Source organism: Entelurus aequoreus, linkage group LG24 (genome assembly GCF_033978785.1).
Source record: "Entelurus aequoreus isolate RoL-2023_Sb linkage group LG24, RoL_Eaeq_v1.1, whole genome shotgun sequence".
NCBI classification, from domain to species: Eukaryota; Metazoa; Chordata; class Actinopteri; order Syngnathiformes; family Syngnathidae; genus Entelurus; species Entelurus aequoreus.
Window position 1 is genome coordinate 36,541,959 of NC_084754.1, and position 288,358 is coordinate 36,830,316.

Below are 288,358 nucleotides of genomic sequence, written 5' to 3' on the forward strand. Positions count from 1 at the left end.
TAAAAACATGGCAAAATTCAACATGAAAACTGGATAAAGACTAAACAAAAAAAAAAGCAAAAATATGTCGGGGTAAAAACGCTTCAAATACTTAGGGTTCGATCTACTAAAGGTTTGCATGTACTAAAACTGAGCAAGGTTGCACGCATGCTAAGCTTGTGTACAGAGAATTGCATCTCTTAAAGGAGCAAAAAAGAGAGTGCAATCTGCTTTGTACCGGGGTGTTAAACTCCTTTAAGCTCAGGGGCCACATGGAGGAAAATCTATTCCCACCTGGGCCGGGCGGGTAAAATCATGGCATCATAACTCAACCCTTGTGTGGTGTTCGGGTCCTTGGGACCCGTTTTCATTCTTTATTAAAAGAAAAATTATACAATTAATTAATTTTTCAAACTGAGACTCACTGACTTTGGCTCATATTCTGTGAAGAACATAATACATATTTAATGACCACACACCATACACCCCCCCTACACATTTCTATTAAATATAAGATGTCCACACACACACACACACACACACACACACACACAGCAGGCCTAGACAGGAGGAAGACAGTGTGTAGGTACACAGAACATCAGAGGGTCAAATGTGCGAGAAAATGAGAGCAGACAGTGTTGACAAACAATGTTGCAACCTTGTGTGGAAACCGCAGGTGCAGAAACACAAAAGAAGAATCCCTGTGGGATGCAGAAACTGGCAGAGAAATTTTCCGTGCAACGTTCGTATTGTTGTTACTCAGCCAGCGTTTGTGGGTCATGTGGGTCAATCAAACACTTTTATGTTAAAATACTGAAAAGATGTTAAAATACTGAACAGATGTTTACCTTATCCCTATAAACATCTGTTCAGTATTTTAACATAAAACTGTTTGATTGTGAGGCATTAAAAGACACAAAATGCAACGGGTCCATCAGACCCACAAACACTGGCTGAGTAACAACATATGAACATTACACAAGGGTTAAAAATATGACGACTTCAGATTGTTTTCTATGTTTTACTTTGGCCCAAAATAGTGCATTCTAAAAATGTACATATCACAAATAATCTTCTTGACAAAACACTTAAAGTTATTTGAACAATCTGAGGGGAAAAAGTGGCGCAGTTTCAAAAACACCATGAAGAACACAATGAACTTAGACTTAGTCTCAGTTCTTCCTCAAATACTCTGCAATTGAGGTTCCAACAAATAACAGGAGTTAGGAACATTCTGGTCACCTTACAACTGGATGGAATGCTTACCTGGGGGATTCTGACTATTTTGGACTGATAGTAGTCGATCCAAAGCGATCGTTCTGCCACAAAATACCTCAATGCTAACGAGGGGAAATTACACTATAACGACTGTCGTTGGCTTTGACAGTAGGGTTGCTTGTTTGCATCAAAACAGCTGTTTTTCTCACTCATCATCATCGGCGGTCACTCGAACGAGTATGACGATCCTCCTGGTAGGGGTGTATCCCTTTTAAGGAGGATGCCTGTGCGTGACTTTGTTTTACATGGGAAGACTGGTGCACAGACAGTCACCCCATGATCCTTGACAGAATCGGGTCAGGGTCCAGTGGCATGGAGTCCAAGATGACAGGGGACCCTTTTCTGCTGCAGCCTTCTTCCGCCATCGCAGCCATTGTGGTAGTTGTTAAATCTACCGTCTTCCACCTGGTCCGCCGTTGAGGTCTTCACCGTATCCCTGTCAGGTACTAGGCCTTGGCCAAGGGCCACCTGGGGTAACAGTAGTAAAGGGGTTAACCTCCTAGTGCCCCAAGACCCCATAGAGGAGCCTCCACTGCCGGATGCACTTTAACGTCATGCCCAGGACATGTTTTTCTCACTACATAGAGGGAAACCATCCATTAAGATGAGTTTATTTCAAAGGAGACAATGCAATTTCATAAAACACATGACTACACATGGTTAAAAAAGCCAGAATTAGCCAGAAGGCTAGTTTTCATCTGTAGTACCCTGGCCATGATGTACAAAAGGCAGTAAAATAACAATTTCAAAGAAAAAGAAAAGAAAAAGAGAGAAAAAGAAAAAAGCACACAATGCATATACGATATACTAAAAAATAAAATACAACATCACAACATAACATTTATCTTAGCATCAAAACAGGCTCATCCTTGCCTAGGCACACCCTCCTGGTTTTGGAGTATAAATATTTGGGGTTTTGGCACCAGCCGCTAGACTAGATCTGACCAATCTAAGACTAGATCTGACCAATCTAAGTCTAAGACTAGATCTGAACAATCTAAGTCTAAGACTAGATCTGACCAATGTAAGACTAGATCTGACCAATCTAAGACTAAGACTAGATCTGAACAATCTAAGTCCAAGACTAGATAGACTTAACCTCTTAAGGCCCAAGCTGTTTGTTTACATCATTTTTTAATTTCTCTTTGCTATTTGGGCTTATAGGACCCTAATTAGAATAAAAAGTAAAAATCATCTTTTAATATGATGTACTTAGTCCATAAGTACACAAACGTGTACTTCATGCAAATTTTTATTTTTACACTTTTTTTTTCCAAATTCCATTGTATGTTATACTCTTCTGACACCACCAGATAGCAGTATAGGTGTCCATATATCGGCATAAGACCCCAATTCAGTAGTGTACACAATTTTGGAAATAAGAGCTAAAAGATGCTGTCCACGCATGTGGCCACTAAGGCCTTTAGAGGTTAGACTTAGACTTAGACTTAGACTTCCTTTTATTGTCATTCAAATTTGAACTTTATGCTACAGATAAGAACGACATTTTGTTGCATTAGCTCATTGTAGTGCAGGATAAAAGAGCAATAAGGTGCAGATATAAATAAATAGATTACTGTAAAGATATGCATCCATGTTTATGGATGTATGTGATCTGTACAGTCTAAGACTAGATCTGACCAATGTAACTCTAAGACTAGATCTGACCAATCTAAGTCGAAGACTACATTTAACCAATCTAAGTCTATGAGCATGAACTGATGAAGCTTACTTGGATGAGAGTTGAAACGTCTTCTCAGACAAACCAAACAGTCCAGTTGCGATCGATTGAATGCCCTGAGATGACAATGACCTGGTGAATGACAACATTCATAGACACTTCATCTCAGTGTATCTACAAAGCCATTAGACTTTAAGTCACAGCCCATCTAGGATGGAACAAAAAACAAAATAAAGCATGAATTAAAACTCTTCTATGTAATAAATATGTCATTTGTCATTTCCACATATTAATCCTGTGCTAAATCAACAGAGCAGACAGACTGAGGTAGAAACTATTCAAGAGTTACTTCCTGCCTTCTAGGCATCATTGTGCATTGATAGGAAAATAAAAGCTGTGCAATGTGTGAACAATTTCAACCAACCAACAATAAAAACCTAAAAGGCTGACAGTATTGCAGTAAATCACACTGTTTGCTTTCTTTACGTTTGCACAGAAGACAATAATTTCCACATAACTATATCAATGTGCAGTGTCTCATGCAGCATTTTAAAGGCCTACTGAAATGAATTTTTTTTATTTAAACGGGGATAGCAGATCTATTCTATGTGTCATACTTGATCATTTCGCGATATTGCCATATTTTTGCTGAAAGGATTTAGTATAGAACAACGACGATAAAGATTGCAACTTTTGGTATCTGATAAAAAAAAAGGCTTGCACCTACCGGAAGTAGCGTGACGTAGTCAGTTGAACATATACGCAAAGTTCCCTATTGTTTACAATGATGGCCGCATGAAGTGAGAGAGATTCGGACCGAGAAAGCGACAATTTCCCCATTAATTTGAGCGAGGATGAAAGATTTGTGGATGAGTAAAGTGCAAGTGAAGGACTAGTGGGGAGTTGAAGCTATTCAGATAGGGAAGATGCTGTGAGAGCCGGGGGTGACCTGATATTCAGCTGGGAATGACTACAACAGTAAATAAACACAAGACATATATATACTCTATTAGCCACAACACAACCAGGCTTATATTTAATATGCCACAAATTAATCCTGCATAAAAACACCTGCGTGTTTGTTATGCTAGCTCCTAGCTCCTCTGCTAGCTCCTAGCTCCATAGAACACGCCAATACAATTCAAACACCTGATCAACACACACAATCACTCAGCCCAAAAGACCGTTTACCTAACCCAAGGTTCATAAAGCTTATATATTTTTAAAAAGTTACGTACGTGACGCGCACATACGGTCAAGTTATCGAATGTTTAGCAGCCAAGGCTGCATACTCACGGTACCTGATATTCAGCTGGGAATGACTACAACAGTAAATAAACACAAGACATATATATACTCTATTAGCCACAACACAACCAGGCTTATATTTAATATGCCACAAATTAATCCTGCATAATAACACCTGCGTGTTTGTTATGCTAGCTCCTAGCTCCTCTGCTAGCTCCTAGCTCCATAGAACACGCCAATACAATTCAAACACCCGATCAACACACACAATCACTCAGCCCAAAAGACCGTTCACCTAACCCAAGGTTCATAAAGCTTATATATTTTTAAAAAGTTACGTACGTGACGCGCACATACGGTCAAGTTATCGAATGTTTAGCAGCCAAGGCTGCATACTCACGGTACCTGATATTCAGCTGGGAATGACTACAACAGTAAATAAACACAAGACATATATATACTCTATTAGCCACAACACAACCAGGCTTATATTTAATATGCCACAAATTAATCCTGCATAATAACACCTGCGTGTTTGTTATGCTAGCTCCTAGCTCCTCTGCTAGCTCCTAGCTCCATAGAACACGCCAATACAATTCAAACACCCGATCAACACACACAATCACTCAGCCCAAAAGACCGTTCACCTAACCCAAGGTTCATAAAGCTTATATATTTTTAAAAAGTTACGTACGTGACGCGCACGTACGGTACGGTACGTGTTATGCTAGCTCCTAGCTCCTCTGCTAGCTCCTAGCTCCATAGAACACGCCAATACAATTCAAACACATGATCAACACACACAATCACTCAGCCCAAAAGACCGTTCACCTAACCCAAGGTTCATAAAGCTTATATATTTAAAAAAAGTTACGTACATACGCAAAAAAAAGCCAAAGCTGCATACTCACAGTAGCACGTCTGCGTCTTTGTCATCCAAATCAAAGTAATCCTGGTAAGAGTCTGTGTTGTCCCAGTTCTCTACAGGCGTCTGTGTATCCAAATCAAAAGTCCTCCTGGTTAGAGTCTCTGTTATCCGAGTTCTTCCATCTTGACTGCATCTTTCGGGAATGTAAACAAAGAAGCGCCGGCTGTGTACTGTTGTGGCTGACTACGTTCGAAAAATACGTCCATTTCGCACCGACAACTTTCTTCTTTGCTTGCTCGGCTTCCTTCTCCATAATGCAATGAACATGATTGAAACAGATTCACGAACACAGATGTCCAGAATACTGTGGAATTATGAAATGAAAACAGAGCTTTTTCGTATCGGCTTCAATGTGGAAGGCATACCCGTGTTCGTCGGGCTACGTCACACGCATACGTCATCCTCAGAGGCGTTTCGAACCGGAAGTTTAGCGGCAAATTTAAAATGTCACTTTATAAGTTAACCCGGCCGTATTGGCATGTGTTATAATGTTAAGATTTCATCATTGATATATAAACTATCAGACTGCGTGGTCGGTAGTAGTGGGTTTCAGTAGGCCTTTAAGTCTTTATTTTACTCCTCTTTGATGTTGGGTCGAGTAAGAGGAGTCACAGCCTTGCTTTACCATGTACTTCTAGCTTGGTATACTTGTATTTGCTTGCCGAACAGAGTTGCTATTGCGACATCCAGTGGACACATTTTTTAGAACAGCTTTAATTTAATTTAAAAATGTAGCTCAATTTCACTCTTAGCAAACTCATCTCGCGGGCCGGATTGAACCGGTTTGGGCCGCATGTTGGACATCCCTGTTTTAGGGTGTCTGTCTTTATGAAAATGTAGAATAAATGCTGATCATCAGAACGCCCACAACACTGGGAATAAGACATGCAACTGTAGTCGTTTAGCTCTCGCAATATGATTTATCAAGACAAAACATTTTTTGAGGCCGCTGTTTTGCGTCTATATGTAACATGTATGAAATGTGCGTTCAAACTGGCAGAGTTAAGCCGGAATGACAGCGAGAAAGGAGGCGTTTGCGCAGCAAAGACAATGGAGAGCTAATTATTATTTCGTGTATGTGTGTGTGTGTGTGTGTGTGTGTGTGTGTGTGTGTGTGTGTGTGTGTGTGTGTGTGTGTGTGTGTGTGTGTGTGTGTGTGTGTGTGTGTGTGTGTGTGTGTGTGTGTGTGTATGTGTGTGTGTGTGTCTGTTATGTGTGTGTGTGTGTGTGTGTGTGTGTGTGTGTGTGTGTGTGTGTGTGTGTGTGTGTGTGTGTGTGTGTGTGTGTGTGTGTGTGTGTGTGTGTGTGTGTGTGTGTGTGTGTGTGTGTGTGTGTGTGAACATATTTGGACTGTCAGGTATAAACAATATTAGACATATTGTCTATTATTTTATAGTTGCTGATGACAAAAGGGGCTGATTGAACAAAAAAACAAAAACAAAACAAAAAAAACAAAACAAAAAAAAACAAAAAATATATATATATATATATATATATATATATATATATATATATATATATTTTTTTTTTTTTTTATACAACATATATATTTGTATATTTTCCCTATGAAAAAAACATATGGCAATTTGCATTTTCTTTCAACTGGATCATGGAGGTAATGTAGGCTGTGCGGGTGCACCCGTCAAAAGTCTGGCGGCTGTATTCTGTAAAGTCTGAAGTCTCTTTAGAGTTGACTTGTTGAAAGGAGTGAAAACAGAATTACAATAATCAATGCGAGACGGGATGAAAATCATTTCGAGATCCCATTTAGACAATTGACTTCTCACTTTAGAGATATTTCTCAGGTGATAAAAACTGGTTTTGGTCAGTTGACTTTGTGCTTCAATATAGGCTAGAAAGGTGCTCTGTGTTATATGTGTGTGCTGCATTTCAACAACGTGACAAAGCGCTAGAGGTTGGACCACATGATGCCATAAATGTGGGAAGTGAGCGTCTCCATGGTGACAACTGGTATTCACACACAATTTTCATTTTCAAATGTCATTTAAATAGGGCAGTCCACAACACTTATGCACTTGTTATCAATTGTACACGCAGTCTTAGTAGGTCACCCGCAACACGCCCACACAATTTTATAATTAGCACATGTCGTTTAGCGTGTGGTATTTGCAACTTAGTACAAACCCCGTTTCCATATGAGTTGGGAAATTGTGTTAGATGTAAATATAAACGGAATACAATGGTTTGCAAATCCTTTGCAACCCATATTCAATTAAATGCACTACAAAGACAAGATATTTGATGTTCAAACTCATAAACTTTATTTTTTTTTGCAAATAATAATTAACTTAGAATTTCACGGCTGCAACACGTGCCAAAGTAGTTGGGAAAGGGCATGTTCACCACTGTGTTACATCACCTTTTCTTTTAACAACACTCAATAAACGATTGGGAACTGAGAAAACAAATTGTTGAAGCTTTGAAAGTGGAATTCTTTCCCATTCTTGTTTTATGTAGAGCTTCAGTCGTTCAACAGTCCGGGGTCTCCGCTGTCGTATTTGACGCTTCATAATGCGCCACACATTTTCGATGGGAGACAGGTCTGGACTGCAGGCGGGCCAGGAAAGTACCCGCACTCTTTTTTTACGAAGCCACGTTGTAACACGTGCTGAATGTGGCTTGGCATTGTCTTGCTGAAATAAGCAGGGGCGTCCATGAAAAAGACGGCGCTTAGATGGCAGCATATGTTGTTCCAAAACCTGTATGTGCCTTTCAGCATTAATGGTGCCTTCACAGATGTGTAAGTTACCCATGCCTTGGCCACTAATACACCCCCATACCATCACAGATGCTGGCTTTTGAACTTTGCTTCGATAACAGTCTGGATGGTTCTGTAGTAGAATTTCTGACCTTACCCTTTGGTCTGGATGACACGATGTCGAATATTTCCAAAAACAATTGGAAATGTGGACTCGTCAGACCACAGAACACTTTTCCACTTTGCATGAGTCCATCTTAGATGATCTCGGGCCCAGAGAAGCCGGCGGCGTTTCTGGATGTTGTTGATAAATGGCTTTCGCTTTGCATAGTAGAGCTTTAACTTGCACTTACAGATGTAGCGACCAACTGTATTTAGTGACAGTAGTTTTCTGAAGTGTTCCTGAGCCCATTAATTTTCCTGAGGGAACTCTCCTGAAGGAATCAATAAAGTACTATCTATGTGGTGATATCCTTTAGAGATTGATGTCGGTTTTTGATACAGTGCCGTCTGAGGGATCGAAGGTCATGGTCATTCAATGTTGGTTTCTGGCCATTCCGCTTACATGGAGTGATTTCTCCAGATTCTCTGAACCTTTTGATGATATCATGGACCGTAGATGTTGAAATCCCTAAATTTCTTGCAATTTCACTTTGAGAAACGTTGTTCTTAAACTGTTTGACTATTTGCTCACGCAGTTGTGGACAAAGGGGTGTACCTCGCCCCATCCTTGTTTGTGAAAGACAGAGCATTTTTTGGGAAGCTGTTTTTATACCCAATAATGGCACCCACCTGTTCCCAATTAGCCTGCACACCTGTGGGATGTTCCAAGTAAGTGTTTGATGGGCATTCCTCCACTTTATCAGTATTTATTGCCACCTTTCCCAACTTCTTTGTCACGTGTTGCTGGCATCAAATTCTAAAGTTAATGATTATTTGCAACAAAAAAAAAAGTTTATCAGTTTGAACATCAAATATGTTGTCTTTGTAGCATATTCAACCGAATATGGGTTGAAAATGATTTGCAAATCATTGTATTCCGTTTATATTTACATCTAACACAATTTCCCAACTCATATGGAAACGGGGTTTGTAGATCAGACCCATACTGTATTAACCAAGCAATGCTAAAACACCACTAGAGCAAAAGTAACGCAGAAAGCCACAAAACGCATGACATGACGTGATAACAAACAACAATAGAGGCAAACAAAGACCTCCTTGCGTTTACCTCTAAGCAACGACACTGTGGAGGGAGGTGTGGCCAGCGCTGTCTGCAGGAGCGGAGGTCACCGCCTCTGTCCATGGTGCTGAGGACAGAGCACCATCAGACGAGGGCGTGGCATTGCCGGCTGCGAGACACAGCTGAACAGGTAATTAGATTTCCCAGGTGGTACGAGTTATCTAATCACCTGTTGTCTTCAACAGTAGCGGCCAGGAACAGGAGGAAGAGGAACTTGGAAAGACTGCAAAGTCCTGTGTATCTGGAAAGATCATTGATGAGTTTCTGGAGGTACATTAAATCTTAATTCAAATCTAGACGCTTGACTCCTGTGACGTGTTAGGAAGCGACCTCTACAGACACATTTTATCCAAGACCAGACCAGCGGCAGCAGGGAAACGTTGGCATGTGAGTTTATTTTGGTTATTTCTAGGCATGGTTCAGGTTCAGAGCAGTGCCAAGTTACCCTTATCAAACGTTCTAGTGGTCCAAGTGCTACACCGGCCTTCAGCCAGCTAATGTCACCAAAAACAGGAAGCATCCTGTTGAGAGTGTGAGCTTCTTTGGATCCGGACATCCAAGTGGCTATTCTTTCAAGTGCTGCTAAAAATAAAACACTTCAAACTATTTTGGTTATGCAACGTGGGTTCTTATGTCTCATAGCCTGTTGTTGTTTTTTTAACTGTGATTTATTTATTTGCAAAGATGCTGTCAGAAATTAGATATAATGGACTTTTGTCCCGCTAATTTTCTTGGAAAGTGCACTAAGGCGTAATAAGATGTAATAGTACCTCATTGTTGTTTTGTTTTATTAGGCTGACCATATTCTGAAATCCCAAAAAGAGGACACATATATGCGGGCCAAGGCCGGGACTAGGTGAACATTTGCCAATGATACTCGAACTTGCTTTATAAATAATATATTTATTTAAATAAAGCATTTTTTCTCCTCTGTTGCCAGCAGTGTTGGCGCTAGGAATTTTCAAAATGGGGTCCCACAGTAAATTTTTGGGGTCCCACTTTTTTGTAGGCGTTTTGAAAAAAAGTTATAAACGTATGCATTGTCCTGTTATATCTCACATTCTATATCGTGTTTTGGAAAAAGATTGTCATAAACATTACTTAATTCATTGGAAAAAAAAATAAAAAAAATAAATACATTTGTATACATATGTAAATGTATTTAGTTATAAACATTAATTCACTTTCTTCTTTCCTTCATGGATCTAAACTTTACCGCTGCTGGTAGTTTTTTCTATGTTTTTATTTAATAAGTTGTAGGTGTATTTATTTCAGTATAAAAGTGTAAAAAGTGTTTTGCCTGGGTCATGAAATGATGATAATGGTGTGCCAGGGCATACATACATTTTGTATTTAACGCTTAAATCTCTGGAGTCTACATCAACTTCAGATATATCCCTCATTTCAAAATGTCTTAGTTTTTTTTATGTTGTTTTTTTGTTTGTTTGTTTTCCGCCCTTTTTTGTCAAACAAAACTATGTTTTTAATGGCAAACACACAAAATATGCAAAATTTTCCGCCAAAAATATTTTTCAAAGTGGAATATTTGATGTGAAGTAATCGGAGCCTTGGATAGGTCAATAATTCATAATAACATTGATTTTGATTCAATATTATGTTTTGAGCAATGACATTTTGAAAGAAAAAAAACAGCTTTGTTTTATTAGTCAACATTGCAACTTTTTCTAAATTACATTTCAATCAATCAATCAATCAATCAATCAATCAATGTTTATTTATATAGCCCTAAATCACAAGTGTCTCAAAGGGCTGTACAAGCCACAACGACATCCTCGGTGTCGAGTGGGTCTGACATAATATTGTGAAAGTCCAACACATCAGCGAAAGTCCAGTCCATGGTGGGGCCAGCGGGAACCATCCCGAGCGGAGACGGGTCAGCAGCGTAGAGATGTCCCCATCTGATGGACAGGCTAGCGGTCCACCCCGGAGCAGAGTAGAAAAGAAAAGAAAAGAAACGGCAGATCAACTGGTCTAAAAAGGGAGTCTATTTAAAGGCTAGAGTATACAAATGAGTTTTAAGATGAGACTTAAATGCTTCTACTGAGGTAGCATCTCTAACTTTTACGGGGAGGGCATTCCATAGTATTGGAGCCCGAATAGAAAACGCTCTATAGCCCGCAGACTTTTTTTGGGCTCTGGGAATCACTAATAAGCCGGAGTTCTTTGAACGCAGATTTCTTGCCGGGACATATGGTACAATACAATCGGCAAGATAGGCAGGAGCTTGACCGTGTAGTATTTTATACGTAAGTAGTAAAACCTTAAAGTCGCATCTTAGGTGCACAGGAAGCCAGTGCAAGTGAGCCAGTATAGGCGTAATATGATCAAACTTTCTTGTTTTTGTCAAAAGTCTAGCAGCCGCATTTTGTACCAACTGTAATCTTTTAATGCTAGACATAGGGAGGCCCGAAAATAAAACGTTACAGTAATCGAGACGAGATGTAACGAACGCATGAATAATGATCTCAGCATCGCTTGTGGGCAAAATGGAACGAATTTTAGCGATATTACGGAGATGAAAGAAGGCCGTTTTAGTAACACTCTTAATGTGTGACTCAAACGAGAGAGTTGGGTGGAAGATAATACCCAGATTCTTTACAGAGTCTCCTTGTTTAATTGTTTGGTTGTCAAATGTTAAGGTGGTATTATTAAATAGATGTCGGTGTTGAGCAGGACCGATAATCAGCATTTCCGTTTTCTTAGCGTTGAGTTGCAAAAAGTTAGCGGACATCCATTGTTTAATTTCATTAAGACACGCCTCCAGCTGACTACAATCCGGCGTGTTGGTCAGCTTTAGGGGCATGTAGAGTTGGGTGTCATCAGCATAACAGTGAAAGCTAACACCGTATTTGCGTATAATGTCACCTAGCGGCAGCATGTAAATACTAAAGAGTGCAGGGCCAAGAACCGAACCCTGGGGAACTCCGCACGTTACCTTAACATAGTCCGAGGTCACATTGTTATGGGAGACACACTGCATCCTGTCAGTAAGATAAGAGTTAAACCAAGACAAGGCTAAGTCTGACATACCAATACGTGTTTTGATACGCTCTAATAAAATATTATGATCAACAGTATCGAAAGCGGCGCTAAGATCAAGAAGCAGCAACATAGATGACGCATCAGAATCCATCGTTAGCAATAGATCATTAGTCATTTTTGCGAGGGCTGTCTCCGTAGAGTGATTTGCCCTGAAACCTTTAAGCTTTTTTATTTCACTTTTGTTATGTTTTTGTTTATTTTAATAGTATTTTTAGAATGTGCCGTGGGCCTTTAAAACATTAGCTGTGGGCCGCAAATGGCCTCTGGGGCACAATTTTGACACCCCTATTATAAATAATAAAAGATTTAATCTGATAAATCTATCAATAAAAAGCAGAGCCTGGCGACACATGCATGTTTATCATAACTCTCTAGCTCTCTCTGTCACGAATGCTGCGTGCGCACACCTTCACAATTTGTTTTGTTTTTAACCCCTTCTTAACCCTGGACGTACATTGAAAATACACGCAACCCTAACTCAAAATGCCGGACATTTGAGGCATTTAAGAAACTCCGGTCGTACTGCCCGGACAACCCCGCAGAAGAGGACGTATGATCAGTCTAGTTTTATTCTGGCATGATAGAGTGGTGGCTTTTTACAAGACATCCATGCAGTTTTGATCTGGTACAGTGCATCCGGAAAGTATTAACTTTTTCCGTATTTTGTTATTTTACAGCCTTATTCCAAAATGGAATAACAACATTTTTGTCCTCAAAATTCTACACACAATACCTCAAAATGACAATGCAAATGTATTAAAACTAAAAAAAATCACATGTACATCAGTATTTTACAGCCTTTGTTCAATGCTTTGTTGATGCACCTTTGGCAGCCATTACAGCCTCAAGTATTTTTGAATAAGCTTGGCACACAGTCTAGTCTAGTCAGGGAGGTGACCGAGACCATGGTCACTCTGTCAGAGCTACCAGAGCTTCCGGAAGGACAATCCACCAATCAGGCCTGTATGGTAGAGTGGCCAGACGGAAGCTATTCCTTTGTAAATAGTTTGACAAAATGCCACCTGAAAGACTCTCAGACCATGAGAAACTAAATTTTCTGGTCTGAAGAGACAAAGATTGAAGTCTTTGGCGTGAATACCAGGCGTCATGTTTGGAAGAAACCAGGCACCACTCATCACCAGGCCAATACCATCCCAACAGTGAAGCATGGCGGTGGCAGCGTCATGGTGTGGGGTTGTTTTTAGCGGCAGAAACTGGGAGACTAGTATGGATAGAGGGAAAGGTGAATGCAGCAATGTACAGAGACATCCTAGATGAAAACCAACGCTTCCCATCCAACCTGACGGAGCTTAAGAAGAATGGGTGAAACTTCCCTAAGATAGGCGTGCCAAGCTTGTGGCATCGTATTCAAAAAGACTTGAGGCTGTCATTTTTGCCAAAGTATTGAGCAAAGGTTGTGAATACTTATTTACTGTACATGTGATTTGAAATGTTTAATAAATTAGCAAACTTTAAAGAAATATATTTTCACATTATCATTGTGGGGTATTGTGTGTAGAATTTTGAGGATAAAAATAATAATATATTCCATTTTGGAATAAGGTTCTAACAACAAAGTGTGGAAAAAGTGAAGCGCCGTGAATACTTTCCGGATGCACTGTACATGCTAAACCCAAAAAAACACAATACTATACCCAATAACAATGTATTCCACCGGGCATCCTACATGACTTATGATACTGTATATGCATATGTACCATAAAACAACCCAAAATATGTAAAAGTAAAAATAAAACATGTTTTTTGTCAATTTGATTGATTGTCTTGCTTTCAAATGATATCTAACGATACAAGAGGTGTGTCTACAAGTCTGCCTTGTTTCCATTGACATTAAATAAACACTTGTAAAAACTGCTCTTACTTTGGCGGGGGAAATATGGCGGTCGCAAAAGTCTTCGTAGCTCCACCCCTTGCTGCACATTACTGCTAGGTCAAATTGAACTGCCTTGACATCGGAATCCACGAGGTAAAACAAAAAAAAAATTGCACAAAAAGGAAAAGATACTCTTTGTGGCCCATGTTGAGATCTCAAGTACTGGTACAAAGAGAAGAAACGTTTGCCGTGATCCAAAATAAAACTGCATAGCGGATGGCTATAAATTTATATGTGCAATTAATTTTATTTAATTTATTATTTGAGGACAGCTTTTTATTTTTCTGTATAAAAACACAGTGTTACTGTTCAAACTGTGTGTAATGTTATTGTAGTAAAACATATCAAATATACTTATTAAATACAACTTCTGCCTTGTTTTTAATGAATACTTAGGTCTACTACACTACTGCATTTTAATGTTGGTCATTATGGTGGTACTTAATGAATACTACTATACTACTGTATTTTATTGTTGTCATTATGGTGGTACTTAATGAATACTTAGGTCTACTACAGTACTGTATTTTAATGTTGGTCATTATGATTTTACTTGATGAATATTTAGGTCTACTACACTACTGTATTTTAATGTCATTATTGTGGTACTTAATGAATACTTAGGTGCACTAAACTTCTGTATTTTAATGGCATTATGGTGGTACTTAATGAATACTTAGGTCTACTACACTACTGTATTTTAATGTCATTATTGTGGTACTTAATGAATACTTAGGTGTACTAAACTTCTGTATTTTAATGGCATTATGGTGGTACTTAATGAATACTTAGGTCTACTACACTACTGTATTTTAATGTTGGTCATTATGGTGGTACTTAATGAATACTTAGGTCTACTACACTACTGCATTTTAATGTTGGTCATTATGGTGGTACTTAATGAATACTTAGGTCTACTATACTACTGTATTTTATTGTTGTCATTATGGTGGTACTTAATGAATACTTAGGTCTACTATACTACTGTATTTTATTGTTGTCATTATGGTGGTACTTAATGAATACTTAGGTCTACTACACTACTGTATTTTAGTGTCATTATTGTGGTACTTAATGAATACTTAGGTGTACTAAACTTCTGTATTTTAATGGCATTATGGTGGTACTTAATGAATACTTAGGTCTACTACACTACTGTATTTTTAAAATTGTCATTATGGTGGTACTTAATGAATACTTAGGTCTACTACACTGCTGTATTTTAATGTCATTATTGTGGTACTTAATGAATACTTAGGTGTACTAAACTATTGTATTTTAATGTCATTATGGTGGTACTTAATGAATATTTAGGTCTAGTACACTACTGTATTTTAAAATTGTCATTATGGTGGTACTTAATGAATACTTAGGTCTACCACATTAGTGTATTTTAATGTTATTATGGTGGTACTTAATGAATACTTAGGTCTACCACATTAGTGTATTTTAATGTCATTATGGTGGTACTTAATGAATACTTAGGTCCACCACATTAGTGTATTTTAATGTCATTATGGTGGTAAGAGCCAAGTTTTTCCTGAGGTCCAAGGTCCCGTTGATTGTCAAGTGTTGGCCCCTCCCACTTGGCGACGTCCAACTAACATTGGGTTTATTCAGGGTGTATTTTTCAAGCCTGCGTGCAGAAAGCCCTGACCGATGTCTTTGAAAGGCAGCGACGCAGATGTCTGAAAAGCGTCCAAAAACGTCTGATATTGCGGCGCGATATTACACAAATCTGTTATTACATCTGCAGGCATGCAGTGCGCCAAGAGAGTGGGTGACAGCTGGCAAAGAGAACAAGGTGGGGAAAAAAAAGCACTTCATCGCAAAACTTAAGTTGATTATTTGAAAGTCCAGGAATGAAGCATCTATATCTATGAGCGACATTCCACTTGGAGCACAGAGACAAGTTATATCCCCTTGAGTTCTGATAACAGAGTGAGGTTGGTGCACTCTTCCACCGTGGCGTGTTACTGTACTGGGCCTCAGCAGGGGGCCCGCTGGGGTTTCCCAACAGCCTTTTAATTGGATCTAATGGCTTCAGTGTTCTGGCATAATGAACCAAGCTTTCCACGTGTCTGTGGGATCCCATCGAGCACCTTTTCGGAACGTTCTGTTCCGAAAAACTGGACATACCAGAGCTCAAACTGTGCGGGGCTTTGTGTCTCCGAGGTGTTAATGCCTCGACAAAGGCTGTACGACCTTCAACAGAAACAGGTTTTCGTCGACCATTTTATTTTCGCTCCTCAAAGAACAACGCTATAGAAATGAAACTTGGACATAGCTGGTATACAATTATAGATTTTCAATTTACTGTTCAGGATGGGTGCCTTTCACATTTGAACCGATACAGTACTCAGCGGTACCATTTTTCAGTGCTTTTGTGTGCGTAATCATTTAACAAATTAACATTCATTAACAGTGTTAATAAATGTTAGTTTCTTAAATTATAAAATACACCATATTGCCACAAGTATTTGGGCACCTCCCTTGACTCACATATGAACTTGAAGTGCCATCCCATTCCTAACCCATAGGGTTCAATATGATGTCGGTCCACCTTTTGCAGCTATTATAGCTTAAACTCTTCTGGGAAGGCTGTCCACAAGGTTGCGGAGTGTGTTTATAGGAATTTTCGGCCATTCTTCCAAAAGCGCATTGGTGAGGTCACACACTGATGTTGGTCGAGAAGGCCTGGCTCTCAGTCTCCGTTCTAATTCATCCCAAAGTTATTCTATCGGGTTCAGGTCAGGACTCTGTGCAGGCCAGTCAAGTTCATCCACACCAGACTCTGTCATCCATGTCTTTATGGACCTTGCTTTGTGCACTGGTGCACAGTCATGTTGGCAGAGGAAGGGGCCCGCTCCAAACTGTTCCCACAAGGTTGGGAGCATGGAATTGTCCAACATGTTTTGGTATCCTGGAGCATTCAAAGTTCCTTTCACTGGAACTAAGGGGCCAAGGCCAACCCCTGAACAACAACCCCACACCATAATTCCTCCTCCACCAAATTTCACACTCAGCACAATGCAGTCCGAAATGTACCGTTCTCCTGGCAACCTCCAAACCCAGACTCGTCCATCAGATTGCCAGATGGAAAAGCGTGATTCATCACTCCAGAGAAGGCGTCTCCACTGCTCTAGAGTCCAGTGGCGACGTGCTTTACACCACTGCATTCGACGCTTTGTATTGGACTTGGTGATGTCAATCAATCAATCAATCAATGTTTATTTATATAGCCCTAAATCACAAGTGTCTCAAAGGGCTGTACAAGCCACAACGACATCCTCGGTACAGAGCCCACATACGGGCAAGGAAAAAATCACCCCAGTGGGACGTCAGTGAATGACTATGAGAAACCTTGGAGAGGACCGCATATGTGGGTAACCCCCCCCTCTAGGGGAGACCGAAAGCAACGGATGTCGAGTGGGTCTGACATAACATTGTGAAAGTCCAGTCCACAGTGGATCCAACACATCAGCGGGAGTCCAGTCCACAGCGGGGCCAGCAGGAAACCATCCCGAGCGGAGACGGGTCAGCAGCGCAGAGATGTCCCCAACCGATGCACAGGCTAGTGGTCCACCCGGGGTCCCGACTCTGGACAGCCAGCACTTCATCCATGGCCACCGGACCTATGCAACTCCCCCTCGCAAGGGACAGGGGAGAAGAGGAGAGAAGAAAAGAAACGGCAGATCAACTGGTCTAAAAAGGGGGGGTCTATTTAAAGGCTAGATTATACAAATGAGTTTTAAGATGGGACTTAAATGCTTCTACCGAGGTAGCATCTCTAACTGTTACCGGGAGGGCATTCCAGAGTACTGGAGCCCAAATAGAAAACGCTCTATAGCCCGCAGACTTTTTTTTGGCTCTGGGAATCACTAATAAGCCGGAGTTCTTTGAACGCAGATTTCTTGCCGGGACATATGGTACAATACAATCGGCGAGATAGGCTGGAGCTAAACCGTGTAGTATTTTATACGTAAGTAGTAAAACCTTAAAGTCGCATCTTAAGTGCACAGGAAGCCAGTGCAGGTGAGCCAGTATAGGCGTAATATGATCAAACTTTCTTGTTTTTGTCAAAAGCCTTGCAGCCGCATTTTGTATCAACTGTAATCTTTTAATGCTAGACATAGGGAGGCCCGAAAATAATACGTTACAGTAATCGAGACGAGACGTAACGAACGCATGAATAATGATCTCAGCGTCGCTAGTGGACAAGATGGAACGAATTTTAGCGATGTATGGCTTAGATGCAGCTGCTCAGCCATGGAAACCCATTTCTTGAAGCTCTCTGCGTACTGTACGTGGGCTAATTGGAAGGTCACATGAAGTTTGGAGCTCTGTAGCAACTGACTGTGCAGAAAGTTGGCACTTTGCACTATGCGCTTCAGCATCTCCTGACCCCCCTCTGTCAGTTTATGTGGCCTACCACTTGGTGGCTGAGTTGCTGTTGTGCCCAAACTCTTCCATGTTCTTATAATAAAGCCGACAGTTGACTGACGAGGAAATTTCACGACTGGATTTGTTGCACAGGTGGCATCCTATGACAGTTCCACGCTGGAAATCACTGAGCTCCTGAAAGTGGCCCATTCTTTCACAAATGTTTGTAGAAACAGTCTCCATGCCTAAGTGCTTGATGTTATACACCTGTGGCCGGGCCGAGTGATTAGGACACCTGATTCTGATCATTTGGATGGGTGGCCAAACACTTTTGCCAATATAGTGTATGTTTTTTTAATTTAAAATGTTTGTCACCGATTCTGTTCACAACTTTTATGGACAGAATTTCTAGGCGCAGTCAGGGCGTTGAGGGTATCTGGTTTGGTGGCTGCAGGATTAGGTCTCTGCTTTTTGCAGATGATTAGAACATTTATTTAACCAGATAAGAAAACCCATTGAGATCAAGATCTCTTTCACAAGGGTGACCTGGCCAAGAGGTCAACAGCACATGTCACAGAGCAGTGATGTGGTCCTGATGGCTTCATCTGACCAGGATCTTCAGCTCTCACAGGATCGGTTCGCAGCCGAGTGTGGAGCGACTGGTATGAGAATCAGCACCTCCAAGTCCGAGTCCATGGTTCTCGCCCGGAAAAGGGTGGAGTGCCATCTCCGGGTTGGGGAGGAGATCTTGCAACAAGTGGAGGAGTTCAAGTACCTCGGAGTCTTGTTCACGAGTGAGGGAAGAGTGGATCGTGAGATCGACAGGCGGATCAGTGCGGCGTCTTCAGTAATGCAGACGCTGTATCGATCCGTTGTGGTGAAGAAGGAGCTGAGCCGGAAGGCAAAGCTCTCAATTTACCGGTCGATCTACGTTCCCATCCTCACCTATGGTCATGAGCTTTGGGTTATGACCGAAAGGACAAGATCACGGGTACAAGCGGCCGAAATGAGTTTTCTCCGCCGGGCGGCAGGGCTCTCCCTTAAAGATAGGGTGAGAAGCTCTGTCATCCGGGAGGAGCTCAAAGTAAAGCCGCTGCTCCTCCACATGGAGAGGAGCCAGATGAGGTGGTTCGGGCATCTGGTCAGGATGCCACCCGAACGCCTCACTAGGTAAGGTGTTTTGGGCACGTCCGACCGGTAGGAGGCCACGGGGAAGACCCAGGACACGTTGGGAAGACTATCCCTCCCAGCTGGCCTGGGAACGCCTCGGGATCCCCCGGGAAGAGTTGGACAAAGTGGCTGGGGAGAGGGAAGTCTGGGCTTCCCTACTTAGGCTGCTGCCCCCGCGACCCGACCTCGGATAAGCGGAAGAAGATGGATGGATGGATGGATGTTGATAACTGGTTTGATAACAGTGCACGTCTGAGTCTTATTTGCAAGTATTATATAGTAGAATTTGCATGCAGTTGCAATTCCAATACCTTGGATGGCAGTAGGGTTGTATGGTATACCAGCACTAATAAAGTACCGAGGTACTAATGAATTAAAAACAGTACTATACTGCTTCTGAAAAATACATGTACTTTTTTTTCCCCGGACATGACGGTGCGGCATCGTCACGTTGTGACATTGCTGGTAAAACGAGCAGACTGCCCCATGTTATGTCACGTTGTACTTACAAGCAGACACACTGTGGAGACAGAAGAGGTTCAATGGATATATTTTGGCTTAAAAACAAACAATAAAGGTGACGCTGATTTTTTTTAAAACATGGATACCTAGCTAGCGGCTAACGTCCATCCGCAATCTGCTGTTATGATCCGCTGCCCGGATCATAGTTTTACGTTTTCAAGTCACATGTGTTTTCAGCACCTTGTTTTGTTTCTGTTGCCATGACGGCAGATTATGCTCAGCTGCCTCTGGTTAGTGTTCGAGACGCTCACCTGTTGTCCGGGCACTAATCAGAGGGCTATTTAGTCTTCGCCCGGGCAGCACTCTGCCTGGCTTCCTAATTTGCTTTCACGCAACAGCTAACGACCACTTTGTTTCCTGCTAGCTCTCATGCTATATTATTTTGCTTGCTAGCTCCCACGCTAGTCGTTTTTGTTTTTTCCTGTGTGATTTAGTTCCTGAATAAATAATTTTTCCTACCTGCAAGCTGTGTCCGAGCCCGTCTACATCTTTGGGAGAACACCTCGCACCACGATGCGACCAGGTCGTTACAGTAAAAACGTAAAACTATGATCCGGGCAGCGGATCATAACATCTGCAGTGTTTTAGTTACTTCTAAATCACCAATCCTCACCTCCTTGGCGACAAATAAAGCACGTTTCTTACAAGTATCATCCCTGCAGGACAAGGAATAGCTAAACATGCTTCACTACACACCGTAGGAAGATACAATGCCTAACCGCTAACAGCAAGCTAGCGCGTCTAATGTAAACAAATGGGTGGATCTTCACAAATATCGATTGTAATCGACTGTATCTACCGCTTGTCCCTCATAATATTGACAAAATAATAGAATGATAAATGACACAATATGTTACTGCATATGTCAGCAGACTAATTAGGAGCCTTTGTTTGTTTACTTACTACTAAAAGACAAGTTGTCTAGTATGTTCACTATTTTATTTAAGGACAAAATTGTTCTCCGATTGCAATATGAAACATATGTTTGATGTACCATAAGATTTTTTGAGAAAATAAAGCCATTAATGACATTTTGTTTGTGGTCCACTTTATTTTGAAAAGTATCGAAATACATTTTGGCACCAAAATATTGGTATCGGGACAACCTTAGATGGCAGTAGTTGCCATATATATTGAGGTGTGTTGCCTCGTCAGGAAGCAGTTTTTGCCATTAAGCTGAATGTACCACTGTCCAGTGCTGGTTGGTCTTTTGTTGCCGGCTACAAAGTGTTTGAACTGCAAGTATTGTACTTAATACCTACCAGTTTAACTGTGACATTCATCTCACTTGTAGTTGTTATTATCAAATTTGGAGGTGTTGAAATCCCAAAGTAAAATCATGCTAATCAGTAGCACCTATACGGCAAAGCCAATGTAGATTAACATCGAGCAGGAACATTGTGAAAAGTACAGCCTTACTGTACATTCCAGCGTTTTCTATTAGGCTTTGTTGGCATGTAAAATTGCAACATTTTCTACAGGTAGTATGGCTGAGTCTGCTCATGAGTGCAGCTTGAGTGATTGTTTCCACGCCAAGTGTTTGAGCCGGTGCCGGGCCATAAAGAATTTGGTCGGTAACTATAAAAGGTACCAAATTTGGTACACTATCCCTAGTTTCTGTGACGCTCAGCCAAGTTTCTACTTCACACTGTCACAGTACAAGTTGGAATTTATGTTTCCACTCATTGAACCACAGCTCCCCCTGTGGTCCCGGACTATGACACTCCCACAACCATGCTCAACTGTGAGACACAATCATCTTACTACTCACTTGTGTTGTCTGCCAGCTAGTTAGACATTAATAGTTAAGTGTTGAGTCATTTTCAGAGGATGGTAAATATATACTCTGACTCCTACTGTCAGAACAGTTATATCCAAGTTTCATTACTATATTATAGTCCCCTGAGAAGATACACTGTAGTAAAAATGATTGCTGAAATGTGGAGGCCAAGAACGCTCAAAAGATGTCATGGTAAAGTGAAAAAATTATAGAATAATAAAAACAAGACAACAGATTAATTTATAAAGACTGCGCTATGAAACTTTTCGCCTCCGTCTTGCATTTCTCATACAAAGACTCCACTGGCAGCTAATTAGCTATGGTTGGCCAAAAAGCTTGCGATCAAAGAGAAACAGCTGGCCTCGCAAGAAAAATGCAACTACCAGCACCTGTAAAGCTCTTTTGTTTACTTTAACCGTACCAAAAAATTTTAAAAAAAACATGCTAAAAAAACACGGTGCTGTGTGTGAACTTTTCTGTGCACCAGGTGCGGCCAGTTCACAGTATCTTTGCCAGACTTTAGCACAAACAGCAGTTTTGGAAGCCATTTCTTAGTAGAAGGTTCTCCAAAATTCACCTGAAAGACTCTCGGACCATGAGAAACTAAATTCACTGGTCTGATGAGACAAAGATTGAAGTCCTTGGCGTGAATGCCAGGCATCATGATTGGAAGAAACCAGGCACCGCTCATCACCAGGCCAATACCATCCCTACAGTGAAGCATGGTGGTGGCAGCATCATGGTGTGGGGATGTTTTTAGCGGCAGAAACTGGGAGACTAGTACGGATAGAGGGAAAGGGGAATGCAGCAATGTACAGAGACATCCTAGAAGAAAACCAACGCTTCCCATCCAACCTGATGGAGCTTAAGAGGAATGGGTGAAACTTCCCAAAGATAGGAGCAAACACACGGTAGTTGTCTGTGGACTTTTCCGTGCACCAGGTGTGGCCAGTTCACAGGGTCTTTGCCAGACTTTAGCCCAAACAGCAGTTTTGGAAGCCATTTCTTAGTAGAAAGTTTTCCAAAATGCACCTGAAAGACTCTCAGACCATGAGAAACTAAATTCTTTGGTCTGATGAGACAAAGATTGAAGTCCTTGGCGTGAATGCCAGGCGTCATGATTGGAAGAAACCAGGCACCGCTCATCACCAGGCCAATACCATCCCTACAGTGAAGCATGGTGGTGGCAGCATCATAGAGTGGGGATGTTTTTGGCGGCAGAAACTCAGCCATTTCTTAGTAGAAGGTTTTCCAAAATGCACCTGAAAGACTCTCAGACCATGAGAAACTAAATTCTTTGGTCTGATGAGACAAAGATTGAAGTCCTTGGCGTGAATGCCAGGCGTCATGATTGGAAGAAACCAGGCACCGCTCATCACCAGGCCAATACCATCCCTACAGTGAAGCATGGTGGTGGCAGCATCATGGTGTGGGGATGTTTTTGGCGGCAGAAACTCAGCCATTTCTTAGTAGAAGGTTTTCCAAAATGCACCTGAAAGACTCTCGGACCATGAGAAACTAAATTCTCTGGTCTGATGAGACAAAGATTGTACAGAGACATCCGTAGTTCCACAGGGTTCGGTTCTTGGCCCTGCACTCTTCAGCATCTACATGCTGCCGCTAGGTGACATCATACGCAAATACAGTGTTAGTTTTCACTGTTATGCTGATGACACCCAACTCTAAATGCCCCTAAAGCTGACCAACACGCCGGATTGTAGTCAGCTGGAGGCGTGTCTTAATGAAATTAAACAATGGATGTCCGCTAATTTTTTTGCAACTCAACGCTAAGAAAACAGATATGCTGATTATAGGTCCTGCTAGACACCGACACTTATTTAATAATACCACCTTAACATTTAAAAAACCAAACAATTCCACAAGACGACTCGGTAAAGAATCTGGGTATTATCTTCGACCCAACTCTCTCATTTGAGTCACACATTAAGAGTGTTACTAAAACGGCCTTCTTTCATCTCCGTAATATCGCTAAAATGTGTTCCATTTTGTCCACCAGCGACGCTGAGATCATTATTCATGCGTTCGTTACGTCTCGTCTCGATTACTGTAACATATTATTTTAGGGCCTCCCTATGTCTAGCATTAAAAGATTACAGTTGGTACAAAATGCGGCTGCTAGACTTTTGACAAGATCAAGAAAGTTACGCCTATACTGGCTCACCTGCACTGGCTTCCTGTGCACTTAAGATGCAACTTAAAGGTTTTACTACTTACGTATAAAATACTAAACCAGGGGTGTCAAACTCAAATACAGAGTGGGCCAAAATTTAAAACCGAACAAAGCCGCGGGCTAAGGTTGAACAAATTAACCTTTTAATAGGGACCCAAACAAGTTTTGCATTGAATATTGAACAAGCAAGGCTTATATAACTTTATAGTGACATGCAAAATCGAGTTTCAAATAATAATAATAATAATCAAAAAATATCAACGGCATATCAAATACAATTTAAATACAAATTGAATGCCTCTTTTCTATTTGCAGCCTTCTGAGGTAAATATCAACATGAACTTTTTCCACAGGCTAATAAATTTGAAAATAAAATAACAATGAATAAACCAACCATTCAGGACTTTAAACTGCTCAGTTTGCAACACACTGATCTAATCTGATGTGCCCAAGCCAGATACCTGCCATCTTTTCTTGGATGCTAGTTCATTAATGTCGGGGCTCAGGCTTTGAGCTGAGGCAACCTTCATTATCGAACGAAGGTGTTCATCAGTCATTATATCTCGTAGTCCACCCGGACCACAGTCCTTGGGGGCGTGCCTTAAAGGCACTGCCTTTAACGTCCTCTACGAGCTGTCGTCACGTCCGCTTTTCATCCATTCTAACAACGTGCCGGCCCAGTCACAAGATATGTGCGCCTTCTGTACGCACACACACGTGAATTAGCGGTGAATGCGGTGTTACCGCGGCACCGCCGCTGTATATAATCGGCGGGCCAGCTCTAGTGTTAATTTGATATCGCCTCAAGGGCCAAGTGAAATTACACAGCGGGCCAAAATTGGCCCGCGGGCCAGAGTTTGACACCCATGTACTAAACGGTATAGCTCCATCTTATCTTGCTGATTGTATTGTACCATATGTCCCGGCAAACAATCTGCGTTCAAAGAACTCCGGCTTATTAGTATTTCCCAGAGCACAAAAAAAGTCTGCGGGCTATAGAGCGTTTTCTATTCGGGCTCCAGTTCTCTGGAATACCCTCCCGGTAACAGTTAGAGATGCTACCTCAGTAGAAGCATTTAAGTCCCATCTTAAAACTCATTTGTATACTCTAGCCTTTGAATAGACCCCCCTTTTAGACCAGTTGATCTGCCGTCTCTTTTCTGCTCTGCCTCCCTCTCCTTTGTGGAGAAGGGAGGCACAGATTAGGTGACCACAGATGTAGCGTTAGCTGTTCAAAGTCGGGACCCGGGGTGGACCACTCATCCGTGCATCAGTTGATTACGTCTGTGCGCTGCTGACTTGTCTCCACCCAAGACGATCTACGGCTGGCCCCACTATGTACTGGACTCTCGCACTATGATCTAGATTCACTCGACGTCCATTGCATTGATTGAGTGATTCATCCTGGATGAAAACCAACGCTTGCCATCCAACCTGATGGAGCTTAAGAGGAATGGGTGAAACTTCCCAAAGATAGGAGCAAACACACAGTGCTTGTGTGTGGACTTTTCCGTGCACCAGGTGCAGCCAGTTTACGGGATCTTTGCCAGACTTTAGCACAAACAGCAGCTTTGTGTTGAACATAAGGCAGTGACATGCCAATGTGTACGCTTAAGCAGTGGTGTGCCGTCAGAGATAGCAAGGCCTTCTCTGCTGGTCTAACATAAATCATGATCATAAATTAATACCAATTTTATTTTACTTTTAATTTACTTTCCATAAAGAATCGCGCTTCTACTCTATTGAAGACACGCGTGGACTAACACAGGTCATTAGCATTAAAGCCACAGACACACAAAAAAAGGCACGTTTCCAGTTGGGCTTACTAAAAGCAGGTTTAAATTTAAATTCTAGAATCAAAGGGAGATTTTGGGCAACATGCTATTGTGGTACCTCTGAAAGCAATTCAAAATCGTTGAAAAGTAGTACAATATGGGACCTTTAAGTATACTTTGGACTACATTTAGGTTCCGCGGGAATAAGTGGGTCAGTGTTTCCAGATGTAATATACACTCAATGCCCTGTGTAGAATGTTTCAAAGAACATTTTGTTGTTTGGAGAAAAAAAAGTGCAATTTTATTAAACCTACTTGTGCTATCTGTTTCGGATCTGTCGTGAACTCGGTGCGTTGGAATGTCTTCCAAACCCAAACAGACATGTGCGTGTACAATAACAGCACGACCGTGCGCTGGCAACAATCAGCACAATTTGAGCGAAATATTGTATACACTTGGAAACTCTCATCTTATTGGATCAGTCCTTTTGCCCGCAAAATTCACAAGAGTCATACCCGGCACTTTTTAGGGCAAGACTGTCTATTTGTGAGTCCGAATTGGAGCTTAACCTAGTTTGTGTTGGCCTCGCCACAAAATGGGACAAAGTCCGCTCCACTTAATCTTTTCCAACTTTTTGGCCCTCAGCACCTCTTGAACCGGGCTGAACTTTCTCTGCCCCACTTTCTTGCCTCACAGCTGCCCAGGTATCAGTCAACACATCCTGGCTTTACTTTACCCCAACCCTATACCACCACAATCTTCAATTGGGCTTTATTGCCAGGCTTGGAATGTCTGGAATGTGCACACCCATCCTCAACACAAAGGCCTGCCGAGGCTTGCGCTGATGGTTTTTCACGGTAAAATGAGATCCAGGCTTGGCACAGATACACAAAGACACGGTTTCATCAACATCTGTCTTCAGATCGGTCTCCCTTTGCCCGTCTATCACGGCAAAGCAGGTGGTGCCTGGAAGCAACATTCCCCAGCTCCTTTGTGTTGGGATATTCATGCAGCGCCAGTCTTGATGAAAAGACACATTCCTCTCCTCCCTCACACTCGCTCGCACCTTTTTTCTGCTGAGGAAGCGTAGAAGTGGGAGGCCACGGGGCACAACCAGATCTGGCCTCTGGATGCTGGGAAACTGTGTCAGGATGGCCATGAATCCCAAAGAACAAAAAAACCACACTGAATGCATACCTTACCTTTTCGGATAGCATATTGGCAAGCTGAGAAATAAGTGCCGCACACAAGGCAGGGTGAAAAAGTTCCCGACCATGAAGCACACACACACAGAGACATATCAGTATGCGTGTATTCATGCTTCTCCTGTTGGAAATGATGGATGATGTGCATGAAATTCTCCTACACTTAACCTTCCCAGCATCGCCTCTCTAGGTGGGGATCTGCTTACATGTTAGCGGTCTCCTGGGAAGCATAAAAATAGAGGGGGTTCCACCATGTGGTATAGGCAGCTCCCAAGTTTACCGTTCATGCAAAACCAAAGCCACTTCCTAGGTCGACTCCTGTTTTTCAAGGAGAAACTCACTTCCTCTCACCTGTTGAAGGGTCACTGACAAGACCAGGATTTGGGAATTCCCAGCCAAAATATTTATCTTGTGGATCTGTGAGGGATCCAGCGTTCCCATATGAAGACAAATGTTTCACTGAGATATACTTGTGTGTGAGTTCATTCCAGGACACTTGGATACAAACAAGAGGGTGGAGAGGTCAGATTTAGATGGATATCCATGGGTTTGTGCATTAAGAAGTCCAAACTGATCCGGGAAATTGGACTAATTCCGGGCTGGAAGATGATACTTTTGAGTAATGCTGCATAAAACTCTCGTGTGAGATTCATCAATCCGACGCCACGGAAATCTGTACAAGCCGATACATCAGAGCCCTTTGGTGGCTGCTTTTAATTTATTCAGTATGCATTCCTAGAAATACTAGGCATTAGAATGTCGCCTAAAATGTAAAACAACAACTATTGAGCAGAGGACGACTCTTAATAATGTTGTTACATTACTGTTACTGTTACTGTTTCCTCATTCCTCATCAAAAAAACATGCTTCCCAGCGGGCACAAGACATTGAAACAACGTTGAGAACTTGTTAAATTAAGTGCTGACGTTGAGCAACTCAAACCTAACGTTGAAACAACATGCTTTTTAACAACATTTAATCAATGTTGGGTTCTGACGTTAACTTGGTCGCTGAAATTTGATCATTTTCCGACCAAAACTCAACAACACTAATACAATGTTAAAATGACATGCTTTTTGATGACGTTTAATCAATGTTGGGTTCTGACGTTGAAATTTGGTCATTTTCCACCCAACCTGCTTTTTGACAACATTTAATCAATGTTGGGTTCTGACGTTGGCTTGATTGTTGAAATTTGGTCATTTTCTGACCAATATTCAACAACATAAATACAACGTTGGAACAGCATGCTTTTTGACGACGTTTAATCAATGTTGGGTTCTGACGTTGAAATTTGGTCATTTTCTGACCAATATTCAACAACACAAATACAATGTTGAAACAACATGCTTTTTGACAACATTTAATCAATGTTGGGTTCTACCATTGGCTTGATTGTTGAAATTTGGTCATTTTCTGACCAATATTCAACAACATAAATACAACGTTGGAACAGCATGCTTTTTGACGACGTTTAATCAATGTTGGGTTCTGACGTTGAAATTTGGTAATTTTCTGACCAATATTTAACAACACAAATACGTTGAAACAACATGCTTTTTGACAACATTTAATCAATGTTGGTTTGTGACGTTGATTTGACCGTTGAATTTTAGTCATTTTACAACCAATATTTTACAACACAAACATAACGTTGAAACAACATACTTTTTGACAACTTAATCAATGTTGGATTGTGACGTTGAAATTTGGTAATTTTCCACCCAATATTCAACAACACAAATACATTGAAACAACATGTTTTTTGACAACATTTAATTAATGTTGGGTTTCGACGTTGACTTGATCGTTGAAATGTGGTTATTTTCCGACCGATATTCAACAACACAAATACAACGTTGAAACAGCATGCTTTTTGACGACGATTAATAAATGTTGGGTTTTGACATTGAAATTTTACACCCAATATTCAACAACACAAATATGTTGAAAAGACATGCTCTTTGACAACATTTAGTCAATGTTGGATTGTGACGTCGATTTGACTGTTGAATTTTGGTCATTTTCTGACCAATGTTTTACAACTCAAACCTAACGTTGAAACAATATGCTTTTTGACAACATTTAATCAATGTTGGGTTCTGACGTTGACTTGATCGTTGAAATTTGGTCATTTTCCGACCAATATTCAACAACACAAATACAACTTTGAAACAACATGCTTTTTGACAACGTTTAATCAATGTTGGGTTCTGACGTTGAAATTTGGTTATTATCCACCCAATATTAAACAACACAAATATGTTGAAACAACATGCTTTTCGACAACACTTAGTCAATGTTGGATTGTGACGTTAATTTGACTGTTGAATTTTGGTCATTTTCCGACCAATATTTTACAACATAAATACAAATTTGGAACAACATGCTTTTTGACGACGTTTAATCAATGTCGGACTGTGACGTTGACTTGATCGTTGAAATGTGGTCAATTTTCGACCAATATTTAACAACACAAATACAACGTTGAAACAACATGCTTTTTGATGATTTTTTAATCAATGTTGTGTTTCTGATGTTGAAATTTGGTCATTTTCCACCCAATATTCCACAACACAAATACGTTGGAACAACATGCTTTTTGACAACATTTAATCAATGTTCGGTTCCGACGTTGACTAGATCGTTGAAATGTGGTCATTTTCCGACCAATATTCAGCAACACAAATACAACATTGGAACAACATGCTTTTGTACCACGTTTAATCAATGTTAAGTTCTGACGTTGAAATTTGGTCATTTTCTGACCAATATTCAACAACACAAATACAATGTTAAAACAACATGCTTTTTGACAACATATAATCAATATTGGGTTCTGACGTTGACTTGATCTTTGAAATTTGGTCATTGTCCGACCGATATTCATCAACACAAATACAACTTTGAAACAGCATGCTTTTTGACGAAGATTAATCAATGTTGGGTTCTGATATTGAAATTTGGTCATTTTACATCCAATATTAAACAACACAAATATGTTGAAAAAACATGCTCTTTGACAACATTTAATCAATGTTGGATTGTGACGTTGAAATTTGGTCATTTTCTGACCAATATTCAACAACACAAATACAATGTTAAAACAACATGCTTTTTGACAACATTTAATCAATGTTGGGTTCTAACGTTGACTTGATCGTTGAAATTTGGTAATTTTCCGACCGATATTCAACAACACAAATACAACTTTGAAACAGCATGCTTTTTGACGACGATTAATCAATGTTGGGTTCTGACATTGAAATTTGGTCATTTTACATCCAATATTAAACAACACAAATATGTTGAAAAAACATGCTCTTTGACAACATTTAATCAATGTTGGATTGTGACGCTGATTTGACTGTTGAATTTTGGTCGTTTTCTGACCAATATTTTACAACTCAACACAAATACAACGTTGGAACAACATGCTTTTTGACGACGTTTAATCAATGTTGTGTGGACTTGAACGTTAAAATTTGGTAATTTTCTGACCAATATTCAACAACACAAATACAACGTTGGAACAACTTGCTTTTTGACGACGTTTAATCAATGTTGGGTTCTGACGTTGAAATCTGGTAATTTTCCACCCAATATTCAACAACACTAATACGTTGAAACAACATGCTTTCTGACAACTTTTAATCAATGTTGGATTAGGACGTTGATTTGACCGTTGAATTTTGGTCATTTTCCGACCAATATTTTATAACACAAATACAACGTTGAAACAACATGCTTTTTGACAACGTTTAATCAATCTCGGACTGTGACGTTGATTTGACCGTTGAATTATGGTCATTTTCCGACCAATATTTTACATCATAAATACAACTTTGAAACAACATGCTTTTTAATTATTATCCACCAAATATTAAACAACACAAATATGTTGAAACAACATGCTTTTCGACAACACTTAGTCAATGTTGGATTGTGACGTTAATTTGACTGTTGAATTTTGGTAATTTTCCGACCAATATTTTACAGCATAAATACAAATTTGAAACAACATGCTTTTTGACGACGTTTAATCAATATTGGGTTCTGACGTTGACTTGATCGTTGAAATGTGGTCAATTTTCGACCAATATTTAACAACACAAATACAACGTTGAAACAACATGCTTTTTGACAATTTTTTAATCAATGTTGTGTTTCTGATGTTGAAATTTGGTCATTTTCCGACCGATATTCAACAACACAAATACAACTTTGAAACAGCATGCTTTTTGACGAAAATTAATCAATGTTGGGTTCTGACATTGAAATTTGGTCATTTTACACCCAATATTAAACAACACAAATATGTTGAAAAAACATGCTCTTTGACAACATTTAATCAATGTTGAATTGTGACGTTGAAATTTGGTCATTTTCTGACCAATATTCAACAACACAAATACAATGTTGAAACAACATGCTTTTTGACAACATTTAATCAATGTTGGGTTCTAACGTTGACTTGATTGTTAAAATTTGGTCATTTTCCGACCAATATTCAACAACACAAATACAACGTTGGAACAACATGCTTTTTGACGACGTTTAATCAATGTTGGGTTCTGACGTTGAAATCTGGTAATTTTCCACCCAATATTCAACAACACTAATACGTTGAATCAACATGCTTTCTGACAACTTTTAATCAATGTTGGATTAGGACGTTGATTTGACCGTTGAATTTTGGTCATTTTCCGACCAATATTTTACATCATAAATACAACTTTGAAACAACATGCTTTTCAATTGTGTTTAATCAATGCTGAGTTCTGACGTTGACTTGATCGTTGAAATTTGGTCATTTTCCGACCAATATTCAACAACACAAATACAACGTTGGAACATGCTTTTTGACGATGTTTAATCAATGTCGGGTTCTTACGTTGAAATTTGGTAATTTTCCACCTTATATTCAACGACACAAATACGTTGAAACAACATGCTTTTTGGGTTCTGACGTTGGCTTGATCGTTGAAATTTGGTCATTTTCCAACCAATATTCAACAACAAAAATACAACGTTGAAACAACATGCTTTTTGACAACGTTTAATCAATGTTGGATTGTGATGTTGATTTGACCATTGAATTTTCGTCATTTTCCGACCAATATTTGACAACATAAATACAACTTTGAAACAACATGCTTTTAAATTACGTTTAATCAATGTTGGGTTCCGACGTTGGCTTGATCGTTGAAATTTGGTCATTTTCCGACCAATATTCAGCAACACAAATACAACGTTGAAACAGCATGCTTTTTGATCAATGTTGGGTTCTAACGTTGAGATTTGGTCATTTTACACCCAATATTCAACAACACAAATACGTTGAAACAACATACTTTTTGACAACATTTAATCAATGTTGGATTGTGATGTTGATTTGACTGTTGAATTTTGGTCATTTTCTGACCAATATTTTACAACTCAAACCTAGCGTTGAAACAACATGCTTTTTGACAACATTTAATCAATGTTTAGTTCTGACGTTGACTTGATCGTTGAAATTTGGTCATTTTCCGACCAATATTCAACAACACAAATACAACGTTGAAGTAACATGCTTTTTGACAACATTTAATCAATGTTGGGTTCTGACGTTGACTTGATCGTTGAAATTTGGTCATTTTCCGACCAATATTCATTAACACAAATACAACGTTGAAGTAACATGCTTTTTGACAACATTTAATCAATGTTGGGTTCTGACGTTGACTTGATCGTTGAAATTTGGTCATTTTCCGACCAATATTCAACAATACAAATACAACGATGAAATAACATGCTTTTTGACAACATTTAATCAATGTTGGGTTCTGACGTTGACTTGATCGTTGAAATTTGGTCATTTTCCGACCAATATTCAACAACACAAATACAACGTTGAAACAGCATACTTTTTTACGACAATTAATCAATGTTGGGTTCTGATGTTGAAATTTGGTTATTTTACACCCAATATTCAACAACACAAATACGTTGAAACAACATGCTTTTTGACAACATTTAATCAATGTTGGATTGTGACGTTAATTTGACTGTTGAATTTTGGTCATTTTCTGACCAATATTTTACAACTCAAACCTAACGTTGAAACAACATGCTTTTTGACAACATTTAATAAATTTTGGTTCCGACGTTGACTTGATCGTTGAAATTTGGTCATTTTCCGACCAATATTCAACAACACAAATACAACGTTGGAAAAACATGCTTTTTGATGACATTTAATCAATGTTGGGTTCTGACGTTGACTTGATTGTTCAAATTTGGTCATTTTCCGACCAATTTTTAACAACACAAATACAACGTTGACACAACATGCTTTTTGACAACATTTAATCAATGTTGGATTGGGACGTTGATTTGACCGTTGAATTTTGGTAATTTTCCGACCAATATTTTACAACACAAATGCAACTTTGAAACAACATGCTTTTTGACGACGTTTAATCAATGTTGGATTGTGACGTTGATTTGACCATTGGTTTTGGTCATTTCACAACCAATATTTTATTACACAAATTCAATGTTCAAACAACGTACTTTTCAACAAGGTTTATTCAATGTCAGTTTGTGACGTTTAATTTGACCATTGAAATTTGGTAATTTCCCAACCGACAACGTGGATCCGTTAGACATCAACATTGTTTCAATTTACAAATACAACTATATTGGCTCAAAGTCAGTTGTAAAGGACATTTACGTACAATCAACATTGTATCAATGTCTTGTGCCTGCTGCGTTTGCTACACACTTTAAAATAAAGCCGAGACCTCTGCCATGTTTCTGTCAGTCAGCTACAGACGAGGGAGCTGTAAGTTTGACCGTTTAGTTTTCCTTCAGCAAATAGGCTAACCTAGCACGGAGTAATGTTAGCACCGCAGCTCAAAGACAGTTTTGCGAATGCATTGCTAATGCTAATGTTCCTCTCCCGCTCCTTGGAGTTTGAACCCTGAGCTCTCGTTCCTGCAGATTCTTGCACGTTCTGCCCTCAGTGCACCCTGGAGCCGCTTTGCCCTACGCTGGCGACTCCAGTGGAACATGCCTAGCCTATCATTAGCAAGCATGGCACGCGGTCGGATCACAAAGCTGCCAAAAACAGCACTGTGAGGACAAAAGAGAAGCTTCCATGCTGTCTTCTTGTTGCATATTGGAGGAAAACGCATCGACATGTTGCTGTCGTAACGGAACACTTGACTCATCTGGGAGAAAGCAGTTCCTTTAACCCCGTTTTGCAAACCGCACTCTCCCCATTGATTGACGCTCCGTTCGACCGCCGCACTTCACAGCGGCCGCCCGCTCGGCATGTTTGGCGGCGTTGTGGGCGACATGGCGAATACGGACCAACGCACTCGTGACGCAGGCTGGCCAGAGGAGCTGCCGACTGGGAATTACAGAGTAGGACTAGAGGCTCAATCTGAAACCACCTCGTTAGGTGGTGGTGACGGCATTTAGCTGGTATTCCAACCCCTGCTCGCATGTCTTCAGAAGCCGCATAGGACATGGTGATTAAGTGTAGAGTAAACACGGACATCTCCGGGGTCTTCACCCGAAAGGTACGGATGGTAACACCAAGCATCTCCATGAGTCCCAAACCCTGCTTCCCAAACTCATGACATTAGACCAACTTCACTTTTTGTGTGCACATTACCTTCCTTTGTTGGAGCTGAAAGGAATGTCGTGTTTGACCTGCCTCAACAATTACCCCGGAATGCAGAGAGAAACAAAAAAAACAACACAGGAAAGCAGCTAAGTAAACACTTTAAGTCATTACTTCTCAGCTTTGGCGACAAATAACCATGAAGCCAGATCCCCAAAGGAAATAGCGGATATCAGAGGGTGTAATTTTAAAAAAAGTGTTCCCTGGAAAAAAAGAATTATTGTTCTGTCTGTGACAAAGGTAATTTTGTGTACACCACATTTTAGCTTTAGTTTTCCCGCATTGTAAGTTTTGAACCTTATGGGTCAGTTTGTGCCACTACCAATTTTCATATACATTTTTTGCAGTGTTGAAATAATATAGGTGAGATTTGCCAGAGGATAGTTTTCTGTTTCTTAAAAAAGCGGCTTAAAAAGTGACACAATCTCTGAAATCGAAGCTAGTAATTAGACTTAGTCTTAGACAAACTTTTGCTGATCCACAAGGGAAATTGTTCCACACAGTAGCTCAGTTACAAAGGATGGAAAGGGTAAGGATGGAAAGGATAATGCAGGTATAAAGTAGACAGAAAATGTACCATAGTAGCAATATAAAATAAAACATATGTAATATTTACATACTATATATACAGTATATAATACATACTGATATATTATGTTATTATATTATACTATATTTTTTATATAATATATACAATATATAACAAATCCCAATTACCATGTACAATATTACAGTATATGTAACAGCAGCATAAACTAGCAGAAAATAGACATTATAAACAAAGAGAGGTTGCTAACATAGAAGGTGTCAGGTACAGATATCATCTATTGCTGTATGGCGAGTGATTAAACAGCTGGATGGAGTGCGGAATGAAGGAGTTCTTGAATCAAACACTGTGGGAACGAAGCTGAAGGAGCCTGTTGGAGTATGAGCTCCGCTGTCCCGCAATTGTCTGGTGGAGTGGGTGGGCAGGATTGTCCATGATGGCGAGCAGTTTGTCCAGTGTCCTCCTGTCCATCACTGACACAAACGCCTCCAACTGCGTGCCAATAGTTTGGCCGGATTTCTGGATCAGTTTGTCAATCCGGTTTAAGTCCCTTTTGCTGGTGCTGCTGCCCCAACAAACCACTGCAAAGTACAGGGCACTGGCCACAACAGACTGAAAAAAGATCTCCAACAGTTTGCTGCACACATTAAAGCAGTGGTCCCCAACCACCGGGCCGCGGCCCGGTACCGGTCCGTGGACCGATTGGTACCGGGCCGCGCAAGAAATTTAATTAAAAAAAAATAAAATAAATAAAAAATGTTTTTTTGTTGTTTTTTTTTAAATTAAATCAACATAAAAAACACAATATATACATTATATATCAATATATATCAATACAGTGTGCAGGGATACAGTCCGTAAGCACACATGATTGTATTTCTTTATGAAAAAAAAAAGAAGAAAAAAAGAAAAAATTCTTCTGCCATTTTTTATATGTCTCTTGTGCGTCATTGTTTGTTATCTAATGCGTCAATGTCTTTTGGTTATCCCTATCTGTTCCATAACAACTCGAATCCTTTAGACAGTCAACACATTCTGTAGACAGGTTGGCACGACTTAATATTCACTTTTGTCCCACTGGCACAGAATAGAAGAGAAATTAAATGAGCGTACATTCTTATTAGACATGCAATATAGGTCAAAGGTCAGAAATTCTACTACAGTACTGTCCATCACTGTTGGATTGGTGAAACAAAGTCCTGTGCCATGGCCTGAAAAAAGTATCTCTGACAGGGAAAAACAATGTATCTTTGCATAATCAATAATTATAAAGAAATGATCATATAAATTACCGTACTCAATGTAGCGATCAGAATGAAACTCACTGTAAAGTTTCTTCTTCACAAAAATACTGGAGTACAAATGAAAAGTATGTTGCATTAAAACTACTCTAGTAATTGAGTAAATGTAGCACGTTACTACCTGCCTCTGGGATTCATCCACCTGGACAGAGCTCTGACTGGGTGGTCGGGGTCATGTGAACACCAGAGACCATGGTCTAGATATCTGGTCAGGACACTCCTCACTCTTTTGCCTTCACCTTAATTGTCCATTCGTTTTTGGTGACTTATTATACTCTGGACCTAGACGTTGAGTAACTGATACAGTCTGATTTGCCAGTCCAAATGCATTCGATGTTTTCCGTAGTCTTCCCTCTTCGGCCAGGTAATACAAAGCACACGCTACCTTTTTTATCACATCCACGGGAGCCCGCATTCTCATTGTCTCTCCTTCAACAAATGGAGGAAGTTTTTCGGTAAGTAGAATCACAGCTGACCTCGACATTCGAAAGTTCTCTTGCCGTCTGAAATGTGTTGTATCTGAAATAGCTGCAATCGCTTTCTCTTAAGGTATTCAAGTGTGATTTCCACAAGCGTCTGTACAGACGGAAGGAGAAACACGGGCATGTCTGGATGACTTGCCTCCATATTTCCAGTGGTTACCTCCGAGTTACGATACCGCTTTATTATCAAGCTGGCTGTGGCGCGTTCTTTCTGACATCACTTCCTGTGTGGGGCGCGGTCTTTCTGGCATCACTTCCTCTCCGAACTCAGTTTGTAAAGGATCAATGACTCCATACAAAGCTAAGAGCCAGAGAGTAAATGTAGCACGTTACTACCTGCCTCTGGGATTCATCCACCTGGACAGAGCTCTGACTGGGTGGTCGGGGTCATGCCGGGGGTGCCTTGAACACCAGAGACCGAGGTGCATCCTCTCAGCTGCAGCCATCACCCACAGTACCTCTGTGAAAGTAGATGTAGAAGCCCTGTCTGCGGTATCAGCTGGCCAAGAGAAATGTTGCTTGGGAAGGGAAGGAGATACGAGCAGAAAAAGGAAGAGGAAGAGGGGACTAAAAGTAACAGACAAGGTAGAAGACATGCAGAAGCTCCGTGGAGGGGCCTCTGTGAGTGATGGTGGGAGGAGGCGAGGCTCATAAATCGGACTTCCTCCAAGCTACATTTATTCAGGTGGCTCCTTCCGTCATGCTGGCTTTAAGTAGGAACGTGTTGGACGGAAGCAGGAGAAGAACTTTGAGGCTTTTATGGTTTCCTCAGACGTGATTGACACATGGCCTAAGAGCACAATTTGAGGAACGATGGGTTTGAACTCTGCACCTTTGAACTTTTATTGTTCTTGAGCATGTTCATTGTGGTGGAGCTTTTCTTGCATTCCTAATATAGTGGGCTTGATTATTCCACTTGCTAACATTTACATGTGTCTTTATTATCCTTGTAATGTATTGTTTTATGTTTTAGTTGAAGAAAAGAAATAAGCACATTTATAACATTGAGAAGTATGTTCGACTCCATCCATTGCAAGATTATAGTTTGTTTTAAAATACAGTCGTACCTCAATTTTGTTCTGAGATGGAGTTGTTATCTCCAAACACTTTCAACATATAACAAAATCAAACTTTTAGATTAAAAATATTGTATAAAACAATACAATTAAAATACAGTACTAACAACTACAGTACTAACAACTACAGTAGTTTTATGAAGGTAATGTAATATTATTCTGCGATGAGGTGGCGACTTGACTAGGGTGTACCCCGCCTTCCGCCCGATTGTAGCTGAAAGGGAAAAGCGGTAGAAAATGGATGGATGGATGAATATAAACTGTATATAATTTAACAAAGATGTATTGTGAGGTAGATTAGCACCCCCTCGTGGGCCCATGCAGACCTGACTAGTGGAGTCTAGGCCCCTTCTACACTAAGCCGGCTAAGGTTATCCAGGGTAAATCCCACCTAACCTTATCCTTGTCCACACACACACAATGGTCGTTTAAGACCCCCTGCCCCCCTCCGTCCGCTGGCGCAACGTGACCTAATACGCATGCGTGGAAAATTCGCACGTCATAGTTACCTCCAGTATTGCTTTGTGTGCAAGTTCTTAAATTGAACTTGTCTGAACAATATCCAGTGTTGTGGTATTTCAATTAACTGGAATCCAGTGTGCTGTGGGGCCCTATTGTAGTGAACCACACCTGAGCCATCATAAATTAATCAAATCTTTAATGGACATGTGAAAGTAAACAATGTGATAAAGAACATTTTACATCAATCAAACTAGGGATGTAGATATCTGGTCAGGACACTCCTCACTCTTTTGCCTTCACCTTCATTGTCCATTTGTTTTTGGTGACTTTATATACTCTGGACCTAGACGTTGAGTCTGCGACATACATGGCAGACAATAACTGATGCAGTCTGATTTGCCAGTCCAAATGCATTCGATGTTTTTCGTAGTCTTCCCTCTTCGGCCAGGTAATACAAAGCACACGCTACCTTTTTTATCACATCCACGGGAGCCAGAATTCTCATTGTCTCTCCTTGGACAAATGGACACAGTTTTTCGGTAAGTACAATCACAGCTGACCTGGACATTCGAAAGTTCTCTTGCCGTCTGAGAAGTGTTGTATCCTAAATAGCTGCAATCGCTTTCTCTTAAGGTATTCATGTGGGATTTCCACAAGCGTCTGTACAAACGGAAGGCGAAACTCGGGCATGTCTGGATGACTCGCCTCCATATTTCCAGTGATTACCTCCGAGTTACGAAACCGCTTTATTATGAAGCTGGCTGTGGCGCGTTCTTTCTAGCGTCACTTCCTCTCCGAACTCAGTTTGTAATGATCAATGGATCAATGAGTCCATACAAAGTTAAGAGCCGGAGAAACAAGAAATACACGGCGCACTTACCCATGTAAAAAATTGTCAGAGGAGGGGGACCTTAAACGATAGTTTAGTGTGGCTGAAACAGGGTTTAGGCTAAGTAATTATTCGTTCAAGGGGTTATCTGGCTTAGTGTAGACATAGCCTAATTCTGTCTGTCTGCAGCCGTCGGAACTTGCGTAACCGGTGTTCTATTGCTCTGCGTGTGCGTAGGATTTAATAAACACGACCGACACCAGGGGTCGCTGCTCAGCTGCACTTTACTCGTGGCAATACATCTGACGATACAGGAAATACAAATGTCGTCAATATTTCTCTGCCAATTGTCGAGCCACACTCCCGTCGATATCGTGGACAAAACGGCAGCCACGTACGATAACACAGTGAAATAAAAACCTACTTGACGATACAGGAAATGCACATGTAGCAGTATTGGCGCTAGGAATTTTCAAAACGATCAAGTCATAAAAATGGGGTCCCACAGAAAATTTTGGGGTCCACTTTTTTGTAAGTGTTTTGAAAACAAATGATACATGTATGCGTTATCCTGTTATATCTCACATTCTATATTGTGTTTTGGAAAAAGGTCCTCATAAACGTTACTTAATTCATTAAAAAAATAATACAAAAGAAAACACATTTTTACGCATATGTAAATGTATTCAGTTATAAACATTCATTCACTTTCTTCTTTCCTTCATGGATCTAAACTTTAGCGCTGCCAATAGTTGTTTCTATATTTGTGTTTAATAAGTTGTAGGTGTATTTATTTCAGTATAAAAGTGTAAAAAATGTTTTGCATCGGTCATGAAATGATGATAATGGTGTGCCAGGGCATACATACATTATTTATTTAACACTTAAATCTCTGGAGTCTACATCAACTTCAGATCTATCCCTCAATTCTAAGTTGTTGGGTTTTTCTTGTTTTCTGCCCTTTTTGCCCTTTGTTTTTGTATGGCAAACACACAAAATGTGCGAAATCTCCCACACAAAATATTTTTCAAAGTGGAATACTTGATGTGAAGTAATCGGAGCCAGGGATAGGTCAATAATTCATAAAAAACATTGATTTTGATTCAATATTATGTTTTGAGCAATCACAGTTTTAAAGAAAAAAACCAGCTTTGTTTTATAAGTCAACATTGCAACTTTTTCTAAATTACATTTTACCTGTAAGTTTTTTTATTCCACTTTTGTTATATTTCTGTTTATTTTAATAGTATTTTTAGAATGTGCCGTGGGCCGCAAATGGGACCCCTGCTATAGATAATAAAAGATTAAAAATGATAAGTCTATGGATAAAAAGCAGAGCCTGGCGACACATGCGCATTTATCATAACACACAGTAAGTATCTCTGCTTCAGTAAACAATGACGGTGATGATGTCTGCGATGCGAGCGACACTTGCTAACTTGTCAGCCACTTCTCCAATAGACTCCTTTTGAACATTCCTCGCACATTAACACTTCAAAAGGCACATATTGTCCCCGTTTCTTGACTTGCAAAGTATGTTTTTGGGTTAAGTTTGTCAGAGTGTGTTGGTGACGAACCCCAAGATGCAGAGATGGCGGGGCATTGAGCTGGAAAACATGATTTAATTTAACACTATAACCAAAAACAAACAAAAGGGTACAAACAAAAGGCGCGCACAAGGCAGAGAACAAACTTGGCTATGAACAAAAACAAACACTTGGACAGAAACTATGGACATGAAAAACTGCACTTACTGTGACGTGAAAAAACAAACACTTACGTGGCAAGAAACGAGACTATGGCATGAGCAGAGTGAACAGAAGTAGACACAGCTACAACGACAAGTATAAATGACAGGTAGTAGCGACAATAATCCAGCCCTGACTGGAGGACAAAGCAGATCTAAATAGAGGCTGGCTGATTGACACCAGGTGTGGTCCGTTGCCAATCAGCCACAGCTGAGGGGGAAAAACACTCATGGATACAAGCAGGAAATAAAGACAAAATAAGAGCGCTAACAGGAAATAAAGACGGACACAGAGGAAAAACTAAAACATGACCAAACTGTCAGGGACAAGCCTGACAGTTAGTTAAAGTTAAAGTTAACTTTAACTAACTTAAGCCCAAAAAAAAGTTAAAGTACCAATGATTGTCACACACACTAGGTGTGGTGAAATTTGTCCTCTGCATTTGACCCATCCCCTTGTTCGCCCCTTGGGAGGTGAGGGGAGCAGTGGGCAGCAGCAGTGGCCGCGCCCGGGAATCATTTTTGGTGATTTAACCCCAAATTCCAACCCTTGATGCTGAGTGCCAAGCAGGGAGGTAATGGGTCCCATTTTTATAGACTTTGGTATGACTCAGCCGGGGTTTGAACTCACAACCTACCGATCTCAGGGCGGACACTCTAACCACTAGGCCACTAAATAGGTGGAGGAGTCTGGTCGGGTGCTCGTTAGCTTGAAGCTAACAGCTAGCCTGTCTCCATCCTCGAACGATGACGATCCAGCGAGAGATAAAAGTGAAGTTTCCATGGACTCACAAAGACTAAAACAAGTCATTTACTGGAGACATGGCACAGGATGAAGTTAAAAAAGGTTGACTTTACGCTCACCTTTGTGTTTACTATGAAGTCTTTCTTTTGACAGCCCCTCGCGGTAAAGTTGTCCGAGTGCAAACTGAAGCAGTATTTGTGATTCATAAAACTTTCGGCGAATCAAAGTTTAAGAAATTGTACCGGAAAGTCCATTACTTTGAAGACAATCAATAAAAACGCGGAGAAGGCAGGGTCGGTAAAATAAAAATGAAAAAATCGGACTTCCAAAAACGCGCGTCATTTCTGATTTAAATGTCTAAAAAGACACAAAAAGTGTGTTAACGCCAACAGTGTGTACTCAATATTTGTCTGCCAATTGTCGAGGCCCTATACAAATATAATAATACAGAACAAAAAATAGTGAACTTAAGTTCTTAAAAAGTCAATAAATACACTTTTCTGTCGTCACGTGGACGCCTACCTCTCACGTTGATATCGTGGACAAAAGGAAGTAGAAAGGCGTGTCCAACACATATAAAGAGGCAGGTGTCACAACAATTATTGCAGTAGGAGGGACACAACGAGAATATGGTTCCACATATTGACAAAACATCAAACAAGCTTCAGGTATTTTCATGTAACTTACACATTTTGTGTAATTCTAACAGTAATACAACATTATAAAATACATTATATTTACGTGACATAATTGACCCTGTTACACTTGGGTACCTTTTAATTGCTGTCACAACGTAGTTCGTAAAACATAGTTATGTGAACTTAGAGTCATCCAGAAGGACAAAGGCCATTCTGGTCAACCCTCAGCACCCTCTCTTCTCAGAGTTTAGACTCTTGCCCTCAGGATGCAGGTACGCCCCTAGTAATAGGAAGGCCAAAAACAACAGATACACAAGATCCTTTGTTCCCTCAGCTGTTGACTTTATAAATGAGCTTCTTAAACAAGCTTAGCTGCTATGCACAGTCACTTTAGTGGGAAGCGACGTGTGATGATTAGTTTTTATTGTTTTACAAATGTTTTTAGTTTTTAGCTCAATGCCTTCATGATGTTGTATGTATTTTATGTATTTGTACCTTGTTTTTACTGTTGTACCTTGTTTTTACAGTTGTACCTTGTTTTTACAGTTGTACCTTGTTTTTACGGTTGTACATTGTTTTTACGGTTGTACATTGTTTTAACGGTTGTACCTTGTTTTTACTGTTGTACCTTGTTTTTACTGTTGTACCTTGTTTTCACGGTTGTACCTTGTTTTTACTGTTGAACCTTGTTTTTACGGTTGTACCTTGTTTTTACTGTTGTACCTTGTTTTTAATGACTACTGCTGCAAACCAAATTGCCCCTCGGGGACAATAAAGATTTTCTAAGTCTAAGTCTAAGTGTCGTTTCTGTTTATAGTAACCTTTGTTGAGTTTATATGAGTCATATTTTGAATTGTTTTGTCAACTTGTGGACCTTACTTCGTCGAGTTTTTGTGTGACACAGCCGAGACATTAGTCGTCGTTAGGCTAAAGAGGAGCTAACTGTGACTTGTCCTGTTTTGTTTGTTGAGGTGGGCGGGGTCGGGGTGGGCGGGGCGGACCGGGGGGTGGGGTTAAGGGGGGAGGAGTATATTTATAGCTAGAATTCACTGAAATTCAAGTATTTCTTTTATATATATATATATATATATATATATATATATATATATATATATATATATATATATATATATATATATACATATATATATATATATATATATATATATATATATATATATATATATATATATATATATATATATATATATATATATATATACTGAAATTCAAGTATTTCTTTTATATAGGGATGTCCGATAATGGCTTTTTGCCCATATCCGATATTCCGATAATGTCCAACTCTTAATTACAGATACCGATATCAACCGATACCGATGTATACAGTCGTGGAATTAACACATTATTATGCCTAATTTGGACAACAAGGTATGGTGAAGATAAGGTCCTTTTTTAAAAAATTAATAAAACAAGATAATTAATTTTTTTTAAAATTATTCAATAAAAAAGAAAGTAAAACAATATAAAAACAGTTACATAAAAACTAGTAATTCATGAAAATGAGTTAAATTAACTGTTAAAGGTTAGTACTATTAATGGACCAGCAGCACGCACAATCATGTGTGCTTACGGACTGTATCCCTTGCAGACTGTATTGATATATATTGATATATAATGTAGGAACCAGAATATTAATAACAGAAAGAAACAACCCTTTTGTGTGAATGAGTGTGAATGGGAGAGGGAGTTTTTTTTGGGTTGGTGCACTAATTGTAAGTGTATCTTGTGTTTTTTATGTTGATTTAATAAAAAATGCTCTCTCTGTGCTGGTACCTTGTCGTGGTGGAGAGTCTTGCGTGTCTCAATGACCCTTGAAAGCTATACCGGCGGGGGATCACACCCCTGGCAGGTTTAACCATGCCGGGCAGGTTTCGGGGATAGAGGCCAGACAAAAGTCAGCACCCGGTCCTCCAGGTTGGGGGTTGGGCGTGAGGTTAACAACCCCACCCCGTAAAAAAGCATCATGTTACAGAAACGACGAGAAGGAGCCATTCCGGTACACTGCGGCGGAGAAGAGAGGGCGCATCCTTGGATGTATCTATGACGGAGCCGGGTGAAATCCAGCAGGAAGCCCGACCCCTGACGACCCCGATCTTCGAAACCAAAACCAACACCAGAGTAGGTACCTGGAACCTGCGAACACTGTTCCAGTGTGGGCACATGGACCAGGTGCTGAAGACTATGAGGGACTATCGCCTGGACATCTTAGGCGTTAGTGAAATGAGGTGGACTGGGCAGGGGCGCCTCGTGATTGATGGAGAAACCGTTCTTTTCTCTGGGAAGCAAGACCACCATACCCATGGAGTCGGGATCATCCTTTCCAACTGTGCGGCGCAAGCGCTAGTGGGATGGAAACCGGTGAATGAGCGCATCATCACAGCAAGGCTCTATACTAGACATGCCAAAGTCACCATCGTGCAAGTCTATGCCCCAACCGAGGCTGCCTCAGAAGAGGACAAGGATGCCTTCTACAGCCAGCTCCAAGCTGTGCTTGATGAGATCCCCAGCTACGACATCAAGATGCTGATTGGAGACCTAAATGCGAAAGTGGATGGCGACAGAAGGGGCCTCAATGCCACAGTGGGACCACACGGGTCTGCAAGCTCTACCAATGACAACGGGGAGAGACTGTTGATGCTAGCCAGCACAAACGGCCTCAGCATTGGCAACACGTTTTTCATGCACAAACAGATCCATAAGATGACATGGGTTTCACCTGGGGGCGGAACCAGAAATGAGCTGGACTACATATGCATAAACACAAGATGGCGTTCGTCACTGCTAGACGTCCGTGCACACAGGGGTGCGGATGTAGGCTCAGATCACTTTCTTGTGGTGGGTAAAATCAGGCTGAAGCTGAAAAAGGTGCAAAAAATGCAGCCCAAGAGACCCTACGCAGTGGAAAAGCTTAAGAACACCAACCTGTCAAAAAGCTACTGTGAGGAGTTGAGGAAGAAGCTTGAGGTACCACCACATCCTTCCATTGAGGAGCAGTGGAGTCTGTTCTCCCGTGCCATCACTGAGACTGCGGAAACTGTTTTAGGCAGAAGAAGGGGCACCAACAAGGAGAGATGGATAACGGAAAAGACCTGGAAATTGATTGACGAAAGGAAGATGGCAAAGATGGAAAGAGAACAGAAGAGGAGGCTCCGATGCTGGAGGATGAAAGACGAGGAGTACAGACGCCTGGACCGGGAAGTAAAAAAGAGCTGCAGGAAAGACAAACGGAGGTGTCTGGAGGAGAAAGCAAAAGAAGCACAATAGGCAGCAGAGAAAAACAACACTAAAACACTCTACAGGATCGTGCGGGAGCTAACCAGCTCCAGGAGCAGCTCCGGGGTGCCTATCAAGAGCAGGGATGGCAGGGCACTCTTAAGCGATGAGGAACAGGAGGCAAGGTGGGTGGAGCACTTCAAGGAGATTCTCAACCAGCCAACACCTCCCACTCTCTTTCTTTTTGATCGGGAAACACCAGCCCCAACTCTGACAGTCACCTCAGAAGAGATAACCAGGACCGAGGTCGCCCAAGCAATCAAGAGCCTCAAGAACAGCAAGGCACCAGGACTCGACGAGGTATCTGCTGAGTTGCTGAAGCACGGCCAAGAGGTTGTCGTGGAGAGCCTCACGCACCTGTTCAATTTGATCTGGCATGTCGAAGAGGTCCCTGCCGACTGGAGACGGGGGGTTATAGTGACGCTGCCAAAGAAGGGAAACCTCGCAGACTGCAACAACTGGCGGGGCATCACACTGCTGTCGATCCCAGGCAAGGTTTTCTGTAGTGTGCTGCTCCAACGCCTAAAAGACGAGGTAGATAACATCTTAAGGGAAGAGCAAGCCGGCTTCCGAAAGGGAAGGTCCTGCGCGGAACAGATCTTCACTCTTCGCAACATCATAGAACAGTGCCAAGAACTCCAGACACCCCTCATCATCAATTACATTGATTTCAAGAAAGCCTTCGACAGTATCCACCGGGAATCACTGTGGCAGATCCTCCAGCTATACGGTATACCATCAAAGTACGTCAACATCTTCAGAGCCCTGTACCATAACTCCACCTGTCGAGTGAAAACCACCAACAGGACAACCGACGACTTTGACATTGTGACCGGGGTAAGACAGGGTTGCATCTTGTCTCCCTTACTGTTCATCGTTGTCATAGACTTTGTCATAAGGAAGTCTGTCGTCGGAGCAAACCTCGGCATTAAGTGGGGAGGGGGCAGACTGGCAGATCTGGACTTTGCGGACGACTTGGCTCTGCTTAGCCATTCCTACGCTGCACTCCAAAAATTGACCAACAATCTGCATGAGCAAGGGGAAAAAGTCGGCCTACGTATAAGCCAAGAGAAGACCAAGGCCATGACCGTTGCACAAGACCAAAACGTTCTACTGCTCACCGTAGGCGAACAAGGCATAGAGTACGTTGAGAACTTCACGTATCTTGGAAGCAACATCTCAAACACTGGAGACGCAGAAAAGGATGTACAGACCAGAATCGGAAAAGCTGCAGGAGTCTTCCAACGCCTCCGGAATATCTGGTCATCAAAATCTATCAGTACGTCCACAAAGCTGCGCCTCTATATGTCAGTGGTCATCCCTACAGTGACCTATGCCTGTGAGACATGGATGAAGACATCAACCATTACAAACAAGCTGGATGTCTTCCACCGACGGTGCCTCAGATACATCTTGAGGATCTCATGGAGAGACCACATCACCAATGAAGAGGTGATGAGAAGGGCAGGGGTAGCACCATTGTCTGATATAGTCTCTGATATGAGAAGGAGAATGGCTGGACACGTACTCCGACTGCCAAAAGAGAGACCGGCAAGTGTGGCAATGGACTGGGTGCCAGAAGGGGGAAAGAGGAAGAGAGGACGGCCAAAGAAGACGTGGAGACAAACAGCCAAGGAAGACCTGAGAGAGATGGGAGTCAGCTGGCATGGAGCAAGAAGGGTCGCCAGTGACCGGAACAAATGGAGGGGACTCGTCGCCCAATGTTCCAACAGGAATGGGAGGAACTAAGTTCTAAGTAAGTTAATAAAAAATTTTAAAAAATAAAAAATGATACCGATAATTAAAAAAACGATACCGATAATTTCCGATATTACATTTTAAAGCATTTATCGGCCGATAATATCGGCCTGCCGATATTATCGGACATCTCTACTTGATGAAGTATTTCTTTTATATATATATATATATATATATATATATATATATATATATATATATATATATATATATATATATATATATATATATATATATATATATATATATATATAAAAGAAATACTTCCATTTCAGTGTTCATTTATTTACACCTATACACACACATAACACTCCTCTCTACTACTTGCCGTAGTTTTGAAGCAATGCATGATGGGAATCCGGATGTTGTGTGTCAATGTATTAACGTGCCGGCTGGAATAAACACACGCTGAGCAATAGCTCTGCCTGCCTACTTTATGGGTTATAGATAAACCTATGGATAACGGAGACATACAGTATATAATAGTCTCCTTCTTGTTGTGTGTGCAGTTGCGCACTGAGCTCCAACAGCCGTAGATGTTATAACGTGACTGGGCCGGCACGCTGTTTACAGTATATAGAGGAAAAGTGGACGTGACGACAGGCTGTCCTCACTCGGGTCCGGCTGGAAAACGGGAGAAATTCGGGAGAATGGTTGTCTTGGGAGATTTTCGGGAGAGGCACTGAAATTCGGGAGTCTCCCGGAAAATTCGGGAAGGTTGACAAGTATGCATTAAACATAAATTTCTTATTGCAGTTTTGTCCTTAAATAAAATAGTGAACATACAAGACAACTTTTCTTTTAGTAGTAAGTAAACAAACAAAGGCTTCTAATTAGTCTGCTGACGTATGCAGTAACATATTGTGTCATTTATCTACCTATTATTTTGTCTAAATTATTAAGGACAAGCTGTAAAAAAATATTATTAATCTACTTGTTCATTTACTGTTAATGTCTGCTTATTTTCTGTTTCAACATGTTCTATCTACACTTCTGTTAAAAAGTAATAATCACTTATTCTTCTGTTGTTTGATACTTTACATTAGTTTTGGATGATACCACACATTTAGGTATCGATCCGACACCAAGTAGTTACAGGATCGTACATTGGTCATATCCAAAGCCCTCACGTGTCCAGGGACGTATTTCCTGAGTTTATAAACATGATATAAATTATTAAAAAAAGAAAAAAGATTTTGTGATGCTAAAACATATCAATGTAGTCATAGTAGTATCGAATAGATACGCTCCAGTACTTGGTACACTGCAAAAACTGAAATCTAAGTAAGATTAAATATCTCAAATAAGGGTGATATTTGTTCATTTTCTGTCTGATAAGATAATTCTTCTCACTAAGCAGATTTTATGTTAGAGTGTTTTACTTGTTTTAAGGGTTTTGGTCCTAAATGATCTCAGTAAGATATTACAGCTTGTTGCTGAGGATTTATGACCTATATTTAGTAAAACATGCTTGAAACTTGAATATCAACTGTTGCATGTCATGTCTGTGTTAATCGTGTTTTTGTTTTGCTTGGGTTTTGGGCTCTTTTTAGTTCCTGGTTGCACTTCCTTGTTTGGTTTGGTTTCCATGGTCACCCATTAGTTTTCACCTGTCATGTCACGCACCTGTTCACCTGTCTTGTCACGCACCTGTTTTCACTGATCACGTCACTATTTAAATCTGTCTGTTTCTGTTGTTCGTCCTGGCGTCCTCGCACTTTTTGATCCCTCCACTTCATGTCATGTCACAGTTCTTTGCCAAGTAAGTTTTGTTCATTTATGCCACAGTTAGTGTTTTTGTTTTATTGTTCATAGTTTCTGCCTTTGTGCAAGTTTTGTGTTCCTACCCAAGTTTTGTATTTCCGCCCTCGTGCAAGTCTTTTGTTTTGTATAGTCAAGTTTTCTACCTCCACTGTGAGCGCCTTTTGTTTATTCCTTTTTTATTGTTAAATAAACATGTATTTAAATTCACGCCTCGCACGGGCCAATTTTCCTTTGCCTTCCGGAGAAGCAAAACCCAAGAATCCAGTTATGACATTGCAAGGCTGTGTCATCAACACTCACAAGTAGAAAACTACTTTTTTCAAGTAATAATTGAATGAAAAAAAAATCATGACTTTGACACAATTGTGTCTCATATTAAAACAGATGACAGCCAAATAGACTTTGCTGTTTTATTTTCAGTTAAACAACAGAAAATACGTACTCATATAGTAGTAGTTGTTATTAGTGAGAATAAACTTATTTAAAGGTATTTTTGGGTTCATTGAGGTTAGCTAATTTTACTTGTTTTGGAAAGTCTTGTCAAGCCAAATTTTCTTGTTCTATTGGCAGATAATTTTGCTTAGTTCAAATAAAATACCCCTCATTTTTGTATTTTTTTTTCTTGTTTTTGAACACTGACTTTTTGCAGTGTATCATTACAGTGGATGTCAGGTGTAGACCCACCCATGGCGTTTGTTTACATTGTGACGTCCGTGATCTATTGTATCCTCCTACGGTGTGTACTTTTTAGAGGCGGTATAGTAGCAAATATGATTCATTAGTATCGCGGTACTATACTATACCGTACAACCCTAGTCCAAACCTAGAAGCTGGCAGTTTGCATTTTTTCTACAACACAAAAAACGTACTGGGGCCTATTTTACACCTCCTGCTAGCAGAAAAGGTCTGTTGAGTTCAAATAATGTTGTTGTTTTTTTTTGTCAGTGGAACCAGAGAGCGAGCGGCCTCCTTTCCAGAGACGCTGGCCTAGTGGGCAGACTGACAACATGGGGAGAGAGATACAAGCCGGAAGGAGGGGGGGATGAAGAAAACAGACACACCACTACACCTTTCAGTGGGTAGTGGTCTCAACTAAAAAAAGCCACAGAAACACAAAGCAAACACTGAAGAGTGCAACATGAAAAGTGTGCTTCGTGCAGACTAGGGTTGTACGGTATACCGGTATTAGTATAGTACCGCAATACTAATGAATCATATTCGGTACTATACCGCCTCTGAAAAGTACCGGTCCCACATCCCCCGCGCTCCTGTTGTCGTCACGTCGTGTCATTGCTGGTTGACGAACATGTTCGGTAGCGCATACACACGGAGTACTTACAAGCAGACACAGTGTGTAGACAGAAAAGGGAGAATGGATGCATTTTGGCTTAAAAACTAAAGATAAAGGTGAAGGTATAACACTAAAACGCCCTCAGGAAGAGGTGCTTTAAGACATGGCTAGCTAGCTAACGGCTAAAGTCCAGCCGCAGTCGGCAGAGTTTTAGCTACTTCTAAATCACTAATCCTCGCCTCAATGGCGTCAAATAAGGTAAGTTTCTCACAAGTATCATTATTACTGCAGGACGAGGAATAGCTAAACATGCTTCACTACACACCGTAGGAGGATAGAATAGCTCACCGGCACCACAATGTAAACAAACGCCATGGGTGGATCTACACCTGACATCCACTGTAATGATACCAAGTATAGGAGCGTATGAAGTCTATAGTACTATGATTACGTTAATATTTTTTGGCATCAGAACATATTCTTTCGTTTTTTTTAAATGCATATTATGTTAATAAACTCAGGAACTACTTGGTATCGGATCGATACCTAAATTTGTGGTATCATCCAAAACTAATGTAAAGCATCCAAACAACAGAAGAATAAGTGATTATTACATTTTAACAGGAGTGTAGATAGAACATGTTAAAACAGAAAGTAAGCAGATATTAACAGTAAATGAACAAGTGGATTAATAATAATTAATAATATTTATAATATATTTATATTATTCATATATTATATACTATATATATATAATATATTATATATATTATATTATTTATTATTATTATTGTCTATTGTGAGCGAACTGTGGTGCTGAATTTCCCCCAGGGATCAATAAAGTACTTTCTATTCTATTCTATTCTAATCCATTTTTACAGCTTGTACTTCATAATGTTGACAAAATAATAGCGTGATCAATGACACAATATGTTACTGCATATGTCAGCAGACTAATTAGGAGCCTTTGTTTGCCTAATTGCTACTAAAAGACAAGTTGTCTTGTATGTTCACTATTTTATTTAAGGACAATATTTCAATAAGAAACATATGTTTAATTTACCCTAAAAAATATTGTTAAAATAAAACCAATTTTTTTGTGGTCCCCTTTATTTAAAAAAGTATTGAAAAGTACCGAAAAGTATCTGTGGAAGTCGTTCCCTACCCGTTCCACGGAGACCACGTCACAGGAGCCAGGCGTGCAGAGTTAACAGAGTTTTAATGAACATGCAATTCCAAGAACAATCTTTTCAGATGTCTTTCTCTCCAGTCTCTCCCACCCTCATCCGCTGGCCGCTCACTGTTAAAGACAACAGATGATTAGATCACCATGTACCACCTGTGAAATCTAATCACCTGCCAGCTGTGTCTCGCCGTCCCGAACACGCCCCGCCCCTAGTCGATGATGCTCCGCCCTCAACACCATTGACAGAGGCAGTGACCTTTGCTCCTGCAGCACGCTGATCACACTCTCCCTCCACAGTATCGAAATAATTTAGGTACCGGTACCAAAATATTGGTATTGGGACAACACTAATGCAGACTAAAAGGTTTTCTCTCTTTCCTGTGCCATTGGCCATTGACAGTTCTATGGAGGCTGCTGTGTCAGTGATGTTTTCTACTGAACTGAAAACAGTCTGAGACGTAGCCTCTCACTCCTGCATCCCTGTCCCACATTAGAGTAGAGGTGCGCTCATTGGGAGGCGCGTCATGGCTCGTCAATGTGGGTCAGACACACTCGCAGGCTTAAAGGCATTATGTCATTTACCTTGCCTGCACTCACTCCATCGCTGCAAAATATTGAAGTGAGTTAAATTTTCAAGTGGTGCCTTGTACCTGACATCATCCCAACAGCTTCACTTCCTCAAATGTGATCCATTTAATAGACAAAAAGTCACGTTAAATCTTTTAGTGTCATACTTTCTGTTTGATATTATGTTTCTAATCACTATAGTGTAGTGTTTGTCCCGGTACCAAAATTATTTAGATACTTTTCGGTACTTTTACAGTACCGAAAAGTTTATAGTTTTCTAAATAAAGGGGACCACAAAAACTTGCATTATTGGCTTTATTTGAACAAAAAAATCTTAGGGTACACTAAACATATGTTTATTATTGCAATTGTGTCCTTAAATAAAACAGTGAACATACTAGACAACTTGTCTTTTAGTAGTAAGTAAACAAACAAAGGCTCCTAATTTAGTCTGCTGACATATGCAGTAACATATTGTGTCATTTATCTACCTACTATTTTGTCAACTATATGAGGGACAAACTGTAAACATTTATTATTATTCCACATGTTCATTTACTGTTAATATCTGCTTACTTTCTGTTTGAACATGTTCTATCTACACTTCTGCTAAAATGTAATAATCATGTATTCTTCTGTTGTTTGGATACTTTACATTAGTTTTAGATGATACCACAAATTTAGGTATCAATCCGATACCAAGTAGTTACAGGATCATACATTGGTCATATTCAAAGTCCTCATGTGTCCAGGGACATATTTCCTGAGTTTATAAACATTATATAGATAAAGAAGATCTTGTGATGCCAAAAAATATCGACGTAATCATAGTAGTATCGACTAGATACACTCCTGTACTTGGTATCATTACAGTGGATGTCAGGTGTAGATCCACCAATTACATTTGTTTACATTTTGACGCCGGTGAGCTACGGTGTGTAGTGAAGCATGTTTACCTATTCCTCATTCCTGCAGTGATAATGATACTTGTAAGAAACTTACTTTAATTGTCGCCATGGAGGCGAGGATTAGTGATTAGAAGGAGCTAAAACACTGCAGACTAAGCCATGTCTTAAAGCACCTCTTCCTGGGGGCGTTTCAGTGTTATAACTTTACCTTTATCTTTAGTTTTTAAGTCAAAATGCGTCCGTTCTCCCTTTTCTGTCTACACACTGTGTCTGCTTGTAAGTACTCCGTGATTATGCGCTGCCGAACATGCTCCTCTTCTCGTGAAACCAGCAATAACACGACGTAACGAGGACGGGGGCTCGGGGGGATGGGGGAACGGTACTTTTCAGAGGCAGTATAGTACCGAATATGATTAATTAGTATCGCGGTACTATACTTATACCGGTATACCGTACAACCCTACTATAGTGCCTCTACTGTATCTCTTTAACATGAAAATACGGTACATTAAAGGCCTACTGAAATGATTTTTTTTAATTTAAACGGGAATAGCAGATCCATTCTATGTTTCATACTTGATCATTTCGCGATATTGCCATATTTTTGCTGAAAGGATTTAGTAGAGAAAATCGACGATAAAGTTCGCAACTTTTGCTCGCTGATAAAAAAAAGCCTTGCCTGTACCGGAAGTAGCGTAACGTCACAGGAGCTAGTATTCCTCACAATTCCCCATTGTTTACAATGGAGCGAGAGAGATTCGGACCGAGAAAGTGATGATTACCCCATTAATTTGAGCGAGGATGAAAGATTCGTAGATGAGGAACGTTACAGTGAACGACTTGAGAGGCAGTGATGGACGTATCTTTTTTCGCTCTGACCGTAACTTAGGTACAAGCTGGCTCATTGGATTCCACACTCTCCTTTTTATATTGTGGATCACGGATTTGTATTTTAAACCACCTCGGATACTATATCCTCTTGAAAATGAGAGTCGAGAACGCGAAATGGACATTCAATGCCTTTTACCTCCACGACAATACATCGGCGAAATGCTTTAGCTACGAGCTAACGTGATAGCATCGTGCTTTAACTGCATATAGAAACAAAAAAAATAAACCCCTGACTGGAAGGATAGATAGAAAATCAACAATACTATTAAACCGTGGACATGTAAATACACGGTTAATGCTTTCCAGGCTGGCGAAGGTTAACAATGCTGTGCTAACGACGCCATTGAAGCTAACTTAGCAACCAGACCTCACAGAACTATGTACTCTCTCCTTTTTCTATTGTGAATCACGGATTTGTATTTTAAACCACCTCGGATACTATATCCTCTTGAAAATGAGAGTCGAGCACGCGAAATGGACATTTAAAGTGACTTTTATCTCCAAGACAATACATCGGTGACACACTTAGCTACTGAGCTAGCGCGATAGCATCGTTCTCAAATGAAGATAGAAACAAAATAAATAAACCTCTGACTGGAAGGATAGATAGAAAATCAACAATACTATTAAACCGTGGACATGTAAATACACGGTTAATGATTTCCAGGCTGGCGAAGGTTAACAATGCTGTGTTAACGACGCCATTGAAGCTAACTTAGCAACCAGACCTCACAGAACTATGTACTCTCTCCTTTTTCTATTGTGAATCACGGATTTGTATTTTAAACCACCTCGGATACTATATCCTCTTGAAAATGAGAGTCGAGCACGCGAAATGGACATTTAAAGTGACTTATCTCCAAGACAATACATCGGTGACACACTTAGCTACTGAGCTAGCGCGTAGCATCGTTCTCAAATGAAGATAGAAACCCATCAACAGCCGTGCTCACCTGCATTCCAGCGATCAACGGCACGACGAAGGACTTCATCCGTGGGTTTGGCGGCAAGCATCGGCTAGGCGTAGTAAGTAGTCCTTGTTGTGTTGCTGTAAGTATTGTAATGCCCCGCAGTGGAGAAGGAGTCACACAGACGAGGAAGCGCTGCTCAATCGCTTTATTAAAAAGCTGTAACTGGTTGTAGTTCAAAAAGTAACGCACACACATACACGAGCTGCTGTTAGCCAAAACTCACGCTCACACACACGAGTTCTCCGCCAACTCACTCGCGCATGCGCGTTCCCCAAACCCTTAAAGACACAGTACACTAATGCAAATATCACAGATATTACAGTATTGTACTTAGCCGCTAAGACACCGATCGATCCCACCTACAACGTTTTTCTTTGCAGTCTCCATTGTTCATTAAACAAATTGCAAAAGATTCACCAACACAGATGTCCAGAATAATGTGGAATTTTGTCGAAGAAAACAAGAGGCTTTTCTATCGGGTCCGATGGGGTCCAACCACTTCCGTTGCTTTTGTGACGTCACGCGCATAAATCATATCCAAAGGAGTTTTTCAACCGGAAGTGTGGCGGGAATTTTAAAATTGCACTTTATAAGTTAACCCGGCCGTATTGGCATGTGTTGCAATGTTAAGATTTCATCATTGATATATAAACTATCAGACTACGTGGTTGGTAGTAGTGGGTTTCAGTAGGCCTGTAAGTCTATCCTGTTGTATTTAAAACATGAGAAATAGTTTTTCTTTTTGTCATTCAAAAATCCAAAAGTTCTGAGAAAAAATATCTTTGTTCAGATGGGAATTTTTAAATGAGTTGAAGATGCTAAAATTCCCTGATAAAAGAATGTTATGCCACAATCAGAATATTTATTTTAAAAATGGATAGATGATAGTCCAACTGATACTGAGTGGTATACACAAGTATGGGGAGGATCATCAATCAATCAATCAATGTTTATTTATATAGCCCTAAATCACAAGTGTCTCAAAGGGCTGTACAAGCCACAACGACATCCTCGGTACAGAGCCCACATACGGGCAAGGAAAAACTCACCCCAGTGGGACGTCGGTGAATGACTATGAGAAACCTTGGAGAGGACCGCATATGTGGGTAACCCCCCCCCTCTAGGGGAGACCGAAAGCAACGGATGTCGAGTGGGTCTGACATAACATTGTGAAAGTCCAGTCCACAGTGGATCCAACACATCAGCGGGAGTCCAGTCCACAGCGGGGCCAACAGGAAACCATCCCGAGCGGAGACGGGTCAGCAGCGCAGAGATGTCCCCAACCGATGCACAGGCTAGTGGTCCACCCGGGGTCCCGGCTCTGGACAGCCAGCACTTCATCCATGGCCACCGGACCTATGCAACTCCCCCTCGCAAGGGACAGGGGAGAAGAGGAGAGAAGAAAAGAAACGGCAGATCAACTGGTCTAAAAAAGGGGGGGTCTATTTAAAGGCTAGATTATACAAATGAGTTTTAAGATGGGACTTAAATGCTTCTACTGAGGTAGCATCTCTAACTGTTACCGGGAGGGCATTCCAGAGTACTGGAGCCCGAATAGAAAACGCTCTATAGCCCGCAGACTTTTTTTTGGCTCTGGGAATCACTAATAAGCCGGAGTTCTTTGAACGCAGATTTCTTGTCGGGACATATGGTACAATACAATCGGCGAGATAGGCTGGAGCTAAACCGTGTAATATTTTATACGTAAGTAGTGAAACCTTAAAGTCGCATCTTAAGTGCACAGGAAGCCAGTGCAAGTGAGCCAGTATAGGCGTAATATGATCAAACTTTCTTGTTTTTGTCAAAAGCCTTGCAGCCGCATTTTGTACCAACTGTAATCTTTTAATGCTAGACATAGGGAGGCCCGAAAATAATACGTTACAGTAATCGAGACGAGACGTAACGAACGCATGAATAATGATCTCAGCGTCGCTAGTGGACAAGATGGAACGAATTTTAGCGATATTACGGAGATGAAAGAAGGCCGTTTTAGTAACCCTCTTAATGTGTGACTCAAACGAGAGAGTTGGGTCGAAGATAATACCCAGATTCTTTACCGAGTCTCCTTGTTTAATTGTTTGGTTGTCAAATGTTAAGGTGGTATTATTAAATAGATGTTGGTGTCTAGCAGGACCGATAATCAGCATTTCCGTTTTCTTAGCGTTGAGTTGCAAAAAGTTAGCGGACATCCATTGTTTAATTTCATTAAGACACGCCTCCAGCTGACTACAGTCCGGCGTGTTGGTCAGCTTTAGGGGCATGTAGAGTTGAGTGTCATCAGCATAACAGTGAAAGCTAACACCGTACTTGCGTATGATGTCACCCAGCGGCAGCATGTAAATACTAAAGAGTGCAGGGCCAAGAACCGAACCCTGGGGAACTCCGCACGTTACCTTGACATAGTCCGAGGTCACATTGTTATGGGAGACGCACTGCATCCTGTCAGTAAGATAAGAGTTAAACCAAGACAAGGCTAAGTCTGACATACCAATACGTGTTTTGATACGCTCTAATAAAATATTATGATCGACGGTATCGAAAGCGGCGCTAAGATCAAGAAGCAGCAACATAGATGACGCATCAGAATCCATCGTTAGCAATAGATCATTAGTCATTTTTGCGAGGGCTGTCTCCGTAGAGTGATTTGCCCTGAAACCGGATTGAAAAGGTTCACAGAGATTGTTAGTCACTAAGTGTTCATTTAGCTGCTGTGCAACAGTTTTTTCGAGAATTTTGGAAATAAACGGAAGGTGGGAGACCGGTCGGTAGTTTACCATGAGGTCAGGATCGAGGTTAGGTCTTTTGAGCAGAGGATGAATAACCGCTTTTTTGAATGCTAGGGGAACAGTGCCGGAGGAAAGTGATAAGTTTATAATATTTAACACTGATGGACCTAATAATACAAACAGTTCCTTGATAAGTTTCCCAGGAAGTGGGTCAAGTAAACATGTTGTTTGTTTTATCCCATTTACACGCTGTAATAATTCCTCTAATGTTATTTCATCAAAAATAGAGAGACTATTTTGGAGGGCAGGATATCAGTAGAAAAAACTGCATTTAGTTTAAATTATAATTAATCATTTATTGGAATATGGGATCCATTATTGAAATTTGTTTTCATTATTAAATGAACCTAAAATATGACTTTATTTATCTTTGTGGAAAATATTGGACACAATGTGTTGTCAAGATTATGAGATGCTTTTATTTTATTTTTTATAAATGGCTGTGATGATAACTTAAATGAGGAATTTCTAATCACTGCTATGTTGGAATTCTTATTAATATTGATACTGTTGTTGATATTATTCATTTTTGTTTGACTACTTTTGGATTGTTTTGACCATAGGTGAGGATGGGAACGTAGATCGACCGGTAAATTGAGAGCTTTGCCTTCCGGCTCAGCTCCTTCTTCACCACAACGGATCGATACAGCGTCCGCATTACTGAAGACGCCGCACCGATCCGCCTGTCGATCTCATGATCCACTCTTCCCTCACTCGTGAACAAGACTCCGAGGTACTTGAACTCCTCCACTTGGGGCAGGGTCTCCTCCGCAACCCGGAGATGGCACTCCACTCTTTTCCGGGCGAGAACCATGGATTTGGACTTGGAGGTGCTGATTCTCATCCCAGTCGCTTCACACTCAGCTGCGAACCGATCCAGCGAGAGCTGAAGATCCTGGCCAGATGAAGCCATCAGGACCACATCATCTGCAAAAAGCAGAGACCTAATCCTGCAGCCACCAAACCAGATCCCCTCAACGCCTTGACTGCGCCTAGAAATTCTGTCCATAAAAGTTATGAACAGAATCGGTGACAAAGGGCAGCCTTGGCGGAGTCCAACTCTCACTGGAAACGTGTCCGACTTACTGCCGGCAATGCGGACCAAACTCTGGCACTGATCATACAGGGAGCGGACCGCCACAATCAGACAGTCCGATACCCCATACTCTCTGAGCACTCCCCACAGGACTTCCCGAGGGACACGGTCGAATGCCTTCTCCAAGTCCACAAAACACAATGTAGACTGGTTGGGCAAACTCCCATGCACCCTCAAGGACCCTGCCGAGAGTATAGAGCTGGTCCACAGTTCCACGACCAGGACGAAAACCACACTGTTCCTCCTGAATCCGAGGTTCGACTATCCGGCGTAGCCTCCTCTCCAGCACACCTGAATAGACCTTACCGGGAAGGCTGAGGAGTGTGATCCCACGATAGTTAGAACACACCCTCCGGTTCCCCTTCTTAAAGAGAGGAACCACCACCCCGGTCTGCCAATCCAGAGGTACCGCCCCCGATGTCCATGCGATGCTGCAGAGTGTTGTCAACCAAGACAGCCCCACAGCATCCAGAGCCTTAAGGAACTCTGGGCGGATCTCATCCACCCCCGGGGCCTTGCCACTGATGAGCTTTTTTTTGTGTCATGTTTGAGTGTCTTCTCAATTGTTCTGGTGATTGCTACTCTGAATGTTGCTGTGGCGGGTTTGGTTTTGGAATTGGAATTTTATTATTATGGTATTATTTTGTTGGACTGATTTAATGATTTTAAAACATTTAGAATTTAAAAGATTTAAAATAAAATAATGTTTCCATCCCCTTTTAACCCCTCCCCACTCTTCTCTGCAACAATTTGCCTAGAATATTGTTATAAGTACACTTCTGCATGACATTGTATAGGATTCACATTCATATGGCCCCATTTGCCACGGTTTACCTGACACCATCTATACTTATATTCTGATAAACAATCATAAATGCATCTTTCAGCACATACACAATGTTGACATCTATAGTTATATTTTGATAAACAATCATAAATGAATCTTTTAGCACATACACAATGTTGACATCTATATTTATATTTTGATAAACAATCATAAATTAATCTTTCAGCAGGTACACAATGTTGACATCTATAGTTATAATTTGATAAACAATCATAAGTGAATCTTTCAGCATATACATAATGTTGACATCTATAATTATATTTTGATAAACAATCAAAAATTAATCTTTCAGCACGTACACAATGTTGGCATCTATACTTATATATTGATAAACAATCATAAATGAATCTTTCAGCACATACATAATGTTGATATCTATAATTATATTTTGATAAACAATCAAAAATTAATCTTTCTGCACATACACAATGTTGACATCTATACTTATATTTTGATAAACAATCATACATGAATCTTTCAGCACATACACAATGCTAACATCTATACTTATATTTTGATAAACAATCATAAATAAATCTTTCAGCACATACACAATGTTGACATCTATAGCTATATTTTGATAAACAATCATAAATGATTCTTTCAGCACGTACACAATGTTGACATCTATAGTTATATTTTGATAAACAATCATAAATAAATCTTTCAGCACATACACAATGTTGACATCTATACTTACATGTTGATAAACAATCATAAATGAATCTTTCAGCACATACACAATGTTGACATCTATACTTATATGTTGATAAACAATCATAAATTAATCTTTCAGCACATACACAATGTTGACATCAATAGTTATATTTTGCTGTGTTTATGTTTGTTTTTGTGTAGTTTTGTTAGTGAGGTAAGCTATTTTTTGTTTGTGGAAGATTTTTTTAAGTTGATAACAAAATGTTATTGTATTTGCGTTTGTTAGCTAGCAGGCTACTTTTTGCTTCTTGGAGAACATTAAATTAAAGATCAAATGGGACGGGACTGTTACTTTTTGGAGGGGAGAAAACGGTCTATTGGGACTCAAAATGTTTAGAGAAAATGAATTCCTTCAACAAAAGCAGAAAATAAATTGAAGCGTTGTGATGGTTGTTTATAGCAAGCTGGGCACTTTCTGGATGGATAAATAAAAGTGTATAGTTTATGTCTGGCGTGACCGTGTACCAGACAGGTAATAAACGAGAACAAAGTGAAATAAGACTCCAAAGTGGGCCACTGACAGTAAGCGATAACTTGCCATCTGTTTGGAGTGTTGATGTCTAAACAGTGAACGTTGTTGTAAACGTCCGCCTTTTGTCCTTACACGTCCTGAGCTCTATCAGGCTGCCTGGGAGCTCGTCTTACATAGAAGGAGTGTTTTGTGAGTTGAAACAGACCTCCTTTTTGAGTCTGGGCTACTTAACATAATTCAATTTGACTGTCAAGCTTTTATTTTGTAGTATTGTGCCGCTCTGTAAACTTGCAGCAATAATAATTGTTAACTCGAGCGCCTGTTTGATACCGCCACGCGTCACGTCATTACTGTGAAGACTTTGAAATCGCAATACTGGGGTATCTACAATCAGGTTACACCTCTACTGATTACTACTCACTGCAGACTTCAAGAGAGATCACTTACTGTACAATGTCTGCTGTCACTAGGATGCCAACTGTTACGATGTTGATATATTCCCGTTTAGATGAAGAATGACTCATGATCATTTTGTGGAAAAAAATGGGGTCCTGTGTCTTTTTCGCCATTCCTGGGTCTAAATTGGCTGTCAAAGTTGACCAACCTTTCGGATTATTCACTTGTTTTTTTTGTTTGTTAAATTTTTTTGTCCATGGTCTGTGTTTATGGTATGCCTGTAACATGTAATATCTTGTGATTTATGTATTCTTTTGTATCATGACCTGTTTATTGTTTATTGAATGGATCCCCATTAGCTGACGCCAAGGCGACTGCTAGTCTTCCTGGGGTCCATATAGGAGCATACAAAATTTAAATACAAAGAATACATGCATTACCAGACATTATACAATGGAAAAATACAACATAAGATAAAAAGCTAGTTAAAACCAGTATTAAAATTCACGTCATGTGGGCAGCTGCAAAAGGTGTATCTTTAAAGCTGTCTTGAATGACAATTTACTTTGTGAGAGATTAATGTGAGGTGGCAACCCATTCCAGAATGATGTACATCTATACATGACTGTATGTTTGAGGGAATTGGTCCTGGGAGCAGGAAGTGTCAAATAGCCATTGCTGGCATTCCTAGTGTCATGAATATGTGTGTTAGTTGATTTTAAAAACTGTTTGTAAAAGTAATCTGGTGATTGATCTAAAATGATAGTTCGAAAGAACATTAGGAGACTACAATGCATCTTTTGTTCAACAGACAACCAGGACAGGCGTGAATGCATATATGAAATATTAGTGCGCAAAGAACATTTAAGTACCAGTCTCGCCGCTCTGTTCTGTACAAATTGCAGTTTGTTCAGGTCAGACTTAGTCGTAGCGGACCATACTATAGGACAGTAATGAAGATGACAGAAAACCAAGGACTGTATCACTTGAGCCATTGTTGAGGATGTCAAGAAGGTGGAGCACTTCCTGACCATGGCTAGACCTCTTCCCATTTTCATTGAAATACCATCAATATGATCGGACCATGACAGTTGACTGTCTAATAGCACACCAAGCAGTTTTGCTTTTTTGACCTGCTTAATAGGTATGTCTGACATTGAAATATGAAGCTGTGGGTCATCAACAAGCATATGCCTGGATCCAAAAAGAATGCTTTTTGTTTTGTCAATATTCACAACAAGTTTACTATCATTTACCCAGAGTGACACTCTCTCCAGGTCCTGATTTAAGTTATTTTGTAGGTCATTTAAGGTAGAGGCAGTACTGTATAGAGTTGTGTCATCTGCATACATAACCATATTGGTGTTTGTTGTAACACAGGGAAGATCATTAGTAAAAATAATAAAAAGTAAAGGACCTAAGCAGCTTCATTGAGGCACGCCGCAGTAATTGTACTTGCGTTCAGATAGGCTACCATTAAAACACACTCTCTGTGATCTTCCTGATAGATAGCTCAACATCCAAGAAAGTGACATACTATTAAAACCATATTTTCTCAGTTTGGAGATCATTATGTTGTGATCTATGACATCGAATGCTGCACTAAAGTCAATCAGGACAGTACCAACCATCTTCTTGACATCCATTTGTGACAGCCAGTCATCAGTCAGCTGAGCTAAAGCAGTAGATGTTGAGTGACCTTGCCTATAAGCATGCTGGGAACACGACATCAGTTTGTTGTAGGTAAAGTAATCTTGAATTTGTTTGAAAACAACTTTTTCCATCAATTTACTAAGAACAGGAAGTATGCTTATTGGTCTACTGTTTTTACCAGTAAAATCTTTATTTTTGTCCTTGGGTAGAGGGATGACCTTGGCCTCCTTCCAAACCCCAGGACAGACTCCATATCTTAATGATTTATTAAATATATGACAAATCGGAGTTGATACATGGCATGCCGCAATTCTTAACAATTTGCCATCTAACATGTCTGTCCCGGCAGGTTTATCAGATGGCAGTGATAACAACAATTTCTCAATATCAGAACTACCAACTGGTACAAAATCGAACCAGCAGTTTTTACCCTTCATTATGTGATTTTCAATTAATGTGCATGAGGAGGAGCCATCAGAAGGCGTCATATTCACTCTCAGATTTTCCACCTTGTTTGTGAAGTAATTATTAAAATATGTAGCAATTTCCATTGGCTTAGTCAGGTAAGCTCCATCAACTTCTATATACAAATTTGTTTTACATGATGCTGATCTTCCCATTATTTGATTTAAAATTTTCCACAATTGTTTACCATCATGTCTAAAGTCATAGATCTTTGTCTGATAATATACCTTTTTATTACCTCTATTTATTTTAGTTACACGATTTCTTAATTTACGATAGATCATCGCATCAGAAAGTAGACCAGAAGAGTCCGCCAACTTTTTAGCCTGGTTACGTTGCTTCATAAGTGCTTTGAGCTCACTCCCTAACCAGGGGGCGCCATTTGCCTTGACAGTTGTTTTCCTGACAGGAGCATGCTTATCTGCAATCTGCAAAAATAACTTCATGAATGTGCTCAAAGCAGCTTCAGGATCCTCCTCAAGACACACAGTTTCCCAGTTAACATGTTTCACATCATCTATAAATTTTACTTCATTAAAATATTTATATGACCTTTTATGTATTGTTACACTAGGAGCTTTGGAGAGCTTGGTCTTCCTCCTTATTGCAATTAAGTTGTGGTCCGTAAAGCCAAGAGCTATTGATACTGTTTTAGTGCATTTATCAGGAACATTAGTGAATAGGTGGTCAATGCATTTGGATGACTTTAGCCCATTTCTATTTATAGTTGATCTGGTTGGTAGTGTAATGGTCTGTGTGAGGTTACAGGCATTAGTTACAGCAATAAGTTTCTTTTTCAGCGGGCACATAGCGGACCAATCAATGTTTGTGTCCCCAGTAAAATATATCTCTCTGTTCTCATCACTAGATTTATCCAACATCTTGCATATTAAATCCAGGTATTTTATATCGGCACTAGGTGGTCTATAGCAGCACCCAACCAGTATGGGTTTGGTCTGTGGCAGGTGAACCTGGATCCACAGGGCCTCAATATCAGCCAACATTAAATCATGTCTTACTTTCACAGGAATGTGACTCTGCACATACACAGCTACACCTCCACCATATCTTGTTCTATCATTCCTAAAAATTGTGTATCCGTCTACAGCTAATTCAACATCCTCAAAAGAGGAGTCAAGATGGGTTTCAGATATTGCCATAATGTGTATATCATTAGACTTCATTATCATACATAAATCAGGGATTTTATTTCTTAAGCTACAGATATTCAAGTGAGCTATCAGTAGGCCTTTGCCGGGTAGTTTAAGGTTGTATGAAACCATGATGAAGAGAGAGAGCGATTGATGACTTATATTGCTTTTTACAATTGACCCTGAAACACAGTAGTGTAGGCCTGCTTTGAGGCATAAAAAGCTGTACAGGTAGACATATATAACACCGCCCAACTAGTACATAGGCATGACATCTGCAACTGCAGCAAAAAACTAACGAATAAAATGGGAAACAATGAGTGGCAGTCATTATGTGTGTGAAAAGTGTCCATGAGTAGACACATGTGGGGTCCTACCTCGCCGCAGATAGTTCCTCAGATATCGAATTTGTCCAAATCACTGATGTCGTTGATGACCATGACTTTCTCCTCTCCTGTTGATTGTTTACTGTATTAACCTGCCTTAGGACAACGGATGAAAATTAGCTATTGTGCTAACTCCGGCATATTTACATTGTTGCTCTATGTTAAAGCTAAAGTACCCATGATTGTCACACACACAGGAGGTGTGGCGAAATTATTATCTGCATTTGACCCATCACCCTTGATCACCCCCTGGGAGGTTAAGTGGCCAACCAAAAAGTAACCACAGAACACTAGTGTTCTGTGGCTTACTTTTTGGTTGGCCAAGCGGACGTGACGACAGGCTGTCCCCACTCAGGTCCGCACGGATTGAATTCGGGAGGGTTGGCAAGTATAAGATATTCTCACTTCTTTTCTTTTGTCGAGCACAAAGAAAAAAACATTTTAGTTAAATGTAAGTTGTGTCTTGGATCAAAGATCCCATCTACTGCCCAAAACAGCAATTCAAATCTGCCTGGTTAGGCTTTGTGTATGTCACGTGTGCTTTCCTTAGGTGAAGCCAGGTTTACAGCTATGTTGTTATTATGCTGTTTGTTACTTATGTATGTTATGTTACAGCTATTTAAAATAGTTTTTGTCAATTTGCTCTGGCCTGAAATAAATTGGCCCTTTGAAACATATCTTTGTCTTTGTGTGTTGTATGTAGACCACATTGCTTAGCAGAGTTCAGTGATGCAAATACATGCCAAGTTGACCAACATATTGTATTATTCTCCCGTGCAATAACAGTACTGAAGTGAAGGCTAAAAGGGCATTAATGGGAACTTTTAAAAAAAGAAGAAGAAAAAACTAAAAAAGTAACTAAATATTACTTTTCACAGTAACGCATTACTTTTTGGTGTAAGTAACTGAGTTACTTTAGAAATAAAGTAACTAGTAACTGTAACTAGTTACTGGTTTTCAGTAACCAACCCAACACTGGTTAGCGCTTATAATAACAATATCGCTAATACTTGGTTAATATGCATGTCACAAAACGTAAATGGAGTATTTTTGGCACTTTTTGGGCGGCTATTTATTAGGTTTTATGGGCGGAATTGAGGACCTCTAATTAACTCTATTGCAAGCAGACTTTTATTTGCCTTTATTTACAAATTAGAATGCATTAAAATATGTATCTGTCTTCTTGTCTCTCAAATTTAAAACCATATTAAATATGATGCAAAACCATTTCACATCCATACAAACACAAAAAGTACAAAGACATAAAAGAAAATCAAAAGGCCAGAGTGAATTTGAAGTCTAAGAGCCAGAAATGTGTACATAAGGTCACGTGGTGTGTTTGTGGGTGAAGTATGTGTCACATGACATGAGAGGAGAAAGTAGAGCTGAGTGACCATATTTATTGTTGACCACTGTTCCATATTATATTGCACAAGTTATTGGGCAGACTGGAATATTTATTGAAAGCTTCGGACACTTCCACTACCTGTTGCCTACAGACAGACAAAGCAAGTTTCTTTTTTGCACATTCCGCTACTTAATTGAATCATTCACGACATTGCATCCCCGGAAGTCAGTTTAGAAACCCTAGCGTAGAGCAGGGATGACCACGCCCCGCGCTACCCGGAGCTCATTTGATTGGTCGCTGCAAAGTCTCTCGCTTGTGCCTTGAGTACTAAAGGAAACACAACTCTACTTTTATTAATATATTAGTTGCATAACTTGCAAAGACTTGCAAAATAGGCCGAAATCTGTCGTTTTCCCCACAGAGATCTCTATGATGAGCTCTACAACAACAACTACAGAATGTCGGCCAAACCTAGCTATGCCCCCAATCTATGCCAGTGTTGGCGCTAGGAATTTTCAAAATGGGGTCCCAGGGACCCCGTCAAGTCATAAAACTGGGGTCCCACAGTAAATTTTTGAGGTCCCACTTTTTTGTAAACAAATGATAAATGTATGCATTATCTTGTTATATCTCACATTCTATATTGTGTTTTGGAAAAAGGTTGTCATAAATGTTACTTAATTCATTTAAAAAATTATACAAAAGAAAACACATTTTTATGCATATGTAAATGTATTCAGTTATAAACATTTGTTCACTTTCTTCTTTCTTTCATGGATCTAAACTTTACCGCTGCTGGTAGTTTTTTCTATGTTTGTATTTAATAAGTCTGTCCATCTGTGTTGGCCCTGTGATGAAGTGGCGACTTGTCCAGGGTGCACCCTGCCTTCCGCCCGAATGCAGCTGAGATAGGCTCCAGCACCCCCCGCGACCCCGAAAGGGACAAGCGGTAGATAATGGATGGATGGAAGTTGTAGGTGTATTTATTTCAGTATAAAAGTGTAAAAAGTGTTTTGCTTCGGTCATGAAATTATGACAATGGTGTGCCAGGGCATACATACATTATTTATTTAATGCTTAAATCTCTAGAGTCTACTTAAACTTCAGATCTATCCCTCAATTCAAAGTTTTTTTATGTTGTTTTTTTGTTTGTTTGTTTTCTGCCCTTTTTGTCAAAGAAAACTATGGGAACACTACCGGAAATACGCGTCCTTTCTGATTTCAACGCGTAAAAAGACACAAAAAGTGTGTTAACGCCAACACTGTATACATTATATTTCTATGCGGTCTCAAGCTTCCTCCAAGTTAGCTGGGAGGATGTTTCAAAGTTTTTCAACCTGTTGTGTACCTCATCTTCGGAGGTAATTCTTAATTTAATTTGGGCCCTAAATTTACCCTCTCCACTCTCCTCATAGGTGCATACCAAGTAAAGAAAGAAAGAAAAAATAAATCTTAGTGAATGTCTAACGTTAGATGACCTATATTGTTTAAGCACCATCTACAACACATATAGACTGCCTGTCGAACAAACTTCAGGGTTAATAATAGTTTCTGAAAGAAGCCAGCATTACAGCTTCTGAAGAAGAACCCTCATATTCACAACAAAGTGCCACATAGCGATAGCATAGACTAGAGCAGACCTGGGCATTGTACGGCCCGCGGGCCGCATCCGGCCCTTTGCGCATCCCTGTCCGGCCCGCGTGAGGCCAATCATAAATTACAAAATACATTTCAAAAAGTATCTATGTCGAGTGTGCAATACAACGGTGCTGCTTTTGTTTTGAAAAGCGTTATTTGTATTACTTCCGTGTGGACGTGTGCGCGTGTGAGTGAATTGAACGGCGCAATAACAAATTACAAAATAAAGTTTAAAAAACATCTATGTCGTGCGCGCAATACAACTGTGCTGCTTTTATTTTGAAATGTGTTATTTATGCCATATGTCCGGGGGGAACCTGTGAGTGAAGGTGCATAGAGACAAGTGATGAGACGCTAAAAAAAGAAAAGTTGATGACGAATGGCGTGTTTTGGACTGGCAAGTATTTCTTTACATAAATTAATGGTAAAGCCGTGTGCTTAATGTGTGGTACACAGCTTGCTGTGTTTAAAGAATATAATTTTAATCGCCACTACACGAAGAAACACGAGGGAAAATACCGGAATGTGTCTGATGAAGAGCGCGCAAGGGAGGCCGATGCGTTGATGGTAAAACTGCAAAGCCAACAAGGACTTTTTGCCATATTTCACACCCCCAGAGATGCAGCCGTCAGGACAAGTTTCGTCATTTCTCACAAAAGCGCCAGAAAAAGTAAGGCGTTTTCTGATGGAGAGTTTATTAAGGAGTGCTTATTGGACTTTGTTGCGCTGTATGCCCGGAGACATGGACTGTTTTTCGCTAACTTTGGATGAGATCTGTGATGTACGTGACACCTCCAGCTGCTCTTCTTCTTACGTGGGATAACTGCAGACTTTCAAATCACGGAGTAGCTGGCAGCCATGCAGTCAATTAAAGAGACAACCACAGGTAATGACTTGTTCACATAGGTAAATGCGTGTTTGGACATGTTAGGACTGAAATGGGACAAGCTGGCAGGTGTGACAATCCAATCCACTTTATTTATATAGCACATTTAAACAACAAAATGTTTCCAAAGTGCTGCACAACAATATTAAAAACAATATTCAAATATTATCCTTAGCTCCACCAATGACTGAATAAAAAGAAAAAACAATTACATATAAAACCAATATAAAAAACAATATAAAATAAATATGATTAAAAACTATTTTTAACAACAGATGGTTGTCCAAATCTGATGGGGAAAAATGTTGGATAATGCAGGATAAAGTGACCATCAAAAGCAATCTGCTTTTGTATAAAGTTAAGTTAGGTTAAATTAAATTATTATTATTATTATTAATTATTATTATTATTATCATCATTATTATTTATCTTACGGTATATCAAAAATAATATTGAGCAAAATTTAATTGAAATATTGTCGTGTGGCCCTCCAGCAGTGCTCGGGTTGCTTATGCGGCCCCCGGTGAAAATTAATTGCCCACCCCTGGACTAGAGCATGCAATTGGCAATCACAATTGAATCCCATTTAGCGGTATTAATATCATGCAAAACAAGTCTTGCCTACCCCTAAAAGTGGACGTTGCGTTGGACAGGACAGTAATGGTCTTTAGCTGAAGATGTCAAGAGAAAGTTATCATCGACATGTTTTAATGATGATGTTATTTTTGAACACACACAAGTGAATAAATCGCATACTTAGTCAACAGACTAAGGGTGGCCGTATAAACATCGCCAACATTGTCATAAACCTGTGCCATATAGTGACAACAATGACAATGACAAACACATTTCCGGAGAATATTTGCCCCGCAACACAACAGAACAAATTCCCAGAATTCCCCGCAGCATCAACTTTTCCGGGACTCTACCATATCAAGTGTTTTTTATGGAACAACAAGCAGAACGTCAGCAACGGCCGAGGAAAGCACAACATATTGTCTGTGAAAGGGACTGGTAGCATCTCTGCTAAAGCTTTCCGTCCTCTGCGCTGGATGGACGCTTTTCTGCTTGCTCTCGCTTTCTCTCGCTTCTGCTTGCATTTTTTGCTACTATCTGCTGCTATTTTCTTACACAAAGAGCAACAGCTCTTGGATACTTACCAAACCAGTGGGACTATATTTTCTTTTAGATAACAGAGGCATTTTTCAATATTTTTACGACGTCCTCAACACTACGCGAGGAGGCCTACCATTCAAGATAAGCCTGAGCCCGAGCCTGTGCTACAGTGCTAAAGGTAATCAGCAGAAGATGCCTCCTTTCTCTACGGAAGATTACCACAAACTGCTACAGAAGATTTTACTGTTGGAAATAAAAATGAATCGGTTGGAAGTGAATTTAGAAGTGAATGGACAATGTGGCTACAACACCACTCTAGCACTCCGAATCGACTGAAAACACTGGACAGCACCATGCTACAACCCAGCTAACTAGCAACAATGAAGCTACGAAGAAACGGGAGGTCCCTGTAGAGGGTAATAAATCTACCAGTGAAAATCCTCCCTGGAACACACTTGGTGCAAAGCCAAAGAGAAGACCACCTCCCTGCGAAACGGGAGAATGGATATCTGGCAGGACCCAGCGCCCCGATACCTCTGATCTGACCGGCTGGCCTGCGCTACCATCTTCAGCCAGGCATACTGCGTCATCAACTCCACTGCCACGTAGGACACAGCAGCGGACAGCTGAGAAGAGGAGAACTACCAATAAACCTCCCCAGCAAGCAAGTGTCCAACTAAAGAACAGGTTTGCCCCACTGTTGATGGACAATGGATCCCCCTCTGATTGCCTGAATAACCCACCATCACCACGCAGAAGGGTAAGACCTGCTAACTTTACACCACAGAGAAAGCTAACGAGAGCTCCTGAAAATCTGATTGTGGGGGACTTTTCTGTAAAAGATATGAAAAGCAATAATAACACCAAAGTACTCTGCTTTCCGAAGGATATGGTATCTGACATGGAAAAAAGAATTCTGGAAATTGTCGCTGCACACCCAAATGTGAAAAATATCATCCTGCACATTGGTTTTAATGACATTGTAAAACAACAATCAAGAGAGCTGAAAGAGCACTTCAATAAACTCTTTGAAACAGTCAGCGCTGTGAATGCTGACGTTTTTATCAGTGGTCCTCTACCCCCAATCAGGAGAGGAGCTGAGAGATTCAGTAGACTTTACTCGCTGAATGAGTGGCTATCAAGTGCACTTCTTGCTCGTTCAATGCATTTTATTGACAATTTTAGCTTTTTCTGGGACCGCAGGCATCTTTTTAAGGCAGACGGACTTTGCCTAAATAAGATGGGAGTAAAGCTATTCATGAACAACATGTTTCACTTCCTGCATCTTGCATCTATCATCACTGCCAAGGACAAGAGACAAGAGGAGCCACCGAGGAAGGAAGACACAACACAGCCTATCAGGAACGTCGAAGGAGGACCGCCACTGCAAAAGGAGAATGTCGACCATGAGATACACCAGAGCAAAGAGGAGAGGTGTCTATCCTCCTCTACCGCCCCTCCCTCCATTCTGAATGCATGTGAAGATCCCTCCCCCACATCCCCCAAGCCATCCACGTCTCCATCTTTTTCCCTCCCTCAAGTAGACCTTTCTCCCCCCTTCTCCCCCTTGGAGTTCCGGGAGCTACCCCCACTCACGCCCCACCCTACTCAGATTTTTACCCCCCTAGATCATCGCTCACCTCCACCACCCCCTCCACGAAGGCGTGCTCCACAACCCCCCAGCCATACTTCACCTTTCTCACGCCAACCCCTTACACGCCCTCAACGTCCACCTTCAGTAGTTCGTCCCAGCTCTGACGCTGCTCACTCCCCCTCCCCCTTATGGCAAACCCCGCCTCGCCCTGACAGCAGTCCTGAATATTTCTGATACAGAAAAGGGTTCAGCAGTAGACCACATTATCAGCTGGGCCCAAGGTTGCCTACATCAAATCATGGCACCTTCTACATTCCTGTTGTGACTACCAAGAGAGTAAACATTGGGAAACTTAGCCACCCTGCTAACCTAAACAATCTCATTCCTATTCTCTCCAAATCAAAGCCAACATCGAAGCCTGTCAATAACACCATCAGGATGGGTCTGCTCAATGTCAGGTCTCTGAATAGCAAATCATTTTTAGTCAATGATTTTTTTAGCACTTCTAAACTTGACTTTATGTTTTTAACTGAAACGTGGCTGGAACAAAATAACAGTGCAAGCATTCTGATCGAGACAGCACCCCCCAACTATAACTTCATTGATATATGTAGATCGGGGAAAAGAGGTGGAGGAGTTGCTGCTATATTTAAAAACATGTTTCATGGGAAACAGATGTCACTCGGTGATTTTACATCATTTGAATACCTGTGTGCTGTGTTGAAATGCTCTCCCAAAATTCTCTTGTTAATTATCTACAGGCCACCTAAATATTCTGCAATTTTTTTTGATGATTTTACTGAACTATTGTCTAGCATCTCCACTGACTTTGACTGCCTGGTTATAACTGGTGATTTTAATTTTCATATTGACGATTTAAATGACAAGGGCGCAAAATAACTTTTTACTATTTTAGACACATTTGAACTGTCTCAACATGTGAAAGAGGCTACTCATTGTAAGGGACACACTCTGGACCTGATTATCACAAAAGGTCTCAATGTTTCTGATGTTCTTGTGATTGATCCTTCATTGTCTGATCATTTCTGTGTTTTCTTTAATATTTCTGTAATTCCGGACACACAAACAGAATCAAAGAATGTCAAAAAGCGGTACATAAATGAACATGCTAATGTCCTCTTTAAAAACGCCATCTCCTCACTACCACCTCTAAACCCATGTCATGCTGATGATCTTGTAAGCAACTTTAATTCCAAAATTGTGAATATCATAGATATCATTGCACCTGTTACAGTTAAAACGATTTCTGGCAAGCAAAAGGAACCCTGGAGAAAATCTGCTGCTGTAACAGCCCAGAGAAGAGAGTGCAGGAAGGCTGAACGAATCTGGCGGAATACAAAACTTCATATTCACCATGACATCTATAAAGAGAGCCTCCAGGCCTACAATTTAGTCTTAAAAAGTGCTAGAGAAACATTCTTCTCCAATATCATAAACAGCGACACAAATAAGGCCAAAACCCTATTCACAATCGTTGACAGACTGACTAAACCCCCAACACAAATACCAGCCGAACTCCATTCCACGCAGAAATGCAATGAGTTTGCATTCTTTTATACTGATAAAATTGAAGGCATCAGACGCACCATCAACATCTCAAGTAAAAAAGTTGGATCACCACCCCATTTAGGCAAAAGTAACACAGCAATGATGGCAAGCTTTAATGCCATAGACTCTAAAACTCTAGTGGAAACGGTGACAGCTCTAAAGTCATCCACCTGCTGCCTTGATGTTTTACCTACCAACTTCTTTAAGAATGTTTTTGACTGCCTATCAACAGACGTCTTGCAAATAGTTAATAATTCTATTAAATCGGGCAATTTCCCGAAGGCTTTCAAAACTGCAGTCATTAAACCTCTTCTAAAAAAGCAGAGCCTAGATGCCTCTGTTATCAACAACTACAGACCAATTTCAAATCTACCATTCATAAGTAAAATAATTGAGAAAGTTGTCCTCCAACAACTAAATCACTTCTTAGCTTCTACTGGCTGCCACAACAACTTCCAGTCAGGATTTCGACCTCTTCATAGCACAGAGACGGCCCTTCTTAAAGTTATAAATGACATCCGTCTAAACACAGACTCTGGCAAAACTTCAGTATTAATGCTTTTGGACCTCAGTGCTGCATTTGACACTGTCGACCACTCAATACTTTTGGACAGGTTGGAAAACTGGGTGGGGATCTCAGGCACAGTTTTAAGCTGGTTCAAGTCATATCTACAAGATAGGAACTATTTTGTTTCCATTGGTGACTTTGTATCAGAACCAACCAACGTAACGTGTGGAGTCCCCCAAGGTTCAATCTTGGGGCCGACTTTATTTAACATCTATATGCTCCCACTAGGACAAATCATGCAAAATAATAACATTGACCATCATTGCTATGCCGATGACACCCAAATCTATGTAGCGCTATCACCAAATGACTATCGCCCCATAGATATTCTGTGCCAGTGCATTGAGCAAGTCAAATACTGGATGTGCCAAAATTTCCTACAACTAAATGAAGATAAAACTGAGATAATTGTTTTTGGTGCTAAAAAAGAAAGGTTTAAAGTCATCCAACACCTTCAATCACTGTCCCTGAAAACCTCAAATAAAGCCAGAAATCTTGGGGTTATTTTAGATTCTGATTTACATTTCGACAGTCACATCAAATCAGTAACAAAATCGGCCTACTATCACCTCAAAAATGTAAAAAGACTTAGAGGGCTCATGCCAGCTCAAGACTTTGAAAAACTTGTACATGCCTTTATTACCAGTAGGCTAGACTATTGTAATGGTCTACTTGCAGGTCTTCCCAAAAAAACTGTCAGGCAGCTACAGCTTGTTCAGAACGCTGCTGCTAGAGTTCTAACAAAGACCAAAAAAATGTGAGCACATTACACCAATTCTTAAATCCTTACATTGGCTCCCTGTACATCAGAGAATTGATTTCAAAATCCTCCTGCTCACATATAAATCACTACATGGTCTAGGGCCCAAGTATATCACTGATATGCTCCCACTATATAAGCCCTCTAGATCACTAAGATCTTCTGAGACCAATCTGTTAGCGGTTCCAAGAGTAAACTCAAATCAAGGGAGAGCATCATTCAGTCACTATGCAACAAATAGCTGGAAACTTCCTGAAGATGTCAGACTCTCCCCAACTCTCACTACTTTTAAAACTAGACTGAAGACTTTTATGTTCACCTTAGCTTTCAGCTAAATCTTTTAATCTTTTAACTTTTAACGTCTGCACTGTTTTTATTTTTATTGTCTGCATTTTAATTTTGCTTTTATTTTCTTTCATTTCACTTTGTTGTCTGTGAAGCACTTTGAGTCTGCCTTGTGTATGAAAAGCGCTATACAAATAAAGTTGCCTTGCCTTGCCTTGCCTAAATGGTTCACTTTTGCAGTGTTTTTGTGGCTGTCAGAATGGAGCAAACAAACAAAAACATCTACAGCACTTCTACAAACTGTACTTTATCTGCACAAAGTTGTGACAAACAGAGAGATCGTCTCACAAGAAAGAAGGCTATTACGGTTCGCAAGCTTCAAACAGAATTTGGATGGGAATGATGTGGATACCATTCAAATTTACTCATTCTGGTATGAATGAATACATGTTTCCTGTTTTTGTGACTGTTTTGAAAACATGTTGGTAATAAACAAGGACTAGTTTTTATTTAAGCATGACAAGATGACATTCGCAAATCTCTCTCGTTTAGCTCACTCCACCATAAAGTGAGTGTAAACACTAACCAGGCAACCTTTATAGCTTTTAATGTCCCTTGCTGTATGAACTTGGAGAAAAGATGAGGCATGTGAAGCTGGCCTGAAATTATTAGAATAAATAATATAAATAATTTGAGAATGATGCTTTTTTAATATAGTTTTAATGCTGAGTACACTACTAGCACAGAGAAATGAGCATGTGCTTACTGTATTTATTAGTATGATTTCACTAGTATTCTTCTCATTTTGATACTTTTTGGGAATTGGCACCAATTTTCCCACATAACACTCCTTTGGGGGGACAAGTAGATCCTTGTATAGTTGTGCAAGTGTTTGTGGTGTTTCAGTCAGGGTTTTTGACTTTTACATTATCATTCTATCACTTTCATCGCCGCGTTTACAAACTATTCCCTCCCCGATGGCTCCACATTAGGGTCTGAATCCCAAATTGTGACATCTGTGAAAGCACTTTAAAGGCTTACTGAAATGATGTTTTTTTTATTTAAACGGGGATAGCAGATCCATTCTATGTGTCATACTTGATCATTTCGCGATATTGCCATATTTTTGCTGAAAAGATTTAGTAGAGAACATCGACGATAAAGTTCGCAACTTTTGGTCGCTGATAAAAAAGCCTTGCCTGTACCGGAAGTAGCGTGACGTCACAGGTTGAAAGGCTCCTCACATTTCCCCATTGTTTACAATGCAGCGAGAGCGATTCGGACCGAGAAAGCGACGATTACCCCATTAATTTGAGCGAGGATGAAAGATTCATGGATGAGGAACGTGAGAGTGAAGGACTAGAGTGCAGTGCAGGAGGTATCTTTTTTCGCTATGACCGTAACTTAGGTACAAGGGTTCATTGGATTCCACACTTTCTCCTTTTTCTATTGTGGATCACAGATTTGTATTTTAAACCACCTCGGATACTATATCCTCTTGAAAATGAGAGTCGAGAACGCGAAATAGACATTCACAGTGACTTTTGTCTCCACGACAATACATCGGCGAAGCTCTTTAGCTACGGAGCTAACGTGATAGCACATCGGGCTTAAATGCAGATAGAAACAAAAGAAATAAACAATACTATTAAACCATGGACATGTAACTACACGGTTAATGCTTTCCAGGCTGGCGAAGCTTAACAATGCTGTTGCTAACGACGCCAATGAAGCTAACTTAGCAACGGGACCTCACAGAGCTATGCTAAAAACATTAGCTATCCACTTACGCCAGCCCTCATCTGCTCATCAACACCTGTGTTCACCTGCGTTCCAGCGATCGACGGAGCGACGATCATAGATGCGGTCGGCGGCCCGGAGACGGAGGAAGTCAAGGTGAGGTCGGCGGCTAGCGTGTCTGCTATCCATCTCAAAGTCCTCCTGGTTGTGTTGCTGTAGTACGCCGCTAATACACCGATCCCACCTACAACTTTCTTCTTTGCAGTCTACATTGTTCATTAAACAAATTGCAAAAGATTCACCAACACAGATGTCCAGAATACTGTGGAATTTTGAGATGAAAACAGAGCTTTTTGTATTGGATTCAATGGGGTCCGAATACTTCCGTTTCAACGATTGACGTCACGCGCATACGTCATCATACCCGTCTCCGCTCGGGATGGTTCCCGCTGGCCCCACCATGGACTGGACTTTCGCTGATGTGTTGGACTTTCACAATATTATGTCAGACCCACTCGACACCGAGGATGTCGTTGTGGCTTGTACAGCCCTTTGAGACACTTGTGATTTAGGGCTATATAAATAAACATTGATTGATTGATTGATACATAGACGTTTTCAACCGGAAGTTCCCCGGGAAATTTAAAATTGCACTTTATAAGTTAACCCGGCTGTATTGGCATGTGTTGCAATGTTAAGATTTCCTCATTGATATATAAACTATCAGACTGCGTGGTCGGTAGTAGTGAGTTTCAGTAGGCCTTTAAACCAGGGGTGTCAAACTCATTTTCGCTGGTGAATAAAACTATTCCCAAGTGGGCCGGACTGGTAAAATCATGGCATGAGAACTTAAAAATAAAGACAACTGCAGATTGTTTTCTTTGTTTAGAAAAGAACAAGCACATTTACATGTTGCAGGTAATAGAACTATATTATCATTTGTTGGTTTTCATATTTTCTGAATAAATGATGTCATCGTCACAATAGGTGTAATTGAGTCTGACAGTTTTAAAGTGCTCCCATTGGTGGTAATGTTTAATCCATCAGAAGATTAAATGAATAATAGCATCGATATCAAATTACAGGATGTTATTTATGTAATTTACTCATTTTCCTCAACTGATTTACTGTACATCATCTACAGCAAAACTTGTGAATTTTGACTGTTTTCATGAATCACACATGAAGAAAGAAGGGGATACATCCATCCATGCATCCATTTTCTACCGCTTTTCCCTTTCGAGGTTGTGGGGGGTGCTGGTGCCTATCTCAGCTGCATTCGGGCGGAAGGCGGGGTACACCCTGGACAAGTCGCCACCTCATCGCAGGGCCAACACAGATAGACAGACAACATTCACACTCACATTCACACACAAGGGCCAATTTAGTGTTTCCAATCAACCTATCCCCAGGTGCATGTCTTTGGAGGTGGGAGGAAGCCGGAATACCCGGAGGGAACCCACGCAGTCACGGGGAGAACATGCAAACTCCACACAGAAAGATCCCGAGCCCGGGATTGAAATCAGGACTACTCAGGACCTTCGTATTGTGAGGCACATGCACTAACCTCTGTTCCACCGTGCTGCCTAAGGGGATACATATTGAGCATATTTATGTGCGCCCAAAAAATGTGTCCCCAGTTATAAGTGCACCACCAACTGTACGGATCAAAAACATTTATTTGGGTATAAATGTCACAGGTTACATTACAAACATTTGACAAGAATGAATGTAGCAATCCACATTTTAAATAATACCACTAAGAGCGTGAATCCAAACAAGGACGTGTGGACACACGGCACCTAGCTCCACCCCCTCTGAAATCAGCGCTCTCTCGCAGCAACAGATACCAAGAATTGCTATTGCGACATCTAGTGGACACATTAAGAACAGCAGTTTCTTTCATTCCAAAATCACGGCTCATTTTTATACTTCCCAAACTCTGATAAAACCTGTTCCGCATGTTTGACACCTTTGCAACAATTCCGCCCACCGGTCTCAACCATGCATTGATCAACGAATTGATCGTTCTGGAGCCACAAATCGTTGAACCTGCACACTTCCTTTGATGAGAGTGGCTTCGACTACTTACAATGATCTGGCCGGCTCCCCTCGTTATCGTGTGAGCTGGATGGTGTCCAGTGGCATGCCAGACTTTTCGAACACAATGTGGGTCACGCTGTGTTTAAAAGGTCCGACATGCCACTTATGCTAGGTATTACGGCTTTCCCGTTGGCTTTCATTCATTTTCTCCACTGCGCAGCACACTAGCTGGTGGCGCTCGATAAACAGGTAGCCTATTCCACTTCAGTTTTGTAGTTACGTTACCCGCAAAAATCAAAACGTTTAAAGCAAGACTGAAGTTTATGCATGTTTTGAATAAAGTAACGCTAATAGATTTTTAAGAATCTTTTATGAAATTCACATTTTAAATCTTAACATTTTAATTGTGGATTTAAGACTTTTTGAGACCCCACGTATACCCTGCTTGTCTTTGTTCCAGGTGGAGATAAACGCTGATGCTGGGCAATGACTATTTGTAATCTGAATTAGGGCTAGGCGATATGGCCTTTTTTAAATATCTCAATATTTTTAGGCCATGTCACGATACACGATATATATCTCGATATTTTGCCTTAGCCTTGAATGAACACTTGATGCATATAATCACACCAGTATGATAATTCTATGTGTCTACATTAAAACATTCTTGTTCATCCTGCATTAATATATGCTCATTTTAAACTTTCATGCAGAGAGGGAAATCACAACTAAGTCAATTTACCAAAACTGTATTTATTAAACAGTTATTAAGCGGTGGCACAAACGGTCATGTCATTTCAAAACAGAAAGTGCAAGATTGTCAAAGACATTTTAAAACAAGCTATTAGTGCACTTTTGTGCATGATGTCACTAAGATGACATATCAAAACAACAGTAAATTAAAGTGCACTTTTTGTACAGAACGCCACTACAATAGTTTAAAACAAATAAAGTGCACTTTTGTGCAAGATGTCACACAAGATATTTCAATAACTGTCAAATAAAAATGCATAACAGGAAATCAAATTGTGTATGTCCTTCGCTATGTGGCAGGTTCCGGCGGACGTTATCTCCTTAGGTTGTGGACTATTTTTTTCATAAGGTGTTGATCTGGAAATGGTTGCCTCGGCATTTTGTTGGTGTGGCACCGAATGGAGATGTTGACATGCGAATTAAGCACTCTTCGTTCTCTAGCAGGTGACTTTTCAAATGATGCTACATATTAGCAGTAATGCTACTTTTTGTAGCAACGCTTTTGCCCCACACTTGACAAATTACGGTTGTCTGTTCGTCATATTTCCACTTGAGGCCAAACCACCGCCAGACGATGGACCCTGTGCTGTTTTTCTTGGGAATTAATTATTCCTTCATTTGTTACCAGATTTGCACATTCTTTCTCTCGTATTACCACTCGCACCACAGCTAACGTTACCCATGCTGAAGAAAGAGTGGGAAGAGCCTGTAGTGTAATGCCAGGAGCTAAAAGCAACTGCGTGAGAACGTATACTCGAATATCACGATATAGTCATTTTCTATATCGCACAAAGACAAACCCGCAATATATCGAGTATATCGATATATCGCCCAGCCCTAGTCTGAATAGCTAGCATCGACTTTAGACGAGACTGTCTTTCAGAGCCTTGATAATTTCACCTAAAAATAGGTCATGCTCTTTGGGCGATAAATGCATATCGTCGCTCAAAAAAAGCTTTGGGTTGTCAAACACAATTTTTGGATGTTGCACACTCTTCCCGTTACAACCTAATATAAAAGAGGCCATAGCTCGATTGATAAACTTCCTTACGTTTTCCAGTTTTTTCGAAGGTCCATAGCTCCATTGGCGCCTTTGGTTTATGGAAGAAAGAATAATCTTCATCTGGGGAAAGTGTTGGTGTAGGTAAAGCAGGTCCTTCTTCATGAGTCTGACAAACATCACACTTTTCAGACGTCCCAGGTCATTGCCACCACAGTGAATGACGAGCACATCGGGAACACGTCTTTCTTTAAGACACCGTTTGAAGGTGTCAAGGAGGGAGTCCCAGCACATGCCTTCCCTGCCAAACCATTGAACCTGGGCACACACTCCAAGGTTGGTCCCTGTGCCGTTCCTGGCATGTTCTTTACTGCGTCTGACATAGCCGTCACCCACAATCCAGACTTGTTTAGCTGTGGATGAACATCAATATGATTGGAAAGGACATCACAGGCATTTGTGTCATGATCACTATATTTAGGTTTTAGTTCTGGTTCTAAGAGAGCACCATCACTATTCATACCTCAGTGTTTTTCCTCCTGACTTTAAATGGAACTCATACGTTAAAGGCCAAAGTTTACACTTAGACTTAGACTAACTTTATTGATCCACAAGGAAAATTGTTCTTTACACTTGAAGGAGAGATGACAAACTGGAATGACATGAACTGGCCATGACTCTCCAGCGCCTATAATTTTAATGTCTCTCCTTTCCATGAGACATGTTCCAAAACAGGCCTGTTTCAAGGTATTTGGGGGCCACGCCCAAAAAAACGATTATAGCACATCACACTTCTTTTTTCAGTCCTAAACATTTTTTATTAAAACAAGAGTGATGATACATATGTCAAGATGTATACATTCTATCAAATGTGTAATTAAGTTAATATAAAACAGAAAACTAACCTAACCTGAATTAAAAAAAATATGTATACAAAATATGCAAATAGCATTCATAAAATACAAAATATTTACAATTTACACAGAAAATAAGTTTGGGTTCTTAAATAGTTGGAGCTGGGGTACCTAAGGTATATTCTTTAGCTAAAAAAAATAATAAAAGCATCATACAGTATATCGTAATCTCTGCCTTCAATCGATCGCAACTGGACTGTTTGGTTTGTCTTAGAAGACGTTTTCGCCTCTCATCCGAGTAGACTTCATCAGTTCTTGCTCATAGACTTAGAGTGGTCTGATCTAGTCTTGGACTTAGATTGGTCAGCTCTAGTCTTGGACTTAGATTGGTCAGCTCTAGTCTTGGACTTAGATTGGTCAGCTCTAGTCTTGGACTTAGATTGGTCAGATTTAGTCTTGGACTTAGTTTGGTCAGCTTGGACTTAGTTTGGTCAGCTCCAGTCTTGGACTTAGATTGGTCAGCTCCAGTCTTGGACTTAGATTGGTCAGATCTAGTCTTGGACTTAGATTGGTCAGCTCTTGTCTAGCGGCTGGTACCAAAACCCCAAATATTTATACTCAAACCATCCTTGCCCGTTTCGCCCTATTGGAGTGAGAAAAACAGCTGTTTTGATGCAAACAAGCAATCCTACTGTCAAAGCTAATGACAGGCGTCAAAGTGCAATTAATGTGATAGCATTGAAGTATTGTGTGGCAGTACTACCAGTCCAAAATAGTCGGAATCCCCCATGTTAGCATTCCATTCAGTTGTAAACAAATGGCACGAAAGGCATTCGTATATTCCTATATTGTAACAGTAAACATTTCTGAAAAAGTCATACGTCTGTGCCTTATAATTAGGTATTTTAGTAAATAAAACCCCAGAAGACAAAATCATTTGTCTTCCTGGCAGTAAACCCCTCCAGATCCAATCACAGGATTTAGAGTAAGAAGAGGTGAGCAAAGCCCACAAAAGGAGCATCCTCATTGGCTGACGCGATATATGGTGAGGTGCATGGCTGCCGAACACCCACCTGGAAAGATTGCAATACCTGCGCTTGCCTTTACAGCATATATTGCTAAAAAAACAAACAAAAGCGGAAATCAGAGGAAGAAAAGAAAGACGCTGTATGTCTGAAAAACCCCAAAGAAGAGCCGAAACTCTAATAAATATTGGTTCGGCGTATTCAAGATGGAGGGTCTTGGACTAACTTTGGACGCGGAAGTGGCGGTTTTCCTTCTGGACAGGTCATGTAATGTTCCATTCTCCTATATTTTGTGTGTATCCTTTTGCGTGGCGACTCGTGTTACCGACTGTCATTTATTTTCTGCCACAAACTACGATTAGGGGATCTTTCGATGCAACTTCCGACCGTCAACAACCTATGCGTGTGCACGTACAGCTCTCGTGAACTTCCAGAGAACAGGAGACTGGGAGGGACTTTTAGCGAGGTGCGCATAATTTCCAGTTTTAATTCTGCCTGGGGACACACGATTCAAGTACCGTATTTTTCGGACTATAAGTCACAGTTTTTTTCATAGTTTGGCCGGGGGTCCGACTTATACTCAGGAGCGACTTATGTGTTATTATTAACACATTACCGTAAAATATCAAATAATATTATTTAGCTCATTCACATAAGAGACTAGATGTATAAGATTTCATCGGATTTAGCGATTAGGAGTGACAGATTGTTTGGTAAACGTATAGCATGTTCTATATGTTATAGTTATTTGAATGACTCTTACCATAATATGTTACGTTAACATACCAGGCACGTTCTCAGTAGGTTATTTATGCGTCATATAACGTACACTTATTCAGCCTGTTGTTCACTATTCTTTATTTATTTTAAATTGCCTTTCAAATGTCTGTTCTTGGTGTTGGGTTTTATCAAATACATTTCCCCAAAAAATGCGACTTATACTCCAGTGCGACTTATATATGTTTTTTTCCTTCTTTATTATGCATTTTCGGCCAGTACGACTTATACTCCGGAGCGACTTATACTCCGAAAAATACAGTACCTCAGCTTTAATAAAATAATTTAAAATAAGCAAACAAAAAATGTAAACATAATGTTTCTATTTGAACATAGTGTACTTCCGACCTTCTGTTGTATCAGTACTGGTAAGTGGTGTGCACTCAAGAGGCCTTGACGAGGTGTATGCAGACTCGCCTGTGTTTTTTCATCGTCGTCCTTAGAAACTTGAGGTGAATTTGATGGCACTGTTGGAAAAATAAGAATTCATTAAGCATGTTGTGCAACAGTTGAGCACTTGTTACATAGATATTCGCACAGGTCCTACATGTTAAGCTATGAAATGTCCATAAGTGACTGTATGGACGGTGACTGTGAATAAAAGAAAATATGAAATATGTGTGTGCTATGTATCTATGTATTGTATGTATGTACATTGTACAGTATGTATATTTGTAACATTGATTGTAATATGTTAAAAAAAAGAGCACTCCAACAGTCAGATAAGCAAAATACACAGTACTTTCATCATCACTAGTGTCAGAGACAAACAATTGAGGAGGCGGCATAGGAATTCGAACAAAGCACCTCGCTCGTTTATATTTATTGCTTTTTTTTTAATGTCTTTAAAATAAATATTAGCTAAACGTAAACGTTTAAGACCAAAGTTGACTGGTTTACATTAAAGGAGAAATAACAAACTGGAACACAGAACATTGCTTGAAATGACATGAACTGGCCCAGACTCACCAGCGACTGGAAATGTAATTTCTCTTTTCGATGAGACATATTCCAAAACAGGCCTGTTTCAAGGTATTTAGGGGTCCTACTCAAAGTGGGTACATGAGACCCCCAACCCCGCCACCAAAAAAAAAACAATTGAAGCACATCACACATTCATTTTTTCAGTCCTGCACATTTATAATTAAAACAGTTTAATATAAAAATCATAACATGTACATCAATATGTATACATTCTATCAAATGTGTAATTAACCTTACTATAAAACAGTCAATTAACCTCACTTGAATATAAATATGTATACAAAATATGCAAAAATATATTTTTAAATACAAAGTATTTACAATCTAGAAACAGAAAATAACTTTGGTTTGTTCACCAGTTGATAAAAGAAATACAAACAAGCAAACAAAAAAATAAACTAAGTTTTTATCAACATACTGTACTTCTACCTTTTGTTGCATCAGCACTGGCAAGTGGTGTGGACTCAAGCTGCCTTGGTGTGGTGGATGTAGTATTGCTCATCTTTAAAAAAAAAAAAATCGTTGTCCACTTTAGAAACTTGAGGTGAAGTTGATGGCACTGTTGGAAAAATAAGAATGAGTTGATCAAATATATTTTGCAAGCATGGAGTGCAACAGTTGAACACTTGTTACATATATATTAGCACAGGCCCTACATGTTAAGCTATGGAATGTCCATAAGTGACTGTATGGACAGTGAGCTTGAATAAAATAAAATATGAAATATGCACGGTGGTACAGGGGTTAGTGCGTGTGCCTCACAATACGAAGGTCCTGGGTTCGATCCTGTGCTCTGGATGTTTCTGTGTGGAGTTTGCATGTTCTCCCCGTGACTGCGTTGGTTCCTTTCGGGTACTCCGGCTTCCTACCACCTCCAAAGACATGTACCACGGTCTAGCTCCATCCTATCTTGCTGATTGTATTGTACCATATGTCCCGGCAAGAAATATGCATTCAAAGAACTCCGGCTTATTAGTGATTCCCAGAGCCCAAAAAAAGTCTGCGGGCTATTGAGCGTTTTCTATTCGGGCTCCAGTACTCTTAGAGATGCTACCTCAGTTGAAGCATTTAAGTCCCATCTTAAAACACATTTGTATACTCTGGCCTTTAAATAGACCCCCCTTTTAGACCAGTTGATCTGCCGTTTCTTTTCTGCTCTGCCCCCCTCTCCTTCGTGGGGGGGGGGGGGGGGGGGGGGGGGGGGGGGGGGGCACAGATTCGGTGACAACAGATGACACGCTAGCTGTCCAAAGTCGGGACCCAGGGTGGACCACTCATCTGTGCATCAGTTGGGGACGTCTCTGCGCTGCTGACCTGTCTCCGCTCTAGATGATCTCCTGCTGGCCCCACTATGGACTGGACTCTCACTATTATGTTAGATGCACTATGGGCTGGACTCTCACAATATTATGCTAGATGCGGTCCCCTCCAAGGTTTCTCATTGTTATCCCATTGGGTTGAGTTTTTCCTTGCCCTGATGTGGGATCTGAGCCGAGGATGTCGTTGTGGCTTCTGCAGCCCTTTGAGACACTCGTGATTTAGGGCTATATAGGTAAACATTGATTGATTGATACCTGGGGATAGGTTGATTGGCAACACTAAATTGGCGCTAGTGTGTGAACGTGAGTGTGAATGTTGTCTGTCTATCTGTGTTGGCCCCGCGATGAGTTGGTGACTTGTCCAGGGTGTACCGCGCCTTCCACCCGAGTGCAGCTGAGATAGGCTCCAGCACCCCCCTCGACCACGAAGGGACAAGTGGTAGAAAATGAATGGATGGATGAAATATGTATGTGTGTTATGTATGTACTGCATTAGGTTGTGCAATATGTACTGTATATATGTAACATTTACTGTAAAATGTTAAAAAGGGCACTAACAAATCAGAGAATAATACAGTACCGTGACGTCAGAGACAAACATTAGAGGGGCATAGGAGTTTGAGCAGAGCACCTTGCTGGTTTATATTTATTCTTTTATTTTGAATTGCTTTACTTAAATGTCAGCTTATTCTTACGTTTTGTACGCTGACTATGGGTCTAACAAATCACATTTAAAAGCATTAGGCCATCTGTTTTGTTTATTTACATGACATTGAGCTAGGTTGGCGTGCATGCAGTAGTTTCAGTGTCAAAACAGCCACGAAGTAGCGGCCTCACCGGTATTTTGCCGTTTCTTCTCTCTTTTGTTATTGTTCCTCTTTCCACTTCTGGCTTCCTAAAGGGTAAGTTTATTTTATTTTTGAACCGTATTTCGAAAAGTTCAGATTGAGGCCGCGCACAGACTACTCCAAGAGTGTGTTGTGTTCCTGTGAGGGGCGTCACCACACGATCCACGCATGCGCGAAGACAACGTCACTTCCGCACGCCGCCACCGTTACCATGATTTTCTTTTTTATAATCTTTATTTGAATAACAATATCGAATAAATTGCATACATCTTAAAACAACCGTTATTTAAGGATACAGTATTTGTTTTGATACCGTACACTAACCTGAACGATGTTCTCAGCAGCCTTAAACTGCAAAGAAACCAATGTATTTTTAAAGGCCTACTGAAATGATTTTTTTTTTTATTTAAACGGGCATAGCAGATCCATTCTATGTGTCATACTTGATCATTTCGCGATATTGCCAAATTTTTGGTGAAAGGATTTAGTATAGAACAACGACGATAAAGATCGCAACTTTTGGTCTCTGATAAAAAAAAGCCTTGCCCCTACCGGAAGTAGCGTGACATAGTCAGTTGTTCACCTCCTCATATTTTCCTATTGTTTTCAACGCAGCTAGAGCAATTCAGACCGAGAAAGCGACGATTACCCCTTTAATTTGAGCGAGGATGAAAGATTCGTGAATGAGGAACGTTAGAGTGACGAACTAGAATGCAGTGAAAGACATATCTCTTTTCGCACTGACCGTAACTTAGGTACAAGCTGGCTCATTGGATTCCACACTCTCTCCTTTTTCTATTGTGGATCACGGATTTGTATTTTAAACCACCTCGGATACTATATCCTCTTGAAAATGAGAGTCGAGAACGCGAAATGGACATTCACAGTGACTTTTATCTCCACGACAATACATCGGCGAAGCTCTTTAGCTACTGAGCTAACGTGATAGCATCTGGCTCAAATGCAGATAGAAACAAAATAAATAAATCCCTGACTGGAAGGATAGACAGAAGATCAACAATACTATTAAACCATGGACATGTAACTACACGGTTAATAATTCTCAGCCTGGCAAAGCTTAACAATGCTGTTGCTAACGACGCTGAAGCTAACTTAGCAACCGGACCTAACAGAGCTATGATAAAAACATTAGCCCTCCACCTACGCCAGCCAGCCCTCATCTACTCATCAACACCCGTGATCACCTGCGTTCCAGCGATCAACGGCGCGACGAAGGACTTCACCCGATCACAGATGCGGTTGGCGGCTAGCATCGGTTGGTGGCTCGCATCGGCTAGCGCGTCTGCTATCCAAGTAAGTCCTCTTGTTGTGTTGCTACAGCCAGCCGCTAATACACCGATCCCACCTACAACTTTCTTCTTTGCAATCTCCATTGTTCATTAAACAAATTGCAAAAGATTCACCAACACAGATGTCCAGAATACTGCGGAATTTTGAAATGAAAACAGAGCTTTTTGTATTGGCCTCAATGGGGGAGCTTTCACGCCAATTTTCTTCCCATTACAAAAACCTTCCTATCCCCCATTTACTTCCGGGGTCATTTCCTCTTACGTCATTTCCTCTTACTTACATCATTTCCTCTTACGTCATTGACAGCGATCGATAGCACTTCGGCTTTGACTGCCTGTCACTGTTTTTTAAATTTTTTTATAATATAGCGTTAACAAAACGTCTGTATTAATCGGACAAGTATTAATCCGACAAATTAACTTGAGGATATTCCTGACTGCACATTTGACTCGTGGACATATGCGGAAATAGATAGATGGATAGATAGTACTTTATGAATAACAGTGTACAATAAGTTAATTCATTATCAATCAACATTATCAAACTTTATTAAAACTAAATTTATTCGTTAAATTCAGTTTTTTTTAGTTCTCTGTGTAAGTGAACTAAATTAAAATGACATTTATGTGCACATATGTACCTCAGTGAAGTAAGATCAGAATCAGAATCAGAATCAGAATAGTTTTATTGCCATTGTTTGAGAACAGGTTCACAAACTAGGAATTTTTGACATTCAACATTATTATATATTAATTAATATTAGTGAAATGGTTTCAACAATAATGTTGATTTAAAGTACAGACATTTAACAGTATTATATATGAATTAATATTTTTTGCACGTTACCACGAAGACAGAAGTTCCCAGCAGCGGCCCTAACACTACGCTTGAAATGTTTCGAAGCCTGCTGGTGTTTGACATAAGTCCCCTGGGAAAGATAAAGACAAATATAATTCAGTGACACCACCATTTTCAGGAGATTTGGATTCTATTTTTGATTGATTGATTGAGACTTTTATTAGTAGGTTGCACAGTGAAGTACATATTCCGTACAATATCTATCTCAGTGACACCACCATTTTCAGGAGATTTGGATTATATCGATCGCTGTCAATGACGTAAGTAAGAGGAAATGACGTAAGAGGAAATGACCCCGGAAGTAAATGGGGGATAGGAAGAGCCATACCTCTGTTCTACTGGCTACGTCACACGCATACGTCATATCCAAAGGAGTTTTTCAACCGGAAGTTTAGCGGGAAAGTTAAAATTGCACTTTATAAGTTAACCCGGCCGTATTGGCATGTGTTGCAATGTTAAGATTTCATCATTGATATATAAACTATCAGACTGCGTGGTCGGTAGTAGTGGGTTTCAGTAGGCCTTTAACTACTTTACATCAAATACATCAGTTCACAGTACTGATCATTTAAAAATGTTTATATTGTTAGTTCGTTTTCCTGACGATTTAAAACAAAATAAGGGGTCTAAATAAAAGTCTTAATATACCCCAGCTCATAAATTTTACAATAAAATATGCATTTTGGTATATGTAATAATAATTTTGCGGCTCGCTATATTCATGCAGTTTAGTGACCGGCAGCTCTCTAACTCGGACAACAACCAAAAATAAAAAGTATTACCCTTATTTTGCCAAAATCGTCATTAGCTTTGGACCAACAATCAAGGAGAAATTATGATCTCTTTAAGTATGTTTACTGTGGTGTCTGCTTCCAATGTATTGTGCTATATATGCAGTGTTGGGACTAACGCGTTACTAAGTAACGCATTACTGTAACGCCGTTAGTTTCGGCGATAACTAGTAATCTAACGCGTTATTTTTTTATATACAGTAACTCAGTTACCGTTACTGCATGATGCGTTACTGAGTTATTTTACGTTAATTTTATGTAGTATCGGCTAGAAACTGAAGATCTGAGTGTGTTTTATTGGAGCGCTCCGGTGGAAAAGAAGAGGCGTGCTTTCCCCCACCCACAGAAAGCACGCCTCCCAGCAGGGGAGACGTTCCTCCAGAGCCGTACTTCGGGTCTAACAACCTTCACTTTACCCGGAAGAGGGTCTTTACAGCTGAGGGTGAATGACGAGCCCGGCGGTTTGTTGCAACTTTGTGACTTTATTGCACGCAGCCATCCACCAAGCTAGAGCACCTACACGCACTCACTGTCACCGCTCCCTCACCTCTCTCGCCCACTCACTCACTGACGTCACTCACCTCTCATGCTGTCATATCTTAAAGGGCCACACACACACACACATACGCTACTCTCATAACAACTAACAAGACATCATGGCGAAGCCAGAAGTCGAGTTTTTTAACATGGAGACATTCTCAATACTTTTCTTGTGTCGAGCACAAAGAAAATAACATTTTAGTTAAATGTAAGTTGTGTCTTGGATCAAAGATCCTATCTACTTAGAGTTAAAGTTAAAGTGCCATTATGTTGCAGCTATTTAAAATAGTTTTGTCAATTTTTTCTGGCCTGAAATAAATTGGCCCTTTGAAACATATCTTTGTCTTTGTGTGTTGTATGTAGACCACATTGCTTTCTGAGTTCAGTGATGCAAATGCATGTCAAGTTGATCAACAGATTGTATTATTCTCCAGTGCAATAACAGTACTGAAATGAAGGCTAAAAGGGCATTAATGGGAGCCTTAAAAAAAGGGGGGGGGGGGGGGGGAAGAAGTAACTAAATAGTTACTTTTCACAGTAACGCAATACTTTTTGGTGTAAGTAACTGAGTTAGTAACTGAGTTACTTTTGAAATAAAGTAACTAGTAATTGTAACTAGTTACTGGTTTTCAGTAACTAACCCAACACTGTATATATGCCTGTACTTTTACTTTAAAACATTTTTCATAGGCTTTTCTTTGGCGAGTCATGGCTTCTTGATTTCATTATTGTTACGGTTTGTACAGGGGAAGAAGACGGCACAGACAGCGGGGACGTCGTTTAACTCTATGATTATTTATATATATACATAATATATATGAATAATAAATCAAGTGTGTAAATAATCCAAACTATGTGTGTTGTGTGCGAATATGTGTGGAAAATTAACTGTAGTGTGTTACCAGAAATGTTGAGCGAGAGGCGGAAATCCTAGCAAGGATGGCTCGGAGGTCCATGAGAACAGGGAGGAAGTCGGGGGCAATAGCAAGGCGTCAAAGTCCGTGTTCCAGGCGGGAGGTTGAGATCCAAAGGGGGCAGCCACAGAACCAGAGGGGAACACAGGGAGACGAGACACACTGCTTGTAATGCGGGAAAGGAGGAAGGATGCTGGATCGACAAGGAAACACGAGACAAATGAACAAACGGGAGAGGAACACATAGAGCTTGAATGACGGCTTACTGTACGGGAACAGATCGCTACGTTCTGGCACAGGATAGCAGGTTGCTCTGGCTTAAGAAGGCAGGTCTTCTCATCAGCGACAGGTGCGTAAATTGCTGATGATTAAATGCAGCCGCTTGCTGCAGCCGGAGTGGCGCGTGCCTGCCACGCTCTTGGAGGTGTGCCCAGCGCACAGATGAATGCGCACTACGGGTACAAAAATGGATTTCGATACTTTTCTAAATAAAGGGTACCACAAAAAATGGCATTATTGGCTTTTTTTTAACAAAAAATCTTAGGGTCCAATAAACATATGTTTCTTATTGCAAGTTTGTCCTTAAATAAAATAGTGAACATACAATACAACTTGTCTTTTGGTAGTAAGTAAGCAAACAAAAGCTGCTAATTAGTCTGCTGACATATGCAGTATCATATTGTGTCATTTTCCTTTCTATTATGTTGTCAAAATTATGAAGGACAATTGGTAGAAAATGTATTATTAATCCACCTGTTCATTTACCGTTAGTATCTGGTTATTTTCTCTTTTAACATGTTTTATCTACACTTCTGTAAAAATGTGATAATCACTTACTATTCTGTTGTTTGGATGCTTTACATCAGTTTTGGATAATACCACAAATGTAGGTATCAAACCGATACCAAGTAGTCACACGATCATATATTGGTCATAGTCAAAGTCCTCATGTGTCCAGGGATGTATTTCCTGAGTTTATAAACCTAATACGATTTTTTTTTAAAGAAAAGAAAGATTTTGTGATGATAAAAAATATCGTAATCATAGTAGTATCGACTAGATACACTCCTGTACTTGGTATCATTACAGTGGATGTCAGGTGTAGATCCACCTATGGCGTCATGTTTAGCTATTCCTCATCCTGCAGTGATAATGTTACTTGTAAGAAACTTACTTTATTTGTCAGCATGGAGGCGAGGATTAGTGATTTAGAAGTACCGTATTTTCCGCACCATAAGGCGCCCATGTTGTAAGCCGCACGTTCAATGAACGGCATATTTCAAAACTTTGTTTACCTATTAGCCGCCCCGTGCTATTAGCCGCACCTACGCTACGCTAAAGGGAATGTCAACAAAACAGTCAGATAGGTCAGTCAAACTTTAATAATATATTACAAACCAGCGTTCTAACAACTCTGTTCACTCCCAAAATGTAATGTGCAAATGTGCAATCACAAAAATAGTAACACTCAAAATAGTGCAGAGCAATAGCAACATCAATAACTCAACGTTGCTCGAACGTTAGTGTCACACAACACACAAAATAAACATTTAAAGCTCACTTTCTGAAGTTATTACTCATCCACAAATCCCTCGAATTCTTCTTCTTCGGTGTGCTTCACTTGTTTTTTGACACCATCAGGGATGTGGACGCGCATGCAGTCGTAGATCAACAGGGACGGAGCTGCGTGAAAAAAGTCACCCGGTGTCTTCGCTCATCTTTTCTTCATCCATCCATCTCTTCGAGTTAGCTTTTATGAGGACGCCGGCTGGAAAGTTCTCTTTTGGCAAGGTCTTCCTTTTGAATATCACCATGGGTGGAAGTTTCTGGCCGTTAGCATGGCAAGCTAGAACCACAGTAGGACGACTTCTCATTCTCTTTGGTGAGAATATTCACCGTACGTGCTCCCGTTGTATCCACAGTGCGGTTCACAGGAATATCAAAAGTCAGTGGAACATTGTACGCGTGTCTCTTGGTAGGAGACATTTTGTGGTCTTTACAGAAACACACAAATGAAATGAAACGTAATATCCGCGCGCTTCTTCTTCTACGGGGGCAGGTGCCGTTGCTTACAGTAGAAGAAGAAGCGCTTCCTCTTCTATGGGGGCGGTTGCTTACCGTAGAAGAAGAAGCGCTTCCTCTTCTACGGGGAAAAAAGATGGCGGCTGTTTACCGTAGTTGCGAGACCTAAACTTTATGAAAATAGATATTAATATTAATCCATATATAAGGCGCACCGGGTTATTAGCCGCACTGTCAGCTTTTGAGAAAAATTGTGGTTTTTAGGTGCGGCTTATGGTGCGGAAAATACGGTAGCTAAAACACTGCAGGCTGCGGATGGACTTTAACCGCTGGCTAGCTAGCCGTGTCTTAAAGCACCTCTTCCTGAGAGCGTTTCAGTGTTATAACTTCACCTTTATCGCTCATAAGTACTCTGAGATTGTGCGCTGCCGAACATGCTCTTCTGCTCGTAAAACCAACAATGATGTGGGGGGCCGGTACTTTTTAGAGGCTGTAGAGTACCGAATATGATTCATCAGTATCGCGGTACTATACTAATATCGGTATACCGTACAACCCTACACCCTGGACAAGTGGCCACCTCATCGCAGGGCCAACATCCATCCATCCATTTCCTACCGCTTGTCCCTTTTGGGGTCGCGGGGGGTGCTGGTGCCTATCTCAGCTACAATCGGGCGGAAGGCGGGGTACACCCTGGACAAGTCGCGGCCTCATCGCAGGGCCAACACAGATAGACAGACAACATTCACACTCACATTCACACACTAGGGCCAATTTAGTGTTGCCAATCAACCTATCCCCAGGTGCATGTCTTTGGAGTTGGGAGGAAGCCGTAGTACCCGGAGGAAACCCACGCAGTCACGGGGAGAACATGCAAACTCCACACAGAGAGATCCCGAGCCCGGGATTGAACCCAAGACTATTCAGGACCTTCATATTGTGAGGCAGATGCACTAACCCCTGTCCCACCGTGCTGCGCATATTGCCATTAATTCATTCCTCTTTGTCAGTGTTATTGTGCATATGAGACTTTTGGCTGCTGGAAGGGACCTCTCAAGGGGGATTCTGACTGTCTTCGACATTGTTTTGGTATTTGTGATAGAATCACAAAGTTGCTTTTGACTAGTCGTTGTTGTCACGAGGGGGTTTTGCGGCTCACTGCGGGGTCGTTCTCCTGGGAATGCAGAACGGACAACTCCGGACGACAGCGTGAGGTAGGAGATGATTTTAATCTTCTCAAGAAATCTTGGCAGGGCATGAGGTAAACAAACATAAACTATGGCGTGGAACAAACACGAAACTGTGGCATGAAACAAACAGCATAAACTATGGCGTGGAACAAACACAAAACTGTGGCATGAAATAAACAGCATAAACTATGGCTTGGAACAAACAAGACTTACTGTAGCATGAAACAAATAACTAGCAAAATAAACTTGGAATAGGACATGGAATGAGCAGCATGAACTAAGCATGAAACAAGCATGAAACTGTGGCATGAAAAGAGCAATGACGGCAGGCCGACTGACTGGCAAAGGCATGCTTAAATAATGCCTCTGATTAGTGCTCGCGAAGCAGGTGAGCGGGCGAACACTAATCAGAGCCAGGTGGAAATAATAAGTAACCATGGTAACCAAACCAAACTCAGAGATGTCCCAAAAAGGAACTAAAAGAGTCCAAAGCTAACAGAAAATAACAAAAACAGTTGTCAGGGGATTGCATCTTTTGCCTACCCAATAGCGACGAGCCTGTTCTAAAAATATTGCGCACAATTTCAGTTAAATGCTACATATTTAAATGTGGACTATCTTGAGCCAGGACACTTCGGGTTTTTTAGCATGTCAGTGCTTGATTGCTAAATACAATCAAATATCCACTATATGTTTGTTGAGTGGTCAATTGAAAAATGTATTTGCACTCAGCGGTGTAATAACATGTGGCAAATTAGTGAAATGAGAATAAGACAAGTAACTTTACATAATAATACTCTGACTTGTCAAGATGGTAATCGTAAAAAAGTAACCAAATTGGGTGTGTTACACCAGGCACCGTCAAGAACACTCAAAAACAACAAAATTGAAGGTGGCAATGAATAGGACAGAAAAAAGCAGCTGCCTGATTTTGAATGATGTTTTTTCAGTGTCTCTTCTGACCAGTAAGCATGTAGACAATTACAGCGTGAGAAAGCTACTGGTAGTTTATTTTTTATTTTTTATGAGAGAGCAGTCTAGTTCGACAGAACAGGGGCATACAGCGATATTCTTTCAGGGGGAAACGGCCCTGGCCTTGTGGTATTCACATAATAATAAAATGGAGTAATAAACATGGAGGCCAACTGACCCCGAGAGGTGCACCAATTTAGAGAAATAGGCCAGATATTTTCGGCGTCCTCCTCTGCTCATTAGTTCTTGTTTGGATGACCTGCAAAAGGCAAAGATGGGTCAATGTTTTCCTACGTCATTTACCTTTGGAAAAAAACCTAAGATTCAACTTTGAGCCACAGATCAGATGTGGGATCAGTCGCTCGGGCGCTGACTGAAGTAACCCAACATGTGACTGGAAAAAAATCCAACCTCCCTTCTGATCTTCATGCTTGCATGGGGTAAATTTCTCGACAATAAAGCATTTTTTTTACATTTCCTCGGTCAAACCAATCACACAGCTGGAATTAACTTTCAACATGTCTAAAACAACATTGTAAGTATAATATAAGTCAACCACTGTTAATGTGTATGTCAAAACAATAAATACTTATGCAAAAAACACTAATAGAATGATGCAGTGAGTAATAAAAAAATGTTGATCTGTGATGATGTGTAAACCAGCTAACCAGTCAGCGGCCAGCTAACATTAGCGATCTTATCTTATTTTAACAGACCATCTATTTAAAAGCCAAAGACATTTTAGTACCGTAATTGTTTTTATTGATTTTAAATTACCTCAACATCCATTATAATGAAAAACGTTATACTGTATGTAACTAGCCCTAGCAGCTTGCTAGCGTTAATTTTAACCTTTAGCATTAAATTTGAAGAAAGTAATTGTTTATTGTTAACTGTTTTCTAAAAGTACATCAGCTTTAACAACAATTTCAGTAATTTAGAGAGAAAGATTAAAATAAAGTTATACTGTCAGTAGCGAGTGACAGAGGAGCTACCCAGTCTGTAGTTAGCATTGGCAATTGACTTCAATGTCTGGACTTTTTCTCATTTTAGCCAATCGAAAATGAAATTTGGCAGATCTCAACTGTTTAAAACATTGACTGCTACCCATGTTTAAAAGAGCCAACACACATTATTGTTATTGTAATAGCTAGTAAATGTTTACTTTGGATCTAGCCACCAGTCTACAGTTAGCATTAGCAGTTGACTTCACGGTCTGGACTTTTTCTCATTTTCGCCAATCAAAAATGAATGAAAGCAGATTTCTATTCCCCTTTAAACATGAACTGCTACCCATGTTTAAATAAGATAACACACATTAGCCACATTATTGTTAATTGTTGAATTTTTTTATTTTTTTATTTATTTTTTTCCCGAGATGGCGCCGCTGTAGTGGCTGCTGGTGGCAGGAGCTCAGTGCTCTTGTGTCATCCTTTTGTGTTCCTGATGTTTCCCTCTTGTTTTCATGTGGTGTTTTTTGCCTTTTGGTTCGGGACCCTTTGGGGCTGTGTGACAAGGGGTGGCACTTTAGTGACTTCCGCGGTGCTTTTTTGTGAACTTCTGGATCTACCTCCGGTAGCCTTTTGGCCATGGAGACCAGCTGCTGGGTCCCTGCCACACCAGAGTCCGTTTGGAGAGACTGGAGGAGATGCGAATGAAGAGGCAGGGATGCGGAGCTAGTACTGAGCGCCGGGACGGACTCTTGGCTGAATGAGCAGGTATCGGACACCTCGGTCTCCTTGGGCGTATCCTCGCTCATCCATGCGGACTGGACACTGGCCGAGAGTTGGTGGGCGGCCCAGGGTGGAGTCGGCTCTCTTGGTTGCTTTGTTGGGCCTGCTGCTGTCTCTGGCCATGCGTCCCCCACCCCAGCAGACAATGGCATGGAACACTGCAGAGGCCACCACAGTGTATATGTTTTTTTGTTGTTGTTCAATTTGGCTCAATGAGGAGACACGTGTTTTGGGCTGTATTCTAGTTACAGATCCAAACTACGTTCTAAAAGTCCAGCCCGCATGCTTCCTCTATTTATTTGGGAGGTCCCTGTTTACATCACTGAAGCTGTCGCTGAGGGAAGGGGGTAATCTCGACAACTCCAGTTAGACACAATATATGATTATACAAAAATGCAAATGTGTTGACGCTGGTGATATCGCCTTGTCTCTGCTCTGTCTGCGTCACGGCGATGTTTGACCTTGGCAGTCAGCAGGCCGTTCCTGGACACAAACACTGATACCAGACTGCCTTGCAATCTTTTGGATTGCCAGCTTTGCACAGACAAATAAAAATACCACTGCAGCACAATTGACAATAATTATAGCAAAAGGCCCTTAAGCATAAAAGTTGTGTGATAATATATACAAAATTATTCTAACACACACATGTTTATGTGTGCTATGGCTATGAGGTTTTTCTTCCTTTGGCCTCAGTCTGGACCCCCTCTCCAGGGGCCCAGGCTTAGACTGAATATTTTCTTTTTTTTCAATGGAATTATTGCATGGACAAGGCGCTTTTATATTGCATGTTACGGTAAAGTGGCAGCCCTTACCTGCTCATGTGTGAGATTACAACGCAGAAGTCGGCTCATGTCATTGCTTGAAGCACTAACTTGTGCGACGAAAATACCGGAAGAAAACAAACAAGAACACAAAAGTGTCACGGCCAGGGCGCATTCCAAGGTGCCCTCATCTTTGCGCTCTGCTTGCTGCGCCTCGGCACGCGCCCACAGGCACGTCACGCCCACATGCCGGCAAGCCTGCGGACGATCACAAATCAGCGCACCTGGACCTGATGAGAGGGGAGCTGTGTAAGGAACCAGTGGACCCAAAGATCCATGTGGGAATTTAGTTCTCTATTGTGTACCGTAAGCAGACACAAGCTTTATGCTCTCTTTTGCTCTCTGCGTTTCCCTCCGTGTCTGATGTCCTTTGTTGATCTCCCACAGTGCTTTCCCGAGTTTTCCCGTCGTGATCTCCTGTCGTTCCCCTTTGGATTCTGACTGCCTCCCTCGTTCCTCGACCCCTGCTCGGACACGGACTACGCTGCCTCGCCCCTATCCTCGACCCTCGCCTGGACACGGACCTTGCCGCTTCTCTCGCTCTCTCTCTCCTCAACACTCGGTAATAAACACAACTAATTATACACATAGTCTTACACCACACACTCTTGGATTTTGGTCACACACTCCATTCTATAGTTTAGTAGTATTGTTTGTTATTATTATATATATATATATATATATATATATATATATATATATATATATATATATATATATATATATATATATATATATATATATATATATATATATATATATATATATATATATACACACACTACCGTTCAAAAGTTTGGGGTCACATTGAAATGTCCTTATTTTTGAAGGAAAAGCACTGTACTTTTCAATGAAGATAACTTTAAACTAGTCTTAACTTTAAAGAAATACACTCTATATATTGCTAATGTGGTAAATGACTATTCTAGCTGCAAATGTCTGGTTTTTGGTGCAATATCTACATAGGTGTATAGAGGCCCATTTCCAGCAACTATCACTCCAGTGTTCTAATGGTACAATGTGTTTGCTCATTGGCTCAGAAGGCTAATTGATGATTAGAAAACCCTTGTGCAATCATGTTCACACATCTGAAGACAGTTTAGCTCGTTACAGAAGCTACAAAACTGACCTTCCTTTGAGCAGATTGAGTTTCTGGAGCATCACATTTGTGGGGTCAATTAAACGCTCAAAATGGCCAGAAAAAGAGAACTTTCATCTGAAACTCGACAGTCTATTCTTGTTCTTAGAAATGAAGGCTATTCCACAAAATTGCTTGGGTGACCCCAAACTTTTGAACGGTAGTGTGTATATATATATATGTATATATATATCTTTGAACATCACTTTCCTCCTGGTGTCTGAGCCGTCATCTCCACTCAGCAACAATAACAAAAAGTATGGCTGACAGGGATGACGCAGAGACAGATGCGAAGCATACGAGTAACAACCTTAATAAGCATTCTCCTCCGAGGAACAAAACGAAAAGGCTGCAGAAATACAATTTTGATTGAGGAAAGGAAAATATGTGGCTGAAAAAGGTGAAAAATTATGTCTACAAAGCAAACTGTGTGGTTTGTAGCCGCGTTTTTCTATTGCCCACGATGGTGGATTGTGTGACGTTAAAGGTTAGGTTAGGTTACTTTATTAGTACCCGAAGATAAACTTGTTTTGCAGCCAGCAAGATCAGGACATCCATTTAAACATACAGAGAAAGTCACATATTAGATATGCAATACAAAGACCTAGCGCATAACAAGCATCACAAACATTGCCAAGATCACAAAATAGTACATGCACTCAAAGTTCCCCATAAAAAGGATAAAACATATAAAATCCCGATCAGATAAGATTCGGACAAGCCAGAATAAAACACCATAATAAAATAATAATAAAAGAACAAATAAAATAATAAATTGCACTAAAATAAATATAGGCAAAAATAGGTACTACAGCTTATTTAGTTCTGTGATGGCAGGTGGGACAAAACCACATTCGTCCCATTTTGTTTTGCCTCTTGAGGCTAAAAACCCCGGTCCAGATGGGAGAAGCTGAAAATGGCTGTTTAGGTAGTGAGTAGTGTTGTCCCGATACCAATATTTTAGTACCGGTACCAAAATATATTTCGATACTTTTCGGTACTTTTCTAAATAAGGTGGACCCCAAAAAAATAGCATTATTGGCTTTATTTTAACAACAAAATCTTACGGTACATTAAACATATGTTTATTATTGCAATCGAAGAACAATTTTGTACTTAAATAAAATAGTGAACATACTAGACAACTTGTCTTTTACTAGTAAGTAAGCAAACAAAGGCTCCTAATTAGTCTGCTTGTGTAAGTAAAACATATTGTTTATCATTCTATTTTGTCAAAATTATGAGGGACAAATTGTAAAAATGTATTATTAATCCACTTGTTCATTTACTGTTAATATCTGGTTAGTTTCTCTTTTAACATGTTTTATTTACACTTCTGTTAAAATGTAATAATCACTTATTCTTCTATTGTTTGGATACTTTACATTAGTTTTGGATGATACCACAAATTTAGGTATCGATCCGATACCAAGTAGTTAGAGGATCATACATTGGTCATATTCAAAGTCCTCATGTGTCCAGGGAAGTATTTCTTGAGTTCATAAACAAAATGGGAATTTTAAAAAAAGGAAAAAAGATTTTGTGACGATAAAAAAATATCGACGTAGGCATAGTAGTATCGACTATATACGCTATTGTACTCGGTATCATTACAGTGGATCTCAGGTGTAGATCCACCCATGGCGTTTGTTCAGGGTGCTAGCTGGCTGTTAGCAGTTAGCTATTATATCCTCCTACGATGTGTAGGGTGACCAGGTGTCCGGATTTAGGCCGGACAGTCTGGATTTTTAATGCCCTGTCTGGCGTCCGGCGCAGCATCAAGCCGGACACGTATTTGTCCTCCTTTTTGAGGCACTAGGCTTGAAGAGCGGAGTTTTTTCATCTTTGCTGGGCTGCAGCGCAATAGCCAATCATAGACCGTAAAAAAATGCCCCCAACGCAGTAACATATCAAATGATTGGCTAAGAGCGGTGTCGGATACAAATCTGCTTATCATTGGTTAAAAAGGTAAACAAGGGTCCAACGTTCCTTCTAAGGTGCGCGCCTGCGCTATTGCGCACCGCTCACGCGTCCTCAGCGCACAGCAAATTAACGCCGCGCAGGAAATCAAAAATCCCATCTGAACTTTAAACAAAATAAACACATTACAATTTATTCTGTATGATTTTGCAATGCAACTCTGTGAGTGACAGGTGACAACAAGAGTGGCCCCAATGAATAAAACAATCTTTGTCAACACAGTTCAATTATCGTCTGTCGAGACACTTTACGGACAGGAATTCCATCAATCACTTTATTGAGCAAAACTGTTTGTAACCACACCAAAAACATGAGTAAAAAAAACTTTTATCTATAAAAACTGGTAATTTTCTGCCATACAAACCAGGCTTAAACCAACTTTGTCATCCGTCGTTTCAACAGAAGCCGCTCGCTCGCTCACCAGCACCAACACACGCACTCATGGCACTTAGCCAGTGCTGCGTTTATGGCCACACAAAAAGTCGGACAACCCCAACGCCACACAATGTGTAAATGCCAGGTTGTAACACTGACTCCTCAATCAGATGTGTGCTTATTTTACTGCCATTTATTAAGAATGTTAATCTAAGGATATCATTCATGAAATATTGTCACTAGATTTCATAAATGCTAATAAAAAGATGTATTTTACAGACAGAAAGTAACAGGAACTAAATGTCACCTCTGAAAGGGGTAACATTTCTTTTAAAGGCAGGACCCGCAGCCAGACATACAATACAAGCACATAGGTCATGAAAAACATGTTTTTTTATTATTGTCATATTAAGAGGGCAAAATCACTTACACTACCGTTCAAAAGTTTGGGGTCACCCAAACAATTTTGTGGAATAGCCTTCATTTCTAAGAACAAGAATAGACTGTCGAGTTTCAGATGAAAGTTCTCTCTTTCTGGCCATTGTGAGCGTTTAATTGACCCCACAAATGTGATGCTCCAGAAACTCAATCTGCTCAAAGGAAGGTCAGTTTTGTAGCTTCTGTAACGAGCTAAACTGTCTTCAGATGTGTGAACATGATTGCACAAGGGTTTTCTAATCATCAATTAGCCTTCTGAGCCAATGAGCAAACACATTGTACCATTAGAACACTGGAGTGATAGTTGCTGGAAATGGGCCTCTATACACCTATGTAGATATTGCACCAAAAACCAGACATTTTTTAACTACAAGGTTAATAGATCCCAGCCTGGCAAAGCTTAACAATGCTGTTGCTAACGATGCTAAGGCTGACTTAGCAACTTAGCAACCGGACCTCACAGAGCTATGATAAAAACATTAGCGCTCCACCTACGCCAGCCAGCCCTCATCTGCTCTGCTCATCCAAACCCGTGCTCACCTGCGTTCCAGCGATCGACGGCGCGATGAAGGACTTCACCCGATCATCCGTGCGGTGGCCGGTGGGCGGCTAGCATCGGCTAGCGCGTCTGCTATCCAAGTGAGTAGTCCTTGTTGTGTTGCTACAGCCAGCCGCTATACACCGATCCCACCTACAACGTTCTTCTTTGCAGCCTACATTGTTCATTAAACAAATTGCAAAAGATTCACCAACACAGATGTCCAGAATACTGTGGAATTATGAAATGAAAACAGAGCTTTTTTGTATTGTACTCAATGGGGAAGGCATACCTCTGTTCCCCGGGCTACGTCACACGCATACGTCATCCTCCGAAGGCTTTTTCAACCGGAAGTGTGGCGGGAAATTTAAAATTGCACTTTATAAGTTAACCCGGCCGTATTGGCATGTGTTGCAATGTTAAGATTTCATCATTGATATATAAACTATCAGACTGCGTGGTCGGTAGTAGTGGGTTTCAGTAGGCCTTTAAACACGTGGAATATTGCATCTACCCCATCTCCCAGGAACTCGTTTAATCAAGTCCATTATATTTAAGTGTACAAATAACAATGGTGGACTGCTGGCTAATCCTCAAACATGCATGTAAAAGCCGGTGTTGACAGAGTCCATTATGTGAAGTTAACCTTGTCTTCGCTTCCCTTCAAGTGGGGTAATTAATGCCTCACTAAGTGCATTGGACCTTTTTATTCAGCCATGGCCAACAGGAACACGCCGACCCCTTCAAGTAGTTTCTTTTTTACAGGATTCTATGGTTCATCCAGGAGTTGTTTTTTTTCTACGGATGAAATGGCGAGTGATGAACGGAGGCTTTGCATGCATGTCAGAGTCAGAGAAGATGGACAGAAGGTGTGTAACGTGGCTGCCGCTACGATCAACGATGCCTTCAGGTGATCGTGCTGCGTTCAAGATGCTTTCCCCACTGCTGGCGTGAACGCAACACGTGACAAGAGCCATTCGCTCATAGCGCTCGTATGTTTTCTCTCTCAACACTCAAACAAAACGAGGCTGCCAGAGTAGTAAAATACTCACCACCTGCCATATAATTACTTTCCCCAGCGGCGTTAGCGTGTGTGCTATGCTTCATCGCAATGCCTATTTGTCACAGACTGCTGCTGATTGACACAGATCAAGGCTATTTGGATGACTAGACATAGGGATGGACTGCCTCAGAATGAGTGTTTCTATAATGTGTTTGTCAGAACAGATGGTTCACTTTCCAATGCTGCAGTAGATTCCAGTACAGGAGCTATGGTTATCTTTTCACCTTACTAGGGTTGTACGGTATACCAATATTAGTATAGTACCGCGATACTAATCAATCATATTCGGTACTATACCGCCTCTAAATAGTACCGGTCCACCACCCCCCTCCCCCCCGTCGTCGTCATGTCGTGTCATTGCTGGTTTACGAGCAGAGGAGCATGTTCGGCAGCGCACAATCACAGAGTACTTACAAGCAGACACAGTGTGGGGACAGAAAAGGGAGAATGGACGCGTTTAAAAACTAAAGATAAAGGTGAAGTTATAACACTGAAATGCCCTCAGGAAGAGGTGCTTTAAGAGATGGCTCGCGAGCTTGCGGCTAAAGTCCAGCCGCTGTCGGCAGTGTTTTAGCTACTTCTAAACCCCTAAATCGCCCCCATGGCGACAAATAAAGTAAGTTTCTTACAAGTTTCATTATCACTGCAGGACGAGGAATAGCTAAACATGCTTCACTACACACCGTAGCTCACCGGCGTCAAAATGTAAACAAATGCCATGGGTGGATCAACACCTAACATCCACTGTAATGATACCAAGTACAAGAGCGTATCCAGTCGGTGCTACTATGATTACGTCGATATTTTTTGGCATCACAAAATCTTCTTTCGTTTTTTAAAAATGTATACTATTTTTATAAACTCAGGAAATATGTCCCTGGACACATGAGGACTTTGAATATGACCAATGTATGATCCTGTAACTACTTGGTATCGGACTGATACCCAAATTTGTGGTATCATCCAAAACTAATGTAAAGTATCAAACAACAGAAGAATAAGTGATTATTACATTTTAACAGAAGTGTAGATAGAACATGTTAAAAGAGAAAGTACACAGATATAAACAGTAAATGAACATGTAAATGAATAATACATTTTCTACCACTTGTCCCTAATAATTTTGACAACATAATAGAATAGAAAATGACACAATATGTTACTGCATACGTCAGCAGACTAATTAGGAGCCTTTGCTTATTTACTTACTCCTAAAAGACAAGTTGTCTTGTATGTTCACTATTTTATTTAAGGAAAACATTGCAATAAGAAACATATGTTTAATGTACCCTAAGATTTTTTGTTAAAATAAAGCCAAAAATGCAATTTTTTGTGGTCCCCTTTATTTAGAAAAGTATCGAAAAGTATCGAGATCATTTTAGTACCGGTACCGGTACCAAAATATTGGTTTCGGACAACACTACACTTTACCAGAGGTGTGTAGTGGCACGGCTGGTTACACCAGGCCGTGCTTTTATGTTGGGTTTTGTTGGTGTTTTGTGTTAGTTCGTGTTTTGTGCTTTTTTTTAATTTTTGGCGGCTCTTCTGGTTTTGTTAGTGTTTTCCCGTGGCTGCTTCTCTTTTGTCACAGAGCATTTCCCCTCACCCGCTTTCTGTGAGCAATCAAGACTATTTAAGTTGATCCTTTTTCTCCCTTCGTGGACAGGACATTGTTTGTGGATGTTTTCGATTCTCTATTTGTTAATGACCAGAGACGATCCCTTTTTGATGCTTATTGCAGCTACACTCGTATGTGTGGATGCCGTCTACTCCACATTTACCCGTAAATGTTTTGCATTTTGTTTCGTTTCGTCATAGCCTGTCCGGTCAGAGCACTTCCCCGTTGCTCTCGCTTTTTGTTCATTTGTTAACAAATACCCCTTTTTACTTTACGCTGCTCCCTCATTCATCTGCATCCCTAAAATCAAGACAACGCTTGACATGTAGTAGCGCACTACATTTACTTAAGTACCATTTTGGATAAACGACACTTGTCAGAGTACCGTATTTCCTGGACCATAGGGTGCACCAGATTATAAGGCGCACTGCCGGTCTATTTTTGATCTTTTTTCATATATTAGGTGCACCGGATTAAAGGGCGCATTAAAGGAGTTAGATTATTATAATTTTTTTCGAAATGTAAAACACTTCCTTGTGATCTAAATAACATGTAATGGTGGTTCTTTGGTCAAAATGTTGCATTGTTTATGTTCTACAGATTAAGGCTGCAGCTAACGATTATTTTTCTATCGATTAATCTATAGATAATTTTTTTCGATTAATCTATAGATTTTTTTTCGATTAATCTATAGATTATTTTTCCTTTTACCGATTATTTTTTTATTCAAAATGAAGATGAAAAAATAAATGTAGGCCAGTTTTTTCAAAAGGCATGGCTTTTATTTACAACAAAAAAAAGAAGTATGACCAACATTGACAACAACATGACTAAATATTCTGTAACAATGTAAACATTTAAAACTTTTAACATTTAACAAAATTAAAAGTAGCTTATTTGCTTTTTAATGTGCAAATATAAAAGTCAACATCCAGTGCAAATCTTAATATTCTGCAATAGTATAAGCATTTCAAAAGTAAAAGTATTGCTTGTTTTGCTTTAAAATGTGCAAAAATAAAGATAAACATCCAATACAAAAAAGTGCAAAACGAAATATTCTGTAACAACAGTGTAAACATTTCAACAAAAGTGAAAGTATTGCTTATTTGCTAAAATGTGCAAAAATAAAGATAAACATCCAATACAAAAAAGTGCCAATCTAAATATTCTGGAGCACTGTAAACATTAAGTATTGCTTTTAAAATGTGCAAAATAAACATCCAGTCCAACACAGTACACAATAACCAATTCTACTCATTCCAGTGAGTGTCTAACAGTTGTAATGAAGAAAGGTTAGCATGTCTACATGCTCTGGTTCTTTTCTTGTTTACAATATTCCCAGCAGCTGAAAATAGGCGCTCAGAAGGGGTCGATGTGGCTGGAACTGAGAGGTAATTAGCCTTCACCTCAAGCCAGGACTGCAAGCGAGCTGAGCTGCAGTTTAAGTTTCTAGAAGGTCAACGGGCTCATAGTGATGTTACTAGTAGTTGTCTGGGAGGTGTTTATTATCATTTGGGGAGAGTCCGCTGCCTGATGCTCACCTGCTAAACACCTATCTGCTGACTACATGCGCTCTGAATACGCACTGCTGATTGGCTGGTAACACTCTGAATACGCACTGCTGATTGGCTGATAATGCTTCGTGTGTACCAATCAGATGGTTGTGTGGGTGGGACAATGCTGCGTGCTGACACAGAGGCAGAATGAGCAAAGCAGCTTGTTAACACTTTAGCTGTAGCTTAGAAACTCGTTCGGTACACCCCCGTACCGAAACGGTTCAATACAAAACACGTACCGTTACACCCCTAGCAGATACAAATGACACATTCATGTTTTTGTGTAATGATGACAACGTATGCTCACGCGGACGATTGACTAGTTGATGGTTGATGGTTTTCTTTTCAAATGTTCGTTCATAGCCGTTGTGCTGCTATGATAGGCCATTTCCGCTCGACACAGCGTGCATACAACAACATTATTAGGCCGTGTATTGAAATACTCCCACACTTTTGACGACTTTTGGCGTGATTTTTCTCCCTCGCTCGCACCGCTCGCATCGTCTGCTTTGATCGTCTGCTTTGCGCTTCGCCATGACGGTAGTGTGACGTAAATATGCGACGCGTCGACGCACAAAAACGGAGTCGACGTATTTACGTAACCGATGACGTCGACGAAGTCAACGCGTCGTTGCAGCCTTACTACAGATCATCTTCAAGCCGCTTTCTGACAGTCGCTTCCGGGTGTGCCGTTTTGCTGGCGGTCTTATTTACGTGGCTCACCTTTGGCGCATCTTCTCCCCGTCATCTTTGTTGTAGCGGTGTAGCGTGCAAGGATGGGAGTGGAAGAAGTGTCAAAAGATGGAGCTAACTGTTTTAATGACATTCAGACTTTACTTCAATCAACAACGGAGCAGCATCTCCTCATCCGGAAACAACAACACCGGAAATGTGTCCTGTGATAAACCCTCCGACCGGAACTCTAATAACTAAAGTCCCTTGGGTGAATAATGTAAACTCACTACACCGGTATGTTTTAGCACTTTAATGAAGAGTTTACTGACAGATATAAGTTGAACTTTACACTACTTTATATTAGAAATGGCAACAGCGGAGGATGAATGTCACATAACAAGAAGATAGAGAAAAAGAAGAAGCTTATCGACTACGGCGTCGGTGCGGACACGCGCTATTTTTCAGCATTTATGCAGAACCCAAATACAGATCAGCAGGTATCAGAAGGTAAGAAACGTTGCTTTTGCATAATATTGCGAAACAAAACGGCAGATAATATGTCTTACCTTTTATACACACACCATAATAATACTCGCATGTTGAAGCACAGTACAATCCATCAAGCGGTGTGGCTTCATAGCTTACCAAAGTCGTACTTAAACATTTTGATAGATTTTTGAGCGCCGTGTGTAGTGGAACAATATTATATGTTCAATGGAACATATAAAATGTTGGTGTTGTTTACTTGAGACCCATCATAGTGCAGCCTACACTTATCTCTTATGTTTCACTGCCATCTGCCGGTCACACTTATCATTACACCATGTACCAAATAAAATAACTTCGAGGTGGGTGAGCTCAACCAAACGTATTCCTTACATTAGGCGCACCGGGTTATTAGGCGCACTGTCGAGTTTAAAAAAAAAAAAAAAAGGATTTTAAGTGCGCCTTATAGTACGGAAAATACGATAGTTATAGTGCAACATTCTTGACTTTGACTTTTTTTGTGAAAAGGAAACTCTACTTTTACTCTGTTACATTGGATCTCACTCAGGTTGCTACATTTATTTATGTCATTATCATATTTATAATCTATTGAAAATTGCTTGCAAAGACGTCGGCTTGTTTAAGATGACTCAAGGTGGCCATGACCAGAGGTGGGTAGAGTAGCCAGAAATTGTACTCAAGTAAGAGTACTGTTACTTTAGAGATGTATTACTCAAGTAAAAGTAAGGAGTAGTCACCTAAATATTTACTTGAGTAAAAGTAAAAAGTATGTTGTGAAAAAACTACTCAAGTACTGAGTAACTGATGAGTAACCTGTTCTTTTCATGATGACGGCAACAAATAATGCACAAAAACATAAAAATAGCAATGAGCAAATTCAGAGCCAGGAATATCTCTTAAGCAACTAAAACAATAATATATATTCAAAAATAATACATTAAAATGAAAAAAATTAAGGCAAATTGAGCCACAATAACTTAACAGCACCATAGGCTCAGTACGCAGAGATTATAAAGGAAAATAAGTTAGCCTTTACGCAAACCATAAACTGATAGGTGTGGGCTGCACCTGGGAACACACTTCTGATTGGTGTTTGTATGCATGCGTGTGTGTGTGTGTATGAAGCTGCAGTGCGTTAATAAATGTCCCCACACGATGTACATTTGACAGTGATTCATAGCAGGGAAGCTAACATCACCCTACGGTGACAGCCAAAATATCTACTAAGGTTACTTACCGCGATGTGCTTCCTCAAGTTTGACGTTGAGTTCATGTAAGCTTAAGCTTGTTGTTGTTTTGCCACCTGGTCATGTGACCGCCTGGCTCTGTTTGATTGGTGAAACGGAGTCAAACGTCACCAGTGACTGCATCTGATTGGTGGAACGGAGGCATGCGATAGATCCTACTTTGAAGGTCTGTTTGACAAACCAAAACAAACAAAGCGTGCATTAACAGATCGATAAAAATCAGTAGCGAGTAGCGAGCTGAATGTAGATAAATGGAACGGAGTAAAAGTAGCGTTTCTTCTCTATAAATATACTCAAGTAAAAGTAAAAGTATGTTGCATTAAAACTACTCTTAGAAGTACAATTTATCCCAAAAGTTACTCAAGTAGATGTAACCCACCTCTGGCCATGACAAAAAGTAATTGAGAAGCATTGCTCTAAAGTAACCATACTTGAGTACAGTTTTGTCTACTCCACCCACCTCTGCACCTTATATATTCTTAAGACAGCACCATTCGGAAAAGGCACGATAATAACAAGGAATCGCATTAAATGGCAATAGCATTTGTTTTACTTTTCCTATTGCCATCTTTTTAAACAAGGAGGACGATCTGCGTCGTGAGAAATGACATCACCCTCTCAATTGGGTGTCAGATCATTGTACTGGCGCTGCAATGGCTTCTATACATATGGAGCATGTTTGATTTGATTGATGGCGGCACATTTGGCTCGGAAAAAGAGAGAGACGAGTCACACATTCTGTAGCGTGCGCTTCCTGGGAGAAGACAATAATTCATAAGCATGGCCGCCATCATATCTTCTGGTACCGCCCAAAGTCTCATTGAATCCCCGCTGGCTTTCTTTGGGATTTTAGCAGGCTGTGCATTGGAATACACACAAACACACAAGAGGAGTGGCAGTTACACGCTAGAGTTAGCTACACATCTGCCTTAAATAATGATAATAAACTGCCTTCATCTCATCATATATATATATATATATATATACATATATATAAATGGTAAATGGTTATACTTGTATAGCGCTTTTCTACCTTTTTTTAAGGAACTCAAAGCGCTTTGACACTATTTCCACATTCACCAGTTCACACACACATTCACACACTGATGGCATGCATCAGCAAAGCGCTAACCAGGACCCATCAGGAGCCAGGGTGAAGTGTCTTGCTCAAGGACATAACGGACGTGACTAGGATGGTGGAAGGTGGGGATTGAACCAGGAACCCTCAGGTTGCTGCCACAGCCACTCTCCCAACGCCGCCACGCCGTCCCCCATGTATGTATGTATGTATGTATGTCTGTATGTATGTATGTATGTATGTATGTATGTCTGTCTGTATGTATGTATGTATGTATGTATGTATGTATGTATGTATGTATGTATGTATGTATGTATCAGTGACGTGCGGTAAGGTTTATGGCTGGTGAGGCACTGACTTTATCACAGTCAGATTTACAAACATATGAACCCTAAAGAGTATCTTATTCACCATTTGATTGGCAGCAGTTAACGGGTTATCTTTAAAAGTGTCATGTCTGTGTTAATCATGTTTTTGTTTTGCTTGGGTTTTGGGCTCTTTTTAGTTCCTGGTTGCACTTCCTTGTTTGGTTTGGTTTCCATGGTCACCCATTAGTTTTCACCTGTCATGTCACGCACCTGTTTTCACTGATCACGTCACTATTTAAATCTGTCTGTTTCTGTTGTTCGTCCTGGCGTCCTCGCACTTTTTGATCCCTCCACTTCATGTCATGTCACAGTTCTTTGCCAAGTAAGTTTTGTTCATTTATGCCACAGTTAGTGTTTTTGTTTTATTGTTCATAGTTTCTGCCTTTGTGCAAGTTTTGTGTTTCTACCCAAGTTTTGTATTTCCGCCCTTGTGCAAGTCTTTTGTTTTGTATAGTCAAGTTTTCTACCTCCACTGTGAGCGCCTTTTGTTTATTCCTTTTTTATTGTTAAATAAACATGTATTTAAATTCACGCCTCGCACGGGCCAATTTTCCTTTGCCTTCCGGAGAAGCAAAACCCAAGAATCAAGTCCTGACAAAAAGCTCATACCAGCATTCTTCCCTGCTTGGCACTCAGCATCAAGGGTTGGAATTGGGGATTAAATCACCAAAAATGATTCCCGAGTGCGGCGCCGCTGCTGCCCACTGCTCCCCTCACCTCCCAGGGGGTGAACAAGGGGATGGGTCAAATGCAGAGGACACATTTCACCACACCTAGTGTGTGTGTGACAATCATTGGTACTTTAACTTAACTTTAACTTTACACATACAAACTGTAGCACACAAAAAAGCCCATTTAATTAAAAAAAACGTTATTATGGTCTTACCTTAACTTATAAATGAAGTCCATGCGCCGCTGTTGTGCTGGATTAATGCACCCCCGCCATAGAATGCACCCGCTGACGGGAGTGTTATATCAACTAAAGCCCACACTTAAACTTTCCACGTGCAAGATTTAATCTATTTAAAAAAGTTATTTAATAAGAAGCCAAAAAGTGCAAAAACAATAATGTTCGTGTTGGAGGAGTTGTGAATGAATGAAATATGAAATCCGTGCAGCAGTCTGCAGGTGTACCTAATGTTGTGGCCCTGCAGTCATTCACAACTCCTCCAACAAGAACATTATTGTTTTTGCACTTTTTGGCTTCTTATTAAATAACTTTTTTAAATAGTGTTACCGAGGGTTTATAAATGTCGCATATACTGTATGAAACTACAAAATAATAAACACGGAGGCTCCAGTTTACACGAGGACCACTTTATTTACCTTCTTTCAAAAACCTCCGCTCCACTCCAACGTGTCATCACTTCCGCTCTTAGCGCCTTCAAAATAAGAGCGCAAGGCATATACTGTATAATAGCGTATGACAGGAATTTAACATCACAAAGAGGAAAGCCCATAAAAATAGGTTACAATAGATTCAATCTTGCACGTGGAAAGTATAAGTGTGGGCTTTAGTTGATATAACGTGCATACGTGTATATATACACACATATATATATATGTATATATCATATACATACATACATACATACATATGTTGTTTGGATACTTTACATATATGTATATATATATGTTTGTATATGATATATGTATATATGTATATGATATATATATATATATATATATATATATATATATATATATATATATATATATATATATATATATATATATATATATATATATATTTAAGTATGTATATATATATTTAAGTATGTATATGATATATGTACATATGTATATGATATATGTACATATGTATATGATATACATATACCGGTATATATATATATATATATATATATATATATATATATATATATATATATATATATATATATATATATATATATATATTTAAGTATGTATATGATTGATTGATATATATATATATATATATATATATATATATATATATATATATATATATATATATATATATATATATATATATATATATATATATTTAAGTATGTATATGATATATATATATATATATATATATTTAAGTATGTATATGATATATATATATATATATATATATATATATATATATATATATTTAAGTATGTATATGATATATATATATATATATATATATATATATATATATATATATATATATATATATATATGTATATATATATATATATATATATTTATGTATGTATATGATATATATATATATATATATATATATATATATATATATATATATATATATATATATATATATATATATATATATATATATATATATATATATATATATATATATATAATGTGTGTGTGTGTATGTATATACTTTAAAGGCCTACTGAAACCCACTACTACCAACCACGCAGTCTGATAGTTTATATATCAATGATGAAATCTTAACATTGCAACACATGCCAATACGGCCGGGTTAACTTATAAAGTGCAATTTTAAAATTCCCGCCACACTTCCGGTTGAAAAACTCCTTTGGATATGATTCATGCGCGTGACGTCACAAAAGCAACAGAAGTGGTTGTACCCCATCGGACCCGATAGAAAAGACTCTTGTTTTCTTTGACAAAATTCCTCAGTATTCTGGACATCTGTGTTGGTGAATCTTTTGCAATTTGTTTAATGAACAATGGAGACTGCAAAGAAGAACGTTGTAGGTGGGATCGATCGGTGACTTAGCGGCTAAGTACAATACTGTTAATATCCGTGATATTTGCATTAGTGTACTGTGTCTTTAAGGGTTTGGGGAACGCGCATGCGCGAGTGAGTTGGCGGAGAACTTGAGTGTGTGTGATCGTGACTTTTGGCTAACAGCAGCTCGTGTATGTGTGTGCGTTACTTTTTGAACTACAACCAGTTACCGCTTGTTAATAAAGCGATTGAGCAATTTGTTTAATGGACAATGGAGACTGCAAATAAGAAAGTTGGAGCCGGTGGAGCAGCGGACTACAGCAACACCAACACCAGGAGGTTGTGCTGTGTTTTGAGCAGGATAACAGACGCACTACGGTGAGTACAGCTTTGGCTTCCAAACATTTGATCGATTGCCCGTACGTGCGTGTCGATATGTGCATGTGACGTCCGTAACTTTGGGGAAATATATGTTTCTTGCCGACTCTGATGGCGGCCGGGGTGTCGTCAAAAGCGTACAACGCCCGCCGCCGCATCTAAGTTAGCTACGCAGCTAGGTTAGCTTCTGTTTTTTTAGCTTCGCCAAGCGGATTATTATTAATCGTGTATTTACATGTTCATGGTTTAATAGTATTATTGATCTTCTGTCTATCCATCCAGTCAGGGTTTTTTTTTATTTAGTTTCTATCTGCATTTGAGACTGCTATGCTATCGCGTTAGCTACGCAGCTAGGTTAGCTTCTCTTTTTGTTAGCTTCGCCAAGCGGATTATTATTAATCGTGTATTTACATGTTCATGGTTTAATAGTATTATTGATCTTCTGTCTATCCATCCAGTCAGGGTTTTTTTTTATTTAGTTTCTATCTGCATTTGAGACTGACGCTATCGCGTTGGCTACGCAGCTAGGTTAGCTTCTGTTTTTTTAGCTTCACCAAGCGGAATATTATTAATCGTGTATTTACATGTTCATGGTTTAATAGTATTATTGATCTTCTGTCTATCCATCCAGTCAGGTTTTTTTTTAATTTAGTTTCTATCTGCATTTGAGACTGTTGGCTACGTAGCTAGGTTAGCTTCTATTTTTTTAGCTTCGCAAAGCTGAATTATTAATCGTGTATTTACATGTTCAGTCACTGTGAATGTCCATTTCGCGTTCTCGACTCTCATTTTCAAGAGGATACAGTATCTGAGATGGTTTAAAATACAAATCTGTGATCCACAATAGAAAAAGGAGAGAGTGTGGAATCCAATGAGCCAGCTTGTACCTAAGTTACGGTCAGAGCAAAAAAAGATACGTCCATCACTGCCTCTCAAGTCCTTCATTGTAACGTTCCTCATCTACGAATCTTTCATCCTTGCTCAAATTAATGGGGTAATCGTCACTTTCTCGGTCCGAATCTCTGTCGCTCCATTGTAAACAATGGGGAATTGTGAGCAGCATTACCGCTTGTGACGTCACGCTACTTCCGGTACAGGCAAGGCTTTTTTTTTTATCAGCGAACAAAAGTTGCGAACTTTATCGTCGATTTTTTCTACTAAATCCTTTCAGCAAAAATATGGCAATATCGCGAAATGATCAAGTATGACACATAGAATGGATCTGCTATTCCCGTTTAAATAAAAAAAATTCATTTCAGTAGGCCTTTAATGTTAGCGTGCTAGCATGCTAAAGTCAGCACGCTAAGTGTCACATACCTAGTTATATGACTCTAAGGTTGTAAAATGTGTTTAAAAAGCTAGCACTTTAATGTTAGCATGCTAACGTAAACATGCATACAGTTAGCATGTTTCAAAATACCAAGTTATATGACTGTAAGGTGAATGGCTGCGGATCACTGTTTGAAATTTTTGTCATCAGATTACAACTTATTTTTTTGTATTGCGTGACATTGTTTGTTGCTTTTGACAGCTAAAAGAGTGAATTGTTTGAGAACCAAAGTAAGCCAGGCGAACACAAACTTTAGCAGAGGACAACCATGCACGTGCACGGTCCGAGACAACGTGCTAGTCAACATCTCTAAACAATATTTGTTGATGCAGAGGAGATAGTCATGCTCAGGCCGATCCCCTCCACAGGTGTCTTTGCTCACCTTGTCTGTCAACGCCAAGATCCGTCACTGATTAGAACGCGAGCGGCATTCACGCCAGCAGGAAATGTTTGGGGAACGCTGGGAGGCCTTGTTGTCAACCGTGGAAGTGGCGTGAATATACTGCGCATGCTGTTCTGCCCTGATGGATGTGCACTCAACTTGTGACAGCATGTTCTTATCTTAAAATACTTTACCTGTGATAACACCCACCGATGATTCAATTCAATACAACTGCCTCACAAGGCCAGCGTTAACCTTTATCTGGGAAAATTGCCATGATATCCTTCTCCGTGTCTTAGCAGGAAGTGGCCTGGAGTACGTTTGTGATAAAATGTCATATGAAGCGCCCTGTCATTTATTGACATTTTACAGGACTGATGTTGCCCCGTTAACAATATGTTGGTACCGGTACCAGTACCAAAATTATTTCGATACTTCTCTGTACTTTTCGATACTTTTCTAAATAAAGGGGACCACAAAAAATAGTAGTATCGACTGGATACGCTCCTGTTCTTGGTATCATTACAGTGGATGTCAGGTGTAGATCCACCAATGGCGTTTAGGGCTGGACCGGTACTTTTCAAAATAGTATCAAATATGATTCATTAGTATCGCGGTACTATACTAATTGCATATTATTATTTGCATATTATAGGTCAGGGGTGTCAAACTCATTTTAGATCGGGGGCCACATGGAGAAAAATCTACTCCCAGGTGGGCCGGACAGGTAAAATCACGGCACGATAACTTAAAAATAAAGACACATTCAGATTGTTTTCTTTGTTTAAAAATAGAACAAGAAAATTCTGAAAATGTACAAATCATAATGTTGTTTTTTTGTTTTTTACACTTACATGTTGCGGTTAATAGTATTCTATCTTTATTTGTCGTTATTTATATTTTCTGAATACATTATGTGATAATGTTCATCAGTCAACTCATTGGTGTTAATTTTCAATCTATTACGATAAAAAAATTATATCAAAATCAAATTACAGGATGTCATTCATGTAAGTTTGCTCATTTTCCTTAACTGGTGCACTAACATCATGTGGTTTATTTTATTTTTTTACATATGTAGAATCTACAAAGATGCAAATAATTGTTATTGTGACATCTAGTGGACACATTTAGAACAGCAGTTTCTTTCATTCAAAAATGTTGGTTCATTTTTATACTTAGCAAACTCATCCCGCGGGCCGGATAAAACCTGTCCGCGGGCCTGATCCGGCCCACGGGCCGTACGTTTGACACCCCTGTTATAGGTAATTTTACAATTTATTTTTCGGATTTAAGTCTTGTGCATTTACATTTTTTATCTTTTATGTATTTGCACAACTTTATACAAAACCCAAAACCAGGGAAATGGGCATGTTGTGTAAATGGTAAATAAAAACAGAATACAATACAATTAAAATCCTTTTCAACCTATATTCAATTGAATAGACTGCAGAGACAAGATACTTAATGTTCGAACTGGAAAACGTTGTTATTTTTGGCAAATATTAGCTCATTTGGAATTTGATGCCTGCAACATGTTTCAAAAAAGCTGGCACAAGTGGCAAAAAAGACTGAGAACGTTGAGGAACACTTTTTTTGGAACATTGGGAACAGGTGGGTGCCATGATTGGGTTTAAAAGCAGCTTCCATGAAATGCTCAGTCATTCACAAACAAGGATGGGGCGAGGGTCACCACTTTGTGAACAAATGCATGAGCAAATTGTCCAACAGTTTAAGAACAACATTTCTCAACGAGCTATTGCAAGGAATTTAGGGATTTCACCATCTACGGTCCGTAATATCATCAAAAGGTTCAGAGAATCTGGAAAAATCACTGCACGTAAGCGATGATAATACGGACCTTGGATCCCTCAGGCGGTACTGCATCAAAAAGCGACATCGGTGTGTAAAGGTTATCACCACATGGGCTCAGGAACACTTCAGAAAACCACTGTCAGTAACTACAGTTGGTTGCTACATCTGTAAGTGCAAGTTAAAGCTCTAACATGCAAAGCGAAAGCCATTTATCAACAACATCCAGAAACGCCGCCAGCTTCGCTGGGCCTGAGCTCATCTAAGATGGACTGATGCAAAGTAGAAAAGTGGTCTGTGATCTGACGAGTCCACATTTCAAAATTGTTGCATTAATGTTGAAAGGTACAACAGGTTTTGGAACAACATATGTTGCCATCCAAGCAACGTTATCATGGACGCCCCTGCTTATTTCAGCAAGACAATGCCAAGCCACGTGTAACAACAGTGTGGCTTCATAGTAAAAGAGTGTGGCTACTAGACTGGCCTGCCTGTAGTCCAGACCTGGGGAGGAGTATATTTATAGCTAGAATTCACTGAAATTCAAGTATTTCTTTTATATATATATATATATATATATATATATATACAAAAGAAATACTTGACTTTCAGTGAATTCTAGCTATATATATATATATATATATATATATATATATATATATATATATATATATATATATATATATATATATATATATATATATATATATATATAAATAAAATAAATACTTGAGTTTCAGTGTTCATTTATTTACACATATACACACACATAACACTCCTCTACTCATTGTTGTATTTGAAAGTGCAATACTTTGCAGCCAGTAGCACAGTCTTTGAAAGAGCATAGGTATGGGCAGCATCTGTGAAATTTAATTAGCAGGAAAGGAGTGAGTTTAAGTGCCTTAAGTCCGGCTGGAAATCGGGAGAAATTTGGGAGAATGGTTGTCCCGGGAGATTTTCGGGAGAGGCACTGAAATTCGTGAGTCTCCCGGAAAATTCGGTAGGGTTGGCAAGTCTGAATATAAAGCCTAAGATACTACAACGGACTGTTGAACAATTTAAGATGTACATCAAGCAAGAATGGGAAAGAATTCCACCTCAAAAATGTGTCTCCTCAGTTCCCAAATGTTTACTGAGTGTGGTTAAAAGGAAAGGCCATGTAACACAGTGGTAAAAATGCTCCCGTGCCAACGTTTTTGCAATGTTTGTTACAAGGAAGTTGCGGGCTTTGAACAAAATAATTTGCGAGGATTGGCCGAATTTGCGTGGATTGGCGCGGTCGTGATATGGGTACTTTAAAGGGAACAGTAAATGTACACGGTTATACACTTTTTGTGACCCCAAAAGTTTGGGGTCACATTGAAATGTCCTCATTTTTGAAGGAAAAGCACTGTACTTTTCAATGAAGATAACTTTAAACTAGTCTTAACTTTAAAGAAATACACTCTATACATTGCTAATGTGGTAAATGACTATTCTAGCTGCAAATGTCTGTTTTTTGGTGCAATATCTACATAGGTGTATAGAGGCCCATTTCCAGCAACTATCACTCCAATGTTCTAATGCAGGGGTCACCAACCTTTTTGAAAGCAAGAGCTACTTCTTGGGTAGTGATTAATGCGAAGGGCTACCAGTTTGATACACACTTAAATAAATTGCCAGAAATAGCCAATTTGCTCAATTTACCTTTAACTCTATGTTAGTATTAATAATTAATGATATTCACACTTAATTGAATGGTTTAAAAGAGGAGAAAACACAAAAAAATGACAATTACATTTTGAAACATAGTTTATCTTCAATTTCGACTCTTTAAAATTCAAAATTCAACCGAAAAAAAGAAGAGAAAAACTAGCTAATTCGAATCTTTTTCAAAAAATTAAAAAAATAATTTATGGAACATCATTAGTAATTTTTCCTGATTAAGATTCATTTTAGAATTTTGATAACATGTTTTAAATAGGTTAAAATCCAATCTGCACTTTGTTAGAATATATAACAAATTGGACCAAGCTATATTTCTAACAAAGACAAATCATTATTTCTTCAAGATTTTCCAGAACAAATTCTTTTCAAAGAAATTCAAAAGGCTTTGAAATAAGATTAAATTTGATTCTACAGATTTTCTAGATTTGCCAGAATAATTTTTTTTAAATTTTAATCATTATAAGTTTGAAGAAATATTTCACAAATATTCTTCGTCGAAAAAACAGAAGCTAAAATGAAGAATTAAATTAAAATGTATTTATTATTCTTTACAATAAAAAATAAATTTTCTTGAACATTGATTTAAATTGTCAGGAAAGAAGAGGAAGGAATTTAAAAGGTAAAAAGGTATATGTGTTTAAAAATCCTAAAATAATTTTTAAGGTTGTATTTTTTCTCTAAAATTGTCTTTCTGAAAGTTATAAGAGGCAAAGTAAAAAAATAATGAATTTATTTAAACAAGTGAAGACCAAGTCTTTAAAATATTTTCTTGGATTTTCAAATTCTATTTGAGTTTTGTCTCTCTTAGAATTAAAAATGACGAGCAAAGCGAGACCAGCTTGTTAGTAAATAAATACAATTTAAAAAAATAGAGGCAGCTCACTGGTAAGTGCTGCTATTTGAGCTATTTTTAGAACAGGCCAGCGGGCTACTCATCTGGTCCTTACGGGCTACCTGGTGCCCGCGGGCACCACGTTGGTGACCCCTGTTCTAATGGTACAATGTGTTTGCTCATTGGCTCAGAAGGCTAATTGATGATTAGAAAACCCTTGTGCAATCATGTTCACACATCTGAAAACAGTTTAGCTCGTTACAGAAGCTACAAAACTGACCTTCCTTTGAGCAGATTGAGTTTCTGGAACATCACATTTGTGGGGGTCAATTAAACGCTCAAAATGGCCAGAAAAAGAGAACTTTCATCTGAAACTCGACAGTCTATTCTTGTTCTTAGAAATGAAGGCTATTCCACAAAATTGTTTGGGTGACCCCAAACTTTTGAACGGTAGTGTATATCTATATATATCTATATATATATAGATATATATATATGAAATACTTGAGTTGGTGAATTCTAGCTTAAATATATTCCCCTCTTAACCACGCCCCCACCTCCCGGTATCGGAGGTCTCAAGGTTGGCAAGTATGTGTCAAGAACATCAACAAAGCTCACCTTTGTGCATTCATGCACAGTGTAAAACGTTTGGTGTACAAAATAAGACAAAGAAAGAGTGGCAAAAAACACGCCTTTCTGTGGCAGCGTCTGACAAAGTTATACATGTAAACAAGCTGTTGAGTCACAGTCCACACAACGGTGAGTTCAAGGGCCGCTGAAAATAGTAGGACAAAACGGCGCTCGCCAAATACTCTCATCAGTGAAGCATAAACACCAACATATTAAACAGTGGGTTTTCTAACATTTAGGAAGGTTTGTGTCGTGTTTGTCCTCCTACCTACACAAACCATATTACAACAAAAAACATATTTTTCACCCCACTTTCTTTCCATTTCCATACATTTTTGAAAAAGCTCCATGGAGCCACCAGGGCGCCGCTAAAGAGCCGCATGTGACTCTAGAGCCGTGGGTTGCTGACCCCCGATATAGCCTATTATTTGCACACTATTGACAAGTGGTGTACCGAAAAAAGACTTTGATTACCGAAAACAGTGCTGCCGAACCTGAATGTAAACAAGACGCACGCCATTGTCTGGTGCGTTGTCAGCATGTCTGTGATGTGGACGTAACCAGATATACCCGTGGACAGAAATCTACAAAATGTGCAACTATTATTTTTAAGAAAAGAAAGTCCAACTGGAGCAGCAGAGCCAAGCAAGTGTGACGTCATGCTCGCTGCAGCTAATAAGGAACGTGAGCTGGGTTTAGACCGTCTTGAGACAGGTTACTTTTACCCTGCTGATGATGTGTTGTTGCAACAGTAGAGTCTCTAAACAGAAGTAGAGTCTCTAAACACGACTACATTCTATAATAACACCAGAAGAAGATGCTAGATGTTATTGCGAGTTGTTTTTCATTTAAAAAAAAAACATTAAAAGTTTGTAAACAATTGAAAAAAATCTCAACAAAGTACCTGGTACAAAAAGCAGCAACAATTAAAAGTATGGCAAAACGATAAAAATAATTGTTTTAAGACTAATTAATAACAGATTTGTTTTAAATGCATGTATTAATTATATAAATTACTCGATGACGTCAATAAACCCTGCTGTATCCATCCATCCATTTTCTAACGCGTATCCCTTTTGGGGTCGCGGGGGGTGCTGGAGCCTATCTCAGCTGCATTCGGGCGGAAGGCAGGGTACACCCTGGACAAGTCGCCACCTCATCACAGGGCCAACACAGATAGACAGACAACATCCACACTCACATTCACACACTAGGGCCAATTTAGTGTTGCCAATCAACCTATCCCCAGGTGCATGTTTTTGGAGGTGGGAGAAAGCCGGAGTACCCGGAGGGAACTGTTACTTGATGTCATATAAAGTCTTGTATCGTCTGGGTTGCTTTTAAGAAAGGATATTTACGGCGTGGCGAAGTTGGTAGAGTGGCCGGGCCAGCAATCGGAGGGTTGCTGGTTACTGGGGTTCAATCCCCACCTTCTACTATCCTAGTCACGTCCGTTGTGTCCTTGGGCAAGACACTTCACCCTTGCTCCTGATGGCTGCTGGTTAGCGCCTTGCATGGCAGCTCCCGCCATCAGTGTGTGAATGTGTGTGTGAATGGGTGAATGTGGAAATACTGTCAAAGCGCTTTGAGTACCTTGAAGGTAGAAAAGCGCTATACAAGTACAACCCATTTATTTATCATTTATCATTGTAGAGTTGGCCCGATACCAATATTTTGATACTTTTCTGTACTTTACTAAATAAAGGGGACCACAAAAAATGGCAGTATTTGCTTTATTTTAATAAAAAATCTTACGGTACATTAAACATATGTTTCTTATTGCAAGTTTGTCCTTAAATAAAATAGTGAACATACAAGACAACTTGTCTTTTAGTAGTAAGTAAACAAACAAAGGCTCCCAATTTACTCTGCTGACATATGCAGTAACATATTGTGTCATTTTCCATTCTATTATTTTGTCAAAATTATTAAGGACAAGTGGTAGAAAATGCATTATCAATCTCCCTGTTCATTTACTGTTAATATCTGCTTACTTTCTCTTTTAATAATAGATTTTATTTGTAAAAGCAAACAACTTTAAAGTGCTACAGTGTATTAAAAAAATAAAAAGATAATAAAAAAATAAATAAAATAAAAACTAGAACAGCCTAATAGCTAGAACTAGCACGCATATATCTAAAAAAAGGCTTTTTAAAAAAGAAGGGTTTTTAAGCCTTTTTTAAAAGCGTCCACAGTCTGTGGTGCCCTCAGGTGGTCAGGGAGAGCGTTCCACAGACTGGGAGCGGCGGAGCAGAAAGCCTGGTCTCCCATTGTTCGTAGCTTTTTCCTCGGAGGTTGGAGGAGGTTAGCTTCTGGATTAGCTTCTGGATGTTCTTGCTGGGGATCCCGACAAGAAGTGAGTTGCAGTAGTCTAGCCTGGAGGAGACAAAGAAAGAGAGAAAAACATGTTCTATCTACACCTCTGTCAACATGTAATAATCACTTATTCTTTTGTTGTTTGATATTTTATATTAGTTTTGGATGATACCACAAATGTGGGTATCAATCCGATACCAAGTAGTTACAGGATCATACATTGGTCACATTCAAAGTCTTCATGTGTCCAGGGACGTATTTCCTGTGTTTATAAACATAATATACATTTTATTTAAACGAAAGAATATGTGATGCCAAAAAATATCGACGTAATCATGGTAGTATCGACTAAATGGTAAATGGATTATACTTGTATATCGCTTTTATACCTTCAAGGTACTCAAAGCGCTTTGACACTATTTCCCACATTCACCCATTCACACACACATTCACACACTGATGGCGGGAGCTGCCATGCAAGGCCCTAACCACCACCCATCAGGAGCAAGGGTGAAGTGTCTTGCTCAAGGACACAACGAACGTGACGAGGTTGGTAGTAGGTGGGGATTGAACCAGGAACCCTCAGGTTGCTGGCACGGCCACTCTCCCAACTGCGTCATGCCGTCCCCTAGATACGCTACTGTACTTGGTATCATTACAGTGGATGTTAGATGTAGATCCACCTATGGCGTTTGTTTACATTTTGACGCCGGTGAGCTACGGTGTGTAGTGAAGCATGTTTAGCTATTATTCATCCTGCAGGGATGATACTTGTAAGAAACCTACTTTATTTGTCGCCATAGAGGCGAGAATTAGTGATTTAGAAGAAGATAAAACACTGGCGGACTGGTACTTTTTAGAGGCGGTATAGTACCGAATATGATTCATTAGTATCGCGGTACTATACTAATACTGGTATACCGTACAACCTTACATCATTGTGAGGTATCTCCTTTCAGTCTGACACAAACACTCATTTACAGTATATGTAATACTAAGCAGTTCTTTGCAAATGGATCTGGTAAAAAAAAAGGTAATATGGCTCACTGGAGGACTTCAAACACCTGCCTGCTCCACAGCCATTGAGCAGAACATCATTTATCTCTCGTGATTCACAACAGCTCTGCACTTCCCGTCAAATAAAAAAGGCTGCACACCCATTCATGGGCTGAATCACCAACCGTGTGCGTGCACGCCCCCCCCCCTGGTGATGATGGTGATGAATACTGGCTGGAGTTCCTAATGACAGTGATCAGCAACTCACACTTAAAGGCTGGCTGGCAAATACATGCAACGCCGTGCCAATACATTTGCATTCCTGCGCTCCTCCTGGCCAGGATGAAAGCAGCACTTTGGCTCCATTACTGGCGAGCCTGAGTGTGCATTCATCAACCTGCCTGCAACGTCCGTGTGTGTGCTCGTGGCTGCCATGCATACATGGTGAGGAACAAGGGCGGCGCTGCTTACCTAATGGAAACACTTAAAGTTGCACCTTAATGCTCCGGAAAACAGAAGCAGCTGAATTGTGCTGCAGTTGTACATCAAGTAGTAGACGTGCTCGTGCACAAGTCAACATGTCCTTGTTTACCCGATGTTAAGGGGTGGAAAAAGGTTTACCGTATTTTTTGGAGTATAAGTCGCTCCGGAGTATAAGTCGCACCGGCCGAAAATGCATAATAAAGAAGGAAAAAAACATTTATAAGTCGTACTGGAGTATAAGTCGCATTTTTGGGGGAAATTTATTTGATAAAACCCAACACCAAGAATAGACATAAAATAAAGAATAGTGAACAACAGGCTGAATAAGTGTACGTTATATGAGGCATAAATAACCAACTGAGAATGTGCCTGGTATGTTAACGTAACATATTATGGTAAGAGTCATTCAAATAACTATAACATATAGAACATGCTATACGTTTACCAAACAATCTGTCACTCCTAATCGCTAAATCCCATGAAATCTTATACGTCTAGTCCAGGGGTCGGCAACCTTTACCACTCAAAGAGCCATTTTGGCAAGTTTCACAAATTAAAGAAAGTAATGGGAGCCACAAAAAAAAATTTAAAATGAAAAACACTGCATACAAAGCTTAAATGCTTTGTGCTATGTTAACCAGGGGTCTCCGACACACGCACCGGCACGCACTTTAATGTGGAAATTTGATGTTAGTGCAGCCCGCGAGTTTTGAATGAATGGCGCTTGATAGCATCATGCTTGCCAACCCTCTCATTTTTCCCAGGAGACTCCAGAATATCAGAGCGTGATGACACTGCATTTGGCGCCCTCTACAGTCTGCCCTAACAGTGTACCTGCTCGACCACACGTAGAATGCAGTTTCAGCTTGCTCACGTAAGTGACAGCAAGGCGTACTAACTCAGCAGCCACACATCTTACACTGACGGTACCAATAACCAGAATCCCATGCAGCCCTAACTCTTCCGCTCAACCAACGCACGGAGAGGGGGGGGGGGGGGGGTTGATGTGTGGGGGGATTTGGTGGTAGCGGGGGTGTATAATGTAGACCGGAAGACTTAGGGCTGCATGGGATTCTGGGTAATGGTTGTGTTGTGTTTATGTTGTGTTACGGTGGGATGTTCTCCAGAAATGTGTTTTTCATTCTTTTTTGGTGTGGGTTCACACTGTGGCGCATATTTGTAACGTAACAATGTTAAAGTTGTTTGATACGGCTACCGTCAGTGTAAGCTGTGTGGCTGATGAGTAAGTATGCTTTGCTGTCTCCTGTGTGTGCAAGTAATAACAACATGAAACATGTGGCTGGACTGGCACGCTGTATGTAAATGCTATAGAGGACAATTACTGCAGTGCAATTAGGGCACGCCCTTTATTTAGTAATTAGAGTGTAAATAGGATTATTTTTTCCCTGGGAGCAATCTATGAGAGACACTGAGATCCATAAATCTCCTGGGAAAATCGGGGGGGTCGGCATGTATGTAGCTGAGCCGCATCAGAGTGGTCAAGGAGCCGCATGCGGCTCCGGAGCCGCGGGTTGCCGACCCCTGGTCTAGTCTCTTACGTGAATGAGCTAAATAATATGAATTGATATTTTACGCTAATGTGTTAATAATTTCACACATAAGTCGCACCTGAGTATAAGTCGCACTATGAAAAAAACTGCAACATATAGTCCGAAAAATACGGTAGCTAGAAGCCGTTCAAATGCACTGCAAAAACTGAAATCTAAGTAAGATTAAATATCTCAAATAAGGGTGATATTTGTTTATTTTCTGTCTGATAAGATAATTCTTCTCACTAAGCAGATTTTATGTTAGAGTGTTTTACTTGTTTTAAGGGTTTTGGTCGTAAATGATCTCAGTGAGATATTACAGCTTGTTGCTGAGATTTGATGACCTATATTGAGTAAAACATGCTTGAAACTAGAATATCTACTGTTGCAAAGCTGCGTCATCAACACTCACAAGTATAAAACTACTTTTTTAAAGTAATAATTTCTTATTTCAAGCATGAAAAAAAAATCATGATGCCGTGCGCATATCATTATGTCAAGATAATGGCACTAGCATTTACTTAATTTAAGAATATTTTTCAACATATAGAGCAAAAAAGGTCTCTTTTTTTTCGACCAATAAAAGTGCACTTGTTATTAGTGAGAATATACTTACTTTAAGGTATTTTTGGGTTCATTGAGGTTAGCTAATTTGACTTGTTTTGGAAAGTCTTGACAAGCCAAATTTTCTTGTTCTATTGGCAGATCATTTTGCTTGGTTCAAATAAAATACCACTAATTTTTGTATTTGTTTTTCTTGTTTTTGAACACTGACTTTTTGCAGTGTGCTGACCTTTTTAAAAAAAATAAAAATGTATTCATCAGTTCATGTAAACAATACACTTCAAGTGCATAGCAGATCCATAAATCAAATTAGGGGTTTACATTTAAAAAGTTAAAGTACCAATGATTGTCACAAACACACTAGGTGTGTCACGGCGCGGACTCAAACCCGCTTTTCTCCAGCAGCTGAGTCTTCCAATTCCTCCTCTGGCTGCGTGCCCAGACACGCCCCTGCTTGCGCTGGGCGCAGCACGCCCACGCAGCAACAAAGCTGCAAACAATTGCAAATCAGCGGACCCAAGAGACCTTTGCCAGAACGTAGCCAATCTTTCACAGTAAGCATCACGTCTGACACCACTCCCTCATTCCTTGCTCGCCTTCCTTGTGCTCTTCCTCGTTCCCGTGTTTGATGTCCCTTGTGTCTTCCACAGTGTCTTCCCTGCTGCCTGTGATCGTGTCCTGCCTCACAACCTCCACCTGGATCTCTGCTTGCTTCCCTCGACCCTTGACCTCTGCTTGGACTCGGAAATCGTTGCCTCTCTCCAGCCCCCGACTGCTTGCCTCCCTGCTGACTACCTCTTCTTAACTCATCTTTTGAACCGTTGGCCCCAGCAACCATCTTTACCAAGTTGGATCTCCGCAACGCCTATCACCTGGTGCGGATTAGGGAGGGAGACGAGTGGAAGACGGCGTTTAACACTCATTTGGGGCACTTCGAATACCGGGTCATGCCCTTTGGACTAACTAACGCCCCGGCTGTCTTTCAGGCCCTCGTAAATGACATTCTGCGGGACATGCTGGACCAGTTCGTCGTAGTTTACCTGGATGATATTTTGATTTTTTCTCGTAATGTGTCGGAGCACCAACAACATGTTCGACTCGTGCTCCAGAGACTCCTGGAGAACCGCCTGTTTGTTAAAGTCGAGAAGTGCAGTTTCCATACCTCTCCTGTAGAGTTCTTAGGATTTGTGGTCGAGAAGGGACACATCAGAGCCGATCCCAATAAAGTGGAGGCAGTGGTAGGGTGGCCTCAGCCATCCTCTAGAACGGAGTTGCGGAGGTTTCTCGGCTTTGCCGGGTTCTACACACGCTTCATCCGGGACTTCAGCCGGATTGCCGCACCACTCCATGCCCTCACTTCTCCAAAGAGCCCTTTTGTTTGGACTCATAAAGCCAACAACGCCTTTGAGGACCTGAAGGGGAGCTTCATCTCCGCCCCAGTCCTCGTCCACCCTGACCTGGACGTTGCTTTTCTTGTGGAGGTGGACGCCTCCGACTCCGGGATTGGTGCTATTCTTTCCCAACGCTCAATAATTGATAACCTGATTCACCCCTGTGCCTTCTTTTTCCAGACGACTGTCCCTGGCAGAGTGGAACTACGACGCTGGGAATAGGGAGTTGTTGGCGGTCCACGAGGCTCTTGCCGAATGGAGACATTGGCTTGAGGGAGCCCGACACCAGTTCCAAATCCTGACTGACCACAGCAATCTCCTCCACATCCGCTCTGCCAGGAGGCTGAACAATCGACAGGCAAGATGGCAACAATTTTTTTCTCGATTAGACTACTTGCTGTCTTTCAGACCCGGGTCGAAGAACGCTAAGGCGGACGCTCTCTCCAGACTTTTTATGGAGGAACCTTCCGGGCCGTCGGTGGACGTTCCCATTCTTCCTCCCTCTCGCATCGTGGGGATGGTTACCTGGAAAGTGGAGGAACTCGTCAAATCTACACTACGCTCCAATCCAGGTCCTGGGGGTGGACCACCCAACAGACTTTTTGTCCATCGGGAACTGCGATCCAGAGTCCTGGATTGGGGCCACTCTAGTCTGTTCTTGTGCCATCCAGGCTTCCAACGATCCCTGTCACTTCTGCGAAGACGCTTCTGGTGGCCTTCCATGGCCAAAGATACACGTGAGTTCATCGCAGCCTGTTCTACTTGTGCCCGCAGTAAGGCCTCACACAGACCTCCGGCTGGTCTCCTTCACCCGCTTCCCATCCCTGCCCGCCCTTGGTCACACATCGCTCTGGACTTCATCACGGGATTCCCAGCATCCAGAGGTAACACTACCATTTTGACCATTGTGGATCGCTTCTCCAAGGCAACCCACTTCATCCCGCTGTGCAAACTACCTTCTGCTTCGGAGACGGCTGACCTTCTCACTCTGCACGTCATCAAACTGCATGGTATCCCGGTAGACATCGTCTCTGACCGGGGCCCCCAGTTTTCTTCACAAGTCTGGAGAGCCTTCTGTAAGCGGATTGGGGCCTCGGTCAGTCTCACTTCGGGATACCACCCCCAGAGCAACGGGCAGGCAGAGAGGGCGAACCAGAGCCTGGAGACCATGCTCCGCTGCATCATCAACAAACAACCCACATCCTGGAGCAAGTTCCTTCCTTGGGTGGAGTATTCATACAACTCCTTGAAGAGCTCAGCTACCGGTATGTCACCATTTGAATGCTCATTGGGCTATCAACCCCCCTTGTTTCCTCAACAAGAACAGGAGATAGCTGTGCCCTCGACTAAAGCCCATATCAGGCAGTGCCAGAGGGTGTGGAGAGCCGCTCGAGCAGCCTTGGAGAGGGCTTCTGAGAAGATGTGCCGCAACGCCAACCGTCATCGCGTCCTGGCTCCATCCTATCGGCCGGGACAGCGAGTTTTGTTACTAGCTAAGGACCTTAATCTCCAGGTACCGTCTAAAAAGTTAGCTCCACGCTATGTAGGTCCATTTACCATCATCTCCATCATTAACCCTGTATCTGTCAAGCTGGCTCTCCCACCCTCAGTCAAGAGACACTCTGTGGTACACGTGTCCCAGATCAAACCGGTAGCGGAGAGCGCTCTGTCCCCTCCTGTCCCTGCCCCCCCCTCCCTCTAGGTTTCTGGAAAACGGAGACCAGTTTTGGACGGTCAAGGAAATCCTCAGGGTCCGTCGACAAGGTAGGGGGCTCGTTTATCTGGTCGACTGGGAGGGATTTGGACCGGAGGACAGATCTTGGGTGCCAGCCTCCTACCTTGCCGATCCCTCTCTTTTAGAGGATTTCTACCGTGCCAATCCTGATGCTCCCCGGCGCTCGTCGGGTGCCTCGCCTAAGGGGGGAGGTACTGTCATGGCGCGGACTCGAACCCGCTTTTCTCCAGCAGCTGAGTCTTCCAATTCCTCCTCTGGCTGCGTGCCCAGACACGCCCCTGCTTGCGCTGGGCGCAGCACGCCCACGCAGCAACAAAGCTGCAAACAATTGCGAATCAGCACACCTGGACCTGACGAGAGGGAGCGGCATAAAAGCCGGCGGACCCAAGAGACCTTTGCCAGAACGTAGCCAATCTTTCACAGTAAGCATCACGTCTGGCACCACTCCCTCGTTCCTTGCTCGCCTTCCTTGTGCTCTTCCTCGTTCCCGTGTTTGATGTCCCTTGTGTCTTCCACAGTGTCTTCCCTGCTGCCTGTGATCGTGTCCTGCCTCACGACCTCCACCTGGATCTCTGCTTGCTTCCCTCGACCCTTGACCTCTGCTTGGACTCGGAAATCGTTGCCTCTCTCCAGCCCCCGACTGCTTGCCTCCCTGCTGACTACCTCTTCGCCTTGCCCCTTGGATTCCACGAAAGATTCAAACAACACGCATCGACAACAACCCCTGGTAAAACTTACATTGTTTATTCTACACATCGTCCGCACTCATTCACTTGTGGTAGCATACACACCCCACACACTCATCAAGGTTTTCAATAAACCTAGTAAACCGCAGTCCTGCCTTGGTGTCGCCTCCTTCCCTTTGCCCGGTACACAACAAGGTGTGGTGAAATTTGCCCTCTGCATTTGACCCATCACCCTTGATCACCCCCTGGGAGGTGAGGGAAGCAGTGGGCAGCAGTGTTGGCTGCGCCCGGGAATCATTTTTGGTGATTTAACCCCCAATTCCAACCCTTGATGCTGAGTGTCAAGCAGGGAGGTAACGGGTCCCATTTTTGTAGTCTTTGGTATGACTCGGCCGGGGTTTGAACTCACAACCTACCGATCTCAGAGCGGACACTCTATTTCCTGACCAAAAAGGTACAGGCCAGGTGTTCCCACACTTGTTCTGCAGGCAAGCTACTTTTCAATTGACCAAGTGGAGGGGATCTACCTCATTCATATACAGGTATATGATTTATATTTATTTGTTTATGAAAGAGATGTTTTTGTTAACAAGTCAAAAGTGTTTAATGATGATGCAAGCATGATTAACACATATAGATTACTTTCTTTCATGAAGACAAGAATATAAGTTAGTGTATTACCTGATTCTGATGACTTGCATTGATTGGAATCAGACAGTAGTGATGATAACGTCCGCATTTTCTAGGATTTCTAGGATTTCACTCCTACCCACTTCTCCAAAGTGAGCTGGCTGAGGGTGGAGGACAAAGTAAAACAACTTGCACTGAGCCTAGTCTATAAAATTCGCTACACCTCCCTGATACCGAAGTACTTGTCAAACTACTTCCTTAAAGGCCTACTGAAATTATTATTTTTTATTTAAACGGGAATAGCAGATCCATTCTATGTGTCATACTTGATAATTTCGCGATATTGCCATATTTTTGCTGAAAGGATTTAGTAGAGAAAATCGACGATAAAGTTCGCAACTTTTGCTCGCTGATAAAAAAAAGCCTTGCCTGTACCGGAAGTAGCGTGACGTCACAGGAGCTAGTATTCCCCACAATTCCCCATTGTTTACAATGGAGCGAGAGAGATTCGGACCGAGAAAGTGACGATTACCCCATTAATTTGAGCGAGGATGAAAGATTCGTAGATGAGGAACGTTACAGTGAAGGACTTGAGAGGCAGTGATGGACGTATCTTTTTTCGCTCTGACCGTAACTTAGGTACAAGCTGGCTCATTGGATTCCACACTCTCCTTTTTCTATTGTGGATCACGGATTTGTATTTTAAACCACCTCGGATACTATATCCTATTGAAAATGAGAGTCGAGCACGCGAAATGGACATTTAAAGTGACTTTTATCTCCAAGACAATACATCAGTGACACACTTAGCTACTGAGCTAACGTGCTAGCATCGTTCTCAAATGAAGATAGAAACAAAATAAATAAACCCCTGACTGGAAGGATAGACAGAAGACCAACAATAATATTAAACCATGTACATGTAACTACACGGTTAAAAATTCTCAGCCTGGTAAGGCTTAACTATGCTGTTGCTAACGACGCTAAGGCTAATTTAGCAACTTAGCAACCGGACCTCACAGAACTATGATCAAACATTAGCGCTCCACCTACGCCAGCCAGCCCTCATCTGCTCATCAACAGCCGTGCTCACCTGCATTCCAGCGATCAACGGCGCGACGAAGGACTTCATCCGTGGGTTTGGCGGCAAACATCGGCTAGGCGTCAGGGTAAGTAGTCCTTGTTGTGTTGCTGTAAGTATTGTAATGCCCCGCAGTGGAGAAGGAGTCACACAGACGAGGATGCGCTGCTCAATCGCTTTATTAACAAGCGGTAACTGGTTGTAGTTCAAAAAGTAACGCACACACATACACGAGCTGCTGTTAGCCAAAACTCACGCTCACACACACTCAAGTTCTCCGCCAACTCACTCGCGCATGCGCGTTCCCCAAACCCTTAAAGACACAGTACACTAATGCAAATATCACAGATATTACAGTATTGTACTTAGCCGCTAAGACACCGATCAATCCCACCTACAACATTCTTCTTTGCAGTCTCCATTGTTCATTAAACAAATTGCAAAAGATTCACCAACACAGATGTCCAGAACACTGTGGAATTTTGTCGAAGAAAACAAGAGGCCTTTCTAACGGGTCCGATGGGGTCCAACCACTTCCGTTGCTTTTGTGACGTCACGCGCATAAATCATATCCAAAGGAGTTTTTCAACCGGAAGTGTGGCGGGAATTTTAAAATTGCACTTTATAAGTTAACCCGGCCGTATTGGCATGTGTTGCAATGTTAAGATTTCATCATTGATATATAAACTATCAGACTGCGTGGTTGGTAGAAGTGGGTTTCAGTAGGCCTTTAATGTAAATGACCGCCATAACCACAACACCAGAGGGAGCTCCACAAACCATGTTAAACCCAGATTCCAATCTAACAAAGGTCTTAAAGGGAAACTTCGTTTTTTTTCAACCTGGGCCCTGTTTTCATAATTTTTTCTGTATATGTGAGTGCTGGATAAAACATTTTTTGAGGTCGCGCCAGTATTGAGCAGGGCAGGCAGCCTCCAGCCCAGCTAACGCTCGTACACAGGGCAACTGGCTCTCGTCAAAATTCGGCCTATAAACATGCATTTTTTTCACACTGACAGGCTCAGATAGTTACAATGAGTGTCCGACAACATACTAGAAAGGAGAAATTAACGTATGTCTCTACCTTTAGCTGGAGATCGCTGTTTGTTGTGAGCTGTGTCCAAATCTCACCACGCTACAAATCTCGTTCCGAAATCTCGCGATAACTCGCGACAAAACACCGGTGGAAAAACAGTTACCTGACTGAGGTGAAGAGAGACGACCGAAGTGATTTTGTATTGGACTAAGTTACCGAAGACTGTTAGTTTAGTTTTATAGAAAAGGGTTAGGGTTAGGTAACTGTTTTTCCACCGGTGTTTTGTCGCGAGTTATCGCGAGATTTCGGAACGAGATTTGTAGCGTGGTGAGATTTGGACACAGCTCACAACAAACAGCGATCTCCAGCTAAAGGTAGAGACATACGTTAATTTCTCCTTTCTAGTATGTTGTCGGACACTCATTGTAACTATCTGAGCCTGTCAGTGTGAAAAAAATGCATGTTTATAGGCCGAATTTTGACGAGAGCCAGTTGCCCTGTGTACGAGCGTTAGCTGGGCTGGAGGCTGCCTGCCCTGCTCAATACTGGCGCGACCTCAAAAAATGTTTTATCCAGCACTCACATATACAGAAAAAATTATGAAAACAGGGCCCAGGTTGAAAAAAACCGAAGTTTCCCTTTAACTCATTCTCCTTCTATGCCACATCAATATGGAATGCAGTCCCAACAGGTGTAAAAGAAAGTGCATCTCTTTCCTCCTTCAAAACCGCAATAAAAGAACTCCTCCAGGCAACTTCAACCCTTGACTAACATCCTCCCCCCACCACATCCCACCTCCCCGGATTGTAAATAATCAAATGTAAATAATCAAATGTATATAATCAAATGTATATACAAGTTCTTATGTTTTCTGAGCTCACTATGTTCACTGCTCGCTGTACATATCCTACCAAGTCAGACCTACACTGTTACTATGTCCATTTCTCAGATGATATTATTGTTGATGACTGAAGTGCTGATATCAACCAAACCTACCCCCCCCCCCTCCCCCCCCCCCACACACACACACACACACATCCCACCTCCCGGATTGTAAATAATGTAAATAATTCAATGAATATACTCTGATGATTAACTTGTGTGACTGTATTATGCTGATAGTATATATTTGTGCCATGAATTGATTAACGTGGACCCCGACTTAAACAAGTTGAAAAACTTGTTACCATTTAGTGGTCAATTGTACGGAATATGTACTGTACTTAGCAATCTAATAATAAAAGTCTCAATCAATCAATCAATCAATCAAAATGGAGGAGAAAAAAAGTCCTCCTTTCTGTCTAATACCACATGAAAGTGGTTGGTTTTTGGCATCTTATTTGTCCAGCTTCCATACTCCTTTTTATACACTTTACAAGAAATACATTGGCGGCAAACTCCGTAGCTTGCTAGCTTGTGCACGCCAGCTTTCTGAGACTTTTATTTTGTTAGCGCAGGTAGGATGAAGCAGCGCTTTTATTGTGAAGACAGGAACTTTGCAGTCGGTCTTTAGTACGGCGCGAGAGTCTGTTGAAATAAAAAGTGTTTCTCTCCTTCCTGTCGGTCATTTTTTCTTAATAATGATCTGGCAGCAGCCAGCGTCATCTCACAAGACCCTCGGGTGCCGTGAATGTCAATCAAGTGACGTCATAGTGAAGATTGATGATCGCTAATTCTTAGGACTATTTTTTTAATGCCTGGCTGTCGATCGACTGACACACCCTCCGCCATCGACCGGGAGCTCGCCATCGACGTAATGGGCACCCCTGGTGTAGGCTGAAGATAAATGCTTATTATGCCTACCCTTTCCACATTGCCTTTGTACATGTCAAATAGAGAAAAGAAAAGAAAAACAAAAAAAAATAAATCTTGAGATATTGAAACACAAGAAAGGACTCTAGAGTCTCTGTCAAAATCATAGTACTTGATCACATGCATTGTTAAGCATGTAAATACATGCATTTACCCATATATACATATGTATATAAACATATACATACATATCTACACATACCGCATACGATTGTTTAAATGCACAATTGCACATACATTTTATACCTTTTTCTTTGTTTTTTTTTGTTTTTTTACTACCTCTTTCCTCCCTTTCTTTTCCATCACTTTCTTCCCACATCGTGATCCATAATATAGTAATGTGAAGAAGTAATGTGTAAATATATATATGTATGAACAAGTTAGTAATGTATAGGTATATAAACATGGGCAAATGCAGAGAATAATTTCGCCACACCTCGTGTGTGTGTGACAGTCATTGGTACTTTTACTTTTTTACTTTTTTAATGATACTATCATGTTCCACATCTATTGATCGTACTTATTACTACTCACAGCACATCTCTGTACTTATTTAGTCTTATTGTTAAACATTTTTAAACACATGGATCGTGTTTAAAAAAACTTTCAAGGTACAACATAATATACATTTTAAAAAATCGAAAGAAGATGTGATGCCAAAAAATATCGACGTAATCATAGTAGTATCGACTAGATACGCTCCTGTACTTGGTATCATTACGGTGGATGTTAGGTGTAGATCTACCAATGGCGTTAGTTTACATTCATGATCGGCATCATTAGCAGTGACGCCGGTGAGCTACGGTGTGTAGTGAAGCATCCTGCAGTGATAACGATACTTGTAAGAAACTCACGTTATTTGTCGCCATGGAGACAAGGATTAGTGATTTAGAAGTAGCTACAACACTGCCGACTGCGGCTGGATGTTAGCCGCTAGCTAGCTAGCCATGTCTAAAAGCACCTCTTCCTGAGGGCGTTTCAGTGTTATAACTTCACCTTTATCTTTAGTTTTTAAGCCAAAATGCATCCGTTCTCCCTTTTCTGTCTCCACACTGTGTCTGCGTGTACGTACTCTTTGATTGTGCGCTGCTGAACATGCTCCTCTCCTCTAAACCAGCATTGTCATGACGTGACGGCGATGGGGGCGCAAGGGGGTTGGGGGGTTGGGGGAGGCAGGGGCGTGGGGCACCGGTTCTTTTCAGAGGCGGTATAGTATCGTATATGATTCATTAGTATCGCGGTACTATACCAATACCGGTATACCGTACAACCCTAGGTAGGACTGGCACCAAACAGTTGCGTGTGCGTTGTTGCTTTAAAAGTTGACCTATTTATGGGCTAAAATGCAATGATGTTTATTTCTACTTTTGAAAAAGTGGAATATTTCAATCTCAAAACCACACACATAATGTCGTGTGCCAACATTCTTTGTCATACGTTTATATTTTAGTTTTTTACTGTTATTTATACTCTGCTTACAACACCTGAATGGTGTCGCTACATTTCGGTTTACTGTATAAAAATACAAATATAGTAACAAATAACATCTTGCAATGTGGCACAGATAAAAATAGTCGGTGTAAAAACAACACATTCCTACCAAGTGACCTTTAAGTGCAAACGTTGCTGAGAAGTATAAGTGGGAGTCACCTTCCCGGGAAAAAAAGACCCCCCCCAGCCATCAAACACCACCCACCTTTTTTTCCCTCTCCGTCAAGGATAATTGCTCATGTGAGCTTACACGACACGCCTCGCTCCCTTTTCCAAAGACAACACACAAGTTAGGTTGACCAAACACTCTTTTGCATTGTGCACTCATGTGTTTTTATATTTAATGCAGAGTGGCGATTCATATGCGAAATAAAAAAGCACCAAGATACAAAAGTCTATTGTTTGTATGACCGTGTTTTTGCACCAATCTGCAGAGGAAACCTTATGGGTATATACCAGGGGTCGGCAACCTTTACCACTCAAAGAGCCATTTTGGCAAGTTTCACAAATTAAAGAAAGTAATGGGAGCCACAAAAAAAATTTTTTAATTTAAAATGAAAAACACCGCATACAAAGCTTAAACGCTTTGTGCTATGTTAACTAGGGGTCTCCGACACACGCACCGGCACGCACTTTAATGTGGAAATTTGATGTTAGTGCAGCCCGCGGGTTTTGAATGAATGGCGCTTGATAGCGTCATACTTGCCAACCCTCTCATTTTTCCCGGGAGACTCCCGAATATCAGAGCGTGATGACACTGTATTTGGCGCCCTCTACAGTCTGCCCTAACAGTGTACCTGTTCGACCACACGTAGAATGCAATTTCAGCTTGCTCACGTAAGTGACAGCAAGGCGTACTAACTCAGCAGCCACACATCTTACACTGACGGTACCAATACCCAGAATCCCATGCAGCCCTAACTCTTCCGCTCAACCAACGCACGGAGAGGGGGGGGGTTGATGTGTGGGGGGATTTGGTGGTAGCGGGGGTGTATAATGTAGACCGGAAGAGTTAGGGCTGCATGGGATTCTGGGTAATGGTTGTGTTGTGTTTATGTTGTGTTACGGTGGGATGTTCTCCAGAAATGTGTTTTTCATTCTTTTTTGGTGTGGGTTCACAGTGTGGCACATATTTGTAACGTAACAATGTTAAAGTTGTTTGATACGGCTACCGTCAGTGTAAGCTGTGTGGCTGATGACTAAGTATGCTTTGCTGTCTCCTGTGTGTGCAAGTAATAACAACATGCAACATGTGGCTGGACTGGCACGCTGTATGTAAATGCTATAGAGGACAATTACTGCAGTGCAATTAGGGCACGCCCTTTATTTAGTAATTAGAGTGTAAATATGATTATTTTTTCCCTGGGAGTAATCTATGAGGGACACTGAGATCCATAAATCTCCTGAGAAAATCGGGGGGGTCGGCATGTATGTAGCTGAGCCGCATCAGAGTGGTCAAGGAGCCGCATGCGGCTCCGGAGCCGCGGGTTGCCGACCCCTGGTATATACAGTCGTGGTCAAAAGTTTACGGACACTTGTAAAGAACATAATATCATGGCTGTCTTGAGTTTCCAATAATTTCTACAACTCTTATTTTTTTGTGATGGAGTGATTGGAGCACATACTTGTTGGTCACAAAAAACATTCATGAAGTTTGGTTCTTTTATGAATTTATTATGGGTGTACTGAAAAATGCTCCAATCACTCGATCACAAAAAAATAAGAGTTGTGGAAATTATTGGACACTCAAGACAGCCATGACATTATGGTCTTTATAAGACACAAATTTATGTTATGCCAATTCTGCCGAGCAACAAGAGACATAAACCCAAATTATCTACACGGCTCCACCTGCTGTAGAACCATTAAATAGTAAATCAATAAATATTTACTAACTGTACAGGCCAGTAGGATTAATATTAGTCATTTCAATATTCATTTTCATACAATGGATAACAGAAACTGTTACAGTGGCGCATGTAGAGACAAAAGGCAGCTGGCAAGTCAAACTATTTATCTAATTACTTGGAGAGCAAAAAGCTGCAAAAAAAAAATAAGGCAGTAGAGTAATTTATGCACACAGACAAAAGGCAATAATCCAGCGCTTGACTTGAGTAACCAATAGAAAACAGCTGCGCTGGCAGGAAACTAAGCGGTAAGTGATGGTGCAGCAAAAAACAAGAAGTCCGACATGAAGTACTACCAAAACAAAAGCACTCACCATCTCAATAGTTGTGTTAAAAATAAAAAAAACACTTCAGTCCACTTCGGTGACAAATGAGGAGGGGTAATGGATACATCGGTGGGTAGCTAGTGGGAGGAGCAACATCGCAGTCTGCATCTCTAAAGGACAACTTTGCAAATATAAACAAAAAGGCTTCGCAACACATCTTAAAATCAAGCCTAGTGCTCAGCAAACTATCTGCCAGACGTGGGAGCTGTAAGGCTAAACTAGCACGATGTTGCTGGTAAAAAAAAATTAGTGTAATGTTAGCACTGTAGCAAACATAGCTATGCTAGTGTTGCTAACATTTGTGCCATCCTGTCCTACACAATATTATGTTTATGTGTGTGATATATGACATATTTTACATTGGACAAGTGCACAGCAAAGTGCAGGGTTTCCACCAGAGCATTTTTATTACCGCCACACCTTGAAAATAAGGTTGTTTTTTATTTTAACTTGAAAGCAAATTAAAGTAATATAATATATTGTAGCCCCCAGAAGAATGCACACAAAGTCTGACGCTATTTTTAATTTTTATTACCAATCGTATGATAAACATCGGCAAAATTCGAACAGGTTTTACCTCCCGTGTACACAATTTCGTCTCTGTGAGTCAGCGCTTCCTCGCCAGACACACAACAACACTTCCTCATTCTCTGCCAATCACCTTTCAGGCACGGACAATGTGTTTGTAAACATGGGAAAAACTGACATCAAATCCAAACCACACAAACATAAAACATTAACATTAGCTGGTCATTACAGTATGAATTTATATATATATATATATATATATATATATATATATATATATATATATACATATACATATATATATATATATATATATACATATACATATATATATATATATATATATATATATATATATATATATATATATATATATATGTATATATATATATATATATATATATATATATATATATATATATATATAGCGTTATATTTGCACACTATTGACAAGTGATGTACCGAGAACTTGACCACCAAAAAAGGACTTTGATCACTAAAAACCACGCCATCGAAACCGGATGTAAACAGGATGGACACCATTGTCCGGAGCATTGTCAGCATGTCTGTGATGTGGATGTGATTTTTATATACACAAAACCCAAAACCAGTGAAGTTGGCACGTTGTGTAAATCGTAAATAAAAACAGAATACAATGATTTGCAAATCCTTTTCAACCTGTGGGATCTGAGCCGAAAATGTTGTTGTGGCTTGTGCAGCCCTTTTAGACACTTGTGATTCAGGGCTATATAAATACACTTTGATTTATTGATTGATTGAACCTATATTCAATTGAATGCCAAGATTGGGTATAAAATGAAATGAAATGCTCAGTCATTCACAAACAAGGATGGGACGAGGGTCAACACTTTGTGAACAAATGTGTGAGCAAATTGTTTAAGAACAACATTTCTCAACGAGCTACTGCAAGGAATTTAGGGATTACACCATCTACGGTCCGTAATATCATCAAAAGGTTCAGAGAATCTGGAGAAATCACTGCACGTAAGCAGCAAGGCTGAAAACCAACATTTAATGCCCGTGACCTTCGATCCCTCAGGCGGTACTGCATCAAAAACCGACATCAGTGTGTAAAGGATATCACCACATGGGCTCAGAAACATTTCAGAAAAACAATGTCAGTAACTACAGTTCATCGCTACATCTGTAAGTGCAAGTTAAAACTCTACTATGCAAAGCGAAAGCCATTTATCAACAACACCCAGAAACGCCGCCAGCTTCGCTTGGCTCGAGCTCATCTAAGATGGACTGATGCAAAGTGTAAAAGTGTTCTGTGGTCTGACGAGTCCACATTTCAAAATGTTTTTGGAAACTGTGGACGTTGTGTCCTCCGGAAAAAAGAGGAAAAGAACCATCTGGACTGTTATAGGCACAGAGTTCAAAAGCCAGCATCTGTGATGGTATGGGGGTGTATTAGTGCCCAAGGCATGGGTAACTTACACATCTGTGAAGGCACCATTAATGATGAGATGTACATACAGGTTTTGGAGAAACATGTTGCCATCCAAGCAACGTTATAATGGACGCCCCTGCTTATTTCAGCAAGACAATGCCAAGCCACGTGTTACAACAGCGTGGCTTCGTAGTAAAAGAGTGACTATTGACATTATGGACTGGCCTGCCTGTAGTCCAGACCTGTCTGCCATTGAAAATGTGTGGCGCATTATAAAGCGTAAAATACCACAACGGAAACCCCAGACTGTAGAACAACTTAAGCTGTACATCAAGCAAGAATGGGAAATAATTCCACCTGAAAAGCTTAAACAGTTGGTCTCCTCAGTTCCCAAACGTTTACAGAGTGTTGTTAAAAGGAAAGGCCATGTAACACAGTGGTAAAAGTGACCGTGAGAACTTTTTTGCAATGTGTTGCTGCTATTAAATTCTAAGTTAATGATTACTTGCAAAAAAAAAACAGTTTCTCAGTTCGAACATTAAGTATCTTGTCTTTGCAGTTTATTCAATTGAATATAAGTTGAAAAGGATTTGCAAATCATTGTATTCTGTTTTTATTTACGAATTACACAACGTGCCAACTTCACTGGTTTTGGGTTTTTATATTGCAGATATATCCGCAGACAGCCATTTACAAAATGTGCAAATATTAAGAGGACAAATACAGCTTGAGCAAGAGCGCCATGCAAGTGTGACGTCATGCTCGCTGAGGCTCTCTTCTTTTGTCAAAAACATCGAGAGACAGAAGTCCATCAACACGAGTGCATTCTGTAATAACACCAGAAGAAGATGCTAGATATGTTGCTAGTTGTTTTTAATAGAACAAAAGTCATTAAGTTGGTAAACACTTGAAAAAATCTCAAGCAGCAACAATTAAAAATGGCAAAACGATAGCAAAAAATGTTTTAATACTAATTAATAAGAACAGATTTGTTTTGAATGTATGTATACATTTTTTGAGCCTTTTTAAAGAAGATCATATCATCATGGCAAATTATGCAAAATTCTCAATGACGTCATGATGACCACAACCCATAACCACGCCCCCACCACCACATGTAACTTGGCAGTTTAGGGGAAACCCTGAAGTGTATACCGGTATGGAAAGAAAAAATAAAAGTATGGATAAAGTGCACAATAACATTGATTGGAGACACACACACCCTCTTGGATAGGCCTGGACAGTAGAACTTATTAAAGCACTTTTAAACTTAAAACTGATGCAATATACTATATTATTGCCAACATTCAAATTGTACTATCTTTCGGGGTGTTTCCACTCCACTTCTACGTTTTTGCTCAAGTTGTAGTTAACCCTCGGTGACCCCCTCTATTAACAAAGTCAACTGTATGGAAGAACTGCAGAGGAGAATCAGAATCAGAAGTATTTTATTAATCCCCGAGGGGAAATTAAGAGAGTTAAAAGAGTTCCGTGTTGTCTGTGGTGGTGATGGTTGAACAGTCAGTTCAGTTTCAGTTTATTAGGAACATGCATACGATACAATGGAATGCATCACACAATCCCAGTTGTTTCATCACAGCACGTCCGAAAAGGAGTAGGAAAAACCTGAGCTTATTTAATCCTACCCCTTTTCAAACCATAGCAATTGTATCCCATTTCCTTGTTCTCTGTAACATAACAGTGTAAGTATTAAGTAATAAATAAATAATATACCATAGTAAGTAAACAAACATTAAATACATAAATATTCTTTATCTCATTTTTAAAAAAAGTTGTTCTTCTGTGTACTTTGTGAACACTTGTAGTTTGAACAGTCTTAAACTGAATCATATTAGTGCTTTGTTTGATTTATTTGCTTAATCCATTCCATAATTTAATTCCACATACTGATATGCTGAAGGTTTTAAGTGTTGTACATTCATACACATGTTTTAAATTACATTTTCCTCTAAGGTTATATTTGTCCTGTGTCCTGGGCATGATGCTAAAGTGCATCCGGGAGTGGAGGCTCCTCTATGGGGTCTTGGGGCACTAAGAGTTAACCCCTTTACTACTGTTACCCCAGGTGGCCCTTGGCAAAGGCCTAGTACCTGACTGCCCCCTAGCCAGGGATACGGTGAAGACCTCAACGGCGGAGCAGGCGGAAGACGGTAGATTTAAGAACTACCACAACGGCTGCGATGGCGGCAGAAGGCTGCAGCAGAAAAGGGTCCCCAGTCGTCTTGGACTCCATGCCACTGGACCCTGACCCGATTCTGTCAAGGATCGTGTGGTGACTGTCTGTGCACCAGTCTCCCCACGTAAAACTAAGTCACGCACAGGCATCCTCCATAAAGGGATACACCCCTACCAGGAGGATCGTCATACTCGTTTGAGTGACTGCCGATGAATATGTGTCCTCTTTTGTCGAGAAGAACTGTTGTACATTCTTGGGTAACAGGTTGTAGTTTGCTTTTTGCATCATTTTAGCTGTTTGAAAATGCACCAAATCATTGAATTTAAATATTTGTGATTCAATAAATAAAGGGTTTGTATGTTGTCTATATCCAACATGATGGATTACTCTAATTCAGGGGTGCTCATTACGTCGATCGCGATCTACCGGTCGATCGCGATCTACCGGTCGATCGCGGAGGTTGTGTCAGTCGTTCGCCAGCCAGGCATTAAAAAAATAGTTCTAAAAATGAGCGATCATAAATTTTCACTATGACGTCACTTTCGTCACTTGATTGACATTCACGGCACCCGAGGGTCTTCTGAGATGACGCTGGCTGCTGCCAGCTCATTATTAAGAAAAAATGACAGACAGGAAGGCGAGAAACCCTTTTTATTTCAACAGACTCTGGCGCCGTACCTGTCGTCAAAACTCCAAAGACCGACTGCACAGTTCCTGCCTTCACAATAAAAGCTCTGCTTCATCCTGCCTGCGCTGAGAGTCTCAGAAAGCTGGCGTGCACAAGCTAGCACGCTACGGAGTTTGCCGCCAATGTATTTCTTGTAAAGTGTATACAAAGGAGTATGGAAGCTGGACAAATAAGATGACAAAAACCAACCACTTTCATGTGGTATTGGACAGAAAGGAGAACTTTTTTTCTCCTCCGTTTGAAAATGCGGACGTTATCATCACTACTGTCTGATTCCAATCAAAGCAAGTCATCAGAATCAGGTAATACACCAACTCATATTCTTGTCTTCATGAAAGAAAGGAATCTATATGTGTTAAACATGCTTGTATTATCATTAAACACCTTTAACTTGTTAACAATATTAAGTATATGTGTTAAACATGCTTGCATTATCTTTAAACACCTTTAACATGTTAACAATATTAACTATATGTATTAAACATTCTTGTATTATCATTAAACACCTTTAATTTATTAACAATATTAACTATATGTGTTAAACATGCTTGCATTATTATCCAACACATCCCGCTGATGTGTTGGATCCACTGTGGACTGGACTTTCACAATGTTATGTCAGACCCACTCGACATCCGTTGCTTTCGGTCTCCCCTAGAGGGGGGGGGGGTTACCCACATATGCGGTCCTCTCCAAGGTTTCTCATAGTCATTCACCGACGTCCCACTGGGGTGAGTTTTTCCTTGCCCATATGTGGGCTCTGTACCGAGGATGTCGTTGTGGCTTGTACAGCCCTTTGAGACACTTGTGATTTAGGGCTATATAAATAAACATTGATTGATTGATTGATTGATTGATTGATTAAACACCTTTAACTTGTTAACAAAACATATATTTCATAGATAAGTAATTATAAATTATATATATGAATGAGGTAGATCCCCACGACTTGATCAATTGAAAAGTAGCTCGCCTGCAGAAAAAGTGTGAGCACCCCTGCTCTAATTGATCTTTTTTGTAACACGGTTAGTGAATGAAGTGCACATTTGTAGTTGTTTCCCATATTTTTACACCAAATGCGGACGTTATCAGCACCACTGTCTGATTCCAATCAAAGCAAGTCATCAGAATCAGGTAATACACCAACTCATATTCTTGTCTTCATGAAAGAAAGGAATCTATATGTGTTAAACATGCTTGTATTATCATTAAACACCTTTAACTTGTTAACAATATTAAGTATATGTGTTAAACATGCTTGCATTATCTTTAAACACCTTTAACATGTTAACAATATTAACTATATGTATTAAACATTCTTGTATTATCATTAAACACCTTTAATTTATTAACAATATTAACTATATGTGTTAAACATGCTTGCATTATTATTAAACACCTTTAACTTGTTAACAAAACATATATTTCATAAATAAGTAAATATAAATTATATATATGAATGAGGTAGATCCCCACGACTTGATCAATTGAAAAGTAGCTCGCCTGCAGAAAAAGTGTGAGCACCCCTGCTCTAATTGATCTTTTTTGTAACACGGTTAGTGAATGAAGTGCACATTTGTAGTTGTTTCCCATATTTTTACACAATAACCCAGATATGGTAACACTAGTGAGCAGTCGAGAATATGAAGTGATTTTTGGTCTTCTACTGTTACCAAATAGCATTATTTTACTTTTACTGAGACTCGATGATAGTCTGTTTTTGTCACACCATCCCTTCAACGTGTTCATATCTTCTGTTATTATTTCAATTAACTTGTGTGTGTTCTCTCAGTCGGTGCGGGGGTTTGCTGTTTGAACATGTGTGAGTCAGTCTTGAGCAATGAGGGAGTAAAGTTAACAGGACGGCCATGAATGAGCGTGCTTGCTTTATGTGGGTCACGGGGCTCCCTTTTTAACCCTGTGGGTCGTTTGGAGCTCGGCCCAGGAAGTGGACGCTCCACCCAAACGGTCACGGTGCCTCAGAAGTGAGAGATCTCGTGCATGGGAGAGGAAGTCCTTCAAGGATCGACTAATGAACGGCACTTGCACTGGGAGGAGATTGTCTTTCTAATAACAATGCAAGTCATCTCCCTGCAGGAGGTATTCCACACTATAAAATGTCCAATATTTCAGAAGAACATTGCAGGCGCACACTTGACCTTTCCTGTTTACGCAGCTGCTTTTTATAGAGAGAATTCCAAATAAAACAGCCGATTCAGGGTTCAGGAATTAGATGGAAATAGCGCGTCACGAGATCGGATGTGCACCTGGCTTCTGAAGCCTTTCGGGACACATTTTTAAAAAGGCCGGGGAAAAAAAGCTAATTGTCCTGGCAGCTTCGCAAACACTGATTGCTTTGTGATGGGAAGTTAACGAGCACGCGAGACCACCGCTGCTACTGTTTTTTTTAGCTACTAATTCAATCATCTGTTCGGAATGGTGAACATGGAGCGCAAAGGCATGAAATAATCCAGTATTTGGACCTCACTTGTGCAATAACAGAGGGATCTTTTACCAGCAGCTCTGAGTATGATGCAGCACAGCTGTACACAACAATAATGTATAAATAGATGATTGAATTATTATCATCAAAGTGGACATTTTATAAAGCCATCATTTCTATTGTGAAGTCAGTTATATTTATAGGGCAATGTTAGCTCCATGCTATCTTGCTGATTGTATTGTACCATATGTCCCGGCAAGAAATCTGCGTTCTAAGAACTCCGGCTTGTTGGTGATTCCCGGAGCCCCCAAAAAAGTCTGCGGGCTATAAAGTGTTTTTCCAGTACTCTGGAATGCCCTCCCGGTAACAGTTAGAGATGCTACCTCAGTAGAAGCATTTAAGTCCCATCTCAAAAGTAATTTGTATACGCTAGCCTTTAAATAGACCCCCCTTTTAGACCAGTTGATCTGCCGTCTCTTTTCTGCTCTGCCCCCCTCTCCTGCGTGGGGAGGTTATCAGGTGACCACAGATGACGCGCTAGCTGTTCAAAGTCAGGAACACTTTGAGTGGACCACTCATCTGTGCATCAGTTGATGACGTCTCTGCACTGCTGACTTGTCTCCACTTAAGATGATCCCCCGCTGGCCCCACTATGGACTGGACCCTCACACTATTAACTAGATCCACTCGACGTCCATTGCGCCGGTCGCCCAAGGTTTCTCTTTGTATCCCATTGGGTTGAGTTTTTTCTTGCCCTGATGTGGGATCTGAGCTGAGGATGTCGTTGTGGCTTGTGCAGCCCTTTGAGACACTTGTGATTAAGGGCTATATGAATAAACTTTGATTGATTGATTGATTGAATGTTTATTATATTAGTCAACTTCCTTCATCTGAATAGCCATTTGTGATTTATAGCATGAAATAACAAATGTCTTGCAGTCATGTTGTTTATGTTTCAAAATGATTCAACTATTCAACGTCAAAATATAAAGAGTAGAAATAATGAACAAAATGTCAGCTACTGTCTTCTTGTAAAACCCCAGTGAAAATGAAAATAAACATTTATACAGGCTATACTGTAGCAAACATGTCTGCCACAATCATGTGTGTTCTTAAATGTGTATTCCACCTTTTCCATGTGGAGAGCAGTTTTGATTTGGGTTTACATGGTAAACAACTCAAATGAATGTTTAATCTAGATGCATACATTTGTCCACATGTGGCCAAGTAGACGCATTATGGGTTTCCTGAACGTTGTCTACATCGTTAAGAGAAAAATCTAAAGAAGAGAATCCCTCTGCCATCTTCCACAAGTTTTTTTAATAATAATAATAATAATGGATTAGATTTATATTGCGCTTTTTCTATTGTTAGATACTCAAAGCGCTCACAGAGAAGTGGGAACCCATCATTCATTCACACCTGGTGGTGGTAAGCTACATTTGTAGCCACAGCTGCCCTGGGGTAGACTGAGGCTGCCAGTTTGCGCCTACGGCCCCTCCGACCACCACCTACCATTCATTCATCATTCATTTCACCGGTGTGAGCGGCACCGGGGGCAAAGGGTGAAGTGTCCTGCCCAAGGACACAACGGCAGCGATTTTTGGATGGTAAGAGGCGGGGAGCGAACCTGCAACCCTCAGGTTTCTGGCACGGTTGCTCTACCCACTACGCCACGCCGCCCTTTTAATATATAAATCGCCCGCTTGAATATTCCCTCTTCTCTCATCGTCATTTGGGATGTCTGTTGTGATTTCCCTTCCTGGTTCGATGACCCGCCCTATCTTGCCTCTGATTGGCCCGTCCGTAATGTTTTGCCCTAATCTTAACCAATCGTGACTCATCATAGTAAACCAACCAACCAACCAACCAATCATGGATGTTCTTATACGTAAACCAACCAATCATCATTGATGTTTCCCCTATATGTTGTCCCCTGCCCGTGGAGTTGCTTCGCTACGTAGCTTCCATTTTTAAGTTAATAATTTTTCATGGAAAACTGTCGTTTTTACCACTGGATTATCAAAAACCGTACTTATTACAGGAAAACCGTAGTTGTTAGCAGGTATGGCAAAGAGACGGATGAAGATTTTAACACACATTGTATGTCGGAAAAAAACGAAGAAAAACGGAAAATATTTTTTTATATTTGTACAGAGATAAAAAAAAGACGGATTTCTGGCTATAGACGGAAAAATCCCATGCCTGTTCTCTAGTGACTCAAAGCCCTTCAACATTGAGCAACCCATTATTGACATCAAGGCTCTGTTTATACCAGTGTGAGTTGCACTGGGAGCAAGGTGGGTGAAGTGTCTTGCTCAAGGACACAACAACAGTGACTAGGACGGCGGTAGCAAGATTCAAACCAAGAACCCCGAAGTTCCTGGCCGTTCCACTCTACCATCTGAGCCACACCGCCAAATTGAAGCCCTTGTGTTGTATTGCATTGGATAGATACCATCGAAGCAGCAGTATCTGTCAGCTCTACTATTTTCAAACTTTAAGGATATTTGAACTGAGCAATAGCAGAGAAGGGCCTGACCAAGAACCCAATGGTCACGCTGTCAGAGCTACGGCATTCCTCTGTGGAGAGAGGAGAACCTTCCAGAAGAACAACCATCTCTGCAGCAAACCACCACTGTATGGTAGATTGGCCAAACGGAAGCTTTTTCTTAGTAAAAAGTTTGCCAAAATGCACCTAAAAGACTCTCAGACAATGAGAAACAAAATTCTCTGGTCTGATGAGACAAAGATTGAAGTCTTTGGCGTGAATGCCAGGCGTCATGTTGGGAGGAAACGTGGAACCGCTCATCACCAGGCCAATACCATGAAGCATCATGGTGTGGGGTTGTTTTTCAACGGCAGGTCCTGGGATAGAGGGAAAGATGAATGCAGCAATGTACAGAGACATCCTGGATGAAAATCAACGCTTCCCATCCGACCAAAGAGGAATGGGCAAAACAGCCCAAAAGCTTGTTGCATCATATCAAAAAAGACTGCCAAATTGCTGCCAAAGGTGCATCGACGACGTGTTGAGCAAAGGGTCTGAATACTTACGTAAGACATGCACCTGGGGATGGGTTGATTGGCAACACTAAAATTGGCCCTAGTGAATGAATGTGAGTCCAGGGTGTACCCCGCCTTCCGCCCATGTGCAGTTGGGATAAGCTCCAGCACCACCCGCGACCCCATAAGGGTAAAAAATGGATGGGATGGATGAATATGCTGGTCTGTCTACCAAAGTATTCGGGCCACAACCCACAGGGGGCGCCAGAAATGTCATTTAAAACAGTGGTCTCCAACCACTGAGCCGCGGCCCGGTACCGGTTCGTGGATGGATTGGTACCGGGCCGCACAACAATTTTAAAAAAAATTACAAATAAATTAATTAATAAATAAATTGTATTTTTTATTTTTTTATTAAATCAACATAAAAAACACAAGATACACTTACAATTAGTGCACCAACCCAAAAAACCTCCCTCCCCCATTTACACTCATTCACACTCATTCGTACAAAAGGGTTGTTTCTTTCTGTTATTAATATGTCTGGTCCCTACATTATATATCAATATAGATCAACACATGATTCTATTTTTTATGACCAAAACATTTTTTTAAAAGAAAATAAACCCCCCCGGTCCGTGGGACAAATTTTCAAGCATTGACCGGTCTGCAGTTACAAAAAGGTTGGGGACCACTGATTTAAAACATTACTCTATAGCACAATAGAATCAATTATTGTTGACGTATTGTTTGACTACTGCACACAATGTTCTTTATTGCCCTGATGGCTTGCTTTGACAATTAAACCATTACATTTCCAACATTTAGTCAAATATTTTCCCAAATTGCTCATCAAATTGCACCACTTTAACAGAGCCCCGAAGCTTTGTAAAAAGGGGACACGTGACCATCATCACAGGGGTCTGACTGGGCGGGAAAAAGGGAGGCCATAATTCTTACTCCTCAAGGACATAACATCAGGATGAACAATTCCTCCTGCTTGAGCTCTTTTCCAGAATTCACATGACCTGGCCTTGAATCGACAAAGCTGCGTGATGGAAACGTTTTTTTTCCCCTGCTGGGACATCTAAATAAACCGCCATCTTTCAGGCGGATGAGCCTGACGAGGACTGGAGAGACCTGGGCGTAATTCACCAGACCACAGTTTCTCCCCAGTGGGATATAAAAGGATTCCCACACAGGTTGTTAGAAGGACGCCTTAGAAAACCTTCATTCTGGCTCAAGACCAGCCCCTCCACCTCTCACCTTAGTGGGGTTCTCTTCGGAGGCCGGCCTGAGGAATTTCTAGGCCAGCAGTTATGATTTTGACCTCCAGGGGTTAGCCAGAGCTGGGACCACCTCAGCTGCAAACATATCAGTTCTCACGTTGTCCGAGGGGTTCCTATTTGGCTTTGTAACATCATATTGAACATATTTTGTGATGGAGCGTTGACATCAGCAGTGAGGAATGTCTAACACTTAGACCGGCTTTCCCACCCTGATCAACGTCTTTACTGTGGACGCACCGTGTGTTTGGACAAGTGTGTGTTTGATGTCAAGTACAGACTGTCAAGTGTCAGTGGAGTCTGACAAACAGCTTGTACACGAATGCAGCAGTACAACAAAGAAACTTAAAGTATGAATGCTAAAAGTCAAGCATTATTACTAATGCTGATATATGCCCAAAAAAGTTAAACTATGAATGAAGGTGTTTGTTTAAAGCAGGGGTCGGCAACCTTTACCACTCAAAGAGCCATTTTGGCAAGTTTCACAAATTAAAGAAAGTAATGGGAGCCACAAAAAAAAATTTTAAATTTAAAATGAAAAACACCGCATACAAAGCTTAAACGCTTTGTGCTATGTTAACTAGGGGTCTCCGACACACGCACCGGCACGCACTTTAATGTGGAAATTTGATGTTAGTGCAGCCCGCGAGTTTTGAATGAATGGCGCTTGATAGCGTCATACTTGCCAACCCTCTCATTTTTCCCTGGAGACTCCCGAATATCAGAGCGTGATGACACTGCATTTGGCACCCTCTACAGTCTGCCCTAACAGTGTACCTGCTCGACCACACGTAGAATGCAATTTCAGCTTGCTCACGTAAGTTACAGCAAGGCGTACTAACTCAGCAGCCACACATCTTACACTGACGGTACCAATACCCAGAATCCCATGCAGCCCTAACTCTTCCGCTCAACCAACGCACGGAGAGGGAGGGTTGATGTGTGGGGGGATTTGGTGGTAGCGGGGGTGTATAATGTAGACCGGAAGAGTTAGGGCTGCATGGGATTCTGGGTAATGGTTGTGTTGTGTTTATGTTGTGTTACGGTGGGATGTTCTCCAGAAATGTGTTTTTCATTCTTTTTTGGTGTGGGTTCACAGTGTGGCACATATTTGTAACGTAACAATGTTAAAGTTGTTTGATACGGCTACCGTCAGTGTAAGCTGTGTGGCTGATGAGTAAGTATGCTTTGCTGTCTCCTGTGTGTGCAAGTAATAACAACATGCAACATGTGGCTGGACTGGCACGCTGTATGTAAATGCTATAGAGGACAATTACTGCAGTGCAATTAGGGCACGCCCTTTATTTAGTAATTAGAGTGTAAATAGGATTATTTTTTCCCTGGGAGTAATCTATGAGGGACACTGAGATCCATAAATTTCCTGGGAAAATCGGGGGGGTCGGCATGTATGTAGCTGAGCCGCATCAGAGTGGTCAAGGAGCCGCATGCGGCTCCGGAGCCGCGGGTTGCCGACCCCTGGTTTAAAGCATTGAAAGGAATGTTGTAGTATGGAGTATGAATGCTGATCAATGAAGCATTAACACAGAACACTTGTGAGAATGCTTTGAATCAAGGATGATTTAAGGTACAGTACAAAGATCACGGCCATATTCTTCATTTTTTAGACTTACATTTAGACTTCCTTTTTATTGTCATTCAAATTTGAAATTTACAGTACAGATAAGAACAACATTTTGTTGCATTAGCTCATGGTAGTGCAGGATAAAAAAGCAATAAGGAGCAGCTATAAATAAATAGATTACTGTACGGATAAATATATTGCACTTTTGCATATGCATCCAGGTTTATGGATGTACGTTATATTGTCTTTATATTCCAGTGAGTTAATCCATTTTTGGGGGGAATTGAAGGGATTATTATGATGCGTTCAAGAGTCTTACGGCCTGAGGGAAGAAGCTGTTACAGAACCTGGAGGTTCTGCTTTGGAGGTTGTGGAACCTCTTTCTAGAGTCCAGCAGTGAAAACAGTCCTTGGTGAGGGTGGGAGGAGTCTCTGCAGATTTTCTGAGCCCTGGTCAGGCAGCGGCTTTTTGAGGAGAAGAGGAGTCCTGATGATCTTTTCCGCCGTCCTCACCACTCTCTGCAGAGACTTCCAGTCTTAGGCACTGCAGGCTCCAGTCCAGACAGAGATGCAGTTGGTCAGTAGGCTCTCTATAGTGCCTCTGTAGAATGTGGTGAGAATGGGGGGAGGGAGTTGTGCTCTTTTCATCCGACGCAAAAAGTGCATGCGCTGCTGAGCTCTTTTTACAAGAGCTCCGGTGTGTAGGGACCAGGTCATATTGTCAGTTATCTGCACCCCCAGGAACTTGGTGCTGCTTACCATCTCCACCGCTGTGTCGTTGATGAAGAGTGGAGCGTGGCTGGACTGGTGCTTCCTGAAGTCAACGATGATCTCCTTGGTCTTGTCGACGTTCAGGACCAGGTTGTTGGTTCTGCACCAGTCAACCAGATGTTTCACCTCCTCCCTGTAGTCCATGTAGTCGTTGTCACGGATGAGGCACACTACTGTTGTGTCGCCCGCATACTTCACAATGTGGTTAGTAGTGGACCTGGCGCAGCAGTCATGGGTCATCAACGTGAACAGCAGCGGACTCAGGACGCAGCCATGGGGGGAGCCGGTGCTCAGGTAAAGCATATTCTACATATGTTGGCCCAAACTAAGTCTTATGTCTTAATGCAGGGGTCAGAAACCCAAAACGTTGAAAGAGCCATATTGGACCAAAAATACAAAAACAAATCTGTCTGGAGCCGCAAAATATGAAAAGCCATATATATATAAGTCTTATAAGAAGGCAACACATGACGTAAGTGTCTATATTAGCTATAATAGCCTACTATCAAAATGACTATGTGTCGCAGGCTGTAGCAAATCTTCGTTGACAGAAATGTTAATTTATTCTACATATTTTTACGACATTAGAAACCATTAGTAAATCAGAGGCTACTCAGAAGGTGAGATAACTCCAGGAAATTACTGGCTTTTAATGGCCAAAGGTATAGATGTGTGTGTCCAAGTTAAAGGAAACGGCAGACTGTCTTCTTCTAATGGATGTATTACAATCTTTGCAAGATGGATAAAGTTTGCTGGGGTCTGGAACAACATGGCACACAAACAACGATCAGAAATGTGCCATCAGTGTGTGAATGGGTGAATGTGGAAATAGTGTCAAAGGACTTTGAGTTCCTTAAAAAAGGTAGAAAAGCGCTATACAAGTACAACCCATTTACCATTTACCATGAGACATGCAAAACTAAATTATATACAAAGAGAATAAAAGTATATTAGGACATTAAAATGATATTAAATGAGCTCAAATATACCTGCAAATGAGGCATAATGATGCAAAATGAACATACAGCTAGCGTAAATAACATGTTAGCATTGATTAGCTTTTAATTTTCCTGAGGGAACTCTACTGAATGAATAAATAAAGTACTATCTATCTATTAGCTTGCAGTAATGCACTGAACAAATAAGCCTGATTAGCACTCCAACAAGTCAATAAGATCAACAAAGCGCACCTTTGTGCATTCACACACAGCATAAAACCTTTGGTGGAGAAAATGAGAAGGAGTGGAAGATTTTACATGTAAACAAACTGTTGCGTCCCAGTCCACACTGTGGTGAGTTCAAGAACCACCGAAATTAGTAGGACAAAACGATGTTCACCAAATACTCTCATCAGTGACGCATACACACAGACATATTAAACAGTGGGCTTTCTAACAACTGGGAAGGTTTGTGTCATGTTTGTTTTCAAACCTAAAACATACTAAACCAAAATAATTATTTCCCCCCATCTTTTTCCATATTCAATCCTTTTTTAAAAGTGCTCCAGAGAGCCACCAGGGCGGCACTAAAGAGCCTCATGCGGCCCAAGAGCCGCGGGTTGCTGACCCCCGTCTTAATGTATTGCAGCAGAGTATTTGTCTTATTATTATTATACAACTCAAGCAGACAAACAATTGGAATGTGTTTGCTTGCCCAAACCAAAACAATCCTTATTTACAACTCGGCTCCTTCTGCATTGGCCTTGCCAGTGTCATGCAGTAAACAGCCCAGTGAGACCATGGCAACGAAAGACGCTCAGAAATCCCTTCCCCCTTTTTCAAAGACACCAGGGATGTTGACTCTGGTCCGTGACGTCAAAACAAGCGACTTCCAGGCTTATAGACAAAACACACACCCATGGGGTATTATTGCACAGATATGCACACATACAACCATAGGCGCCGATCCTGTGGGTGCTTCGGGGCCCCAGCACCCACAGACAATGCCAAGCACCCACGTGGGATTGATGGCAAATAGTGTACAAACCCCGTTTCCATATGAGTTGGGAAATTGTGTTAGATGTAAATATAAACGGAATACAATGATTTGCAAATCATTTTCAACCCATATTCAGTTGAATATGCTACAAAGACAACATATTTGATGTTCAAACTGATAAACTTTTTTTTTTTTGCAAATAATCATTAACTTTAGAATTTGATGCCAGCAACACGTGACAAAGAAGTTGGGAAAGGTGTACAATAAATACTGATAAAGTTGAGGAATGCTCATCAAACACTTATTTGGAACACCCCACAGGTGAACAGGCAAATTGGGAACAGGTGGGTGCCATGATTGGGTATAAAAGTAGATTCCATGAAATTGTCAGTCATTCACAAACAAGGATGGGGCGAGGGTCACCACTTTGTCAACAAATGCGTGAGCAAATTGTTGAACAGTTTAAAGGCCTACTGAAATGATTTTTTAAAATTTAAACGGGAATAGCAGATCCATTCTATGTGTCATACTTGATCATTTCGCGATATTGCCATATTTTTGCTGAAAGGATTTAGTAGAGAAAATCGACGATAAAGTTCGCAACTTTTGCTCGCTGATAAAAAAAAGCCTTGCCTGTACCGGAAGTAGCGTGACGTCACAGGAGCTAGTATTCCTCACAATTCCCCGTTGTTTACAATGGAGCGAGAGAGATTCGGACCGAGAAAGTGATGATTACCCCATTAATTTGAGCGAGGATGAAAGATTCGTAGATGAGGAACATTACAGTGAAGGACTTGAGAGGCAGTGATGGACGTATCTTTTTTCGCTCTGACCGTAACTTAGGTACAAGCTGGCTCATTGGATTCCACACTCTCTCCTTTTTTTATTGTGGATCACAGATTTGTGTTTTAAACCACCTCGGATACTATATCCTCTTGAAAATGAGAGTCGAGAACGCGAAATGGACATTCAGTGCCTTTTATCTCCACGACAATACATCGGCGAAATGCTTTAGCTACTAGCTAACGTGATAGCATCGTGCTTTAACTGCATACAGAAACAAAAAAATAAACCCCTGACTGGAAGGATAGATAGAAAATCAACAATACTATTAAACCGTGGACATGTAAATACACGGTTAATGCTTTCCAGGCTGGCGAAGGTTAACAATGCTGTGCTAACGACGCCATTGAAGCTAACTTAGCAAGGGGACCTCACAGAGCTATGCTAAAAACATTAGCTCTCCACCTACGCCAGCCAGCCCTCATCTACTCATCAACACCCGTGCTCACCTGCGTTCCAGTGATCGGCAGAAGGATGAAGGACTTCACCCGATGCGTTTGGCGGCCTGGAGACGTAGGAAGTCAATGTGAGGTCGGCGGCTAGCGCGGCTAGCGTGGCTGGCGCGGCTAGCGCGGCTAGCGCTCCAACAAAGTCCTCCTGGTTGTGTTGCTGTAGTCCGCTGCTAATACACCGATCCCACCTACAACTGTCTTCTTTGCAGCCTTCATTGTTCATTAAACAAATTGCAAAAGATGTCCAGAATACTATGGAATTATGAAATGAAAACAGAGCTTTTTGTATAGGATTCTACGGGGTACCATAACTTCCGTTACTCTGACTTCGTCACGCGCATACGTCATCATACCGCGACGTTTCAGCCGGATATTTCCCGGGAAGTTTTAAATGTCACTTTATAAGTTAACCCGGCCGTATTGGCATGTGTTGCAATGTTAAAATGTCATCATTGATATATAAACTATCAGACTGCGTGGTCGGTAGTAGTGGGTTTCAGTAGGCCTTCAAGAAAAACCTTTCTCAACCAGCTATTGCAAGGAATTTAGGGATTTCACCATCTACGGTCCGTAATATCATCAAAGGGTTCAGAGAATCTGGAGAAATCCCTGCACGTAAGCAGCTAAGCCCGTGACCTTCGATCCCTCAGGCTGTACTGCATCAACAAGCGACATCAGTGTGTAAAGGATATCACCACATGGGTTCAGGAACACTTCAGAAACCCACTGTCAGTAACTACAGTTGATTGCTACATCTGTAAGTGCAAGTTAAAACTCTCCTATGCAAGGTGAAAACCGTTTATCAACAACACCCAGAAACGCTGTTGGCTTCTCTGGGCCTGAGGTCATCTAAGATGGACTGATACAAAGTGGAAAAGTGTTCTGTGGTCTGACAAGTCCACATTTCAAATTTTTTTTGGAAACTGTGGACGTTGTGTCCTCCGGACCAAAGTGGAAAAGAACCATCCAGATTGTTATAGGCGCAAAGTTGAAAAGCCAGCATCTGTGATGGTATGGGGGTGTATTAGTGCCCAAGACATGGGTAACTTACACATCTGTGAAGGCGCCATTAATGCTGAAAGGTACATACAGGTTTTGGAGCAACATATGTTGCCATCCAAGCAACGTTACCATGGACGTCCCTGCTTATTTCAGCAAGACAATGCCAAGCCTTGTGTTACATCAACGTGGCTTCATAGTAAAAGAGGGCGGGTACTAGACTGGCCTACCTGTAGTCCAGACCTGTCTCCCATTGAAAATGTGTGGCACATTATGAAGCCTAAAATACCACAACGGAGACCCCCGGACTGTTGAACAACTTAAGCTGTACATCAAGCAAGAATGGGAAAGAATTCCACCTGAGAAGCTTAAAAAATGTGTCTCCTCAGTTCCCAAACGTTTACTGAGTGTTGTTAAATGGAAAGGCCATGTAACACAGTGGTGAACAGGCCCTTTCCCAACTACTTAGGCATTTGTTGCAGCCATGAAATTCTAAGTTAATTATTATTATTATTATTTAAAAAAATAAAGTTTATAAGTTTGAACATCAAATATCTTGTCTTTGTAGTGCATTAAATTGAATATGGGTTGAAAAGGATTTGCTAATCATTGTATTCCGTTTATATATACATCGAACACAATTTCCCAACTCATATGGAAACGGGGTTTGTAGAAGGGGCTCTTCTACACCAAGGTTATCCAGGGTAAATCCCACCTAACCTTATCCTAGTCCACACACACACAATGGTCGTTTAAGACCACCTCCCCCCTCCGTCAGCCGGCGCAACGCGACCTGATACGCATGCGCGGAAAATGCGCACGTCATAGTCACCTCCAGTGTTGCTTTGTGTGCGTTCTTAAATTTAATTTATCTGAACAATATCCAGTGTTGTGGTATTTCAATTAACTGGAATCCGGTGCACTGTGGGGCCCTATTGTAGTGAATCACACCTGAACCCATCCATCCATCCATCCATCCATTTTCTACCGCTTATTCCCTTCGGGGTCGCGGGGGGCGCTGGAGCCTATCTCAGCTACAATCGGGCGGAAGGCGGGGTACACCCTGGACAAGTCGCCACCTCATCGCAGGGCCAACACAGATAGACAGACAACATTCACACTCACATTCACACACTAGGGCCAATTTAGTGTTGCCAATCAACCTATCCCCAGGTGCAAGTCTTTGGAGGTGGGAGGAAGCCGGAGTACCCGGAGGGAACCCACGCAGTCACGGGGAGAACATGCAAACTCCACACAGAAAGATCCAGAGGCCGGGATTGATCTCACGACTACTCAGGATTGTAAGGCAGACGCACTAACCCCTCTGCCACCGTGCTGCCCCACACACACCTGAGCCATCATAAATTAATTAAATCTTTATTGTACACGTGACAAAGAACATTTTACATCAATCAAACTAGGGATCTAGATATCTGGTCAGGCCACTCCTCACTCATTTGCCTGCACCTTCATTGTTCATTCGTTTTTGGTGACTTTATATACTCTTGACCTAGACGTTGAGTCCGCGACATACATGGCGGACATTAACTGATACAGTCTGCTTTGCCAGTCCAAAAGCATATGCTGTTTTCCGTAGTCTTCCCTCGACAGCCAGGTAATACAAAGCACATGCTACCTTTTTTATCACATCCACGGGAGCCCGCATTCTCGTTGTCTCTCCTTCGACAAATGGATGAAGTTTTTCGCTAAGTAGAATCATATCTGACCTCAACATTCGAAAGTTCTCTTGCCGTCTGAGAAGTGTTGTATCCCAAATAGCTGCAATCGCTTTCTCTTAAGGTATTCATGTGGGATTTCCACAAGCGTCTGTACAGACGGAAGGAGAAACACGGGCATGTCTGGATGACTCGCCTCCATATTTCCAGTGGTTACCTCCGAGTTACGAAACCGCTTTACTATGAAGCTGGCTGTGGCGCGTTCTTTCTGACGTCACTTCCTGTGTGGGGCGCGGTCTTTCTGGCGTCACTTCCTCTCCGAACTCAGTTTGTAAACGATCAATGAGTTCATACAAAGCTAAGAGCCAGAGATTTAAGAAATAGACGGCGCACTTACCCCTGTAAAAAAATATCCCAAGAGGGGGACCTTAAACGATAGTTTAGTGTGGCTGAAACGAGGCTTAGGCTAAATAATTATTAGTTTAAGGGGTTATCCGGCTTAGTGTAGACATAGCCTCAAAAAGTAGCGTCAGATTTACCGCCCGTCCGAGCACCCACTGGCAGAAAAGTAGATCGGCGCCTATGCATACAAACCACCCCCATCCCACGTCTCAGTAAGATGGACTACGGAGCAGCACCCTGATGGCTGTGCTTCTGGCCGATTACCCCCCCCCCCCCTCCGTTGCAAGTCTCAAATGTTTGTGTGTTGTAAAAATGTGCTGGTATGTGCCTGTCGTCGCTTTAGGTTATTTTTTTGGTCTCAAACCACATTCATACTCATGGTTACCTATGTCAGGGGTCAGCAACCTGTGGCTCTAAAGCCGCATGCGACTCTTTGGCGCCGCACTAGTGGCTCCCTAAAACTTTTTCAAAAATGTATGAAAATGGAAAAAAAAACGGGGTAAAAAATATATTTTTTGTTTTTGTGTGGTTTCTGTAGGAGGACAAACATGACACAAACCTTCCTAATTGTTAGAAATCCCACTGTTTATATCAAACATGCTTCACTGATGAGAGTATTTGGCGAGCGCCGTTTTGTCCTACTAATTTCAGCGGTCCTTGAAGTCCCCGTACTTTGTTTACATGTAAAACTTTCTCCGACGCTGCCACAGAAAAACGTGTTTTATGCCACTCCTTCTTTGTCTCATTTCGTCGACCAAACGTTTTATGCTGTGCGTGAATGCACAAAGGTGAGCTTTGTTGATGTTATTGACTTGCTGAAGTGATCATCCGGCACATTTGGTCACTGCATGACTGCAAGTTAATCAATGCTAACATGCTATTTAGGCTAGCTGTATGTACATATTGCATCGTTATGCCTTGTTTGTAGGCATATTTGATATCATTTAACTTCCTTTACTTACACTACCGTTCAAAAGTTTGGGGTCACCCAAACAATTTTGTGGAATAGCCTTCATTTCTAAGAACAAGAATACACTGTCGAGTTTCAGATGAAAGTTCTCTTTTTCTGGCCATTTTGAGCGTTTAATTGACCCCACAAATGTGATGCTCCAGAAACTCAATCTGCTCAAAGGAAGATCAGTTTTGTAGCTTCTGTAACGAGCTGAACTGTTTTCAGATGTGTGAACATGATTGCACAAGGGTTTTCTAATCATCAATTAGCCTTCTGAGCCAATGAGCAAACACATTGTACCATTAGAACACTGGAGTGATAGTTTCTGGAAATGGGCCTCTATACACCTATGTAGATATTGCACCAAAAACCAGACATTTGCAGCTAGAATAGTCATTTACCACATTAGCAATGTATAGAGTGTATTTCTTTAAAGTTAAGACTAGTTTAAAGTTATCTTCATTGAAAAGTACAGTGCTTTTCCTTCAAAAATAAGGACATTTCAATGTGACCCCAAACTTTTGAACGGTAGTGTATGTCCTCTGTGTATTTAATTTATATTTGCATGTCAATCAATCAATCAATGTTTACTTATATAGCCCTAAATCACGAGAGTCTCATGTATGTAATATTGGTTGCATTTCTGATAATTGCTTGTGTGTCATGTTGTTACAGACCACAGCAAACGTTACCCATCTTGCAAAGATTGTAATAAACCTATTAGAAGAAGTTTCCTTTAACTTGGACACACACATCTATACCCTTGGCCATTCTAAGAGTCATTTCCAGGAGTTATCGCATCCGCTGAGAAGTTTTACTAATGTTTTTCAATGTTGTAAAAATGTGTGGAATGAATATTACATTTAAACATTTTTGCCAACCAATATTTGCGTCAGCCTGCGACACATAGTCATTTTGATAGTAGGCTAATATAGCTAATATAGACACATACACCATGTGTTGCCTTCATTATAACACTTATATTAGACTTTTAAAGAAATTTAATAGTAGACTAATATAGCTAATATAGACACTTACATCATGTTTTGCCTTCATTATAACACTTATATAAGGCTATTATTTTTCTGCGGCTCCAGACAATTTAGTTATCTGCATTTTTGGTCCAATATGGCTCTTTCAACATTTTGGGTTGCCGACCCCTGACTTTTGATTGATTGATTGAAACTTGTATTAGTAGATTGCACAGTATAGTACATATTCCGTACAATTGACCACTAAATGGTAACACCCGAATAAGTTTAAGTAAATCAATTATTGGTACCTATTGACCTATGTCAGGGGTCGGCAACCCGCGGCTCCGGAGCCGCATGCGGCTCTTTGACCACTCTGATGCGGCTCAGCTGCATACTTGCCGACCCCCCGATTTTCCCAGGAGACTTATGGATCTCAGTGCCTCTCCTACATAACTCCCAGGGTAAATATAATCCTATTTTCACTCTAATTACTAAATTAAGGGCATGCCCTAATTGCACTGCAGTAATTGTTCTCTATAGCATTTACAAACAGCGTGCCAGCCCGGCCACATGTTATATGTAGCTTTTACTTGCACACGTAGGAGACAGCAAAGTATACTTAGTCATCAGCCACACAGCTTACACTGACGGTAGCCGTATAAAACAACTTAAACACTGTTACATTGCAAATATGCGCCACACTGTGAACCCACACCAAAAAAGAATGAAAAACACATCTCTGGAGAACATCCCACCGTAACACAACATAAACACAACACAACTAATACCCAGAATCCCATGCAGCCCTAACTCTTCCGGTCTAGATTATACACCCCCGCTACCACCAAACCCCCCCCCACACATCAACCCCCCCCCCCCCCCCCCCCCTCCATGCGTTGGTTGAGCGGAAGAGTTAGTGCTGCATGGGATTCTGGGTATTTGTTGTGTTGTGTTTATGTTGTGTTACAGTGCAGATGTTCTCCAGAAATGTGTTTGTCATTCTTTTTTGGTGTGGGTTCAAAGTGTGGCGCTTATTTTTAACGTAACAGAGTTAAAGTAGTTTTATACGGCTACCGTCAGTGTAAGCTGTGTGGCTGCTGACCTAGTACGCCTTGCTGTCACTTACTTGAGCAAGCTGAAGCTGCATTCTACATGTGGTTGAGCAGGTACACTGTTTGGGCAGGCTGTACAGGGCGCCAAAAGCAATGCCATCACGCCCTGATATTCGGGAGTCTCCCGGAAATAATGAGAGGATTGGCAAGTATGACGCTATCAAGCGCCATTCATTCAAAACTCGCGGGCCGCACTAACATCAAATTTCCATATTAAAGTGCGTGCCGGTGCGTGTGTCTGAGACCCCTGGTTAACATAGCACAAAGCAATTTAAGCTTTGTATGCAGTGTTTTTCATTTTAAATTTAAAAATTTTTTTTGTGGCTCCCATTATTTTCTTTAATTTGTGAAACTTGCCAAAATGGCTCTTTGAGCGGTAAAGGTTGCCGACCCCTGACCTATGTCAATACAAAGTTTCAGTGTGAACGCTGACAAACAAGCCCTCATAACGATATTGTTGTGTGGCCAAAAGCAATCAAGCATCTGAGAAAAATTGTGAGAATGCCGAGAATCAAGCATTCCCTCCAAATAAGACAAAATAATAAGCGTCCGTGCAGTGGACATTTGTATGGAGTTGATTTTGTTTGTCCGAGTCAAAAATTACAGGCAAATATAGCACCATTATGCAAAACACAAATGCCCACTGCAGACGATACAGGTTCTCCGGATGATATCTAAGAAGTTCAAGCAAAGAACTTTGAAATATGAACGCTGACACGGCCCTTTCCCTCCATTGCTGCTTTGAGAATAATTCATAATAATGTGTTCTAAAATGCTGATACTGTCTCAGTGCTGGAAAACAAGCAGGTCTTTGTGAGAAATCTAACTCTCAGCATTCACTTTCCTGATGATGTGCACTAAACATACTGTGAATGCTGAGTATCAAACATGAACACTCCTTGTGTCAGAGCATTAACACCACATATAGTTGTGTGCCAAAGAGCTCAGCTGCGTCAATGCTGACACTGGAGAATGAGTCAGGAATGTCAATCATCTTTTATATGTTATGCTAATTTGTGTAATTAAGTTCTGGCTTTATTTATTGTGTTTACAGTATTCCTTATTCTTATCTAGTTTATTAATCGCGCAATATGTTACAGACACGCAACTGAGATTGACTGGTGATGCAAACAGCGCCATGTAAAGAACAATGCACGTAAAACTGCAAGATTTCATTCGCACAGCTGATTTAGCTCTTTTACTGTGTCATAAAAGTTGCACCTTTCTGCCTAATTTTCATCACTGCAAAAAGTCAGAAAGGCCACCACACTGAGAACTCCCCTATTTTCCGGACCATAGGGCGCACCGGTATATAAGGCGCACTGCTAATGAATGGTCTATTTTTTATCTTTTTTCATATATTAGGCGTACCGGATTATAGGGCGCATTAAAAGGAGTCATATTATTATAATTTTTTTCTAAATGTAAAACACTTCCTTGTGGTCTACATAACATGTAATTGTAAATGTTGCTGACCCGTCTCCGCTCGAGATGGTCTCCTGCTGGCCCCACTATGTACTGGACTCTCACTATTATGTTAGATCCACTATGGACTGGACTTTCACAATATTATGTCAGACCCACTCGACGTCCATTGCATCCGGTCTCCCCTAGAGGGGGAGGGTCACCCACATATGTGGCCCTCTCCAAGGTTTCTCATAGTCATTCACATCGACGTCCCACTGGGTTGTGAGTTTTTCCTTGCCCTTATGTGGGCTCTGTACCGCGGATGTCGTTGTGGCTTGTGCAGCCCTTTGAGACACTTGTGATTTAGGGCTATATAAATAAACATTGATTGATTGATTGATTGTAATGGTGGTTCTTTTGTCAAAATGTTGCATAGGTGATGTTTTAAAGATCATCTTCAAGGCGCTTTCTGACAGTCGCTTCTGGATGCGCCGTTTTGTGGGTGGTCTTATTTACGTGGCTCACCTTCGGCAGCGTCTTCTCCCCGTCATCTTTGTTGTAGCAGTGTAGCATGCAAGGACAAGAGTGGAAGAAGTGTCAAAAAATGGAGCTAACTGTTTTAATGACATTCATTTCCTCATCCGAAAACAACAACACAGGAAATGTGTCCCGTGAAAAACCGTCCGACCGGAACTATAATAACTAAAGTTCCTCGGTGTCATGATCCGTGGCCTGATCATGTTTTGTTTAGTTATGTTCTGTTAGTTTTGGACTCCCTTAGTTCCTGTTTTGTGCACTTCTGGGTTTGTTTTGGTTACCATGGGTACTAATTGGTTTCACCTGCCTCTGATTAGTGTTTGGCACGTTCACCTGCTGCCGAGCACTAATGAGAGAGCTATTTATTCACGTTGCTCGCCACACTCGGTTTGGCGTCATTGTTTGCTGTATGCAACAGTCACGTATGGTTCATGTCTTGTTTCTATGTCCTTGAGTCCTGTGCTAAGTTTGTACCTTAGCTCCAAGTGCAACCTTTGGTTTGCTTCCTGTTTTTTTTATGTGATTTGCAAAGATTTAATCATATCCTACCTTCACGCTTTGTCCGGAGTTGTCCGTTCTGCATCTGGGAAAAACGACCCCGTACCGCAGTAAGTTGCGACCCGCACGTGACACTTGGGTGAATAATGTAAACTCACTACACCGGTTTGTTTTAGTGCTTTTTGGCGAGTTTACTGATAGATATAAGTAAGAACTTTACACTACTTTATATTAGAAATGGCAACAGTGGAGGATGAATGTCACATAACAAGAAGATAGAGAAAAAGTAGAAGCTTATCGACTACGGTGTCGGCACGGACTACAAAGGCGGACTCACGCAATTTTTCAGGACTTCTACAGATCCCAAATGCAGATCAACAGGTAACAGAAGGTGAGAAAAGTTGCTTTTGCATAATTTTGCGAAACAAAACGCCAGATAATATGTCTTACCTTATACACACACCATAATAATACTCCTATGTTTAATGCGCCGACAATCCTTCAAGCGGCGCGGCTTCATAGCTTACCAAAGTCGTACTAAAACATTTTGATGTATTTTTGAGCGCCGTGTGTAATGTTATATATTTTCAATGGAACATTTAAAAATATTGGTGTTGTTTACTTGAGTCATATTGCCATCATAGTGCAGCCTACAGTTATCTCTTATGTTTGACTTCCATCTACTGGTCACACTTATCATTACACCATGTACCATTGGGGACGGCGCGGCGCAGTTGGGAGAGTGGCCGTGCCAGCAACCTGAGGGTTCCTGGTTCGATCCCCACCTACTACCTACCTCGTCACGTCCGTTGTGTCCTTGAGCAAGACACTTCACCCTTGCTCCTGATGGGTCGTGGTTAGGGCCTTGCATGGCAGCTCCCGCCATCAGTGTGTGAATGTGTGAATGTGGAAATAGTGTCAAAGCGCTTTGAGTACCTTAAAGCAGGGCTGGGCGATATATCGATATACTCGATATATATACGTTTGTCTCTGTGCGATATAGAAAATGACTATATCTTGATATTGGAGTATACGTTCTCACGCAGTTGCTTTTAGCTGCAGGCATTACACTACAGGCTCTTCTCACTCTTTCTAGTCTCTCCTTCTCACAGAGAGATAAAACAAGCGCACCTTCTTACACACGTCACATATGTATACGCCCTCGCGGAGCAGAGAGGTAGCGGCACGGGTAACGTTAGCTGTGGTGCGAGTGGTAATACGAGAGAAAAAAGGTGCGAATCTGGTAAAAATGAAGGAAGAATTAATTCCCAAGAAAAACAGCACGGGGTCCATCGTCTGGCGGTGGTTTGGCTTCAAGTGGGAATATGTCGAACAGACAACAGTAATTTGTCAAGTGTGGGGCAAAAGCGTTGCTACAAAAAGTAGCACCACTGCTAATATGTAGCATCATTTGAAAAGTCACCCGCTAGAGAATGAAGAGTGCTTGAAACTCCGCATGTCAACATCTCCGTTCGGTGCCACACCAACAAAATGCAGAGGCAACCATTTCCACATCAACACCATATGAAAACAATAGTCCACGACATAAGGAGATAACATCCGCCGGAACCTACCACATAGCGAAGGACATACACTATTTGATTTCCTATTATGCAGCTCATTTTTATTTGACAGTTATTGAAATATCTTGTGTGACATCATGCACAAAAGTGCACTTTATTTGTTTTAAACTATTGTAGTGGCGTTCTGTACAAAAAAATGCACTTTAAAGGCCTACTGAAATGATTTTTTTTTAATTTAAACAGGAATAGCAGATCCATTCTATGTGTCATACTTGATCATTTCGCGATATTGCCATATTTTTGCTGAAAGGATTTAGTAGAGAAAATCGACGATAAAGTTCGCAACTTTTGCTCGCTGATAAAAAAAAGCCTTGCCTGTACCGGAAGTAGCGTGACGTCAGAGGAGGTAGTATTCCTCACAATTTTCCTTTGTTTACAATGGAGCGAGAGAGATTCGGACCGAGAAAGTGACGATTACCCCATTAATTTGAGCGAGGATGAAAGATTCGTAGATGAGGAACGTAACAGTGAAGGACTTGAGAGGCAGAGATGGACGTATCTTTTTTCGCTCTGACCGTAACTTAGGTACAAGCTGGCTCATTGGATTCCACACTCTCTCCTTTTTCTATTGTGGATCACGGATTTGTATTTTAAACCACCTCGGATACTATATCCTCGTGAAAATGAGAGTCGAGCATGCGAAATGGACATTTAAAGTGACTTTTATCTCCAAGACAATACATCGGTGACACACTTAGCTACTGAGCTAACGTGATAGCATCGTTCTCAAATGCAGATAGAAACAAAATAAATAAACCCCTGACTGGAAGGATAGACAGAAGATCAACAATACTATTAAACCATGTACATGTAACTACACGGTTAAAAATTCTCAGCCTGGTAAGGCTTAACTATGCTGTTACTAACGACGCTAAGGCTAATTTAGCAACTTAGCAACAGGACCTCACAGAACTATGTACTCTCTCCTTTTTCTATTGTGGATCACGGATTTGTATTTTAAACCACCTTGGATACTATATCCTCGTGAAAATGAGAGTCGAGCACGCGAAATGGACATTTAAAGTGACTTTTATCTCCAAGACAATACATCGGTGACACACTTAGCTACTGAGCTAACGTGATAGCATCGTTCTCAAATGAAGATAGAAACAAAATAAATAAACCTCTGACTGGAAGTATAGACAGAAGATCAACAATACTATTAAACCATGTACATGTAACTACACGGTTAAAAATTCTCAGCCTGGTAAGGCTTAACAATGCTGTTGCTAACGACGCTAAGGCTAATTTAGCAACTTAGCAACCGGACCTCACAGAACTATGATAAAAACATTAGCGCTCCACCTACGCCAGCCAGCCCTCATCTTCCCATCAACAGCCGTGCTCACCTGCGTTCCAGCGATCAACGGCGCGACGAAGCACTTCATCCGTGGGTTTGGCGGCAAGCATCAGCTAGGCGTCTTCTATCAGGGTAAGTAGTCCTTGTTCTGTTGCTGTTAAGTATTGTACTCAGCCGCTAAGACACAGATCGATCCCACCTACAACGTTCTTCTTTGCAGCCTCCATTGTTCATTAAACAAATTGCAAAAGATTCACCAACACAGATGTCCAGAATACTGTGGAATTTTGTCGAAGAAAACAGAGCTTTGTGTATTGTGTCCAATAGGGCCCAAACACTTCCGTGCATTTTATGACGTCACGCGCATAAATCATATCCAAAGGAGATTTTCAACCGGAAGTGTGGCGGGAATTTTAAAATTGCACTTTATAAGTTAACCCGGCCGTAGTTGCATGTGTTTCAATGTTAAGATTTCATCATTGATATATAAACTATCAGACTGCGTGGTCTGTAGTAGTGGGTTTCAGTAGGCCTTTAAAGGCCTACTGAAATTATTTTTTTTTATATAAACGGGAATAGCAAATCCATTCTATGTGTCATACTTGATCATTTCGCGATATTGCCATATTTTTGCTGAAAGGATTTAGTAGAGAAAATCGACGATAAAGTTCGCAACTTTTGCTCGCTGATAAAAAAAGCCTTGCCTGTACCGGAAGTAGCGTGACGTCACAGGAGCTAGTATTCCTCACAATTCCCCATTGTTTACAACGGAGCGAGAGAGATTCAGACCGAGAAAGTGACGATTACCCCATTAATTTGAGCGAGGATGAAAGATTCGTAGATGAGGAACGTTACAGTGAAGGACTTGAGAGGCAGTGATGGACGTATCTTTTTTCGCTCTGACCGTAACTTAGGTACAAGCTGGCTCATTGGATTCCACACTCTCCTTTTTCTATTGTAGATCACAGATTTGTATTTTAAACCACCTCGGATACTATATCCTCTTGAAAATGAGAGTCGAGCACGCGAAATGGACATTTAATGTGACTTTTATCTCCAAGACAATACATCGGTGACACACTTAGCTACTGAGCTAACGTGCTAGCATCGTTCTCAAATGAAGATAGAAACAAAATAAATAAACCCCTGACTGGAAGGATAGACAGAAGAGCAAAAATACTATTAAACCATGTACATGTAACTACACGGTTAAAAATTCTCAGCCTGGTAAGGCTTAACAATGCTGTTGCTAACGACGCTAAGGCTAATTTAGCAACTTAGCAACCGGAACTCACAGAACTATGTACTCTCTCCTTTTTCTATTGTGTATCACGGATTTGTATTTTAAACCACCTCGGATACTATATCCTCTTGAAAATGAGAGTCGAGCACGCGAAATGGACTTTTAAAGTGACTTTTATCTCCAAGACAATACATCGGTGACACACTTAGCTACTGAGCTAACGTGATAGCATCGTTCTCAAATGAAGATAGAAACAAAATAAATAAACCCCTGACTGGAAGGATAGACAGAAGAGCAAAAATACTATTAAACCGTGTACATGTAACTACACGGTTAAAAATTCTCAGCCTGGTAAGGCTTAACAATGCTGTTGCTAACGACGCTAAGGCTAATTTAGCAACTTAGCAGCCGGAACTCACAGAACTATGATAAAACATTAGCGCTCCACCTACGCCAGCCAGCCCTCATCTTCCCATCAACAGCCGTGCTCACCTGCGTTCCAGCGATCAACGGCGCGACGAAGCACTTCATCCGTGGGTTTGGCGGCAAGCATCAGCTAGGCATCTTCTATCAGGGTAAGTAGTCCTTGTTGTGTTGCTGTAAGTATTGTACTTAGCCGCTAAGACACCGATCGATCCCACCTACAACGTTCTTCTTTGCAGCCTCCATTGTTCATTAAACAAATTGCAAAAGATTCACCAACACAGATGTCCAGAATACTGTGGAATTTTGTCGAAGAAAACAGAGCTTTGTGTATTGGGTCCAATAGGGCCCAAACACTTCTGTGCATTTTATGACGTCACGCGCATAAATCATATCCAAAGGAGATTTTCAACCGGAAGTGTGGCGGGAATTTTAAAATTGCACTTTATAAGTTAACCCGGCCGTATTGGCATGTGTTTCATGTTAAGATTTCATCATTGATATATAAACTATCAGACTGCGTGGTCGGTAGTAGTGGGTTTCAGTAGGCCTTTAATTTTGTGTTGTTTTGATATGTCATCTTAGTTTCATCGTGCACAAAAGTGCACTCATAGCTTGTTTTAAAATGTCTCTGACAATCTTGCACTTTCTGTTTTGAAATGACATGAATGTTTGTACCACTGCTTAATAACTGTTTAATAAATACAGTTTTGGTCAATTGACTTAGTTGTGATTTCCCTCTCTGCATGAAAGTTTAAAATGAGCATATATTAATGCAGTATGAAGAAGAATGTTTTAATGTAGACACATAGAATCATCATACTGCTGTGATTATATGCATCAAGTGTTCATTCAAGGCTAAGGCAAAATATTGCGATATATACAGTATCGTGTATCGTGACATGGCCTAAAAATATCGAGATATTTAAAAAAGGCAATATCGCCCAGCCATACCTTAAAGGTAGAAAAGCGCTATACAAGTATAACCCATTTACCATTTACCAAATAAAATAGCTTCGAGGTGAGTAAGCTCAACCAAACTTATTCCTGACATTAGGCACACCGGGTTATAAGGCGCACTGTCGAGTTTTGAGGAAAAAAAAGATTTTAAGTGCGCCTTATAGTCCGGAAAATACCATAATTAAGTTCTGTCTTTATTTATCGTGTATATATATCCTTATTCTTATCTAGTTTATTAATCCTGCAATATGTTACAGACAGGCAAGTGAGATTGACTGGTGATGCAAACAGCGCCATGTGAAGAACAATGCACGTAAAACTGCAACATTTCATTCGCACAGCTGATTTAGCTCTTTTACTGTGTCATAAAAGTTGCACCTTTCCGCCTAATTTTCATCACTGCAAAAAGTCAGAACGGCCGCCACACTGAGAACTACTGGCTAAAATATGAGGTACAACATTTTTGCAGCCAGTACACTTCTGTTTTTTTAACTGCATCTTTATATGATCACCTTAACGGTCAACATCCTCCTGCTGCTACGCTCCACTGCCTCTTCTCGCGTGCGACCAAAAGAGGTGTACTCTATCGCCAAGTCAGCACAAGGGACGGCGTTAGATCCACTTTCAAAGTGTTTTCTTTCAACAAGTCACTGCTATTTGATGCAAAAAAACAAAGCGAGGGCAGAAGGAAAGCGTGTAGAGAGAAATGTCCCACAGCCGACCGTTAGCCCTGAAGCAGATATGACAAGACATCGCCATAGATTCAAACCACTTCAAGTTCCAATATGGATCTTTGCCTCCAGGGAAATTTCTACCTTAAAGGCCTACTGAAATGAATTTTTTTTATTTAAACGGGGATAGCAGATCTATTCTATGTGTCATACTTGATCATTTCGCGATATTGCCATATTTTTGCTGAAAGGATTTAGTATAGAACAACGACGATAAAGATTGCAACTTTTGGTATCTGATAAAAAAAGGCTTGCCCCTACCGGAAGTAGCGTGACGTAGTCAGTTGAACATATACGCAAAGTTCCCTATTGTTTACAATGATGGCCGCATGAAGTGAGAGAGATTCGGACCGAGAAAGCGACAATTTCCCCATTAATTTGAGCGAGGATGAAAGATTTGTGGATGAGTAAAGTGCAAGTGAAGGACTAGTGGGGAGTTGAAGCTATTCAGATAGGGAAGATGCTGTGAGAGCCGGGGGTGACCTGATATTCAGCTGGGAATGACTACAACAGTAAATAAACACAAGACATATATATACTCTATTAGCCACAACACAACCAGGCTTATATTTAATATGCCACAAATTAATCCTGCATAAAAACACCTGCGTGTTTGTTATGCTAGCTCCTAGCTCCTCTGCTAGCTCCTAGCTCCATAGAACACGCCAATACAATTCAAACACCTGATCAACACACACAATCACTCAGCCCAAAAGACCGTTCACCTAACCCAAGGTTCATAAAGCTTATATATTTTTAAAAAGTTACGTACGTGACGCGCACATACGGTCAAGTTATCAAATATTTAGCAGCCAAGGCTGCATATTCACAGTACCTGATATTCAGCTGGGAATGACTACAACAGTAAATAAACACAAGACATATATTTACTCTATTAGCCACAACACAACCAGGCTTATATTTAATATGCCACAAATTAATCCTGCATAATAACACCTGCGTGTTTGTTATGCTAGCTCCTAGCTCCTCTGCTAGCTCCTAGCTCCATAGAACACGCCAATACAATTCAAACACCTGATCAACACACACAATCACTCAGCCCAAAAGACCATTCACCTAACCCAAGGTTCATAAAGCTTATATATTTTTAAAAAGTTACGTACGTGACGCGCACGTACGGTACGGTACGTGTTATGCTAGCTCCTAGCTCCTATGCTAGCTCCTAGCTCCATAGAACACGCCAATACAATTCAAACACCTGATCAACACACACAATCACTCAGCCCAAAAGACCGTTCACCTAACCCAAGGTTCATAAAGCTTATATATTTTTAAAAAGTTACGTACATACGCAAAAAAAAGTTGCGCACATACGGTCAAGCGATCAAATGTTTAGAAGCCAAAGCTGCATACTCACAGTAGCACGTCTGCGTCTTTGTCATCCAAATCAAAGTAATCCTGGTAAGAGTCTGTGTTGTCCCAATTCTCTACAGGCGTCTGTGTATCGAAGTCAAAAGTCCTCCTGGTTAGAGTCTCTGTTATCCGAGTTCTTCCATCTTGACTGCATCTTTCGGGAATGTAAACAAAGAAGCGCCGGCTGTGTACTGTTGTTGCTGACTACGTTCGAAAAATACGTCCATTTCGCACCGACAACTTTCTTCTTTGCTTGTTCAGCTTCCTTCTCCATAATGCAATGAACATGATTGCAACAGATTCACGAACACAGATGTCCAGAATACTGTGGAATTATGAAATGAAAACAGAGCTTTTTCGTATTGGCTTCAATGTGGAAGGCATACCCGTGTTCCCCGGGCTACGTCACGCGCATACGTCATCCTCAGAGGCGTTTCGAACCGGAAGTTTAGCTGCAAATTTAAAATGTCACTTTATAAGTTAACCCGGCCGTATTGGCATGTGTTATAATGTTAAGATTTCATCATTCATATATAAACTATCAGACTGCGCGGTCGGTAGTAGTGGGTTTCAGTAGGCCTTTAATGTTAGAGTAAGTAAGAACCTAAGGCAACTTACTGTTGTGCAAAAGCAAGATTGTTTTTCAGTGGATAGTGTGAGTAGAGATGTCCGATAATATCGGACTCCCGATATTATCGGCCGATAAATGCTTTAAAATGTAATATCGGAAATTATCGATATCGGTTTCAAAAAGTAAAATGTATGACTTTTTAAAACAACGCTGTACGGAGTGGTACACTGACGTAGGGAGAAGTACAGAGCAGTTGCGTCTCCCAGTCATATTTGCCAACCCTCCCGATTTTCCCGGGAGACTCCCGAATTTCTCCCGATTTCCACCCAGACAACAATATTGGAGGCGTGCCTTAAAGGCACTGCCTTTGCGTGCCGGCCCAATCACATACTATCTACGGCTTTTCACACACACAAGTGAATGCAAATCATACTTGGTCAACAGCCATACAGGTCACACTGAGGGTGACCGTATAAACAACTTTAACACTGTTACAAATATGCGCCACACTGTCAACCCACACCAAACAAGAATGACAAACACATTTTGGGAGAACATCCGCACCGTAACACAACATAAACACAACAGAACAAATACCCAGAACCCCTTGCAGCACTAACTCTTCCAGGACGCTACAATATACATAAATACCAAGCTCCTGTTTTGAGGCATGTTAAAAAAAATAATGCACTTTGTGACTTCAATAATAAATATGGCAGTGCCATGTTGGCATTTTTTTTCCATAACTTAAGTTCATTTATTTTGGAAAACCATGTTACATTGTTTAATGCATCCAGCGAGGCATCAAAACAAAATGAGGCATAATAATGTGTTAATTCCGCGACTGTATATATCGGTATCAGTTGATATCGGATTCGGTAATTAAGAGTTGGACAATAACGGAATATCGGATATCGGCAAAAAAGCCATTATCGGACATCTCTACTTCTGAGGCTAGTGACCTACTCAGTGGCCTACTGGTTGGAGTGGTTAGTGTTCGCCCTGAGATCGGTAGGTTGCGAGTCATACCAAAGACTAATTCAACTATTGTAGTGCTTAGTGAGAAGCACTAAGCACTACTAAGAGAGCGCTTTGAGTATCTAATAATAGAAAAGCGCGATATAAAATCTAATCCATCATTATTATTATTATTATAAATGGGAGCCATTACCTCCCTGCTTGGCACTCAGCATCAAGAGGACACATTTCACCACACCTTGTGTGTTTATGACAATCATTGGTACTTGAACTTTTTAAATGTAAACCCATACTTTGATTTTTGTATCTGCTATGCACTTGAAGTGTACTGCTAACACTTTTTCTGCAAGGGAGCTACTCTTCAATTGACCAAGTCGAGGGGCTCTATCTCATTCATATATAGCATTTATATTATTTATGAAAGAAAGTTTTTTTTTTAACAAGTTAAAAGTGTTTAATGATAATACAAGCATGTTTAACCCTTGTGTGGTGTTCGGGTCTGTGGGACCCGTTTTCATTTTTTATTAAAAGAAAAATGATACAATTAATACATTTTTCAAACTGAGACTCATTGACTTTGGCTCATTTTCTGTGAAAAACATATATCAGAATACATATTTAACGACCACACACCATACACCCCCCCCCTACACATTTCTATTACATATAAGATGTCCGGGTCCACTGGACCCGGGGCTAATAAAAGTGTGGAAATTGATGTTCTGTGTACCACATGCAGCCACCCACCCACCCACACACACACCCACACACACACACACACACACACACACACACACACACAGCAGGCCTAGACAGGAGGAGGACAGAGTGTAGGTACACAGAACATCAGAGGGTCAAATAAGCGAGAAAATGAGAGCAGACAGTGTTGACAAACAATGTGGCAATCTTGTGTGGGAACCGCAGGTGCAGAAACACAAAAGAAGAATCCTTGTGGGATGCAGAAACTGGCAGACAAATTTTCCTTGCAACGTTCATATTGTTGTTACTCAGCCAGCGTTTGTGGGTCTGACGGATCTGTTGCATTTTGTGGCTTTTAATGCCTCACAATCAAACACTTTTACAAACCCTGTTTCCATATGAGTTGGGGAATTGTGTTAGATGTAAATATAAACGGAATACAATGATTTGCAAATCCTTTTCAACCCATATTCAATTGAATGCACTACAAAGACAAGATATATTGATGTTCAAACTCATAAACTTTATTTATTTTTTGCAAATAATAATTAACTTAGAATTTCATGGCTGCAACAGTAGTTGGGAAAGGGCATGTTCACCATTGTGTTACATAGCCTTTCCTTTTAACAACACTCAGTAAACGTTTGGGAATTGAGGAGACATATTTTTTAAGCTTCTCAGGTGGAATTATTTCCCATTCTTGCTTGATGTACAGCTTAAGTTGTTCAACAGTCCAGGGGTCTCCGTTGTGGTATTTTAGGCTTCATAATGCACCACACATTTTTAATGGGAGAAAGGTCTGGACTACAGGCAGGCCAGTCTAGTACCCGCACTCTTTTACTATGAAGCCACATTGTTGTAACACGTGGCTTGGCATTGTGTTGCTGAAATAAGCAGGGGCGTCTATGATAACGTTGCTTGGATGGCAACATATGTTGCTCCAAAACCTGTATGTACCTTTCAGCATTAATGGCGCCTTCACAGATGTGTAAATTACCCATGCCTTGGGCACTAATACACCCCCATACCATCACAGATGCTGGCTTTTGAACTTTGCGCCTATAACAATCCGGCTGGTTCTTTTCCACTTCGTTCCGGAGGACACGACGTCCACAGTTTCCAAAAACAATTTGAAATGTGGACTCGTCAGACCACAGAACACTTTTCCACTTTGCACCAGTCCATATTAGATGAGCTCAGGCTCAGCGAAGCTGGCGGCATTTCTGGGTGTTGTTGATAAATGGCTTTCGCTTTGCATAGTAGAGTTTTAACTTGCACTTACAGATGTAGCGACAAACTGTAGTTACTGACAGTGGTTTTCTGAAGTGTTCCTAAGCCCATGTGGTGATATCCTTTACACACTGATGTCGCTTGTTGATGCAGTACTGCCTGAGGGATCGAAGATCCGTAATATCATCGCTTACGTGCAGTGATTTCTCAAGATTCTCTGAACCTTTTGATGATATTACTGACCGTATATGGTGAAATCCCTAAAATCCTTGCAATAGCTTGTTGAGAAATGTTGTTCTTAAACTGTTTGACAATTTGCTCATGCATTTGTTCACAAAGTGGTGACCCTCGCCCCATCCTTGTTTGTGAATGACTGAGCATTTCATGGAAGCTGCTTTTATACCCAATCATGGCACCCACCTGTTCCCAATTAGCCTCTTCACCTGTGGGATGTTCCAAATAAGTGTTTGATGAGCATTCTTCAACGTTCTCAGTCTTTTTTGCCACTTGTGCCAGCTTTTTTGAAACACGTTGCAGGCATCAAATTCCAAATGAGCTAATATTTGTCACAAAAAAAAAAGTTTTCCAGTTCCAACGCTAAGTATCTTGTCTTTGCAGTCTATACAATTGAATATAGGTTGAAAAGGATTTGCAAATCAGTGTATTCTGTTTTTATTGACCATTTACACAATGTGCAAACTTTACTGGTTTTGGGTTTTGTAAATAAACTGAACTGAACTGAACTTCCTACACTTTTTTGGACATGTTGAAAAGAAAATGTAAAAATGTGACGCATCATTTTGAAACGTCAAACAAAACCAATCTGAATCTGTATTACCTCCTGGTGAGGGTGAAAGGCTAACAGTGATGCCGTTTTGAGTGCGACTGTTCTGCCCTCTTTGTTAGTTACGTACACAATGCCTAGTTGCAAAACACAAAGCAAAACAAACGTTCATTGTGAGGACTTGTAACTCGTTTACAACGATTTATTGACTGTTCGTACGTACAAAGCACTGGCAAATACTTACACTTTTGTAAAGGGCCTGACAGTCCCAATGCTTTGTCCTTTTTACAAGCCTAAAGTTTGGCAAGGAGGACGTTCATCCATCCCAGAATCATGCCATCATTCCCTCTGGCCTGTTTTTAATTCACTCATTATATCCCGAGCCGCAAAACCGCCTCCATTTACTACATGCAAAGGATGTTTGGGACCGGAGCATATTTTCATTTTCCTGCAGAGAAATGCCCTGCTTGTGACACACACTTTGTAATTAGGAGAGGATCCTCCATTACCTCAGTGGTTAGCACTTCATTAGCTTGTGTGTGCCCGCCTGTGTGTCTTTTAGGTGGGTTGTAATGCGATAGTGAACGTCGTCAGGCCCTCACATCGCTCCTGGGAACTTTGAGTTCCTGCTCTGTTAGAAGACAGACAACAGAGGACGGACCACCCTTGATGAGGAGGTCATTGGGTTTTACTAGCACCTAATCTGTATGAGTGTTGGACCTAGGGTTGTACGGTATACCGGTATTAGTATAGTACCGCGATACTAATGAATCATATTCGGTACTATACCACCTCTAAAAAGGTCCGGTCCCCCAACCCCTCTGGACCCCTGTCGTAGTCACGTCGTGTCATTGCTGGTTTACGAGCATGTTTCGACAGCGCACACACATGGAGTACTTACAAGCAGACGCGGTGTGTAGACAGAAAAGGGAGAATGGATGCATTTCGGCTTAAAAACTACAGATAAAGGTAAAGTTATAACACTAAAGCGCCCTCAGGAAGAGGTTCTTTAAGACATGGAACGTCCTGCTACAGTCTGCAGAGTTTTAGCTACTTATAAATCACTAATCTTCGCCTCCATGGCGACAAATAAAGTATGTTTCTTACAAGTACCATTATCACTGCAGGACGAGGAATAGCTAAACATGCTTCACTACACATCGTAGGAGGATACAATAGCTCAACAGCCTCAAAATGTAAACAAACACCACGGGTGGATCTACACCTGACATCCACTGGAATGATACCAAGTACAGGATCGTATTTAGTCGCTACTATAAATAAATAAAATATCGATAACATCGATATTTTTTAGCATCACAAAATCCGTTTTACTTTTTTTTTTTTATTAATATCATGTTTATAAACTCAGGAAATATGTCCTTGGACATATGAGGACTTTGAATATGACCAATGTATGATCCTGTAACTACTTGGTATCGGATCGATACATACATTTGTGGTATCATCCACAACTAATGTAAGGTATCCAACAACAGAAGAATAAATGATTATTACATTTTAACAGAAGTGTAGATAGAACATGTTAAAAGAGAAAGTAAGCAGATATTGACAGTAAATGAACAAGTAGATTAATAATGCATTTTCTACCACTTGTCCTTAATAATTTTGGCAAAATAATAGAATGGAAAATGACACAATATGTTATTGTATATGTCAAAAGCTAAATTAAGAGCCTCTGTTTGCTTACTTACTACTAAAAGACAAGTTGTCTAGTATGTTCACTATTTCATTTAAGGATATGTTTAATGTACCCTAAGTTTTTTTGTTAAAATGAAGCCAATAATGCAATTTTTTGTGGTCCCCTTTATTTAGAAAAGTATCAAAAAGTAGCGAAATACATTTTGGTACCGGCAGCGGTACCAAAATATTGGTATCGGGACAACACTGTTGTGTAATTTTAGAGGCTAATTTGACATTTTCATCATTAATACTGTGTACACTCGTGTCCAGACATGTTCAATTTGCCACTATTAAAAAAAAACATTTAACATTTAATGCAGTTCTAATAATTCTGTCGACATGTATTACCGTATTTTTCGGGCCACAAAGCGCACCGTCGATGAGCGGGTCTATTTCCATACAAAAGGCGCATTAAAGGGGTCACATTGTGATTTTTTTCTATATTTAAAAGACTTCCTTGTGGTCTACATAACATGTAATGGTGATTATTTGATCAAAATGTTGCATAGATTATGTTTTACAGACCGCTTCCAAGCTGCTTTAGGATTTGCCGTTTTGTGGGTGCTCTTAATGACATGCCTCCACTTTGACATTGTCCTCTCCCAGTTATCTTTGTTGTAGTTTTTAACGCTTTCATATCGAGTCTACTGACAGATATACCATATTTTCCGGACTATAAGGCGCACTTAAAATCCTTTTTTTTCTCAAATCTCGACATTGCGCCTTATAACCCTGTGCGCCTAACGTAAGGAATATGTTTGGTTGAACTTACCCACCTCGAAGCAATTTTATTTGGTACATGGTGTAATGATAAGTGCGACCAGTAGATAGCGGTCAAACATAAGAGATAAGTGTCTGCTGTACCGTTTGATGTGCTTCAACATACGAGTGTTATTATGGTGTGTGTATAAGGTAAGACATATTATCTGTCAGTCTACCCCAGGGCAGCTGTGGCTATGAAAGTAGCTTACCACCACCAGTTGTGAATGAATGATGGGTTCTACATGTAAAGCAACTTTGGGTACTTAGAAAAGCGCTATATAAATCCCAGGTATTATTATTATTATTATTATTTTGTTTCGCAATATTATGCAAAAGCGACTCTTCTTACCTTCCAGTCCCTGCTGATCTGTATTTGGGATCTGCATAAATCCTGAAAAATTGCACACCTTTGTAGTCCATAGTGGATAAGCTTCTCTATCTCCTTGTTATGGGACATTCATCCTCCGCTGTTGCCATTTCTAATATAAAGTAGTGTAAAGTTCTTACTTATATCTGTCAGTAAACTCGCCATGAAAGCACTAAAACATACCGGTGTAGTGAGTTTACATTATTCACCCAAGGAACTTTAGTTATTAGAGTTCCGCTAAGACAGTTTTTCACGGGACACATTTCAGATGTTCGCAGCCGAGTGTGAAGCGACTGGGATGAGAATCAGCACCTCCAAGTTCGAGTCCATGGTTCTCGCCCGGAAAAGGGAGGAGTGCCATCTCCGGGTTAAGAGAGTGAGGGAAGAGTGGATCGTGAGATCGACAGGCGGTCGGTGCGGCGTCTTCAGTAATGCAGACGCTGTATCGATCCGTTGTGGTAAAGAAGGAGCTGAGCCGGAAGGCAAAGCTCTCAATTTACCGGTTGATCTACGTTCCCATCCTTACCTATGGTCATGAGCTTTGGGTTATGACCGAAAGGACAAGATCACGGGTACAAGCGGCCGAAATGAGTTTCCTCCGCCGGGTGGCGGGGCTCTCCCTTAGAGATAGGGTGAGAACCTCTGCCATCCGGGAGGAGCTCAAAGTAAAACTGCTGCTCCTCCACATGGAGAGGAGCCAGATGAGGTGGTTCGGGCATCTGGTCAGGATGCCACCTGAACGCCTCTCTAGGGAGGTGTTTAGGGCACGTCCGACCGGTAGGAGGCCACGGGGAAGACCCAGGACACGTTGGGAAGACTATGGCCTGGGAACGCCTCGGGATCCCCCGGGAAGAGCTGGACGAAGTGGCTGGGGAGAGGGAAGTCTGGGCTTCCCTGCTTAGGCTGCTGCCCCCGCGACCCGACCTCGGATAAGCGGAAGAAGATGGATGGATGGACATTTCCGATGTTGTTGTTTTCGGATGAGGAGATGCTGCTCCGTTATTGATTGAAGTAAAGTCTGAATGTCATTAAAACAGTTAGCTCCATCTTTTGACACTTCTTCCACTCCTGTCCTTGCACGCTACACCGCTACAACAAAGATGACGGGGAGAAGACGCTGTCGAAGGTGAGCCACGTAAATAAGACCGCCCACAAAACGGCGCATTCGGGAGCGACTGTCAGAAAGCGGCTCGAAGATGATCTGTAAAACAACATCTACGCAACATTTTGACCAAAGAACCACCATCACAAGAAAGTGTTTTACATTTAGAAAAAAATAATAATAATATGACTCCTTTAATGCGCCTTATAATCCGGTGCGCCTTATATATGAAAAAAGATCAAAAATAGACCATTCATCGACAGTGCGCTTTATAATCCGGTGTGCCCTATAGTCCGGAAAATACGGTAAGTTAGAACTGTACATCCTCCGCAAGAGCAGAGGATGAATGCCCCACAACAAGAGGATAGAGAAATAGAAGACCCTATAAATGGTGTATGCTAAAGTAAGACTTTGCTCAGTTGTCTCAATGTCCTCAGTCAGTCATAACAGAGAAATTAGGAGGTTAGGTCAAGAAGTCCATGGACAAATTTAACAGGGTTTAAATTTGAGGGTTGTTCATGAGGGAACGGTGGACAAAAGGCTTTGATTGGAAAGAAAATGGGTAAAACAAAAAAACCGAAGTACTGTAGTCGGGGTTGGAGAAAATAAACTCTTATCACCCAAAAAGTGACCCATTAAAAAGTAGAAGCAGACACAAGTGGAAAGCAGAGGAATGTAAGCCAGCTGCGGACACATCCTCCCGTCCAACTCTTTCTGCTGTATTTCCACTTAATGCAAAACGGTATTGGGACGGTGGAAAGGGGGAGGAGGGACGTCTCCGAAACACAAATTGAAGGATAACATAAAACCTAAAAACCTTGTGGCAATGGGAAACGGGCCCACAGCAGCCGAGGAGCGCATATTTGAGAACTCCATATCCTCTCCCTTTCACACTCCGGAACGCTAAAGGCTGTTTCGTTACCTGATTGGTCTATTTGATGGACGGCTTAGCCTCGGACGTCTGACGGGTTTCCTCACAAGTCCCCCCTGCCCTGCTCTCCAAGGCCTAGATTCTGTTCTGAAGCTAGAAAAAAACCCACATCCCCTTTTTGGGAGCCAAGGCTGTGTTCATGCTGCTGACTCCTCACTTTGCGGACTAGCAGGCGTACGTCCTTATGCTAATACGAACAAGATGTTTAGTGATGGGATGTCTTATCAGTATGATGCAGGCAAGACAGTTATGCTGACAGCTTAACATGATGTTCAAGCATTCCTACTATTGAAAAGTACTAACTTTTTACAACTTCCTGCACTAGTCAACCGACCACCGATATGCAAACTTTCAAAGTTGATCAAATGTTGCATAAATGGTACCGTAAGAGAGCTTGTAGGATTGCACAAAACACAAAATTGATTCCAACATAGCTTTGTATAAGGGTGGTGCATGTACCAAAAAAGGACCTGCTGATAACAAGTCGCTGGTGCTCAGAGGCTCCGTCCAGATAAGAAATACCTGGCTGCTGTTCTTTCTCCACATGGAACTTGTGGAATATCAGCGGGTTATCTTGCAAGATTCTCCGTTATACTCGTGTTGAAGTTCAAAATTTTGAGGTTTGTGAATACAACTGGCTCACCTTAACCGTGGTTGGTGCCTGATAAGGAAGTATTGTATTGTTATCAGTGTTGGGTTAGTTACTGAAAACCAGTAACTAGTTGCAGTTACTAGTTACTTTATTTCCAAAGTAACTCAGTTACTAACTCAGTTACTTACACCAAAAAGTGAAAAGTAACTATTTAGTTACTTATTTTTTTCTTCTTTTTTTTTTGAAGTTCCCATTTAAGGCCTACTGAAATGAAATTTTCTTATTCAAACGGGGATAGCAGGTCCATTCTATGTGTCATACTTGATCATTTTGCGATATTGCCATATTTTTGCTGAAAGGATTTAGTAGAGAACATCGACGATAAACTTTTGGTCGCTGATAAAAAAGCCTTGCCTGTACCGGAAGTAGAGTGACGTCACAGGTTGAAGAGCTCCTCACATCTGCACATTGTTTACACCAGCAGCGAGAGCGATTCGGACCGAGAAAGCGACGATTACCCCATTAATTTGAGCGAGGATGAAAGATTCGTGGATGAGGAAAGTGAAGGATTAGAGTGCAGTGCAGGACGCCAGGATGTACACTACCGTTCAAAAGTTTGGGGTCACCCAAACAATATTGTGGAATAGCCTTCATTTCTAAGAACAAGAATAGATGAAAGTTCTCTTTTTCTGGCCATTTTGAGAGTTTAATTGACCCCACAAATGTGATGCTCCAGAAACTCAATCTGCTCAAAGGAAGGTCAGTTTTGTAGCTTCTGTAACGAGCTGAACTGTTTTCAGATGTGTGAACATGATTGCACAAGGGTTTTCTAATCATCAATTAGCCTTCTGAGCCAATGAGCAAACACATTGTACCATTAGAACACTGGAGTGATAGTTGCTGGAAATGGGCATCTACACACCTATGTAGATATTGCACCAAAAACCAGACATTTGCAGCTAGAATAGTCATTTACCACATTAACAATGTATAGAGTGTATTTCTTTGAAGTTAAGACTTGTTTAAAGTTATCTTCATTGAAAAGTACAGTGCTTTTCCTTCAAAAATAAGGACATTTCAATGTGACCCCAAACTTTTGAACGGTAGTGTATCTTTTTTCGCTCTGACCGTAACTTAGGTACAAGGGTTCATTGGATTCCACACTTTCTCCTTTTTCTATTGTCGATTTGTATTTTAAACCACCTTGGATACTATATCCTCTTGAAAATGAGAGTCGAGAACGCAAAATAGACATTCACAGTGACTTTTATCTCCACGACAATACATCGGTGAAGCACTTTAGCTTCGGAGCTAACGTGATAGCATCATGCTTAACTGCGGATAGAAACAGAAGAAACATGCCCCTGACTGGAAGGATAGACAGAAGATCAACAATACTACTATTACTTCTACTATCAGGAGACACCGAACCAAACCCTGGACCTGTAACCACACGGTTAATGCTGTGCCGCCTGTCGAAGCCTAGCAATGCTGTTGCTAACGACACCATTGAAGATAACTTAGCTACGGGACCTCGACAGAGCTATGCTAAAAACATTAGCTCTCCACCTACGCCAGCCAGCCCTCATCTGCTCATCACGACCCGTGCTCACCTGCGTTCCAGTGATCGACGGCGCAACGAAGGACTTCACCCGATCATCGGTGCGGTCGGCGGCTAGCTTCGGATAGCGCGTCTGCTATCCAACTCAAAGTCCTCTTGGTTGTGTTGCTGTAGCCAGCCGCTAATACACCGATCCCACCTACAGCTTTCTTCTTTGCTGTCTCCATTGTTCATTAAACAAATTGCAAAAGATTCACCAACACAGATGTCCAGAATACTGTGGAATTTTTTGATGAAAACAGACGCTGTTTGTATTGGGACACAATGGTGTCCCAATACTTCCGTTCAATCCGTGACGTCACGCGCAAACGTCATCATACCGAGACGTTTTCAGCCGGATATTTCCCGGGAAATTTAAAATTGCACTTTATAAGTTAACCCGGCCGTATTGGCATGTGCTGCAATGTTAAGATTTCATCATTGATGTATAAACTATCAGACTGCGTGGTCGGTAGTAGTAGGTTTCAGTAGGCCTTTAATTAGCCTTCATTTCAGTAGTTATTACACTGGAGAATAATACAATCTGTTGACCAACTTGACATGCATTTGCATCAACGAACTCTGCTAAGTAATGAGGTCTACATACAACACACAAAGACAAAGATATGTTTCAAAGGGCTAATTTGTTTCAGGCCAGAACAAATTGACAAAACTGCTTTAAATAGCTGCAACATAACATACATAAGTAACAAACAGCATAATAACAACATAGCTGTAAACCTGGCTTCACCCAAGGAAGTTACACATGACATACACAAAGCCTAACCAGGCATTTTTTTCTCTCAAGGAATTCTGAAATAAAATCATGTCTTCATGAGATCAACAACTGTACTGAAGCCCAGAACACTCTACGCATTTCCCCAGTTTTAGTTTAGAGAAAAGGAAAGATTGGCCTGGCCCACTAGCATCCCTCTTTATGTTTGTGAACTTTATAGTCTATACATTTACAGTGATGTGATAATCAAACACTCTAGAAGTCTAGAATGAAAGAGTATATAAGAGAATTGACAGAGTGTGTGTACCTTCAGTGATGAAGGATGAGCAGAGGCAGAGTTTGGAGTGTTTTCTTTAGCTTGCTTTCCATGTTTATGTGCTCACTTAGTGGCTCACTGCCACTGTAGAAATAGCCTGGCTCTATCAATGATGTCCTGGCTAGCAGTGCCTCCGTTAAAATCCAGCCGCTGTTGGAGGTGGAGGTGAAGTATGTCTCTCTTTACTAGCTTTGTCATAGCATGTTGCTTTTGTAGCTGTTTCAGCAGATTTGAATTGCTGTTTTGGGCAGTAGACGGGATCTTTGATCCAAGACACAACTTACATTTAACTAAAATGTTATTTTCTTTGTGCTCGACAAAAGAAAAGAAGTGAGAATATCTCCATGTTAAGAAACTCGATTGCGGCTCCGTTGTTTGTAAACACAGACACGCCCATCCCCCCCCCTCCCCACACCCACACCCAGACACACACAGAGCGCGCCTCTTCCTTGTGACACAAGAGATTCAGAAGGACGACACCGCAGCGCTTCAATAAAACACACTCAGATATTCTGTTTCTAGCCGATACTACATAAAAAATAACGTAAAATAACTCAGTAACACATCATGTAGTAACGGTAACTGAGTTACTGAATATAAAAAATAACGCGTTAGACTACTAGTTACCGCCGAAACTAACTACTTTGTAACGCGTTAGTCCCAACACTGGTTGTTATAGCAAATGGAGCGTTACGGCAAAATGGGTTTGCGATGGTGGATCTGATGACTGCTGTCGGTGTGTTAAGATAGACAATGAAATGTCTATATATATATGCATATATACATATATTTGCATATAAACACATATATATGCATATCTTCAAGCTTTACTGTCAACTCCAACGTCCAAGTGGACAAACAATCACATACAGTACATAAAACAAAGAAATACAGTATAAAACGGCATTATCACATAATATTAAAACAGTGCTTGTGGATATTCAGTAAAAGGCAGCTAAGAAATAAATAAAAGCAGCAATAAAAACAAATATATATAAATATACAAACGCCAAAACCATTGAAGTTGGCACGTTGTGTAAATGGTCAATAAAAACAGAATACAATGATTTGCTAATCCTTTTCAACCTATATTCAATTGAACACACTGCAGAGACCAGTTACTTAACGTTCGAACTGGAAAACGTTGTTATTTTTTTGCAAATATTAGCTCATTTGAAAATTGATGCCTGCAACATGTTTCAAAAAACCTAGTACAAATGGCAAAAAAGACTGAGAAAGTTGAGGAACGCTCATCAAACACTTATTTGGAACATCCCACAGGTGAACAGGCTAATTGGGAACAGGTGGGTGCCATGATTGGGTATAAAAGCAGCTTCCATGAAATGCTCAGTCATTCACAAACAAGGATGGGGCGAGGGTCACTACTTTGTGAAAAAATGCGTGAGCAAACTGTCCAACAGTTTAAGAACAACATTTCTCAACGAGCTATTGCAAGGATTTTAGAGATTTCACCATCTACGGTCCGTAATATCATCAAAAGTTTCAGAGAATCTGGAGAAATCACTGCACGTAAGCGGCTAAAACCGTGTGTAAAGGATATCACTACATGGGCTCAGGAACACTTCAGAAAACCACTGTCAGTAACTACAAGTCGTCGCTACACCTGTAAGTGCAAGTTAAAACTCTACTATGCAAAGCCAAAGGCATTTATCAACAACAACCAGAAACGCCGCCGGCTTCGCTGGGCCCGAGCTCATCTAAGATGGACTGATGCAAAGTGTAAAAGTGTTCTGTGGTCTGACGAGTCCACATTTCAAATTGTTTTTGGAAACTGTGGACGGTGTGTCCTCCGGAACAAAAAGGAAAAGAACCATCCAGATTGTTATAGGCGCAAAGTTGAAAAGCCAGCATCTGTGATGGTATGGGGGTGTATTAGTGCCCAAGGCATGGGTAACTTACACATCTGTGAAGGGGCCATTAATGCTGTAAGGTACATACAGGTTTTGGGGCAACATATGTTGCCATCCAAGCAAGATCTTTTTCATGGATACCCCTGCTTATTTCAGCAAGACAATGCCAAGCCACGTGTTACAACAGTGTGGTCTTTATAGTAAAAGAGTGCAGGTACTAGACTGGCCTGCCTGTAGTCCTGACCTGTCACCCATAGAAAATGTTAAAGTTAAAGTTAAAGTACAAATGATAGTCACACACACACTAGGTGTGGTGAAATTTGTCCTCTGCATTTGACCCATCCCCTTGCTCCATCTTTTGACACTTCTTCCACTCCCGTCCTTGCACCCTACACCGCTACAACAAAGATGACGGGGAGAAGACGCTGCCGAAGGTGAGCCACTTAAATAAGACCGCCCACAAAACGGCGCAACGGGAAGCGACTGTCATAAAACAGCTTGAAGATGATCTGTAAAACATCATCTATGCAACATTTTGACCAAAGAACCACCATCACATGTTATGTAGACCAGTGTTTTTCAACCACTGTGCCATGCCACTAGTGTGCCTTAAGATACAGTCTGGTGTGCCATGGGAGATTATGTAATTTCACCTATTTGGGGTAAAAATAGTAAATGTAGTCTGCAAATAATGTGCCGTTGTTGGGTGTTGTGCTGTCTAGAGCTCGGCAGAGTAACTGTGTAATACTCTTCCATATTAGTAGGTGGCAGCCGGTAGCTAATTGCTTTGTAGATGTCGGAACATGGTTTGTCGTGATCCCAATATGCAGACGACAGTGGGAGGCAGTATGCAGGTGAAAAGATATCTAATGCTAAAATAAACAAAAGGTGAGTGCCCCTAAGAAAAGGCATTGAAGCTTAGGGAACAAAAGTAACACTGAACTGGCTACAAAACAAAACAGAATGCTGGACGACAGCAAAGACTTACAGGTGTTGAGCAAAGACGGCGTCCACAAAGTACATCCGAACATGACATGACAATCAACAGCGTCTCCACAAAGAAGGATAGAAACAACTTAAATATTCTAGATTGCTAAAACAAAGCAAGTGTGGGGAATAGCGCTCAATGGATGGATGGAAGACATGAAACTGCTACAGGAAAATACCAACAAAACAGGAAAAGTCACCAAAATTGAATTGGGATTGAGCTCAGGACTACTCAGGACCTTCGTATTGTGAGGCACAAGCACTAAGCACTAACCCCTGTCCCACCGTGCTGCCCGTGTTTTACATTTACAAAAAAATAAATAAATGATATGACTCCTTTAAAGGCCTACTGAAATGAATTTTTTTTATTTAAACGGGGATAGCAGATCTATTCTATGTGTCATACTTGATCATTTCGCGATATTGCCATATTTTTGCTGAAAGGATTTAGTATAGAACAACGACGATAAAGATTGCAACTTTTGGTATCTGATAAAAAAAAGGATTGCCCCTACCGGAAGTAGCGTGACGTAGTCAGTTGAACATATACGCAAAGTTCCCTATTGTTTACAATGATGGCCGCATGAAGTGAGAGAGATTCTGACCGAGAAAGCGACAATTTCCCCATTAATTTGAGCGAGGATGAAAGATTTGTGGATGAGTAAAGTGCAAGTGAAGGACTAGTGGGGAGTTGAAGCTATTCAGATAGGGAAGATGCTGTGAGAGCCGGGGGTGACCTGATATTCAGCTGGGAATGACTACAACAGTAAATAAACACAAGACATATATATACTCTATTAGCCACAACACAACCAGGCTTATATTTAATATGCCACAAATTAATCCTGCATAAAAACACCTGCGTGTTTGTTATGCTAGCTCCTAGCTCCTATGCTAGCTCCTAGCTCCATAGAACACGCCAATACAATTCAAACACCTGATCAACACACACAATCACTCAGCCCAAAAGACCGTTCACCTAACCCAAGGTTCATAAAGCTTATATATTTTAAAAAAGTTACGTACATACGCAAAAAAAAGTTGCGCACATACGGTCAAGCGATCAAATGTTTAGAAGCCAAAGCTGCATACTCACAGTAGCACGTCTGCGTCTTTGTCATCCAAATCAAAGTAATCCTGGTAAGAGTCTGTGTTGTCCCAGTTCTCTACAGGCGTCTGTGTATCAAAGTCAAAAGTCCTCCTGGTTAGAGTCTCTGTTATCCGAGTTCTTCCATCTTGACTGCATCTTTCGGGAATGTAAACAAAGAAGCGCCGGCTGTGTACTGTTGTTGCTGACTACGTTCGAAAAATACGTCCATTTCGCACAGACAACTTTCTTCTTTGCTTGCTCAGCTTCCTTCTCCATAATGCAATGAACATGATTGCAACAGATTCACGAACACAGATGTCCAGAATACTGTGGAATTATGAAATGAAAACAGAGCTTTTTCGTATTGGCTTCAATGTGGAAGGCATACCCGTGTTCGCTGGGCTACGTCACGCGCATACGTCATCCTCAGAGGCGTTTCGAACCGGAAGTTTAGCGGCAAATTTAAAATGTCACTTTATAAGTTAACCCGGCCGTATTGGCATGTGTTATAATGTTAACATTTCATCATTGATATATAAACTATCAGACTGCGTGGTCGGTAGTAGTGGGTTTCAGTAGGCCTTTAATGCGCTTTATAATCCGCCTAATATATGAAAAAAGATCAAAAATAGACCATTCATCGGCAGTGCGCCTTATAATCCGGTGCGCCCAATGGTCCGGAAAATACGGTACATCAAAAACAAACTTTTAACAGCGTTCTCGCTTCGTAAAATCTTGACATCTTTCGCCCTTTTTGATTGCCTCCCAAGGAACTCTGAAGAAACATTTTTATCCTTATCGTGATTTGAACGGTTCCAACAGACTAAAACAGCGCGAACTAGGGCTGGGCGATATATCGATATACGGGTTTGTCTCTGTACGATATAGAAAATGACTATATCGTGAAATTCGAGTATACGTTCTCACGCAGTTGCTTTTAGCTGCAGGCATTACACTACAGGCTCTTCTCACTCTTTCTAGTCTCTCCTTCTCACAGAGACATAAAACAAGCGCACCTTCTTACACACGTCACATACGTATACGCCCTCGTGGAACAGAGAGGTAGCAGCATGGGTAACATTAGCTGTGGTGCGAGTGGTAATACGAGAGAAAGAAGGTGCGAATCTGGTAACAAATGAAGGAAGAATTAATTCCCAAGAAAAACAGCACGGGGTCCATCGTCTGGCGGTGGATTGGCTTCAAGTGGGAATATGTCGAACAGACAACCGTAATTTGTCAAGTGTGGGGCAAAAGCGTTGCTACAAAAAGTAGCATTACTGCTAATATGGTAAATGGTAAATGGGTCGTACTTGTATAGCGCTTTTCTACCTTTTTAAGGAACTCAAAGCGCTTTGACACTATTTTCCACATTCGCCCATTCACACACACACATTCACACACTGATGGCGGGAGCTGCCATGCACGGCGCTAACCAGGCCCATCAGGAGCAAGGGTGAAGTGTCTTGCTCAAGGACACAACGGACGTGACTAGGATGGTAGAAGGTGGGGATTGAACCAGTAACCCTCAGATTGCTGGCACGGCCACTCTCCCAACTTCGCCACGCCGTCCCCTAATATGTAGCATCATTTGAAAAGTCACCTGCTAGAGAATGAAGAGTGCTTACTCTGCATGTCAACATCTCCGTTCGGTGCCACACCAACAAAATGCCAAGGCAACCATTTCCACATCAACACCATATGAAAAAAATAGTCAACAACAGAAGGAGATAACGTCCGCAGGAACCTACCACATAGCAAAGGACATACACTATTTGATTTCCTATTATGCAGCTCATTTTTATTTGACAGTTATTGAAATATCTTGTGTGACATCATGCACAAAAGTGCACTTTATTTGTTTTAAACTATTGTAGTGCCGTTCTGTACAAAAAGTGCACTTTAATTTAGTGTTGTTTTGATATGTCATCTTAGTGACATCATGCACAAAAGTGCACTAATAGCTTGTTTTAAAATGTCTCTGACAATCTTGCACTTTCGAAGATTTTGACCACTGATTTGCGATCACAGCCACAGGAGAGTACTCTGGCATCTTCAATCTGATTTCGGTCAGTTGAGAGGCACTGGTACGCTGAAAGAAGGCGAGTTGATAGAGCCGTTAGACTCAAGCCAAAGGCGCCTTGCCGCAGTTCAAAGCGGTTGCCTAGCAACCAAAAGCTACGGAGAGTTTACAGCTGTTTTAAAGTGATCCCGACGTCGCAGAGTGATATAAGTTGACAGGCTGAAACCTCAAATTGATCTCTGAACGGCGCAAGATACGAAATTGTTGGAAAAAACAAGTTAAAGTGCCGCAAGTCGCTAAAGAAGCAACTGCCGTTAAGACACAAGCAAGAGGCAGTGACGTCAGTGACTGCCGCGATGCGAAAAGGTAAAGGAAAGATTGAAATCCCGAAACCTTCGGGGTCAGCTGTTACAGAACACAACTGGGAACAAGATTTGAGGTTGGACACAAAACATGATGGGAATCAAGAAGTGATAATACAAATACTTGAAGAAATGAAAGAAGAAATGAAAGAAATGAAAGAAGAAATGAAAGAATTGAAAGAAATGAAAGAAGAAATGAAAGAAATGAAAGAAATGAAAGAAGAAATTAAAGAAATGAAAGAAGAAATGAAAGAATTGAAAGAATTGAAAGAATATCTGAGAAAAGTAACAACAGAACACCAACAAGATGTGAAAAGTCTGCAGGAAAATATACAAAATCTGCAATCTCAGAACAACAGAAGAAATAATGAAGCCACTGAAATGAGCAAACAAATGACGATCCTTCAAGAAGACAACAACATGCTGAGGAACATCATAGATGAAATGGATCAGGACAAACGAATGAATGATATCATCGTGACTGGGCACCGAATTAAACCAAGATCCTATGCGAAAGCTGTGAATAATGATGGTGAACCAGATGAAATGGATATGATCTCAGCAGAACAGCAAGTGGTCAACTTTCTGCAATCAAAGGAAATTGAAATTGACATTAATACCATCGAAACATGCATCCCACTGAACGGAAGAAACAACAACGCCACTCCAGTCGTGCTCGTGAAACTCGTAAACAGAAAATCTAAAATGGCATTGCTGAGACAGGGAAAGAAGCTGAAGGGAACAAATGTGTACATGAATGAGCATCTCACAAAACGCAATGCTGGAATCGCCAAGAAAGCACGCGACTTGAGAAGGCAGGGAAAAATCCAGGGAACTTGGAGCACCAACTGTAAAATCTACATCAAGCTGAATGGAGGTCCAGAAGCAAGAGTAATTGTTGTCCATGACATCAAGGACCTGGACAATTTTTAAAGTTTACACAGCTACCAAAACAACGATGATAATGGACTCTGACAGAAAACAAACACCCAAATTCAACATCGACACTACTATGTTCCAAGGGACGACTAAACAAGAGGACCTACATTCAGGATTGCATTCACCTACGCTTATTGAGATTATTGAAACAACATCAAAGATTGTTGAACAAGAAAATATGGAACTAAAAAATTTCTGCAACAAAGCATACAAAAACCAGGATTTGGAAAATGATATAGATCCAGATACAAATTTTTTCTCCCACATCAGTAATAATTGTTTTTATTATACAGATGATCAATATAATAGCAACATTACTTGCGATAACAAATTGTCAATTATTCATTTTAATAGCAGAAGCTTGTATGCAAACTACAACAACATTAAGAACTTTTTGGAACACATCAACGAACCATTCAAAGTGATTGCTGTTACAGAAACATGGATTGATGATAAAAAAGGAATAGATTTTGATCTGGAGGGATATGAACTAAACTACATCAACAGAACCAACAAAAATGGAGGAGGAGTAGCTGTGTACGTGATGAAGAACCTGAACTACAAAGTGGTAAAAAACATGTCATTTGCTATAGATAATATCTTAGAATGTATAACCATTGAAATATGTCAGGAAAAAAGCAAAAACATATTCATCAGTTGTATATATAGAACACCTAAGTCAAGTATAGAAACATTTGAAGAATGGATCAAGGCTACTTACATGGATAATGGTCAAAGAATAATGTTCTTATGTGGTGACTTTAATATTGACTTATTGAACCCTAACAAGCAAAAGTCTATTGATGACTTCATTGATACAATGTACAGCATCAGTCTATATCCAAAAATCACAAAGCCAAGTATAATCACAGCACACTGTGCCACGCTTATTGATAATATTTTTACCAATGAGTTTGACAATAACACTACAAGTGGTCTACTTATTACCGACGTTAGTGATCATCTGCCAGTTTTTACAATATATGATGGACACTACAAGAAGAAAATGGAAGACAAAAGGACATTTTGAAGACTGTGCACAGAGAAGAGGATGACTGCTTTCAAAATTGAGCTACAAAAACAAGATTGGGACAATGTGTATAATGAAAAAGAGGTTGATGAAGCATATGAACATTTCTTAAACAAGTTCATAATACTTTATGACAAACATTGTCCATGGATACAACTTAGTAATAAACAGAGAAAGAATAACCAACCATGGATGACAAAAGGATTAAAAAATGCTTGTAAGAAGAAGAATACACTATATAGAGAATGTATAGCACAAAGAACTATAGAGGCAGAAATTAAGTACAAAAAGTATAAAAACAAGTTAACAGAAATACTACGATCATGTAGAAAAGAATATTACAGTGAATTATTGGACAGGAACAAAAATAATATGAGAGCAACATGGGGCATCCTCAATAGCATTATTAAAAATGGCACAAAGAGGGACTACCCTCAATACTTTTTAGACGGAAATAAAAACAATGACAACATAAAGGAAGTAGTTGAAAGCTTCAATAATTATTTTGTAAATATTGGACCAAAATTGGAAGAAAGGATTCCAGACCCAGTTCCAATTGAGGACTATAATGATACCATAGAGCGAAATCCCAACTCCATGTTCCTCAGTAATGTGACACAGGAGGAAATAGTTATAATCGTGAAAAAATGTAAATCTAAGACTTCAACTGATTGTAATGGAATTGATATGGATACGATAAAAAAGGTTATAGAAGAGATCTCAGGACCATTAATGTATATTAGTAACCTATCATTTCAAACAGGTACATTTCCAAACAAAATGAAAATAGCTAAAGTTGCACCAATTTATAAGACTGGATTACATATGGAGTTTATTGTGAAAAAATTGAGAACAGGAAGTGAATAAAAAAAGTTTCAGCAACTGTTATGTAAAGAAAAGGGGTAGGATTAAATAAGCTCTGCTTCTTCCTACTCCTTTTCGAACATGTTGAAAAGAGAAACTGGAAATGTGATGTATCATGTTGTATGCTTGCATGTTCGAAATAAACTCAAACTCAAACTCAAACTCAAACTTTCTGTTTTGAAATGACATGAATGTTTGTGCCACCGCTTAATAACTGTTTAATAAATACAGTTTTGGTCAATTAACTTAGTTGTGATTTCCCTCTCTGCATGAAAGTTTAAAATGAGCATATATTAATGCAGTATGAAGAAGAATGTTTTAATGTAGACACATAGAATCATCATACTGCTGTGATTTAATGCATCAAGTGTTCATTCAAGGCTAAGGCAAAATATCCAGATATATATCATGACATGGCCTAAAAATATCGAGATATTAAAAAAAGGCCATATCGCCCAGCCCTAGCGCGAACATAGGGCATTTTTCTTTGAGAAAAGCAAAATGAACGCTTTGACAACCGACCACCACTTCGAGCTTAGCATATTTAATGAGCCGAACATATACTCGTGAAAATACTCTCATATCAAAACAAAGGGAAGATGTAAAAGTCCCCTAGAAGGGATTGTGTTTGATGCTCTGACTATACCTGTGCAATCTTAATAAATAATAAATGATAAATGGGTTATACTTGTATAGCGCTTTTCTACCTTCAAGGTACTCAAAGCGCTTTGACAGTATTTCCACATTCACCCATTCACACACACATTCACACACTGATGGCGGGAGCTGCCATGCAAGGCGCTAACCAGCAGCCATCAGAGGCAAAGGGTGAAGTGTCTTGCCCAAGGACACAACAGACGTGACTAGGAAGGTAGAAGGTGGGAATTGAACCCCAGTAACCAGCAACACTCCGATTGCTGGCACAGCCACTCTACCAACTTCGCCACGCCGTCCCTTATGTGGAGAGAATGCTTGTAGCCGCTCCAGCGAGGCTGTGAGTGGCACGCTGCACCGTGATTCTTGACAAGGCTCAGAGCCCGAGCGGATCTCTGCAATCATGAGCAACAGGTGGGCTTGGACGGCGTTCCCTGCACTGCAAACAATTTTGCTTTGAACAGCCCCTGCAGCCTGATCCAAGACAGGAAAAACTTCCCATTAGTGATGCTTATTTTCTTTTTCATGGACCACACACTCAGCAAAATATGTAAGCATTGCATTGACTTTCATTCGCTTCCTGGCGACTTAGCCTTAACCATAAGCACAGCCAACATGCCATCAGCCTGAAGGCAACACTGGGCTCCATATGAAGAATTTGCTCAAACAACGTCACCTTTTCTAAAAGAAGCTGTTTTTTTTGTCCTGTCCAGCTACTCAGACACATCATATTGTTGATGTAGATGATCTATATCTGCTGTACACATTTACTTTACAAAAGAGAAGTGTGGGATATTTCTATTGCTGCCTTATTTGTATTTGACTTTATCAAATGGATTTATATTAATGTTTGGCGCAGCTGGACAGGAGCAGGAGGGGATAGAAAGAAGAAAAAAATGAAGAGAAACAACAACAACAGAACAGCATCAGCAAACATGATGTGTACAAATATGATAGGAAAAGTGTTAGCAGAGAAGCAGTTAGTGAAGTAAATATTAGTAACACATGGAGCAATAAAAATACCAATAGAAATAGCACTATTGACAATAATAACAATTATCCTTCTATTATCAACAATACAACTGTTTCAAATGCAACAATACATACATGTTATGAAAACTCGAGTTACAAAAAAAAGCAGATAAATTGAGGGGAAGAAAGAGAAGCCAACTGTATTAACCTTGTAGATTGTTATAGCAACAATAGGTTCAGCTTTGTCAGTGTGCCGTGTGTTACCCAGTTTCCCCTGAGGGAAACAATGTTTATATATGTTTGATGAAACGTGATTATATGCATGAGTGTATGTATGTATATGTTCTTGTATAGAGGACAAATTTCACCACATCTAGTGTGTGTGTGACAATCATTGGTACTTTAATCTTAATCTTAATCTTTAATGTACAGTATGTGTATATGTGTGTTTGTACAGTGAATGTATATGTACAGTATGTGTATATGTATGTTTGTATGTTGAATGTATAGGTACAGTATGTGTATATGTATGTTTGTACAGTGAATGTATATGTACATTATGTATATATGTATGTTTCTACAGTGAATGTATATGTACATGTATGTGTATATGTATGTTTGTACAGTGAATGTATATGTACATGTATGTGTATATGTATGTTTGTACAGTGAATGTATATGTACTGTATGTGTATATGCAACTAAATAATTTAACAAAGCAAGTGTTGCCTCTTGTTATATATATATATATATATATATATATATACACATACATACATACATACATATATATATATATATATATATATATATATATATATATATATATATATATATATATATATATATATATATATATATATATATATATATATATATATATATATATATATATATATATATATATATACACTACCATTCAAAAGTTTGGGGTCACCCAAACAATTTTGTGGAAAAGCCTTCATTTCTAAGAACAAGAATAGACTGTCGAGTTTCAGATGAAAGTTCTCTTTTTCTGGCCTTTTTGAGCGTTTAATTGACCCCACAAATGTGATGCTCCAGAAACTCAATCTGCTCAAAGGAAGGTCAGTTTTGTAGCTTCTGTAACGAGCTAAACTGTTTTCAGATGTGTGAACATGATTGCACAAGGGTTTTCTAAACATCAATTAGCCTTCTGAGCCAATGAGCAAACACATTGTACCATTAGAACACTGGAGTGATAGTTGCTGGAAATGGGCCTCTATACACCTATGTAGATATTGCACCAAAAAAACAGACATTTGCGGCTAGAATAGTCATTTACCACATTAGCAATGTATAGAGTGTATTTCTTTAAAGTTAAGACTAGTTTAAAGTTATCTTCATTGAAAATAAGGACATTTCAATGTGACCCCAAACTTTTGAACGGTAGTGTATATATATAAAACTGTCTAAATTTTTGCATGAATTTTAGCATATATATATAAAACAGTTTTATATATATGTAACTGTTTTTTAATTCATTATTAATATAATCTTGTCAGCTTTTTGTCATTTCATGATGCTTTTATCTCTATTTTTACGTTTTGATAGAGAGAGGTATTTTTGATTTTTTCTATTTTTTTTTTTTTAAAGTTATGTACATTTATATGTACATGTAGATGCTGTATCGGGACAGATCCATTAAGAGTTTGAGCAGAAATATGTCATATAAGAATTAACTATACACGATAACACATCAACAAAATGCTCTGTCACATGAATGTTTTTTTAAGTAATACCTCTGTGACATGAAAAAAACCCAAGTGATGTATAAAAACCGTGTGTTTACTTGTTGACATTAATATAAAACACAAAGCAGTTTGGCTAATGAAGGTGAAGTCTTCTCCTGGTTCAGTACAACAGTTTGGCCAACAAAAATAAAGAAGAGTGACACCTCACACATTGAATACACTATCTTCACAGCCTTCAGTTCGATGACATGACAAAACATTTTAGCTCGTATTGTTGTTATTTGAACACTGATACAGTTTGCAGTTAAATAAAGGAGTGAACATCCCAGTAAACAAAGTAAAGACTTTATAAACAAGTTGTGACAACGTTCACGACATATCACCTGCTACATGTTTCCTGACATCAATAACTCTCAGTCAAAGCAGCTGATGGATGTATTGAGAAAATAAAAGCAGCTGATGGATGTTGTATTGAGAAAATAAAAGCAGCATCAAATAGTTTTCTCCTTTGCTATATACTTTTAGTGTGGGGACAAGTGTCTCCAATATTGTCCACACCTGTCTCCATCAAAACAAAGCAGTGCACTCTTAAACGCACGGCGGGAAGCGAGAGAAAATTACGTTAAACCAAGTGCTTTGTTTACTCCAAGGGTATATCTCCGGAGCAAAGTCTGTGTCCTTAGTCCGCCATGATTATCAAGCCAAGCGAGGCTACTGTGCATGCGCCTGACTTTGTGTTGCCTAAAACGCATTAATAAAGGAAGTTTTTTTGGTAATTAAAACATTTGACGTATTACTAACCGTCTGGAATTTTATCGTGAATTATCATTGTACCGTTTACCGTTACATCCCTAGTCCATTAACAAGGAAAAAGTCAAGGGCGGTCAAAGCATGTTCTTGCCACAGATGTTGGTAATTTTTTTAGTGCTTACTGCGAATAACGAGGCCGGTCGCGGCTTTTGTGGCAGTTGACGTGGTTAAATTCGAGTATATGTATGTTTGTACAGTGAACGTGTGTGTGGATGTATGTACTGTATTTGTGTATGTATGTGGGTAAGTACCTATGTGTGTGGATGTATGTACTGTATTTGTGTATGTATGTGGGTAAGTACCTATGTGTGTGTGTGTGCGTATGTATGAATGAATGTACGTATGTATGTATTTTAGGGTTGTAGGGTATACCGGTATTAGTATAGTACCGCAACACTGATTAATCATATTCGGTACTATACCGCCTCTAAAAAGTCAATGTAAGCAAACGCCATTGGTGGATCTACACCTAACATCCACTGTAATGATACCAAGTACAGAAACATATCTAGTCGATTACATCGATATTTTTAATTGCCATAAAATCTTTTTTCGTTTTTTTAACATTTATATTATGTTTATAAACTCAGGAAATATGTCCCTGGACACATGAGCACTCTGAATATGACCAATGTATGATCCTGTAACGACTTGGTATGGGATCGATACCTAAATTTGTGGTATCATCCAAAACTAATATCATACAACAGAAAAATAAGTGATTATTACTTTATTTTAACAGAAGTGTAGATAGAACATGTTAAAAGAGAAAGTAAGCAGATATTAACAGTAAATGAACAAGTAGATTAATAATTAATTTTCTACCGCTTGTCCTTAATAATTTTGACAAAATAATAGAATGGAAAATGACACAATATGTTACTGCATGGAATTTTTTTTAATTTACAAAGGTATCGAAAAGTACCAAAAATATATACACTAATGTATATATGTATGAATAATTGTATGAACAATTGTGTGCGAGTGAGTATGTATGTGTATTTGTATGTACAATATACTACAATATATAATAAAAAGAAGCGGTTTTGTAACTCAGCAACACCAATGGAACATTCAAACACTTTATTTGGCTTGCTTCTTCTCATATGACAAAATCACAGTTTCTCTCCCGGGCTTTTGGAACATTTTATAACCTACTTTTGCACACAATAAATCCTTCCGAATGAACGCTGTAACTGTTTATCTAATGTTATTGAATAGCATCCTGCTTAGGAACAGATATCTGTTATGGGAGAAGCGCTGATTGTTAGCACTCGTGTCATTTGGAGGGACTGTTACAGTGGAGTGGAGTGTATGCCTACACCAAGGCCAAAGATCTTGTAGATTTTGGGGCGACCCAGGACCTTTTTGGGTCCTTGTTTTGCTTTTTAAGATGACATCATGCAACAGAATTTTCACATTGAAAGTTAGCAGAATGAAATACGGCCACCGCAGTTGTAACGGACTTAATCTCCAAATTTGCATTTTCCGTTAGTTAGTATGCATTATAGGCCCTTTATCCCCATTGACTGCCTTTATCGAGGCCCTTTTTCAATATACTGTAAACCTGTTATTTATGTTTTTTCCATGAAAAGCAAATGAATCCAAGCATTTCCCTTTGAAATACGAGCAAAAACCTATTAGAGGTTTAATTTGAACCCTCAACCACTATGATACTACCACATACCATAGAATAGTGATTCAAACTGTGGTACATGTGGGCTTCATCTAGTGCAGGGGTGTCAAACTCATTTTAGATGGGGGGGCCACATGGAGAAAAATCTACTCCCAAGTGGGCCGGACTGGTAAAATCACGGCACGATAACTTAAAAATAAAGACAACTTAAAATTCTGAAAGCACATTCTGAAAATGTACAAATCATTATGTTGTTGTTTTGTTCTTTTTTTACAATTACCTGTTGCGGTTACTAGTATTCTATCTTTATTTGTCGTTATTTATATTTTCTGAATAAATTATGTGATAATGTTGGTGTTAATTTTCGATCCATCAAGATAAAAAAAATTATATCCAAATCCAATCACAGTATGTTATTTATGTAGTTTGATCATTTTCCTCGACTGGTGCACTAACATCATGTGGTTTATTTTGTACATATGTAGCATCATCTACAAAGGTGTGGCCGCGGTGCTCCCGTCGGGCAGTGCATTCTGCGGCGGACGTGCTTGGCACCAGGAGGCGGGGTTATGATACGAGCCTCACACAGTGTGTCTCCGCAGCAGATTTATGATCGCTCAGCACTAAAAATACGTTACACACATACAGTTGTTGACAAAATACACTGAACATTATATACCTCAGCTAACTAAACTATGGAAATGTATAATATAATTCATATAGCAATACGGTGTCACTGCACAGCAGGCCAGCAGTTAGCCGAGTCGCAATCCATGGTGAGGCACAAGTGCCTCAACCGTCTCTTCTCAGTATTTGAACGGCAAATGTGAAAATAAAAATAAAATTAATCTAAAACTGGTGAAGTTAAATGGAAAATAACTTTAGTATAATCACTGGATACATATAACAATTTAATTATTTTTTTTTTCTTTCCATGATGGCAGGGGAGGCGGGGCCCCTGCCTCTGGTGACTGCACACCACTGATATAGAGGGAGGTATAGCTATTTTAGTGCTTTATTTTTTTCACTGTGCTGATGAGCTATGTCTCCTTTTGGTTGTCACATTTAAAAAAAAAAACGTTTTTTATTACTGTATTTTTTTATTAATTTACTTTCATATACTATACTGAGTCTTTGATATATTTTGTGTAATTTTCCATTTTGTCTATTATTCGTGCACTTTCATTTTTTTAAGTTGTTCTTGATTCATTATATCAATTGACCACAGCTGTGACTATTTAAGTGCATCACTTCCTGTTAAAAAATTGCACACTGACAAAAACCTTGTCGAAACCGGTCTGTGTTTGGTAAGCGCCTGTGCAGTTTATAATAAAATTATAGGGAGGACACGAGTGTTGCTGGCCTTGCTTTTTCTTTATATATAATGTAGTGACAGATACCTTCATAACAATATGTAATATGTATAATATACACACTGCACGTATATATATAATGTAGTAACAGACACCTTCAATACAATATGTAATATGTACAATATACACACTACAAGTATATATATAATGTAGTGACAGACACCTTCATAACAATATGTAATATGTACAATATACACACTACAAGTATATATATAATGTAGTAACAGACACGATCATAACAATATGTAATATGTATAATATACAGACTACAAGTATATATGTATAATGTAGTAACAGACACGATCATAACAATATGTAATATGTACAATATTTATTGTATTTTAATCATTTTAATTATTGACTGACTTTTTCAGCGCATTGATTTCTATTTCAAATGTATGCACGTACGACTTCTGGCAACATGTGTGTTCCTACTTCTAGTTACAAACGCGAGTGTGTTCAAACCATAGCAGACTTGGTAACGGACAACGAAGACGACTATTTTTGGGGAAATGAGGATTTACAACATTATACTTTTTAAGCTGAATGAACGGATGGGGATGAACTGCTACTTTTAGAAGCGAGCACGAAGAAAAGGGTGAAACGTTGGAGCAGACGCAAGCCGATAGAGTGAGGTGAAAGTGACACAAAGCTGAAAATGTGAAAATTGGAGCTTAGCCATTTTGACATACCGTATTTTTCGGACTATACGTCGCTCCGGAGTATACGTCGCACAGGCCGAAAATGCACAATAAAGAAGGAAAAAAACATATATACGTCGCATTGGAGTATAAGTCGCATTTTTGGGGGAAATTTATTTGATAAAATCGTACACCAAGAATAGACATTTGAAAGGCAATTTAAAATAAATAAAGAATAGTGAACAACAGGCTGAATAAGTGTACGTTATATGAGGCATAAATAACCAACTGAGAACGTGCCTGGTATGTTAACGTGACATATTATGGTAAGAGTCATTCAAATAACTATAACATATAGAACATGCTATACGTTTACCAAACAATCTGTCACTCCCGATCGCTAAATAACATGAAATCTTCCTCCCCGGTGTCACTCCTGGTATGCCCCGCTAGCGTCCATTCTTTCTGCTGCTCGATCGCCGGTTTCTGCTGCATATTTCACTACGTCCAGCTTGTAATCTGCAGTATATGATTTTCTTTTCGGTGCCATTTTAGTTCAGCCCTTCTCAGTTTTTATAAGTTACCGCCAACGTTGATGCGATCCATTTTAATAGCTCCGGCAGTAGCATATAGCATATAGCAGTTAGCATTCCAAAACCCACAATGCACTTCTGCCATGACCCGCCCCCACCGAATTCTTTTTGGTTGGCGTGTGAGTGACAATTGCTGACGTGTGTGTGACGATGGCTGCCATTTGCTTCGTCGCTCACGCGAATGAGATAAATAATATTATTTGATATTTTACGGTAATGTGTTAATAATTTCACACATAAGTTGCTCTGGAGTATACGTCGCACCCACGGCCAAACTATGAAAAAAACTGCGACTTATAGTCCGAAAATTACGGTAAATGGAATGCTTACCCCAAATAAACAGGAAAAAGCGTCCCCGGCCAGCTGCATCAAACGTACAACTGTCCATCGAGTGAGTCACTTTAATATCTGTAATATGATTGTTCATGTTTTTCACTCAGTACAGATTGGTGTTCTGTCACATTGTTGTGTATTACAAACTCAAACGCGTTTTGTTCTGACGTAGAAGCTAGCTTATCTCGGCCGTAGTTAGCTTTTACGGCTAATACCAAAGCACGCCAATGTGTTAGTACGCTAGAAAATAGTTCCTCTGTGTTTGCTCTTACAATAACAATGTTGCTACAGTTTGGTTACGGAACATAAATAAAGTATTGTTGACGGTTTTTGAATGCATTTTTAAAGTGATTTGGAGGTAGAATTGATTGTTCCCATTAGCTGCATTGCTCGCTGCTTTTTACATGTTAGACTGCAAGAAAAAAAAAGACCTTTCGTCTTCTTGTCTTTCATAATGACTGTGAAAGATAGGCAAAATTCTCTTAAATCCTTTTTAAGATACAAAAAAATGGTGTTTATTTGTTGTAATGGAAGCGATCGTTATTGTTACTGTAGGGGAGCGGCTCCACACAATTAGCTGCTAGCTAGTCAACCGGGGGAATAAAAATAAACAGAACATTAGCCTGATGGGATTGGTGTTTGTTTATTTATTTAAATTTAGACAGACATCATTTTGTCTTAGATTTCAGGTTTTGCAGTGTAGCTTCAAAAACACAATGAGCTTAGACTTGGTTTCAGTGTATCTACAAAGCCAGGATTAAACTTTAAGTCACAGTCTTTCTGGGATTGAACAAAACACACAACAGGTAAACTCTTGTAGGTATCAAATACCTCCTTTGTCATGTCCACGTATCAATCCAGTGCTAACTCAACAAACCGTAAGAAACCTAGGTAAAACTATTCAAAAGGGTTAAGTTCACTTTTCTTGTGTTTGACAGAGACATTTTGGGGCAACGAGGGTGCTAAATGACAATGTTTTCAAAGCAGAAGACATAACGGCAGGTTTTAAGTAGAGATGTCCGATTAATGGCTTTTTTGGCGATATCCGATATCCGATATTCCGATATTGTCCAACTGATTCCGATATCAACCGATACCGACATATACAGTCGTGGAATTAACACATTATTATGCCTAATTTTGTTGTGATGCCTTGCATTAAACAATGTAACAAGGTTTTCCAAAATAAATCAACTCAAGTTATGGCAAAAAATGCCAAAATGGCACTGCCATATTTATTATTGAAGTCACAAAGTGCATTATTTTTTTTAAACATGCCTCAAAACAGCAGCTTGGAATTTGGGACATGCTCTCCCTGAGAGAGCATGAGGAGGTTGAGGAGGGCGGGGTTGGGGGGGGCGGGGTTTTGGTAGGGGTTAGCGGGATATTATAGCGTCCCGGAAGAGTTAGTGCTGCAAGGGGTTCTGGGTATTTGTTCTGTTGTGTTTATGTTGTGTTACGGTGCGGATGTTCTCCCGAAATGTGTTTGTCATTCTTGTTTGGTGTGGGTTCACAGTGTGGTACATATTTGTAACAATGTTAAAGTTGTTTATACGGACACCCTCAGTGTGACCTGTATGGCTGTTGACCAAGTATGCCTTGCATTCACTTGTGTGTGTGAAAAGCCGTAGATATTATGTGATTGGGCCGGCACGCAAAGGCAGTGCCTTTAAGGCAGGGGTGTCAAACGTACGGCCCGCGGGCCGGATCAGGCCCGCGAACAGGTTTTATCCGGCCCGTGGGATGAGTTTGCTAAGTATAAAAATGAGCCGAAATTTTTGAATGAAAGAAACTGCTGTTCTAAATGTGTCCACTAGATGTCACAATAGCAATTTTTTAAATCTTTGTAGATGATGCTACATATGTACAAAATAAACCACATCAGTTGAGGAAAATGAGCAAACTACATAAATAACATCCTGTAATTTGATTTTAATATAATTTTTTTATCTTGATAGATTGAAACTTAACACCAATGAGTTATCACTCTCATTATCACATTTATTCAAAAAGTATAAATAACAACAAATGAAGATAGAATACTATTAACCGCAACATGTAAGTGTAAAAAAACAACAACATTATTATTTGGACAATTTCAGAATGTGCTTGTTCTATTTTTAAACCAAAAAAAACAATGTGAAGTTGTCTTTATTTTTAAGTTATCATGCCGTGATTTTACCAGTCCGGCCCACTTGGGAGTAGATTTTTCTCCATGTGGCCCCCGATCTAAAATGAGTTTGACACCCCTGCTTTAAGGTTTATTGGCGCTCTGTACTTCTCCCTACGTCCGTGTACACAGCGGCGTTTTAAAAAGTCATACATTTTACTTTTTGAAACCGATACCGATAATTTCCGATATTACATTTTAAAGCATTTATTGGCCGATAATATCGTCAGTCCGATATTATCGGACATCTCTAGTTTTAAGTTTCATGTGGGTCAAAGAGAAGGAGCCCCAGTCACCCTTTGCTGTGTACCTCTTGCTTGGCCCTGATATCAACCGTTTGCTTGCCTTTACAGAATTGCTATTGTGGGCTTTTGACATTGTGACACAATGTCAAAATTGTCCTCAAACAAAAAACATACATCTTTTTCCATTTTCATCCTTTTTTTTGAATGCTCCAGGGAGCCACAATGGCGGCAGGAAAGAGCTGCATGCGGCTTGAGAGTCATGGGTTGCTGACCCCCGTCCTATACAAAGTCTATTTATACTTGAACAATAAGACGGGGATGCAAAGATGAGCCCAGACCAAAAACCCAGAAAACAGACAAACGTCTTTTTGTCTTCCCCCAGACTCGAAGTTGTAACCCGAGCACTGGACCACTGCAGCGGTTTGAGACGGGGCCAGACATTCCTGGAGGGATGGCCTCTCCCAGACACCCCACAGCAGCAGCTAAATTCCAGAATAGCAGCGGCGCTAAAAATAGTCAAGGAGAGAGGGATGGAGAGCTGTGGGTGTGGAGTGGAAGGAGGTAGGGAAGGAGAGAAGGTTGCATGGAGGATGGATGATAAAGGTTTCAAAGGCGAGCTGGAAAGGGCGGGTGTTTGATTCCCATCCCGTATTGCGGTCACAATGTTATCACAGCAGCGCGGAGGAAAAGGAGTCCAGCAGGGATTTGAGCTGTTCAACCTGTGGGAGTGACAAAGATGGAGGCCTGGCCAAAGTATGTGAAACAATGTGTCAGCTCTCGCAGACAAACTCCTTTTCTTTTCCCTGCGAGTCAACCAGCAGCTCCGTTTACAACGTCCACCCCAAAGCAGTGCAGTGGAACATCCTGCCAGCCAAGGCCAACGACACCTTGCCAAGTCATCAGCTGCTGTTTTTTTGCTCCTCGAGCACAACTTTTCCGCGGAGTTTTGAAACAGTGCATGTACTGTAGGTTCAATTTCAAACACTTTCATCGCCCACATCCTCTAGCTTGAGGGGAAGTTGCACACTACAGACTCAACTCACTTTTCTGTGTTAACAACAGTGTTGAGACTAACGCGTTACAAAGTAAAGCGTTACTGTAACGCCGTTATTTTCGGTGGTAACTAGTAGTCTAACACGTAACTCAGTTACCGTTACTACATGATGCGTTACTGCATTATTTTACGTTATTTTTAATGTAGTATCGGCTACAAACTGAGAAGATCTGGGTGTGTTTTATTGGAGCGCTGCAGTGTCGTCCTTCTGATTCTTCCTGTCTCTCAAGCGGGAGAAGAGAGATGGGGGGGGGTTTTAGGGCGTGTCTGTGTTTACTAACAAGACATCAATGCGGAGCAGAAGTCGAGTTTCTTAACATGGAGACGTTCTCACTACTTTTCTTTTGTCGAGCACAAAGAAAAGAACATTTTAGTTAAATGTAAGTTGTGTCTTGGATCAAAGATCCCATCTACTGCCCAAAACAGCAATTCAAATCTGCTGAAACAGCTACAAAAGCAACATGCTTCGACAAAGCTAGTAAAGAGAGACACACAGTGGCTGGATTTTAACGGAGGGACAGCTAGCCAGGACAACATTGATAGAGCCATTGCAGCGTATGTGCTAGAAGACATGCAGGCTATTTCTACAGTGGAGTCACCCGCTTTCAGGCAGCTGGACACATTGGCCAGTGAGTACATAAACATGGAAAGCAAGCTAAAGAAAACACTCCAAACTCTGCCTCTGCTCATCATTCAGCACTGACGGTACACACTCCGTCAATTCTCTTATATACTCTTTCATTCTAGACTTCTAGAGTGTTTGATTATCACATCACTCTAAATGTATAGACTATAAAGTTCACAAACATAAAGAGGGATCCTAGTGGTCCAGGCCAATATTTCCTTATCACTGAACTAAAACTGGGGAAATGCGTAGAGTGTTCTGGGCTTCACTGAAGACATGATTTTATTTCACAATTCCTTGAGAGAAAAAAAACGCCTGGATAGGCGTGTGTATAGCAGTGTGCTGTATATAGTGACATGACATATAATCATGTCATGTGTGCCTTCCTTGGGTGAAGCCAGGTTTACAGCTATGTTGTTATTATGCTGTTTGTTACTTATGTATGTTATGTTGCAGCTATCTAAAATAGTTTATTCAATTTGTTCTGGCCCGAAATAAATTGGCCCTTTGAAACATATCTTTGTCTTTGTGTGTTGTACGTAGACCACATTGCTTAGCAGAGTTCAGTGATGCAAATGCATGTCAAGGTGATCAACAGATTGTATTATTCTGCAGTGCAATAACAGTACTGAAATGAAGGCTAAAAGGGCATTAATGGGAGCCTTAAAATAAAAGAAGAAGAAAAAAGGAACTCAATAGTTACTTTTCACAGTAACGCATTACTTTTTGGTGTAAGTAACTGAGTTAGTAACTGAGTTACTTTTAAAATAAAGTAACTAGCAACTGTAACTAGTTACTGGTTTTCAGTAACTAACCCAACACTAGTTAACAATCACAGAGTCCAGGCTGCAATGCATGCATCCGTTGTTCTAAACATGCTAACATACAACAACAGTTGATATTTGTATGTTGTTGTATGTTGAGGAGAGAGATTGTTGGAGCTGACGTGAGAGCGAGAGCATGCCTGATACGGACGCAAAGGACAATTGCTGAAAAGCAACCCGCTGAACTTGGGAAAAATAAAACAGTGTTGTAACCCCGATCCGGGCTCACATGTCAATGTCTGGTGGTCAGAAGAACCCACTGGAGGGCAACTTGGTCGGGGTTACAACACTGGGGTTTTTTTCCCAAGTTCAGCGGGTTGCTTTTCAGCATTTGTCCTTTGCGTCCGTGTCAGGCACGCTCTCGCTCTCACGCCAGCTCCAACAACCTCTCTCCTCCCGGCTGCTGCTTATAAAGGGCGACAGGTGATTAGATGACAAGGCCCACCTGGGCCATCTACGCACCTGTCGCTGTCCTCGAGGCCGGTCCTGGCACACCCCGTTCCGCTGCAGGCCCGCAGGCCACGCCCCCCTCCACAATGTCACTTTCCTCACTTGATTGACATTCACGGCACCCGAGGGCCTTGAGAGATTATTAAGAAAAAATGACCGACAGGAAGGCGAGAAACACTTTTTATTTCAACTTCATCCTGCCTGCGCTAACAAAATAAGAGTCTCAGAAAGCTGGCGCGCACAATCTAGCAAGCTACGGAGTTTGCCGCAAATGTATTTCTTGTAAAGTGTATAAAAAGGAGTATGGAAGCTGGACAAATAAGATGCCAAAAACAACCAATTTCATGTAGTTTTGTACAAATAGGAGGACTTTTTTTCTCCTCCATTAGAAAATGTGGACGTTATCATCACTACTGTCTGATTCCAATCAATGCAAGTCATCAGAATCAGGTAATACACCAACTTATATTCTTGTTTTCATGAAAGAAAGGAATATATATGTGTTAAACATGCTTGTATTATCATTAAACACTGTTAACTTGTTAACAAAAACCTCTTTCATAAATAAATAAATATAAATGATATATATGAATGAGGTAGATCCCCTCGACTTGGTCAACTGAAAAGTAGCTCGGCTGCAGAAAAAGTGTGGGCACCCCTGAGCTAAAGGAAATACTCCTCAAATGTGTTGTGTTTTTTCTCGTGTGGGTTTTGTGACGCTCTAATTTTCACTGTGGGCCACATTGCAGTTATGGCTTTGTGACTGCACAACCATAGACAGTACAGCAAACACATCAGGCAACACAAACAGCAACTCCTTTTCAGCAAGCGGAATTATCTCTGACCATCTCCTGAGGAACTCAACAGTGTGAAAATGTAACATTTTGACATACAATTCGACATTTGTAACGACTAAAGGCCTCCCAGACCTCAGGGTCACCGTGGCTGCCGGTCAGAAATCATGTCACGCATTTCAAACGTGATTCAGAAATGAATATTTAAACTTCACACGACCCAGTCTCTCTACCTTCAGCTGTCCCCCAATGAATTGAGATTAAGAGCCCCGAAATAAATGTACAAAACCCAAAACCAGTGAAGTTGGCACGTTGTGTAAATGGTAAATAAAAACAATACAATGATTTGCAAATCCTTTTCAACTTACATTCAATTGAATAGACTGCAAAGACAAGATATTGAAATATATTCATCTGTGGTTAAAAGGTCTTGAAAGGACTCGAAACTCAAAATACAGGACTTGGGACTTGACTTGAGACTTTCAAGTCTTGACTTTGGACTTGACTCGGGACTTGACTCGGGACTTGAGGGCAAAGACTTGAGACTTACTTATGACTTGCAAAACAATGACTTGGTCCCACCTCTGCTGTAGCGTATGCTACTATGGATACTACTATACCCCACTATGGACTGGACTCTCACTATTATGTTAGATCCACTATGGACTGGACTTTCACAATATTATGTCAGACTGCAAAGACAAGATATTGAAATATATTCATCTGTGGTTAAAAGGTCTTGAAAGGACTCGAAACTCAAAATACAGGACTTGGGACTTGACTTGAGACTTTCAAGTCTTGACTTTGGACTTGACTCGGGACTTGACTCGCGACTTGAGGGCAAAGACTTGAGACTTACTTATGACTTGCAAAACAATGACTTGGTCCCACCTCTGCTGTAGCGTATGCTACTATGGATACTACTATACCCCACTATGGACTGGACTCTCACTATTATGTTAGATCCACTATGGACTGGACTTTCACAATATTATGTCAGACCCACTCGACGTCCATTGCATCCGGTCTCCCCTAGAGGGGGGAGGGGGGGTCACCCACATATCCGGTCCTCTCCAAGGTTTCTCATAGTCATTCACATCGACGTCCCATCGGGTTTGTGAGTTTTTCCTTGTCCTTATGTGGGCTCTGTACCGAGGATGTCGTTGTGGCTTGTGCAGCCCTTTGAGACACTTGTGATTTAGGGCTATATACTGTAAATAAACATTGATTGATTGATTGATTGATTGATAACACAAGCTAACGTTTGCATATGTTTGTATGCTTACTTCCTTGCTTGTGTTTAGCCAAGTACGTACTACAGGCATGTTAATTGGAAATAATAAAATACATTAGTTTTCACCCTCCTCCACCTTCCCCTCTCATCCTCTTCCACCCTTCTACAGATGGCGGTAGGAGGAAGTGAGGCAGGGGGTAGTTCAGGGGGTCTTTGCAGATGGATTTTATTTAAAAAGGTCAAAAAGTGAAGCAGACATTTTTTTCTTCTTCTGAAGACATGAAGGGAAAAAAAAAAGGCCTCCTTTGAAACTCAGGTCATATCAGTGTCAGGAGTGCAGCTGCTCCAGTCGCCAAAGATTTGTCTTTCCTTTTCTTTTCCCTCACAGGAGTGTTTACACTGACTGGAGCGCATGACTGACAAGCTCTTGCTGTACTTTCCTTATGATGATTCATGACTTGTATCTTGGATCAAAGCACCGTGAGAAAAGAGAATGCATACAAATTGCCGTGAAAGTCGTCTTTAAAATAGTGAAGAACTTTTGTTACTTTTTTTTCTTTTAGTCAGTTCGTGTGATTCTCTATCTGCTTGTGGTGAGGAGGAAGGCAGCACATTGCTACCCACTGTGACTGAAATGTAGGGTGGGGGGAGGTTTATTCTTATTAAAAAAACATTTTTTTGTATCTTTTTATATTTTGTATTTTTATTTTATTTTTTGTATTTATTTATTTATTTTTATTTTTTTTGGGGGGGGGGACAAAAACAAACCAAAAAAGTGTCTGTTTTCTCAGTACCTGTATTATGATTTCCCTGTCAAATTAATAAATAAATATTAATAAAATAAATAAATAGTGGAGAACATGCATACAATTGTGCTGTTACAGCTGCAACAAGTTGATAAAAACAACGACGTCATTATCTGTCACTAAACTCGCCATGAAAGCGCTAAAACATACCGGTGTAGTGAGTTTACTTTATTCACCCAAGGAACTTTAGTCATCAGAGTTCCGGTTGGACTGTTTTTCACGGGACACATTTCCGGTGTTGCGTACACCGCTGCAACAAAGATGACGGGGAGAAGACGCTGTCGAAGGTGAGCCACGTAAATAAGACCGCCCACAAAACGGCGCATCCAGAAGCGACTGTCAGAAAGCGGCTAGAAGATGATCTGTAAAACATCATCTATGCAACATTTTGACCAAAGAACCACCATTACATGTTATGTAGACCACAAGGAATGGGAATTTCATGGACATTTTGGAATTTTGGAAAAAGAGGGGGCCCTGCGATGAGGTGGCGACTTGTCCAGGGTGTACCCCGCCTTCCGCCCGATTGTAGCTGAGATAGGCTCCAGCGCCCCCCGCGATCCGAAGGGAATAAGCGGTAGAAATTGGATGGATGGATGGATGGATGGAAAAAGAGGGAATTTTTTGGAAAAAGCTAAAAAAAATATGAATGTTCTGAATGAGTAAGTGTTGGAATTTTTCAAAACGGTCGAGAAATTTTTAATTGAGAAATGGTATTAAGGAATTCCTGGAATTTTGGGAAAACCGGCAATTTTTCCAGTTCAAAAACTGATTAAGAGGAATGTTTGGACAGTGGAACAGTTGAAGTGGGTTTGAAAATGTGGAAGGAGTAGCCGCCAGAAAAAAGGGTTTGAAAAACGGGGAATTCCTGGAATTTTTTTTAACTTGGAAAAATTATAGTTTGAATTTCTAGGATAAGTGGAATATGTTGAAGGTAGAAAGAATGGTTTGAATCGGTTGAAAAATGTGGAAATTTGAAAAATGGCCAATTCATTTTGAATGGGAAAAATGTCCCGGGAAATCTGGAATTCTGGGAAATCCAGGAATTTTTGGAATTTGTCAAGGGAAGAACTGTTATTCCGGAATAAGATGATCAGTTTGAATTGGATGACAAATGTGGGAATTGTGGAACTTTGAAAAATGTTCTATTTCTTTCAATGGGAATTTCATGGAAAGTTGGGAATTTCTGGAAAACCGGGAATTTTTTTGGAAAATTGTTAAAAGACTTGAATGTTCTGAATGAGTTGAAATGGTCGGTGTCGGGATTTTTCAAATCGATCGAGAAATGTTGAAACAGTAACATTTTTAATTTTACATTTAGAAAAAATAAATAAATAATATGACTCCTTTAATGCGCCGTATAATCCGGTGCGCCTTAAATATGAAAAACGATCACAAATAGACCATTCATTGGCAGTGCGCCTTATAATCCAGTGCGCCCTACGGTCCGGAAAATACAGTATTTTTTTCAAATGAATGCACATGCGATGAGGTGGCGACTTGTCCAGGGTGCACCCAGCCTTCCGCCCGAATGCAGCTGAGATAGGCTTCAGCACCCCTCGCGACCCCGAAAGGGACAAGCGGTAAAAAATGGATGGATGGATGACCCTAAAAGTGGTCAATCAGTCAATCAATCAAAGTTAATTTATGTAGCCCTTCATCACAAATGTCTCAAAGGGCTGCACAAGCCACAACCACATCAAGGCAAGAAAAAAGTCAACCCAATGGGCACGAGCACATCGCCTGTGTTGGTACACGCGTCGCATACATACACACCTCGCGTTCTCAATTCTAAGCAGGGCCGCAACGGGCTAAATTCCGGCCTGTGGAGGGGGGCGTGGTCTGCGGGCCTGCCGCAGAGCGGGGTGTGGAAGGACCGGCCTCGAAGCACAGCTGGCAAGTGATTGGATTACCCAGCTGGCGATGATCATCCAATCACCTGCCATGCTTTTTAGCAGCAGCCGAGACAAGACAAGTCAGTGGGAGTTGGAGTTGGAGTTTGAGCCAGAAAAGACTGAAAAGTTGCTAAAAAAGACCTGACCTTGCGCGTGTGCGAACAATAAAACATTGTTACACCAGACTACCGGGCTCACGCGAGAATCTTTGTGGTCAGAAGAACCCACAGGAGGGCAACCTCCACACGGCCCTAAGCCAAATTTTATTTTGAGGCCCCCATTAAAAATCTTTTGACACTTTTTTTTATTCGCAATTTTATTTCATTTGATGCATGTTTTGTACTAAACCAAAATGAATGGGAAAGGAATTCTGCAATAATTTGTCACGACGTGGACTATGGTGGGCTTTGTTTTCCCGAGATGCATAAGAACTGGCGTGAAGGTAAAGAAATGATTTTAATTCTAACAAAAAAGAGTGAACAAAAAGCGCACACAAGGCGGAGGTACAAACTTGGCTATGAAAACAAAACTAGCACAAAGGCAGAAACTATGAACATGAAACTAAAAAGACTTACTCAGGCGTGGCATGAAGCATGAACTATGGTATCAACAGGAAGCAAAGGATAGCATGGGTGTCAGAAGTATTGTCGCCAGACAGACTAACTGAAAAGGACAGGCTTAAATAATAGTGACATGATTGCTGACAGGTGCGACTAATGGGTTGTCATGGAAACAAAAACAAACAAGAGTGCACAAACAGGAACTAAAAAGAGTCCAAAAACCAAACAGAACCTAGCCAAACAAAACATGATCAAAAGACATGACATAATTATATTTGGGTGCAAAATTACAATCCATCCATCCATTTTCTATCACTTGTCCCTCTCGGGGTGGCGGGGGTGCTGGAGCCTATACCAGCTGCATTCAAGTCTCCACTTCATCGCAGGGCCAACACGGATAGACAACATTCACATTCACAGTCACACTCTAGGGTGGGGGTCAGCAACCCGCAGCTTTAGAGCCGCATTTGGCGCCGCCCTAGTGGCTCCTTGGCCTCTTTCAGAGATGTGTGAGAATGGTAAAAGATGAAGAAAAAAAAATGTTTTGTTTTAATATATTTTCTGTAGGAGGACTAACATGACACAAACCTTCATAATTGTTAGAAATCCCACTGTTTACATTAAACATGCTTCACTGATGAGAGTATTTGGCAAGCATTGTTTTGTCCTACTAATTTCAGCGATCTTCGAACTCATCCTAGTTTGTTTACATGTACAACTTTCTCCGATGCTGCCACAGAAAGACGTGTTTTATGCCACTCCTTCTTTGCCTCGTTTTGTCCTCCAAACGTTTTATGCTGTACGTGAATGCACAAAGGTGAGCTTTGTTGATGTTATTGAATTGCTGGAGTGCTTATCAGGCAAATTTGGTCAATCCATGGCTGCAAGCTAATCGATGCTAACATATAGCTAGCTATTTAGGCTAGCTGTATGTACATATTGCATCATTATGTCTCGTTTGTAGGTATATTTGAGCTCATTTAATTTCCTTCACTTATGTCCTCTGTGTATTTAATGTATATTTGCATGTCTCCTGACACAGTATATGTATGTAATATTGGCTGCATTTCTGATAGTTGTTTGTGTGCCATGTTGTTCCAGACCACAGCAAATGTTACCCAGCTTGCAAAGATTGTTATAAATCCATTAGAACAGGGGTGGGCAATTAATTTTTACCGGGGGCCGCATGAGCAACCCGAGCACTGCTGGAGGGCCACATCGACAATATTTCAATTAAATTTTGCTCAATATTATTTTTGATATATACCGTAAGATAAATAATAATAATAATAATAATTAATAATAATAATAGTAATACTTCAACATAGTGTGTGTAACAGCATTCCATGACTAATATAAATAAATTAACATTAATAATAAATGACAGTAAAATAAGCACATGTATGACTGAGGAGTCATAGTGTAACTTTGTGTGGTGTTTGAGTTGTCTGACTTTTTGTGTGGCCATAAACGCACCAGTGGTTTAGTGCTATGCATGTTGGTGACAGATGACAAGTTGGTTTTGGCCTGGTTTGTACGGCAGAAAATGACTAGTTTTTCGAGATAGAAGTGTTTTACTCATGTTTTTGGTGTGGTTATGTCCGAATATAAAGAGTTTTGCTCAATAAAGTGATCGATATAATTCCTGTCCTCGAAGCATCTCGATAGACGTTACAATAATTGAACGGTGTTGACGAACACCGTTAGGGCCGCTTGTTGTCACTGTCACTCAAAGTTGCATTGCAAAATTACATAGAATAAATATGTTTATTTTGTTTAGAATTCAGATGGGATTTGATTTGGTGCGCGGCATATATTTGCTGCGCGCAGCAGACGCTTGAGCAGTGCGCAATTGCGCAGGCACGCACCTTAGAGGGAACGTTGCTTTGCAGTCCATGTCTTGTTGGAAACACGTCATTCTTCATCAACTTTTCTCTTTTTAGCGTCTCAAGTGTAAACCGTGCATCATTTGTCGCTGCATGTGCACCTTCACTCGCAGGTTACACACGGACACACGCCCATAAGTAATACTTTTCAAAATAAAAGTAGCACAGTTGTATTGCGTGCACGACATAGATGTTTTTTCAACTTTATTTTGTAATTTCTAATTGCAGCTGTTCACATTCACTCACAATCACGCACACGCATACGTCCACACGGAAGTAATACAAATAACGGTTTTCAAAACAAAAGCAGCACCGTTGTATGCACACTCGACATAGATACTTTTTTAAATTTATTTTGTAATTTATAATTGGCCTCACACGGGCCGGAGAGGGATGTACAAAGGGCCGGATGCGGCCCGCGGGCCGCAGAATGCCCAGGTCTGCATTAGAAGAAGACAGCCTGCCGTTTCCTTAAACTTGGACACACACATCTATACCTTTGGCCATTCTGAGCCAGAAGTTATCTCGTCCTGTGTGAAGTCTACATTTTACTAATGTTTTCCAATGTTGCAAAAATGTCCATCCATCCATCCATTTTCTACCGCTTATCCTTTTCGAGGTGTTGCAAAAATGTGTAAAATAATGTCAATGAATATTTGCGTCAGCCTTTGATAGTAGGCTAATATAGCTAATATAGACACTTACATCATGTGTTGCCTTCATTATAACACTTATATAAGGCTTTGAATTTTTTGCGGCTCCAGACAGATTTGTTTTTCTTGTATTTTTGGTCCAATATGGCTCTTTCAACATTTTGGGTTGCCGACCCCTGCTCTAGGGCCACTGTAGTGTTGCCAATCAACCTATCCCCAGGTGCATGTCTCTGCAGAAAGCCGGAGTACCTGGAGAGAACCCACGCAGTCACGGGGAGAACGTGCAAACTCCACACAGAAAGACCCCGAGCCCGGGGATAGAACCCAGGACCTTCGTATTGTGAGGCACACGCACTAACCCGGGGATACGAACTGAGCACACTGCAAAAACTGAAATCTAAGTAAGATTAAATATCTCAAATAAGGGTGATATTTGCTTATTTTCTGTCTAATAAGATCATTTTTCTCACTAAGCAGATTTTATGTTAGAGTGTTTTACTTGTTTTAAGTGTTTTGGTCCTAAATGATCTCAGTAAGATATTACAGCTTGTTGCTGAGATGATATGACCTATATTGAGTAAAACATGCTTGAAAGCATGAAAAAAAATCATGATTTTGACACAATTGTGTCTCATAATTAAAACAGATGACGGCCAAATGTACTTTGCTGTTTTATTTTCAATGAAACAGTAGAAAACACGTAAATGGTAAATGGTAAATACTTGTATAGCGCTGTTCTACCTTTTTTTAAGGAACTTAAAGTGCTTTGACACTATTTCCACATTCACCCATTCACACACACACATTCACACACTGATGGCGGGAGCTGCCATGTACGGCGCTAACCAGGCCCATCAGGAGCAAGGGTGAAGTGTCTTGCTCTAGGACACAACGGACGTGACTAGGATGGTAGAAGATGGGGATTGAACCAGTAACCCTCAGATTGCTGGCACGGCCACTCTCCCAACTTCGCCACGCCGTACTCTATAGTAGTACAGTTGGCACAGTACAGCAAACTGACAGTTAATATTTAAACATTTAACATTTGACATTTCAAACAATTTTAAACAGAAATAGTTCATGCACATTCAAAATTACAATTAAATAAATTTTGGCCGGGAGCTGGGCTGTATATATGCGCACTAATTGACTGAAAGAGCACGCACTTGGCACGATGATGTCATGTTATCGATGGAAAAATGCATTTTTAGACAATATGATTTGCCTGAGCGGCTAGGAGACCCCGAGAGTAACAAGCGGTTGCCTTGTTGCCTTTCCATTAAGAACAATAAATTAGTTTTTAGTATAAGTTTGCTGGTTTCAAGAAATGTAATGGCGAGCGCATATCATTATGTCAAGCATTGGCGTTGTTAGGCCTGTTTTAGGGGGGCTCAAGCCCCCCTAAAATATTCTTAAGCCCCCCTAAATAATTTGGGGACATTTTTTCATTTTTTTTTATTTTTTTACAAATACATGCCGACAAATTCATTATAAAGTGGCCCGAATATGAGTTTAAATAAATATAGCGTAAGGTAGAGAGCCCCTTTAGTGCATCAGTATCCAATCCATTCCACTTGTTCATATAGAAAATGCCAACATCACTCAAAATCCAGTCCGCATTTTCTTTGCGACCTTGCGGCACAACTGTGTATATATATATATATATATATATATATATATATATATATATATATATATATATATATATATATATATATATATATATATATATATATATATATGTATGAAATACTTAATATGTGTATATATGTATATATACATGCATATATATAAGAAAAACCCAGACACCATCTTTGTAGTAATTTTTCTCCTGCGTGGACTTAAATAAAGGATAAATGAGTTATACTTGTATAGCGCTTTTCTACCTTCAAGGTACTCAAAGCGCTTTGACAGTATTTCCACATTCACCCATTCACACACACATTCACACACTGATGGAGGGAGCTGCCATGCAAGGCACTACCAGCACCCATCAGGAGCAAGGGTGAAGTGTCTTGCCCAAGGACACAACGGACGTGACTAGGATGGTAGAAGGTGGGGATTGAACCCCAGTAACCAGCAACCCTCCGATTGCTGGCACGGCCACTCTACCAATTCCGCCTTCCGTCTTCCTTTACAATGAGTGAAGCTGCACGAAACCTTGTGTCTGCAATTGTAAATAATTTAGTTTTTAAGTTTTGTGTTTCTGGTAGAATCTATATAAAGTAATATACATTAGCCTATTGTTAAAATAATGAAAAAAACATCATTAAATATATTTGTTTTATTGTGTTGTTACATTAATAGCTGATGTATTATTATAGGATGGCTTGTTAAAGGCCTACTGAAATGATTTTTTTTAATTTAAACGGGAATAGCAGATCCATTCTACGTGTCATACTTGATCATTTTGCGATATTGCCATATTTTTGCTGAAAGGATTTAGTATAGAACAAAGTCGATAAAGTTCGCAACTTTTGGTCTCTGATAAAAAAAAGCCTTGCCCCTACCGGAAGTAGCGTGACGTCACAAGAGCTGGGGCTGCTGAGTCTTTCCTATTGTTTTCAATGATGGCCGCCAGAAGTGAGAGCGATTCCGACCGAGATAGCGACGATTTCCCCATTAATTTGAGCGAGGATGAAAGATTTTTGGATGAGGAAAGTGCAAGTGAAGAACTAGTGGGGATTGGAAGCGATTCAGAAGCTGTGAGAGGGATAGAGCCATACCGATTTGAACCCGAAGCTGACGAAGACTGTCAGGAGGACGCTGCTGCTATTGATGCTGGAGGAGCACACGACATAGATCGCCTTCAGAATACAGAATGGTAAAATGTTATTTATTTATAGACTAGTTTTAGCTTGTGGCCTAGTCTTGCACTGTTACTGTTAGTGTTACAACTTACACTCCAGGCCTATCTATAGACCAAGTATCTATCATTGACACAATGCTGGAGTAGCACATGACATAGATCGCCTTCAGAATACAGAATGGTAACATGTTATTTATTTATAGACTAGTTTTAGCTTGTGGCCTAGTCTTGCACTGTTACTGTTAGTGTTACAACTTACACCCCAGGCCTATCTATAGACCAAGTATCTATCATTGACACAATGCTGGAGTAGCACACGACATAGATCGCCTTCAGAATACAGAATGGTAACATGTTATTTATTTATAGACTAGTTTTAGCTTGTGGCCTAGTCTTGCACTGTTACTGTTAGTGTTACAAATTACACCCCAGGCCTATCTATAGACTAAGTATCTATCATTGACACAATGTCAAACCTAATTAATTACCCATTATTTCTATGGGCCACAGCTCCATATACCGGCAATACTAAAAATATGCATGTAGATTAATAAGATCCACAACAAGACAATGATAATATTAATTATTCCACATGTTTGCAGATTGCAGGTGTCCATAATAAGAATTGATTTACAAATATTATGAATATTTCTATTTCCAGGTGTACATGTCACAACTGTGTGAACATGGAGACAGTGGCTGAGTGTGTCTGCTGTCGTGAGCTAGATGCAGTGGCCAGAAGGATGGAGGAGAAGAGGGTGGAGACGTGCATCATAGACCACCCTGGCTTTCCATCTGTGTGTCTGGATGAATGGGTGCTGCAGACAGCGTATTACGCCTACCAACAGCAATATGGCGTGCTGCAGCAACAGCAAAATGAGTGAGGCACAAATAAGTTTAAAGGCCTACTGAAATGAATTTTTTTTATTTAAACGGGGATAGCAGATCTATTCTATGTGTCATACTTGATCATTTCGCGATATTGCCATATTTTTGCTGAAAGGATTTAGTATAGAACAACGACGATAAAGATTGCAACTTTTGGTATCTGATAAAAAAAAAGGCTTGCCCCTACCGGAAGTAGCGTGACATAGTCAGTTGAACATATACACAAAGTTCCCTATTGTTTACAATGATGGCCGCATGAAGTGAGAGAGATTCGGACCAAGAAAGCGACAATTTCCCCATTAATTTGAGCGAGGATGAAAGATTTGTGGATGAGTAAAGTGCAAGTGAAGGACTAGTGGGGAGTTGAAGCTATTCAGATAGGGAAGATGCTGTGAGAGCCGGGGGTGACCTGATATTCAGCTGGGAATGACTACAACAGTAAATAAACACAAGACATATATATACTCTATTAGCCACAACACAACCAGGCTTATATTCAATATGCCACAAATTAATCCTGCATAAAAACACCTGTGTGTTTGTTATGCTAGCTCCTAGCTCCTCTGCTAGCTCCTAGCTCCATAGAACACGCCAATACAATTCAAACACCTGATCAACACACACAATCACTCAGCCCAAAAGACCGTTCACCTAACCCAAGGTTCATAAAGCTTATATATTTTTAAAAAGTTACGTACGTGACGCGCACATACGGTCAAGCTATCAAATGTTTAGCAGCCAAGGCTGCATACTCACGGTACCTGATATTCAGCTGGGAATGACTAAAACAGTAAATAAACACAAGACATATATATACTCTATTAGCCACAACACAACCAGGCTTATATTTAATATGCCACAAATTAATCCTGCATAAAAACACCTGCGTGTTTGTTATGCTAGCTCCTAGCTCCTATGCTAGCTCCTAGCTCCATAGAACACGCCAATACAATTCAAACACCTGATCAACACACACAATCACTCAGCCCAAAAGACCGTTCACCTAACCCAAGGTTCATAAAGCTTATATATTTTAAAAAAGTTACGTACATACGCAAAAAAAAGTTGCGCACATACGGTCAAGCGATCAAATGTTTAGAAGCCAAAGCTGCATACTCACAGTAGCACGTCTGCGTCTTTGTCATCCAAATCAAAGTAATCCTGGTAAGAGTCTGTGTTGTCCCAGTTCTCTACAGGCGTCTGTGTATCGAAGTCAAAAGTCCTCCTGGTTAGAGTCTCTGTTATCCGAGTTCTTCCATCTTGACTGCATCTTTCGGGAATGTAAACAAAGAAGCGCCGGCTGTGTACTGTTGTTGTTGACTACGTTCGAAAAATACGTCCATTTCGCACCGACAACTTTCTTCTTTGCTTGCTCAGCTTCCTTCTCCATAATGCAATGAACATGATTGCAACAGATTCACGAACACAGATGTCCAGAATACTGTGGAATTATGAAATGAAAACAGAGCTTTTTCGTATTGGCTTCAATGTGGAAGGCATACCCGTGTTCCCCGGTCTACGTCACGCGCATACGTCATCCTCAGAGGCGTTTCGAACCGGAAGTTTAGCGGCAAATTTAAAATGTCACTTTATAAGTTAACCCGGCCGTATTGGCATGTGTTATAATGTTAAGATTTCATCATTGATATATAAACTATCAGACTGCGTGGTCGGTAGTAGTGGGTTTCAGTAGGCCTTTAAATAATTCTATCAACCTTCGGAAGATAAGTCAGAATGAGCACTTTCTTATCTTATTCTTATTCTGTGAAATGTACTGTGCTACAATGTACATTACATTATATATCATAGAAGTATTACATACATAAAACCGTAGATGTCAACAATATTTACAATTTACTGCAACAGTAAATGACAAATGAATAGAATGCATGACAATGTCTTTTGCATCTCAGAGAACAGTGAGTCACTGTGTATCCAATAACAGCTGCCATCATTTGCTAACAACTATTTTGTACTTGCAGGCGGAGACGACACACAGCCTATCGACAGTTTGTCCGCTTCTGCTGGGGATATCTGGGAAAGGAGATAAGGGTGGTACTACCAGCTTGTGTAGTACATAAGATTAGGACAACATTCCCATCGATGGACTACACGGGGTTCCAAGACGTGCAGTGACTGCAACACAATCCACATGGCCACTGTACTTAATCAATAAAAGAAATCAATCAATCAATCAATCAATCAATGTTTATTTATATAGCCCTAAATCACAAGTGTCTCAAAGGGCTGCACAAGCCACAACGACATCCTCGGTACAGAGCCCACATACGGGCAAGGAAAAACTCACCCCAGTGGGACGTCGGTGAATGACTATGAGAAACCTTGGAGAGGACCGCATAATATGTGGGTAACCAACCCCCCCCACCCCCCTCCCTCTAGGGGAGACCGAAAGCAATGTATGTCGAGTGGGTCTGACATAATATTGTGAAAGTCCAGTCCTTAGTGGATCTAACACAGGGGTCGGCAACCCGCGGCTCCGGAGCCGCATGCGGCTCCTTGACCATTCTGATGCGGCTCAGCTACATACATGCCGACCCCCCCCCGATTTTCCCAGGAGACTTATGGATCTCAGTGTCTCTCATAGATTACTCCCAGGGTAAAACTAATCCTATTTACACTCTAATTACTAAATAAAGGGCATGCCCTAATTGCACTGCAGTAATTGTCCTCTATAGCATTTACATACAGCGTGCCAGTCCAGCCGCATGTTGCATGTTGTTAGTACTAGCACACACAGGAGACAGCAAAGCATACTTACTCATCAGCCACACAGCTTACACTGACGGTAGCCGTATCAAACAACTTTAACATTGTTACGTTACAAATATGTGCCACACTCTGAACCCACACCAAAAAAGAATGAAAAACACATTTCTGGAGAACATCCCACCGTAACACAACATAAACACAACACAACCATTACCCAGAATCCCATGCAGCCCTAACTCTTCCGGTCTACACCGCTACCACCAAATCCCCCCACACATCAACCCCCCCCTCCCTGGTACCGTCAGTGTAAGATGTGTGGCTGCTGATGTAGTACGCCTTGCTGTCACTTACGTGAGCAAGCTGAAATTGCGTTCTACGTGTGGTCGAGCAGGTACGCTGTTAGGGCAGACTGTAGAGGGCGCCAAATGCAGTGTCATCACGCTCTAATATTCGGGAGTCTCCCGGGAAAAATGAGAGGGTTGGCAAGTATGATGCTATCAAGCACCATTCATTCAAAACTCGCGGGCTGCACTAACATCAAATTTCCACATTAAAGTGCGTGTGTCGGAGACCCCTGGTTAACATAGCACAGAGCATTTAAGCTTTGTATGCGGTGTTTTTCATTTTAAATTTTAAAAAAATTTTTGTGGCTCCCATTACTTTCTTTAATTTGTGAAACTTGCCAAAATGGCTCTTTGAGTGGTAAAGGTTGCCGACCCCTGATCTAACATAATAGTAAGAGTCCAGTCCATAGTGGGGCCAGCAGGAGGCCATCCCGAGCGGAGACGGGTCAGCAGCGCAGAGATGTCCCCAACCGATGCACATATATAACCCCTCCACAAGGGGGAGAGGGTGTGGGGTGGGGGGCAGAGGAGAAAAGAAAAGAAACGGCAGATCAACTGGTCTAAAAATGGGGGTCTATTTAAAGGCTAGAGTATACAAATGAGTTTTAAGATGGGACTTAAATGCTTCTACTGAGGTAGCATCTCTAACTGTTACTGGGAGGGCAGTTAACACTTACCGAAGCGACTCCTGTGCTTGGCGATGGCTTCCTCCTTGTCTGGCTTCTCCAGTTCATCGCAGAGGAAGGGAGGCACATCCACAGTGACGCTGACTGGTGTTCTCTGGTCAGGGGTCTGTCTGCAGCCAGCAACAACCTCCCTGATCAAGTCATCTACGTAGCCTGCAAAATACAATTGTACATGTTCCTGCTCACAACATAATATACTCATGGAGAGTGAAACTTGACAGTATTATTATCATGATACAAAGTGTCAAGTGTTTACATGTTTTGTGTCCTCTACACTTACGTTATGTTGGTTCTGTCGCGATTTTCTTGACCACATGGCCCCCTGCTTTATACTTCGGGTAGCGTACTGCATAGCGCTCAGCACCCGCTTGTGTAGTGGCTATAGGGCGGCTCGAGTTTTCATTCCAGTGCAGCCCAGCAAGCAGGTTCCTAGGTGTGGTAACAGAATAATGTAATAAATAGTACTAAAGTATGGCACACACTAGTGACACTTAGATTAGTGTGGAAACATACCTGCACAGCATTCCGATGTATGAGAAGACATACATTTTCGGTGCGAACTGTATAAGATAAAAGACACTTTATTCAGTCATGCGTCCATACAATGTGTGTGTAAATTTATAAATAGTTTGTAAATTTGAATACAAATGTTTGTGTATTAAACTGTTTATAGTCAGCTATTAAAGCTTGATCTCCTGCAATAATGAAGCTGTTTTGTTTTTAATTTTAACACCACGCCAGAATTGTTTGCAATCTTTCTCACCAAGATGCCTAGCCACTATGTTGGACCTCTAACTGCCTAGCCACTATGTTGGACCTCTAACTGCCTAGCCACTATGTTGGACCTCTAACATTCTCTTGCTTACACTGACTGTATCAAGGCTACATTTAGTATGCTCTAGTACAGGGGTGGGCAATTAATTTTTACCGGGGGCCGCATGAGCAACCCGAGCACTGCTGGAGGGCCACATCGACAATATTTCAATTAAATTTTGCTCAATATTATTTTTGATATATACCGTAAGATAAATAATAATAATAATAATAATAATAATTAATAATAATAGTAATACTTCAACATAGTGTGTTTAACAGCATTCCATGACTAATATAAATAAATTAACATTAATAATAAATGACAGTAAAATAAGCACACGTATGACTGAGGAGTCATAGTGTAACTTTGTGTGGTGTTTGAGTTGTCCGACTTTTTGTGTGGCCATAAACGCACCAGTGGTTTAGTGCTATGCGTGTTGGTGGCAGATGACAAGTTGGTTTTGGCCTGGTTTGTACGGCAGAAAATGACTAGTTTTTCCAGATAGAAGTGTTTTACTTATGTTTTTGGTGTGGTTCTGGCCGAATATAAACAGTTTTGCTCAATAAAGTGATCGATATAATTCCTGGCCTCGAAGCATCTCGATAGACGTTACAATAATTGAACGGTGTTCAATTGAACGGTGTTGACGAACACCGTTAGGGCCGCTTGTTGTCACTTTCACTCAAAGTTGCATTGCAAAATTACATACAATAAATATGTTTATTTTGTTTAGAATTCAGATGGGATTTGATTTGGTGCGCGGCATATATTTGCTGCGCGCAGCAGACGCTAGCAGTGCGCAATTGCGCAGGCACGCACCTTAGAGGGAACGTTGCATGGCAGTCAATGTCTTGTTGGAAACACGCCATTCTTCATCAACTTTTCTCTTTTTAGCGTCTCGGGTGTAAACCGTGCATCACTTGTCGCTGAATGTGCACCTTCACTCGCAGGTTACACACGGACACACGCCCATAAAGAATAATTTTCAAAATAAAAGCAGCACAGTTGTATTGCGTGCACGACATAGATGTTTTTTCAACTTTATTTTGTAATTAATGATTGCAGCTGTTCACATTCACTCACAATCACGCACACGCATACGTCCACACGGAAGTAATACAAATAACGATTTTCAAAACAAAAGCAGCACCGTTGTATTGCACACTCGACATAGATTCTTTTTAAAATGTATTTTGTAATTTATAATTGGCCTCACGCGGGCCGGACAGGGACGCACAAAGAATGCCCAGGTCTGCTCTAGTATTTTGCTCCCTGGCCACCAAAGTCCTAGTGGCAGGTGGTAACCACCAACGCCACCTACAGGCGATCAGCCTAATTCTCACCTGTATGATAAGGCTATGGAACGCCTCCACCTTGGAAGTCTGGTGTTCACCCGACAGCATGGCGATATCTCTCAGCAGGGACTTGTTGTTGACCACCTCCTCCAGTTTCACTGCTGAGCGTGAACCTAAACCTAAATTTAAAATAGAACAATGTTTCAACAAAAATGTTCCAGTCAACTTAAACTGGTTATTTACTTACAAGTTTATCTGAATTTTTTGACTTTCAAAAGATGTGCAGGAAAATACTGCTAGTCCCTCACTGCTTTCGGGCAACTTATTTGCCTACTCACTTTGTTTGAGCCATTTCTTTTGCCGTTGCAGTTGTCCATGAGTACAAATTGGGAAGAGGTCGCCATGGTCCTTGTGGATGTTCTGAATGTGTCGCTCCACAGACTTCCACTTGGCAACCAGAAGTCCCCCCTCTCCAGGCGGTGTAGACACTGCTGCCCAGTAGAGGTGGTTGATTATACTTAGCACCCAGGGCTTCAGGTCTTCACAGTCCTTATGCTTGTAGATGGCCTTCAGTTTCTTTCCGATGGCTACAAACAGAAAAAAGCAGAAATTTGTGGATTAAATACAATATGGCATTCATCTGATCACTAATATGTACACACTACTTCACAACTTGTCATGCATACAAATAATCCAACTAACATTTTGCAACATGCCAGATGTCATAGCAGTGCCGTGTATTGGGCATGTTTTCGCGAATCCATTTAGCGATCTGTCTGTGTCGGTCTGTCACCAGCACCCCGACATCCAGGTCCCAGCTGATCAGCAGCTCCACCATCCTCTTCAGTCCTTCCATCTCCATATGGTAGCTGCCAAGACATTCGTTGCTCTGAAATATATATAACAGAAAAGGAATGAGCAAAGAAAAAAATGAAAAAGGGGCTTAGTATACATTGAAATGGTTAATGTTATTAGACAAATTTACTAGGATAATTCTGGAAAATCCCTTCTCCGCTTATTATGTTACTAGTGTTTTAGTGAGATTATATGGTCGTACCTGTACAACCTGAATGGTCGAGAACCACATTGGCCACAAGCTCCATTGTGGTGTAGGTACCAAACTTGGCACTGTGTCCCGGACTGTCTGCTCGCCCATCACCACCAAGGACGAGGGGTCGGCCTTCCACCTGCAGCACGGTGAGGTGCGTCCGTTGCTGTTCCTCCCACACCTTTTTGATGGCTGGCTGCAGGATGAGCTCCTGGTGGTTGAAAAATGTCCTCTTCACATACGTGACCACTCCGATGCTGTTCAGCACTTGCAACACCTTGCCAGAAGATGCGCCAGCGAAGAGGATGCCAGCAGATAGCAGGATGTTGCCCGCGGCATAAGGGCCAATGTTTGGCTGGCTGCTCCAACTACTCCTCTGGTCACATGATGCACATTGAAGAGTCATGGTCAGTTGTGTACCGTTTGAATCCCAAGAAGGGCTTATGTCCTGGCTGCCACAGACTGGACAGTGACACCACTTGACGAGACTCTGGAGGCACGACTCAAAGATGATGTACTTCGGTTCCTTGTGGCAGCTCTCTTCACGCATCTGGTGAGTACGTGGGCGATCTGGCGACCCGTCAGATTGACACGGATCCGATGTCGATGACTCACTCGGCACATAGCTGTCATCGGAAGAACCACTAACAAAAGGCGCAGTGGGACTTGATGCTGGTCCTACATCAAACAATGCAGGAGCACCTGGAGTTGCTATGTTAGTCTGCATCTCGGGGCTGTCAGATGGAGCTGCTACACTTGACGATGGGACTTCACTAACCCTGGCCAGCCGAGCTCTAACCCTCTCGAGGATCTCTGGGGTCACCTGGTGTCCTAGCAATAAAATCAAACACAAGTTGTTTATATAATCTGTTAAAATTAAACTAGAATCACATACGAATTATTGTCTTTGAATCACCTAATTTATCTGTCTACTCTACTCTGCACAGGCAGCTGTGCAATGTGTACTGTGATGTGCAGAATTATGTTCATCACCGAAATAGACATACCCTTTGATCTATGATGTATTTTCTCTGTTTGGGTGCTCTTGCTACTGGTCATTGCTGTTGGTGCTCTCCCAATCGGTACCCAGTCCGTCTGGCATCCTTGTTCTCTTGTATTTCCCTGGAAATGGAGAAACAGCTACATGTAATATGGATACCTCATTTACATAAATTATGAATACTTTTGTATTGGGCTTGAACTGTAATCCATTTGAACATTGATTAGGAAAACAAATCGAACCTGATCTTGATTGCCCTCCTCATCAGGCAAATCTAGTGCCATTGCCATTGGTTCATCCACCGCATCCGCCACTGATGCCGTAGTCGTACTGGCCATGATCTGATCTCTTGTCTGTAAATGTACAATACTTTATATTATTGTCTATTGTAATCTATTGACAGTATTGACACTATTGACAGTAATGTCAGTAAATGCACGATACTTTATACTGCAGAAGAACTTGACTAGAACTTGAAGCAATAATTATATGTAGACTATTTTATTGTTCATTTATTTCATTGTTCATGAAGTAGACCAGTGGTTCTCAAATGGGGGTACGCGTACCCCTGGGGGTACTTGAAGGTATGCCAAGGAGTACGTGAGAATTTTTTAAAATATTCTAAAAATATCAACAATTCAAAAATCCTTTATAAATATATTTATTGAATAATACTTCAACAAAATAAATGTTTAGAATTAAGTTCATGAATCCAGATGGATCTCTATTACAATCCCCAAAGAGGGCACTTTAAGTTGATGATTACTTCTATGTGTAGAAATCTTTATTTATAATTGAATCACTTGTTTATTTTCAACAAGTTTTTTGTTATTTTTAAATCTTTTTTTCCAAATAGTTCAAGAAAGACCACTACCAATGAGCAATATTTTGCACTGTTATACAATTTAATAAATCAGAAACTGATGACATAGTGCTGTATTTTACTTTTGTTTCTCTTTTTTTCAAACAAAAATGCTTTGCTCTGATTAGGGGATACTTGAGTTAAAAAAATGTTCACAGGGAGTACATCACTGAAAAAAGGTTGAGAACCACTGGAGTAATATATGACTTGATTGATTGATTGATTGAGACTTTTATTAGTAGGTTGCACAGTGAAGTATATATTCTGTACAATTGACCACTAAATGGTAACACCCCAATAAGTTTTTCAACTTGTTTAAGTCGGGGTCCACTTAAATTGATTCATGATACAGATATATACTATCAGATATATACTATCATCATAATACAGTCATCACACAAGATAATTACATTGCATTATTTACATTATTTACAATCCGGGGTGTGGAGGGGTTAGGTTTGGTTGTTATCTTCAGTCATCAACAATTGAGAACAAAGAAATGGATATTGGAACAGTGTAGTCTGACTATGGAAACTGGAAATCAAGATTCTTACCCTCTTCCTTTCCCTTTTGGCAAATGCAGACCTCATGTGCACAGTCTGTCCACTTGTGGAGGGTGTGGGGTGCTCTGAACTTGTCGAACTTGCACTTAAGCATGGCCGTGGTCTGTTGAAAATAGTTGGCTTCGCACCTTTCTTCAGCACGAGTCGACGGGTGGTGGCGATGCCCATCGCTGCCCTTTGCAAGGGACCCTCTTCGAAACATGATTGTTCGAAATGTTCGCTGCATAATACACTGTACTTTGTGTGTGTGGTCCAATCCAACCGTGTTCGCTTGACTTCTTTGTTCCATAGTAAAGCTTGGCCGCCATCTTTTTGGAATAAAAACAATGCAACACCAGTTGTTTGTCTTTGTGTTGTTACATCCCGCAGCAACACACCGCTTTCCACTTACAGCTTTCTTTTTTGTAGTTTCCATTGTAAATTGAACAAATTGCAAAAGATTCACCAACAGATGTCCAGAATACTGTGGAATTTTGTTGAAAACACAGGTTTTTATGTCGTAGCTCTTGTGACGTCACGCGCATACGTCATATGCAAATGAGTTTTTCGAACGGAAGTGTGGCGGGAATTTTAAAATTGCACTTTATAAGTTAACCCGGCCGTATTGGCATGTGTTGCAATGTTAAGATTTCATCATTGATATATAAACTATCAGACTGCGTGGTCGGTAGTAGTGGGTTTCAGTAGGCCTTTAAACATTTCATAGGATTTTCAGAGGGAGGAACAACCAAGACATTTGATATAAAATGTAAAATGAATAAATACATGAAAAGAAAAAGAAAAAAATGGTTAAAAGTCATCGTCCCGGGGAGCATTACATTTTTTTATCAATGACAGAGCAGGAAGGGGCTAGGAATATGTTCAATACAAAAATGTTGTATGAAGCGCCCTTTTTTGACATTTTACACGCACCTATTCCCTTGATTCCAAGCAAGATTCACATTTTTTTGCATAATCGTGACTTCACAGCCACCGGTACCTCAAAATGTGTGTGAAATGTCCTGGCCAGCGCCAGCGTCCTCCTTCAAAATTCGGTGTTATTTTCCCCCTGTGTTTGTTTGGTTCTGTCACTTTAAGTTTCACTGACAGCAAAAATGGCTCCTATGGTGTATTTGAGTAATTGCAGTCAGGTGTGCTGTGACTATAAACTATAATAGTCTTCATTTAGGATGTTTGTAAGATAATTACACTTTTTTTTTTTACTACCTATAAACACACATCTTGTTAGTGTTGGCAAGACATAGTTCTATGGTGTTAGCCTTTCCATCAAGTCCACTTAATAGTGGACAACTTAACCATCTGTCAACAGAATGTTGTCTAACCATGCACTGCAGGAGCTGAAATGTTGGATTGGGACCAAGCAAAGACTGCAGGTAGGAACCTTTCACTGCGTCATTGTTGCAATGATTCACGTGTTTCAGCAGCAGCTCGCTTCAACTATATTTATATTTTATAAAAGGTTAAACAAGAGATGAAACATTATGTTTGGTTTCTAGGATTGAAAAGAATGTGAGGAAAGTTGAATGTGAGAAAATGTGTTGACTTACCTTCAATGAAGAATATTGTTCCTGTTCAGGTGTGCTGGGAAATTGCATCCCCATGAAACACAAACCTTTTTTCTGTTTGTTCCTATTGGTTGTCAGCCATGTTGTATACACTGCAAAAAGTCAGTGTTCAAAAACAAGAAAAAAAAAATTAGGGGTATTTTACTTGAACTAAGCAAAATTATCTGCCAATAGAACAAGAAAATGTGGCTTGTCAAGACTTAAAGTAAAATTAGCTAACTTCAATGAACCCAAAAATACCTTAAAATAAGTATATTCTCACTAATAACAAGTGCACTTTTCTTGGTAGAAAAAAAAGAGAGACCTTTTTGCTCAATATGTTGAAAAATATTCTTAAATTATGTAAATGCTAGTGCCGTTATCTTGAGAATATATTATCTTATCAGACAGAAAATAAGCAGATATCACCCTTATTTGAGATATTTAATCTTACTTAGATTTCAGTTTTTGCAGTGTAATGGTTGGCAGCCATGTTGTATATAAGCTAAAAGTGTGTATGATCCTAATTGTGTGAACACACATATGGTTTTTCTACACCAAAATGCATCTATTTATTTTTCTTTCCTTCCACATTTTTCATTTGATTCAAAACCACTCCAACTTCAAACTGTTCAGCCTATTCTGGAATTGCGGGCTTTCCCTTGACAAATTCCAAAAATTCCCTGATTTCCCAGAATTTTTGCTTTTCCGGGACATTTTTCCCATTCAAAATGAATTGGCCATTTTTCAAACTTTCACCATTTCCACATTTTCAAAACATTGCACCTTCAACACATTCCACCATTCTTGAAATTCAAACGATCATTTTTCCAAGTTAAAAAAAATTCCAGGATTTTCCAGAGTTTCTGGTTTTCCAAAGCCCTATTTCCACCCTTTTTTCTGGCGACTACTCCTCCCACATTTTTCAACCCACTTCAACTGTTCCACTGTCAAAACATTCCTCTTAATTAAGACAAAAAAATTATTATTTTTTTTAACTGGAAAAATACCAAGTTTTCCCGAAATTCCAGGAATTCGTAATACAATTTCTCAATTCAACATGTTACTACTTCAACATTTCTCCACCGATTTGAAAATGATCAACACCAATCATTTCAACTCATTCAGACCATTCAAGTTTTTTTTTTTACCATTTTCCAAAAAAATTCCCACTTTTCCAGAAATTCCCCAATTTTGGGGAAATTCCCGTTGAAATAAATGGGACAGGACTCCCGAATAGGCTGAACAGTTTGAAGTTGGAACGGTTTGAATCGGATGAAAAATGTGGAAGGTAGAGCGCGCTAAAATCTGGAGAAGAAGAAGTAAAGGAATCATTTGGAGCATTCACACAATAATAAATAGATGCATTTTGGTGTAGAAAATGTGGAGGATGCATATACCTGTATGTTTAAGAGTTCTTTCTTTTTACATAGCCATGTTTAGAGTAGCTAGTACTTTTCCTTTGTATATTCTACCAGTTTCTTTTTTGTCCTCAGATGCCTGTTTAGTGTCTTAACCATTGGAATGTGAAATACAACCCCCACTCTTTTCCTTATCAGTGTTGTGAGGGGGAGAAATGGGGGCTTTCTTTGTGTGCAAGGAGTTGGCTTTTCTGTTTGAATGTCAGATCAACTAGAGTAGCCGATATGAATGTATTGGTTAAGGTGGTCTCCTAAAGCTTTAGTAAAACTTGATAATATTCCAATTCTGTCTTGGTGGTCCTTCTTACTCAGCATATATGTCATCGAAAGAACTTGGGATTGACCAGTAATTTAGATTCCCTGGGAGGAAGAGCTGGTCCACGCAACAAAAACCATATGTGTGAATGCCTTGGAGCATTCACACAACTAGATGAGGCACTTCCTGAAGGAATTGCGTGTGAATGCTCCAATGCTGAATGAAGTTGAACTGAAATCCTGGATTTTTTTTTTTTAGAATTGTTGAAGTAGAGCACACAATACCTGAACAGGCTGAATATTTTGAAGTTGGAACAGTTTGAATCAGATAAAAAAATGTGGGAGTTGTGGGAAACCCGTGGTGCAACGCACAGTGCCAGTACCCTGTACGGCACCTGATGAGACGGAGGAGGATCCAGGCCCGGACACTCCCCACAGTGCCCAGAACCTCCAAGCACCACCGGCGCAACCCCAAAGCAGACCGTCAGAGGGGGGACGCGTGGCGTAGAGCGCTACCTGGACACAAGTCGAGGGACTGATCACCCTCGGCTGGGTCGCCCGGGTGAGGGTGTTTGATTAAGACCCGAAACACCCTATGACCCCGGGAGAATCACTGATGATGTGTCCAGGTTGCACCGTGAGGTGTGTTATAAAACTGGTCTACTACACTCCTGTATTTTATTGTTGGTCATTATGGTGGTACTTAATGAATACTTACGTTTACTACACTACTGCATTTTAATGTTGGTCATTATGGTGGTACTTAATGATTACTTAGGTCTACTACACTACTGTATTTTAATGTTGGTCATTATGGTGGTACTTAATGAATACTTAGGTCTACTACACTACTGCATTTTAATGTTGGTCAGTATGGTGGTACTTAATGATTACTTAGGTCTACTGCACTCCTGTATTTTAATGTTGGTCATTATGGTGGTACTTAATGAATACTTAGGTCTACTACACTACTGTATTTTATTGTTGGTCATTATGGTGGTACTTGATGAATACTTAGGTTTACTACACTACTGTATTTTAATGTGTTCATTATGGTTGTACTTAATGAATACTTAGGTCTAATACACTACTGTATTTTAATGTTGGTCATTATGGTGGTACTTAATGAATACTTAGGTCTACTACACTACTGTATTTTAATGTTGTCATTATGGTGGTACTTAATGAATACTTAGGTCTACTACACTACTGTATTTTAATGTTGGTCATTATGGTGGTACTTAATGAATACTTAGGTCTACTACACTACTGTATTTTAATGTTGGTCATTATGGTGGTACTTAATGAATACTTATGTCTACTACACTACTGTATTTTATTGTTGGTCATTATGGTGGTACTTAATGAATACCTAGGTCTACTATACTACTGTAATTTAATGTTGTCATTATGGTGGTACTTGATGAATACTTAGGTCTACTGCACTACTGTATTTTAACGTTGTCATTATGGTGGTACTTAATGAATACTTAGGTCTACTACACTACTGTATTTTAATGTTGGTCATTATGGTGGTACTTAATGAATACTTAGGTCTACTACACTACTGTATTTTAATGTTGGTCATTATGGTGGTACTTAATGAATACTTAGGTCTACTACACTATTGTATTTTAATGTTGGTCATTATGGTGGTACTTAATGTATACTTAGGTCTACTACACTACTGTATTTTAATGTTGGTCATTATGGTGGTACTTAATGTATACTTAGGTCTACTACACTACTGTATTTTAATGTTGGTCATTATGGTGGTACTTAATGAATACTTAGGTCTACTACACTATTGTATTTTAATGTTGGTCATTATGGTGGTACTTAATGAATACTTAGGTCTAATACACTACTGTATTTTAATGTTGGTCATTATGGTGGTACTTGATGAATACTTAGGTTTACTACACTACTGTATTTTATTGTTGGTCATTATGGTGGTACTTGATGAATACTTAGGTCTACTACACTACTGTATTTTAATGTGTTCATTATGGTTGTACTTAATGAATACTTAGGTCTACTACACTACTGCATTTTAATGTTGTCATTATGGTGGTACTTAATGAATACTTAGGTCTACTACACTACTGTATTTTATTGTTGGTCATTATGGTGGTACTTAATGAATACCTAGGTCTACTATACTACTGTATTTTATTGATGGTCATTATGGTGGTACTTAATGAATACTTAGATCTACTATACTACTGTAATTTAATGTTGGTCATCATGGTGGTACTTGATGAATACTTAGGTCTACTACACTACTGTATTTTATTGATGGTCATTATGGTGGTACTTAATGAATACTTAGATCTACTATACTACTGTAATTTAATGTTGGTCATCATGGTGGTACTTGATGAATACTTAGGTCTACTACACTACTGTATTTTATTGATGGTCATTATGGTGGTACTTAATGAATACTTAGATCTACTATACTACTGTAATTTAATGTTGGTCATCATGGTGGTACTTGATGAATACTTAGGTCTACTACACTACTGTATTTTAATGTTGTCATTATGGTGGTACTTAATGAATACTTAGGTCTACTACACTACTGTATTTTATTGTTGGTCATTATGGTGGTACTTAATGAATACTTAGGTCTACTACACTACTGTATCTTAATGTTGGTCATTATGGTGGTACTTAATGAATACTTACACTACCGTTCAAAAGTTTGGGGTCACCCAAACAATTTTGTGGAATAGGCTTCATTTCTAAGAACAAGAATAGACTGTCGAGTTTCAGATGAAAGTTTTCTTTTTCTGGCCATTTTGAGCGTTTAATTGACCCCACAAATGTGATGCTCCAGAAACTCAATCTGCTCAAAGGAAGGTCAGTTTTGTAGCTTCTGTAATGAGCCAAACTGTTTTCAGATGTGTGAACATGATTGCACAAGGGTTTTCTAATCATCAATTAGCCTTCTGAGCCAATGAGCAAACACATTGTACCATTAGAACACTGGAGTGATAGTTGCTGGAAATGGGCCTCTATACACCTATGTAGATATTGCACCAAAAACCAGACATTTGCAGCTAGAATAGTCATTTACCACATTAGCAATGTATAGAGTGTATTTCTTTAAAGTTAAGACTAGTTTAAAGTTATCTTCATTGAAAAATAAGGACATTCCAATGTGACCCCAAACTTTTGAACGGTAGTGTAGGTCTACTACACAACTGTATTTTAATGTTGTCAGTATGGTGGTACTTGATGAATACTTAGGTCTACTACACAACTGTATTTTATTGATGGTCATTATGGTGGTACTTAATGAATACTTAGGTCTACTACACTACTGTATTTTAATGTTGTCAGTATGGTGGTACTTAATGAATACTTAGGTCTACTATACTACTGTAATTTAATGTTGGTCATCATGGTGGTACTTGATGAATACTTAGGTCTACTACACTACTGTATTTTATTGTTGGTCATTATGGTGGTACTTAATGAATACTTAGGTCTACTATACTACTGTATTTTAATGTTGTCATTATGGTGGTACTTAATCTAAACTTAGGTCTACTACACTACTGTATTTTATTGTTGGTCATTATGGTGGTACTTAATGAATACTTAGGTCTACTACACTACTCTATTTTAATGTCGGTCATTATGGTGGTACTTAATGAATACTTAGGTCTACTACACTACTGTATTTAATGTTGTCAGTATGGTGGTACTTGATGAATACTTAGGTCTACTACACTACTGTATTTTAAGGATGTCAGTATGGTGGTACTTAATGAATACTTAGGTCTACTATACTACTGTAATTTAATGTTGGTCATCATGGTGGTACTTGATGAATACTTAGGTCTACTACACTACTGTATTTTATTGTTGGTCATTATGGTGGTACTTAATGAATACTTAGGTCTACTATACTACTGTATTTTAATGTTGTCATTATGGTGGTACTTAATCTAAACTTAGGTCTACTACACTACTGTATTTTATTGTTGGTCATTATGGTGGTACTTAATGAATACGTAGGTCTACTACACTACTGTATTTTAATGTTGGTCATTATGGTGGTACTTAATGAATACTTAGGTCTACTACACTACTGTATTTAATGTTGTCAGTATGGTGGTACTTGATGAATACTTAGGTCTACTACACTACTGTATTTTAAGGATGTCAGTATGGTGGTACTTAATGAATACTTAGGTCTACTACACTACTGTATTTTAATGTTGTCAGTATGGTGGTACTTGATGAATACTTAGGTCTACTACACTACTGTATTTTAAGGATGTCAGTATGGTGGTACTTGGAGAGCCAAGTACTTAAAAACATTGAGAATCATTAATCCAAGACTGAGTTGAAGAACAAAGCAATTATTAAAACAAATAATTGATATTGCTTGACCTTGTATTTAGACTTTTAGACTACATGTTTTGAAAAACCGAGGGCAAATGTAGGTGAAATAATAAAGAAAAGACAGTATGAAGATGTATCGTTCCAAATCCATTTATTTGTTGTGGCACAGGAGATGATTGTGCTGATGGAACAGTTCATTAAGACATTTTACATCTGTATAATTTGTGACTAACTGCCTCCACAATGAGATGATGCTGACTTCTAATTAGATGTTTTCCCACACAGGCACCAATATAAATGGCTTCATCACCAATAAATACAAGTATAAAAAAAACCACATTGATAATCATTATCAAAAAAAACCAAGTACATAAAAGATACCAAAGGCACACAACTTTTAAATCCACTTTGGCAGTCCAGGATTCACCTAACAAATGAAAAACATGGCAACAAGAGTAAATGAGAAAAAAAAGAATACTTAAATAATATAATCATTATATTATTGTCATATTAATATCCAGTCAAGTTGTCCTAAGAGTCTACTTCCTGCTTGCTAACATGTCATTCCAGTTTAATCATCACCTTTTTTGTGTTTTTGTCTTTAGTAGCTTCCAGCAATTTGGATATGCGTGCTTTGGCAAATTAAACATTCTGTTGTTTCTTTAAAAACTGACACCGAAACACTTCGAGCAATTTTTCCGCTGACACCAAAAAAAAAAAAAAAACTAGAAAAAAAGATAAAAAAATTCTTATATTTTGTAAAAATCAAAAACAGAGCGTAATAAAAGAAAAATACTAACATAGTATAATTATATCACTGTGAATCCAGTTGACAATAACACACAATACAAAAAAAGGCAACAGAATAGAATACAATACTCAATGTGTCAGAGCAGAGCCTTTCTTCCGTCACACCAGCACATTCATCCAATTCGGGGCCCATTTTTCCTGACATTTTTAGGGTGATACCAATCTCCCATTTGGCTTTTTATTGTGTTTTTTGTCTCTTCCCCCCTCAAGTCAAGCTGTGTAAAAATACAAGGAATCCTGAGGTTGTTTAAAAAAAAGCCATGGTGGATGATTTTATACACCGGTGTGGATTCCCACGTCAAAGAAGAAAAAAATGCATGGCTCCCATGAATGATGTCAAAGCTTCATCACATCTTTGGTTTGCAAACAAAAAACATTCGACTCACTTTCTTTAATCTACTTTACCATCCGCCTTTCCTTTGTATTTAAAAACCTTCTCGAACAGGGCCGTTCAACTCAATTTGTTCCAGAGTCAAAGACTACGTTTACACTGCAGGCCAAAGTGGCCCAAATTTGAATTTTTTAAACAGCAGACTGTTTACACTGCGAGTAAAATGTGATTTTTTTTTTTATCAGACTCCGGTGTAAATGCACACAGGCCCCAATGTCGCCTCCAAGTCACTTGCATGCACACTTTGATGAAGTCAAAAGAAAAGAAGTTGACCGGGAGGACGTTGTCACTACTACAAAATAAAATAAGTTGCGACACCTTAAAAATTAAGTGATTTTTAGGTGAATTTAAAGTGAAGTAATATAATGTATGTATGGATGTACAGTATAGGTCAAAAGTTTGGACACACCTTCTCATGCACAACACGACTGATAAAGCAAGAGATTCCACTAATCAACCCTGATAAGGCACACCTGTGAAGTGAAACCCGTTTCAGGTGACTACCTCTTGAAGCTCATCGAGAGAACGCCAAGAGTGTGCAAAGCAGTGATCAGAGCAAAGGGTGGCTATTTTGAAGAAACTGGAATATAAAACATGTTTTCAGTTGTTTCCCTTTTTTTTTTTTGTTAAGTACATAACTCCACATGTGTTCATTCACAGTTTTGATGCCTTCTGTGACAATCTACAATGTAAATAGTCATGAAAATAAAGAAAACGCATTGAATGAGAAGGTGTGTCCAAACGTTTGGCTTGTTCTGTAAATAATTCTATGTATTTGTCATATTTTTATGGCTGTTAAGTAGAGGAGACACGGATATCAGCGTGGATCCACGGAAGATTTATTTTATTTTTGTATATGTATATATATATATATATATATATATATATATATATATATATATATATATATATATATATATATATATATATATATATATATATATATATATATATATATATATATATATACACTACCGTTCAAAAGTTTGGGGTCACCCAAACAATTTTGTGGAATAGCCTTCATTTCTAAGAACAAGAATAGACTGTCGAGTTTCAGATGAAAGTTCTCTTTTTCTGGCCATTTTGAGCGTTTAATTGACCCCACAAATGTGATGCTCCAGAAACTCAATCTGCTCAAAGGAAGGTCAGTTTTGTAGCTTCTGTTTTCATATGTGTGAACATGATTGCACAAGGGTTTTCTAAACATCAATTAGCCTTCTGAGCCAATGAGCAAACACATTGTACCATTAGAACACTGGAGTGATAGTTGCTGGAAATGGGCCTCTATACACCTATGTAGATATTGCACCAAAAACCAGACATTTGCAGCTAGAATAGTCATTTACCACATTAGCAATGTATAGAGTGTATTTCTTTAAAGTTAGGACTAGTTTAAAGTTATCTTCATTGAAAAATAAGGACATTCCAATGTGACCCCAAACTTTTGAACGGTAGTGTATATATATATTTGTTTATTTATTTATTTATATACATACATATATATATATATATATATATATATATATATATATATATATATATATATATATATATATATATATATATATATATATATATATATATATATATATATATATATTTATTTATATATATACATATATATATATTTATTTATATATATATACATATATGTATATATATACATATATATATATATTTATTTATTTATATATATACATATATATATATTTATTTATATATATACCTGTATATATATATATATATATATATATATATATATATATATATATATATATATATATATATATATATATATATATATATATATATATATATATATATATATATATATATATATATATATATATATATGGAAGAAAAAAAAATCAACTCACATGTAAACAAATGTGTCACAGCGTCAATTCCGGTCTTTCAACAATTGCTATTTCTTCTGAATCAAAACATATATTCGTATATTACATATAGATTTATTTGTGCGCTATTTACAAGTGATGCACTGAAAATTTGGTCGTCTTAAATAAAAACTGAAACCGGATGATGAAATATCCATTTCCACTGGCGACACTGTCTTTCCGGCGCACACGAGTAACGTAGCTCGCCCAAAGACGACGAAAAAAAATCACATTCGGGTCACATTGCGTTTAGACTGAAGTCACATTTGAAAAGATCAGATTCCAATGGGATTCAAGACTACCTCCTGTTGTGGCCTGAATCTGATTAAAAGATTTAAAAAAAAAAAAATCAGATCTGTGTCCCTTGAAGGTAAAAAATAATCCAATTTGGTGTGCAGTGTAAACGGGGCCGTTATGACTACAGTTTGTAGGAACTTACTGCCGAGAGCGCCAGTTTGATGACATTTAACATGCAGGATTTGGCTCCTTGCCAGTTGAACAGCCCTTATTTCTTCTCACTTCCTTTTACATTTCCATCTCTCAACCTCCGCCTCTCCCTCTTCCATTTAAATCCACTTCCTCTCAAACAACAGCTGGCTGATTGTGCTCGCCCGACGCGGCGGCCGAGTGTACACGGGTGGAGCGCCGACCGTGTCAAAGCTGTAAGCTGAGCTCTCTCGTCAAACATGACATGTCCGACAACTCCGCACCAGCAGGGGGCAGTCATTCAAGCACCGCTACAATGTGCTGACCTTTGAAGCCCCTTAAAAAAAAAAACCTCACCATTTGGTTTGGCTCGGCGGGTATTGACGCACAATTACGAAAAAAAGGCAATTCCTACGTATAAAGTAGGGGTGGGACCAAACATTGTGTACAGTATCGATACAAGTAGTCGATGTAATGGTCATTTTTGACTTGTTGTGACTCTCCTGTGAGTTGTGTTCTTCCGATATATCACACAATAGCTGTATCGTGATATCAGCATTATGGACATTGTGATGTATCGTACAGTTTCCTTCGATTTTTCGTTCTCCTTAACATAAGACACGTGTCATTCTTCCAAAAATATGACACCGTTACTGTGTTGGTATTGTTGGGTATTACGATTACGGTATATTCTGCAATGGCTGAATTGTGATGTGGGTGTTGCTGGTCCTTTTTCAGTAATACATCGTAAAAAAGCTTTCTTCAACTGTATCATACTATCGATGTATAATGATAATCGGTTGCGTTGATATAGCGATGTTTGTTACGTAATCCATATAATATCGGTATTGTTGGAAAAAAAAATACCCTTTCGCCCATTGCTATATTTTGATATCGGTATTGTCGGATTAAATACAAATATCGTGATGTTTTGTACGTTGTTTTTCTTCCGATACGTCCTACAATCGATGTTATTAGAAAGAGTCCCTTTCTGAGGTGGTTTACAGGCTTTACGAAAACATACTCTTTCTAGGTTATAAAGATATCACTTTGTGTTGCACGTGCTGTGTGATTATTTAGTATCGCAGATGATCGCCATGTATCGTACAATAACTGTGCTGTGAAATGATAGTGTCTTCTTCCAAATATCGCACAATCACCGTGTATTGGTCTCGTCGGAAAAATGCAGTGTTCTCCGTATCACAGATGGTGTAACGTACGTGTGGTAGCACACAATTTTTTATATTGCTGGAAAAATAACGCAATAGTACTATATTATGAATAACTGCAACTATGTAGTACTGTAGGGCAAAATACTTGCCAACATAGTTGGATATATCTGCTAATTATATAGCATCAATAATGATATTCATTACTATATGGACTCCGGTAACAGCCAACACCCAACATCAAGTTCTGCCCACAAATCAAAACAAAACAAAGCGAGGCAAATAATAATAAATAATGATCAACTTTTAGAATACGACCCTGGTTGGTTGGTTTTTCTTTCCAAAATAAAAAGATCACAAAAGCGTGTGCTCTGTGTGTATTAATCAAAGGTGCTTTTGTAAACTCTGAATGGGTGGGAATCTACGCTTCTGGTTGGATATGTAAACATGTGGGAACGCAGGGGAGTGACAAAGGGGAACACACACACACTCACACACACACACACACACTTGGGTGGCTTGTGTTGCTGCCAACTCCCCTCTCCATCCTGTTCACAAAAAGCCCTGACCAAGTTTCCACTGGCCTGAGAAGTGGACTTGAGTGTGTACACCTGTGTGTGTGTGTGTGTGTGTGTGTGTGTGTGTGTGTGTGTGTGTGTGTGTGTGTGTGTGTGTGTGTGTGTGTGTGTGTGTGTGTGTGTGTGTGTGTGTGTGTGTGTGTGTGTGTGTGAGTGGTGGGTAAACATATCATTCCCATCAAGATGTCAGCCCTATTTGGAAAACCTCAACTTCCCAAAAGGTGTATCCCAGTAACACACTGGTCGTTAATGCCTAAACACACACACACACACACACACACACACACACACACACACACACGCTTCCTGCCTCTGCGCCCGTGTGCTAAGTGAGGTTGCTGCTAATGTCCAGGGCTTGCTGGTACACCTGAGTCATGTCCTCCAGGTCCCCCAGCAATGAGAAGCTGCAATTGTCCCCAGGCGAGCCTTTTGTTTTGGGGCCACGTCCGAACTTGGGCGCCTGGAGGATGGTGGGCGCGGCCTGGAAGCCTTTGAAGTTGGCCAGGTGCAGCAGGTTCTCGGCAGACACGCACGCCCGGATGTTAGGGCGGCGGTGCGGCGTAGAGGGATGCCACTCGGCGCACTTGTTGCCGGGCGACATGTCCTCCCCCACCATGCTGGAGGGGCGGCTTTGACTGCGCGAGAGGCCCGAGTCGGCCGGCGCAGGGGGCTCACCCAGACCTCCGGCGGCGGCCACGGCGGCGGCGGAGGGGGGTCCGCTGTAGGTGGAGTACTTGCCGTTGCGCTTCAGGATGCCCTTTCTTCCCATGGCTCTCTTGGGCGGCGAGGTGGCGAGCACGGTCATGCTGGCTCCGCCCAGCAGCTCTGAAGACTCGCTCCGCTCGGGGGAGGAGTAATACCCTGATTCCCGCTGTTGGTTGTTCTTCAAAATGCCTTTTTTGGGCAGGGTGGGCACCATCTTTGCAGGCGAGCCTCCCCCAAAGGCGGGCTCTTCTCCGTCTCGATCGGGACTGGAGACGTGCCCTCCACCTTCAGCTCGTTCCGCCGCCGCCGCCGTCTGGCTCGTTGACGCCTCCTCCATCCTGGCCGAGTGTTGCTCCTCTGCCACTCTGGTCTTCAAGATACTCTTTGGTCTCTTCAGACCCGGTTTGTCCTCGCCCCCGCCGTGCGCCTGACCTTCCTCCACGTTTTCCTTCTTGGACTTCTTGGGCCTCTGGCGCAGCAGCAGCTGGGGCAAGGCGGCAGGTTTGGCGGTGGGACCGCGTGGCTCAGTGCGGTTCTGCCAGTCGATAAAGCGGGCCAGCATGGGCGAGCCGCCGTGGTCGTGCTGGGCGTCACAGTCGCACACGCTGTTCTTCCAGCCCCAGTTCACCCACCAGTGGTTGGCGATGTCTTCAACAGTGGCGCGGCGCTCCGGGTTCACCATTAGCATCCAGCGGATCAGTCCCCGCGCGTCTAGCAAGGGAAACATTTGTAAGACACACAGTCCGTACGCAACGTGAACAAAAGAGCACGATTTGAGGTGTTTGGGGTTCACTCAGCTCAAGGAAGCTGAGAAAACCATGCCACATTGAACGCATCATTCGGAATGAGACACACTCACAAAAAATAACCCAAAAGAACATTTTGAAAATCAAGACTACATTTCCGTGCCATCTCTGGGTTGGGGAGGAGATCTTGCCCCAAGTGGAAGAGTTCAAGTACCTCAGAGTCTTGTTCACTAGTGAGGGAAGAGTGGATCGTGAGATCGACAAGTGGATCGGTGCGGCGTCTTCAGTAATGCGGACGCTGTATCGATCCGTTGTGGTGAAGAAGGAGCTGAGCCAGGAAGGCAAAGCTCTCGATTTACCGGTCGATCTACGTTCCCATCCTCACCTATGGTCATGAGCTTTGGGTTATGACCGAAAGGACAAGATCACGGGTACAAGCGGCCGAAATGAGTTTCCTCCGCCGGGTGGCGGGGCTCTCCCTTAGAGATAGGGTGAGAAGCTGTCATCCGGGAGGAGCTCAAAGTAAAGCCGCTGTTCCTCCACATGGAGAGGAGCCATATGAGGTGGTTCGGGCATCTGGTCAGGATGCCACCCGAACGCCTCCCTCTGGAGGTGTTTCGGGCACGTCCGACCGGTAGGAGGCCACAGGGAAGACCCAGGACACGTTGGGAAGACTATCTCTCCCGGCTGGCCTGGGAACGCCTCGGGATCCCCCGGGAGGAGCTGGACGAAGTGGCTGGGGAGAGGGAAGTCTGGGCTTCCCTGCTTAGGCTGCTGCCCCCGCGACCTGACCTCAGATAAGCGGAAGAAGATGGATGGATGGATGGAAGACTACATTTCCTGCACTATTTTTTACCTTTTGCTTTATTCTCATCTACCAACCTTTTTTGGCTGGCCACAGATTTTTTTGTTTCATTAGTAGATCATTTACTGACATTATTATCATTGAAAATTTAACGTAGAATTCTATAACATGCAAAAAAAAACACGTGTTTACATCAAAAATATACCTTCTTGCTGGCTACTAATAAATACTCTAGAACTACAACTGGTTCAGGACTAACAGTGTTTAGATTGTAATTATCCCAGAGAGCGAATGGAGGTGACAGCAAGTAAGCTAGCCAGATAGTTAGCTAACTAGCGAGCTTGTTTCGGTGCTCTAAACCATGGTCCCAACTTTTAATTTTCTACCGAAAACAAGCTTGCTAGTTAGCTAACCATCTGGCTCTCTTACTTGTTGTCGTATGAAATGACAATGTTGACGGCTGTCTACTCTGATGCTAATCATCGTTAGCTAACTAGCAAGTTTGTTTCGGTAGAAAATTAAAAGCTATCTTATTTGTTGCCATATGAGACGACAACAAGTAAGACAACCAAATGGTTAGCTAACAAGGGAGCTTGTTTCGGTGCTCTCAACCATGGTCTTAACTTTTAACTTTCTACCGAAAACAAGCTTGCTAGTTAGCTAACCATCTGGCTCTCTTACTTGTTGTCGTATGAGATGACAATGTTGACGGCTGTCTACTCTGATGCTAATCATCGTTAGCTAACTAGCAAGTTTGTTTCGGTAGAAAATTAAAAGCTATCTTATTTGTTGCCATATGAGACGACAACAAGTAAGACAACCAAATGGTTAGCTAACAAGGGAGCTTGTTTCGGTGCTCTCAACCATGGTCTTAACTTTTAACTTTCTACCGAAAACAAGCTTGCTAGTTAGCTAAACGTTTAGCTATCTTACTTGTTGTCATCTCATATGACAACAAGTAAGATAGCCAGATAGTTAGCTAACTAGGGAGTAGGGATGATACTCGAAACCGGTTTTCCCGGTTGTTTGATAAGAAAAGAACCGAGTCCTCGGACTCGAATCACTTTTTGAGAACCGGTACCCGTTATCGAGACCACTATAGTAAAGGAAAAGAGTTGATTCTTTATTCGAATCCCGTCCCGACCAGAAATGCTCCATGGGACATCACGTAGCTCAGTCATTAGGCGCAGATAGCGAAAGCAGGAAAACAATGGACGGGAAAAAGCGCTCCAAGGTGTAATAAAGTTCAAAACAAAAGCTATAATCCATCGAATAACTTTACTGAGAGATTTTAGCAGGGTAAAACACATGACCAACACTTTTACGACCAACCGGAAACATAGCAACGCACCTCCTTTACGGCAGCTGTCGCAACGTTCTTAAAACAACCGCAGCACATACATATATATACAACATATCTCCCTTTTTTAACTTTTGTTTTTCTTTCCTTGTAAACAAAACAAAATCACACTGTAGATGTGTTGTCGGTCTAATTATAAATAATGCAGACGAGGCGTGTTGGCTGAGTTCTTGACGTTTACTTTCACAGCGTGGCAACATGCAACACTTTTCGGGGCTACCGCGCATGCTCGTAACTCCCGTTGCATGCTGGGTAGTGTAGTTGTTATATTCTCTAGCTCATAACATTTTTCCCCCATAAAGAAATAATGTTAACTCAATAAAGTGTATTTCTTTTTTTATCTTTAACTTTTCATTTATTAGCATTGTAACCACATTTGCAAATACCTTTTCTCTTCATAGAATGTTCTTTCAATAAAGAAATAAAGTGCAAAAATGTCAAAGCATCATAACAAACAGTTATGTCAAAGAGCAGCAGAAGTGCACTTTTTGGAGAGCTGTATTATTTTCAGTTTTGTGCCCAAGGGACTGATTTTATTTAACACTATATTATTATTTATACACCTATAGTGATCACAGAGACAGCTTGTTTTTGTGTTACTGTATATATTTGTTTCTCTGAAAAATCCCACTTAATATACTTTGGGTAACAACAGTCAATATTTATTTATTTTATTTTATTTTTTTAGGTGGGTAACAGTCAATATTTATTTATTTATTAGATTTTATTTTTTTATTATATAATAAAAGTGAGCTTTTGTTAAACCAAATATTGTGTGTTTTTTTCCATATACAACAACCTATCTGGACTCGATAAGAGAATCGATAAGGAATCGGTTCGATAAGAGGATTCGATAATAGGCTCGAACTCGATAATTCCTTATCAAACATCATCCCTATTAGGGAGCTTGTTTCGGTGCTCTAAACCGTGGTCGTAACTTTTATTTTTCTACCGAAACAAGCTCCCTAGTTAGCTAACAATCTGGCTAGCTTACTTGTTGTGCCTCCATTCGTTCTGAGGGAAGATTACAATCTAAGCACTGTTAGTCCCGAACCAGTTGTAGTTCTAGGGTATTTATTAGTAGCCAGCAAGAAAGTATATATCTGATGTCTGAAATGACAACAAGTAAGCTATTCAGGTGGTTAGCTAATTAGCGAGCTTGTTTCAGTGCTCTGAACCGTGGTCTTAACTTTAAATTTTCTACCGAAACAAGCTTACTAGTTAGCTAACAATCTGGCTAGCTTACTTGTTGTCGCCTCCATTCGCTCAGCGGGATAATTACAATCTATACACTGCTAGTCACGAACCAGTTGTAGTTCTAGGGTATTTATTAACAGCCAGCGAGAACGTATATTTTTGATGTCATATGAGACGACAACAAGTAAGCTAGCCAGATGGTTAGCTAACTAGCGAGCATGTTTCGGTGCTCTCAACCATGGTCTTAACTTTTAATTTTCTACCGAAAACAAGCTTGCTAGTGTAGTAGAATTTCTGACCTTTGACCTATATTGCATGTCTTTTAAGAATGTCCGCTCATTTTCAATTTTCTTGTATTTTGTGCCATTGAATGGACCAGTTGTGGGACAAAAGTGAATATTAAGTCGTGCCAACCTGTCTACAGAATGTGTTGACTGTCTAAAGGATTCGAGTTGTTATGGAACAGATAGGGATAACCAAAAGACATTGACGCATTAGATAACAAACAATGACGCACAAGAGACATATAAAAAATGGCAGAAGACCGGAACTCGACAGTGATTTTGGCTTGTGTGTGTCTTCTTTGTGGTCTGTCTGCACGGCCAACTTAATTCAACCTGCACTTCTGATAATGGGTAAATAAATTTGTTGTACTAAACTACTTTTGTTGCCTGTTTAAGCTTCGGACAATCCACTACACTAGTTAGCTAACCATCTGGCTATCTCTCCTTGTTGTTGTATGAGACGACCACAAATAAGCTAACCAGATGGTTAGCTAACTACCGAGCTTGTTTCAGTGCTCTCAACCACGGTCTTAACTTTTAATTTTCTACCGAAAACAAGCTTGCTAGTTAGCTAACCAACTGGCTATCTTATTTGTAGTCGTATGAGATGACCACAAGTAAGCTAACCAGATGGTTAGCTAACTAGCGAGCTTGTTTCGGTGCTCTCAACCATGGTCTTAACTTTTAATTTTCTACCGAAAACAAGCTTGCTAGTTAGCTAACCTTCTGGCTATCTTACTTGTTGTCGTATGAGACGACAACGTTGACGGCTGTCTACTCTGCTGCCAATCATATTAGCTGGTCCTGCAACTTAGGCAAGAGGAACAGAACAGCGACTACATGCGACTGAGAAGAGCGTTCCAAAAATGTTGTTTGGATAGTATTTCTTTCATTTTAAAAAAGGCGGAAGTGGTATTTTGACGTGAAAAATTATGTTTAAAAATGCGGATTCCTGCATTTTCACAGACATTTCAAATGCCTGTATCCAAGAGGAGACTGAGGGCAGCAAGAAAACTGACAATGTGGAGCATAATACTGCTAAGATATCGTTAGCATGTGCGTTAGTCATTTGTAATCTATTTATCATCAAATGAGCAGGTGCCAGATAGAGTAACTTGTAGTAGCCCACGTTATTAGCATCAATGGTGAGTAGGACTGTGAGTGGATTTTGCAGTACCTGAGGACTGTGTGGGCTCCTTGTATTCGCCGTTGCTAATCTGCCGAATGAGGTTCTTATGGTCGCCGCCGTCGAACGGCATGGTTCCGTACACCAGTGTGTACAGCAGCACCCCCAGAGCCCAACTGTCCACCTGGGGAAACAAGACAAAGTCCACCCCGTTAGATGTTTGTATTAGGGACTCCTGATACCCATGTCCCTTTGTTGACTGAAATCTTTTGTCTTAGTTCTCGTCAACGACCTATTTTCCATTTCCGTTTCAACAGCTTAAATTTTTGTTTCATCTGACCACAGAACTTTCCTCCAGAAGGTCTTATCTTTGTCCATGTGATGTCAGATGAAACCAAAATTGAGCTGTTTGGCCACACTGCCCAGCAATATGTTTGGAGGAGAAAAGGTAGGTAGCCTTTAATCCCAGGAACACCACGCCTATCATGCCACTGGAACTGGTGCTTTACAGAGAGTAAATGGGACAATGAAAAAGGAGGATTACCTCCAAATTCTTCAGGACAACCTAAAATCATCAGCCCGGAGGTTGGGTCTTGGGTGCAGTTGGGTGTTCCAACAGGACAATGGCCCCAAACACACGTCAAAAGTGGTAAAGGAATGGCTAAATCAGGCTACAATTAAGGTTTTAGACTGGCCTTCCCACAGTCCTGATTTATATGTGTGGACAATGCTGAAGAAACAACTCCATGTCAGACAACCAACAAATTTAGCTGAACTGCACCAATTTTGTCAAGAGGAGTGGTCAAAAATTCAAGCAGAAGCTTGTGGATGGCTACCAAAAGCACCTTATTCCAGTGAAACTTGCCAAGGGACATGTAAGCAAATATTAACATTGCTGTATGTATACTTTTGACCCAGCAGATTTGGTCACATTTTCAGTAAACCCATAATAAATTCATAACTTCATGAATGTTTTTTGTGACCAACAAGTATGTGCTCCAATCACTCTATCACAAAAAATAAGAGTTGTAGAAATGATTGGAAACTCAAGACCGCCATGACATTATGTTCTTTACAAGTCTATGTAAACTTTTGAACACGACTGTATATATATACTTGCAGTGTGTATATTGTACATATTACATATTGTTATGAAGCTGTCTGTTACTACATTGTATACTGTACATACTTGCAGTGCGTATATAAAACATTGATGGAGGGTTTTGAAGTTGTTTTAGAGGCTTTGAAGGCTACAGTGGGGGACTCAGTGAATTGCATCTTTGAAGCGTTTTATATCATCTATAAAATCCTAAAAAAAAAAAAAAAGACGTGTGTTCTTGTCTCTCATAATGATTGTGAACGAAAGGCAACATTCCAAAACAAGTGCAGTTCTCCTTTAAGTTCAAGAGGAGTGGTCATTTGTTTTTTGTCAACACCTTGTGGTCAAAATAATTCATTAAGTAATGCCAACGATGCAGTAAGTTGAATGAACCCAGACATGTTTGTTACTGGATGCTTTCGAATACACGTCTGCCTTGGAGACTTTGTATCTGTAAGTAATATGTAACTATAATTATTAAATACTGGTTTATATGGACAAACGTGTTTTATACTGCAATATTGTTCAATTAAGGACACGGCTTGTCACACCACGCCGTGCCTTATTTTGAGTTTCTTGATAATTTTCTGGGTGTCGTTTTAGTTCTCGTCTTGCGCTCTTATTTTGTGGTTTTTCACTTCCTGTTTTCCTCTTTCCTGCAGAAGCTTTACGCCTGCCTTTGAGCTCTTTTCCACTCACCTGTTTTCTGTTTGAAATTAGCAGTATATAAGTTGAGCTTGCGACAGCGTTTGGTTGTCAGGACATTATTCAGTGGTCACGATTAACGATTCTTTCCATGCTGAGCTCAAGTACGCACGTACTTTGTGGACGCCATCTGCTCCACATTCCTTGTGAGTGATTTTGCTGTGTTTCAGCATTTCGTTTTGTTTCCTTCATAGTCTGTCCAGTCAGAGCACTTCCCTGTTGCTCTCGCTTTTTGTTTGTTTAATCATTAAATACAACCTGCCTTCGTCGTCTCACTCGACGCATCGCTTGGCAACGTGCCACTTACGTCTAGCTTATGTGATATTGTGTGCTTAGTAGGGGTGTAACGGTACGTGTATTTGTATTGAACCGTTTTGGTTCGGAGGTGTACCGAACGAGTTTCCACACGAACATATTAAGTAGCCGCCCCGCTTCCTTCTGCCTCTGTTTCTGTCAGTACTCTACACAGCACCCAGCATTGTCCCACCCACACAACTGTCTGATTGGTTACAAACAGAGCGGTAACGCCAATCAGCAGTGCGTATTCAGAGCGGTAACAGCCAATCAGCAGTGCGTATTCAGAGCGCATGTAGTCAGTGCTTAGCCTTAGCAGGTAAGCATCAGGCAGCGGACTCTCCCCAAATTATAATAAACACCTCCCAGTCAACTACTACTAGTAACATCACTATGAGCCCGTTGACCTTCTAGAAATAGAAAATGGCAGCTCAGCTCGCTCGCAGTCCTGGCTTGAGGTGAAGGCTAATTCGCTTTTAGCGTAACGTTAGCTCATTTTGCGGTGTGTGTGTGTGTGTGTGCGTGTGTGTGTGTGTGTGTGTGTGTGTGTTACGGACAGCCAAGCCCTGTCTGTCTGTTATTTCACTTGACCTTTTTCTGTGTTGATTGAGCTGTGTTGAAGCAGCAAAAAAGGACATTATGTTAAATGAAGAGTTTCTGTCTCTGATAGTTGATATAATAATGTAACTGCATCATTAAGCCTACATGAACTCCGTGGTGTTCAGGGATGAATAGTCTCTCCTATTGCTATTGTACTATTTTTTAAATCTAAAATGACATTAATCATTAGTAATGGAGCAGCCTAGTTTTGAATGGCAGGGTCCCTGCTATCACATGTTGATAAAAATATAACATTTACATAATAAAAATCAACTACAGGCTTCCAAAATGCTGTAATAAATTAAGCATGATGAGTTGAATTGAAACTGTTTAATGTTGCACTTTTTATATGTAGAAGAAAAGTTTTGTCATTTTATTTAATCTGAGCAACAATTTGAGGCAGTTTAATGTGGATTAACGTGGGCAGGATTATTATAGTGTTCCCAATGTTAAAAGGATACAGCCATTGTTTACAAATTTGGTAAATAAATAACCAAAAAATGTATATATTGTTGTTTTCTTACTGTACCGAAAATGAACCGAACCGTGACCTCTAAACCGAGTTATGTACCGAACCAAAATTTGTGTGTACCGTTACACCCCTAGTGCTTAGCTTAGCTGTTGTGTATCTGCCAACTCCTGGCAGCCTGTAGGCCACTATGTTTACCTTCTTTAAATAACTTCACTAAAATACAAGAAAAACCTTGTGTTCTTATTGGAGGACATTTAGATGTTAAGTAAACGCACTTCTTGTATCTGAGTTTATAGCAGATATTTTAGATGTGAGCCGATACCATCCGATACTTGCTTTTTGCTGATATCGGACCAATATCCGATGTCAATATCGGATAGGGACACCCTTGTATGTACGTACATCACAAAGAGTAGGCTTAAGAATGTTATGCTATGCAATGGAGACCTAGCGGTCCCTACGTGATTGATGACTCATGGCGTTTAAAATAAATGTTGTGGAAAGAACTCAGCTCTGTCTAACGTCAGAACGGACATTTGAAGCTATGCCTCGGAGATTACACTGACGTTAATAAGCACTCGAATGACTTCTCCGCAAGCACTTTGTCGACTGTGCCGCCTCACCGGCACGTCTTTCACGAGAGCTAATAACAAAGCGCTCCCGGTGGGAAAGGGCTCGTTTCCATCCAGATAAATCCTTTTCCTCTGCCTCTTGTGCTCCGTCAGGCAGACGCATGGACTTTCTGACCGCCGAGCTAATGCAATGTGGCTTTCTAAGGAAGCGGTTACATAAGAGCCGGTGTCTGAAGCATGACGAGGTGCAGCGACATGAGGTAGATGATTCCAGCAGAGATGGCCGAGATGTGATTTCCTGGCTCCTGGTGCCATTCGCTGATTAGGAATGTGTGACAGAGAAGCTAAGACGACATGAGCGTTGCATCTGGTTAGTGTTGATGTTGGAGGCTGGGCTTTCAGGCAGAGCGCAATGGAGGCCCTGACACAAAGAGGAAATCAGATAAGACCAGTTAAGAAACTTGTGTACTTCCTTCCAAGGCTCTGGACGCACACCAAGAATGCATCATAGCACTCTGCTCGCGATTGGTCCGTTGGTTGGACCGTTTGAGGGCACACGCTATTGTCCTGTTCTATTTTCTGTTGCTGTAATTTGTGGCCTCAAACCAACTGTGGATGTGTAATTTTCGATTACAATTGAACTGCTGTGTTTTTTAGCACGCCCATAGGGAATTATAGTGAATTAGGCTAAGTGGGATGGTTAGGTTTGACTGTAAAAGGTTTTTCTCACAACTTTTGTTTTATGTAAGTCCCTTTAGAGCAGGGGTCACCAACGCGGTGCCCGCGGGCACCAGGTCGCCCGTAAGGACCAGATGAGTCGCCCGCGGGCCTGTTCTAAAAAATAAAATAAAAATTAAAACACAAGATACACTTTCAATCAGTGCATCAACCCAAACAACCTCCCCCATGCACACTCATCCACACCCACTCACACAAAAGGGGTTATTTCTTTCTGCCAACAATATTCTGGTTCCCACAACATAGACATCTGCAAGGGACACAGTCCCTGAAGCACACATGATTGTATAGGCTGCTGGTCCACTAACATTTTCATTAATTACTATTTTTTATGTAATTTTTTATATATTGTTTTACTTTCTTTTTTATCCAAGAAAATGTTTTTTATTTATTTATCTTATTTTATTTTATTTTTTAAAAAAGGGCCTTATCTTCAACAGACCAGGTTGTCAATGAAATTAGATTTGTTTAAAGGGTTTTTTAAACCAGGCCCAGTCCAGATAATGTCCAAGTCGGACTCAGCAACACACACCTTCATTCATGTACACAGAAAAAATTAGGGAACACAACAGATTGCATATAATTTATAAACAAAATTACATTTTCAAAATAAGCATTTATGTACAGTCCAGATTATGTCCAGGTCACTCAAATTAGGGAACACAACAACAGATATCATATAATCTATAAACATAATTATACTTTCAAAATAAGCCTTTGAGGACTTCTCCTCTTTTTTTGGCAGCATTATCGTTTTCAACCATGTAACTTTCTAAAATGAGAAAATACTGAATAAATGTTTTAAAGAAAGTAATACTAAGTGAATATCTGTTTTTGGCCTTAAAAATAAACATTTTACCGAGTACTATAATTAAATTGACTAAATCATGATTGTCAATGAACTCTCCTAAAATAACAGAAACCACATTAAGCTTCATAAACAAACCAATCCTTAAACACATTTTTTCAACTTCCACCCAAAACAAAGACACAATATGACAATACCAAAACAAATGCAGGGTGGATTCAGGCTCCTGACAACAAAATCGGCAATCATCTGACTCTGTTATATTCCATAATTTTAACATTTTCCCTGTGGGTAAGAAGTTATAAATAATTTTAATTCGAAAATAACGATTTTGCACATCGATAGTGGTTTTATAGATTAGTTTTTTAATATGGCATCCCATGGCAACGGGCAGTCAAAAAAGTCCTCCCATTTTCCATTTGTGTTGTATGAGGCAGCCTTCAAAGATTTCTTTATTTAATAAAAATTATATATTTTTCTATTTATTTTAGTTCTTTTTTGCCAACTAGAATTTCTTATTAGTGTCATGACTGGGTTCTTGGGTTTTGCTTCTCCGGAAGGCAAAGGAAAATTGGCGCGGGCAAGGCGTGAATTTAAAAACATGATTTATTGTTTAACACTAATAAACTACAACAAAAAGGAAGCAAACAAATGGCGCGCACAAAGGCGGAAATACAACTTGACTAAGAAACAAAAGACATGCACGTGGGCACAAAAACTATGAACAAAGAAACAACAACACTAACTGTGGTCTTAATAAACAAAACTTACTTGGCATGAAAAAACATGAAAAAGAGCAGCATGGATCATCAGAGTGTGAATGTGTGAGGACGCCAAGACGAACAACAGAAACAGACAGATTTAAATAGTGACGTGATCAGTGAAAACAGGTGCGTGACTCGAAACGTGAAACCGGTGCGTGACAAGACAGGTGAAAACTAATGGGTGACAATATAAACCAAACCAAACAAGGAAGTGCAACCAGGAACTAAAAAAAGAGCCCAAAACCCAAGCAAAACAAAAACATGATTAACACAGACATGACAATTAGAGGTTTACAAACTAATAATTTAGTAGTTCCATAATTAATTATTTGTTTCCATCTTTTCCCAATTACTCCAGTTAGTTGATAAAAATGAAAAGCTTGAGCAAGCATCACCATACATAGCTCTAAATTCATCATACTTCATCATTTTACCATTCTCATTGATAATATCATTGACAAAAATGATTCCTCTTTCAAACATATTTTTCCAAAAGAAAGGCTTTCTATCTATTACAATATTAGAGTTCATCCATATTAACTGCTGCAAAATATCGTCTCTTTTTTCTGGCACATAAAATTGAAAACACCACTATGAGTGGATTGTTTCCTTTATGAACCCCGCCATGTTTCCCAGCAGACTCTCTGGGAGGGGATCACTTGTAAAAAAGGATACAATTTCTTTTGATACAGTTCATGTTTTTTGTCCAACAGGACATTTGTGTACCACTCAATGTTTAAATACATCTTAGGAACAATTGATGCTTTTAAAGACAGACACATAGCTTCAAGGTTGAGAAGTTTCAGGCCCCCATATTCATACTCTTTGTACAAAACCTTTCTTTTAATCTTTTCTGGTTTGCTGTTCCAGACAAAATCGAAGACCCTCCGCTCATAAATCTTAAAAAAGTTTTGTGATGGAGCTGGTAATGACAAAAACAAATACCGGTAAATAAATTGAGGAATAATTAACGAGTTGGCAATAGACATTTTACCATACAAGGTTAGGGATTTCCCTTTCCATAATTGCATAATTTTGTCCAGCTTTCTTAATCGATTATCATAATTTACTGGGCCTAGATCTTCCAGATTTTCTGGGACAACAACACCAAGTATGTTAACTGGTCCATCTGTCCACAAAACAGGCACTTTGCATTCCATTCGAAAGGACGTTCCTTTTAGATTTCCGATCCTTAACATTTTACATTTATCATAATTAAGCTTAAGGCCAGATTGCTGTGAAAATATGTCCAAAAGATTAAGAAGGTTCCGCAAACAATGAGGAAAAATCTTATCTTTGTGAATTAGCCTTTTCTGACATGAACTTCATCAAGAACAAACACAGAACACGCCTCACTGATGCACATCTGCTAGACTCACTCAGAGTTGCAGTGTCAAGTTACACACCAGAGTACAACACACTAGTTAACAGCATGCAATGCCAGGCTTCCCACTAACTGACAAAGAAACAGATAACAGATTTGGTGTCCAGTTCAAAGTGTGTCATGATTTAAAAATTTGAGAGTTTACTTTTGTATTTTACATGAGTTATTATCTGTACAAACATGGTGCAAAGTAATTCATGATTTGTTAAAAAATGTTAGTGGCTAGCTAGTTAAAATGGGATATTGTGATTTCACAAGACTGTCTTAGAAGTGATCATTTGAAAATGTTCAATTTGAAAAATGTGCACTTAGAGAAAATATAAAAATAAAGTGTTGCATATTGATATTTATCTGTTTCTATATATATTTATTGTGAGAAATCATTAAGATGATCAGTGTTTCCACAAAGATAAATATCATTAATTATTAATAATAACAGAGTTAAAGGTAAATTGAGCAAATTGGCTACTTCTGGCAATTTATTTAAGTGTGTATCTAACTGGTAGCCCTTCGCATTAATCAGTACCCAAGAAGTAGCCCTTGGTTTCAAAAAGGTTGGTGACCCTTGCTTTAGAGCATTGGTTCTTAACCTTGTTGGAGGTACCGAACCCCACCAGTTTCATATGCGCATTCACCGAACCCTTCTTTAGTGAAAAATAAAATGTTTTTCTTAATTTGTAAATATTAATCATGAAATGATGTTATTATATTAAATAAATACTAATAAAGATATATTTTACAAACAGAAAGTTACAAGAATGTACACATGATCCCATGTTTACATCTCATTGTGCAACATGTGAATGTTTTAGTGGGATCTAAATGTGATATCTGAAAGGGGTACAAATTATTTCCATAGCAGGACCCCCCACCTAGTACATAGCTTATGAAAAACAATATTTTTTGTTATTGTCATTGTAAGTGGGCCAAAACACTTATATTAGAAAATAATTTCATGGAAATGACTGTTGTCATTTGATTATAATAATAAAACATTTAACTTGTTATTTAGTCAGGTTTGGGACTGGTGTGCTGCTGGTGTGGCCACAGTGCATGTGCACGTCTGACGTCGCTCACATGTGCTCCACTGAATGCTCAAAGAGTTTTTGCGTTTGCTCAAGCATATGGAAAATTAGAGGGAACATTGTTTGGGGGTATCCATAATACGCAGATAGAGAGAAGTTTTTATTCACACGATGAGTCGGGTGTGTCTTGACACACCCGACTCACCGAACCCCTAGGGTTTGATCGAACCCAGGTTAAGAACCAGTGCTTTAGAGCACACTCACACTGGGCCCCCCTCCCCCTCTCATTTGTACTTTACATGTTTGCATGTGACATCACTTCATAATGCAACATCGATCCTGACATTTTTTAGTCATACTGTTCATTTATACTATGCAAGGTGTTTGTTTACATTAGTAACTGTTATGGCCGCATCATCTTATGACAAATCCACCTTTTGTAACAGTGCACGTGCAAACTGTGGACTTTGTGGATTACTACATCAGAATTTTTTTTTCAATTTGCTCAGGAATGATCCCATTAATTGCATGCTTGTGTACGACCAATTGTGCTGTGCACAGGCCCAACTCTTCCAATCATGCCTAGTGGTTCTAATTATTGCTATCATGCAGGCTGGTTAGCATTTTAAGAATGATATCTTCACCATAAAATATCTGTTTCTCAGCTATGGTCCGCAACGGGACTCAGTTGTAGTACACTTTTACACCACTTGTGGCAGTAATGACAATCTCAAACTAACAGAAGAAGTCCGGAGCTAAAGTTTCTTAAGCGCAAAATATACTCCTAAGTGATGAAGCAGTAATTTAATTTTCACTTCAATTTTTTTATTAATTTAGTTAGAATTGATACATTTTACAATTACATAATTTCACATAAATGTCCCTTCTTTCGCAGTATATTTGATTAGTCCTTTTTTTTGTAATCAGTTTGACCTAAGCCTTGATAATAATCTTTGTGATTAACACATGATTTCCTATCATTTGACAAGGTTTTTCCAGTTAAATCAAGTAAATTGGATATACTTATTGAATACGATTAAATTCAAGAGTAGGATTACTATTTCAGTGTTAATATTTGAGTAGGTGGAAAGTTGGCCCCCGAGGTTAAGAAGGTTAAGAACCCCTGACATAGATGTTACAGTAGAACCTCTATTTACAAACCTTTTATTGTACAAACTTTTCGATTTACCAACCACAGCCTGACTAAAAGTAGGCTTTGGTGTACGAACCTTGTCTCAGTGTATGAACGTTGATCAATCTTTGGTGCTCATTCAGTCAGCAGAACACAGCTGTTAGCTACTGTGCTACTTTGTGTGCCTTTAGGGTCAATGTTTATTTATTTATATAGCACAATTGTAAACCAGACACTAGTACCTTAAAGCAGTGGTCCCCAACCTTTTTGTGCTTGCGGACCGGTCAATGCTTGAAAATTTGTCCCACGGACCGGGGGGGGGAGATAAATAAATGATAAATGGGTTATACTTGCATAGCGCTTTTCTACCTTCAAGGTACTCAAAGCGCTTTGACAGTATTTCCACATTTACCCATTCACACACACATTCACACACTGATGGCGGGAGCTGCCATGCAAGGCGCTAACCAGCAGCCATCAGAGGCAAAGGGTGAAGTGTCTTGCCCAAGGACACAACGGACGTGACTAGGAAGGTAGAAGGTGGGAAATGAACCCCAGTAACCAGCAACACTCCGATTGCTGGCACAGCCACTCTACCAACTTCGCCACGCCGTCCCTAGTAAATTTTATTTTATTTTATTTTATTTTTTGTCATAAAGAAATACAATCATGTGTGCTTACGGACTGTATTGATTTATATTGATATATAATGTATATATGGTGTTTTTTATGTTGATTTAATTTTTAAAAAAAGAAAAGAAAAACAATTTTTTTTTTTTTTTTTTAATTACTTGTGCGGCCGCGGCACGGTACCAATCGATCCTTAAAGTACTGTACAAAATAGAAACAGAAAGGTAAAACTTTTTTTAAAGAATAAAAAATCACGTAAAAGACAAAACATCCTATACATAAAACACAGCTAAACAAACTAATCAATAAAATGCTAAAAACAAGTGCTTCAATTGCATTTTTAAGCTTTTTTACAAAATGTTTCTTTAGTTTTGCTTGCTCAATGGGAGTCAAAAGAACACTATGGATAAGCGATGTGTGGTTTAAAACATCGATTCATTCATCCAGAAGTGTCCACAGCATTGTCGACACTTACTCAGACTCCCTACCGCTGCACGCAAAAAAGATTAACCAGAAGGTAAAGATTTTGATCATTGTAGCAACCTGGCTGTTAAAGTTAAGGAGTTTGGGGATTTCAAACTGTGAGTGCACCACAAGGCTAGTGACATTGTGTGTGTGCGTGTCGGCAGGGCGGCTGCTAACAAGGAGGACAGCTCAGCGAGTTGTTGTGGTTTTGACTTTGTTATTGAATAGAAAGTCAATCCATCACCTCCGTGTTATGTTTGTTTGATATACAGTACTATAAGCTAGCGCTTTGACTAAAATGTGGACTTTGTCAAGGCTGCAACCCATTACTTTTACATTGTTTCTTATAGATAACTGCTTCAATATACAAACTTTTCTACTTAAGAAAACTGTTCAACAACCAATTTGTAAATCAGGGTTCCACTGTGAAGCGATGTCTCCAGTTTGGGTCAATGGTGGATGGGACGGGACTTAAGCCTGGCACCAACTGCCGAGTATGAGTGGCCTTGACGAGACATTTTGCAACATGTGACTGAGTGGCCTTTGAGGCTGCAATCCAATTAGACTAAAGGGAAGGTGAGCAACATCTATCCTTCATTTTCTCACATCAAAGGACAAGGAAGGAGGACAGGGAGTGATGGGCTGGACCACTGTGGAGTTGCAAAAGAGACCTCCTTTTGGACTAATCCCATCAAAGAAGTGCAAATAAAGCTTAGACAACTCTTTGTGCACAAACTGTGATAGTGCCATGAGGCACTCAACTGAGGGATCCTGATAACTTTATCGAAGGGAATTTGCAAACAAACTTTGCGTCACTGGCCGCTTACCTCTGGCCCACGGTACGGCCTCCCGTTGACGATCTCTGGTGAGGCGTATAGCGGGCTGCCGCAGAAGGTTTGCAGAAGCTTGTCTTTGTGGTACAAGTTGGACAGGCCGAAGTCAGCAATCTGGAAGAGGTTGTGGGCATTAATTCATCACAAACTGATTAGGTGGAGTATCTCTTTTCATAAATCCTTTTCAATTACCTTAATATTACAGTTTTCATCCAGTAGCACATTTTCCAGTTTCAGATCCCTGTGGACCACTCCATTCTGAAAGAAGATGCACAAATGAATTATCAACAAATGACTGAAATGATTCGGGGAACGAGGGTCTCCTGCATTTACTTCACAGCTTGGAAACATATTTTATCTACAAGCAGACCGAGGGCAGTGGGAAAACGTAGCACTGCAGCAAATTACAGAATGTGATCTGTTAATGCACGTTTTGTTTGTTTTGGTTTGTCAGACAGACCTTCAAAGTAGGATCTATCGCATGCCTGCGTTTCACCAATCAAATACAGTCACTGGTGACGTTTGACTGCGTTTCACCAATCAAATGCAGTCACTGGTGACGTTTGACTCCGTTTCACCAATCAAACAGAGCCAGGCGGTCAAGTGATTAACTGCACATAAAGTTTCAGCGGCAACAAGCTTAAGCTTACATGAACTCAACGTCAAATTTGAGGAAGCACATCGCGGTAAGTAACGTTAGTAGATATTTTGGCTGTCACCGTAGGCTGATGTTAGCTTCCCTGCTATGAATCACTGTCAAATGTACATCGTGTGGGGACATTTATTAACGCACTGCAGCCTCATAGAGAGACAAACAAAGACACACACACACACACACACACACACAAACACACACACACACGCATGCATAGAAACACCAATCAGAAGTGGACAGTGTGTTCCCAGATGCAGCCCACACCCAATGTTCCCTCTAATTTTTCATGTGTGTGAGCAAACGCACAAACTCCCTGAGCATTTAGTGGAGCCCATGTGAGCAACATCAGACGTGCACACTGTGGCTACACCTGTCCCAAACCTGACATCATAACAATTTAAATGTTTTATTAAAACAATTTTCTGATATAAGTGATTTTGCCCTCTTACAATGACAATAACAAAAATATGTGCTAGTATTGTATGTCTGGCTGCGGGTCCTGCCTTTAAAAGAAATGTTACCCCTTTCAGAGATTACATTTAGTTCCTGTAACTTTCTGTCTGTAAAATACATCTTTTTATTAGCATTTTTGAAATCTAGTGACAATATTTCATGAATAATATCTTTAGATTAACATTCTTAATAAATGGCAGTAAAATACGCACACATCTGATTGTGGAGTCAGTATTACAACCTGGCATTTACCCATTGTGTGGCGTTGGGGTTGTCCGACTTTTTGTGTGGCCATAAACGCAACACTGGCTAAGTGCCATGAGTGCCTGTGTTGGTGCTGGTGAGCGAGCGAGCGGCTTCTGTTGAAACGACGGATGACAACGTTGGTTTAAGCCTGGTTTGTATGGCAGAAAATTACCAGTTTTTATAGATAATTTTTTTTTTACTCATGTTTTTGGTGTGGTTACAAACAGTTTTGCTCAATAAAGTGATTGATGGAATTGCTGTCCGTAAAGTGTCTCGACAGACGATAATTGAACTGTGTTGACAAAGATTGTTTTATTCATCGGGGCCACTCTTGCTGTCACCTGTCACTCACAGAGTTGCATTGCAAAATCATACAGAATAAATTGTAATGTGTTTATTTTGTTTAAAGTTCAGATGGGATTTTTGATTTCCTGCGCGGCATTAATTTGCAGTGCGCTGAGGACGCGTGAGCGGTGCGCAATTGCGCAGGCGCGCACCTTAGAGGGAACGTTGCCCACACCTATCAGTTTATGGTTTGCGTAAAGGCTAACTTGTTATTTTCCTTTATAATCTCTGCTTACTGAGCAGATGGTGCTGTTAAGTTATTGTGGCTCAATTTGCCTTTATTTTTTTATGTTAATGTATTATTATTTAATATATATTATTGTTTTAGTTGCTTAAGAGATATTCCTGGCTCTGAATTGGCTCATTGCTATTTTTATGTTTTTGTGCATTATTTGTTGCCGTCATCATTAAACGAACAGGTTACTCATCAGTTACTCAGTACTTGAGTAGTTTTTTCACAACATACTTTTTTCTTTTACTCAAGAAAATATTTGGGTGACTACTCCTTACTTTTACTTGAGTAATAAATCTCTAAAGTAACAGTACTCTTACTTGAGTACAATTTCTGGCTACTCTACCCACCTCTGCACAGTGGTTATGATACAATATGCTCTGGTGCATGAACAAATTGTCATTTCAGGACAGCATCTTTCAGCATTCACATGAATTATTTGCAGTAAATGATTATTTTGGTTGTATAGAGAGAAAGTTTATTGTAAAGAGTCACCGCAGTCTGCGGTGTGTCCACCCTTTCATTGTCTGCTGTTGACATCTGCTGTGGCTTGCCTTCTCAGTCGATTCCCATTTGTCTCAATTACATTGGCCTGTAATTTCCAGCCTGTGTGAATTATGTTTTCACAACATTGTGAGATTTACATTTAAAAAAAAAATGTTGGGAATGCTTTAAGTTACTTTCCCTGCACGACATCTCCCACGGCTCGACAAAGTTAGCTTCATTTGAATTTTGCTTGCTTGTGGTGGCAGGGAGTCACGCTGCCCGGCCTCGTTTGAGATTAGGATGACTAATCCCTCTTTGTGACAGACTCTCCTATCTGAGGGCCATTACATCATCTTTATCTCCAGCTGAGGAGAGGCATGACAACAAGGAAGCCCGTCCGAACATGCCTGAGACCTGATGGAAATTATTGAACCACTTTAATTCTGCCTGTTTTGTCCCACTTTTTTTAGTGTGGCTGTTTTGATTCAAAAAGCGTACAACAAAGAACCAACATTTTCTTTTTGCACACTGCATTGACTACCGTATTTCCTTGAATAGCCGCAGGGGCGTTAATTAATTTAAAACCTCCTGTCACTCCTGCGTTTACCGGAAACCGGCGGGATGGCCGTGCATGCGGTAATTATTTTAAAACCTCTTCTCACTCCGGCGTTTACCAAAAGGAATCCATAAAATTTAGGCGTGCGCTTTGAGTGTGATGTAAGCATACCATCATGAAAAGCACATTTAATTAAAAAAAAAAACGTTATTATGGTCTTACCTGTACTTATAAATGGAGTCCATTTGCAGCTCCTTCTGACCAAAAGCATCGATAACTGGTTTATAGAAGTCTTCATTATTTTCTTTTTTCCGTTTTAAAAGTCTCTGTCTCGATGGAGATATTCCTTTAATTATTACCTCCTGCTTCCATTTAAAGTCCAGTTTAGAAAACTGTTTTATTTTAGATTCCGGTATGTAATCCTCCTTGTTAAAAAAAAAAAATCTCTTGCTGCGTGTGTTCACTTCTTCTGCAGTACCGGAAGTCGCAAGAAGGATCACTAGCGCGGCAGCGCCCTCTACCACCAGGAGGCGGGAGTCATTTAATGACTTATACAGTATTTCACACACGCAGCTACGGTATATTAATAAAACATAGATGCTTACTGTTCTCTTTAACATACTGCACAAATTACGGTTGTCTGTTCGACATCTTCCCACTTGAAGCCAAACCACCGGCAGACGCTGTTTTTCTTGGGAATTAATTCTTCCTTCATTTGTTACCAGATTTGCACCTTCTTTCTCTCGTATTACCACTCGCACCACAGCTAACGTTACCCATGCCGCTACCTCTCTGCTCCGCGAGGGCGTATACGTATGTGACGTGTGTAAGAAGGTGCGCTTGTTTTATCTCTCTGTGAGAAGGAGAGACAAAGAGTGGGAAGAGCCTGTAGTGTAATGCCCGCAGCTAAAAGCAACTGCGTGAGAACGTATACTCGAATATCACGATATAGTCATTTTCAATTCAATTCCGGTATTCCGGTATATATTCAATATTCAATAGCTTGGACCTTAAATCCTACTTAATAGCTCTTTATCTTTTTTCCTTTGTGCGATTGTAAACTACTGAAATCAGCTTCCTCCATTTTGAAAATGAGGACAGATGCGTCACTCGTGACGTAACGAATTTGACCCGGTGGAAGTTCTAGCCATATGCTAAATATTTTGCGAAACGAGTTTGACCCGGTGAAAATTATAGACATGCGATAATAAAATTAATATTTTGCAAAACGAATTTGATCCGGCTTCAATAATAAACCGGCGATAAGGCCAAGCATGCGTTAATTATTTTGAGAAACGAGTTTGACCCGGCAGTAATTCTAGACGTGCGAATACTATATTCCCTGCGCCAATTCAAGGAAATACGGTATGTTTACACTGCAGGCCAAAGTGGCCCAAATCAGATTTTTTTGAGATCTGATTTTTTTTCCAGCTGACTGTTTACACTGCAAGTAAAATGTGATTTTTATCAGTGTAAATCCAAACAGGCCCCAAAGTGGCCATGATGTCACTTGCCTGCCCACTTCCATGAAGTGAAAACAAAGGAAGTTGACCGGGAGGAAGTCGCTATTACTACAAAATAAAATAAAAGTCACAACACCTTAAAAATTAGTGTTTTGTACGTGAAACTAGGGCTGGGCGATATATCAATATACTCGATATAGAAAATGACTATATCGTGATATTGGAGTATACGTTCTCACGCAGTTGCTTTTAGCTGTGGGCATTACACTACAGGCTCTTCCCACTCTTTGTCTCTCCTTCTCACAGAGAGATAAAACAAGCGCACCTTCTTACACACGTCACATACGTATACGCCCTCACGGAGCAGAGAGGTAGCGGCATGGGTAACGTTAGCTGTGGTGCGAGTGGTAATACGAGAGAAAGAAGGTGCAAATCTGGTAACAAATGAAGGAAGAATTAATTCCCAAGAAAAACAGCGTCTGCCGGTGGTTTGGCTTCAAGTGGGAATATGTCGAACAGACAACCGTAATTTGTCAAGTGTGGGGCAAAAGCGTTGCTACAAAAAGTAGCATTACTGCTAATATGTAGCATCATTTGAAAAGTCACCCGCTAGAGAATGAAGAGTGCTTGAACTCCGCATGTCAACATCTCCGTTCGGTGCCACACCAACAAAATGCAGAGGCAACCATTTCCACATCAACACCGTATGAAAAAAATAGTCAACAACAGAAGGAGATAACGTCCGCAAGAACCTACCACATTGTGAAGGGCATACACTATTTGATTTCCTATTATGCAGCTCACTTTTATGTGACAGTTATTGAAATATCTTGTGTGACATCATGCACAAAAGTGCACTTTATTTGTTTTAAACTATTGTAGTGGCGTTCTGTACAAAAAGTGCACTTTAATTTAGTGTTGCTTTGATATGTCATCTTAGTGACATCATGCACAAAAGTGCACTCATAGCTTGTTTTAAAAATGTCTCTGACAATCTTGCACTTTCTGTTTTGAAATGACATGAATGTTTGTGCCACCGCTTAATAACTGTTTAACAAATACACTTTTGGTCAATTGACTTAGTTGTGATTTCCCTCTCTGCATGAAAGTTTAAAATGAGCATATATTAATGCAGTATGAAGAAGAATGTTTTAATGTAGACACATAGAATCATCATACTGCTGTGATTATATGCATCAAGGGTTAGGGCAAAATATCGAGATATATATCGTGTATCGTGACATGGCCTAAAAGTATTGAGATATTAAAAAACGGCCATATCGCCCAGCCCTACATGAAAGTAAAGTAATATATTACACTATATACATACATCCATTCATACTTTATATTTGGGAAGGCTGTAATAGTTTTATGGCTGGTAAGTAGAGGAGACACGGACATCAGCGTGGCTCTACGGGATATTTATTTTATTTTTGAATATAAAAAATAGAAAAAAAAATAACATATTTTGATCTTTACCACACAAATACATTATAACATGTTAAATGTCTGCAATGAGATATTTGAAAACAATTTCATAAAAACATAATTTTTTCATAACTTTTCTTGAAAAAATACAACAAAAAAAAACATTATTGTGGGTTTCCTGCACGTCATCAGCTTGAAGCGTCCCTCTGTCTCTGACTCCCTCGTCGTCATGTGGCATGAGTGTCTGTTATAATTTTGTTTACTAGTTTCGATGACCCGCCTTACCTTGCCTCTGATTGGCCAGTCCGTAATGTTTAGCCCTAACCTTAGCCAATGGTGACTCATCATACCAACACCAACCAATCATCGTGGATGTTCTCACAAGCGGGAGAAAATGGATGAATGGACGGATTCGGTCAACTTTCTCTCTTTGTAGCTTGTAGCTTTGATGTAAGCTACCTCGCTACATGGGTCAAAAAGTAGCTAAGCTACTGCCGAGCTACTGGAAAATGTAGTTAAGCTACGTAGCTTAGCTACTGATGAGTTTATAGCAAATATTAATTTCATATCTGAAGTTGAATTGCAGACACACTGCAAAAACTGAAATCTAAGTAAGATTAAATATCTCAAATAAGGGTGATGTTTGCTTATTTTCTGTCTAATAAGATAATTCTTCTCACTAAGCAGATTTTATGTTAGAGTCTTTTACTTGTTTTAAGGGTTTTGGTCCTAAATTATCTCTGTAAGTTATTACAGCTTGCTACTGAGATTTTATGACCTATATTGAGTAAAACATGCTTGAAACTAGAATATCAACTGATGCAAAGCTGTGTCATCAACACTCACAAGTATAAAACTACTTTTTTAAAGTAATACTTTCTTATTTCAAGCATGAAAGAGACAATTGTGTCTCATAATTTAAAACGGATGACAGCCAAATGGACTTTGCTGTTTTATTTTCAATGAAACAATAGAAAATACGTACTCATATAGTAGTACGGTTGGCACAGTACAGTAAACTGACAGTTAATATTTAAACATTTAACATTTGACATTTCAAACAATTTTGAACAGAAATAGTTCATGCACATTCAGATAAATTCCTCAAAATTACAATTAAAAAAATGTTGGCCGGGGGCCGGGCTGTATATATGCGCACTAATTGACTGAAAGAGCACGCACTTGGCGCGATGATGTCATGTTGTCGATGGAAAAATGCATCTTCAGACCATATGATTTGCCTGAGCAGCTAGGAGACGCCGAGAGTAACAAGCGGTTGCCTTGTTGCCTTTCCATTAAGAACAATAAATTAGTTTTTAGTATAAGTTTGCTGGTTTCAAGAAATGTAATGCTGAGCGCATATCATTATGTCAAGATAATGGCACTTAATTAAATTAATTCTTAATTTAATAATATTTTTCAACATATTGAGCAAAAAGGTCTCTTTTTTTCTACCAAGAAAAGTGCACTTGTTTTTAGTGAGAATATACTTATTTAAAGGTATTTTTGGGTTCATTGAGGTTAGCTAATTTTACTTGTTTTGGAAAGTCTTGACAAGCCAAATTTTCTTGTTCTATTGGCAGATAATTTTGCTTATTTCAAATAAAATAGCCCTAATTTTTGTAAAAAAAATTTTCTTGTTTTTGAACACTGACTTTTCTGCAGTGCACGAATGAACTTTTGCACAAAATGTTTATTTTTGGAGTTTCAACAGCATGTCCTTCAAAGTTCTATGCGGTGGACATTATTTAGGGTCTATTACTTTTGTCAGAGTTATACATTTCGGGAGGAAATTGCCACCTTTATGCAAAACCCAAATGTCCACTGCAGGACACTGGTGTTCAGTTGACATGGGAGTGCCTGGAGCCAAGTCTTGTGGGGAGATCTCTACTTTGGCTGTACCCTGGGACACCCACTAGTGTGCGTGTCAGATGAGGACAGAATTAATGCGGGGGGCCCTCTTTGGCGTTGTGTAATCAGGGCATAAGCCTGAATTAAAATAGCCTGTGTTCCATCTTCACTCAGAAACAGATGACTCTGTTGCACCGGCGAGCCAAGAAAAGCATTCACTGTAAAGGCTCGCAGATTAACTATGGAGGTGCATGCTGACTGTTACAATATCACGTCCGGGTGCGTGCGAGCGTGACAAGTTAAAAAGTCTTTGTGCGTGTGCCTTTTTCGTACCTTATGGCAATGGTGCACAGCAGAAACGATCTGCCTAAAGAAGTGTCGTGTCTCTCGCTCGCTCAGGCGCCGCCGCTCGCTGATGTAGTCGTACAGTTCGCCCTTGCTGGCGTACTCCATGACGATGACGATCTTGTCCTTGTTCTCGAACACTGAGGGATGACAAGGGGGATAAACCAACACATGGTCACAGTGTGTGCTTGCAAAGAAATACATTAATGTCAGTGAAGGGTGTGATGTAACGGTACGTGTATTTATATGTGGGTTTTTCAGTACGAAGTGTAAACTGCCTCACGATATGGTACTCATTGCTAGTGATAGTGCCAAGGAGAATCCGGAGCTTGAAAACACTCCTCCATAGTAAAAGTCTCCTGTTTAAAGGCCTACTGAAACCCACTACTACCGACCACGCAGTCTGATAGTTTATATATCAATGATGAAATCTTAACATTATAACACATGCCAATACGGCCGGGTTAACTTATAAAGTGACATTTTAAATTTGCCGCTAAACTTCCGGTTCGAAACGCCTCTGAGGATGACGTATGCGCGTGACGTAGACCGGCGAACACGGGTATGCCTTCCACATTGAAGCCAATACGAAAAAGCTCTGTTTTCATTTCATAATTCCACAGTATTCTGGACATCTGTGTTCGTGAATCTGTTTCAATCATGTTCATTGCATTATGGAGAAGGAAGCCGAGCAAGCAAAGAAGAAAGTTGTCGGTGCGAAATGGACGTATTTTTCAAACGTAGTCAGCCACAACAGTACACAGCCGGCGCTTCTTTGTTTACATTCCCGAAAGATGCAGTCAAGATGGAAGAACTCGGATAACAGAGACTCTAACCAGGAGGACTTTTGACTTGGATACACAGACGCCTGTAGAGAACTGGGACAACACAGACTCTTACCAGGATTACTTTGATTTGGATGACAAAGACGCAGACGTGCTACTGTGAGTATGCAGCTTTGGCTTTTTTTTGCGTATGTACGTAACTTTTTTTAAATATATAAGCTTTATGAACCTTGGGTTAGGTGAACGGTCTTTTGGGCTGAGTGATTGTGTGTGTTGATCAAGTGTTTGAATTGTATTGGCGTGTTCTATGGAGCTAGGAGCTAGCAGAGGAGCTAGGAGCTAGCATAACACGTACCGTACCGTACGTGCGCGTCACGTACGTAACTTTTTAAAAATATATAAGCTTTATGAACCTTGGGTTAGGTGAACGGTCTTTTGGGCTGAGTGATTGTGTGTGTTGATCAGGTGTTTGAATTGTATTGGCGTGTTCTATGGAGCTAGGAGCTAGCAGAGGAGCTAGGAGCTAGCATAACAAACACGCAGGTGTTATTATGCAGGATTAATTTGTGGCATATTAAATATAAGCCTGGTTGTGTTGTGGCTAATAGAGTATATATATGTCTTGTGTTTATTTACTGTTGTAGTCATTCCCAGCTGAATATCAGGTACCGTGAGTATGCAGCCTTGGCTGCTAAACATTCGATAACTTGACCGTATGTGCGCGTCACGTACGTAACTTTTTAAAAATATATAAGCTTTATGAACCTTGGGTTAGGTAAACGGTCTTTTGGGCTGAGTGATTGTGTGTGTTGATCAGGTGTTTGAATTGTATTGGCGTGTTCTATGGAGCTAGGAGCTAGCAGAGGAGCTAGGAGCTAGCATAACAAACACGCAGGTGTTTTTATGCAGGATTAATTTGTGGCATATTAAATATAAGCCTGGTTGTGTTGTGGCTAATAGAGTATATATATGTCTTGTGTTTATTTACTGTTGTAGTCATTCCCAGCTGAATATCAGGTCACCCCCGGCTCTCACAGCATCTTCCCTATCTGAATAGCTTCAACTCCCCACTAGTCCTTCACTTGCACTTTACTCATCCACAAATCTTTCATCCTCGCTCAAATTAATGGGGAAATTGTCGCTTTCTCGGTCCGAATCTCTCTCACTTCATGCGGCCATCATTGTAAACAATAGGGAACTTTGCGTATATGTTCAACTGACTACGTCACGCTACTTCCGGTAGGGGCAAGCCTTTTTTTTATCAGATACCAAAAGTTGCAATCTTTATCGTCGTTGTTCTATACTAAATCCTTTCAGCAAAAATATGGCAATATCGCGAAATGATCAAGTATGACACATAGAATAGATCTGCTATCCCCGTTTAAATAAAAAAAATTCATTTCAGTAGGCCTTTAAGAACACTTTGCCTTTGGACAAGCTGAAACTACGAATGCTGCTTTTGAGCCAATTAGGAACTTTCACTTCCTAAAATTTAAATGACACAGTTACACCTCGGTTTTCTTCCACCCCCCCATTTTTTTATGATTAGGTTTTCAACAAAAATTCCCGCCACAATGTTGTCCTGTTTTTTTGGATACAATCTGGGTTATCGCGTGGCCAAACACTGAACAGACGGAGACTTCCACATGTTGGGAAGTGAGATTATGTGCTTGTTTTTCTGATGAGCGCGACAGCAAACTAAGCGAGTCCCAGCAATTTGATAAATAAGGTGAGAAACACTGTTGAATTCAAGGAAAAACTCGTAGTAGTACAAAGGTGGCGTCTGCGTGGCTCTTCAATAAATACAAAAGTGATGTTACATGTTCATTTACCCATTGAAATAGTCCAGGGCTATTCTACTACATCATGAACAGGGCCGCAGTTTCAAGAGCCCAAGGGCTGGGGGCCGGACATGGAAATGTGGCTGTTTCGTCAGAAAGTGCCTCTAAAAGTTATATTCCCTTGAAACTTAGTTTACTTATTTACAAACTAAACATATTGCTTTCACAATGCACTGTCAATAAATTCATTATTCTGCCCTAGCTACTCAAATCCAGCGTGTGCAGCGTGACAGATAGTTAACAGTGTGAAGAAACAGAACCTCCAGAAGACAGTATAGCAATCATTGTGTATTTTACATAAATAATGTCCAATGTGTATTGTATATGAATAAAATAGGTTTAGTGTTAATACATTCACACAGCTACATATGTCTGCGCATATAAAAATCTTCTACAGTACATCCAACATTGCACACAATGTATCGTTATGTGACTCATCACAATTAAACCTAAGGTGTAGCGTTATTGCCCTCTGATCAAATTTAGTGCTACATGTATTAAACGAGCTCTTATTGCTAGAGTTACTCTCAGACAAAACAACACAACCACAAATACAAAAGAGAGTCAGCAATTTCAATACAAAACAAACTAAATATATTTATGCACAAATGATATCTACTTAGAAATGTTTGACCAAGTCTCATCAACTTTAAATGGCAAAAAAAAACTAAAAAAGCATGTTTTACACAAGGGCTATTCAACTACATCATGAAGAGGGCCACAGTTTCAAGAGCCCAAGAGCTGGGGGCCAGAAAAGGAAATGGGGATGTTTCGTGAGAAAGTGTCGCCGGAGACTGTGTTTACTTAATTGTATATTGTATATTAACTGTATATTGTAAAAAAAAAATTATATTGTTTTGTATATTGTACAGGATTGCTTATTGTTTTTATTGGATAGTAGTCTGTTTATTTCAATTTTTATTTGTTATCTTTATTACTTATGTGATTTATTTTTATTCCATATTTGTTTCCACTACCGCACCTTAAATTGGAGTCCTTAATCTCGTTATATGCAAATATAAGGACAATAATGTCCATTCTATTCTATTCTAATTGCAAAGTAACATCAGTTTTTACACACACTACACTACACTGCCAATACATTCATTATTCTGACTTTGCTACTCATTTCCAACAGAAGCTCTAAAAGTTTTGTTGAGGATTGATGTTCCTTCTTTTGCATTCTTTTCCTTCCTCAGTTTTATTTTTTCACACTTCTTCCTTTAGGTTTGTAAGACTGAAAATATGAACATAAAAGCAACGTCCATTGCGTATTTTACATAAATAAAATAAGTAAAGTGTTAATATATTCACACAATAAACTACACATGTTTACACATATAGAAATGACACAACATTCACACACCAAACATTGCACACACTGTATGACTTATCACAGTTAAACCTGAGGTCAAATTTAGCGCTGTTAAAAACGCGTTTGATCTGCAGAGTTACTCTCAGACAAAAACAACACAACCACGAATACAAAAGACATACAATACAAAACAAACTACATCTACGTACAAATGTTTGACCAAGGTTCGTGATGAAGCTTACACGCTGGGATTTCTACCATTGTTGGTCCTTGTCTGAATCAATGTGTCTGTCACTTAAAAGGTGGCGCCAGCAAACAATGACTGGAGCACTTGCTCGGGGCAGAAAATTCATATTTTGTTGTCCAGTCGTTAAAAGTCCAATTTTCGCAATTTTGTTTAGATATTTTTTCAGAGTTGAATGAATAGTCTTCTTCTACTCACCCAACTGCTGCTTCATTGTGACACATACGCCTCGCTGTTGCCACCGAGGGGTGGCGGGAGCACTGCATACATGATCAACCCCAGCTTGAACGCCTATTTGTGTGATGTTCGGCGGACCGCCCATTGAATTAGTCACATTATTTCAGTATTTCTGCATGTAAAACTATGATTATTCTTCATCTCCCTCCCGCAATTCTCAGCACATTCTACAGAGGCACAATAGAGACCCTACTGACCAACTGCATCTCTGTCTGGACTGGAGCCTGCAGTGCCCCAGACTGGAAGTCTCTGCAGAGAGTGGTGAGGACGGCAGAAAAGATCATCAGGACTCCTCTTCCTCCTATCCAGGAAATCGCAAAAAGCCGCTGCCTGACCAGGGCTCAGAAAATCTGCAGAGACTCCTCCCACCCCCACCAAGGACTGTTTTCACTGCTGGACTCTAGAAAAAGGTTCCGCAGCCTCCGAAGCAGAACCTCCAGGTTCTGTAACAGCTTCTTCCCTCAGGCCGTAAGACTCTTGAACGCATCATAATAATCCCCTCAATTCCCCCCAAAAATGGATTAACTCGCCGGAATATAAAGACAATATAACATACATCCATAAACGTGGATGCATATGCAAAATTGCAATATATTTATCTGTACAGAAATCTATTTACTTACTGTATATCTGCACCTTATTGCTTTTTTATCCTGCACTACCATGAGCTAATGCAGCGCAATTTCGTTCTTATCTGTACTGTAAAGTTCAAATTTGAATGACAATAAAAAGGAAGTCTAAGTCTAAGTCTAAGTCTGTTCCCTTACTGTAGCGAAGATACATACCGTACTGTGACTATGGCATAGCGTTACACCCTAATAAATATCATGACCAGATAAGATGGGAGGACGAGAATGGACATTGTGGACTAACACCCCTTCAGATGCACGCCGCCAAACAAGAACCCCACCTGCTGGCTCCTCTGCAACAAAGCAGGGAGGGACCGTTAACCCAATCAGGCCCGCTCCTCCGGGGCGACCGCTGGCCAGCAAAAACAAGAGACCCTCCGGGGGGACCGGAGGGCGTTCTCCAAGAGGCGGCGGTCCACCGTGGTGTCAAGAGATGCCCTCGACGGGTCACACGTCGGCATCATGTCACCACATTTCTCAACTCACTCCCACATTCCGCAGCGAGCACGCCGAGGCTGCTCGCCTGATAGGATCACAAGAAGGATTGAACAATAATGCGGTGGAGTCGTCTGTAAGTCGCGGCTCAAAGGCGGAGAGAGCGGCCTCCTTCTCCTCCCCCGTCCATTTTAATTGAACAATGATATCATCTTTCTTAAGGGTTCATACAAGATCCATTCAAATTCTGTGCCTGACAGCTGCGATACATACAAAAATATTACAATGATGACTTCATGATCATTTTATAAAATAGGGTTTCACAAACTGTGGGTCACCGGACCACAATGCAGAAAGCTATTTTATTGATCGTCAAACTGGCCCAAAATTGTTTGGCAAGGCTGTTGAAGTAAATGATCTACTTTATGATGCTTATTATTAGTTTTACAGGTTTTTTTTTATAGTTTATGTCAATGTAAATGTGACAAGTAAACCCACGAGATTTCGAAAGTCTGTGCTGAGCAGTTTGTTACCACCGCTCGTCTCACTTCAGACTGAAATATTTTTAAAGGCCTTAAAAACTAGGCCCCTCTTAAAGGGGAACTGCACTTTTTGTGGAATTTTGCCTATCGTTCACAATCATTATGAGAGACAACACACATCTTTTTCAGATGACAAAAAAAAACGCTTGAAAGATGCGGCTAATGAGAGTCACCGTTGTAGCCTTCAAAGCCCTCAGCAACGTTTTATATACACACTGCAAGTCTATACTGTATATAATGTAGTAACAGACACTTTCATAACAATATGTAATATGTACATTATACACACTGAAAGTATATATATAATGTAGTAACAGACACCTTCATAACAATATGTAATAAGTACAATATACACACTGCAAGTATATATATAATGTAGTAACAGACACCTTCATAACAATATGTATTAAGTACAATATACACACTGCTAGTATATATAATGCAGTAACAGACACCTTCATAACAATATGTAATATGTACAATATACACACTGCAAGTATATATATAATGTAGTAACAGACACCTTCATAACAATATGTAATATATTTTATATACACACTGCAAGTATACATATATAATGTAGTCACAGACACCTTCATAACAATATGTAATATATTTTATATACACACTGCAAGTATATATATATATATAATGTAGTAACAGACACCTTCATAACAATATGTAATATATTTTATATACACACTGCAAGTATATATATATAATTTAGTAACAGACACCTTCATAACAATGTATGTAATATATTTTATATACACACTGCAAGTATATATATAATGTAGTAACAGACACCTTCATAACAATATATGTAATATATTTTATATACACACTGCAAGTATATATATATATAATGTAGTAACAGACACCTTCATAACAATATATGCAATATATTTTATATACACACTGCAAGTATATATATATATAATGTAGTAACAGACACCTTCATAACAATATGTAATGTGTTTTGTACAAACACTGCAAGTATATATATAATGTAGTAACAGACACCTCAATAACAATATGTAATATGTTCAATATTTACCGTATTTTGATCCTTTTATTCATTTCCAGGACTGAGTTCTTTCGTGCATTGATTTCTGTTTCCATGGCAGCGCACGTCTGACTTCTAACAACATGAGTGTTCCTACTTCCGGAATCAAAGACGAGTGTGTTTTTTCATCATGGCAGACTTGGTAACAGACAACAAAGATGACCATTTTTGGACAAATGAGGATTCACAACCTTATCTTTTTGAAGCTGAATATACTGCTGCTTATAGAAGCGAGCACGAAGGAAGAGTGAGACGTTGGAGCAGACGGAAGCCGGGGCAGGGGGATGAAAGTGATTTTGAGGCTGTAAATATGGAACTTGGAGACAAGCTATTTCGACATAAATGTTAGTGGGTACGTGTGAACATGCTTTATCAGTATCTTTCAGTATCATGCTTCAAACCCTGCTTCGAACAGCTGTGCCGTACAAAACGTGCTCATTGTAGCCATTAAACCTGACTTCCTCATTTTGATTAAAAAAAAACTTTTTTTTATTTTTATTTCTGTTTTGAAGTGTTTTACATATTGTGCTCCTGAGTCAAAATGGCTGATCAATTTCAATGTATTATCATTTATTGAGTTTATTTAATTTAATTTTTCAGTTTTAAATGGTTCAAGTCGGTCAAAAAAGGTTTATAGTTTAAATAGGAAATAACCTTTGTTTTTTTAAATTTCAAGCACATTGATGCACTTTAAATCGTCAGACTAAAAATTATTTTAGTAAAGTTATTATTTGTTGTAAGTTCATCTATATTTCTTTTATTTTTAATTTTGCTTTAATGTTAATGAGGATACTATGTTATGCAGAGGTGTACTTACAACACTTTTATACACAAATCATACTGTTATAGGGCACAAAATGTTTTCTTCCTCCTTTTTTATTTTGGTTTAATGTTCATGAGGATACAATGTTATGCAGAAGTGTACTTAGAACAAGTATATAGACAAATCACAATGTTTTCTTCTTCCTGGGGGGGCATAACAGATAATAATTGAGAAACACTGTATAAAGTAAATGGAGGTCAAAATGTTTGCAGTGAAACAAATCGTTTCAAGCAACATAAATCACTCTAAGAGCTAGGGAGCAAGAAGATAACAGTTGAACGTTCTGGGCCTTGCTTTTCCCACACAGCTGGGTCACTGGGGGTGAGGGCCTCTGCTTTCTGCACCCTTGAGTGAACACCTTCACGACTTTTCTCGCTCCCCCCTCTCTCTGTCTTTCCTGGGGTCCTTTCAAAGATTTAATCCTCTACAAAAACACACAGTTGCTGAGTGATGCTAATGCTGCCTGATTGTGACTGTCTGGACATCACAGACTGGATGTTAAGGGAGACCGGGACGTCCGATTGGTGGACGGAGCCATGTGACCCGGCCTGACATTCATGGTGACCTGCGGCAGGGTTTTTGTTTTTTTCTTAAAGAGCAAATTCTCAGATTGCACTTCCATGTACCTTTGACCCCGGAGCGGTGGGGTAATTACCTGGCTTACATAACTCAGGATTGTCGGGTTGACCGGATCACACTGCTACCCCACTAAACTGTCATTTAACTCGGGCCAAAGTAAATCATGGGGTTTCGCCAACTATCCTATAACGCTTTTTGGAGACACGCACTCCGTCTGAGACAGGAATGCAAACACAGATCTTTAGTATAAAGCTACAGACAAAAACAATGGCGTGTTGCCATTGAGGGTGACTGGAACTTATTCATTTATTTATGTATTATTATATTAATGGACTTGTTCAAAATTGTTGAAAACACTATAATATGGGAACTTTAAATGTTATTGTGAAAAACAGGTCTGTTCAACTGGCACATCCGGTCCGCCAAAGCTCTTCATTTGACCCGCCGAACATCGCCCAAATAGGCTTGATGAAACCATTAAAGGCCTACTAAAATGATTTTTTTTTATTTAAACGGGGATAGCAGATCCATTCTGTGTGTCATACTTGATCATTTCGCGATATTGCCATATTTTTGCTGAAAGGATTTAGTATAGAACAACGACGATAAAGTTCGCAACTTTTGGTCTCTGATAAAAAAAAAGCCTTGCCCCTACCGGAAGTAGCGTGACGTAGTCAGTTGTTCGCCTCCTCATATTTTCCTATTGTTTTCAACGCAGCTAGAGCGTTTTGAACCGAGAAAGCGACGATTACCCCATTAATTTGAGCGAGGATGAAAGATTTGTGGATGAGGAACATTAGAGTGAATGACTAGAATGCAGTGCAAGACATCTTTTTTCGCTCTGACCGTAACTTAGGTACAAGCTGGCTCATTGGATTCCACACTCTCTCCTTTTTCTATTGTGGATATTGTATTTTAAACCACCTCGGATACTATATCCTCTTGAAAATGAGAGCCGAGAACGCAAAATGGACATTCACAGTGACTTTTATCTCCACGACAATACATCGGCGAAGCTCTTTAGCTACTGAGCTAACGTGATAGCATCTGGCTCAAATGCAGATAGAAACAAAATAAATAAATCCCTGACTGGAAGGATAGACAGAAGATCAACAACACTATTAAACCATGTACATGTAACTACACGGTTAATAATTCTCAGCCTGGCAAAGCTTAACAATGCTGTTGCTAACGACGCTGAAGCTAACTTAGCAACTTAGCAACCGGACCTCACAGAGCTATGATAAAAATATTAGCGCTCCACCTACGCCAGCCAGCCCTCATCTGCTCATCAACACCCGTGCTCACCTGCGTTCCAGCGATCGACGGCGCGACGAAGGACTTCACCCGATCACAGATGCGGTTGGCGGCTAGCATCGGCTAGCACGTCTGCTATCCAAGTAAGTCCTCCTTGTTGTGTTGCTACAGCCAGCCGCTAATACACCGATCCCACCTACAACTTTCTTCTTTGCAGTCTCCATTGTTCATTAAACAAATTGCAAAAGATTCACCAACACAGATGTCCAGAATACTGTGGAATTATGAAATGAAAACAGAGCTATTTTGTATTTGCTTCAATGGGCTACCGATACTCCTGTTTCACTGGCTACGTCACGCGCATACGTCATCATCCAAAGGCGTTTTCAACCGAAAGTTTAGCGGGAAATTTAAAATTGCACTTAATAAGTGGTCGGTAGTAGTGGGTTTCAGTAGGCCTTTAAAATAGCAGTAGAGTGGAAAAACAAGTTGACTTTATATGCTTATTTGTGTTTTATTGTATCTATTAAACCATATCCAATTGTATTTACAATCTGCATAGTATGTGAAAACACAGTTTAAACATCGCAAACTGCAAAATTTCAGTCAGTCATTTTGAATATTGCGCTCCGAATACCTTTGGCTATTTTCGGAGATTGACATCACAGTAGTAACACTTCTGCACTCTGACCATGTTATCAGATCTGTCATACTGGACATACGCAAAAATTGGAAAGAGATGTGCTGTTTATCATTCACAATCCTTATGAAAGACAAGAACACATATGATTGGCTTTTTTTATGCATTCGAAATCCTAAATAGTCAACAACTGGGTCTACAGATGGAGGGTCCTCTCATTATACTCTCTAAAAACATCCAGAAACTGCCAACAATATAACATTTACATGTCGTGACCTGAAAATGAACCAAATATGAGTGATATTGTTATTACAAGCGCTAACGCAGACGGACTATTTTAGCAGCGCATTGATAGCAGTGAGCTAATGCTAGCTTACGCTGCTATTGTTGATACACTGAGCTGACGGCTGCTTCTGCTTGGTCTCAAACTTGCTAAAAGTAAATTCCAGATCATAAATCATGCATCTCTCACCTGCGAGTAGACAAATGTGGTCATGGTCTGACAGGCTGGTCCACTTTGACATCCCCCGAGTTGGCAAAATAGACCCCACAAGACGCTCCCTGCAGTAACTTTTTTTAACCCTTCGTGAAGATTGTGATTGAATCTTCATCGTAACGGAATTATCCCAGCGAGAGTGTAAATATTACAGTGTTTGTTTTATTCTGGTTTGTTATTGTTAGTTTGTATGTTTAGCACCTAGCAATGCTGCGGGTGCTATGGTGTCACAATAAAACTGCATCCGTCACTCGGCTTCTAAAACTAATTGCCCATCCTCTTTGTGTTCGGGCTCAAAAATATAAGGTCTAGGATCATACATTTTCCAAAAGTAATCGTTGTTGGCTCTCACAAAGTCTGCTTGATTCGCACGGTTGTTGATGGGGAAGGGATCTTTGGTTCCTAGCCTCGTTGTCATGCGATCTTATGACCCATCCATCCATTCATCTTTTTCCGCTTATCTGAGGTCGGGTCGCGAGGGCAGCAGCCTAAGCAGGGAAGCCCAGACTTCCCTCTCCCCAGCCACTTCGTCCAGCTCCTCCCGGGGGATCCCGAGGCGTTCCCAGGCCAGCCGGGAGAGATAGTCTTCCCAACGTGTCCTGGGTCTTCCCCGTGGCCTCTTACCGGTCGGACGTGCCCTAAACACCTCTCTAGGGAGGCGTTCGGGTGGCATCCTGACCAGATGCCTAAACCACCTCATCTGGCTCCTCTCAATGTGGAGGAGTAGCAGCTTTTATTTGAGCTCCTCCCGGATGGCAGAGCTTCTCACCCAATCTCTAAAGGAGAGCCCCGCTACCCGGCGGAGGAAACTCATTTCGGCCGCTTGTACCCAAGATCTTGTCCTTTCGGTCATAACCCAAAGCTCATAACCAAAGGTGAGGATGGGAACGTAGATCGACCGGTAAATTGAGAGCTTTGCCTTCCGGCTCAGCTCCTTCTTCACCACAACGGATCGATACAGCGTCCGCATTACTGAAGACGCCGCACCAATCCGCCTGTCGATCTCACGATCCACTCTTCCCTCACTCGTGAACAAGACTCCGAGGTGCTTGAACTCCTCCACTTGGGGCAGGGTCTCCTGCCCAACCAGTAGATGGAACTCCACCCTTTTACGGGCGAGAACCATGGACTCGGACTTGGAGGTGCTGATTCTCATCCCAGTCGCTTCACACTCGGCTGCGAACCGATCCAGTGAGAGCTGAAGATCCTGGCCAGGTGAAGCCATCAGGACCACATCATCTGGTCACGGGAATTCCAGAGGGACACGGTCGAATGCCTTCTCCAAGTCCACAAAGCACATGTAGACTGGTTGGTCAAACTCCCATGCACCCACAAGGACCCTGCCGAGAGTATAGAGTTGGTCCACAGTTCCACGACCAGGACGAAAACCGCACTGTTCCTCCTGAATCCGAGGTTCGACTATCCGGCGTAGCTTCCTCTCCAGTACACCTGAATAGACCTTACCGGGAAGGCTGAGGAGTGTGATCCCACGATAGTTGGAACACACCCTCCGATCTTATGACTGGCTTCCTCATTATCTCTCAAATGGCTCGGAAATCTCTGTGAGATTGGTACTATTTTGATCATATCTATTTATTCTCAAAGTTTGGAAGTTTTTTGGTGTTATAAATCAGACATATATGATGATAGTTTCAATATAGAGGCAACTGGTTTTTCCACTCTACTGCAATTTTAAGGGTTGATCAGAATGCAGTACTCCCGCCACCCCACAGGGGGCAACAGCAAGGCATATGTGCCACAATGAAAATAAATAAATAAATGGCAAAAATCTGACTTTCAACAACGGCTGGACAACAAAATATGAATGTTCTGCCCCGAACAAGTGCTCGAGTCATTGTTTTCTGGTGGACCTTTTAAGTGACGGACACATGGATCCAGACAAGGACCAACAATGGTAGAAATCCCAGCGTGTAACATTTGTAAGTAGATATTGTGCATAAATATATTTCATTGGTTTTGTATTGAAATTGCTGACTTCGTGAAGTCTTTTGTATTCGTGGTCGCGTTGTTTTAGTCTGAGAGTAACTCTGCCGATCAAACTCGTTTAACATGTAGCGCTAAATTTGACCTCAGGTTTAACTGTGATAAGTCATATACAGTGCGTGCAATGTTGTGTAATTTCTATATGTGTAAACATTTGTAGTTTATTGTGTGAATATACTAACACTAAACCTTTTTTATTTATGTAAAATACGCAATGGACATTATACTTTTATGTTTATATTTCCAGTCTTACAAACCTAAAGGAAGAAGTGTAAAGAAATAAAACTGAGGAAGGAAAAGAATGCAAAAGAAGGAACATCAATCCTCAACAAAACTTCTAAAGTATCTGTTGGAAACGAGTAGCAAAGTCAGAATAATGAATTTATTGGCAGTGTCGTAGGAAAACTGATGTTTACTTTGCAATTAAGTAAACACAGTCTCCGGCGGCACTTTCTGACGAAACATCTACATTTTGATGTCCGGCCCTTGAGCCCTTGGGCTCTTGAAACTTCGGCCCTCTTCATGATGTAGTTGAATAACCCTTGTGTAAAACATGTTTTGTTTTTTTTTACATTGAGAGTTATTATTAAAACCCCCAACTGCAATTAGAGTTACTGACATTTGAATTTCCTGTAGCAATTTGTGCATTTACAACACTATCTGACTGTTTTGTTTTAAAAAGGGTAGGGTGTATAACAAAATCCTCTTCTAAAGTCCCTCCCAACATGCTGATGGATGCAGAATGTGACTGTAGAAAGGGAGTGGTATTACTGCGTCTTCATCACACACACATCTGGTTCAGCTTTGCTTCACACAAGTGCAGGAGCTATTGGAAAGGGTGTTGCTGGATAAGCAAAATCTGGGGGCCTCCTTTACATCTCTGCAGCCAGGCTGGGCGGAGGCCTTGCCGTGTTTCGAGGTATCCGGTCAAGCTTCCTGGTGGAGTCCAACCCATGAAAACACATACTTTGCTCGTTTATTATGAAGTCAGCTGCCCTTTAGCCCTCCACATGGCTGACATGCTGGCACCTTACCAAAAACAAACCCTGCTGTTTGTTTTATGCTCCCTGCACTGATAACAACCCGAGGACTTTGAGACGTAACAAAGGGACAGTCGTTAGACCAGTTTTTTTTTGGACTCCGCCTGGTACCATTGTGCCAGGGCAGCCGTCCTGAATGCGTTGCCATGTGTTGACAGGGGCATAAAAATAATCACCAGCAACAAATCAAGTGAAACTGCCTGCTGGTGACTTCTACTGCCTGCGTCGGGGCCAAGGCGACATTGTGAGGGATGATGGATTGCAAGCAATATGTTGAAAGAATTCAATGGGAATTGCTCAACCTTTTACATTTGCCATTAATTGTGCTGTATGTTTTATTTTTACAGAAAAAAACTAAAGGTGTTGAAAAAACAGAAAAAGGCTGATGGTTCAGTTTTAGGCCACGCCCAAAAACACATGTATTTTTAGAAAATAAATAAGTTTTCATTTTCCTTTCTTTGTGTTTTTTCCTTGGTCAAAATCAAATGTTTTAAAGGGGTGATGTGATTTTTTCCCCCCTCTACATTTAAAACACTTCCTTGTTGTCTACATAACATGTAATGGCGGTGCTTTGGTCAAAATGTTGCATAGATTTAGTTTTACAGACCATCTTCCAGCCGGTTCCTGACTGTCTCTTCAGAATGCGCCATTTATTTACGTGCCTTCACTTGGACTGTGTCTTCCCCTCGTCAGCCATGTTGTAGATTTTAGCGCTTCCATATGGAGTCTACTGATATCACCAGATATAAGTAAGAACTATACGTATTAGACATGGCACCAGCGGAGGATGCATTTGCAAGTACGAGCCAGTCTGCCCCACAACAAGAAGCTAGACTAAAAAAGGGAGCTTTTTCACTACGTCGGGCTTGCACAAAGACCTTTGGGTACATTTCTACTAGAGATGTCCGATAATGGCTTTTTGCCGATATCCGATATTCCGATATTGTCCAACTCTTAATTACCGATTCCGATATCAACTGATACCGATATATACAGTCGTGGAATTAACACATTTTTATGCCTAATTTTGTTGTGATGCCCCGCTGGATGCATTAAACAATGTAACAAGGTTTTCCAAAATAAATCAACTCAAGTTGTGGAAAAAAATGCCAAAATGGCACTGCCATATTTATTATTGAAGTCACAAAGTGCATTATTTTTTTTAACATACCTCAAAACAGCAGCTTGGAATTTGGGACATGCTCTCTCAGGGAGGAGGTTGAGGTGGGCGGGGTTGAGGTGGGGGTGGGGGAGGGTTAGGGAGTAGTGGAGGTCTATATTGTAGCGTCCCGGAAGAGTTAGTGCTGCAAGGGGTTCTGAGTATTTGTTCTGTTGTGTTTATGTTGTGTTACGGTGCGGATGTTCTCCCAAAATGTGTTTGTCATTCTTGTTTGGTGTGGCGCATATTTGTAACAGTGTTAAAGTTGTTTATATGGCCACCCTCAGTGTAACCTGTATGGCTGTTGACCAAGTATGCCTTGCATTCATTCACTTGTGTGTGTGAAAAGCCGTAGATATTATGTGACTGGGCCGGCACGCAAAGGCAGTGCCTTTAAGGTTTATTGGCGCTCTGTACTTCTCCCTAAGTCCGTGTACACAGCGGCGTTTTAAAAAGTCATACATTTTACTTTTTGAAACCGATAATTTCCGATATTACATTTTAAAGCATTTATCGGCCGATAATATCGGCAGTCCGATATTATCGGACATCTCTAATTTCTACCATATATGGAGATATTTGCTGACGTCCCACTTGAGAAAAACGGCACAAATGGGGCAAATTCCAAGTGGATCGTTTGGAGGAAATGTGAAGGAAGGCAAAATTGTTTTATAGATATTTCTGCCATGCCTCCAAGGTTTGATTTAAAATATTCAGGTCTTATCCAGATCCCAAATACACAAAAACAGATGCAAACAGGTAAGAAAAGTTGGTTTTACAGAATAGGTCCCCTCTAATAATGCAGATTTTCAAAAATTCTGCTTGGCTGTAAAATTAGATAAATGCATTCAAAGAATATACCAAATTAATAGTTTTTTTACATATATTTTGTATAATATAACTGTTATTATTGTGCACATTACTGAGAAAAAACAGGACGTGAGGGCTTGCGTACACTAACTCTTCTACTGCACACAAAATGTGTCAAAACAGGCTCATCTGCTGCTCATCTGTGCTATTTTTATTCTTACTAATACACCACATACTGACGCTGTTATTAAGCCCTAAAGTTTGACGCCAATGAGTCAAATTGACTTGAAATTTCTCATACCTCAATGCGCTCTCCCCGACTGTACCCATTGTAACTTTAGAATCACCTCGGAATTTTGTACACACCTTTTAAAGGACCCAAGGACACAGGTGCGTGAAATTTGAGCAAGATTTCTGGACAAACATGGCCGCCAGCAATCCTAATGCAGACCTGGGCAAATTAAGGCCCGGGGGCCACATGCGGCCCGTTAAGCTTTTCAATCTGGCCTGCCGGACATTCCCAAATTGTTTTAGATCTTTAAGATGTAAAGTGTAGCTGCCATTATGATGTGCAGTGATGTTTTCTAATGACCGTAAGTCTTGAACTATACAAAGTATTTCAATGGTTGGAATCTGCGCTTTTGCATGATATACTAGTTACTATGGTCATCTAATTAGTTACTATGGTCATCTAATTAGTTACTATGGTAATGTAAGTCACAGCAGCCCAGATGAGGCACCAAGCAGTGTGGGTGGGGAGCGTTTCCACAGAGTGTTTCCAGAGCCTGAAATGTGGGTATCAGGGACAGACGTGGAAGGAGATTTTTACAACATAGTTCTAAAACTTAGTGATACATCAGATTGTAGGCGTTTTTTTAGTTTTTTCGTGTTCATATTTCGCTGTTTGTTGCATTTATGTTGCGTTTCGCTTGATTGTAAAATATGTCAATCGAGAAGGGGTGTAACGTTCATATGTTGTCAATATTCAGTGTTTTATCAATCATAGTTAATATTGCTAAAACCCACATTCTTTATTTTCATGTACATTCTGGGTGTTTCATTCAGTAAAAAAATTTAATATTCCATTCCATTTTTTAAGGCTATCTGTCATAACGTTTTTAGCATTTAATCAGACATTATTGTGAGGTTTTGTATTAGTGTTCCTAAAAATCAGATATACCGAGCGGAAGAAAAAATTGGAAAAATCAGATATACCGGCCCCCAGACACATTTGCGCCCCCACCCCCCCGAGTCAAAATAATTGCCCAGGCCTGTCCTAATGTCTTTGCAGGGACGCAGGTAGGACAGAGCAACTAATTGTCCACAAGTCGGGGACCATTTGTCGAGTGATTACGAAACTTTAAGAATATTTGTATTACATGTACTATATACTAGCATGTCTTTCAGCTACACATGTCAGTTATGACGCCCCCATGGTGCAGTTATATTTATTTAACGTAAATAAGACATTGGCTGGTAATTTAAAACATGCTTAAGAATATATTTCTCATATGCATGCATAAATATACATTAGTGGTGTCAAATGATTCACTTTTTTCAACACATTAATCACAAATTTAAATTTGGATTAATCAAAAGGTATAATTTAAGAGGCCAACATTTGGACAGATATGCAATTGTATTGTCAAAGGGACATTTTGACATTTTAATCCACATTATTTATTTGCTCATAGTTCTATTTAAAATTTTAAAGTGAAATATGCCAGGCTGATCACTGACCATATAAACCTACACCTTTCAGGCAACCATTTAGAGTTAAAGGTGAACTGCACTTTTTTGGGGAATTTTGCCCATCGTTCAAAATTATTACGACTGATGGATTTTTAAAAATGCATTCTAATTCTAAATATTAAATACATTTGATCAAAACTTTGCTTGTTCAATTCTGCCTATAAAGCCCTTAAAAAACATCCAAACACCTCCATTAGGGTTTTATATACATGATGTAACTAAGTATATATGTTATGTGGTAACATTTATAATAACATTTAATATTTACTATTTTGATCACTTTTGCGCATTAATTTTAAAAACGCATCACAACGTTTACTTTTTTTTTTCTTCATTACTGATTATTACTCACTGCAGACTTTATGAGAGCCAACAAACATAATAAAACATCACTTACTGTACAATGTCTGCTGTCATTGGGATGCCAACTGCTAGGATGTTTATATATTCCCATTTAGATAAAAAATGTCTCATAATTCTCGCACAGAAATGGTGTGGGGGGCGAGGGTAAAAGTACTTTTTGTGTCGTTCTCGCCAGTTCCAGGTCCTAAATAGCTGTCAAAGTGTCCCAACTTGCTGGATTATATCCTCAGCCATCTACTTTTCAGGTGAGAGGCATAATTTATGATCCACAATAAATTTACAGGGAGCAGGGAAGCGAGGAAACAGCAGACCACTCGATGATGTAAACATTGGCACACAGGAAGTGATCACGTTGTCGCTATAAATAGTTATAATAACACTATCACTAATACTTGGTTAATATTCAAGTCACAAGATTTAAATGGAGTATTTTTGGTGCTTTTTGAATAGTTATCGGATTTTATGGGCAAAATAGTGGAACTCCTATAGGCTGTGCTGTAAGCAGACTTTTATTTGCGTTGATTTAATATTTAGAATGCACTAAAATAAAAAAAATTGTCGTCCTTCCAAATGCTCGTGAATGAAAATCCAAAACAAATGCAGTTCCCCTTTAAGGTTAAAAAGCATTCACGGTCAACATAAATTCCGTGATTAATCTGTGTATGTATCTACGATTAATGCAGTATTTTCTGTGATTAACTAGATGAGTTAACTCGTTGTTTTTGACAGCCCTAATATAAATACTACTGTCATTTCATCGAGATTTTTAAGGCTTCTTATGTGGCAAATAAAAACCTCGCAGCCAATGCAGAGAGCGAGCAAAACAACATTGTGTGTAGACTTTTTTCCAACCCTGGAGTGGAGAAGACATGCTTTCAGAAATATTTGTGTATATGTGGACGAGCTTGGCTTGTCGTTTTGATATTTGCCTCCTAGCCTAGATGGATGCTGCTTCAGGGAAGGCTTAAGATCTTTCCTCTCTCATCATTACAAGTGGACAGCAGTCAGACAGCGTGCGGGGCCCAGTGACAGAGGTCAATCCAAGAGACACGCACACACACACACACACACACACACACACACACACACACACGCACACACACACGCACACACGCACACACGTGCAACTTTCACAAGTAGAGTCTGCTTCCCAGCTGCTGTTGTCTCCTAAGTGTCAGCAGATGTCTGGCCGAGAGATCAAGACCGAAGACGAGGGATGAAACCTCTCAGATGTGGGAGAGGCAATCCCTCGGAACGCCAAGCCTCTTATACGTTCAACAGAGCACACAGGCGCACACACAATCTAGGGCCGTCCAGACTTTTACAGACGCAGCAGAAGAGATGAATAACATCCCAGATCTTTTTTTAATGACCTCTGCCTGTCGTAACATGACAGTCCTACGGCCGAGACACCAATCCTGCATCTGCATTTGTATTCACATGCGGTCAACCTCACCTTCGTATATAGAGATGATGTGCGGGTGGCGGAGCGACGACATGATCTCGATTTCTCGGCGGATGTGAACCATGTCCTGCTCGTCCCTGATCTTCTCCTTCCGAATCGACTTGATGGCCACCTGTGAAGAGAGAGTATGTGTTTGATTAACCCTTTAATACAAGCAATAACCGAAGAAATGAACAAATTAAAAACATGGTTTGACAAAAACAGACTATCTTTGAATCTCAGTCAAACTAAAATAATGCTATTTTGGTAACAGTAGAAGAGAAAGTCAAACACAAATACAAATAGACGGAGTAGACATTGAAAGGGTAAAAGAAAACACATTTTTGGATGTAACACTAAATGATAAAATGAATTGGACATCTCATGTGAAAAATATCCAACATAAAGTAGCAAGAAACACGTCAATAATGAACAAGGAAAAACATGTTCTGGACCAACAATCACTTCATATTCTTTACTGCTCGCTAGTGTTATCATATCTGAGTTATTGTGCAGAAATATGGGGAAACAATTACAAATGTGCACTTCATTCACTAACGGTGTTAAAAAAAAGATCAGTTAGAATAATACATATGCATATGGATATAGAGATCATACAAAACCCTTTATTTATTGAATCACAAATATTGAAATTCAACGATTTGGTGCATTTGCAAACAGCTAAAATGATGCACAAAGCAAACTAAAACCTGCTAGCCAAGAATGTACAACAATTCTTCTCAACAAACGAGGAGAAATATAACCTTAGAGGAAGATCTAATTTAAAACATTTGTATGCTCGTACAACACTTAAAACCTTAAGCATATCAGTATGTGGAATTAAATTATGGAATGGATTAAACAAAGAATAAAAACAAATCACCAATATGATTCAGTTTAAGCGACTGTTCAAACTACAACTGTTCACAAAGTACACAGAACAAAAATTATGATGAATATCTTGAAAAAAAGTTGTTTTTTTTGAGACAGATTGATCATGTATTTAATATTTGTTTACTTACTATGGTATATTATTTGGGTAACATCTTAGTATGGGGAACATATTCACCATTAATTAGTTGATTATTAACATGCAAATTAGTAACATATTGGCTCTTAATTAGTCATTATTAAGTACTTAATAATGCCTTGTTCTGCATGGCCTTATTATACAACTAACCCTAACCCTAGCTCTAAACAAATAACTCTAAATTAAGTTTTTGTTACTTAGAATATGTTCCCCATACTAAAGTGTAACCATAATTTGTTTATTATTTATTTGTTGACTGTTTTGTTACAGAGAACAAGGAAATATGATAAAATTGATATGGTATGAAAAGGGGTAGGATTAAATAAGCTCAGCTTCTTCCTACTCCTTTTCGGACATGCGGTAATGAAACAACTTGAATGTGTGATAAATTATATTGTATCGCATGCATGTTCCAAATAAACTGAAACTGAACTGAAACTTTATCGGTCAAGGAGTATATTTGGTTCGTGTGTCATTCCTGCCAGTAGGGGTAAATCGAGAATTTGGACCCCAGTGTTTGCTAGCCAGGTTATTAATATGTCAATGCAAGGATCTGCCAGTGTGTATACAATGGTCCAAGTTCCTCTATACAACAGGAGCACTCGAGTGTTTGTAGGAACTTGCTGCAAAAATGTTTGTCTCAAAATGTTGTACGAAACTCGGGGGGGCTGGTATGGTTGAGTAGATCTGCTTTAGATGCATGCACATAAGACATTTGGGCATTTGCTCCTCCCACATACAATAGCAAAAACACAAACCTTTCACACTTTAGCTTTGCCCATCGGACTACGCGACATGGTTTAAATTTGGTGGCAATCGGACTAGTCTGTTTGTAAAAGACCACCAAAATTTGCCCTGTAACTGTAACTGGGGCTTCAAATCAAAATGGCTGAATTTGTGTGCGTTTTCTGTAGAGATGTGCGATAACATCGGACTGCCGAAAGAAAAAGATATTATCGGCCGATAAATGCTTTAAAATGTAATATCGGAAATTATCGGTATCGGTTTCAAAAAGTAAAATGTATGACTTTTTAAAACGCCGCTGTACGGAGTGGTACACGGACATAGGGCGAAGCACAGAGCAGTTGCGTCTCCCAGTCATACTTAACAACCCTCCCGAATTTCAGTGCCCCTCCCGACAATATCCCGGGGCAACCATTCTCCCGAATTTCTCCCGATTTCAACCCAAACAACATAATTGGGGGCGTGCCTTAAAGGCACTGCATTTGCGTGCCGGCCTAATCACATAATATCTACGGCTTTTCACACACACAAGTGAATGCAAGGCATACTTGGTCAACAGCCATACAAGTCACACTGAGGGTTGCCGTATAAACAACTTTAACACTGTTACAAATATGCGCCACACTGTGAACCCACACCAAACAAGAATGACAAACACATTTCGGGAGAACATCCGCACCGTAACACAACAGAACAAATACCCAGAACCCCTTGCAGCACTAACTCTTCTGTAGCTTGCTAGTTTGTTTGCGCTAGCTTTCTGAGGCTCTTATTTTGTTAGCGCAGGCAGGATGGAGCAGCCCTTTTATTGTGAAGACAGGAACTGTGCAGTCGGTCTTTAGAGTTGTTTTTTTTTTTTTTGCAAATATATTTTATTGAATTTTTCAGTTAAAGT

At 40.3% G+C, this 288,358-nt stretch overlaps 3 protein-coding genes and 1 long non-coding RNA gene across 11 annotated transcripts in view; 1 reads left to right on the plus strand and 3 right to left on the minus strand.

The window, feature by feature from the left end:
• Nucleotides 1-83,533: 83,533 nt before the first annotated feature.
• On the minus strand, nt 83,534-86,404 carry LOC133641963 (uncharacterized). Of its 2 annotated transcripts, XR_009824358.1 has the most exons (4): nt 86,257-86,404; nt 84,530-84,659; nt 84,086-84,161; nt 83,534-83,583 (listed from the first exon to the last, which is right to left on the minus strand). It is a non-coding gene; the product is annotated as an uncharacterized LOC133641963 (long non-coding RNA). The 2 variants fall into 2 exon arrangements; XR_009824359.1 differs by lacking the exon at nt 84,086-84,161.
• Nucleotides 86,405-95,054: 8,650 nt separating this feature from the next.
• LOC133641655 (uncharacterized) lies at nt 95,055-229,188 on the minus strand. 7 transcript variants are annotated; one of them, XM_062035540.1, is made up of 8 exons: nt 225,161-225,404; nt 224,806-224,992; nt 224,442-224,690; nt 224,152-224,276; nt 222,505-222,551; nt 222,272-222,420; nt 221,983-222,144; nt 95,055-95,124 (listed from the first exon to the last, which is right to left on the minus strand). In XM_062035540.1, the coding sequence occupies exons 1-6, from the start codon at nt 225,257-225,259 to the stop codon at nt 222,273-222,275; spliced, it is 855 nt and encodes a 284-aa protein (XP_061891524.1). In that variant the 5' UTR covers nt 225,260-225,404; the 3' UTR covers nt 95,055-95,124; nt 221,983-222,144; nt 222,272. The 7 variants fall into 7 exon arrangements, with proteins under 7 accessions (XP_061891524.1, XP_061891521.1, XP_061891525.1 ...); XM_062035537.1 differs by lacking the exon at nt 95,055-95,124 and adding an exon at nt 121,519-122,133; XM_062035541.1 differs by lacking the exon at nt 95,055-95,124 and adding an exon at nt 147,809-147,899.
• On the plus strand, nt 216,980-220,412 carry LOC133641722 (P2X purinoceptor 7-like). The gene is made up of 3 exons (XM_062035665.1): nt 216,980-217,358; nt 218,005-218,223; nt 220,214-220,412. The coding sequence occupies exons 1-3, from the start codon at nt 217,102-217,104 to the stop codon at nt 220,365-220,367; spliced, it is 630 nt and encodes a 209-aa protein (XP_061891649.1). The 5' UTR covers nt 216,980-217,101; the 3' UTR covers nt 220,368-220,412.
• A 9,043-nt stretch (nt 229,189-238,231) lies between the features above and the next one.
• The window catches only part of nuak1b (NUAK family, SNF1-like kinase, 1b), a 78,509-nt gene continuing 28,382 nt past the window's right edge, over nt 238,232-288,358 (minus strand). The window contains exons 3-8 of the mRNA XM_062035890.1: nt 285,702-285,822; nt 266,217-266,368; nt 258,361-258,426; nt 258,163-258,282; nt 246,699-246,831; nt 238,232-241,840 (exon numbers count right to left, since the gene is read on the minus strand). Of these exons, the coding sequence (XP_061891874.1) occupies nt 240,750-241,840; nt 246,699-246,831; nt 258,163-258,282; nt 258,361-258,426; nt 266,217-266,368; nt 285,702-285,822 (1,683 nt within the window). The 3' untranslated portion in view covers nt 238,232-240,749. The remainder of the gene's footprint in view (nt 241,841-246,698; nt 246,832-258,162; nt 258,283-258,360; nt 258,427-266,216; nt 266,369-285,701; nt 285,823-288,358) is intronic.

Coding starts and splice junctions, on each gene's coding strand:
- LOC133641655 (XM_062035535.1), bottom strand. CDS start 227,744: ATGGGCATCGCCACCACCCGTCGACTCGTGCTGAAGAAAGGTGCGAAG. Junction 226,505..227,567: donor CCAAAAGGGAAAGGAAGAGG/GTAAGAATCTTG, acceptor GTACATTTACAG/ACAAGAGATCAGATCATGGC. Junction 226,274..226,393: donor AGGAGGGCAATCAAGATCAG/GTTCGATTTGTT, acceptor CTCCATTTCCAG/GGAAATACAAGAGAACAAGG.
- LOC133641722 (XM_062035665.1), top strand. CDS start 217,102: ATGATGGCCGCCAGAAGTGAGAGCGATTCCGACCGAGATAGCGACGAT. Junction 217,359..218,004: donor CGCCTTCAGAATACAGAATG/GTAAAATGTTAT, acceptor TTCTATTTCCAG/GTGTACATGTCACAACTGTG. Junction 218,224..220,213: donor CTGCAGCAACAGCAAAATGA/GTGAGGCACAAA, acceptor TTGTACTTGCAG/GCGGAGACGACACACAGCCT.